Here is a 282,918-nt window from a genome sequence, read left to right on the forward strand (position 1 = left end):
AGCAGCCGTTCTCGCTCACACCTATGAGTCAGTCACTGAAGACGCAAAACCCTCCCGAGTCACCAGGACCATTTAAGGAAGGGAGTCAGAGCAAATACTGCTTGAATTTTCACGCGGAGGAAAATCAACGGGCTAGGCAGCGGCATGAGGATTATTTCCAGCAAATCAATCGCTTCCCCATCTACCTGCCTGCTAGTGCTCGTGTATGCTTTGGAGGCACAAGCCTCTGGGTGTTTGCAGGTAGCGGTCTTGCATCCCCCCCTTGCCTTGGGAGTCCTTTCAAGTTGTTTTCTGCCTGGGGGACAAAGAACAGAGCAGAGAGCGGCTCTGGGGCTGGATGTCTGCAGGTGCTACCATGGGTTAAGACTCAGGCTGAGGCTCTTACGTCAACAAGGACTCTCCACGTCTAACGGAGCCCCATCAGCTCAGCCATGCGGAAACTCGCTGTACGTCTGACGACTGCTCCTCGATAGACCAGCTTCGACATTAAGACCATCTATAATTTGGACTTTCCGGCTGGAACCACCCACACTTGCCTGCTGACTGCATCACTCCAGGACCCAAGAACAAGAAATGGAGCAAAACCAATGTCCATCTGCCCTCTGCCCCTCCAGGAACACAACTGTTCAGACCAATGCAACTTTTGAAGTCCTGGGTGACACCAGTAACCTATTGGTCACCTCCATCCTGAGCTGCATCCTGGCTGTGATGTGTCTGGTGGGCATCGTCGGCAACATCTACACGCTGGTGGTCACAAACCTTTCCCTGAAGTTCACAGGCTCGATGTACATTTACATTGTTAACCTGGCCCTGGCGGATCTCCTCTACCTGTCTACCATCCCCTTTGTGGTCTGCACCTATTTCGTGAAGGACTGGTACTTTGGAGATATTGGATGCAGGGTCCTCTTCAGCCTGGATCTCCTCACTATGCATGCCAGCATCTTCATCCTCACCATCATGAGCACCGAGAGGTACCTCGCAGTAGTCAAGCCCTTAGATACCATCAGAAGGTCCAGTGTCTATCGGAGACCGATCACCTGCCTGGTATGGCTGGTGTCTTTCCTCCTTTCTCTTCCAACCATGATCCTCATAGACCTCAGGACTAGCAAACAGAATGGGGTGACCAAGCGCATCTGTCACCCCACGTGGCAGATGGAGGCCTACAAGGTGTACCTCACCGTCCTGTTTAACACCTGCATCCTGGCTCCAGGCCTCATCATCTGCTACTTATATGTCAAGCTGGCCAGGACTTACTGGAAGTCTCAGACAGTGGTTTTCACCTTCAAGGAGATGAATAGATGCCCCAAGCAGAAAGTTCTGTACCTGATCTTCAGCATCGTTCTCACCTATTGGGCTTGCTTCATACCCTTCTGGCTCTGGCAGCTGCTCAGCATCTATTACTACCAGCTGGCGGCCCTCCCCAGCAATACCGTGGTCTACATCAATTTTGGCGTGACTTGCCTGGCTTACAGCAACAGCTGCATTAACCCTTTCCTGTACACGTTGCTCTCCAAGAACTACAAAGAGTATTTACGGAGACGCCAGACAGATGGCAGCCACCTGTCCCGGTGGAAGTCCAAGAGAAGTTCCTCCTGGCGGTCTGTGTCCTCAGGAAGCCATGCCTATACTGAGGCCATAGCAGTCGCTCAGATCAAAGGGGTCCCCAGTGAGGATGCTTGCTCCTTGTGAGAGGTGAGTAGATGTGAACTGTGGGGAGGGGGGAGCTCCTTTCCGTTGCAATGGCAAAGTTTTCGTGTCTTCTCTTACCACCAGTGGTACCTGCACAAGGGCAGGCATCTGCCCAGATATTAGCTTAGATCCATCACCCCATGACCACTTTATCCCCTTCTAGTGGCCCCTCAACACAGGGGATAAGGACCTGCTACTGCTGCTAGCCAACCAAGTCACTGCTTGGTAACACGATAGAAGAAGCCCGTGTTTTGGAGCAGCAGCAGACCCCGAGCTGTATTCACACTGCCTGCCGTGGTGCTGGTAAAGTCATTACACATGTAGGAGACTGTGCCAGTAATACCTCTGGCTTCTTCCAGGTCTAAGCTGAGCATCCTTTTTTCTGAGCTAGTGCATCTAGGGAATGGGAAGGAAGGACACAGCAGAAGGATGGTGCCTTGGTGTTCTGGCGACGGGGGCCAGCGGCCAGCTTCGAGGATCACTTAATACTTAGCAACTGCTGTTCCTCCACATTAAGAAGAGAGAGTACATTTAAAGTAATCGAATTGAAAATGCAGATGCCGCTTTTTTCCTCCTAGAGTGAGTTAATTCCATTCATGGTTTCTAAGCAATTTACATGTCAATCAAACACCCATCTGCTGAACATCTGAGTGTGCTTAGAGCATACACAGTGCTAGTACATGAAAACAGGGGTGAAAAGAAAGACTAAAATGATAGCTCCCAGCATAGAGGGGTAGACTCCTTGACCATGAGGGGAGCTGGTTTATCAGCTTCTCTTTATACCAACCCGAAATCGTTGTTCAAGTCCAGACTTCTTCTGCAAAGGGCTCTGAGGGTCTAGTGCAAGTTACTGAGGATTTTTGGGGGTTTGCTTTTTGAGGTGCATTAAGAAAATAATTTGCATGTAAAACTGGGGCTCTGGACTGAGCTGGACCAGCTTTCACATCATTTTGGATGAGCAGTTTTGATCTCAATCAGCCCGCAGCTGTGTGCTGATTTATAAAACTGTGACCGCTCCAAATTAGACACAGGCTGTGGAAGTCCAAACCCTGCATGCCAAGGGTGGAGTAAACCCTACTGTGTTACAGGGCTCTGAAAAACCAGACAGGCTGCAACTCAAAGGCCTTGTCCACATTGCCACCATTGCAACGGTCACAGCAAGCTGCAGTGTAGACAGGCTGCCAGATTTTACATGTCGCGCTGATTCAGCCTGCTCACAGCAAGTCTCAGTGGCAGTGGCTAAAATGGCCGGAGAGGCTTGGAGGCTGTCTGCACCAGCGCTCTCACAGCTGGCTGGCGGTAGCAATGGTGGGAAGTCTGGGAGAAATGCACCTAATGCACACAAGGCACCTCTGTAAGCAGAGACCCTGGGTTCCCAAGGCAGAGGGGGTGCTAGGAGGACTGGTTAACGACTGCAGCTTTAACATGAATGCTACAGCTTCATTAAGGGATGTATTTGGTAGCCGTGCTGGTCTGAGACAAAAAGAAATGTAAAACTTTAAAACTCTTGGTTCAGAGATTATACCTTTCATTAGATCAACTAAGAAACTGCAAAAAGATATATTTTTTTGTGATATCTTAGTTTGTCTGATAAAAGGTACCATCTCTGAACCAGGAGACCCAGAGTTTTGCACAGGATCATTAATGATTTCAAAGGGAACGCTCATGCCAGCTCCTCTTTCAGCTAACACCAGTAGGTGCTGGTGCAAAAGGTGGGCTAATCAATGCGCGTCGTGGCTAATTAGCTCGGTCCTGGCATTATGCAGGCATGGCTGCACTCCCTCTGGTCCGTTCATGGCACTGCAGGTGTGGCTGCGTGCACTGCTGCAGTTAGCTCACGGTCAAGACAGGGCCTATTTATGTCAAGGCACATGTCCCCTGCCCGCCAAGGAAGGCTGGAGGCAAGCCTCTCCGGAGCAGTGCCCGCATGGAGGTTGCTGCTGCCTTAGCAGCCCTCCTGGTCCCAAACCACACACTCTCACGCAGCACCGAGCTTGCATCCCACCCCAGGCCTGCGCAGCACAGCTTGGCAGGGCAGCTGCTGGGCCTTGTGTAATGTAATGCAGGGTGGCCTCTGCCTGGCTCAGCCCATCCTCGCGCCGTCTTTTGGTCTTTCCGAAGACTAATGAGCCACAGCAGAGAAAAAAGCTTCAGTGTCTGCTGAGACTGCTCTGAGCAAGCCACATCTGCATGGATGGGCTGCACAGTGCTGGCTGACATGCTGTCCCCCTCACCACCAGATATACTTCTTACTCACACCCCACAAAACATCGACTCCCCTCCCCTCCCAAGCACAGTTGCCTCCAGCCCCCTGCCACAGCAGGCATCCGTCCCCCCACACACCCTTGCCATTCACTACTTCACACCTACCCACAGGTCCCAGGAGCACCCCCAGTCACCACCTCAGACCCTCACACCCAACTGCCAGGCACAACACCCGAAACACCGACAACACCCCTGAACGCAAGAGCAGGGGAGACAAGGGCCAATGCCCTGCCCCTGCCACGATAGGGAAGTCACTGCTGCTTAACACTTGATCTTCTCCCGCATCTTTTGCTTGCCCCTGCCTACGGCCACCTCCACCTCCATGCTGCTCCCTGAGCTTCCCAACCACGACTCCCGAAGAAAATCAGGTAGGAACTGAACAGCTGCTTTCCCCAAGCTCCTCTCTGTCCCCTCAGCAGCCAGACCAAGGTTTTCATGCTGTCCCCTCTTTTCTCCCCAGCATCCAGGGGAAGATCTCCCTACATCTTCTCTTCTGCCAGAAGATCCCAGTGACAGGACCCTCCCACAGGAGACAGAGGCCGAGAAGGATGATGGTAAAACTGCATCCAATCCCCTCCCTTTGCCCCCCTGCCCATGCAGGGCTCTCCCCTCTGCTGGCTTGGACCCAGCGGGGACAATCCCTGCAGCACCACAGGCAGGAGGCCCTGAACGGCTCCTGTCCAGCCAGGCGGCCTGGCTGCTTCTGTCCCCACCAGCCTGCTCCATGGGGACTGCTCCGAAAGGCAATGAGTGCAGTTAGCACTGAGCTACCCCGCCGCTGACCCCACGGAGAGACATCCGCAAGGGAAAGCTGGGTGGATCACAGTGCATCTGGAGCTGGACCCAAGAAGCAACCAAGCATTTGGAGAGAGGGTCTTGCAAAGCCCTGCCCCCGGGACTGACAGCAGTGTGCCCAGCTGGTTGCAACTATGGCGATGGGGGATGCGTGTGGGTCTCACACTGCTGCAGTCATGGGGCTTCATCTCCCGCACGTCTGAAGGGGCAAAGTGTACTCAGGCCGTTAGAAAAGATCTGCTTGTGCACACCCAGGACTGACACAGGGCCTGCTCCAGACCCCAGGGAGGACATGACCAGGCCCCTCTGACACCGGCTGGAGCTGAACTCCTCTACCCTCTCACCTGCCCTAGCAGAGGCTCCCTTTTCCCCCTCTCCCACCCCAACTCTGCAGGCCACTGCCCCGTCACACAGCCTGTGGAGAGGACACCCGAGACCATTGCTTGCACCCCCCTCCGCACTGCCCCAGGAGCGGTGCTGCAATGAATGAGTTCAGAGGCAGAAGCAGTGAAACTAAAATAAAACAGAGTCCCACCATGTATCCCTTGGAGTTTCTTCTGGCAGCAGGGGAAAGGATGGGGCAAATATCTATGGGTTTGCTTGGCAGTCCCAGCTCCCCCCCACCAGCATGCTGGGGGAAGCTGCCCCTCCAAATCCAGATGCGTGCCCACCACCCTCTCCCTCCTTCCCACGGAGGCTGGTCCATCTCGGCAGCCCCAGTTGTTGGGCTACAGACCACCAATGCTATGGGGTGGGATGGGGAACTTGTTACCCCCTTGAGTTCACTCCATATGCAAAGCACAGCAGGGCCCAGTCCTTCAGTCTTCACTCAGGCAAAGCTGCCATCGCAGTCGCTTGTCACCTCACAGGTTCCTGCCCCCGTTGTACCCACAGGAACTAGAGGGCAGTCACTGCCGCCAGGGATGTAGGGGATCACAGACCTGCATCGGCTGTGGGCAGGGAGCTGCTGGGATGTTTTGGGGGGCATGCATCAGGGTGGTGGGGGTGATACACAGACATGGAGGCTTTTGCTAATACAGCCCAGGAGGAAGGGGTCTTACAAGAGGGGCTGGTAGAAGTCACTAGTCTGCAGCATGCCCACACTCCCCCTGGCAGAGCCAAAGGGATGGTTTGGCCTTGAAGACCACTTGCTCTCAGGTGAGGACCACATTAGCAGAGTCTTGCAACTATCCAGCTTGCCCTTGCCCGCAGGAAAAGCATGCACCTTGTGGGCTATCTGTCCGCCTTGCTTGCTCACACCAAATCAATCCAGATACATTTCTCACTTGCTGCGTATGGTACTCTGTCCCTGGAAGTCCCGAACCAGACGCCAGCCTCATGCTGAGCCCCTGGTGCATGCCTGTCCCCGAGACCAGTAGGCAGGCCATTTCTTTACAGTAGGCTGGGCTCAGACTGGGGCCCAACACTGCAGCTGGCAATGGAGCAGAAGCCCAGCCCTCTGGCTCACTGCTCCACTGTCACCCACAAACCATATCTAGCAGCTTTGGTGGTTAATGTATGTGTTGGGGTGGGGTGGGCACAGCCTAAGGCTCCTGAAAAGCACCTGCACCTGGCGTCCATTGAGCCCTGCTCATCAGCACATCTCAAAGCCCTTTAAAAAGCAGGGCACTGCCATTATCTCTGCTTTACACAAGGGGAAACTGAGGCACAGGGTCGTGAAGTAACTCACTCAAAATTGCCCAGCAGATGGGACAGAGCCCAGGCATCCTGCAGTCCAGCCCACTGCCCGAGGCACAAGACCCATCTCCCTAAACAGCACATGCACACGGTCCCCTTCCTCTACCTCGATGGACACTTCACCTAATGCAGTGCAATCGCTGTGCTGTGCTGTCAATTCTCTGCATTTCAAGAACAACTGGTTTGCTTCTGTACCCACCAGCCTCTTTGGCAAAGGGATTCTGGGGAAAGTATGCATCTGCGTGCACGTGCATGAGACAGGAAAGTGTGCGTGTGCATGCGAGTGGGAGAGCAAATTAATAGATTCTCGCCTCTCTGGGAACAGCACCCTGGGTACATGCGGGTTTCACTCTGGGAGGGCGGGGGGGCGATAGGGTGTCACGAGGTTACAAGACTGGCCTCACTTCAGTGACAACAAATACTGCTTCTGTAACAGCACTGCCAAGAGCGGGTCTAAGGAGGTGCACTTCCCTTGGGCCCAGGTGGGGAAGCTGCACCACAAAAGAATACCCGGCTGTTGGGTGTTCTCCTTTTATATACCCAAGGAGATATAGAACGAGCTTTTCCTCCTTTAAACGCAGAAGCACAGGCATCCAGAGGAGTGGTGCTAGTCCCAAAGCGGCCAGTTCACTCAAGCTGGGCACCAAGCAGCCCCCAGCCCCAGCAGCTGCTGAGCACAAGCCGGGGGGAGCTCGCACGCTCACCACGCGTGGGCTCCTCAGAGGTCTTTGTGGCACACGTACTCTGCTCTCCTCTGCTGCCAGGCAGCAGGTGGTGATTCATGCTCTGTCGCTTCCTGGGATCCTGGAGCCCAGCTGGAGCCTTCCACCATCAGATATTAGTCACTGGATCTCGGCTCTGCGCCTAGTTGGGCTGAGCCTGCTCCTTATTAAAACCTTGCCCCTGCTGCCCTGACGTGGAGAACGGCAAGCAGCAAGACAACAGTATAGGGAGGAGGAGGAGGAGGACACAGACACTAGTTAGGTGGTAAGCTGAGTCTGGGCTGGCGGACTACTGCCATACAAGTGACCAGAAATCAATGACTAGCTCCCTCCTTGGGTTTTGCTTGGGTTTGCTTCTAATAAGCTTCTTCCACCCAAAGCTCCTAAAGCACTTTACAGGCAGTGGGGCCCACGGGCTGGGAGATATGATGAAGGAGATGTAACCACTCTCCTGCCCTCACCCTGATAGCAATGAAGGATCAATTGTTGTTTTATAGAGGAGAAAACAGATGCACAAAATGCACTGCATCCAAATGAGCATGGTCATGCAGTATGTAGTGCTGCAGACCGGTCTGCTGAGCCACACACCATGTATTCAGGTGCTTCCCATGCTGTTACTTTGCTGTGCAGGGGCAGGGGTTTTAATCCTGGGAAATCCTGGGGTCAAAAATATCCATGCAGAAAAAAACTGGAGCGGCGCATGTGGAGGCAGCATGTGCCGCCCAAAACGAGCGTGGCTGGCTGGAGCCATGTTCCGGCCCCCAGCTGCAGGAGCAACACGGCAGCAGCTTTCCGGGACTCAGGTAAGGCTGCTGGAGCCAGCAGAATTGCTGGCCCCAGAGTCCCCTACCCCACCCAGGGTCCTGCTATGCACCAGAAGGCACATGCACGGGTGCTTCCCATGGACTAGCAGTGGCACAAGGCTAGGTGTCCTCAGGGAACTGAACTTTCATGCTCATCTAGGACGCAGCCATGAAAGCTAGGTAGGGAGCATTCATCAGAGCAGGGATGAGATCCCAGCCCTCATTACTCCCAGACACGGCATTTAGCTACAAGACTACCCTCCTCCCTTTATTAGCTGTACATGCGGTGCACCCTGACCAGGAGGCAGCACACCTATTTAATTAAAGTGCTTGGTTGTGAGGTATTTGGCTTCTATACTTAGGAACCTCTCACAACCTGCTTCATTAGCAGAATTTCATGGTCTGTGCTATGGAGTATCCATCCCAATTTCATATCACCCGTAGCTTCATTAACACACAGTTTATTTATTCCCTCTTTGGGAACAGTCACGAAGATGTAAAGCCGGAACAAAACTTGCCGGAGTTTCCGCAAGGCTAGCCAGCTGCCTAGTCCAAGCCACTGCCTGCAGCAGCTCCCCCTTTCCTTCCACTGGGTTCAGAGGCAATACAAATAGGTTTCTTATCCAAGGCCAATCTAAATGGATGGATTGGATTTTAAAGGTAAGATTCTGTGAGACCATATCTAAGATCTCAGTCTGCAGCTGGCCATGTTCCCGTCAGCCATTCACTCTGTAATCCTTCCAAACAAAGGACGCAATCAGGTTTCTCGGGCTGGATTTACCCTCTGACCTGCCTGGGTGCTGACCTTTGCTCAGGCACCTTGCTAACTTTTGCTTCTCTTCACATATACTTAGAAAATGAGTTTGGATGAGCCGTTCTCTCTCAGATTAGCAAAAGCTCATGATGCTGTCCCTGCTCACCTGCTGCTGGGCTGCATTGTGCTGGGCATCATGGAGGAAACCTTTTCCTGTGAGGCAAATATGTGGCCAGCAATGCTCCCAACATGCACATTTGGTGCTTAGTGGAGCTCCCGTCACCAGCACAAACAAAATGACCCAGTCACACCCACTTGCACGATGACTACAAGTGTTGGAGCTCAAAACGCTTTACCTTACTCAGCTGCGTTATGATGCAGACAAAGCCAATGCCGCACCAATGTTCAGAAAGAGCAGCTGTTTGGGAAGCTGATGGTATGCGATGTGACACTTCTAGAGACCTTCACCAGTGATTCATAGGCTAATTCCGACCACCACGTCAACGCAGGCATCTTTACCCCTGCCAGGTTGGCACAGAAGACAGCACTGCATCTCCTGGTAGTGGCCAGCCCCAGCAGGAATAAGATTCTGCCACTTACCAGAGATGTAGTCCCAGAAGGGGCTAGTGCACCAGGGAGAGCGAGAGGAGAACCTATGTAGAACAGATAACGGGGTTATTTCGTTAGCAACAGGGGTGGAGGCCCACATTTTACTGCATGGCAGATCCCACATTCACCAGCCATCAAGGTGGCAAGTTGCCAGGAGTCGGTGACAAGTGCCAAGAGACACAACAGGTTAGGACCTATTGTCCAAGGACTCCACTACCCAGGGTGGGCAATAAAGTTACACGCACAAACCCCTCACCTGCAGAAGGCAGGATTTCCTGGGGAGCGGAAGCAGTTGAGGTCTCTGCAGCAATTTGTGCTTGTGCCTAAGCTTCCATCTTCTGCCTTTTTTGCATCTCTGCCCATCACAAAGCTACCGAACCAGCAATAACTACGCGACATGAAGCAATTCAGGTCAGGAGTCGGGATCACTCAGGCTGGCAAGAAGAAACGGCATCACCATGGAGACTGCCTCTTGCCCGTCACTTCCTGAACTCACAGGGCAGCAAGCTAGCAACCCCCTGCCCCTACCTCTGACTAGTGTTCGCTGACACACAAAGATGCCCAGGCAAGAGAGAGGGACTCAAGGGGAGAGAACATCATCGCAGCAGTGACACTCGCTTTTTCATGGCAACTTGTTCCGTCCACTCCAGGAAAGAGGAGAGCAAATGGCTGAGGCGTTTTCCCCAGGATCATGGACCTGGTAACAAAGTAAAATCAAAGCTTCTCGGAGGGTGGGATGTTTTCCTGGGAGGGGATCTTGGCAAGGAGAAGGAAAGGAAAGTTTAGGTGTCAGAGGAGCTCCCTGAATGACTTTGAAGGTCACTGCTTGTACTGAAGAGACTCGGAGACGCCCAGCTCTGTTTCACCTGCTTCTCGCCATCCTCTCTAGTTTTTGATGCTGTCAGTCCCCGTGATACACAAAAGGCCTTTGGACACAGCCTTTGGGATGCAGGATTGACGAATGCAACAATTGTCTGCTGTAGCACAACGGTTCTGATGTCTCCTCCAATAATGCCTAACTAGCGACTGGGATAGGCCCTATATAGACCCCGACTTTCCTCAAAACAGTGCTCAGGCCCTGATGGGCTTTTGGCTGCAGTTTATGACAAGACAACAGATACTTCCAAACGCACAAAGAAAACATAAGGCAGCCATAAGATCACTCCGTAAGCTTCAGAGGCAGGATCACAGCGCACTGGCTGCCAAACCGTTGACCCTTTTTTTTTTAAAGCCATATGCTGCTTTTGGCAGGGGACAAAGAAAAACAGGGGCCAAAAAACGTCACAAGTTGGGTGCTGAGGTTCTGGAACAGGGTCCCCAGGCGAGGTAGGTGGTACAGTCACCCACCCTGGCGATCTTCAGAAAGCATTTGACACCCACCTTGCTGGGATCATCTGACCCCAGAACGTCTTTCCTGCCTAAGTGCAGGGGGGCTGGATGCAAAAGTCTTGTAAGGTCCCTTCCAGCCCCTAACATCCTAGTCTATGAGTCGATAAGGCAAGCCTGCCCAAGCAGAATACAGTCTGTGACCAACACTGCAATGCTGCACATGGAATAATATCTGCTGTGCTTGGACTACCAGTTCGAGCTGAGGCCTTGTCTCAGCAGGTAGATCTGCAAAAGGTAAGCATTTAGGGCTAGGAGGCAGAGAAGGGTGGAGGGAAACTGAACAACTCCTGCCTCTCTCCCAGCAGTCTGAAACATCTAGTGGTCTGGCTGTGGTACCCAGGGAGGGCACTGTAAACTGCAGCCGTAGGCCCACCGGGGTAGGAGCATTGTTTTGGGGAAGCCTTTGGGGAAGTCGGGGCTCTATACAGGGTCTATCTCCAGTCTCTGGTTAGAGGAGAAACATCAGAACCTACTGGATGCTTGAACCTGCAAGTATGTTAAGGGGAAACAGGAAAACTCTGCTGAAGTGTTTGGTCAGCAACGAGACGTCTCTGGGTAACAGTGACCCAGCGTGTTCAACATTAAAGGACCCTTCTTCGTAGAGCTGCGCAGGAGGCAGCTGGGGTCCCAAACCACCTGGAAGTGGCCGGGGGAATGTGCATCCGTGGTTCTGAAGAGGAGCCATGATTAGCACCGCCTTGGCCCCGGCCACTGCCAGGACTCTGCTTTGCAGATGCAGCCAGTTACCTTCATTTCACTGGTGGAAAAACCAAGGCAAACAGTAGTTAAGTAACTTGCCCAAGGCCATAAACGATGGTGGCAGCAGAACCAACCTGCCTCGATCGCTGGCTCCTGCTCAAAGCACCAACTGCAAGGGCACTGCTGGTAGATGGAGCAAACTGCACATGCTGGGAAACCCCCGTAGGGCTCTCTGCTTACCTTTGCGATTTCCAGCATCGTTTCTCTTGTGGATTCTCGCACTGTTACTTCCTTCTTTCTCTGCTGCAGACTCAGAAGATAAGATAGCTCTGCTTCTAGAACATCCCCAGTACAGACACTGCCTGCTCTAGCCAGGAGCAGACTCCATGGGCCAGTCCTGGACACGCTAGCCACAGACACGAGAAGCCCGGCTGTGTCTCCATCTCAAAAGCCACTGTAGGCACATATGTGCAGTCTCTCCCCTGGGTTCTGTAGCCCTTTCCCATTCTCCCCTGTGCCTTCTCATCCTTCGCTGCCATCTCCTCCAGGCTCTGAACCTCCCCTTTCCACTCCACCACCTTCCCCTTTATCATTCTTAAGGCTCATTTTACCATTGATTCCCCACCCCTCACCATTTCCTCCTCGCACTTCTCTATTATCACCACCCCCGGCTTCTCCTCTTCTCCCACCTCTTCTGATGAGCTTTCTAGAACAGACCTGCTTGGGCTGAAGCACACACCTTGCAACCAGTGAAAAAAAAAGCTGAAGGCATTGGTCATGCAAATTCTAAGCATGAAAAGAACCCTCTCTATTAATAATCACATGCAACAATTAGAGAGAACATTCTCCTGACATTGGTTATTTCCTGAACTTATCTTTGTGTCATGGCTAATTAAGCAATAAATTAGTCATTAGAAGGAGACTGTCCCATTGGGGGCAGCAGGCTGATGTTGCAGCTTGCAGAGTGCACTGAATCCTGGGCAACTCTTCAGAGGGGATGGGGGCAAAGAAGGGAAGATAAAAAATATAGATGGTTACAGGAGTAATCTAAACAGTTGGGACTAACACAAGCAGACTAGAATCACCTGGAGTGACAGTTAGACCCAGCAGTTTCTGTAGTTGTTGTGTTCTCTGCACGACTTGGAGAGGAGTTTGCACTCTGAGTCAAAGTGGGAAACTACAGAACTTGGGAGCTCAGGTCTTGCAACACTGCAAAACCTGGCCCGCTAGTGGCTCAGATCAGCCACTAGCAGACCAGGGTAGTGGCACCAGCTTTGCTGTAGGTATCAGCTCTGAACATCACCACAGAGCTGATCGCAGTGCTGAAAGCACCAAATTAGAGGCTGGGATACTTGAAAAAGTTAAGCTGGGTTGGTTGTGTGCACCATTTTCTCCCCCAACTCACTGAGTTCCAGAGTGCGCTTCACATGGAGCCTCTGCTCTCAGCTGCCTCACCCACCTCTTCTAAAGCAGAACTATGCAGGCTATGCTGTGCATCATTGGAAGTAACCTTTTTTAAACCTGTTGGACCACTCCTACTTGTAGAAGGCCAGTTGTCTGCAATCCTTGCTCCAAAAATGTCCAGGCAAGTGCTGGCCTGATGATCCATCTAGAAAAGAATTGTTAGCCCATGAAAGCCTAGAAAGACCAAATGCCTCCACCAGCAGCTGAAGTTAACCCTTCCTTTACTAGATATACCCTCACTGCCACCTCAAAGCTATAGATAGCAGGAAACACCCCCTCAAAACATGGGCTAAAAAATCACCAGGATCTCAACACCCCATGTCCCCATATTGAATGCAAACTGCTGATTTAACACCTGAGACCATGCAACAGGACTGCTCTGGGACACATGAATCCTCCTACTCCACCAGCTGCATATGCCAGCAGCTGCTCTGCTGGAAGAAGGGAGTTTCACAGCTGGGGTCGTTAAGGGGGCAGCAGCAAACATTTAAATTTTAGGATTCTCTGATGCAGAACCTGGTTCTGAACTTTTCTTTTCAGTCCAGTGTGTTTGCAGCCAGCACTCTGTGATCATCACCAGAGCTAAAAACATGGAGGTACTTTCACTAAAGGCTGATCCAATACACAGGAATCTGTTCCCACCAGATGTGCTGAAAGGAGCCATAGACTGGACAATTTAACCCAAACAGTTTGTTCCCTATGGACCAGACCTAAGAGATGGCAAATTACTGAAGCCAAGTGAACTATCCCTCTAGTTTCTTTTACCAGAACCTTTATGTTTTTTCTACTGTCTCTTCACAAAGTTCATGTAGTACGGTAGTCCAATTACCTCAGTTGCTTCACAGCTCAGTTGCTGAAGACAGCTGCTTATACTTAGAATAAAAAGATAATTCTTTTACAGTGTATGGATTTGCATGTTGAGAGAACTCCAAGGAAACTATTAAATATTTTGCAAAGTATTCTGAAAGGCAACATGGGCCACAAAAAATGTTTGATTGGGCATTGAAGAGCCGATTGAATTTGCTGCCCCAAACTATTGGTGAAGGGGTTAAATCTTCACCACCTGATTGAAAAAGTATCATCACTTGAACTAAGGCCACAATCATTACAAACTGATTCACTTGATTTACACCATGAAATTGACTCATCAACAGGGAGAAAGCCAGATAAAGGATCCCTGTTTTATAATACGACACAAATGAAAGTCAAACCTATTTTTAGGTCTTGATAGGAAAGATTATACAACCGGATCGCCTCTCTTTCAAGTCCCCCACTCCCACCTTTAACCTAGCAACATAGCCAGCCTTATGGCCCAGCCGTAAGCTCCCTCACAGCCAGAAGTAACATATTAATAATCAGTAAATAGAGGAAATCATGTATTAGTTAGCATCCCTGTTGCCATTCATGCGGAATATCTGGTTTCCCTGAGAAGGGAGATTTTGCAGGAAAAAAACCGCACAAAAAAAAGACAGGTTAGGACACAGATGAGGGTTTGTAAGTATCCAGCCAAACCATTCAAGGTAAAGAGATAATGAAACAAAGATGCAATCTGAGGAAAGGGGGCTTCATCTGAAACTCCTGTGTTCCCAGTGAAGCCAAATGTAGCCCTGGCCTACACAGATTTACCACGATTATCCTCACTGCTGGTCTTGCAGCGCTCAGAACAAGGCAGAGATTCTGCATGAAGGTATTTGCATGTCATCACTGACGCTTTATCTATCTTAGGAAGAACACCCTAGAGACTGCCTGCATCTAGACCATGTTCGAGTCTGCTTTCCCTGTATGCAGCCATGCTAGCACCAGATGCAGCGGGATCACAATCTATTTTGTTACTTTCCCTACTGCTCTTTTTCCATTCCCCTTCAAAGGGGAATGATCTCCAGCAGCTCCCATTACTGTCATCATGAGCTTATCCAGTAGACTTACAGCTTCCACATATGGCCACTGGGACAGACAAAATGGTAGATACCGACTGTTTAAAGTTGTGAGTTTATTGCATATGTAACAAAAATGAACATGACCTCCTGGGTCCAGCCTACTATACAATCACTGTTTATTCCAGCTGGTTCCATAACCACATTAAATAGAACTAGTATTTCTTTAAATACTTTGATTTAGACATAAAATGAGACATTAGTGTACAACTTTCACAAAATAAATCTGCAATAAAAACAGTGGGAAGAATAACAAGGATAGCAGCAATACTTAAACAAGACATTACAAAATAATAAATTAAAAAATACATTATAAAGTGGTTGAGGAACAAAAATTAACAAATTAAAAAACAGATTCAAACTGTGTTTCTGGGAGCTTGCTGTGCTATTCAGCACTGAACCTGGGCACTGGCTACAGAGGGCAAGGTGGCTGGGTCTAATAATATGAAATCTCGGGGGTTTCTTCACCACCTGGACTTGAACAAAGTACGTACTGCTGGGAAAACAGATTTCACCACTGGAAGCAACAAACAGCCTTTTTCAAACATGGCTCCATTAAACATAATGCCCAAGTAAACTCCAACATTCATACAACAGTCTCTCATTTCTTCCTGATTTAAAACACAAGCAGAGTGGTGGTTTCCTACGCATCCCTGAGTGAATAGTATAGGCTGATGAGAAGTAATCAGGGCAAGTATTGAAGAGCTGTACCACTGGACTAGTTTCTAGGTTTGCTTTTAGAACAGGTATGAGAGAGACAGAGAATGTAGATGTTGCACCTTTCAGTGCCTATAGGGCTGCTCCATACGTATTCCTGCACTAGGCAGGGTGTGTGACAGGGAAACGTCAACCAGACTTTTCCACCTTATTCTTTGGGCATTTTGAAAACCAACCAACCAACCAACCAACCAGCTCAAACCCTGACAGTTCTCAGAGGGTACGTGCCATCTTGTTCACACTGTCAGATACCCCGGGAAAGCACGTGCTTTAAGTTTCTGGGTGTCAGAGGTCATAGGAGCAGCCTGAAAAAAAACCCTTGATGCATTAATGACAAAACAGCTTAAAAACTCCTGCTTGCTTTTCACAATTCCTTACCCACATAACTGCATGTGGCACTGCCAGCCTTAAGCAGAACAACATGACATTTTCAACCCCTATTTACCTCCCTGGTTTATTCTGTCCGTCTAGCCAGCTTTAAGCCCTGCTTCACATATTCATGTAACAGAATGAGACAAAAAGTTACCTTCTTTATCATTAGTTAAGAGGCACAAAATTGCAAAAGACAGCACAACAGGAGTGCTGGTGAAATAGTTTTAAAAAAAGGTGTATCATTAAAGCAATTTACAGGTCAGTCCCCTCCTCTCATCACTGCCAGCACATTAGAGGTTCCTTTACGAGGCTTTGAAATGAAACAAAAACACAAAAGGACCGTTAAAACCATAATCCTCATGCAGTCTTATTTTGTACAGCCAAGAAAATACTGACCTAGCAGAGAGACACGTGGACTATCACCTGTCAACTTTCTTGTTGACCTAGCCACTTGACCTAGAGTTCTCCGAGAGCCCTCATCTTCACCTTGTTTGCTTTTGCAAAGCCAGCTGTGTGCTATGTGGAGCAAATGCCATTTCTTTTCCACGCCCTTCTGTGAAAAATCCACAACACGAGAGACTGCATGGAATAGTTTTGGGCAACAACCCGTCTTGATTTTTCTACTTGCCTACGGTTTCTTGCACAAACAAATGCGCTGAAAGAGTTAAAAACACCCTGTGGATGCTGATTTTACAGACATTTGGAAAAAAGGCAGGGCAAGTGGAAACCTGTAACCCAATACAAACTGCACAGGTGTTTAAGGCAAACAGTTGCATTTCCCTTTCCCACTACTACAACCATGTCATGCAATTCCTTTCCCAGCCCCTGCTAATCCAGACGGAAAAAAAAAAATGGTCCCCAAGTGTCACTAGGTTCCCAAAGCCCTACAAAACACCTGTCTGAATGCCTTCCTCACTCAATCCTGTCATATCAGCTGTTCTACCCAAACTGTGCAAATCTCAAAAAATGGTACAAATTCCTACTTCAGATGCAACCGTCACACTCCCAACACCAAATTACAAGAATTATGGTCAATGGGAAATAAAACACAAAGTGGGGAAAGGCTCCAGGACTTTGACAAGTATCTAACTTTTTGTCCTATCACAGTTTAAAGCTATTATCAAATTCAATTAAAAAAAAGTTAAAATAGAAGGTATTCCAGTAGACATTTTCTAAGAACCATCTCTGACCCACAGCTGAATTTCAATGCACTATTCCATAAACATTACATCTGTTAAATGTTTCAGTAATGAATCTCTTTAAAAACAGGCTTGCCAAAGAAAGAAAGTCCTATACAAGTAAGCCTGTTTCACTTAAGTTTAGACATGTTTGATGGCTAACTGGGTCTTCCTGAAATCATGTTATTTTGTTAAAATACTGCCTCATCTTGGTGTGCAAACTGGAAAAAGTTAGTGATTCAGCTCCTTGATTTGCTTTTGTTTCCCTTAATGCTGGGAAATCATTTCAAGAAATGTGTTAGAGTGCTAACCTTTAGCATTAGCTTCAGATAGCTGAAAAAATAGCCATACACAGCTTTTCAGAGAAATTTTCATTTCTATAGAACTAAAGCCATAAATCCTTCAAATAGCTTTACACTGACTTGACTCGCTATATAGTTTTCTTTTTACCTCTACTTTCAAAAATACTCCTCAAGGCCAATGACTTAAGAATGGAACTTTGTTCCAGTAGCTTCATTGTTAGCAATTTCCTTGTCTCTAATAAACTGAGTCACACCATGTGTCATAAAACAGTGGCACAGAAATCGCAGCTTTTTGATTGAACTGAATTGACAATTTTATCTGTTGCTGCCTGCTTAACCAGGCTTCTCTGCCAGGTACTTAAAACCGGACAAGCAATGTAAAATAAAGCTGCAGAAGAAAACTTGTTTCCATGTGCAAAACAATTAAAGTTCAACCAGGACACCTGAAGAGACAGGATATGATACCACTGACGTTGTCCTGGATTCCTTCATTTTTCTTGAGGTGAGCCATTGCTTTCACTGAGAGCTTCCTGCTAAGGCAGAACTTTAATTACTTTGCCTTTCAGTTAAATGTTTATGTGGAGATTTTTCTGCTAGAAAGTTACTTTTTGACCAGGTGTGTAAGATGCGCAGTTCTGAATTCCAGTGCCAGTCAGATATTCTACAGCTGCTGGATTTTACAAGGGGCTCAAGTTTGCTTTACAGACAAAACACAGCCAGGTGCACCTACCAGTTGCAAGTCCTCAGCAAACCAAACTTAGATACTGAGCTATTGTTTGATACTCCTATAAAAAGACCACAGGTCACTGACCCTATCACAATATGTGTTACAAGTCTAGCAGAATATCCTGTGTAACCACAACCAAACAATGTATTTGGCTGCATTTCATTTTATGGGGATGGAAGAACAGGGAAGGGATTATTGTAACAAAAAGGGAAAAGTATGGTTGAGAACCACCAACAAAAGCCCCCCCACCCCCAACAACCAACAAAAGAGAGGAACAACCCCATCTTTAAGTTGCCTAGTGTTCCAATGCTTCAGACAGCTTAGCAGGAAGTTCACAGCAAGCTTCTTCTAGCTTTTGATTTGGTGGTCCTTGAGCTAGCATCTGTTTCCTTTGGTTGCTTCTTCACTCCACAGCAAACCCACATGTCTCTTCCACAGCTGTCAACAGCTTTTCGTAAAGCTTCTCATATGACTCATAAGGCGGAATGTCGATTCGGTTAAAACTGCAAAGGGCAGAAATAACAGTGTTCATATATTCCTGTGCACGATCCAAAACTTTTTGCTTTCAAAAACCTAGATTACCCACAAAGATCTGATCTACAAAGCAGCCTCATGAGAGTATTTGCCATTAAGCTGTCAAATTGATCAAGATAAGGGATAATGTTGCCTCTTTTCCTAAAGTCAATGAACCTGCACTTGAGCTCTGAAAGGGCTTGGAGGGGAGCATTCAGTCAGGACTTGGGCTCTGATTTCACTAGTCAATATGGTCACTTGGTAACTGGTCCCTTAAAAATACCTATCGCCTCTTTCTGTTTTTGAAACGAAGAAAAAGTAGTATCTGCAGGCAAGATGCTTGGCAGGTTTAGCTTCAAAATCTAATGGAGTAAAGTTAAAAGGTTTCAACAGAAATACAAACATTCCCAATTCAGTATTTGAAACAGAAGGCTTTCACAACTTGATGCAGATCCCAACCTACAGTGTGTTCAGTTGTTACATGCAGTTGTTTCTTCACCTATTAATGTACAATTAGGGAAGGAGCTCCTGAAGCTGGTTTCCCATACCAGTAACATGTGTTCCAGGGTGCAAAGACTCCACTGGAGTATAGTTTCATAGTTTCACGCAATGCATCCACAGGCTGGAACACAGGATCACACGCAACTTGGTCTCAAGCATGAGGCTCATGTTGGGAGCAATTAGGTGATTAATTTATTATGGGAGTTCAGAAGGAAAAGGATATTTTTCTGTTCTAGGTTCTGAAAGCTTCACTAGTTAGGCAACCAAGTAAAATGTTTTCCTGATGCGACAGTGAGCCAGTCTCTACAAAAACTAATCCCAGATTCTCTTGAAACTCGAGGCTGTAAATGCACAGTATTAACAATAGCCTTTTTCTAAGTTTCTATGTAAATAGATTCATACTGCTGCATCCAGAAACACAGAATTACTGAATAATGTCATAGACATTAGGGCTGGAAGGACCTCGGAAGATCGAGCCCAGCCCCCTGCCCCAGCGGCAGGAAGTCAACAGGGATCATAGGATCCCAGAAAGATAAACATTCAGATGTCTTTTGAAGGCGTTCAGAGTAGGTGCTTGAATCACCTCCGGCAGCAATCTATTCCAAACCTTGGGGGCTCGGACAGTAAAGAAGTTCTTCCTTATGTCCAGTCTGAAATGGTCGTGGAGGAGTTTGTGGCCGTTCGACCTTGTCATCCCTTGGGGCACTCTGGTAAACAGACGGTCCCCCAGATCCTGGTAAGCGCCCTTGATAAACTTATAGGTGGCCACCAGATCACCCCCGATCTTCAAAGAAAATTACTTAAAGGAAGGTGCATCATTTTATCTGCGAGCACTTTTCACTGGACAAATGGAGACAAAGAGGAAGATTTTAAACCCACACAAGGAGAGAACAGGTTCTGCCAAGTAGAATATCTTCATCTTACCAAGTATGGGCTTTTGGGAGGTTGTCTGTATTTGCATCTATCAAATGGATGGTAAACAACCTTGGTCCTGCAGCGCCTGTAGAACCTTACAGACAGACATTCTAGTTAATGCACTTCAGCAACAGAGCATTAATACATAATGCATTTCCTATTTACAAATACAAAGGAATAAAAATCACAATTCCCATTGCAAGCAGAAAGGTAGTAGAGGATCACTGCACAAATTACTTTCTACAGCATTACTCCAGGGATCTGGCAGAAGAATGTGAGGTGGTTAAAAACAAAAGACGCCACCCAACACAGCTCCCAGAGAACAGCCAAAGTTTTATTTAACTAATTTTCTACATTCTCAAAAATAGCAACGTGCCAGGGCTAGAAGAAATGCACTTGTGGGATGAAGCTGTACATTCGGAGCGTGACGATTCATTTGTTTTCAGCTAGCATGCACTTATTACAGCTTTATTCATACGGCACTTAGAGCCCTGCAATTTTGTTATCGCAAAGAGGCAATTTTTGGAAACACATTCAAAGTCTAATAGTTTTGCTACAAACTCATTAAGGGCATAAACTGTTCTTAAACAAAGATGTTAAGTAGTTCAGCTGCTCCTGTAGTGATGCTATCAACTGTATGTGCTTTCTAGGACCCAATCAGACATTTTATGTACTTAAAACAGTATTAAAATACACAATGATTTTGGTTCACCAACATATGTGGCTGCCTTCTTGGGAGACCAGTGCATTCAAGTCAAACTGCTACTTGATGGAAGGAATACAAATTTACCAACTCATCACTTTAGGGATAACTGCCAAAATGCTCATTACTACTACAGGTATGGACCAATCTGAGAATTTCAAGAACAGGGATGAAGTTATTAAATTCTAGCACCATGTGTAGTGACACTCTTGTGTACTGGCTTTAGTACAACATGTACTGCCTTCTTTCAATGCACATTAACTCAGCCCCCACATCAGTCACCTTGTAAAGCCTTGAAACCTTGAAGCGGGACACGTGTGGACCCAGTCACAAACTGCAACAGCCTCGCCCTTCTTTCCTCATCAAACGTTTCCACTGCTTGCCAGAACCACTTTACGATATTGCTATCTGCCATGCAGTGCTTCAGCCGTGTATTTGACTTCCAGTCATTTAGGTCTATTTTATCCAAGCCACCTATTATTAGCTGTTAAATAATTAAAAACACTTTCAACAGGTGATGAAATGACAGCTCAATTAACAGTCCCCATCACCCAAGCCACTTTCCAAATTGGGATATACTCTACAAATGATTTAGCCCACAATGAGTCGCACCCTTCTCTGGCATGTGGTACTTTGGAATGATGCAAAATAATTCAGGACAGGAAGGGAATAATAGTATCTCCAACTGAAACTGCAAGTGGAATTAGGTTGGATTTGGATAAGAAACCAGAGCCAGCTGGTTATTGTATGTAACATCTGAAAAGGACCATGCGTTCTTCCACCAGATCAGTGACAGAGACTTAGAAAAAGAATAGCACCTATTGAATAACATGCATCACTGCACACAATGCCCAAGTTTTCTTTGAAGGACTCCCATCCCTGTACTGTCTACAACCTGGCCCTGCTTATTCTGCATGATCTTACCAGATCCCTGCCCTGCATGCTACAGCAAACAGCCATTCAATTCCATAATAATTTATCTAATAAAAATGTAAAGTTCTTTGCATTTGGCATCAACTGTGCAGAGCCTATATCAAACTTTTAGAGTCTCTTTTTGACATAGAAGTGGTCAAATTTCTCAGAACTCTTTCCCAAGTGAATATCAGTTGCAGAGGACTGAGAAGAGGAAGGTACTATAGACCAAATCAGCTGGAGTGACAAATATGCTCAGTTATTTTTTAATCCAAGGAGGCATTTGCTTAAAACGAATAACATACTATACTTCCCCCCCCCCCCCCAAAAAAATCAAAGGCTAAAATCCAGAGCACATTTTGTCAATTATTTTGTTTTAATGGCTCTCTTATGCTACAGCTTTTGGACCACTTTCCTTCCCATACAGACCCATGAACATTATTCTGGCAACTACAATCAGTGTCAAAACAGAAAATATTTAAGACTATTGAGCAGACTGAAAAAAAAGTGAGCACCATGTGATTAGTTAACAGACCACAAGTTGCTAGCAAGTACTTCCAGGCCCACCCATGGTCCATAAGCTACTAGTTGAGAATATATATTTTATTTCTAAGAGAGCAACTCAAGTACACTAAAACCCAGCAAATACTAGGTTGGTATTACAAAGATCACTAAATGTTACAGTTCAGGTTTAATCAAAGACAAGTAAATGTCTCACTCTACAACTCGCACTTAAAATTTTCTATTTTCATTTCCATAAATGACACTACCTGAAACGAGTTACACAATTGCTGTTCTGAGAGCGCTACAAAGCTAACCATTGGCACTGGTTGTCCCAGTCTGCAATACTTTGCATTTCCACTCAGACTGGTCCTGTCCCCTTTTGGTCCTTGGTTAGGAAACATTCACTGCTGCTGTCTTGTTTTAGACAGTCCCCTCCATAATGCTATTGTACAACACATTACAGAAAAGATTTTTAGTGCAAACAGGGAACTGATTAAAAATGACAGTTTCTGGCATCTCATTCATCAGAATAGAAGACAAAACAATTTTTACATTAATATTCGCTTTACAGGTCATTCTGATGAAAAAACGAAGTTATCATGAACTAATATAACAGGTACCTCAAGTTCCTTCTGGTCAAAAGGCTTTAGAAGATGTTGAGGAATAAGTTCATTAAAGCCCTTCTGGAGAGCCAGGAACTGTGCCTCAATTCCTCTCATAAATCGCCAGTTTACGTACAACCTGGTAAAAGCCCAAAACAGGTGGTAAGAAGTATAGTGGATGTAACACTCAGCAAAACTGAGAAATCAGCAGAACTCAATAATTTTAGCACAGTGTCAAGGAACTAATGTGGTTTCAAATGGTACATTTCAGTCCATTTTTTGTAATAGTTCCATTTCAACACAAAACAGGCAGTAAGCCTTTTCCAAGGTGCGCTTTATTTTTGCAGCATTCAGTTAAATTACATTAGCATGCCAAGAAGGTGTATAAAAGATGACTACATTGTACACAATTAGAGGAGAGAAGTCAGCCCAACTAGTTATTGTGGATCAGCCATGGTAGGTCATTGCATTTTTTTGTAGCATTACACCTCCAGTTAAAATGATTTGTATTCCTAGGCTGAAAAAAAAGTAGTGAACTGATGTTTTAAATGCCTCAAAAAGGCATTTTTCTACCTAGCAAACAGCTTCTTCCTATCTATCTGTCTCTCCTCCTCCAATGCCCAACTTTCTGGAAAAACATCTAATTTATAAAGACGTGAGAAAACGATGACTTTCCATTACCCCTTTACATTTTCTTGCTAATGCTAGCAAAGAAACCTAATCCCGAGACGCTTTTGATAACATTTTCAGTTGATCTATTTCCAGCAACAGGACAGAAGGCAATGCCAGCACCAATGAGTTAATACATATAATATACAACTAAGGGAGAAATATGAACCTGCTTCATAAACCTGAGATAGATGGGATCTCAAACTTTCTCTGGACATTTTTCTAAGAGATGGGGTCTAGTTACATCAAGTTATGGGGCGCTGCATAGGAGGCACTGGATGAAATCCCACAGACTGCATTAAGGGATGGGTTGGGCAAGAGGATGGGTTCTCAATGCAAAGGTCATAACCATTCTCCTCTTCCCACAATGCTAGATGGAGGGTGGGGAGCCTGCAGAAGTTTTAAAAATACTTGATCAGATTGATCTCCGAGCCATAAAAATCCACAGGTCTATGTACCTAAACCATCTGCCAACAAAAATGCCCAAAGTCAAAAGATCAAGATCAACTGATCCTTCAGATTTAGGGCCCTTTTCATGGCTGAGAACTACATGAAGAATTCTTATATTCTCCAAATCTCTCATCACATTTGGAGAAGCAGTTTGCCTTGTGATACCTGACATATTCCTTCTTGTTCTCTTCTGTAACTGGGATATTTCTGCCATTTGGTTTGAGCTCATGTTGTAGAATACGCCCAAAAGCATTATGCTCTACACAGAAAGTATGGTCCAGCACTGGGGTGATGTCATTCTCTCTGTCAATGAAAAGGCACAGAATAAAAAGATTTGGATAGAAAGTATTTGCTGGTGCACACCAATCCCACTTACTAACTCAGCAATCAAAGGAAGTTACTTACTATGCATTAAATGTAATAGTTGTCCAACTGTGGCTTTAACAAATGTTAAATGTAACATTTGCAAAATTATAAATAGCTTAATGGGTTTTCAGAAGCCCAACATAACACACTACCTTTCCTTTTCACTATGACCGTGGCACCTACTGCTAGTAAGGAGACAATTTTCTTACCTAAATTTAGTACTGTGCTAATAAAAATGCTTTTCCTTATGACCAAGAAAACTCTGAAAGAATTCCAAATATATCTGACTAGACCCAAGAATATCTAAATGTTTGTCAAACACAGAGGGCCCAATTCTGCTCTAAGCTGCATACATACAAACCTAGATTAAATTCCTTTCAAGTTACAAGAGAACTAAATTAGCATGAGGTCAGAATTTGGCCTCCAGCATGCATTAGTTAACAAACAAGAACATGCTTCCTCACAGCTCATCCCTCACAGCTGCATACAGATGCTGGATTTGGTTATCAATAATTTGCAAAGTAAAGAATGAACCTTCCTCAGTGTCAAGTTATGACTCACTGGAGGATCTCCCAAGAAGAGTTGAGCCGGGAGGAAAAGCTTTTATAAAAACAAGTACATTCAGTTCTCAGATACAAAACCAGCAGGATGGTAAATCAGTTTATATGGTTCTCTCCTTCCCCAGAATCTGCTTTCCATGCAGGATCTCTTTTAGTAGAATATTCTACTATCACCAAGGAGGTCTGATTCCAAGTCTTCTCCAATTTAGGCTACAAATAAATAGTACTTACAAAATCCAAACTAAACTCTTATGTAGTTCTGGGTCAACAGATTCTAGATCAGACAGCTGAATGGGTTTCCCTAGCAGCTGTTTGTAGAAGGGAACTGTGAAACCCCCATTGATGTAGTGTCCATGGAACACAGCCAAACCCATTATCCGACCAACAAAATGGAAATAAGACAAATGATCCTGCAGGGGAAAAAGAAAGAATCATTCAGTGGAAAAGCAGCCCAGTGCTGACACCTCGTGGCTACATTTATGCCATTAGTAATACCTTAACAACCAACTTTCTGGGCACCAAGGGTCACCATTTCCCCTGCTAAAATGTCAGAGCCATTTAACAACTGGATGTTGCAGATGATACCCAATGCATTAACTAAATCAACTTCTGGCTAGGTTTCCCATATTCTGTCTCAAAGGGCTGAAATCCAAAAGGGAGAGGAACCCAAATAAATGCAAGCAAAGGGAAGTTTCAAAGACATCAAATGTTTGTCAAGCTTGTATTTGTTTAGTCAATTAGACATTATCACTAATTTCTTCTAAAGAAAATTAGCCAAGGGCTTATTTAATCTAGTTTCTACCCATCCATATGCCTTTCAGGCTGAGGGGTTTGCCTTGGTTTTCAAGAAGTAGAATGATTCTGCTTTTCAGCCTGTTGCCAAAGTTCTCCCAGTACATCCTCCTCTCAACGAGCAGCTATGAGAACAGGTCAACAGCAAGATCTTAGTCAATGAATTAACTGCAGCCAGGGAAATTATGCTGCACTGGTATAAAACCCTAGCTATACTGAGTGGTGGTAGGAGAAGAGGGGGGAGGTCCACAGTAATGCACCAATGGCTAGAAATCAGTGTAGACAACGACTTGCCTGCAGCCAAGAGGGTGGGGTTCACAGTATCACTATTCACTGATTGGACTTTATTCAGGAAGTGATACTACTTTAATATCTCCCCAAACTCTCATTGGTCAAGATTATCTTCATTCACTCATAAGGTATCAGAATTGGGTATGTAGTACCAAAAATTCTCACCAAACATCACATTAAAGTTTCAATACAGCTAGAAAGAAAATTCAATTTCCCTGGGTTTCACTGGCTCCATATAAACATCCTAATCTTCAATCTAAAACTCATTATCTACCATATTTAGCCAAATCCAAGACAATTTTGAATTTAAGACCACCTTGGAATAATTAGATTCTATAAATGGAAGGAAAAAAAAGGATGAATGTGTTATAATTTTCCATGTATAAATTCTAATTTTTGGAGGGCCATTTTGAATTTATGTCTCCCCCACTGCGGCAGCAGAGCAAGCAGAAGTAAAGGGGCAAGCAGTGGGGGGGGCAGGTGGTAGGGGAGATGGTATGGGGAGTCAAGCAGCCTGACCCCCCACCTTGATTGTCTCTCTACACCTTGCCCCCCTGTGATGTGTCCCTCCACTCTCCCTCCCCTGCTGCCTGTGTACCCCAGACCCTACATTCCCTGGCACCTCCCTGTGCCTCCCCTTCCCTCTTATCCTTTGGCTCCGATTCCAGACCAGCCCACTGCACAGAGCACATGGTCACTCTGGTGCTCACCCAGCCATGCAGCAGAGGTTGCAGTGGCAGCAACTTTTGCCCCAAAGGTCTTGGGGGAGAAGAGAGGCAGTGGCTGCATCTCAGTTTGACCCCAAGACCAGGTCAGGGCCAGAGTCAAGAACCACAGCAGCTGCCTGTCCCCAGCTTGTACCCAAATCCAAGATCAGGGCCTTTCTGCCCCACAAGGTCAAAACCCAGGGGGGGAGTCCCCATCTTTAATTCAAGTAAATATGGTCTTATCCCAATTTGGTGTATTTTTGTTTACTCTCTTCTGCTAAGTCAGACAAATTCACAGAAGCAGTGGTTTAAGCTCCTATTCTAGCATGCTGTTTCCCCAGTGCTAATACTTACAGGATTGATAGAAGAGTCTGCGTTGATTTGCAGCATGTAAATATTGTCTGTAGAGTATTGGAAGAGTCCATAATAGGGGTTCAGCATTTCATGGCACAGTAAATACAACCATTCTCTGTCAAACAAAGCAGCGCTTCAGAACAGCACAGGTTTCACTATCAATACATTTGATACAAAATCTATCAAATTCTAAACCACTTCATTTTAAATATTGGATAAAATGCCTAGTAATCTGTACGCCTCACTGGGAGTGGGGCAGGGAGAGGAAACAAAGTTCACTTCAAAGCCTGAAAAAGTGTCCGTCTCATTTCCAGGCAGACTATTACTCTGGAAGCATCATCCAGGAATTGGCATCAGTGAGAGAGACTAATAAGGAACTGGAGTAATATAATTATGACTCATGCTTTTCACCCGTTTCCTAAATAATGGAACTGAGTGCGATCAAGAAAGAGCAAGCTTGCCCAATGTACATTCTTCAGCTGTTTTAATCATTGTAGAGAGAGGCAGTGAAGGGAGAAAGCTGGGCTACACTTACACCTCTGAGAACAAGCAAAGAGTTAAGATACGCACTATCCCTAGCAAATCTACTAATGAGCCTGAAGGCATTTTAGGAGGAGGAAGAGAAGTGTGTGGGGAAAGGCAAGACAAGGTTTCTGGACTTCCTTTGTTTGTCCAGTGATGAATTACTCACATAAGGCTGTTTTCTCCCTTCTGTCTGATGCACCTTGTGGTTCTAGGGAAAAAATCCAACTCTAGATGTGTATGATTTGTGCCCTTGGGCCCCCTACTGTGACAGAGGCTGAGCATACCAGAAACAAAGTCATCATTGGTTTTGGACCTGTTTTCAGATTTTCAATTCTTTTTATCTGGCTAGTGGAAGTAGATGATATCAAGGGACTGTGCCTGCAGTGACTGAAAGTCTTGCCAGAACTGCTGATGCATCAGTCACACAGGGCAATTCTCGTGCTTGGGCCTCTTAGAGTCCAAAAGTACCAGGAAAAAGATACGGAAGCACTACGTACTGAGGGCACCAAAGAGCTGGTGCCAAAGGAAAGGCTGTCAGTGAATCCAGTTGGTTACTGCAGGCACTGTTTTCACTGCTGAAGCTGAGGGACTCAGCTAGAGGAACTCATCTGAAATCAGTAACTGTTCTAGTGCTCTAGAGACAAGAGAAAGGTGGACCCAGTCTGCCCTTTACTTTTTTGGTTAGAGGAAGGAAGATGGCATCTAGGGCATAGTAGGGGACCCACTGGACACCACTAGCAAAGAGAACATCCATCTTGCATATGCAAGGTGCATGTGCATGTGCATACACACCGAGAGCAGGACCCTTATGGACAAACAAAGGAGTTCAGATTTGGAAATAATTAGGAGTCAGATGACAACAAAATTTTAATCTGAAGTATTCAAAAGGTGCAGCCAGAAGCCAACAGTCAACTAAGATGCAGATTGGCCATTAATCAGCAAAGAAAGACTGCCCAAAGGCAAAGCTAAAAGAAAAATCATAAAGAGGAAGGTAAACTTAAGCAGACAGAAGACACATCAAAGTATTATTATGGGAGAGGGAACAGGGAAAGGTAAAAGGAGCTGCTAGTAATTCCAGCAGCAAATCAGAAAACAGATTCTTTTCTTTATTTATTACAATCAGCTATGGGCCACTAGCCCCCCTAAAGACAATTTCACAATTAAAACATCCCATATGAGGACTGACCTTGCCACTCCTCCATAGTCCAATCCCTCCTCGCCTCGAAATTTCACCATGAGCCTCTTTTTTAAGTCTTTTGGCCTCATCTTCATTATCTGACGATACGACTCCTATATATAAATGTACAGAGTTAAAAGACAGGTCTTTCCTCTTCATATTTAGAAACCCACCACAAAATATACTGTTACTTGAAACAAGATAAACCATAGCGCAATCAAGTCATATCTTTCACAGTCAACGTGTATTCCAATTATGTTCCCATTAGTGTTAAACAGAAGGAAATATACACCTGTTTTAATTCTGAATCAATCTGGATTTGTTTTTTTGACATACAACCGTTGTTAATGTAATCCACGCGAGACTCCCTTAAAGCTACTCTTTACACGGCTGAAATGTGCAAGTCATAAAATGTCAAAGTGACAGAGATGGCCTGGAATTACAATTAAGGAATATGCCCACGAGAAAAACCATTTTGTCATTGATGTGAGTTTGGATGGATGATATCTAAAATTAGAGCAGCCGAGAACTTTCAATGATGAACTTTGCTGTAAAGTATACAGGTTCCACTGAAGCAAACCAGGCTACACAAAAAAGTAAGAGCGCTAACAGACTTCCTCTTACATTGTATGTACTAAACATATTTCCATAACACCATCGCCTAATAGTCAACATCTGAACCTGAGCTGCTGACATTCTCTTCACCTGAAAAGCCTGTTGTACAAGAGCTTCCACCTCCTTCAGTCAGTGCGTCTGAGGGCAGGAAAAAATGAACGCCATACACTGTGAAATGACACTCTCTCTCTCTCTCTCCACATCTGCATATCATAATGCACAAAGCTACATACCTCAAAGATTTCTTCCCTGGACACTTCAATGCGGCAGTGACCAGCTTGGGGTTGCTGAAGAGAGAGTTCATGTCTAAGGACTTTTAGCTTCTGTACCAAGTCCCTTTCGTATCTTTGTACAGGTAACTCCTCACCATCTTCTAATGACCCCTCATTTGGGACAGGCAAAGGCTGCTGGCTGGGCTCTTTCAGTTGGCATTGATGGCTTTGAATGAAACAAAAAAAAATACTTATGTTTATACCCATAAGAATAAGACACGTGCTACGCAACGGTGATGGAAGAACTAGTCAGGCCCACTTTCCATTGACACTTAACACAAGTGAAATATGAATTAATTAAAGAATACACTATAAACCCCATTACCATTAATTGGCAGCTATAAGGAATTAAAGGGTGTGCACATATGCAAATGGAGATCAGCAGTATTTCCCAATTCATTCTTTTGTCGCAGTGATATGCAGCAAAAAGATTCTGAAAGGCATGTCACCTGGGTAATATTGAGTGCTGACTGGGCAGTGATGAAATATTTTTTACCATTTTTCCAAGACTGAGAGCTTGTGAAGGGTTATGACATTCCATTAGAGAGCCAATTACATAGAGAGCTTTATGAACCTGACAGTCTAACAATACCTTCTAATGCAGTTGTAAGTTCAATAAAACAGACACTTGCCCCAAATAGTTACTGCATTAAATGTATGGATTATGAAGAAAAAAAGTAAATGATTCTTAAGGTATTTCATAAGTCTAACATTAAGAGGTTAATTTTCTATCATGCAAGGTTCTTACTTCATGATGTGATGTAATCTTGGGTCTGTGAACTGTGTGGTTCTGTTGTTATGATCTACAAAATATATTCTTCCAGACACTGTACTTCTAACTTCCCAGCCTGGTGGCAGAGGTCCTAGTTCGTCACAATTGACACTATTAAGGTCCCTAAAGAGGAAAAGAAAAAAAATGTTAGAGCATCTTAGTAGCATAAATTGAAACATGTTACTCCAAAGGGAAGAAAACGCTGAATGAATATGGTGCTAAGGTAGACAAGGCAACAGCACCAAGTTAGGCAGGTGACCGTGATGGACACAAGCGTCTTTTATTAACCCAGGTGAAAATAGTTTTATTTATTTGTGATACAAAGAACCTAATTATTCAAATAGAGATTCATGTGAAACATAAATCATAAACACTTCTGAGTTATAGCAGAAAGCAAATTAGACATTAGTCATCATACTGTATTGTATACTAATGGAAAGGTCAATGTAGTTCTGGGCTACATAGATGAAAGCACATCACAGGGCAGTGAAAGCACATCATAGGGCATGTCCAGATCAAAGTGTTGGGTTCGGAAAAGCTTCAGAGCCGCTAGGAGATCTAGCCATATGGTATAATGGGGAATCAATGAAATATCTATAACTTTGTTGTTTTTTGTCTCACTTCAATGAAACTTGCAGGGGTGGCAGCCTCTGCTGAGAGCATAAAACCTGCCAAATTTTAAGACGATTGGTGAAGGGGTTGGAGGAAACTACACCCCAAATTCTTGAAAGCAAAAAACTCACATCATTTGTATGTGTTACACCACCCAGGGGTGAAAACTGCAGGGGTGGTGGCCCCTGTGGAGGTCCCAAACCTGCCAAGTTTCAAGAAGGTAAGAGCAGGGGTTTGGGGGGAACTGCACCTCAAGCTGTGGACAAGCAGAACTCATGACACAGGTGACACTGTGTGTGTTAAGGCGCAGCAAGATGAAAGCTGCAGGGATGGTGGCCCCTGCTGTGGCCACAATGCCTGCCAGTTGTCGAGGAGATCGGTGCAAGGGATTGTGGGGCCCTGCACCTCCAGCTGCTGACAGGCAAAACTTGGGACATGGGTGCTTGTGCAACTGACTGTGTCTGTCTTAGGGCAGTTGATTGTCTGTATTATTTTCTCTCCTTAGTCTGTGGTTTTGTAGGTGTTAACCCTTGCTAATTAATGTTGTTATGAGTTAATTAGCAACGTGACATGAGTTTTGCTTTCAAGAATTTGGGGTACAGTTCCCCCCAAATCCCTGCACCAATCTTCTTGAAACTTGGCAGGTTTCATGCTCTCAGCAGAGGCTACCACCCCTGCAAGTTTCATCCAAATCAGACAAAAACAACAAAGTTATAGACATTTCATTGATTCCCCATTATACCCTATGGCTGGATCTCTGAGGCAGCGCTGAAGCCTCGGTGCCACTTCGACCGGATCGAAGCGGGAACCCGGTCCAGAGCTCTGGATCAGATCGCTGGCATCCAAAGCGGCTGGATCAAATAGCTGCCTACTTGCACAGGCCTAATCCTAATTACAACTGCATGCAGATCTGAACACCTCATTACCGCAAAGACTGACAAACTGGATGGAGCTCAGACAACAGCAACATTAGTGGATAAGATCTAAGGAAAAAAAATCCCTGACAACTAAATCTGGATGGCTTTGCTATGCAATTCAAAAGAGGCTCAGTTAAAAGAGAGTTTTTGAAAGATGTAAATACTGTTCAGAAAAGAATTAGGATGCCCCAAGGAAGATATAAAAAGATGTAAAGCGAGGACATTAAAAAAAAAGAAAAAAAGAAAATGGTTACAATGAATCAGAAAAATCTCTCACAATGAGATCTATTAGACTATGCAACAGCACTCCCAGACCAGATAGCACATGCCACTGGACTGTAAAAACTGTCCCAAAATAGTAAGGAGATGACAGAACCCATGATCACTTCCTGTTCCTGTGATTCTTTGGAGCAACAAGGCTTTAAAGCAGAAGAGTAAATTCCATGCATATGGCCACTATTTAGGAAGAAAGGGAGTTTTTCATGGAGATGGCTCCCAATATCAAACAACTCAAGAAAATTCCCTTAAGCACTAATAAGGGCTACATCCAAAAAGAACAGCAGCATTCAGAATAAATTAGTCTCTCTCAAATAAGGAACCTCAGAACCCAGCCTTTCAAAAAAGCAAGAGGTGGCTTGTCCAGCCAGTGGCTTTTCAAAACTGACAGTAAAAAAAAAAAAAAAAAGTGCAGAAACTGATCTCTTGCCTCTATAATTAGCAAGTTTCTCATTCTAATTACTGAATTGCTAATTTTGGTTCAAGTAGAGAGATATTACTGACAACTTTGCCCTTTACACTCTAGAGAATCTTAAAATGCAATTCTTTAAAACAGCTTTTGAAGATGGTCTCACTTGCTTTCAGGTTATACTTCAATTCTCTTGACAGGATGTATTTTCACCTCTAGAATCTAAAATGCAGGAGACACTGACAGCATAGGTACAGGAAGATATTAACAGCAAAAAGCCTCCTGTTTTGGCAAGGTGAACTCAGAGGCGAAAGGTGCATGCCTTACCAGAGGCTCAGGATTCTACCTTACAGATTCTAAGTAGGAACTTTCCTAAATCTGGCAATCTTATTGTGAGTGGATGGGTCAGTGGATGAGACTGACATTATGAAAGCTGGCTTCGATTTGTTGTGCACCTGAGTGTACTTTAAGTGATTTAACTACATCCAATATTTAGTGCTCATTTCTGCTAAAAGCCACAAACAAGCTTCTGCTCTATGGGGTCTTTTGTCAGAATAGGTATGTAAAGAAAGCCATGTCAAATAAAAATAAGGCAGTGTCATCAGTGCCTTGTAAGACACAGTCTTGTCTACTTGAACTGCTCACTTGGGTGCCTTGGGTCACCTATCAAGTCGTTATTAACACTGCCTGAATAGCATGTAAAAATTAGCTTTCATAGTTTTACTTTCCAGTCTTTAATCTGTAGGATGTCCAAAAAAACCAGCATGGATAAGGAAGCTAGCCAGTGATAGATGTCTTGTTACAAAAAATTGGATTTTCATAGATTTATTCTCCTAATAGACTTTGCACCAAGTTAATCATGGAGATGATTCATATTTTCTCAGCTACAAAGTGTTGGTCTGAAATGAAAAGACTTTTAAATAGTTTTTAAAAGTAATTTTTCAAACCCCCAGAGTTTACAATTGACAAAACATTTCTGCTTCAGCTGCATAAAAGCGAGCAATATTATGACTGAAGACATCAACCAACCGTTCAGAATTTAGGAACTACCAGCAGCTGAAAGAGAGCAGTCTAGCCTCTCTCCACTGGGAGTCCAAGTCATTTTCAGGCTTGGAAAAATTTTAGGTTAGATGCAAAACAAAGCAATTTGCACCTTTATCCAAAAGCCAAAAGTAACATCAATATTTTATCAAGTGTGTCTTTAGTGGGAACTCACCACGGGTTACACATCATCTCTTTTTATACGATTTGGAAGTGACATGTAGTTAATTTTTAATTTATAAGCAAGCAAGTGTCCTGAAGTACTTGGGCAAAAGACAGTATAGAAACCCAAGGCAATTTTTGTTCTGTTAACCTCCTCCTCATATTCGAGTCATGACACTTCAGCAGACTACCCTAAAGAGAAAACAAAAAAAGTGACTGTGGTAACCATGAATGCATACCTTGGTATCCTGGGGTCATGCCATGTGCTAACTCCAGTCTGCGTGTGCAAAAAATAAACTTGTCCCTGTACCGTTGTCCTTTGTTCTATATAAAAGAGAGGAAAATATTAAAATATTCTTTAATTATTCTATATTTGGAATTATTAAAAACATGTAAACAGTTTCTTAAAGCTACATGCATATGCTTTGACAAAAGATTGAGATGGTGCTAGATGAGACTAACTGAGCCATCAAGGCTGCTACGTTTTTGATTACCTTTATCCAATAACTTTTTTATGATCTCAAATGCTGTTTTGATCAATTATCTTAACAGAATGTTTCATTAGCTGTTTAACACCTGAATTTAATTCTCTCTTAATTTGAGAGTACCTGGTTTCAAACTTTAACTTGTCTTCTACTATTTTTTTTTAGCCTGGATCATTTATTCACTCTAAGATCTATACCCTCATTCTCCTAGGTAAGACTCTTCATCTCACCCTCTAAATTTTGTTTTTTGGGCTTTTTTATTATCTTAATTTTCTATTGTTTTTTTCCTGAACTATGGGGCTCAAACCCACACATAATGTGCCCATAGGAAAATAAAAATGACACTACTACTTTGAGTGTTAAGTGCATACTTCCTAGCAACACTTCCAAGGTTAGCCCTGGCTTTTCTGCAACAGCATCACACCACAAGCTCATGCTTAGTTTATGATCAGACCCTGTGCAAGTTTGGAGTGGCGGATTTCTATGTAGCCAGTCTTTAGCTTATTATTTAGTCAACCTCTATATAAACTATAGTTTATGCTGCTTATTTTACCTCCTTAGAGCAAGAAAGGAATTACATGCACGCAGGTATTGCACATATTAAGAGATGCAGATTGTATTTTATATCAAGTAAGAAAATGTATACATAAAGTCCTCTTATAGACTTGGCCAGATATAATGATTCTGGAAAACTCTTACCATAGCCTTCAGGTAGGTCAGGTGACTGATGACCGTGTGGTCTATTCTGAGGTGTTTGGACAGGACCTCTGATTTCAGGATTTCGAAGTCGTTGTGCCTGCAGCCTCTGATCCTGACTGGGGGATTCCATGAACCGACAATTCCCGCCACCAGCCGCACCAGTAGTATCTGTGTATGGTGCTGGTTCCTCCATAAAACAGCTCAGTGGCCTTCCAGGTCCAGAATCTTCATAAACTGTTCTGAAAGCAGAGACATGAATCAAGTTAACACCACAGTAGGTTAAAATACCTACTTTTATTCCTCTCCATGATTTGACTGAGCTGAATAGCAGCTTCTACATTCCATACTATGCCCCACATCGCTCTAGAGCCAATATCAAATCTTCAGAAGACTGATCATCACATCTCAGTAAGACTGACCAATGAAGGACGCATGATAGGGCTCTTTCATGAAATTCATCTACAACAGCATCCTAACACTTCCATTTTTATAATAAACCATTTTTTCTTAAAGAACTGGCTTGGTCAAGTTACTATTTATAGAATTCCTACTTTATTTTATTTGCATTAACTTTTCCACGTAAGAAAGAACAAAGACACTTTATTTAATATCTTAGTTTTGCTTTCTAAGAATCACCAGAAGATGCAATACTTACCCTTCATTTTCCAGCAGCCCTCGGCAATCTACAACAGAACCTCCTGTGCCTATCCTGTCTCGTGTTTGTAAACTGACTGAAACAGAAAACCAGAATTAACATTAAGACTTCTATACCATAATAATTAATATTTATGATGTTACAGAACCACTACAGGCGACCTCTGGCACTCCAGGGTCTATCATTTAGTAATTGCTTCTATAAGCATCATTCAACATTCCTATATATATTTTTTTTTTTTATAAGGAGGCTGTAACCAAATATGTCAGAGCTCCAAAAGTTGGACCAAGTCTTCTCCATCAATAATCTTGCCTAATATTTCTTTGTTATATAAATATAGGCATTTTTTTAATTCATGTGAGCAAAGCTTTATATCCCAAGAGTACCAAGTTCAGGATGAAACAGTTATTTACCACTAGATGTCACTATAATGAATAGTATTACCAGTTTTGCCAGCCATGCATTTTCAAGAGTTGGCAAAAGAAATAATGTGCTGTCCAAAATGTATTTTTGTATTTCAAAGTCATCTTTTATAGTCAATAATAGCATCATGTTCCTTCTACATATTACCTTGGCTATAAATGTAGAATAGATTTTCTCTGGAGAAAATTCACCTTAAGTAGCTATATTCAAACCACTGCCAAAATCTTCTGTTCATATTACTCCTATAAATTATCATCTTTACAATCACCAATTGGAAGAATACAATCTACACTGATCACGATGAAGTGATTTTCATATAAACTAATTTAGTCTGCATTCAACTATAGTTAACAGGACATCTCAGGATTGTTAGCACCAGAAATGCACAAAACAGTACAGAAACTGTATACGACTCTAGGACAATGGCTCTCAACTTTTTAGGCACCCCTGGACAGACTGGAGGCATCCCTTAGAAAATGCCAGTTCTTAATTTCCACTTCTTTTTTTTGACTGCAGAAAAACAACAGAGCAGTTTTTCTGCTGCAAAGCACTCAGAAAGATCACAACTATGGGTTTCATTTTCAAATGTCTGGGTTTACCTTGTGAATCACACTTGAAAACCTTACAGTGCTGAGATCCTTGAAAGGATTTCAAGGCATCTCAGGGTGGTATACACCCTACCTTATAAAAGAATCAGTGCTCAAAAAAAATAGCTGTGAAAGATACCTGTAGGAAGGTTTTTCATTTTTTTTATTTCTAATATAGCACCTGTCTATATTATTTTCATCCAAGTAGACGGAAATTTAAACATAAAATATTCTTACCCACTATTTGGCCTCGTACTGCATCGGTATCTGTGGGATTTAGTTTGCATAGATCCAAACGCTGGTCTGCAAATAAAAAAATCAGTAGAAAAACTCAACCCAAGAAAATATTGAACTGAAGATGATAAAACTTCCTACTCACTGCTCAAATGTGCATCACAATGGAGTCTTGCAAATTATCTTTTTGAAAGTACACTAGATTGGGAACTATTCTTACATCCAGTATCTTTTAGTCGGCTGATGGCGTTGGAGAGGAGTCGGACACACCCCAGGAAGCCAGCTCCCTGTTTCTTGTGGATTTTCTTGTGGTTCCATACGCTGATAGTTATGGAATCCGTTTTCCCAACATATCTAGAGGAACACATATTAAGGGAATTCAAAACTGGATTCTTCATCACTCCACAAACATTATACTTTCCTCTATTCGGGAAGACTTCTACTGTCCTTTTTTTTGGGGGGGGGGGGGGGAGGGGTTATTTTGGTCATACTACATTGTAAATAGGTAAACATTTATTATTTGACAGCATTATTAGTAAGTTTGCATGCTGCCATTTTAACATGCCGGTAAACTGATGATGCCCCAATTCTTGTGAATTGCAGATTACCTCATTAAAAGCTATGCAGCATATGAGCTCACTAATGTAAAAACATTTTTCTTAAACTCAGGCTTTTATTATTTTGAAGAAAATAATGCAACAAGGCGAATGCTTATGAATAGCATCACTGCAGAGACTTAACTAGATTTAATATGCTGCGTCTCCAATATGAAAACATGCTTTAAAGTCAAGCACTTAAGTAGTAAAATGTCCATAAAGAAAAAACTTCAGATTTGTTTTAACTGCAAGCGATTACAACAAAGTTAAACTTAACAAGCATGAGATGGAAGGAAGGTGGCTTGATTTTAAATGCATTTGATTTTCTGGTTGGACACCTAGAACATTTATGCAGAACAAATAACTCACAGATCGTAATGCTGGTTCCATTTGGGGTCCAACGTATTCTTCACAGTGTCAGTTGAATGGCACTGGCCTGACCCATCTACTACTATTTTTGCAAATGGGTCAGGAAGTCCTGCAGAGGGGGAAAAAAAGATACAACAGGATCAAATGCCTTGAAGAGATAGAAGAGAAAAAGAAAACCTGTTTCATCTATTGACCGAGCCAAGATGATACATGTGCATTACAAGGGTGTAAGAAGTTTCAGTTTTAAAGTGATCGACTTTTTAGTTATCTTACAGAAGGCTAATAATGTGGTCATCTCAAATTTGGCTGTTACACCCCTTTTTTGTGTAGATTTCCATTTCTTCCCAACCCTGCCAAGAGTTTTTAACATTCTTGCAAGAAAAATTTCCAATTTGCTACCCTCAATTTCTTTTAATAGCTTCAGTACAGACAATGAGTTCCTAATCAGATGTTTGGTTTCTCTTGTGATGAGAATTTACTCATGCTTCTAATCTATGGAGAATGACGGACTCATTTAAGATACAAATGTCACCTATTAAATTAACCATAGTCCAGTTAAATACATGGGTTTACACTGTAACTATACATTGCTAATCCACTACTGGGGCATGACATTTAGGCTCCAGCACTGGTCTGGTAATTTATAACCTTGACATGCTTTACGAAGAGTTCTTACACCACCTCTGAAAAATATTATTGTTCTTTTGTAAAAGGAACATAGTATGTCACAGTAGTGCCAGTCAGAACCAGGACTCGGGAATTCGTGTCCCCCGCCACTCCTGTGGCTAGGCTGCCTGTCTGTAAGAGTAACAGGAACCTAAGTATTAACGCAATGTTACTGGCAACCCTGAAAATAATCCCTAAACCTACCACAGTAAAAAATGACATGCACAGCAGGCAAGACAATGATTTACTGTTTAAAAGACAAGGGTGAGAACAGCAGCATAAATTTATAGGGTTAGAAGTGACTTACTGAAGAAATCTTTCTTTGCAAGGTTCTTGGCACATAATACTGCAAAACAAGAACACAGGGTTATGACCTCTGAAAGCCTTGGTTTAAAATAACTTCAATAAACACAGCGATTATGGACCTCACATTAGAGCCTGGTCTCCATTTTACATTAAAAACGAACAAGTTAAATATGAGCACCGCCGTCTTCCTGCCCCCAGTGGTTTTGAGACTAGTATCACTTCTGGGTACATTTACAGAGAGGCAAAACCCCTGTTGCCTTGACCCTCCTAACTCCACACAAACCAAAAAACCCCCAAAAAACGTAGACTGGCATGCATTACTGGCATTCTGTTAATAAGACCCCAAGCCCAACTTGCGGTAAGCGCCTTTCTAAGTATGGCAGCTTTAGCAAACTTCCCAAGGCAGAAAGTTCTTTCAGTATGTGATCTGAAAAGGGCTCGCTTCTCTTACTCAAAATCAACACAGGGACGTAGATCAGCATCCTTTATTCAAGTCGTTGTTACTATACTAGGATTTTTTTTTAAACCTTTGGATGTGGCCTCCTACCGATCCCAATTTACTCCACTGCAATCTGCTGGCAAATTCAGTTTCTTGCACGCAAAGATATTCTGACATTTCACAAAACGAGATGAAAGGGAGGAGGAAGTGCACATCGCAAGAGCCCTACAGCAGTTTTCAAATACAAAATTCTTTTTGCCCTAGATATGCCAAAGTGCTATGCAAAAGAAGACTGACAAAAGGCAGCAAAAGTTCTCCATCGCTGTCTTGAAGGGCCACGATCAGACAGGATTTCTGTCTTCCCAAATCTATAGGAAAGGAGACTACCTCAAAACGAGGTCAAGTGGAAAGGCTAGGTCTAATTATCTCCGTTTCTGAAAGGCTACCTTCTATAACAGACTCCAATCCTTATTATGCTATTAAAGTAAGATCTTTCCAACATCTGGCTTCAGTTCCAAAAAGTTATCCAACATTTTTTAAACTCTTGTAACAGGAGTTAAGTCTAATATTAATCTTACTATCTTAAAGTTAGGTATTACACCTTGGCTCACAGAAGACAACTAGAAAACAGTGTTTAATTTATGTAACACTACTTGTTGAAAATGTTCCCTTTCTGCCTAGATGACACTTCATCAAGATGCTCATGTAATTTTTAAGCTCTCTTTTTTCTTTTTTTTCTTTTTTTTAAAATCAACAATCCCTCTCATCCCTAGCTCATCTTGAGGCTAAGAGGTTCCTCTTGCACCCCGAATCGTCACTGGAAGCGTCACTTTTCCCAGTCTAATCTCAGAGAAGAAGTGGCAGGAAAAGCATCTCACCAAGTCTGTGTTTGTATAGTCCTTTTGTTTCTTAGAGGCTCTGCTACCTGCTTCTCCCTCGACTGGGGTGGAAGAGAAAAAGGCTACCAAAGAACCACTATGAGCAAAACCAGCACTGCACCAGCTCATAATGATGTGGGAACCAAGTGAAGCAGTCCAAACTAATTTGCCATTCAACCTGAATAAGCAGCAAAAATAAAAATCGGTTTTAAATCCTTTGCTTAGCAACAATTAAAGAAATAGCCATTTAAATAGTTTTTTTATTGGTCTTTTTTTTTTTTTTTTTGAATTGCCAGACTGCCTGATCACAGAATCCTTCATTCATAAACCTTATTTCTGCTTTGGAAAAAAACGGAGAAAAAACATAAGAGAATAAATATATGGGGGGAGGGGAGGAGAGTACCAGTGGGCTGAGGGGTGGTGAAGCAGACTCGTAAGTGTCACACTAGCTGAAATGTCTATTTTAAGAAGTCCCCTTAAATAATGGAGTTTTTCAGCCTCTTACCACGTTTCCCAACTAGAATTTTTGAAAGCAGAAATAGGGGGAAATTTCCAAAACAAGGCAGAGCCCTACACATAAATCTCACTGTTAAAGTGAATTAATGCTAACCCCAATTTTGGAGTGTTTTCTTGTAGCTACCTATTGGTAACAGCTTTTGAATGAGAGTTACTGCAAGCTCTTTAGCTATTAAAGAATTAGATTCAAATTATTTTTACCGGTTTTGGGTCTGCTGTAGTTGCCGACTGCTGCCAATTTTAGTTGCAAACTGTGAAACCCTCAATTTTAGGTTAAAAACTATTATTTCTTTCTAGTAGCATAAAAATGCTGTCACATAACAAATAGCCAAGAAGGCTTTACAGAGCAATCTCAGCAGCCGGCCTGCCAAAGCTGTGTCTTTGGCTCCATTCCATTATTTGCACACTAAACTCACTGAAGCAAAAATACTTTCAGCTGCCCTGTCAATGGGTTTACTTTAAAAAAACAAAGACATACACACAGAAAGTGCTCTTTAGATTTATAAATGCACGTAAACAGATACATGACAAAAGGTGCTCCGGGAGCACTGTGGTAGGAACTGGTCCTGGTGATACCTGCCAGACTTTCATAAAGTGCACTAACACCCATGAAGCTTTACTGGCAACTGGCACTACTCTGCTCCAGGGTTATTTTTGTGGGTTGCAACATTATAATGAGGTTTACTGCTTGTGGTGTGGAAAAAAAAAAATCACTGCATTGGCTGCAAAAATGCAGGGGGGTGGGGGTTAAGCATGCCATACTGGCTGCTTGCCTGCTGCCTTTCAGATTCTGGTTCAGTTGCATACAATGGGGCAGATCCTAATGCACCTATTAGGGAACTAGACGGACGTAGGCATCTACGTGTGATCCTGTTGCAACCTGTTGGAGTCTCTGAAAACCCATTAGTGCATCTATTTTTGTAACATGCTGTCATCTAAGCCTTAAAGCTAAGTCATAAAAAAGCAGTGAAGAGTAGGAAGATCCACCCACCTTTTGTATTAACAGGTTTTCAGGGACTAGAGCAAAATAGAATAAGATCACATTTCCATGCCTAATAGGTGGAGTAGGATCTGGTCCAATATTCTTTACTTTCTGTTCAGCCGTTGTGTCATCTTGAGGAGCACTTTTATATGCATGCCACAAAAGCCTTTATATTTAGAGGGTAATATTTATTAATGGTTTGGGGATCATTAGAGATTAAATGCTGTGTAAGTACTTGCCATTCGTTACCAGGGGTGACATCAAAGGCCAGCTGCATAAAGCATGACTGCAGAAGCATATCTGCTAGGAAGGAAGGAAGGTTTGTCTTTTTCCTCAATGTCAATGCTCACTTTAGAGACATCTTCAGTGTAGAAGTAACTTGAGTTCCTACACCCAACGTGGTCCTCTTGAATTAGCTACACTCAAGAGAGAGTGCCCACAATGCAAAATAATACGAGCAGCTGCATCTTTGGTGCTGGTGTGTGGCACTAAAACTTGGATCATCTTGCAGGATTCACAGGCACTGTCATAAGCTGAGTCACTACGATTTCTTCCCCTACTGAACTTGCGTCTCTGACACAAAAGAATTATGGGAAGGCACTGGAGGACCTGCAACTAGCTTCGGCACTAGCCTGCATCCATGCCAGAGGAATCATGTTTGCATTTTAGCCACCCCCTCCTCCTCGTCTCAGGCCAGCCAACTCAAGTTAACAGCACAACTGCAAGTCAAAGCAAGGCTTTGGGTGTGTGGACAGGGCTTGAACTGGGAGCATCCAAGTTAGTGTTCAGGTAATGTCTGCAGAGAAAAAGCAAGCCTTCTGAGAATGCTTCTTTCCTCTCAAGTATTATAAGATACTAGCAGAGCTGTACTGGTCACCTCTGTTCTTCCCCTGGCCATAGCAGGTTGTCACAAATGTATTTTTGACAGCATTCCAGCAGACGCTCAGCTCCATACTATGCTTAATCAGCCATCAGTCCAAACTGCCAGGCCGGAGGACCGAGAAACAAACGTTTTCAGGTGAACTTCTCTCTCTCACATTAGCACTTCAGTTGGCCATTTCTATTAAAAGCATCGACATTTTTAGTGATGTTGCTGTTTGGGTTCTTGTTTGTACAAACTAGTGAAAAAGCTTCTTTAGGAAATGGGAGAAGCTGACATGGGAAACAGAAAACCCTACCAAACAAATGATGCATCATAATTAATGCCACATGTCAGTCAAGGGCAAAAGGCTGCAAACTAGCCGAGATACTATTTCTGTATTTTGAAGACTTCACATCTGCTCTAACGTTTCCAGAGGGCATATAGTATGCAACTCCCAAACACAGTGAATATGCCTACATGAGATGCTTTACAGTGCAGTAGAGACGATTACTGAGCAGTAAGCATCCACGTCTACACATGCAGATGCTTACTGCACAGTAACTGGCTTTAATCGCAAGGAAATTTGCTACCTGCAAATGCAAGTAGCAAATTTACTCGAGATTAGTAATTGTGCAATAGTGCATGTGTATGTTAGAAATGGAGTATTGTTAGAAATGCACAGCTTGCATCTTGCACCTGATAAGAAAGAAACACTGCCAAGGACTTTTTTCCTTGCCCAGCCTCGCCACAGCTTTTCTTATACTAAATCGCAGACTCTCCCCCAGCTTCTCCCTAGCCTCTCTCATACAGATTACAGAAGCTGGAATTCAACTGACTGTGTCCTTGAAAGGGGGGGGGTGTTGAACTCTTGGTGACCTATAGTAGTCTCTGAGCATGCTTAATTAGCTGATGCATATTTACCTCTCCGCCCTGCATACTTAAGTAGTTAATTATAATATACATGCGATGTATGTAGTGATGTAACCACATGTATGCTTGTATGAAACGGAAGTGAGCTGTAAGAGTTCCTGTTTCTGCACACGTGCCCAGGAGGAAAAAGATAAATACAGCCTGCAAAATTCCTTGGTGGGTTCAGAGTAATCTGAGTTTTTGACTCTGCTCTGACCCTATTTGCAAATACACCTTTTGTGCCATCTAATGAGTGTGTGTCTGTGATTTTGGTGGCCTCCAGAGAAACGAACCGCTTTAAGCATCATGTAGACACCTGAGCATGAGCAAACTTGCTCCCAATCAGCAGGAGATTACTCCCTGTCCCCAGGAGCTGCCTGGGGACAAGGAGAACCAGGGCAGGGACAGTGTCCCCATGCCCCAGCAGTAGGGAGCTCCCAGCCCCTGCTCATGACTGCAGAATGGAAGTGGGAACTGTCCCAGCCAGAGGCAGATCCTGGCCCTGTGCCCCATGCAGGTGATTGAGGCATAGAACTTGGAAAAAGCTGCAGAGATGGGGCAAGTCCCAGCTGCCTGCCCTGATCCTCCCGTGAAGAAGCTAGCAGTGAGCCCCTGGCTGGGTAGGGGCTCCCACCTAGTCAGGGAATCACCGTTAGTTGTCCCACCGGCGGATCAGGGCAGGGGGCTGGGACTTGCCCCTCCCCTGCAGCTCTTTCCAAATCCCCTGTCCCTGATCAGGGAGCCAGGGCCAGGAGCTTCCTGCTGGTGGGGCAAGGAGACATTGTCCCCACCTGGGCTCCTGTGGCAGAGCCCGCCCTGACAGCAGCCAGCCCCCTGACAGGAGACAGCGCTCTCCTGGCTCCATGCTCTCTGCCCACCTCGGGGCTGGCACCCAGGGGGAAACCTAGACCTCCCCCAGCTGGTGCAGGGCTAGGAGCAGCAGATCTTCTCCTGCATCCCTGCACATGTAGATGCTTACCTGGGGTGGGTTTACTCTACAATAATTTAGTAAGCCACCCCCTTCCTGCCCCACCTCTGAAGCAAATGCACATGTAGATATGCCCAGTGGTAACTTAAAAAGGATCTTTGTTGCTACCACTATAAAAAGAACAGAATACTATTCTATAGCCATAGTTATTTATGCATTTGATTTAAGAGTCATTTCTCAAATTGAATGGTTTTCTACTGTTTATATTTATTCTTAAAACTGCCTTTTTTTTTTTCCCCAGGCAGCAATATATTCCATTATTCAAAGCTCAAACACAGGAGGAAAAAAACCCAAAAACCTGAATGACGTTTGAGGGCTGCAAAGCAAGCCAAAGTGATTTGAGTGTTAAAAAAAAAAAAAAAAATTAGAGACAGAAACCACACACCACATGCTGCATTAATACTGTGATCCAAGATTAAAGACCTTAGCTGAATCTGTTAATTGAAATCACTTCTCATCCAAATGGCTCACTGTAGTTTGTGTGGAAAATATTCTGAATATCACCAGCAACCCTCCCTAAACTGCCTTTGAGAGAACAGGTCTGCTTGCTGTTTCTATGTACATATCCTTAAAATGAGACTTCACTGCAGATAAATGTCTCTGTTTTCATTTCCACCACTAGGCAACACTTGAAGGTTTTAAGTGTTTTCTCTTAGGTTAGCAATCATTTATATTTGATATGGTTTTGAAGGAGAAAGCAGCAGTTTAACAAAAAAGGAAGACTGCTAAAGGTACCAAGTGTGTAAAGATACAGAGACTTTAAAGCTAACCACTAAAACATACTATTTTATTAAAGTTAAATCACCTACAAACACTAGTGCACCCACCCGGTCTATTCTATTCGCCTCTTGTTTTCTCCGTGTTCATTTTTCGCTTTTTGACTTAAATTTTGCAAAGGTACTCCTAAAAAAAAGGGGGGGGGGAGGCCAAGGCCTCCTGTATACTTCAGGCTTTGAAAGGTGTCTGAAGGTTTAATGTATTTAACTTTTCAGTAATCAAATCTGGATCTCTCTGGTACCTAATGCTGAGAGAGGAGAAGCTTAAATTGAAGTCTTATACAGTACAGAGTCCATGCAACCTGTAATTAGAACATTTTGCAGACATAAGACAGCTCACTTTTATTAATGATCAGCAATGTCAAGTTTGCAATCTGACAAGCAAGCAAGCAAGCGATTCAATGAAAACACAGATCAGATTCTAACATATTTAACGCATTCTACAAACTCAAGCTAGCATGCTTAAGACCTGAGAATCTTTCATTCTGCCCCTACAAAGATTTCTCTCAATTAACAAAGAGAAAGGGTTGCTAGACTTATATTTCCCCAAGTCTCTATGCAGCCCTTTTATGTAGAATAAAGTAAAACCACTTTTCTAGGCGCATTCTTTCATGGACTGCAACACGCTTTATATACATAGTTATAAATATTTGGTATCTTTGAAGCGATCTGCAAAAAGCCATGCACTGAGAAAAAGCCATTTCATTAATCCAGAGCTAGTGATTAACATGACAAGAAAACATCTAGTTAGCAAAGGATAAAAAAAAAAATAATACAAATCAGCTCTACATATGAACATAAGTATGACAGTTCTCACAATCTGGACTCACTGTGGGCCTCTTCAGCAGAGCGCAAGGGCCCAGCACGATGCAGGATAAAACAGATCTATGCAGGAGAAGCAAATTCAATTGGGCCTGTATATGTGCCTGTGGGAAGGTACCTAACTGGGTGGATATGAAACTAGGGGACTTGTATGAGTTATGGAACTGGTTAAAGGGATTTGGGGGGAGGAGAAAGAAGATTGGTAACTGAATTCAGTTAATACTGACATTTTGAAATATATGTAAATTTAATTTGCCAGATGCGGAAAAGCATGGAAATAGAGAACAAAAGCTGGTCAAGATGGGGAGAGGCACATCGTATTTTCACATACCTTTCTTCGTCCCTCTCTGTCATTACTTATCCATAATTAGTGCTGGTCCCAAACACTACTTCCTAGTTTAAATATTTCCTTAAATGCCCCTAAAATCCTAGGGTCCTTATATTTATGATCCACTGGTGCCTCCCAATACAGCAAAACCATACTTACCCATACTCCTCTCCTGCACATTTGTGCCAAAAACCTTCCTACTCCCCCCCACATAAATCTCCTCTTCTGGAATGAGCCAGGAAACCCAAAAAGCTAGAAATATCTGGTTAGTGCAGCCATCCCCACCCCAAAAACTCAGTCTTTGAAAGTGGGGCAGTCTCTGCAGGTTATTTGCTAGTCCTAAACATGTGACCCCTAGCTATATTCAAGACCTACTTACCAGCTGCACCTCTTATCTGAATCTCCCCCATTTTTACCAGACACTCCTCAGCCCTACAAAAGGAAGGCAACTTAGACTGTAGACCAGCGGTTCCCAACTTTGAGGTTGCAACCCCCACAATAGGGGTCGCAACAATAAAAAAAAAAAGTGGGGTTGCAAACACACTTGACTTATAAGTTAAAAAAAAAAAAAAAAAAAAAAAAGCAGGAAAGGGCAGGTTCCCCTTGCAGCTGGCACAGTTCCAGCCTGCAAGGGGCTGCAGGGAATGGGAGGAGGGCCATCAGGCAGAAGGTGCCACATGCATGTGTGCATGCACACATGTGGCAGCCAAGCAGTATGGAAAGCAGCTCCCTCAAGGTAGGTCTATGGGGGGCAGATTAAGGCCCCCATGATGAGAGGGAGAGGAAGGGGGCAGGCCTGGGACTGGAAACACTGCCCAGCTGGGCCAGTGCATGGGGCCCAGGGCTGGAACAGCAATGCAGGCCCCACCTGGGGGAGCAGGATGGAGCCTTGGGTGGCTCATCCAGGGGGGTTGGCTCCCTACCACCAGGCACGCTCCTGGCATGTCATACGCCCCCCAGATTTATGCATGGGGTGGAGAAGGATGCATGCTGCCTGCTGTGGGCTTGGAACTCCCCACCCTTTTGACCTCCCCTAGGGTCACGCTGGGTCTGTCCACAGCCCAGCAGGCGAGACCCAGCGAGGGAGAGCAGAGCATGGTGGGAGCCGCACACTGGCCACACCACCATAGTTAGGCACCCCGTACCCACCTGGTGCAACTCTGCACTGCTGTCTCTGCTGCTGCTGGGTGGGCAGGGCGTGCTTCGCCATGGCAGCACGGCTGGCATGGGGGTCCAAGCAGCAACACCAAGCCTTCCTGCCCCACTCTGCCCTCCCATGCCACGTCCCACCCACTGGGCCCCAGAGGGTAGGGTAGCAGGGTGGGGAGCCCTCAGCCCAGAGCAGGCAGCCTGCATCCTCTCCCCCGCCAAGGGCTCCATTCTGGCCGTGCTGTCTACCAGGGAGAGGGGATGTTTATCCTACCTGCATCATTTTGGGATCACAAAACAGTTTCCAATACTTTAATGGGGTTATGCTGAGGAAAAGGCTGGGAAGCACTGCTTTAAATGGCCATTTTCAAAAAGGGATATGCATCATTCCCATTTTAAGCTCAATAAGAGAGCTGAGAACAGAACTCACATCTCCCAACTACCAGGTTAGTATTATATTGACAAGACAGTGCTACCTTGACACTTGAATGAAACACAGGCACAGACCTTCACTGGGAAGAAAGTAAAAGCCTCAGGCTTTTCAGATCTAGTGCATAATGTCAGAACTACAACCCCAAGAAAATAAATCAAACTCTCTTTCCTCTTTCTAATAAACATTGCCATCAAATTTGATCAAGTAAATCTTCTATGAAATGCCCACAAATAGACTGCCATCTACTTAGGAGTACATTATGCTCTCATCTTCAGCTACAGTCTATCACATACTGGACACAACGCGGAGATACCCATTATTATTCTCGTTGCAGTGCAAACTTTCCAAACAAAAAACTTTCAACTTGAAATTTAAACGTCAGGAACTATAATTGTGTAATTCCATCGCAGCTTTTATATGTGAAGCATCTGAGATTTGTCTGTGCTGTTCATTTTATGCATGTAGACTCAACACACCCAAGTTATAGCTGCTGTAGTAACCATAATTCTCGACTTGAGCACTCCTGGTTTAAGAAATATTTAAGAAATAAAAGTCTCATCTCCTAGCTCACGGACCAGATCCAGTCCACGGAGCAATGTCATTTGGCCGGCAAGGCTCACCATGCTTCTGAAAATGTGGTGATAGGGGAACAGTGACAGCTAACTGCTGTTTCCTTGCTGTCATGTTTCTAGACCCAGAGAGAGTCCTGCCAGTTGGACTGCATGACCCTGTGTGCTAGATTGAGCATGTGGAGCCAATCAGGGTGGCACAAGACCAAGTGGGGCCAAGCAATCCTGGCATGCAGAGGCAACACAGGGCCTGATCCTAGCACACAGACCAGTGCCACAAAAAACTCATCTGACCTGTGGAGTTAAAACATTGAGCAGCACGTTCTTCGACTTTGTTATTTTTTTTAAAAAAGGAAAAAGAAAATAAGCAATTCTATATGAATGTTTTACACCTATATAGGATCACACATTGAAATAAGCACCGATGCTCAGAGTTCACTGCCCTAAGTTAAAAAATGTGCTGCAAAGTCCTATGCAGCAGTTCATATTCTTCAAATTGCATTAAAATTTTCAAGGAATCAATCCCTACTGAAGTTTGAAAAATCAAGCTGTTAGTTACCCGAGCACTTACAAAGCATCTGGAAAAAAATTCTTAAAGCATGAGAAACATGTTTCTCCACCCACATGCACTCATAACTCAGATTCCAAACTAAATTTTACCAAACTTGCCAAAACATATTCTGCACTTTTAACGCTTGCTGCTTACAAGAGAACTATTTTTTCCAGTGATGTACAAATGTCAGTACATGACAGACACTTGATCAAAAGTTATGTGTTTGGCCTAAAGTCATAGAGGGCAAATCTAGGGCAAAGCTGGGAATTAAACTCTCATCTCCCCCTCTAGCCATTAGTCCACTCTCCTTGCCTTTCCATAAAATAAGTACTTTTTTGAACACTGTAAGCATTCTAAGCCATAGTATGAGCAATGTGCGTATAGTTTTCTGCAGTGCACTAGACGAGTGGCAAGTAGTTAATGCAGCTGAAAACCTGGAATCTGAATTTAAGTATTCATTCTAACCAGGAAAGATGAAAAAAAGTTATAAAGATTAACCTTAAAGACAAGTTTAATCTACAGCTGAAATCAAGCCTTTGAGATAACATTGACAGTGCCACACTCATTGGGTAGGGAAGTACAAACAAAGTAAAATGCAGAGTGCAAAGTCCACATACCAGATTGTGCCAACCTAAATACCAGGAGGGCAGATTTTTGCAAGTAGCAGCGACCATTTAAAGTCCCAATTCAGGTAACTAAATTTTTTCTTAAAATAAAATGAGCCGTTTTAAAATACATCATTTTAGTTCTTCTTCTTCTACCGTCTGTTCTATATTCCTTTATCCAAAGCAAAAAAGATCAACAGCATTGAAGTACATTTATGTGTTTTCGTAACCAGTTCATGAGGCTCAAAAGATAAGGGTGAAGTAATGCCCACAAAGCAGCTTTTTTTCCCCCCCTTCCCAAAGCATATCCTTGTATCAAACAAGCTTGACAATCTTTACAAATAAAAGTACACATCTATATATTCTGAGGTTCAATTTTGTGGGGGGGTTTTTTAATCAGAAAAATCAGAGCTCTCCCTGCCCCCTTTGCTCATCAGGACATGGGTCCAACTGCAGTTGTCCCCCATGGCCCCTTCTGCTGCTTTATGGTGCTGTGCAGCCCTGACATGCTGGTGCCCCTCACTCCACAGCCACAGCTCCCCCAGCCTTGCTGGTGTCCCGCACTGGGATCCCAGTGGCCAGGTGGCAGCAGCAAATCTCACTGCCCCACTCTGCCCTCCCACAATGGGTTGCGGAAGCAGCTTGGTGCTAGTCTGCAGCTCCATGCCCCACTGCGGGTACACAAACCTGGGGAGCACATGCCCCCCCCCCATACCCTGCCAACACTTCACCTATGGCACCCAACCCCTCCTCAGGAGGGCACGTAGCAGCACGGAGCCAGCCATCCCCTCCAGACAAGCCACCCAAGGCTTCATTCTGCTCCCTGGCTGCACATTCCCATCCCATCCCTGGGCCCTGTGCACTGCCTGGCTAGGCAGTACCCCCAGTACCAGCTGCCAACCCTGCCCAACTCCTTCCTTCACTATGGGAGCTTGGCACGAGCTGCCACTTCCTCAATCTGCCTGTCCTCCTGTACCACTTGTGCTCCCCACCCCTCTGCCCCACAGACTTACCTGCAAGCAGCTGGAGAGCCATTCTCCACCGTACTCCCTGGGGCTGTATTGCTGGCTACATGCACACGTGCGTGTGTGTACACACATGCACGTGAAGTCCCCTGCCTCTCACTGGCTTCCTCCTGCTGGTCCCAGTCCCAAGCAGCACCTTGCAAGGGGAAATCCACGGTTTCCCACATTTGTCTCCTTTAAAGGAGAAAATCTGTGTTTTTCTGCAGCAAATGGAAAACCTGGCTCCCTGTTCATTGTCAAGTATTGTCTCCAGCCCCATTTAGACGCTTTGTTAGGCTCTAAAGAATTCATTTACAAAATGAACGGTTTACAAAAAAAGGGGAATTTTTTTTCAGGTTCATAGGGTTCATATGTTTTGGAACAGAAAACATCTAAAATATAACAAGGCAACACCATGGTAGTAGACTACTGCCAAATGGTAAACGGCTCTAAAACCTTTTACCAAGTCATGGGCTGGGCTCTGGTTTTAATCCAACAATCCTTTTCCATTCCTGTATTTTGTTCCTTACGTTGTGTCCCACTCTGTCTCCCTATGTCCATCCTGCACCTTGGACTGACTTAAGTAACTCAACAAAGCCTGTTTCGGCAAGCCAAATTTTTGCCTCTCGATCTCCCACAACGAAATACATTTCTCACACCAGCTTATATATCATTGGGTCCTGGCAGTTTCTCACTCCCACTGTATGCCTTTATCCTATATTCTCCATCCAAAGGACAAGCATTTTTTCCCCAGTTCAAATCCTGAAATTTCCGTGTGAAGTAGTGTTTTGTGACTGTGCCAAGCACTGGTTGGGATTTACAGTCCCTCATGTAGAGTGTATGAATCTTCAGAAACTGCCTTCAATGCAAAACGCTACTTAATTTACTTGGGGAAAACCATGCCAAGAGATACAAGGACAGAATTCTGATGAACGGTATGTGGTAAAAACAAATCATGTGAAATTAAATTTCAAAACACAGACAATAAGACGGTAAAACAAAAAATCTGGATATTTGTTCTAATAAGCTACAAGAAAAAGAATTAAAATGAAAATAAGTCTACTGGTAATTTTATGGACAGTGGGATTTTTTTTATGACAGATCAACGTCTGGTTTTCATCAAACGTTCAACAGGTTGCAACAGCTTAAAAACAAGATCAATGTTATTTAAAAAATGAATGGAGTTATGTGTAAGCTGTAAACTATGTAGCCTACTAATTCATCCCATAAGAACTCAGATGTATTATTAATATGCAGGACTTTAGTTAAACAACTTATATGGAACACTATCTTAAGTGGAAGATACAGACCTTACTTTAGCCAAAGCTTGGCACTTAGCTGGCGCTGGAATCGGAAGCCACCAGAAAGGGAAAAAGAGCTTTAAGAACAACATTAGATAGGAGGAAATGAAGAGTAAATTTAATCCCGCTTAAATACATAATTATAAAGAAACCTTAAAACTGAAATGTAATCTTGAAAGAAACATTGGCCGAGCAACAAAATAAGACTTTACAGGATACCCCACGCACATGCTCCTGTACAGCTCAGTGATGGAACTGGAACTAACCACTTCCTATACACTGGATCACAAGGAACGGTTTCAACCCTAAATTAACCTCCGATACCAAAAGTTCAACTTCTTAGCAAAGTCATACTGTGCTCCCTCATATGAATACTTGTTCCAAAAGACTTAGCCAAATTCTTGCAGTACAAACACGTTAAGAATCATTCAAAACACCACTAGCTGGAAATACCTGTCAGAAATAAAGAGAGTACTGAAACAGAAACAAGTTGTTTTTATTCATCGCCCACATTTGACCATGTGAAAATTATGAGTGAAGTTTTGACATATGGTATCACACATCATTCCCTCTGGGCTTCTCCAACTGTTACTGAACCTAATTTAGCCATTTACGGCCAAACACGTGGTGGACACAGTCAAACCACATTCACATTCAACACCAGTTACAGGAACTATGATCTCCTCTAGAGTCACACTGCCAGCAAGACTAGAAGTCAACTAACTTTAAGAGTTAACCAACTCCCACCAATTCAATCCACTGTATCTGGAAAAAAACATTTCTAAAGCTATTAATATTAAGGTACTTATTGATCTGTTTTTGTTTCCATTAAATCTTCTTTAAATCTACCTTACTTCAATCAGATAGGGCAAGACAGACAATAACTCGATCAGATCCCAGAAGAATATAAAGAGGCTCATGGAAATCTGAAGATCAAGACCAGTGTTTTCAAACGTAAGTCCGTATGTTGCACCTAAACATAAATTTGAGGAACCTAGAGCACACATTTAATTTTAAGAAAGGCATTCAAGATCCGGAACTCCCACGTATTTCAAACAGAAACCATGAGCAAAAAAAGAAAAAAGAAGAAAAAAGGATTCAAAATCAAACCAAGTATTTATTTAAATATGGACGAAGGTGTTTGAATTCAGAAACAAGTTTGAAAGTTTTGACATAAAGCGAGCATCCTATGTTGGCAAAGGACTAGCAAGGTGTCCAAATTTTATTAGGAATTCAAATAAGCATTAGGGTACCAGCCTGGATTTTAAATACGGCATGTCTATTCCCGATTAGAACATTACTCTCAAATTTTGGAAAGCACTATGATAAATTTCACAATAAATTTTCTACGTGTTCATGCTGTTATTAAATCTTCACAGTCTATGTATTCCAATATATTTATTACATAGTTTTTTAAAATGATTTTTCTTATTCGCATTTGGACATTTTAAGCGTACCCCAAAGTCTCCAGTGAAGCTGTCTTGTGTGGAGCTAAAGTGTATAGAAAGTATCACACAAATAATTGTCTATACAAATTTAAAATAAGATGTCACATTTATCTTCCATTTCTTGATCCTTTTCCAGCATCTATTGAACCCTACAAAAAAAAAAATATCACTGCTTTCTATTAAAGGGAAAGCTGCTGATCTGTTGATGAAATGCCCCTAGTAAGGAATGGAATTTAACATCAAAGCTTGTATGTCTGGTAAGCAACCAAAGGTTTTGTGGTTTAGGAGTAAGCAATCTTCTCTGAATTTTGTAAGAACAAGGCAGCAGTGTGCACATAGATCTGTGCTTTCTTCTTGCTAGACAAAAAGATTCTTATACACAGCCATATAAGGAAGTTGTGCACATACACTCTCCAGTTTGTCTAATCATATATTAGTCATCCAAGTGGTAAATCCCTAAAAGCACTGGCTTGGGGCATATAAATGCTTGATGAACCAAGTTACATCAATGCTTGTGTGGTTTCCAAACAGTAAGTGAGATGCATTTCCTGGTGTGGAAGGAACACGTGACTATTCCCATGCCTGAGGAAATGTGGGTCAATAAGCATGCATCCTACAGCTGAATCTACAGACTCAAGAGAGACTAGCAACAGTGCGATTCAGGAACACTAGCCTGTCTACAGAAGCACACGGTACATATATTAATGAAGTTCCCACTGCTCTGCTCCAGCCCTGCTGTCTTAGCACTAATGCACAGCTAGTACACATCTATAATAGATACTCAAGGAATTCAGAATATGGATCAGAAAACACTTTACATTCAGTTGAGCTAAACAGTATCTAGGAAATACAAATTATTTAGAAGACTGATGGGCTCATCACGAAGATAAAGACCCACCGATGAACAACCTGCAAAGCATACGCTCTCACCTGTTCAACCATAACAGCTCAGATGGAAGAGGCATTTGCTTTTACAACTCAGGAAGGGCAGTTTGTTAGTCTGCTGCTGTGCGCGGAGGAGGCAGCCTGAGAAATTTTAAGCAATTGGGGCCAGTATGTAATGCTGAACAACCAATTGCCTAGGCGAGAAAACCTCAATAGAGTGGGGCTAATCTGCAACTGCAAACACCATTTAAGTGACCTCTTCCTCCAAGTGTGATTTTTCAAATTGCACTGAAAGGCTTGGCAGGCTCGTATCAAATCAACATCATCTTTCACCGACATGCACAAAACTAGCATCTTTAAACATATTTTTTTTAAACAAAAAACCCCAACAAACTAGTTCTTGAGCAAACTATTAAGCATATAGAAAGAAAAGACAGCTGAATAGCACTAAACAAAACTTCATGAAAAGAAGCCTTTTCTTCAGAATAAAGCTGTATCAGCCTATGTGCTTCTCTCTTGTTCTTCTAATTATATAGGACAGCATCTATTTAAACAGCCAAGTTAATGACTTCAAATTTAATCAATAGTCCCTGTTTATACAGACTAGCAATGGGGACAACCATCAGGGCTGAACAACGAACACAAACAATGTGGATACAGCAAAATCTGCCACTGGAGGTACAACAGTGATAAGAGCATTGTTCAGATTAAGAAATGACTATTCCAAACATTTCCAGTTACAAGAATCTCTGTTCATCGCCTCCATTTTGGAATATTTATCCAGATTGCCCTTTGTGTATGAAAACTGCAGTACTAACATGAGGGGTGCTCTGATAGAGACTTCTTGGCCCAATCCTGATTTTTACCAAGCCATATCAGCTGATAGTGATCTAATAGCCAATACGCAGCCCCACAGCGTGCAGAGTGGCAAAAAAAAAAAAAAAGCCAACTGCCCACTGGCAATTTTCCTTATATTGGTGCCGATCTGATATGGGACCAATGTATTGTGCACCTCTAACTAAGGTAGACTTATGTCCCTGAAATGCAAGAAACGTGTCATTGTTCTGCTAATAATCAAGTAAGTTTAACCAACTCCAGCATAACTAACAGTGGGGGAACAGAGAAAGATTCGAACCCTGGTTTTGTATCACCTAGCTACACTGATTATATCAAGTCAATTTTTAGCTTTCAACAGGAGCCACGATATCACCCTAGCATGAGCGCAACACTAAGCCTTTGGACCAGAAGCAGTAGGCTGTGCTTATCTTTGTTGAGCCAACTGTGAAAGACCATTTAAAGGCTACAAGACTGTATTCTGTAATAGATTCTGGAAAGACCAGAATCCTCTTAGAAGCAGAACGGGAATGATAAAATAATAAGTGTCATTGCCTAGACTTCCAGTCAAAACATTCTAGAAACTTTTTTTAAAGTATGGACTGACATAAAAAAGAACAAAAAAAAAAAAAAAAAGTGTTGCTCAGTATTAAAACATTCAATCATACATCGGTGTACACAAGGCTTTCTAGCTAAGCTTTGCAATGTTATAAGATAAGTGCTTACCCTGCAAAGTTAGTTTGTTACCTGGCATTTCCATATGTATAATTATTTTTAAAATTCAACTTCCTTGGTACAACAGTCCATTGAGACCATGCTGTGAATTTCCAAGATATCATTTTCTAGCCTACTTCAAACAAATCTATAAATACAGAGAATAAGAACCTGAGAAGACAAAACACTGTTTCACTGGAATACTTTGACTGAGATCTTAAAGGCATAAAATTGAAAAAAGTCAGTTATGGGTTTTATAGCAACAATAACCGTCATAAATAAATTGCTCTCATATATAAAGCCAGCATCCTGCACATCAATAAATTATAATCCCAGTAGTACTTTGAAAATCTCAGATGGAAGGTGTTAAATAAATGCAATACAACTCAAATGAAAAGATCACATTTCATGCCATTCCACACAAACAATGGATTTGCATCCAAGAAGATGGAATTTTTTTTTTTTTAAAACACCAGCAACTTAATAGTGATTTTCCTGTTCTCTTCCATGGGAAATGAACAAAGGGAGAAAACCTTAAAATTAATATTTTTAGAAGTCCATTCAGAATTCCTGCTCAGCCAAAGCCCAAGTATTTTTTAAATGATGGACAGAATAAGAATGTTACATTTCACATGGACAGTTTAAAAAGTTAATATTCTAAGCAAGATTAAATTTAGTATGAGAGAAGTGCCTGCTAGGATAAATTTGATCGTATTCTTCTAATCAGATATATTATTTGCCTCCATATACTCCATTATAAAGGCGACAGAGCTATCTTCCTGAACACTCCAAATTAAATAAAACCAGATAACAAAAAACATTACTAAATTGTTTATGCTACATCCCCAGAGATAACTAGTGCTTCTCAGACAGCTACAATGAAGACTATAAAAGCTCTAGGAAAGATGTAATTTCTCATGTACATTCTCTGGGCTGAGAATATATTTTTATAACAGACTTATTATGCTTTTTCCTATAATTTTAAAGATTACACAAGAAGAATTGTTTAAATTGTCTTTTTCAATAAAGTCAAAGATATTAAACATTACCCTATAATTTCAGTTCAAGTCATTATTAAGGTTGTGAACAGCATAATAATTTTTGGTAAGCAGGAATGCAACAGTTGGGGGGGGGGGAAGGAATATTAATGGGAAGCTAATAACCATGTTACAGCAGCTAAACAACAGCTTAACCAATAAGCACCCCTACTGAGAAGCACTGCCTGATGGGAGACACAGTTTGGAGGCCATTCTTTTCTGCAGACAGAGATTTTGGTGTGAACTTAGTTTCCCAATGCCCATGCGTTCCCGAAGGCCAAGTGGTAAGGTGCATTTTAACAGTCGGTTTCTTACAACTCACCGTTTCTGGAGGGGCTGGGGTGGTACAGGCACACCGTGCAGTTGGCAGCCCAGAGTCACAAGCATACAGAAGTGCTGAAGGCACGGCATGGCAGATTCTAACAGATCTGTGAACTCTACTACACACCTTGTCACAAGGACATGAAAAGGGAACAGTTTCCATAACCAGTGACAAAACTGTACCCTTAGTCATAACGCTCATACCTCAAGAGTCTGATTCCTAACCCAAACATCTAAAACAAAGGAAATGCCTAGTTACAACACGCATAGCCAAAGGCTGGAGACATCCAAATCAGGCAAAATTATGAACACAATGGTCATAAACATGAAACTGCCATAACCAACTGTCACAGACTAAGTCTAAAGCACTGTTTCACTTCCTACAATGAAGGGATATGTCCAAGGTAATGTCATTTTTAAAAACAGACAAATTGTTCATTATTATTTTAGAACGGTGGGAGCTTGACTCTGTTGAGCAGGATGGCCCCATATAAGGACACTATACGCATGTAAAGATCTTTAGGAGTCAGGAGAAAGATATATGAACTAAATGATATTGTATATACTGAACCAACACACACAGGAGCATTTAAAAGTTCACATCAAATGACAGAGGAAGTAAAAAGTTCTCTCCAGGAATCGATGAATTTTATTTAAAAAAACAAAAACAAACCAACAAATAACAACCCCTCCCCTCCCCCCCAAAAAACCCATGAAGCTTCAATTTCTTATGGTAATACTCTCTTCCAAAGTCTGCTGACCCACAACTCTGGTACATCTGTTTTACTGGTGTTTTAGGGAACTAATGAAAGCCCATGAAACAGTCAAGTATCTTCTCCTGGTTGTCTGGCATAGCAGAGAATTTCCCAATAAACCATCTGCTGATTCTCTGCCTTCTATAGCTAGACTCCATTCTCAAAATGGTCAAGCCTGAGACCAGGATTGGGACCTCTTGTAATGGTAGAAATGGAAGAAGTGTCCAACAAGTACCAGAGCATCTGGAAACACGAAAGTTTTACTTGACAACTAGCAGCCACCTGCTGACTGACATAACTGACATTTCCGTGTTTTTTCTGTACCAATGCAGCTAACAAATTGGACATTTTGTTTTTACTTGGGATTCAGATGATCACCTTAAAGTCCATTTCTCCAAAGCCTTCTGCACATTTTTTATCATGAATTCCACAAATGAAAATTCCAACCACATTTACATCATCATCTGTCCTTCCTGAATTAATACACGAGTCCTTCATTTAGCCTTCCAACAGAAGTCTGAAACCTTTTCAGTACAAAATACTTGCACACATAACAACTTGAAAAAGCGATTAAAAAAAAAAAAAAAGTACCACTGTCTCCATTATTTGGTTTCATTTCCTTCCTTTTCCTTCATTTCCAATCAACTGGGAATAGTTTTCAAATCTGCACTATTTGAGTTGAAAAGAGAGCACGCAGACTTGATAAGCATTCTGCACAGGAAATGCCTCGGATAGCAGACTACTTAGAACACTTTTTCCCCCAAGCAAGGTTTTTCAAATTCAGTTTGACCGGCAATTTTACAGTTTTTAATTTCTCCTGAAGTTTATCAAAATGTTATTGGCAGACAAGTAAAAACAGAATGAAAATCATTCCAGGTGACTGCAAAACCACCCAAGCCCAAAACCTAGTTAGCTACAGGAAAATAACACTTGCCCTGTCACCACTGATGGATCCTTGTAACTGAAGAAAAGTCCTCTAAAAAAAATGAGGGCATTAATTTCCAAGCTAAAGAAAAAAAAAAAAAAAAAAGATTGGCTTTGCCAGTGTTTACATAACCAAATATTATTACCAGCAGGTGGTGGTAGCAGACAGATTAAAACTCTAATTATTACCCCAACACAATCTGTAAAATTTGCATACTTGTGTCAAATGAATCGCAGCCAACTGATTCTTGCACCTGAACAGGAATAAAGCACACACCAAAATAACACTTATTACATAAAAATAGCTACTAGTATTTAATGCCACATTCCAGTTGCAATACAATTGTGTAGTTAAGAAATGAAAAATGTATGCTTCTCAATATATCATGACATTGCTCTTATAACCATAGATTTCTAGTTACAATTAAGTGTACCATTTTCTACCTGGTACATACAAGCAGAAATTAATCTTGGTATTAAAATGACAGTGTTTATTTTTTGACTGGTGCTTTTAAGTATGTAGGTTTAATAGTACATCAATAAAAGGCCTCTTCCGGGCTTTTAATTTTTGAGTTTAAGACACAACACTTGGCCACATAACATACAAATGATGCAAGTTCACACATGACTTGAATAAAGTGCTTGAACATAACGCTATACTTTTGTTGTTGGAAAACAGCATTGTCCACCAGACAGGAAAAGGACTGGAGTCAAAATGCCTGGGGTCTAGTCCCAGCTTTGTCAATGATTAGCTGCAGCCTTCAGTTAAGCTTTTAATTATTTCACCTGTCTACCATGGTGCCTATCTGTCAATTTGTGAAGACAATTCTTTTGTAAAACTTTTCCAGATATAAAAGACAGGTATTATAGCTGCTTGGCAGTAGAATGTATGAAGGGCAGGTTAGCACCCCAGTAACACATCACATTCAAAACTGCTTTGTAGGGTTAAAAAACAAAACAAAACAAAACGCCCCCAAAACCCCAAACCAACTCTCTTAAAATGTAGATCAGAATTTTCTAAAAATCAAGCTGACATATGTTACAGTTTTTGCACCAATCCCATTTCCTCTTTCTGTGAGGTCAAGTTTGAGGAACTGCACAACACATAAACAGACTGCTTGAAAATTAGTGGTTTGAGACTCGAGACTTTCAGGAACAACCACCTTGGACCACTAGTTAGACACTTAGTTACTCGCTTGCAGTCACCCAAAGAGAACCTCTTGGTTTGCTGCCATCAATGGTGAAGCAATCACCACCTAAACAACTCAACAAGATTCACCAAATCTTTCCCTACGAAACTGATATCACAGCAGCAGCCTGTGTTCACAACCCCTATTCAGATCTTAAAGGTTGCCATGATTTTCTGTTACCCTTCAAACACATGTTAACAATCAGGTTTCTATTATTGGTGACTTTCATACATACTTGAATCGCTTGCAAAAGAATCAGTTCTGCATTTTTAGTTCAACTGTCTGAATTCATGTTTCTGAACATTTCTAAAACTTTCTAAATAAGACGCATTTAAGAAGCCCTTTAAATGTAATCACTGAAGAAAAAATACACACAAGAAACACAAAGTTTTGAAAGTATATACGTTGCCACTTGAGCATCAGGAACATACGCAGCTTAATCAAGAACAGCCAGCTATAACTTTATCAGGTGGTTCCATATGATAATCTCTGAACTCAGAAGCGTGCGTGCAGTTTCAACATAGTCTTTTTTGATCATTATCAAGCATAAATTACACAGCTCAATTAAGTATCCTTGAGCTTTGCCATTATACATACAGAACTGCTGTTAATTTAAGGTAATATAGCACAACTCGTATACTTATTTGGCTCTCCCATGTATTTAAAAGACTTCTCAACCTTTGCACTTTCAGTAGAACACATGGATACACGGTTCACAAGATGGTGTCTATTTAAGAAGCTTTTTAGTAATGTTTCCTCTGATCAATACTATTATGTTCATTGTTAACTCATTTTTACGGAATTTTGAGCTGCACAGAACTCAGACCACATTCAGAAAGAGGGCAAAACACATCAAACCAAGCAGTTATCTTAAGTACAGAGTGAACCAAAAACCAAGCATCTAAAATAGATTTTCATATTTTTTATACAGATCTTAAAGACTAGTACAGTATAGATATTTTAATATACTATACACTCTGGAAATCCAGTAGTTCGCTGTTCAAAGAATGAGAGGTGAGATGTTATTAGGCTGATTTTGCCACTTAATAAAAAAGAAGAGAGATGGAGAGAGACGTACGGTTTTAGACAATGACACAGGTCTTCAGAACGGTCCTGCACTTTCTTTTACACTTTTGATGTAATAATTAGTTTAAGTAGATGTAAAAGATTAAATACAAAGATACTTAAAGCTTAAACAGCATTCTATTCTTTCTACCTCTCTCTTCTCAAAAATACAATTAGCCCCACTTTATTGAAATACACTAAATGACAAAATTTGCATAAAAGATTAATGACTAAAAAAATTACATCCCATCTCCCTTTTTTTTTTTTTTTTTTTAAACCTCCTATTGTTACCAGTAAAAGCTAAAATAATTGCAGAGGAAAATCTGAGAACATAATTTATTGCTTTTCTATATACTTTATTTTCTCCTGTATAATTTCTCTCCCCTTACTGTGCAAAAGACCCGCTCAAGGAAGAAAGAAAGAAAAAAATCTAAACATTTGGTAAACTTGACCACGTTCACAAACACTTGCAAGAAAACTCGGGAACAACACGTAAGCTGAAATAATTTTTAAACTGATCGCATTTCAAATTGACAGTGTTCCTTTAAACACGCTTTTTAAAGCGTACTCTAATTGGGAATTAGAAGCGAAATTATAAAATAGAAAGTTACACTAAGCATCTGGTTACAAGAAATTGGGAAGAACTATGCAATCATAACAAGATTCAGTCTCATGAGCTTAAAACATCTGAATTGCTTCATCATGCAACAGCCAGCATAAGAAGGTTTGTGCTCACTGATACATGATGCTACAGGCATTCCTTGGCCAATTAGAATTCCTTTCAGCTGCAATGGAGGTGAACACAGCTGGAACTGGAGTTGTGCACATCCCTACATACTCATCCATTGTGCACTATTTTCACATCATTCTGAAACAATAACGCGCAGTAAAAGGATGGACAAGCCTTCAATTTTAATACTCGGATTTTGTTAAATTGCATCAGTATGTACAACAGTTTCAATATCTTTAAAATAAAGAGGGTTTTTTATTGTTGTTTTTTTTTAATCTTGCCCTGCCAGATCTATCCATCTACACTTTGAATTGGGTAGCCTTAGGGATTTTTGTCTGCTCTGCTTAGTGTCCTTGACAACAAGCCAGTCTGAATTTTGGCCTTTAACTAGACCAAAAAAGAAAAAGAAAAAGAAAAAAACCCTCACTACTGCAGCCCTTTGACGAGATTTTTTTTAAATCTTTTTTTAGGAAAATACAAGCCTATGCTGTCATTCAAGCTGATTTACCATCCAACTTGCACTCCACCAAATATTCCCAGTATATTTGTCTCCTCATAAAAAATAAGGTAATTCAAATGCACATGTGCGCACACAGCATGGGGGGACTCAGGCAAAGCATTGCCTTTTAAAATCTTTGCATGGAAATTATGGGGATGACTGAGACTTCCTATTAAGAAAATACTAAATTACTATTGCAATTCACTTTCAACCCAGCTGGCACAAAACTGAAGTTTATGAAGGAAGCTGTCTAATTGGGGTACTGAAGACTTTCTCTGAGCAAAAGGAAAAGGAAAAACTGGGTTTACATTTTGGTTTCTTCTCCCACTAACTCCAATACATGCAGAGGCTTCTTCTACACAGCAACTGGTAAAGATCCTACACAGGTGAGATTCCATCTGCACCAGACGAGGGGAAATGCTAATACTAACTGACCGACTCCATCTTTAACTCCTCTAAGTAGGCTTATATAACATGGCAATAAAAATGCCAGCGGTCACTCAACAGTAACACTTCCCATCATCACTAGCAATGAAGGAAGCACATTAATGCCAGAGGGACTATGGAAGATTATTAAAATCTCAATGCAGACCTGCCTGCAACAGGAAACAAAGGCAGTTTGCAGAGCCTGTCAGCAAGGGGTACCTCTGGACCTTTGTTCTAAAACATCCAATTGCTGCCATAGACTGCGAAACATTGTAATAGCAGTAGACTGTCCCAAAATGGGAAGCTGAAATGCTGCTATAAAGTTTTTGGCTCCCAGTGAATCAAAATTGTGCATGGCTGAAGTACTAGTATAGACAAATGTTGCTGTTAGCATTTTAACATTTGGTCCATCGACAAAAGTGTTGTAACCATTCTCAGCATTGGTTCCAGAAAACCCATTGCGAAAACCTGTATTCAGTGAGGGTTTGATTTACAGTGCTGACTAAGCTAGAGACATGAATACTTCCTACTTCATATCTTTATCTTCCTTGTTTTTGTATCTAAAGATGAACCAAAATGACGTGGAAGTGTTTAAGCTCAAACACAACAACACAAGTGTAACCCCATCCTTCCTTAACATCTTCCCTCCTATCTGTCGTGCCCAGTTACTGTGGCCAAACTAGCAAAGTGCTGTGCTTAAGTTTAAGCCCAGAAGTAATCAATGGAACACGACTAAAGTCAAGCAGATGCTTACAGTGATCTGCTGGACCAAGGACCAAATCTGCTCTAAAAATCGTATCATAATGCTCTTTATGGCAGCATCACATCTCTCTGTGATATTTAGAGCACAACTTCAGTTTGCTATAAAATGTAATTAATGATACTGCCTAATTTGTGCTAAAAACTATTTTATTTCATATCCAGCAGCTGCTGTAATCAACAGAAGAAGTCCTTTTTTAAATACATAGGGGGCAAAAAGAAGGTTCCGGGTAATGTGGGGCCCCTGCAGGACACGCTAGAAAATTTGGTTGTCACACCAGAGGACAAAGCTAACATATTTAATGATTTCTTTGCCTTCGTTTTCCTGAGCAGGGACCGGAACAGCCACCCTCCCTCTGGGCCCCCCTTAGATCCCAGGAGAGGTGCACCTAGGCCAAGGGTTAGTGAGGATCTAGTCAGGGAACTTCTGAAGGGACTGAACGTATTCAGATCAGCTGGTCTGGACAATCTCCACCCCCAAGTGCTGAGGGAACTAGCAGAGGTCATGGCGGGACCCCTGGCTCCGCTTTACAAGCACTCGTGGTGCTCGGGTGTGGTGCCAGAGGACTGGAAGAGAGCCAACGTGGTTCCCATCTTCAAAAAGGGGAAGGAGGAGGACCCGGGAAACTATAGGCCAGTTAGTCTTACCTTGATCCTGGGCAAGCTTTTTGAAAAAATTATTCTGGCGCATAACCACAAGGGGCCAGCAGGGGGGGATTATGCTGAGGGGCAACCAACATGGGTTCATTAGCAGCAGGTCCTGTCAGACCAACCTGGTGGCCTTCTACAACCAGATCACCAAATCCTTAGACACAGGGGTAGCAGTGGACATAGTCTTCCTGGACTTTCGGAAGGCCTTTGACACCGTCTCTCACACTGTTCTCATTAAGAAACTGGGGGACTGTGGTGTCGACACCCACACAGTCAGATGTGTCGCCAACTGGCTGGAGGGCCGCACCCAGAGAGTGGTGGTGGACAGGTCATTTTCGACCTGGAGGGATGTGGGCAGTGGGGTCCCCCCCCAGGGTTCAGTCCTCGGGCCTGCACTGTTCAACATCTTCATCAGTGACTTGGACGAGGGGGTAAAAAGCACCTTGTTCAAATTTGCTGATGACACTAAGATGTGGGGGGATGTGGGCAAGCTAGAAGGGAGGAATAGGCTGCAATTGGACCTAGACAGGTTATGGGGTGGGCGGATGAGAATAGGATGGGATTCAACACTGACAAGTGCAAGGTTGCTGCACCTGGGAAGGAACAACTGGCACCATACCTACAGGCTGGGGAACTCCCTTCTCATCAGTGCAGAGGCAGAAAAGGATCTTGGAGTCATCATTGACTCCAAGATGAACATGGGCCGGCAGTGTGGGGATGCAGTCAGGAAGTCCAACCACACCTTGTCATGCATCCACAGATGCATCTCGAGCAGGTCCAGGGAGGTGATCCTCCCCCTCTATGCGGCACTGGTCAGGCCGCAGCTGGAGTACTGCATCCAGTTCTGGGCGCCGCACTTCAAGAGGGATGTCGACAGCATGGAGAGGGTCCAGAGGAGGCCACTCGCATGATCAGGGGGCAGCAGGGCAGACCCTATGAGGAGAGGCTACGGGACCTGAACCTGTTCAGCCTCCACAAGAGAAGGCTGAGGGGGATCTAGTGGCCTGTTACAAACTAGTCAGGGGGGACCAGCAGGCACTGGGGAAGTCCCTGTTCCCCCGAGCACTGCCAGGAGTGACCAGGAATAACGGTCACAAGCTGGCAGAGGGTAGATTTAGGCTAGCTATCAGGAGGCGCTACTTCACAGTCAGGGCGGCTAAGATCTGGAACCAACTTCCAAGAGAAGTGGTGCTGGCTCCTACCCTGGGGGTCTTTACGAGGAGGTGAGATGTATACCTTGTTGGGGTTGTCTGACTCCAGTACTCTTTCCTGCCATGGCAGGGGGTCGGACTTCATGATCTACTCAGGTCCCTTCCAACCCTAGAAACTATGAAACAGGTGAGTCCCTTAGTACAGATAAAAGCATAGCATAAAACTGTGCCCTCTGTAAACTAGGATGCTGGGAATGTTGCTAAAGAGGATTTTCAGGAATAGTTTAAACTTCCCAGCACAGACAGGAAGTAAGTTGTTAAAAAGTTTTAGAAACATGCAAACAAAAGATGAAAGAATGTTTAAAGGAATGGGTGAGAAAAGAGGAGTTCTTACTACGGTGGATTATAAAAGAAAGAAAAAGCAGTAATCTTTAAATAACTGCAAACCAGTTTCCCAAATTACACTTTTGACATGAAAAAGTTCATTTGAAGAAAAGAAAGTTTTGAGTTCAGAATAAAGTGGTCATTGTTTCTACTTCCCCTGCCTGAGGGGGATGTTGAAGCAAACTTTTTTTTTTTGTAGATTTAATTTACTTCCACCAGGACCATGGTTTTGGCAGAGTCTTGACTTGCAGGGAAAAGAAAAAGGCTTGTTACCCACAGCCTGCCTAAAGGAAAAGGCTGCTCTCTGGATCCCTACTCTGGCAGCTCAGTAAACGTGCCAGCTGGCCTACTGCAAAGGCTGTGCTCTGGACTTCTTCCCACTGAACACAATGAAAAATATAGAAGGGGACTTCTCCCATTTATATTCCCTGCAACCCTATCTCTCTACTATTAGAGTGTCTGACCAACATGGATAAGTTTATCTCACAAGACCCTTGTAAAATAGGTCAATAGTATTAGCTCCACTATCCAGATGAGGAACAGAGGCAGAGAAATTAAAGGGCATGCTCAAGAGCATGCAGGAACTCTACGGCAATGCCAAGAACTGAACCCAGGCCGAGTATGAGGCAGAGTCAATGCCCCAACCACAAGCTCCCATTTCCCAAAAGAGGATATGAGGTAGAAAAAAAATCGTGACTAGGGAAGTGAGTATTATCAAAGTTCAACAAAACCCTACGCTGCTATACAAAATTTGGAGTGACTCAACTGCTGTTTGCTCACTCCTACCACTGCATGAAACCAAATCATCTCCCTGGCCAGATGATAACCAGAGTGGGCTGATTAATCAGCCATTTCAATCTCTGCCACTAGATTATAGCATGAGTACCAAAACAATGGGGCATGGCGGCAAAATGATTAAGACGCTCCCTCCCCTATGGCTCTTTAGAGACACAAGTTTGAGCCCCACTCTGGATTCAACCTGAAGGCCCCCCTAGTCAATCCAGCTGTAAACAGGTAACTGTGCTGGGTAGTTCAAGTCATTGTAGGAGGTGGCCTGCCTTATCCACATTAGGCTAATGGACTGCTAGATTCAGGGAGACCTTTGACTTTTGACCACAATAACAATATTTTTCTACAATCACTGCACTTACAATTTATATTAAAAAAAAAAAAAAAGTGAAAACTTGAAAGCAACTGAAAATATATGGCGTTCAGTACTTCTCATCCAGTAACATTAGCAAGACCCCATATTGATATTCAATGTTTCTGAAAATGGGACAAAAACCATCTGGGTCACCAATCAGTGTTGCTATTGACCAGCCAGTTAACTTTCCTGCACTGATCAATACTACATTACTCACAAAACCAAAGCATGACATTCTAATAATTTCTGACAAATGCTTTTCAAATCTGCTTTTTTTTTTAAACCAATTTTAAGTGAAACATATTTTACTTGACATATAATGCAATTTCATTTTTAGCTTAAGTCAATTTTTTCTTCGAATGCGTACGAACTGGACTGTTACTTATTACCATTCTTTTCTCCTCCCCGCTTTCTCTGCCAACTGCCATCACCAGCTTTCTGTAAAATTAGTCCTATAACCTAGGCATTGTCTTTGATTCCTTTTATCTAATAAGTCTAGGTTTCCTCCAAATCTGAAGGCTTGTTCCTCCAGAATGTTTCTAAATCTAATCTTTTCCTTGTGTCAAGATAGCAAGGATTCCTATCTATGCTCCCAATGTCTTGTACAGACTGAGAAGGTATAGACAACTAAAACTACACTGTTCTGATCTCTCCTGCTACCCTCATATCAATAAAAAAAAAAATTACAGGCTTAATTCTCAAGGCCCTTTAATTCTATGGCTCTTAATTTCTTTGAGTTTTAGTATTGTCCTAACTCCCTTTCTTTGGCCAATTAAAGTGGCCTTAACTACCAACTTGCCCATTCTTCCCACAAAGCTCTTTGTGTTTTCTTCCATGGTAGCTCTCATATATAAAGCCCTTTTCTCTGAACTGACCCATAAGATTGTTACTCTGTTTTTCAATTGCCTTCTCAACTCCTGTTACTGCTAAGCTGGGCATCAGTTAGAAAAAAGCAATAGCAATTTCATTATAAAACATAGAAAATAGTAAAGCTATACACGTGAAAAATATGCATCACCTTCCTCTTCCCTACCCTTCATTATCTATCTTATCATCCCAGTCTCTACCACAAATCATGTGCAAACCGTCTTTATTTGCTACTGTCTGGCACTGTGAAATCCCAGGTTTCATTGGGGCCTCCAAGTGCTTGTGAAATTTGAACAAAATGTTATACTGTGTTGGAATCCGCCACTCTGACAGACCTCCTCCATGTGACACTAGGCAACAGCAGTGGTGTCAAGGGTAGAATCCCATCAGTTAGACTGGACACTATTCGCACATATATGAGGGTTTTCTGGTCTTTCAAATGCAACCAACCCTCTGTTGACCCCAAGACATTGTGAACAGACAGCCTGCAAACACAAACTGACAAACCCTGTTGGGAACTTTTCTAATTTAAAAAAAAAAATGTTTCACCATTGCAAAATTGCTCCAAGCAGTGAAAGACAACAGGGCTCATAACAATTTTGCATTCTTTATCTACATTAGCATTTTCACGACGGTTATTATGAGAAGCAATGACAATGGCAGCCTTATTTGCACAGGGCTCGGGGGGAAAGTTGGCATACGATGGGAGATGAGAGCATCTAAGAAGCGAGTACGAGGTGAGATCATTTTATTCTGCTGACTGGTTCTTATTTGTTGCTGCTAAGGTTTTTTGCTTTAAAATGGACTTGAGATTTACTATTCTTTTTTTTTTTTTTTATTATAGTTAGGTGTCATGGTAGGGTCCAAAATCTTCTATCCAAACAATAGCAGTGTTCTTAATCGTTGTCACAGCAGCTAGAATTTAGGACAGGATAAGATAAATAACTCCCCCCCAAATCTATTAATGCAAATATTTTTAGAAAATGACAAAGCAAAGTTCACTTCCTTAAACACCAAAAGAGTACACCAATGTTCACATTTCATTTATGGAGTGGCCCTTGGAGGCAGCTTCAATCTTAGTGGTATTTACACCACAGTGTTCAGTAATGAAAAACAGAGTTTGTTTAAAAACGTAGGAAAACAAACTGCAAATTCAGTCATAGGAAATGTGATGTAAGTGGTCAATCGTAACAAAAGATGGCCTGTGTTTACTATAATTCAGCTCAAATCTCTCAAAACCAAAACAGAATTTAACAACAAAAGGCATATTAGCTCCAGTTATTTGAAGCAGATCAGCCAACAACCAAATTTCCAAGGAAGTCGGAAGTGAAACGTTTGCTAATGTTTCTGCTCCCTCAAAGCGATTCTTTTGTAGACAAAATACTGCACATGTTGACTCACCAACTAGAGAGTTCTGTAATAAAAGCAAAGATGTGGCTGACCAGGTTGGATATTTTCTCAATGTATTTTTGCAGTAGCAGGCTTTAAACAGGACACAGAAGTTATCCTAGCCCTTACATCCATAGGCTCTCTACAAAATGATTTTCACCATGAAAATAAGTTCATGCTGACAAGAAGCAAAAATGATGAGACAAGTCATCTGATGCAGTATGCACCGAAATGTAAAAACAAGTAACTTCTGGTCACATTTATTGTCACTGTTGTGTAATGCACCCAGAGTCCTCCTCCGAACACACCAATCCCTTGGCTCCTTCTCCATCAGTAAAAAATTAATCAAACAAAAAAAAAATCTCTGTATCAGAGACATGTATGTGAGGGAACCTATACAGACAACAGTATCAAAATATTATTCACTTATTTTTAAGAGAGAGTGATGAGCAAGATTTTTTTTTTCATTTCGGTTGCTGGCAAACAAGACATCCACGTTGCCGCAACTCCCCAGGTCTATCGTCTAAACTAGCCGCAGTTTCATAGACATTAGACGTTAGGGCTGGGAGGGACCTCGGACAATCGAGTACAGCCCCAGTTGAGAACTGCGACAGCGAAGACGTCCAGCAATCGACACGCGTTCACTTCGCGAGGGAGGAAATTAGTAACCCGTCTCCACAAAATACTTTTTAAAAAAAGAAATCCATTTGTTAGTTCTCCAGGGCAAGTAAGGCATGTGCCGAGACCAACCAAACCCAGGGGAAGAAATGAAGGGCTTTGCACAAAGGTGCGTGCGATTGTGGCATTCCCACCACCAACTCGCTACTAAAACTGCCACCTTCCCGTGACACTTTTACACGCCCAACAGAGAAGCACAGATACGGCAGCCCCCGGGCAGGGCGATGCTCCAGGAGGCACCTGTTGCCTTGCCAAGCCGGGAGCGCGCAGCCTCGCCCCCGGGGGATCGCTACCCTCGTGTGGAGGAGCCGGGGCCACGGTCCGCCTCGCCCCTCAGCCACGGACCCTCGCGGGTCTCGCCGGCGTGGGCAGGGAAAGCAAAGAACGTGAACCTCCCCCGGACACTGCCCCCTGAGGAAGTTCACTCCAGAGCAGGGCTCCCCTCAGGAGCCGCCCGCGGGGAGGTTGCGGCCTGTGGCGATGCAGCCGGGCAGACCCCCCCAGGCCCGGCCTGCTCAAGAGGGGGGAAAATAACGGGCAGTGCCGCTGCCACTACCTGTCAGCCGGATCTTGATGCTGGAGCCGCTCCGCCGCGTCCCCGGGGTCGACATCGCAGCCCCGCGGCCGCCGCCCCCATCCGGGCCCAGCCCCGCCGCCGCTCGACGCCGGCCCGGCCCGGCCCAGGACAGCGCGCTCGCCCCGCCCCCAGGCCGCACACGTCATGACGCCGGCGCGCCGCCATGTTGGTGGGGTCCGCGCGCGGGGGGGGGCGGGGCCACACCCTAGGGGCGGGGCCGACAGCAGAAGGCGCCGGAGGGAAACCAGCTGCGCCCCTGAAAAAAGCGCTTGGCTCCCACGCGCGGTGTCCCAGCCTGCAGGAGCCTCCGGCCGCCAAATGTCGTCTGCCCACCCTCCAGGGCTGGCCTGGAGGCTGCAGGAATTAGATGCAATCCCCAGGAGACAAATGATAGGGCGTGCATGAAAATGCATACCTGTAGTTGAATCCAATGTACGCAGCGGTCCAGGTTTTAAAACGCGACCGTCGTATGCATGCGCCTTCCCCATGTACAGTCTATACTGGCAGTCCCTGGCCTAGCACTAGGTTTCTGAAAACCATGTCTTCTTGTAAGTCCAAACCTCGCAACTCAGAACTGATTTTCTCATAAGAAACAATGTTATAAATGGAGGGTTGGTTCCTGAACCAAGGCCTGATACCCTATTTCCACCAAAAATACCCCAGCACTTTGTATGCAATCAATTACAGACAAGTAATACAGCTGCATTAATGTAATTCTATTGTAAATTGGAATCATGTCGATTTGGAAAGGCTTCTTTGAGGTGAGTCAGACTTTTTGAAGGGCTCTTGGCTGGAGTCTTCTCAGGAGTCCTGACTGCAGGTTTTTCTGGACTCTCAGCTGTTCTTTTAAAGAAACCATCCAAGGAAGTTTGGACAGGTGTTCTCCAGGGAGAATGGGCAATGCAGCAAACTTGTTTGCTGGCGTGGCGTCACATCACATCACATCACATCAGATCAAGTGTTGTAAAGTCGAAACTGAGGTCAGAAAGTTGAAACAGGGTCTCAATTTACAATGTTTCGCACTTATAACGCTTATAAGTTGAGGACTGCCTGTATATTAAGTTGAATCTGAGGTATGCAGCCGTCCAGTAGATTTTAAAATTTGATAGTCATGTGCATTCGCCTTCGGGATGTGCGCTGCCATCCATAATTATGATAGGCAAGCAGGTAGGCACATTTGTGTTGCGTATCACAGGTGTGCTGGCATTCCAGAAACCTCCCAGAATAGATTCAAACAGATTCAGCAAATCTACTCTCGCGTTATTCCCAGACCATCTGGGCTACGTCACTCCCCACACTACCTGTTATGCTTAGATACTGGGGCTGGATGTGCAGCTCAGTGCCTTGCCTCCCTAATGAATCTCTGCAGGCCATCAGCCTTGTTAGGGTCCAGGGCTTCCCAATACCAGACCCCATATAAGTGGCAGATCCAATATCATCACCCTTTGCTGAGGAAGATGGACAGGGCCTTTCCAAAGAGCCCTGCATCCTACCTCAGGCTCCCACCCACGTAATTACAGTATAGTCAGCAGAATATAACTGATAGTTCACCCCCCAAGGAGGTGGGCAAGGTTTCTTGAGTAGATATGATATCTTTTATTAGACCAACTGAGTACTCAGTTGTAATATCTTCTATTAGACATTCTAATAAAAGATTTCACGTTACTCAAAAAACCTTGCCTACCTCCTGAGGGGGGAATTATTACTTATACAATTTACACACATCTACTCAAAAAAACCCTTGCCTGGCTATGTCCTTAGACCAACATGGCTACAACCAAAAACCCCACCCAAGAAGTGGCTTTAGTCTCATCCTAACTCCACACCATCACTTGATTCGATGTTAGACTCACTGGGCCAGGCTCATTTTCAAACTCCCAGTCGCACGGAGACTGGAACGCCTGGCTATTTAGGTACATACTGTGAGCAGATGAGGGGCTAGATAAGAGCAGCTCAGCCCTACAGACCTTGTAAATACTATTAAATCGCAAATGGTAGCATTGCAAATGTTAGCATTTCTTTTCTGCAGGCAAAGAGATGACCTAGTTCCCCAACCTGGCTGATTTATTGAACTGGAAGCAGGGCAACGTGCACTTGGGTTGCGCTTTGCTCCCAACTCTATTTAAGCTGAGATCATCATCTGCACTTGGTAGATGGAAGAGGCGTGGCTCACCCCTCATGTAGGTTAAGACCACATGCTAAGCTCCTTCTTTTTTGGAGCAAAGAGTAATCAAGGCAAGCAGAAATGCACATGAAGGTGCCCGAGCTACAGGGACAGCCAAGTGGCCGGATGCAATTGTTTAAAGTTTTCCCTTGTAAATAAATTCAGACTGGATTTCAAAGTAGCCACTCTTGCACTGGAAAGAGATTCTATAGATTTTAAACCACCAATTTTATTGAACTTTGCTTATTCTTTCATACGTGGTATGAAATGTCACTATCTAGCCCTTCAATCTACAGCTGATAACCCTATGTGTAGTGCTTTCCATGGTTTGGATAAGTATTTGTTAAATTAGATTCATACCTCAACTGGGGACCACGCAGCCTGACATTTTCACTCCAAGGGTTCTATCACTTCAAGCATATTCAGGAATGAGAAACAAGGCAAGGATATTTATGACTAACCCCAAACCCTTGCTGCTTGATTTCCAGAACATATGTTATACTGATCTCCAATGCCTTGTCTCCCAGTAGCAGATTTTCCTCACTGCTTATTTTCATCCGTGATTGTCATTTGGAGGTACAATAGCTGTAGATGTTACAGTCTGTTTGCTGAGCCATTTCCATGAATCTCTCTCTATATCTAGGGTGTCATTGAGGCAGAAGAGGGAGGAAAATACACTGCAATTTCCAGGGAGACTACTGGCTGCAGTGAAAGGAAGACTCCAGGAATTTATAGTCAGCTTGGACTGTACAGTTAAATAGCAGGTTCAGGTGCAATAGGCGAAGTAAAGCACACTGCTTGGCTTTTATTCATTCAAATCCTTCCTTTTAAAATTTATCTTTCAGACTTTCTAGCATTGCTGTGGTTTCTTGTTTCATTGATTGTGTATATCTGATAAAGCAATGCATGAAGTCTGGATCTTCTCTCTAATGCTTCAAGCATCAGAACTCCACTCTAGGGCTTACTTTATATTAAACATTTTTCAGAGGATAAATCACATTTGCACAAAGCCAAAAGCCAGCGAGGCAAGCAAATTACAATAAAAGGGTGTAGTTCAGGTGGCAGAGTAATTCATTTGGGATTGGAAAGGAATAGTTGGAGGAGAGGTCCCCTTACCCACTGAATTGTCATTTATAGCAAGGGAAGATAACTCTGAATGGGTACATCACTGCACCTGCCTGCACTGGCAAGTTACAGGCAGAAGCCTTCTGGTGATCATTCACTCACTCCTGTCATTTGAAAGGGTTGAAGCAAATGAATACGTACTTAAATCTAGCCCATTTAGGGAAGAGCACATGAATTTCCTCCTTCAACTGAGCTCGACTTGGTGCAGCTGGACTTTAACTGGCTGTAGTAAAGGTGGAAATACCTACCTACAACATGACTGTATGCAGAGATGGATGAATAAGAGGGCAGTGCCAGATGCCTGTAGACATAGCAGGCTATCTAGTCTTGGGAGACACTGGGCAGCCATCCATGGAATAGGCCATCTGAATGGGGCAGCATTTGGTGTATGGCCAACCACATTCCTTGCTAAACTGAAGTCCAGTGGTGGAAGCCTGGGTTACCTTGTACACCTTAAGTCTCCAGTGATAGAAGTGCTAACCCAGACCAGTTCCAGGCTGTCTAGAATTGCTGCCACTGCCAGAGCCATTCTACATAGCGGCAGGAGCACCAGACAGACAATCTGTGCTAACACTTCTGCTGCTGCCAGACCACCGGTGGGAGATTATAGAACAGCACAGCCCCACCGAGCGCTTTGCAGTAACCTAATCTCAAGGCAGAATTGCACTGCAATCTGCTCCTTACCTCCATATCCATTTACACCAGGGAGAGGCATCTCCCTTGGATCCTTTTTACCTGGTGAAATACAATATTTCCAGATGCAACAGCCACCTTGTCAGCAGTGTTATACCACAAGGAGCACACAACTGAGCTGAGCTGAGCCGAGCCTTTTTCTATGAACCTAGTAGCAGAAACAAGATTTTAAAAAAGTATAATAATTGCTTTAAGATGACCTCTTCAGGCATCCCTTTATCACACAAATTTAATGGATTTGCTATGGGGTTTTGGCAATAAAATAAAACAAATAAAATCTAGGACCATTTACCATGTCCCAGCTCCAACATTTTAATATTCAACAGGGTAGAATGATCCTCAGATATGACGCACATGATTAAACAAAAAACTGTATGCCTCTCACCAGACCAGACAGCATGTGCATGCCAAGTCTCTGGCCTATTAACTCGTCTGCTAGAGCAAGGTAAATAATGAGGGAAAATACTAGCATCATTTTCCAGGCTAAATTAGGTCTGTAACCCAGGCTATAGTACATGAATTTAAAAAAAAAAAAAAAAAGAGACTCTTCCTCTCCCCCAAAGGAACCCTGAATGGGGTACAAAGTCTTAAATTACAGTAGATTTTAGGAAGGGCTGAGAAGCAATTGGAGAGCTGCATCACACCAAGGGTCCCCTCCCCACCCTCAAACATAGCCACTTTGCACCCTCTCAGTCTCACCGTCAAAGCCACTAGGTAGCAAGCACATTTTCCACTGCAATTAGAAGATCAGGCTGCTATCTAATCCTTACTTGGTGCTTCAGTTATGACTATACCTCCTTGCCCCTCAAAGCCCCTGCAGCTAGCAGGCAAGCCAGCCTGTACTCTGTTGAAACATTCAGCTGTTAAACAGAAGGCTGCAAAACCAAAGTTTTTCCCCCCCTCATATCCCATTACAGATAATATAGTCTTCTGACCAGATTTAGTCAGGCATGCAAGATGCATCTTGTGGTCAACATTGCATGTTTAGACCCACCTCAAGTAAGTTACAAGGCTCATCTGCTGCCACTGCATCCCACTTCTGCTAAAAGAAGTTTCTGCTTTTAAGAATTTAAACTTGCAACATCCATGCCAGTGTCAGCTGAATTAGGGGGATGGAAGCTTGCAATGCACATAGGATTTGGGCCACAACCTCCCACACAGAAGTGGCAGCATGGCCTCAGTGATGGAGCAGTCCTCTCTGCAGCAAAAGTGATTACAAACCCTGTGCAGTAGGGCTGAAGCATCCCCATATTAAATATAGCTTAAAGCAGGGGTGGGCAAGATGTGGCCCACCAGGCCCCTAAAAATAAATATCTATCTGCCCCTGGCATGTGGTCCTTGATGGCTTGCCAAAAACTCAGTAAGCAGCCCTCTGCCCAAAATAATTGCCCACCCCTGGCCTAAAGCAATGGGAGCCAGTCTTTTTCGGAGGTATACCACAAATTACATCTGCACCCTCTATGAATAAAACTCCAATCCTTTATCCTGCCTGATTGGTTTGGCTTTCTGCTCCCTGTCCTGCACTCCTGCTGCTCCATTTTCTGCTCCCTGCCTTACCTGTTGCTGTGCTGCCACACAGGCTGCCCGTGTCATTTGTGGCATGTATAGTGCAGGTTGGCCACATCTGGCCTAAACCAACTGAAAACGATTCAAACTTCAGCAACAACCCCTTGCTTACTAAACCAGACTACATCCTATCTCCTTACGACCCAGGCAAGGTAGCTTCGTTCTGAGGGAAAGAGAGGGCACAGCAATAGTGGGAAACACACACACACACACTTTGCCAAAAGGGTGTCTTTTCTATGGGAGGGTTTTCAAGCAAAAGCACAGGGAGGGGAGCTGGGCTGCAGTTTACCTTGAAGCAATCCAAACGGCTACTTGTTTAACTGAGATTGAACTGCAGCAGAGCCATTAGCAGCCCAACCATTAGTTTCCTAATCAGTCAAAGGATCATTTTCCTCCTTTATATTCACCTTCCATGACCCATTCTGAAATCAGATTCCCTCAGACCTCCAGGCCCTTGCATGAGCAGCCTTAACTGCACCTGCTTGTGCAACCTCACCAGCAGTAAGAGGGGCCGAGCTGTACAGCCAGCTCGGAAGCAGAGGCAGTCTCCAAAACAGGAATCCTCTTGGGACTCACAGGGACGGACCAAACCTCTAAGTGGCTAATTGCCAAGTGTTGTAATGTCCACAGTCTTTCACCAGCTACTGCCACTGCTTAGGTTAATTCCATTAGAGAGCTTATAATTACCCTGTTATTAATAACATGTGCCACTTTGAACAACACTAGCTCTGTCAACACACTTTGGCATAGACTTGGACTGCAATTACCTCCATCTCACCCCAAGGATCATGGAGCAACTGTTCCCAGTCTAAAGGTATAGAGGTTTTAAGAAAAAAAGAGAGAAAGAAAGAGATCTATATCTCTTTATTTTTTTTGAATTTTTGAATGCCACTCCAATCCTTTATCCTGCCTCATCTGTTTGGCTTTCTGCTCTCTATATCTATATAATCGTCCCTAAGTATTGTTAGGGGAAAAATAAATTCTTTCATGCAGCAGCTCCTCAAAAGAAGCAGTTTGTCCTCATTGTAGCAGACACTTTCCCAGTGCACACAAGGACCCAGATCATCTGTAGAGAGATACCCATGAGATGCAGACAGGTGATCAGCTATTGAGAAACTAGTTCTCTGAAGTGCTGGAGTCTCCCCTGCAACTGCTAAAGAGAAGGAAGTGTTCCCTCTTCTGATGGACTGAGCATTTTACCAACAGTAGGCAGACTGAGACAAAGCTCTTCAGTGCTTTCAGATACTTCCAGGGTTATCATCTGGGAGCTTTATAAAAAGTGACCAGATAAGGAGCTGGAATTAAACCAGTTCCTTATGCTCAAAGCCTTCTAAGCTAAGCTTCTAACCTAGCTCACAATGCAGAGGAGTTTATCTGCAAGACAGATCATACAAGTCTTCTAGCTATGTCCTTTACCTCAAAATGCATGGTCTGGTCTCATGTCTCGTTACCAAAAAAAAAAACAACAAAAAAAACCCGACAAACCCTGCATAAATCATCACTGCACAAGTTGGGAACGAAGCTTTGGAAGCTAGTAGTACAAATCCAGAAAGTGAGATTTATTGCTATGTTTCAGAAATACAAAAAGACCCTCCTCACCTTTACCCTTAGAGAGCAGGTAGTAGAATGCACCTTCCCCTCCCCCCCATTTCAGTGCTCCGTTCTCAGAAGTCGTATAAGTCTTGCTTCTCCGCTGAGAAGTTGAACGTCTGCCTGTCTTGGTCAGCTTCTGGCTGAAAGCCTGGATTTTCCTAGGGAGAGATGGATACTCCTCACCTGAGCTTGCATGGCAAGGTTAGCCATTCACAACAATGGTCAAGAGCCAAATCCGTCTCTCCCTTCTCCTGAACTCTATTACCCTCCCAATTCTAGGTAATGACAGTCAGTCAGTGGGGATGCATGCATAAGTGAGCTGTTTGTTGTAGCAGGGAAAAACCTAAGTCAACTGTGTTGCGAGACTTGGGGAAGAGCACCTGAATTGGTCAGCAAGCCAACTACCTCTGCAGAGCAACTCTGTTGTTCCATGCCTATCTCATCGATCAGGTTGGGACACCAGAAGCAAGAGCTTATCTGGCTGACTTTGCTGGAAGTCAAGTTAAAGATTTACTCAAGTACTGGAGTTCCCAGTGTCTTGGGTCACTAGCTAAAGCTACCTGTAACCTGAGCGAGCCCCAGCAGGAACTGAAGATTGATCAGTGGTGCAGTTCTTACATTCTCCTTAAAGCCTGGCCAAACAGGCTCTATACCAGAAACACTATGCAAAGAGCCACATATGGCAACTCTTCCCCCCATCTGGCCATCAAGTGATAAAACAGACAAAAAACAATCCACATACCTCACCAGCGAAGTATCTCTCTATGAGACCCAAAGCAGCTCGATAGACCATGTTATTGTCATGGGTTTGTAGTGCCTCTATTTTCTCTAAACCACCAAGCTCTTCCACAAGGACACAGAGCTTTTCCGTCTCTCCCAGCTTCTCTGCTGCCTGTGAACAAAGGAACAAGGAGATTAGCAATGAATACATTATTACATTCCCTTCTCTACTTAAGCTATATAAATCACTCCAATTTCTAGCAGAACATCTTGTCCTAGAGCTATCTGGCATGCAGGATAATGGAGAGTCCAAGGTATGTTTACCATCCAGAGCAGCCTAGTATATACACTGAAGCTAGCTTGAGTGCTGGTAGGTAGCTGTGGCTGCAAAGGACTGCAAGACCTGCCAGAGAAGCTAGGTCAATACTTGGGTAATCCATAATACTCAATGTCAACTGTGACTAGCTAATAGTGCTACCCAAGCTGGCATGGATATGCCCAAGTTCCAGAGCCAGTGCAGTGTAAACAAAAGTCTGCATCCAGATACTCCGCTTGACCAATGAGCCATTTAATTGCTCTCAATGCCACAACAGGGCATCCAAGCTCAATTACTTATTAATCATTAAGCCACACTAAGGTACTTGGCTCAGAAGGGACAATGACAAATGTAACAGCTGGTCTCATCTCTGTGTTTTTTGGGGAAAAGCATTAGTTTGTGTTGTGTAAACATGCCAGGCAGGTAACACCAGCAAGTTACTCCCCATTTCCAAAGGTGGGATAATATTGACACACAACCAGATGCAACTCCACATTAACTTGCTCTTGATGGAACAAGATTGGCAATGCAAGCCTTTCAAGGCAGTGGTTCGCAGCCTTTCCAGACTCAAGACGCCTCTTGGCAAGTGCCAGCTCTTAGTTGTCACTGTTTTCTTGATTACAGAAAAAAGTAGATGTAGCAGTTCTTCTGTTGCAGGGAACTCAATCTTTGGGATTATCTTGTGAATGTTTGCACACCTGACAGCACAAACATAGTGTGGCACCCTTCAAAGCAGCCCAGGTGCCATGGCATCCTGGTTGAGAATCACAGCTTTAAACAGATGGCAGCCAAGTGAAGGCAGTGCTAGGTTTATCAAACTTTGCACTGTTGTTCTAAAGACCTGATATTTCACTATCATGGAGGATCAGACTGGTGTTCTCATGTTACCTCCGACACCTACATCCCATTCCTAGAGCAGAACCAATAGGCTGAGTGTGGCATGACAAGTTCGGGAAGTCCCTTAGAAAAAGGGCACAGTTTACTGGCGAGGGAGAGAGTGAAGAGCTTACCAGGAAAAGGTTTGATATTGTATCAAGGATGACCAAGATGGTTTTGCCATCTCTGGCAGAAAGCAGATTGAGCAGAGGTTTGAGAGCCCCAGACTGGACAAGTTCCACCACTTGCTGCACGGTGCCTCCCGTTGTGAAGTTGGCCACTGCCCACACAGCCTCTTTCTGAGCTTTGAATTCCCCCTGCAAAATAGGCACAGATGGAGCTTCCACATTAAATACTTTTATTAAACTGAATCTCTCCTACGGGTTTTCATGTTTTTCCTTGACACCAGAACAAAGGCTGCACACTTCCTGAAATAAGCCAAATATTGGATATAGGCTTTGAAGGAGAGAATGCTGCATTGAGCTGCTTCACAACGGGCATGCAAGAAGGCTGCATCAACACCCTCTGCAACTCCATGGCATTTGAATAAGTCAGTACACCTCAGGTGTATGAGAAGCCTTCTGGACTAGGCAGAACAGTCCATGCATCTCAACACAGGAGCTCTCCATGACCAGAAAGTAGTTACTCCACACAGCTCTCACAGTAATGGAAACCCCACCTTGGCCTCCAAGACTGTCCTCTCACCTTATCCAGCAGCTCCACCAGAGGAGGTAGCAGACCACAAGTAATAAGCTGCTGGATCTGCCGGCAAGGTCCTGCTGCAATGTTACTGAGTGCCCATGCTGCCTCCTTCTGTATAGTTGGCTTGGAGTGTCGCAGGAGTTGTGGCAGAATGGCCAAGACGCCTGCATCAATGGCCGACTGAGTCTGCTCATCAGTCCCTGTGACTACATTCCCAATAACACGTAGCGAAGGAGTCTAGAAAGGGAAGATACTAGTTAGTCAAGGCAACTCCTGCTTCCCCAAGTGACTTCTGCCAAGAGGTGAGCTAGTCCTAGAGTTCCCTCATTCAACAATTCTCTCCTTTACTGACAGGCCAACAGAACACTCCAGTCAGCGACTGGTCTCTTACTACGGTTGAACTATGGCTGCAAATTCACATATTCTTATGACAGTGCGCTGCACGATGCTTAGAGTTGGCTCATTACATGGCAGTCAGTGCCGATAAGCAAAAATAAGGGAACGATTTAAGAAGCAAAGCTACATCCAGACTTACTCCTGTTATGGTCAACAGAAAGGAGGTAGGTATACCGCTTCTTGATACATTTCAGTTCTGGCTCTAGAAGGGAGCGCTCTTGCAGTTAAAGGTTTCCCTTGGTCACAGAAGGCTGTTCTCATCAGAGCCAAGCACATGAAGAACAAACACCACCTTTCCACAGGCATGCTCTTAACCTACCAAAACCATCAGCTCTGGATTGGCCGTGAGTTGCACAAGTCTTGGAAGACTCCCAGTGTCCACCACTATCTGGATGCGATCATTGGATCCATCAGTCAGGTAGGACATTGCCCAGCACGTGTCAGAGAGAATGTCCTTGTCTTCATGCTGCAAAAGGCAGACGAGCACTGGCAGGATCTGCTTCACTGCCTCCAGAGGAGGGTACGGGTTCTTGTTCCTGCAGAGGTTCGACAGTGTCCATGTGATATTCCGTAGGAACCCGATCTGAAACAAAAGAAAGCGGTCATGTAACATTGCAAACCTACGTTCTCCAAGTCAGTCAGCAGGCAGTCCAGATCCTGCACGATCTCCCTTCTATGACTCCTTCCCAAAAATGAATAAGCTATTGAGTGCTGGCTTAAGAGCCTCATTACTCCTCCATCCCTGCTCATACTGGTATCTGGCTTCTGGTTCTGTTTGGTACAGAACCAAGATAAGCGCAAGAGGTTTTAGACCAGTGTTGCTATTTGTCTCATCTCTTCTTTAAGAAATACTTTCAGTCAAAATGTTGATCCTTTTGAATAAGGACATGGGGTACAGAAAGGAGAATCCAGAGGTGTAGTACTGGACAGTTACCATTAACTGGCATAGAATTCCCCATCTGGATATGGGGATCTGTGGCTTTTGCTCCTCTTGGAGGAAAGAAGAATTGGTAGTAAGAGTAGCCATTAGATTACAAGGCAAAGAGATCCTTTTCTCTAAGCCTCTTGTCCCCAGTTCTGGTTTAATCACAGCCTGGCCTACCTTACACAAATGGGTTAAGGTTTGGCTTTGTTACAAGAAATGACTAATCCCAGGTCAGCCATTATTTCATGCGAGTTACAGCTACCAGTTCAAGGAATTAGTAGAACATTTACTGGAGTAGCAGGCGACACCAGAGCCAGCAGTGGGGGAATCACATTGCACTTGATAAGGGAGTCTCTGTACAGGGGACCATCACCTGTGGAAAAGATCAGAATAGTTTGAAGCATGAGAGAATAAATATCTGATGTGGGCTGTATCGCTACCTACAGTGTAAGCCAACAATAGATAATGAAGTGCTTATTTGGTACAATAACTAGAGCCATAATTATTCATTCTCAAGTGGGGGGGGGAAAACAATTGAGCAGCTTTTTTCAGATCAAGACTCAGCTGAAGTATAAGAAAAGGGAGATCCCCTCCCCCCGACACACACACACCCTGCCTCATCAGAAGTGAGGGTGATAAAGGGGCAAACAAAAATAGTACCAGTTTAAAGCTAAACGAGTTATCCTGCTTTCATGATCTAACAACCCTCAGAGACCTTAGGTTGTGCTACAGTACCAGTATGCTAGAGGGTTTTGGTATAAGCATGACTAGTTTGAGGAAATAACTAAATTAGCTGTTTACAGTCTTAAAAACAAACAAACAAACAAACAAAAAAACCCAGCAGTATCCAACTCCCTGGCACTAACTCAGCAATAGCTGTGCCTACTATTTACATGCTAAGTTTCAGAGGCCTAGGGAGGGAATTATTGCATAGGTTACCATCATGGAAGCGTGAGGGTGTCTTACCTGCTATATTGCCCAGTGCCCACACAGACTGTTCACTGATATGCATGTGTGGAGAGGACAGGAGGTCTATGAAAGCTGGGACAGCCCCCGCCTCCACAACGGCTCTAGTCTGGTCAGATGTCCCCGAAGCAATATTAGTCAGCGCCCACGCCGCTTCAAACTGCAAGGTAATGTTGTCGTTACGGCTCAAGAACTCTACCAGTCTGGGGATAATCCCAGCTTCTATGATCTGATTGAGAGGTGGGTTCCTGTGTCTGGACAGCATTCGTCTGTGGGATGAACAGGGTACATTGCATGAGAGGTCTTTCCCTTCCATTCATCCATGTACTGCAGACCCACCACCCCACAATTTAGATTCAGACAGCAAGATCGACTGGAGCGATTTACCTTGACAAGTAGGCAAGCTATGAAGCAGAGCAAAGTTCAGCACCTGGGTTGGGCCAGGCCTCCAGCTATTGCAAGGAATAAGCAAGCCTAGCAGAGGCCATGCTATGCCTATGGCTCTGTGCAGTGGGTCAATATGCTCTCAGTCATGAGTAGCAGTAGTATTTCCCCTTCCTGTCAAGGCTGGAATTTGTGTGGGCCCACGCAGGAGCATCATCATATCACTGACTAGCATTGGAGTTAGCTCAGGGTTTGGGCTCTGTAGCCTTTGAACCCTAGCCCCAGTCCCCTCCCCTACTTTCAGGTATTTAGTAGTCTTTCCCTTTTCCCTCCCCCCACAGCCCCTTTAGTTTGTGAGCATCTCAAAATGGGGGTGTACATTCTCGAAGGGCCATCAGCACCAATTCATACATGGGGAACAGGGAATGGCCAAGTCACTTCCCCAAGGTCATACAGAAGTCTGTGGTGGTATAGACTGGAGGTATGTACTTGGGTCTCTAGTCCTAGACCAAGGGCAGGCAATTATTTTGGGCAGAGGGCCACTTACTGAGTTTCGGCAAGCCATTGAGGGCTGCATGATAGGCACCCAGGGACAGATAAATATTAATTTTCTAAATTTTTTTTAGGGGAGCTGCAACCCAGATAGAATGGCCTGGCAGGCCGCATCTGGCCCCCCGGGCCACATTTTGCCCACCCCTGACCTAGACTAAACTCAAGCCACCAGAGTATCCTTCTGGTCTAGTCATCCCTTGTCAAGTTATCTAGGGAAAGACATTTGAACAGGAATCCATCCTTGGCAGAAGTTACCAGGGACATAAGGGGCATTATACGGTATTTCCATGCCAGAAAGGTTCTGTTTCTATACCTGGCTGCCTGAGTAGCCTTCAGCTGAATCTCCAGACTCTTTGCATTTACACCTTCAATTATTTCCTCCAAAGAAAGCTGAGCACTCTGCACAGAGAAACACAGTTTGGAATCAAATGATGAGCCCACATCTCTCATTAATCTTTGTCAGCATTCAGATTTAGATCAAGTCACAACTTCACATCTAAGCAGCTCATAAGCTTCAGAAGAATCTGCAAAAGTCAAAGCCCCCTTGGCTTCAGGCTAGTTCCCTGCCTGAAGCCACGGGGGGAATCCCACTGCCTTGGAACTATCAGCCCAAGTTAAGAGGCTTGGGCTGATAGTTACATTCTTGCTGGTTCACAATCAGCTGCATTTTAGGCAGTCCCAACAGGAAGGCTAGTCCTCTTGGACAGTTTGTCAGCCCTTGCTTACTTCAGCTAGTCTTCCCAGGGCAAGGTCTCCAGTGCAACTTGGGTCAGACCATTAAGTCTGCAAATGCTGAGTTTCATAGCCAGGCCAGTCTAAACAGTCACTTAGGCTAGGATTTGAGTAGATCAGACCATACAGTGGGCACTACAGACCGACTAGCAACTACGCAAGTTCTGGTTATTGAAGCAACCAATTAAAACTGCTTTTGGAGAACAGTCCCGTTTACTTACTGCATCCTTCTTCTCCTGCTCTGGAGAGAGCCTCTCTTCCAAAGTGATAGTAATGTTTCGCCTTTTTAAGATCTGTTCATCTTTCTTGGCCTTTCGAAGTTCAACATTCACTTCCACCCTTTGCCGCCTCATAGCCTAGGAGAGAAGCGAGTCATATTGTAAGTATCAGAGGACATTGTCTAGGAATTATGCAAGAGGCAAGGATTGTTTTGGGTGCTATTTTCTATCCCAGCTCTGCGGTTTGTCCAACGCAGCCAGACAAGCTTTCAAATGCCACACATAGCAACTTGAAGAAGAATGTCTTGCTTTTGAAAACTTGCTTAACTATCCCAGCTATGCAGCTGGTCCAGTAAAAGGTATTACCTAAAGAAATCCTTGCCTATCTCCTATTAAAAGCCTTTTTGTACATGCAAGCATTAGGACTGAATTTCAAAGCATAGCCCGTGTTGCTTTTCTTAGGCAGTTTGAATTTCAGCCTAAGTTTAGACTCTTTGGCTGCATCCAGACAACCTGCATCCAGCACTGCAGATCTTCAGGCATTCCCTGTGCTGCTACCTTACAGCATGAGGAAGGAGGCAGGGGGTGTTGACCCCAGGAGATCCAGAGCCAAAAAAAATCCACACGGAAAGAAGTGGGGTGGCACACGTGGCAACAGCACATGCCACCCAGAACTGGAGCCCAGCCTGCCAGAGCCATGCTCTGGCTGCTGGCCAAGCTTCCAGCTGCAGAAGTGCCATGGCTCCAACTCCCCAAGGCCCCCCAAGTAAGGCTGCTGGGACCAGCAATTGTGCTGGCCCCAGCCTCCCCTACCCCACCCAGGGTAACCCACCACAAACTAGAGGGCACATAGCATAGCATGGGCACTCCCCAGGGTCAAGACCTCGTGCCACTGCTTCTTGTCCCTGGGGAAAAGAAACATCCGTGTTTGTGTGGACGCAGCCTTCACATTCTGCTGGAAGCAGCTCTGTAGCTGCTCTGGTGGTCATTAATCATTGCTCCTTGATCACATTCCAGGCAGAGGTAGTGATCATTCATCCCCCGATACAACTCTTTGTTTTGGGGGCAGCAGAAGCAGAGGACAAACTGACCTCATCTCTTGGTTGGATGTATCCCAAGCAAGACGTTTTATTTCTAATTGGTTTGTTGCTCCACAAATTCATGCCTAGAGACTTTAGACTTCCTATCCAGCACACGTAAAAAACAAAGACTACCTCCTACAAGTTCATAGACCCAGTTTTCACTAGCAGGGAGAGGGCTAGTCTGTCTCCTGGGGATTATAGCTACAGCCTGTTCCGTCTTTTTCCAAGCGCAGTGCAGTTTCTTTCCCCTGGCAGATCATGCATGATTAAGTTTTGAACAACATGCCTTGAGGAGGCGCAAAAGCAGCCTTTCCAGACCAAGCAGTAAAAACCTCAGTGAAGAGATGTTTTGCCATCACCTCTGACTACAGATCTGAGGCCAGCCTTCCCCCCATACTTACAGCTGCATCTTTGCCCTTGTTTTTGAACTTTTTCATCCGCTCATCTTGCTCATTCATACTGGGCATCTTCACAGATGTTTGTGGACAAGAGAGCGAGTTCAACGCTTCACCTGCTGTGAGGATCCAAGACAACAGGTTTAGTTTGAATGACTAGCGCTCCATTTTGCAATGACTGGATAAACAAGCTATATTTGCCTTGATTTACAGGCAGAGGCTACACCTGCCACAGGCACCGGCAGAGAAAGTAAATCTTGTGTCCTTCTAGCTACAAGTGCCGCTTCAAGTCTTATTCCGAGCCCATTTCACACTAGTTCAGCCATGTTTTAAACCCTGGACTGATCTGGCTACAGGTGGCCAAGGCCAGTTACTGCTGCCTACCCACAGGGGCTTGCTAGTTACCAGCTCTGGGGCACTTCATCGCTACCCAGGCAGGCACAATGCACTCGCACCAGGTTACGGTGACAAACACAACCACAGCAGGTCGAGAGGCCACGAGACCAGCACCAGAGCACCGCAGCTGTGGCCAATCCCACACCCTCCCGCCTGGTTTCACACAGCCAAGAGGGCAGCCGGCACACAGGACGGAGGGAACTCTGCCCCGAGCTGCCCCCGCCTGCAAACACAGCAGCTGCACCCCCAGCGAGGGGCCAGCTCAGCGTGACCCTGTGAACCATCTCAGTGCAGAACCAGCTTCCTAGCGAGGGCTGCCCACCGCCCCTTGCCCTCGCCCGGCAGAACAGGCAGGCCACCCGCGCCCACGCGGGGCCAGAGGCAGGCCTCCCACGGAGCCGGGGGAAATGACGTACCCAGCCAGCCCCGGCCCGGCCAGGCGGCGCCCCGGGGGAGGCGCTTTCATGGCCCGCGGGGCTACACCTGTCCGCCCTGCTCCGCCCGGATTGGCTCTTCCCCGAGGCGGCCCCGCCCCCTCCAGTGCTGGCTGTTCTTTTGCCATGGCAACGCGCGGATGCACCTCGCGCCGATCCGTACCGGCCTGAGGCAGCAGCGCGGGCCTCTGCCCCGCTCGCCCCCTTTCAGCAGCCAGGGCCCCGGTTGAGACTCACAGCTCTAAAGGCCTACGTGATGGTCTCACCCCAGCGCAGGGTAGGAGCCAGGGTGAATGCCCCTAGCACCGCCAGCCCTGCCCATGCTAGGCCGAGCGTGCTACAGAGACGTTTCGAGGAGACTGAAATGTCCCCGCTTGCAGCGGGATTGGTTACCACGCTGCTGCAGTCAGTTCCTGGGACTGGAGCCTCCTGAAGGCATCCTTAAAAAAAAAAAAACAACAACCCTGAAACAAACAGCTCCTAATTGCCCATTTTGATGGGCTCCATAAAACTTGCTTTGTGCTCTCTCTGTTTGCTCTGCAGAGGCAGTAAACAAAGCAAAGCCTATTCCCGCAGCTGTGCAGAGGTGACAGCCATCAACCATGCAGGTGGCGGTTACAGGGGGAAATATTCACATTAATTTCAGCTGAATGAGGAAAAGCATGGGGGAGGGGGAGGCATGGGGCTGGCTAAATGGGGATGCAATGCAGCTGAGAGTTAAAAATATTTAATTAAAATGCCACATTTCAATTACCTGACATCTTTGTCGGGGAGGGAGAAAGGATGTTCAGGCAGTCAGGCAGGGTGTCGGGCTGGCTTGTGGGGGACGACGGCTCTAGTTTTGGAAGGGAGGTGACAACAGTGAGGAAGGGTGTGTGAATTAGCATTTCAGAGCTGGTCCCTAGGGTTTGAAGGGTTATAAATGGGAGCAGATTTGACCCTGGATGCCTAGCTAATTACCCTAAATGAGTAAAGCTATGGAAATGACAGGCAAGATCCGCGTGCCCATGTAGGAAATACTCCAACCACCTGAAACCACAGGTCCAAATCCCCAGCATGTTCATTTCAGCCACCCCTTCGTGTGACCAAATATACTGGCAGCAGAATATTCGGGGGGGCTCTTGCAGATTAAAGCTCTTCGTGGACATTAAAGCACCCATACATAACACCTTTCCGGACATCAGTGCTGGTAAGATGTATGTGTTATTCCCTCTGTTCTTCGGCCTAGCCTACCGAGCAGAACCAAACCTCAGTTGTTTTTTAATCTGATTCACTTAAACTAGCGCAAGCGTTCACAAGCGGCTTGTTTCTCCTTAGCTTCAGTTGATTCCCAACTGTTTTAAGCACAACCACAATAAGTCCGGTTGAAACTGGAATAAAAAGGGCCACAAAACTTTCCACAATAATGGACTCAACTGGAAGTGACACCTTAAAATAAATGGGTGCAGTGTCTCATGGCGGGCAGCAAGCCCTGGCAGGTCACAGAGGTGAGTGCTGAGCAATTGTTCCTTTACCCTGAGTCTTCTCTTCGCTCAAGGTGCCTCAGGATATGAGTCTGTGAAGAGCCTGTGAGGAAATGTATTGTTATGCTGCTGTATGGCTCTTCTTCTCTGGGCCTTTTCCTTTTCCTGTCCACCTGCCAGGCACAATCAGACCCATCCTGTTTAGCGCTCTGTCCTTGCCAGCACAAAGAGAGCGAGAGAGAGCTCAAACAAGCAAGCAAAATGTATTAACAACCCCCCCTTCCCTGAGCTTTTCTTAAATCACTGATGGCATCAATGCCAGCTCTGTTGACTGCTAAGGCTACAGGCAGGAACAAAAAGAGCAGTGTTAATCTCCGCCTGGGTTGAGAACGTGGGGAAGATCAATATTTGCCAAGTGGGAAAGGACCAGATCAGTTAAGAAAAATGTTGTTTTTTTTGTGCTTAATAAGAGGGTATCACAACTAATGGAGAGTACAGGAGATAAAGCTGTAAATCTACATGACAGCGTCCCCTTAGCTCAGTCATGTGTGCTCATGCCGAAAGCCCACAGTTTGACAGGTATGGAAAAGTGATAGCATTAGCTCGCTGCCAGAGATCTTTATCCCAAGCAGGTAGATCTGATCAAATGGAAGAAAAAATACAGAGAGAATTGTTCATTTTCTATATCTTGGAGGAAGTAGAGCAATTGTACGGCAGGCTATTCTTCTTTTTCCAGCCAGCTTTTTTTAGGCGTTCACACACCGCTGCAGAGGACTGGTTCACTGATGACCGACTACAGATTTTAAAACATCAGTTTTAAACCTCAAGATAAAAGTCCTGTTCTTGCTCCTCCATCTTTTCATGTCTCTTTAATAGGCCTCCTCGGGTTGTTGCATGCCGTGAAGGATCCTGATAGTGAAAGGCATCAACACGTAGGATCCCAGCAGTGGGGCTGCATAATGCCAGACAGGCAAGCATAGCCCTGGCTCCATCATTTGAAATTCTGCAGTAGCTATTCAGTGATGTTTCTGCAAAATGAAACCTCACCTGATTAGGAGAGGGATGAGGCAAAGGAATTTGGTGTCAGAAAATGTGTGATTTTACTGCAGATTCTAAATTGGTCCATCAGCTTAACATCAGCAGCTGCATTATTCTTATTAATTCCAGTGGTTGCCCCTAGATGCCCTAATCAAGACAGCGCCAGCCCCACTGGGACGCGTGGTGCCCTTGCACTTGGTAAGAGACTTAAGAAGTCCCCAGAATTTGGCCAGTGGCCCGTGCATGTGGGGAAAAGTGTTCAAATCTTGATTAAAATGGGCGACTGCAGAGGAAGTCATTGAGTGCAATGGTTTCCCTTGGTACAGATGACACAGCCAGGGAACCAAGCCAAGCGAGATGCCAGCAACCTGTGTCATGAAGCTTTAGCGCTTTGCTGGTGGGACAGCTGCAGCTGCATTTCATGCCGGATCTTCTGGACCGAAAGGGAAAAGACACCCCTGAACCTGCCACCCTCCTACCTGCACATCATCCTCATGACAACAGTGTGACTCTGAGCCCGCGTTAGGGCAGCAGGATCAGGTCTGCAAACTGGCTGTCAGAGGTGTTTGTGGTTTAAATGGATCTTTATCAGAGGAAAAAAAAATCCCTTCCAGGTAAGCAGTGCTAGCTTGGTTGTTCCTACTGTTTTCTGTTCAGCTGGGGCACCATACCAATTATGGCCTGTTTTCTCCCAGCCATCAGATTCATTCAAATCTTCCTGTGATTCCTGGAGGACCTTAGGCAAGATGAAGGCTGCATTGTCCTAGACATTGTGCCAACACAAACCCCATTCCTTACAACCTGCTTAAGCGTGATGCTGAGACAGGAGGAGAAAGGAAACCCTTTTAACCTGATTTTATTAGTAGGGCAGAGAGTTTGGGAGACTTCCATGAGGGTACGCAGGGAGCCCAGCCCTGAAGCCAGATTCCCCGAGCTCCAGTCCAGTGCCTTAATATGAGACCTTCTTTTCCCTCTAGTTGAGGTCTCTTAAAAGAGCAAGTCAGGGCTCATGCTTGGGGTGTGCCTGCTATGAGGAAACAAAGCCAATGCCGGCATTATGTTAATCTTATCATCTTTATGGTTAGGCACTTACGTCTCCTCAGATGATTAGAGCAATAAATGTCCCAAGCTAAAAGCCCTGGCTAGAAAGGCAAGGAGCAGATGAAATACAAGCTGGATCCCAACTCTGGCATCTGACTGGTTAGGTTAGTTTCAGCGATACGGATTACTAATATCTGTCCGTGAACAATCACTATTGTTTGGTGTGATATCATTTTTGTGCCCCACCCCGGCAACTCCAAGCTCAAGCTTGCTCAGGACTCTCAATACAGTTGATAATATATAATAAGGCCTAACACTTAATGGGAGGATACATGGATACGAGACTCTGTTCCATTGTATGTGTTTTTTCAAGGCAAGAGGCCAAAGGCTAAGTATCTATCTGTTTCTTTCCTGCCAAGAATGGGATTATTCATTCTGAAATGCAGAATTCAGAGGGTTGCATGGACACGACACAAAAGGATCTATATTTACTGGTAAGGAGGGATGGCAGAGCTGTGAATTTCCCTGCAAGACAAGGGAATAGCTGTGCTGGCAAACGGACAGACCGCTCCGATTGGATCCAGAGGTCTAAAGCAATTTTGGAAGCTCATGGCTTTAAAGTGGATAAAACTGTTAAGTATAACACCAACTGATTATCTCATCAGAGGCACAGGCCAAAGTCAATGGGAGCTCCAGGCATGCATCTGACAGGCTAATTGAGCCCCAGAAATTCTAACAACAGCTCGGCTTGACTGGGAGTTGCGGGAGTATTTCAGCACTTGCCAAACGCAGCTGTTAAAGTCCATTAGCCAGATAGTATAAGTGTGCGTCTTAGAAAACCAGTGTAGTCCTGGGGGGCTTGTAATTCCACACCAAGGCAAACATTAGGGAACTAATTTTAACTTGAAAGCAGCATTCTCTCTGCCAGCTAGGAGAGGGGATTAGGGTAAAAAGGTTTTTTTTTAATTATTATTTAAAAATAACATCAGACTTAAACACAGCGATTGATTAATGAAATTACCCTCTCTCTGCTACAGGACACAGATTAACCAAACTGCTGAAACTGTAATCACAAGAGTTCAGAAAATCTTATAAATAAGTTTTCTACAGGCAGAAAATAAGCTAATGTGGGCGCGCACTGCTTGGCTGTAGTTCAGTCTCTGGGTCTCTTCTGGACTGTGAATGTTTGGATGTGCAGAAACACGCAGTCATGGAATAAGGTAACAAGGATCCTCACCTTTTGGGACTGTAAGCCAGACTGACTACTTTTAAAAAATTACAGAAATTGTGCACACACAAAACCTGCCTTTTGGAACATTATCAAATCCAGGGGAACGAGTTACCTGTTAAAATCGTGGGAAACACTGTCGATCAGATGGGGAAGAACAAAGCCAGGTAGCTATTAGAAAATATCCCAAATCATTGTTTTCAGACTTGTTGAACTAACAAGTCCCTCCAGATGCCACAGGGAATCAATGTGCAATTTAATTAGGTGCACATGAATTCCCAGTCCCTTTCTGCTTCCTAAGTGCTGACAGCATTGTGTTTGAAGCTTGGCAGGAAGAATCCTCATCCCTGGAGTAGGAAGTTGCAGACAGAAGTCTTGCACGAGGCTTTAACTTGGGTCAGGACAGCAGGATCAGCCCTGAAGGAGATGGTCCAGCCATAACTACCTTCTGGTTAAGTGAACCTGTTGCATTCATTTGCCAGTGGCTTTCTGCAACAGAAGATGTGGGTAATGAGTGACCAGCAAAGACTGAACTCTATGCTAATACCCTGTGCAACCTGATTTTTGTAAAGCTGCTTAGAATGGAAGTCAGTGAAGTACTCAGATCTTCTACTGGGAGCTCTGTGACAGGGGGAGTGAGTATATGCAGCATGAAACACTGTAGGGTCCTGATACTGATAAGGGCTTTTGAATGCTTCTGGAAAATACATATTAAATAGCAATCAGAAGGATTTTCACAGGTGCCTGGAAGTCAGTGGGAGTTGGGTACGAAACGTCAATTAGGCATCCCTCAAAATCATGGTTCAGGAAAGCAAGCTAGCAGAGATGGATGCCAAGAGCTCTCTTCTGTTTGAAGTCCACATTTAGAAAGTGCTACTGCTGGGACAGACTTTTCAATAAGGCAAAAGGAGAGAACTGAATGTGCATCTTCTACCCATTCCTAGCACTTACTGGCTAAAGAGATCTTTGTGCTAGGCACAAGAACAGTGCTGATCTTTGTTGCAGCATTTCATTTCTCATAACCATAGACTTTGTAATTAGCTTGCAGAGCCCACCTGTAATTACATTCCCTGTGATGCATCATTCTGTCCTGCCCTGCTCACATGTCCCTTTGGGTTTGGGCAGGATCTTGAATGCATGTCAAACCGATCCTCTTTGGAGGAATGAATTGAATACTTTCTCTTTGCACCAGCACAGCCCTTGGGCACCACCACCTTGCTGCTCATGGGAAGAGCATGTCAGTAGAGCTGAACCAGGACCAGAGGCTGCTTTCCCTCCCTCACTCTACTGCACCAGCAGGACACATCCTGAGGCTGAGACCTAAACCCACCTGAGCAATGGCTGAAGGCAGAGTTAAGGGGAACCCCAGGGTTTTACCCCATCCCCTAACCACAAACCCCCTTCTTTGACCTTCTGTTTTTCTTCCTGATTGCTACTGGAAGGGCTGGACAAAGCATGGTAGTAGCAAACTAAAGGAAAACAGCCCGGACATGAGGAACTTCAGTGGCCACTGATACAATTAGGGTTGGAGCCCTGTTGGGGCCAACTGGGACTGGTTGGTCGGTCTACTTCAGGCATAGATTTGGGCCAGTTGTGTGATGTGTCTGCTTTTTGGATCTGTTTATGATCCTTGGCGAGGGGCAACTTGGAGTGTGTTCGTGGCTATGGGGTCTTGGGTTACCTACTGATGGGTCCATATAGAAACTGGCCATCTCTGACTGCTCTCACTGCTCTCTGTGGAAGTCCACAGAGGTCTGTGCAGTGGATCTGAAGGGTCTGGCCCAGCTGACAACCACATGAAGGGCAATGGGACTCCACGTGTTCGGGATTTTTGTTTAAAACGTAAATTTTTGGATGTCATTTCCTGTGTTACAGGAAGATCACGATGGCCAAGTCAGGCACTCGTGTTAGGTAACACTAGCACGGAGGCTGCCTGAGTGTGAGTTGGGTTGCAGTGCTTAATTGCATAATTAATCATGGACTGTGCTTTCTGCGGGGACTGACTCCTTCACTGCACTCATCAGGGGGTTTGGAAGTGCTCAGCATCTCACAAGATCAGACCCTAGGTGCCTGGTGCAGAGATCTTTGTCCTTGTTTGGTGAGAGTCTGGGCCATGTGCCTTCCTTCCCCAGCTACTGCCTCTGCCATTCTCCTGGGAGTACAATGATCTTTCTCAGCCGGGCACCAGACGACAGCTGAGAATGAGGCTAATGCATTTAGCAAAAGGATCAGCCTTATTTTTTTGATTTGTAATGACTAATGAATGCAAAACCATCCTAGAGTCTCTGGGGCCAGCTCTTAATATAACTGCAGGGCTTCCCTTTCCAGATGCCTCCACTGCGCTCTCTGGAAAGGACTCACCACAGATCAGTTTGCTGCCAGTTGACAGCAGCTCTGCAAATGTAGCAGGCAACATCTGTAGGGGCGTTCCCCTTCCTCCAGGGCTTGTCAGAACAAGCTGGCTTGAACAGCAGAGCCCTGCACCGGGAAGGCTGGGATGAGATCAAGTGACCAAAAAGTCCTCATAGCCCATGCTGACTTGCTGCTATCCTGCTTTGTGTTTTGATATACAAGCTTTTCTCTTGCTCAGTCCTGCAAGAAGAGGGACCTTTGACTTTCCCTTTATGGACTTGTACTCAGTGTACTTATGTGCCCTCCATCCCAATACTATCTGAGTCCTTCCCAGTCTGGAATGTGTTTTTTCTACAGTGCGCTGGCAAGGGAAGGCAGGGCTGGCAGTGCACATGGGGAAGCCTGTGAAAGACAGGGGATGTGAGCCCTAGTTTCCCATGCCCATGGCTCTTGCTCTAAAAGGAAAATTGCTCTTTTTATCATCTGATTGGTGTCAGCGGCTTCCCAACCACATCCTCCAATGTTATTTGTGCAGGAGGGTACTAGTAGTTAGCCTGGTTAGAGCTAGCCAGGGCAGGCCACACGTTCCCTCTGCACTCTAGAAAGCAGTGTTAAAAATAATTGTGTGGATAATATAATCAGTAATGACAAGCGAGTTGGCAGGAGTCAGTCCAGTAATGCGGGACTCATAATAAAGGGGTGTATACTGTACAATGTAATGAATGAGTCACTTTCTATGAGCACCATTGCCCTCCAGTGGGTAGAATCTGAACTACTCAACTCTGTTTCATAAGCCCTATACTGTTAAGGAGTGGGCATTCCCCTTTAGCTAGGGTGACCATACGTCTTGATTTGGCTGGGACAGTCCTGGATTCTGTAGGCCTATCCCAGCCAGTTGGTCAAAAGTCCCAGGCTGGAGTCTGGCAGTCCAGTGCAGCAGGCAGGTAGTCACCCTATCTAAGATACCATATCCAAGGTTCCTACATTCCTTGCTCCCACTCAGTTTTCATCATCATCATCTAGGTTCACAGTGTGTGTCAGTTCAGGCACAGAACATGGCAGGCTACAGCTGACCAGGCCAGGCCTGCTTGTTCATAGAGAGAGAACTTTTTGGAGATTCCTCCTTGGAGAAACTTTTGAAATGTGTGGTTGCTTTGTCCCGTTCGCATCAATCTTAGGGCTTTTGTCATTGACTTTAAAGTCACCCCATGAACAGCCAAAATGATTGTTGTAGTTGTTACTGGACCCCAGGCAGGTTTCTGCAGTCATTGCAGAATCAAAAACTGCCCCCCGCCCACCAACTCTGTCATCTTACCAAGGGGAAAGGTCTGTCTCTGGCTGGATTAGGTGGATGCTTGAACCTCTTAGTCATTTCTCTCCATTCTCATCCAGTGCTGGAGTTGCTGACTTTCTAGAGGAAGCAAAGTAATAATGGCTGTAGGAAGATGTGATAATATCTTTCCCACTTCTACTTTAGTCTCTACCACCCACCCAAGGGATGCAGTACAACCTGGTGTATTTAATCAGTTAGGGGTAGGCAACCCCTGGCACAGGTGCCAGAGTATGGTACTTGAAGGCATTTTACTTGGCATACACACCTCTGGGTGGGTGGCAGGGAAGGGGCCGGGGCTACAGGCCCTTGTGGCTCCTCCGTCATCCACCCCAGCACACCAACATCTTACAAGCTGAAGTTCTGGGTGTTTTCAGCACTCTGCCCAAAAATGTTGCTGACCCCTGAAAATGTGCTGGTTCAAAGTATTATCCAAAAACTGCCTACAGCTGGGATACTTCTGAAGCATAGCCCTGGCAATAGTGCCCAGAACACTCTTCACATCTTCCCCAGCTCAAACAGTGAAAATGTAAAGACATGGGGGTGTGAAGTAGGCATCACTGCCTTTGAGCCTGGCCCTGACCATATTTAACAATCTACTTCCTGTCCTTGCAGTGGCAGGACACTGCCAGTCACCTTATCCCTTGTGGATAGTCAAAGGGTGGCTTTGATGTTTCAGGTATTGTGCCTAGTAGTTATGTGTGAAGGTTGTTCCCAGAGCTTTGAGTAGGTTAGACCAGCACCTGTCTAGGATGGTTTAGATAGGGATGATCCTGCCTTGAGCAGAGGGTTGGACTAGACTGAGGTCCCTTCCAACCTTACTTGCCTATGATTTTACAATCCTCAACTCCCTCATCTTCCACAAGAGCCAAGTGCAGTTAGCAGAGCCCATATTAAAGAAAGTAAAAAAAAAAAAACCCAAGTCTGTTATGATTTTCAAACACTGGTTCATTCATTGAAATCATTCCTCGTGTACCTAATGAATAAGACTCTCTCCCTCTAGTTTATTCACAGGCAGTTTATCACACCCGCTCAGTTTTCAAAATTCAGGCCAGGATGGCTAGTTTTGATTGGACATGTACCCTCCTGTGATTTGCTTATGTTCACTGATTGAATGAACATCATTACAGAATTAGGTTTCTAGGGGGAACAGTCATTACATGGTCAAAATCTGCTTTCCATAAGATCCGTCACATTTGCCTCCAATGTGTTTTTTCTGCAAACACTCTTGCTGGCAAACTCCCTCACTCACATATTCACTGTCAGCAAGCACAGCCCTCCCGCACAGCTCCCCGTGGCTGGAGGAGATGATGGGGCTCTCTTCACTCTTTCCCCAGTCCCACAGTCCCCAGATGCTCCTGCTGAAATAAAGAGCAACGTAACGCTTAAAGCTGACATCTAAATGGCCAAGCAGAAGGCAGGGTAGATTTGTACCTTCTAGATGAACTCAATCAGAGCTATATAGCACGAGATGTTGTGATCGTCAGGGGCTGTGATAATCATCCTTAGGTTTCTCAGTCAATACATTGCTGGGATACGAATGGGGACACTTCACATCTCCCAAAGCAGAAGGGTCAGATTCAATGCTGGCATGAGCGGTTATACCTCTGTGTTGTATCTACCTGCCTGCAGACTTGACTCTGGCAGGCAGCCCCCATGGAGAAGGCTTTTCATCACACCCGGTTTGGGCTAGATACTCTTCTGAAGAGGAAGCTTCCTTCTGTCAAAACTGATTGGACCACTAGAGAAACATAGCTGGTGCCCCTGCACCCGTTCAGCCAGACTCCTGCCTTGTCCTGATGAGCTACCTTCACTAATGAAACCCTTGTCTGCCACCTGGCATGAAGGACCTGGCTGTAAGTCATGGCTTAGGCAGGAAAATGTCATTAGGCAGCTGTTCTATTTCGGCCTCAGGCCCCTGGGCGCAAGCAGTTGAGTTTGTTAGATGCCCTATAAGGAGAAGAAAGGGAAGGAGAATTCCCCAAGAAACAGGACATAAACTGATCGCCCCTGAGGGACGCGAGCTTTGGCCAATTGAGTTTCAACGCTGAGGCCAGCTGAGCTTGTGGATCTTAAATGGGCTGGCTTCTTTTTAAAAATAGTGTTGGCTCAGGCCAAAAAGATGGCTATAAAAGAAGCTGGCCAGCCTCTTGTAAACACACGGCGTCTTTCAGCATTGTCTCTGGCAAGTACTTGCTGTGTGTGGCTCTTGGGTGGGAGCGTGGCGGGAAGCTCTGCAGGAATTCATATACCTGTGTTGGGCAGGGATTGGAAACAGAGGCAGGAAGGGGCAGTGTGATAGCTGGTTGTATGAAGAAGGAGCTATGTGTGTATCCTAACCAGTACGGATTCGCTTGCATCTGAAGTTGGGCAGCCTTGAATTCACCAAGAGTTTTAAAGTGGTGCGATACTTTGAGAACCGAACCTAACTTCCTGGAGTTCAGGGAAGGATGATGTAGAGAGAGAAAGAGAGCAAGAGCAATGAACCTGCTTGACATTGCAGTTGTTTTTAAATAATGAGTTTAACACAAAGCAGGAAGTACCCTGTGTTGCTCAGACCAGGGTAAGGTATGGCAGGGCTTTGGGGCTGCCTGGCCATGTGCTCATCGGGTGACTTTTTTTGCAAGACATTTTGTACATTGGTTTGCAAAAGACATGCTCCTAGGTCCCTATAAGAGACGTGGTTGGTGGCTGCAGGGGAGCTGAGCAGCCGTAGCTCCCGCTGGCTATGGAAAGAAAGGCACATGGTGAGAAAAATCAGATGGTCAGGTGCCTCTTGCTGGACTCTGTAAAATGGAGGCATCCCAAATGGATGGGCGCTTTTGAAGGTTTTCCATGCCCCAGTTTCCCCATCAGTAAAAGGCCCCACAAAGGGGCAGTGAGGCTTAATGAGTTAAAGGTTTGTAAAGGGCCGGGAGATGCTCAGGGCAGCAGCTGTGTGTGAAGGAAGTGGAAACTACCATACTTGTATTTATACATGCATTTCCCAGGGGGAGGGGGAGTGTAACATAGCTAATAATACACCAATCTGCTTTAGAGGAGGAGGATCCTATTCTGTTTCCCTTGCCCCCATTCAGTGTTGACTGAGCCCCAGGTGGGTAAATGAGATTGCTGGGGGAGGGGAAGGGAATTGCTCCACGTGAGTAAGGGAGAGCAAAATCTTGTCCTAAAGAAGCCCTGTAAATCTGAGTCCAACAGCAGTAGCCAGGGCTGCAGATTCAGCTACTGGGCATGAAAGGGAAAATGTCCCTTGACCCTACTCCCGGTAACCTCTCAGACTCCTGTATCTTGGATGGGCTACGTGGGAATTTGAAGAGCAAAACTTCTTCCTCCAGAGTCCCTGGGGAAATTTGCCCTGTCCATCGCTTACTGCAGTCACTGGAGTTATACCATGACTTCATTTGGCTCCATTATAGCCTTTGGGGGTTGAAGGCTCTGCTCCACCATCTCTGGCCCATATGGTTTTTTTTAGACCATCAAGCTCTTGAGAAGATGGTGGAGAAATGGAGCTCCCCGGTGGGACCAAGAGCAGGATCGCTCTGCAGCCCAATGCCGGGCTATTCTGAGAGGCTGCAACCCAAGCGGTGTCTGCAGCAACTGGCAAACAGTCACCAGCCTGTCCCCACGGGACCTTCCCCGTCAGTCAAGCCTGACTCTAACCACACAGCTCATGCTACTGAGATGAATACTGGAGCCGAATGCTGATTGGGGCTGCCGGCAATGAGGCTGAGGAAATGGAAAGCAGAATAGAGGCACAAAAGAGAAATATGATTGTAGGCTAGGTAGGCAGCATGGGTAACAACAGCAGGGCCATGTACCTACCCATGCCCCTGGCGGGCTGGTACTTGGATTGCTAGCACACCCAAGGGCCCCTGCTGCCACATCTTTGCTGATATTGTCACCAGGGCTAATTAAACTAAAGCTAGTTCTTGTTTGTCTACACATACTCCAAGCGCACCTTCCTTTTGCTGTGTAGATGCAGCTTCAGTCTTTCCTGATAAGAGGGTTCATGTTTGGCTTGCATCTGCAGGAGATCTGGCAAGGAGAGCACAGGCGAGGATTTGTGCCACCTGCCTTACTCTGGCCACAGGAGTAAGTGAGGCATTTGGGGGTGATAGTCACTGATGACAGAAGCCCAGAGCCGCACAGAGTCTCTGAGATGTTCAGCACATTGGAGACACCCTCACCTCCTCCTGTCCCGCAAGTTGTCCTCATATAGCCCTAGTAGGATTCACTCAGAGATATCGGTGCCCAACATGGCAAAGGATAGGGCTTCAGGATTTCTCTTTGTGTTTCTTACTGTATTTTGGGCTCTTCCCCCCTTCCTTTTCTCAGCTTTGAGGGAAGCACTGGTCCCCATCTCTTTGTCCTTCCAGCTTCACCTGCTGCCTGCCCTAAAGCAAAGATGCCTGGTGCGTATAAAGGAGAGTGTGGGGACGATGTGGACCCCATGCCATTCCTGGCTCCTCCTGATAAAGAGAAGATCGAGGCCATGAACAAGCCCTATGACATCAAGAAGTCATGCTGGGTGAAGGATGAAAAGGAGGGTTTTATCGCCGGTGAGATCCAGTCGGATGCGGGTGACCAAGTCACCGTGAAGACTGTGGCCAACCAGGTAAGTCTGGTGTGATGAGCTGGACAAGGGGGTGACAGCAACTCCTGCCCTGCTACTGCTGTGAATTTTGCAGGTGCTTTTCCAGGGTAAGCCTCTTGATTTCAGGGAGCCATTTCTTACTCATTTAGGTTAGGTTAAGATTGACATTAGTAGAAGTCAGTCATATCCTTCTGGACGGGAGGGAGAGGGACTGACAATTTAGTGCCTAAAAAGACTAGTCATGAAGCCAGTTGGGATACAAGAAGAGACACACTTGCTGGTGAAGTTTGTAGGATTGGGCTCTTCATTGGCAGAGCAGTTGGTGACCCCTGGACTGCCCAGAGGTGAATACGGCTGCTCCCACGCAACCCCTGAAAGCCACAGTGAGTGCACAGCTAGGTTTCTGTTCCTCCATGGGAAGGAAACATGGTCACCCTCAAAGTTTACTTCATAGATTAGGATGTTTCTGTGCTGGAGCTGGCAACTCAGGAGGCTGAAGCCCGCTATCCCTGGGGGACCCAGGTTCAGAAAACAGCAGTTCAAGCTTCCTCCTTATAGCTGTACCTGATCTGGATGAAGAACCAGTAGGGATAAAGCACAGTCCAGTGGCATTGGCCATTTCATGTCTGGAGTCCCTCTAAGATGGCTAATAAGGCAGTGTTGGCAGGGCAGAAAGGGACTGAGATGTGGATACACGTCCCTTGGGACATTAGAGTTTTCTCACATGGGCCAACAAACCCCCTTCAGAGGGTAACATCTTTGGTGGCTTCTGAAAGGTTAGATTCAATCCATTGACCTAGCAGAGAAAGGTTCTTGGTACCATTCCCTAGTTGCATGAGCATCAGTCCTCTCACTCTGAAGGACACAGTCGGTATCTCCGATGGAAGGTGTGTAGATACCAGCCGCACTGACGCGGTGTTCCTCTCGCCCCACAGACCCTCACTTTGAAGAAGGATAATGTCCAGCAGATGAACCCACCCAAGTTCTACCAGATCAGTGACATGGCTAACATGACCTTCTTGAATGAGGCCAGCGTCTTGGACAACCTGCGTCAGCGTTATGTCCACATGAGGATCTATGTGAGTGGAATGGCCAGAGGTGACAGCTGTGCGGTGTGCAGTGATTACAGAAACAGTCTAGTGCAGAGAGCCAGACTGAAAGCTTAAAATGAGGGTGGTGCAAATCTGGTGCAACTTTAGCCTTCCAGCATTCAGCCCCTTCTCTCTGGCTGCTTGTCTCTCATCTGGTTAAAGCAAATAGCTAAGTGTCAGGATGCCTGGGTTGTCATCCCGACCCTGTGTCTCAAGCCATTCACCTCACTCTGCCTGTTTCCCACCTGGAAAATAGAGAAAATGACCTATCGGCATTTTTAGTATGAATTGCAGCACCTCGCACACTGTCTGTGACCAAGGCTTGTAGGTGCTACAGTAACAGCCACAATTATTATTCTTATTATTCTTATTATACCTTTCACTCAAATTCTCAAAAAGCATTTTTAGTATGAATTGTAGCACCTCGCACACTGTCTGTGACAAAGGCTTGTAGGTGCTACAGTAACAACCACAATTATTATTCTTATTATTCTTATTATACCTTTCACTCAAGTTCTCAAAAAGCTTTACAACCACAACAATAACGATGATAATGATGATGATAACAATGATGCTTGTACAGCTCAAGGGCATTTTGAGATCCTGGAGGGAAAGCTGCTATCTGGATGTATTATATTATTGGGCTTTTGAGAAAACTGGAGTGTCACCAGAGACAGCTCAGTAACAAGCTCCGTGTTTCCAACTGTCCCAATGATGATGCCTCTTTGCAAAACATGACCTGAATGTTCTTTGAAGAAACATGGTGAAAATCATCTTACCTAAATAATAACAGGGCCCCAAGCAACAATGTTTGCAAGTGGGTGGGAAGGGAACCTGGCTGCTTTTCCTTGCTGTGGAGAAGGAGTTTGTTGGCCAATGGCAGTCAGGCCCCCAGTAAAGATTTCTGCTTCTGAGCACAAAGCCATGGTCCTTTCTATGTTGTCCCTGCCACGTGCAGAATGGTTTATTTACTCTCTCTCCCTCCAGACCTACTCCGGTTTGTTCTGTGTGACTATCAACCCCTACAAGTGGCTGCCCATCTATGGAGCCCGGGTTGCCCAGATGTACAAGGGCAGGAAGCGTACAGAGATGCCTCCTCACCTGTTCTCCATCTCTGACAATGCCTACCACGACATGCTCATGGGTGAGTGCTAAGGATAAGCTGACTCCTCTGCTTCTATCTTCACTACCCGGTGTTTGCTTTTGTTCACGCTGACATCAGCAAAGTGACCCTTGACTTACTAGAAGCCAAATATAGCCCCCTGGACAATGCCTTCTTCCCATTGCTGCAGCCACCTCCACTTTGCAGAGTGACTCCTCTCCTGATACTAGTCAAACCTTCTCATTCTCACCTTCCTGGCTCTGCACAGCTCACGCTCCTGCTCATGTCTGCATTTGTCCTTCCTCTCAAGCTGTCCTCGCTTCACGCGACCTGTTGTCCCGCATAATGCTGTCCTGTCTGTGCTTGGAATGATGATGATGATCGCCCTCTTTCGGCTCACAGGACTCCCCGTGTAAAACTCACCCTGCTTGTGCAGCCTTTCCTCTGCTGACCTAACCATAGCCTGGGCAATACCCATTGTCCCTCAGGGCCCTTTATCATCGCTCTTCCTAACTGTATCCACCCTGAGAGATCTTCCTGAGTGTGAGGTTCTAAGCCTTGAAGAGGGAAGCATTGAAAGATGCTGCCAAGTTGGGGTTCCCTGGCATGGGAGAGACCAACCAGATCCCCACTGGCACTGATCCCGGGGGACTGGACCTCCATGGAGCCCTCTGGAGAGCTTTCCGCAGGGCTGATAGGAAAACAAAAGAGAGAGTGTCCTGCAGATGCTCCCCTCCTCCCTGCCAAGACTCATGGTCATAGGCTTCCCTCTGTGGTTGGAGAAGGAAGAGACCATGGTGTGGGGGAGGTAGAAAGGAGCTGTCCCCAAGTCCAGATCATGTTCAAACTGCACAGGATTTCCTTTGCTCCTATGGGAATCTGAAAACCTTTATTAACACCCACTTTGTCCTGTTTGTTGCTTCTCCACAGACCGTGAGAACCAGTCTATGCTGATTACGTGAGTATTTCTTTGGGGTGTTGTTCATTCATCCCTTTGTCCCCACTGAGCAGGAGAGAAGGCAATGGAGGAAGCAGGCAGTGAGCAGAGGGCAGAATGAGGGGGGATGTCGTCTGATGCCAGTCAGGTTGGCCCAGTCCTGTTCCCTTCTTTTCATCTGCTCCCTTCTCATGCACAGATCTGGGAGCTCCTAGGTACAATTCAGCAAGCATCAATTTTGCATGAGTGTAAGGCAGAGCAGAACCAGTTCACATAAATTTTGCAGGTAGCTGTCCCCAGAGGGTTTTACCCACAGCCACTACCTTCAGTTTCTTCCTGCTAACGTTGGAGAAAGTAAGATCTCAGCTCCTGCCTGAGAACAAGTGCAGCTCTCCTGATGCGTGCAAACCATTGCTTGCTTTTGATCATCTATTTTTTTCCCCCCAGCACCTAACGGTTTTCCTTGTTTGTTTCACTTAGTGGAGAATCCGGTGCCGGCAAGACTGAGAACACGAAAAAGGTCATTCAGTACTTTGCCAACATCGGCAGCACTGGCAAACAGGCTGCCGATGGGAAGGTAAGGCTCCCTGACAGCAAGCAACAGCACAGGCATCCTGCTGCAGCTACCCCTCCGCCATCCTGAGTTGAGCAGCTCGCGGGAAGAGCGTGGCTGTCACGAGTAATGTGTTCAGTGCTCTGATGATTTTGATCTCCTGCTTCTCCTTGTACAGGGGTCCCTGGAAGATCAAATCATCCAGGCTAATCCTGTTCTGGAGGCCTTTGGAAATGCCAAAACTACCAGGAACAACAATTCCTCGCGTTTCGTAAGTGCTGGACTCTGCTGCCTTCAGTTCTGTTTCGATGGCAATTCCATTATGAATTATAAGTGCTTGCAAAGGGGAAAAAAATCCCTCTAGGAATAATAATGATGTATACAGCACACTGCATTTTCAGACAGTAGTGTGTGTTCACTACTATTCTACATCCAGCTATATGGCTTCCAGCTTCCTGAAGGAAGCATGTAAATAGGATGTAAATCTCAGAAACATTTGCATCCAGATTAAAAAAACACCAGACTAACGACCTCTAGCACTTATGTAGTGTCTTTAAAATACTTTGTTAATACTACCAAATGAACCCATAGTTTGACCCATGGGAAAGGAAATTATCATGAAGGCCTTGTACCTATAAGAAAATTTATGTACACAATGATTCAGGAAAGCAGGAAGCCTGTACTCACATCCCCCAGAAATCACTGTCTGAAATACGTGTGAAATACTTTCATGAATGAGGGCCCCAGAGAGTTGTCCAGTGTCAAAGCAGGTGCGTGAAAGAGGTCCCAGGAGAGATGGGGAAAATGTTCCAAACAAAACTTTGGATAAGTGAAAAATGCAAATCCAGTTACACCAAATCTTGCAAATACTGGCAGACTTTGCTGATTGGATTAAAAAAATTAGAACCCTTCTAAACATTCAATTTGGGTATTTTCCAAATAAAATGCTCTGACTTTTCGCAGTGAAACGACATTTGCTTTCAACATTGGTAATAAAACCAAAACTTGTCAAAACAAAATGTGAACAACCCAACATGCGTTTTTTTAACTTTTATTCTTTTAATGTCACCAAAACCCCCTGAAATGTTTTATTTTCATGCTGAATTGCCATCAGCTTTCAAATTTTTTTCAGTGGCTCATAAACTAAAAGATAGGGGGTCGTTCATGGCTTTTCCTAACTCCCACTCCTTTGGCCTGTGCCATATTCACCGTTATCTAATATTGTAAGAACAGGAAGATTTCTTTAAGTGCTGCTAAAATGTTCAAGAACAACAGGCTTTTTTTTTATAGATTTGATCTTTGAAAAGATTAAATTTCCTCTCACTGACGTGCAAACTTGCCCCCGAAGGCACAGCTTTCTGTCCCCTGTGAATACTCTGACTCTCTCAGTTATTTGCTGTTTTCCTACAAATACTGCAATCTTGGTGAACTGACTCATCTTTCATTTTCTTATCTAGGGCAAGTTTATCCGAATCCACTTTGGTACCACAGGCAAACTGGCTGGGGCTGACATTGAGAGCTGTAAGTAGCCACATTATTCTTTTCATTTAGTTCAGTTTGGGTCTGTCCAAAGCCCATTGGAGTGAATGGAAAAATTCCTACTGACAGCAGACATTTCTTAGATTTCATAGACATAAGGGCTGGAAGGGACCTCGGGAGATCATCGAGTCCAGCCCCCTGCTATATTGTCTATACCTATATTATATTGGGCATACTCGGATCTCAGTCACAGATGTGCAAATATGGAGTTAACACTTGATTTTGATGGATTTGTCCTGATGAAGATAAAACCACAATCTGGTCCTATGTTTCTGCTAAAAGACATCCATTCTAGGTGGCGATGACTTTATTTACTGGTTCTGGAAATGCCCACAGGGCACTAGCCACTGTACAGACACATCAAAGGCATGGTCCCAGCCCTAAACATCTTTATGTTTTGGACATGGTCCCACATCTTCCTCCAGCCATGCTGCTGTAATACAATGGCATCTTTGTAGCATAGTTAGGATCCTAAAAATAACTTTGTAGGGAAAGTGCATTGTTCTAGGTTTGCACCTGTGCATTTAAAACTAATTTGAGAATCATGGATCCTAGCTCTCATAATCCGGAGACCCCAGCATGTTTCCTGCCAAGAGACTTTCACAGGAGAAAAGCAGGAGAGAAAGGAAACATACGGGCTGCTGATGTGTAGCAAGGGATTCCCAGTTGCCTGCTATTTTCAATTGATCCATGTTCTGCTGCATTCACCTGTGTGGTTGCTGAGGGCCTCAGAGGAAAGAGCTGCAGCTTCCTTGACTGTTGAGCAGTGCAAAGTGCTCCTTCCTCCAACCCCTGCTCTGCAAACGGGTCCATTTCCTGCCGTTGCTTCACTCACACACTGCAGCCTCCCTAGGTCTGACCAAGGGATCAGGGATTAGACTTCATGTCAGTGGGAAACAGCACCATCGGGCCAGTAGACTAGGACCTTTGGGTGTGGGAAATTTTTGTGGCTCTTCTGTGGAAGGAAGAGCAGCTCATGGAGAAGACTAATAGGTTAACCTTAGAGGCAATATACTGATATGTCATAACATGTCTAGAAATCCTGCAGGACTATGGAGCGGTTCTCCATCTGGAGTTTCGGAGATCTCTCTGGAAATCAGAACTCTCCCTGGACCTGCCACTGACTTATAACCTGGGATAGGTGCCTGCGTTCCTGGCCTCCATTTCACCCCTTTGCAGAATGACGATAAAACCTTGTCCCAGCCAGAACCCTGTGATGCTTCTAAAGTGCATTGAGAGCCTCAGCCAAAGGGCTGAGTATAGAAGTGCAAAGTATCAGGATTATTCCTACACTAAGTGATGGGTGTCAAGCAAGGAAAGACTTTGCTTCCAGAGGGTATCTACTATTAATGAAATCCTGGCTTCACTGTGATCAACAACAAAACTTCCATTGACATAAATGGAGCCAAGACAACACTCCTTTCACCTACAGCTTCAGCACTAACCTGGGCCTGGATTTACCCTCTTTATTTCAGATCTCCTAGAGAAGTCCCGTGTCATTTCCCAGCAGGCAGCTGAGAGGGGCTATCATATCTTCTATCAGATCCTCTCCAAAAAGAAGCCTGAACTTATTGGTATGGCTTTTTCTGATTGTATCTACTGCTCTTCATTCAGGCTCCCCTGATATATCCTTTGTTTCCAGAACAAGGGATGTGTTCACCAGAGCCTTGCTAATCAGTGAGCAGGCTATCTCAGAGGGAGATCTCTTAATGAAGACACTAAAGAGAGGGAGGAGGGACTTGTCAGGGAGCTCTGCTCAGCCAGGCCCCCCAGGTCGTGCTTCCCATCCTTTAACCCCCACTGCTTTCTGGTCTAAGGTGCACTGATGGGTCTTGGTTGCTTTGGGCAGGTTTAGTGCTAAAGTAAGGTTTACCACCTTCAGCCTGAAAGGAGCAACTGCTGGAACACATAGATGGCTTACTTCTTCAGACAGGAATGTCTGAGGTTTTCAGCGCTCCCATTTATTTGAATGGGTGCCTGAAAATCTCATTCCTAAAGGGATCTATGTACAACCATTGGCGCAGCACAGGTACTATTAGGTAACTGTGTTGATGGCAAGGTCATGGTATGTAATCTGTTCCTTACTTGCCTCTCTCCACAGAAATGTTGCTTCTGGTGCCTGATCCTAACCATTACCACTGGATTTGTCAGGGAGTGACCACTGTAGACAACATGGATGATGGGGAGGAGCTGATTTGCACAGATGTAAGTCCTCTGAAGAAATATAAATGATGGCAAGCACATGGTGAGACACGGTGCTATCATGGCTCTCTCTAGAAATAAGGTGCAGCTATGTTGTGCATCAAGGATTAACACCACTTGCATGGGCGACGTTGGGACCCTGGGCTCCAGAGGAAAACTGAGTGGATTTAAATTAAACGTCTAAGATGTTCAGACCCCTGAAGGGGATCTTGTTGCTAATAGGAGCTTCCAGCAATTTTAAATGAGGGGGAGAGAGGAGGGTGGCGAGAGGGGTTGAAAATCTCAGCCAGGCTGTCACATTTAAGTCAGGGTGTGATGTTGTTCAGATGACTTCTGCCATGGAGCTGATCTCAGTAGGCTGTGAAATCACGTTAGCTGTTCAGAGTAAGAAGCAGCTTCAGTCCTGCTGCTTATGTTGTAGATTTAAAGAGTCCTTCCTGTGGGTCTTTTCCCCCTTTGCCAGGTGGCCTTTGATGTTCTGGGCTTCAGTTCAGAAGAGAAGCATGGTATCTACAAGCTGACTGGAGGCATCATGCACTTTGGCAACATGAAGTTCAAACAGAAGCCAAGAGAGGAGCAGGCAGAGGTAGACAGCACCGAGGGTAGGTTGTGGTCTCTGTGTTCGATCAAAGACAACAGCCAACAGAATAGTGATTCTGAATTTTCAGCCCGTTCAGTGAAATCAGAGACAAGCTGCTGAGGCCAGAGCTCATTTCCAGAGGGCAAAAATTCACTTTAAGTGGCAGGCTGCAGCTGCACATTCAAAGGGAGCAGATGTGCAGTCAAGAATCAGAACTGGTGTGCACAGGGGGGGCATCAGGTTGCCAGCTAAACACTTCTTGTAGTCACGGCCCAGCATGGCATAATGCCTCCTGGAGCTCACAGGCATGCAGAGGCAGAGAAGCCACTGGAGGCCACCTCTACTGGCTGTGTGCTATGTTCTCCGCTCCAACAGGGCTGGCCACTCTGCTGACCCATACTTACCTGGCAAGGGAAATGCCATGTATCTGGGTTCAAGAAAGCTGTTTTCCTTAAGCATTCCTGGGGATAACTGTTCTTCTGTCCTGATTTAGTACCCACCAAGGTGTTGGGACTTAAAGCTCACCTTATGGACATGGGAGGCTCCTGCCTAGCTTGTTCCTGCGGCTGTGTGGCTGAGGGAGACGAAACTTGGGGACATCCGAACCCCAAGCCTCCGGGCTTGGGTCTGCATGTAGGATGCTGGCCAAAAGACTTTGGAAATATCTGAAACCCCTGGTGGGGGTGGAGGATGTTTGCCAGTTGTAGGGCCACTGATGGTTCTGGACTGACTCATGGATTTGGGCTTGATTTGGCTGATTTGGCTTGGTACATGAAAAATATCTTTAAAAAATTGTGGGGAGACACCTCTTGTGAGTTAAGATCAAGTGTAGGGTGTACCTGAAGTCCTGGACTTAAGAGTCTGGGATGAAGGATGCTTGCCTGGAATATCTGGAGGCATCCAAACCCCAAGATCTCTGGGCTTGGGCCTTCATGTAGGATGCCTGCCAATGGATTTGGGAGTATCTGAAGTCCCAGGGTGATAGGTCTGGGACAGAGGATGCTCACCAGTTGTAGCACCGTATGCGGTGTCTAGAATGATTGAGTTCTGCCTGCTCAATTGATATGTTTTTTGGAACGACTGAATTCTGCTCAATTGATATGATTTGGAACTGATTTAACTAATTAGACATGGAACACTAAATATATTATTAAAAAAAAATAGTGGGGAGACAGAAGTGTTGCCCTGCCCTCCCAGAGCCATTCTGGAGTGCCACGGTCACCACAAGGTTGCAGGGAAGAAGGGCTTGTGTTTCTCAGAGAGCTGCAACCTTTTTCTTGTACATGCTGAAATACGTGAATAGGCAAACTAAAGATGTTCCACCGCCCGTCAGTTAACAAGGTCCTTTACTCTTTCACAGTGGCCGACAAAGTTGCTCACCTCATGGGCCTCAACTCTGGGGAGCTCCAGAAGGGCATCACCAGGCCCCGGGTGAAAGTGGGCAATGAGTTTGTGCAAAAAGGCCAGAACTTGGAACAATGTCAGAACTCCGTTGGTGCCCTGGGCAAAGCTGTCTACGACAAGATGTTCAAGTGGATGGTGGTCCGGATCAACAAGACCTTAGACACCAAGATGCAGAGACAGTTCTTCATTGGAGTGCTGGACATTGCTGGCTTTGAGATCTTTGAGGTACACCAAGCAAAGTAACCTCTTTCTGCAATGGGACCCTGTCGCTTAGTGAAAAAATGTTTCCTTATTAGCCTTCCCTCCTTTAAAATGTTAGCCTTGGTATTGGTGAATGCAGTAGCATATACCGCTACTGCCCAACAGGATCCGGCACTCAGTTAGGAGCATCGAACAGAGAGTTCTCCTGGAAAATAATGAGCGCAGAGCATAGAGCTCATAATGAAGGAGTAAGAGACCACGTTGGGTTTTACTGTGGCCTGAACCCAGGGCTCTGCACTGGGAAAAGGAAAGCACATATTTTGCAGGCACCTGTTAGATCACCTGCTTCCTCTGGGGCCCTTCCCCCACACTGTGAGTTGAGGGAAATGGCAATGGAGAATGAGGTATTCGGAGAAGACCAGACACAATGAAAACAACACCGGCATGTTCACCTATGGCCAAATTCCTATCTCACTCCTCAGAGGGCATCTGGCATAACCACTGGCTTCAGCAGAGTTACTCTGGGGTGGCGATGGTCTAAATGAAATAGGAACTTGACCCTTAACATTAATGAAGTGTTGCTGTCTGGCAGACATGTGGTATGGGTAGGGTCTGGGGACACACGTCAGGGGCTCACGGACATACACATTGCTCAGCACTTTACTGTTCCCCTCTTCTCTGCAGTTCAACAGCTTTGAGCAGCTGTGCATCAACTTCACCAACGAGAAGTTGCAGCAGTTCTTCAACCACCACATGTTTGTGCTGGAGCAGGAGGAGTACAAGAGGGAGGGGATTGAATGGCAGTTCATTGACTTTGGCCTGGATCTGCAGGCTTGCATTGAGCTCCTGGAAAAGGTAACCTTCCCAGCTGTCCTGATAAACTGGGATGTGAAGAGCATGATTTCTCCATGCCTGATTGCACAGAACGACATAATTAGAGATTAACTTAGTGGCTGGTGGCAAATGCAGCAAGGTGACATCCTTGCAAGGGGTGAAGACACCCCTCTGTGAAGTCCCAGCCCCAGCTGCCTACTGAGAAGGCAGTGATGTACTTTTCTGATCCTTTTCTCCCTGGTGATCCTTTTCCCCCACCACAGCCCATGGGCATCTTCTCCATCCTGGAAGAGCAGTGTGTGTTCCCGAAGGCCACAGATGCGACTTTCAAGGCTGCCCTCTATGACAACCACCTGGGCAAGTCACCCAACTTCCTCAAGCCCAAGGGAGGCAAGGGCAAGGGAGCTGAAGCCCACTTTGAGCTGGTGCACTATGCTGGCACAGTAAGTGCAGAATACTGTGATTTTTATTGTCATCATGTCCATCCAGATCTGGGTCCTCACAAAGACTCAGACCTGCTCTCACTGAGGGCAACAAAAAAACCCTCATAGGCTTTGGTGGGAACAGAGTTAAATCATGCCCAAAGCACATTAAACTTTATACATGACAGCACATTGCACTGCATGGATTAAACTCCTTGTTGAAGTAAATCTGAGGAGCTCTGGTGACTTCAGTTGAGTCATACCAAATCACCCAAGTAGGAAGTTTGGGTCCCCCAATGAAACGCCCTCTGGACTAGAGGACTTCATGAGGTCCCTTCCAGTCCTACTTTCCTATGATCCTCTCCTCCTCTCAAAACTCATCTCAAGTTGCCTTTACTGGAACAACAAATGAGATAAATTAAAAGCATCAGTTGGGCAACTGGGCGATCAATGATTTAAGTCAGGCACTTTAATGGGTTATGAGTAGCAAGCCTGTCACTTCAACACATACGGGTTGACACTGACTAAAAATTAAATCCCTACAAAATCATTTTGCAAGAATCCCCCTGGGGCCAAGACTTTGTTTTTTGGGGACATAGAGTCTCAGAAGTCGGTTACAAGGAAGGCCCTTTGGCCAGCGGGTTAAATTAATGGTTGGGTTGGTTTCTCAAATGCTGCTGGCATTCTGGTGTTCCCCGTGGCTTATCTAGCCTTTCTTGGGGCACGTAACATGAACATTGTAGCTTCACTGCTGTGTTTTCAAGCAGCCGTGCTAATGCTTAGCAGCAGGAATGGTATTTATGCATATTACAAAACTCTGCCAGGTCCCCACACACTTGACTGAGTGGATGTACTGACAAAACACCATCAAAGCATGAATCACAGGGGCCTATGCTCTAGTCTTATTTCTACTGAGCAGCTTTTTCCATCCTCTGATAGCAAGCAGGCTGTCTAAGGCAAGAGTGCCTTCCCATGCCCAGATCCACACGACTCCAGTGAGTTAATGCCAACCCGGTATCAGCATTTATTTTTTATGCTTCCTCTTCTTGCAGTAGATTTCTTCCCCCTTACTGAGAGGTCAGTGACCAACGGAGAAGCTTCTCCTCACGAATACACAATGGGAGAGAATCTGGAGTGTTCCCTTTGTTCTCCTCTCTTCAGGTCGGGTACAATATTACTGGGTGGCTGGAGAAAAACAAGGACCCTCTGAATGAAACAGTGGTGGGCTTGTTCCAGAAATCATCCATGCCACTGCTCTGTGTTCTCTTTAAAGAGGAGGAGGCAGCAGCAGGTACGTAAGCATGACCCAGTCCAAGCATTGCTATGAGACTGCAAACAAATGCGGTCAGTGGAAATGGAGGTCACCCCACACCTCATTTGTGTCCCTGTAACATTTTCTATGGGAAGCAAATAGATGTGCACACTGCACCCAAGGAAAATTAGTGGCATGACAAAAGGTAATAATAGACTGCTGCTTTATTGAGGTGGACATCCCTTAGCTCCATGGTGGGAGAGTATGAGTGGTCTGAGCTGCTCGCATTCCCCAGCCACCCTGGGCAGGTGCTCTCATGGTGTAAGGGCCCTTCAAGCCTTGGCCCACTTTCCCTGCTTACAGAGGGGAACCTGGGGAAGCTTGGGGTGCCTCCATACGCCCCACTTTACCCATGCAGCCAGACCTGCTCCCCACGATCGCAGAGAACGGGTCTGGCTGAGTGGGGAGATCACATCACCCCTTGTCCCACACCAGCAAGAGTGGGACAAGGGGGAACATGTATTTCACCCAATGGGATCTGCCCATTTAGCAACATGAGTGTTTTTCCCACAAGTGTGGACAAGATTAGGCCTGAGGATACTCAGGTAACAGACTGTGCCTGCCTCTGCAATTCATCCATGCAGAAAAATGATCCAGCTCTGTCCTTGAAAATCACACCCCTCTAGCACTACCAGAGGCAGCCGGAGTGCCCTCATGTGGAGTGCACTCAAGACTTTCTAGACTGTTGCTGCTGGAGCACGATTGCCTTTGAGAGAAGCATGGGTGCAGCACAGGGCTAATGGTACACCACAGTCCCCTCCGGTGAGAAGTGGCCTTCTGTTGACCAGACAAATGTCAAGTTTCTATCAACCAGAAAAAACTTGCTGCCTAGAAGGGCCGTCATCAGCCCAGCCTAGAGCACTGCCATTAAACAAGTGAACAGGAAAGAGCTTTATAGAAAGGTTTTTAAGATCCTCAGTTATCAACAGACTGGGCTATGTTATCCCCTGGGTTACAGGTGTACGCCTCTGTCGAATGACAGAGCAGTGCACCAATGGGATGGAGCAGAGAATTTGGCCCAATTTGCATTTGTAATGACAACCCGTTGGAACAGACTTGATTAATCAAATCTGGTGGGGTGTGGTAATTACCGCACTCCAGCAGACTCCAGCGGCATGTGTATTAGCATCCCTGCACTGAAGAACAGAGGCAGAGGGAGCTCTAACTAAAGCTCATTGAACAAGCTTTTGTTAAAGCACCCCTGCCACCATTTTTCAGTGTAGGGATGCTGATACATGAGACACTCTCATTGCTGCTCAAATTAAAGTGCTCCTCCCTCCCCTGCTGGAGCACATGCGAAAACACCCTTAGTTTACTCCTTTGTTTCTTTTCCAAGGGTTAACTTCAGTCTGGAACACAGGGCTCCCTTACGGGTGTAAATAAGTGAGAACAGCCCAAACCAGAGCAGAGTGTGGGCTCGGTCAGCACTTGTTCCTTATTCAAAGATTGTTTTATGCAGGGAGAACCATGCTGCTAGCTAACAGCCCCTAATGAGCTGTATCTGTTTTAAATGCCACAGTCTATAATTTCCATATCCTACACGTGTGATGCATGTTAATCTTGTCTTTAGGTGCTAGTACCAAGAAGCAGAAAAGAGGATCTTCTTTCATGACTGTCTCCAACTTCTACAGGGTAAGTAGTCATTCTCTCTTCACCCCTTGCCTATCCCCCTGGGCTGTTACAGCCCCCTTTACTGTAGTAGTCAAGCACCTCCCAGCCTTTTGAATGTGCTTTTCCCCACAGCCCCTGTGAGCTAGGGCAGTGTTAGCATCCCATTTTCCCAGATAGGGAACAGAGACATCGAAAGACTAAGGTCAGAGCTGTGCTGCTTTCCTGATGAACCCTGCTGCCAAAAACCAGCCTTGCTTGCTTAGTCTATCTACATGCATGTGTTTTGGCAGTGAAGACAGGTTCAATGGTATCTGAGCACATGCCCCATCTGCGTGCATGCCCAGTGCCGTTCGCATGCTCTCGATCTCAGTCACACAGGAGGCCTGTAGCAGAATAGGGAACTGAACACTGGTCTGATCAACATTGCCTACCATTTCTACAGCACTGACACCATCCTGCCTGCTTCTCCATAAGGCTGATGCAGTACGCTCATTTTACCTAGGTCCCCTGCTACTGCTAGACATGGAGCAAACACCTCTACACCTCTCGGCATAGTTTTGGCTTGAAGATCATTAGTGAGATAGGGAAGATTATAAGGGAAAAAAAGAAACCTTTGGGTATGCCTGGGGGTTCGCAAACTGGAATCCAGCTGACAAAGTTTGGGTCAAGTGAGCTCTAGGCCTGATTCAGATGATCTTCATTTGCTTTTATTATGCATCATGCTGCTGTTTCCTCCACTCTTGATTGCTAGCAGCCTCTGACGCCCATTAGAGTTGGATCAGGTTGCTATGCACTGCCTTTCCTGTTCATACTTTTTTAATCAACGTAACATGCTAGATAAATGTGTTGATTCCACCCCTAGTAGCAGATCGGGGCCTCCTCCTATGACCAGTTCATGAAGTTATTCTTTTGGATACAGAGATATGAGTCCAGGCTCTTCATGGTTTGTTGTTTGTACTGAGGTGATGCCTGAAGGGATGGCTGTGAACAAGGGAATAAGGAGCAGTCACAGAACACCAGCTGTCTTGAATGATCTCAGCTACCTTTAAAGGGGAAAATCTAGGGTTCAGACCCCCAAGGGGTCATTCCACTTCCAAGCCTGCCATGCTCTTCATTTGGCTGTGAAGCATCACAACTGGCATTCACATTGTATGGCAGCTGTTGAGGAGTGTTCAATTCACTGGAGACAAGGTGATATGTCTTCAGCTTTTCTTACTCATTGCACATTTCCTCTGGCTTCAGGAGCAGCTGACCAAGCTGATGACCACTTTGCACAGCACAGCCCCCCATTTTGTACGCTGCATTGTTCCCAACGAGTTCAAGCAATCCGGTAAGTGTCTACAGCATCTCTGAACTACATGAAGGCAAAGCAAGGCAGTGCCTTCAGGACTAGCTTTGGCTGACTGAGCAGCACATCTCTACCCAGTAATGAAAGAACAGGGGTCACCACTTCACAGAATATCTCTACGTCCCTTCAAGGTAAAGTAGCATCAGACGAGATACCAAGAGACAGATCTATAGGCAGGATGGCTAATGAGCCCTGCTTACCTTTGTAGAAATCCGGTGAACAGGGAAATACAAGGCCCTGGAGCATACAAATTGGTGTCATTAACAGTGAGACTGCATTCTCTCTGACTTACGACTTCATTGCAGGATTAACTATGAAAAAGAAGCCTCCTGTTTCCACACATGTCTTTTTCATGTAGTAAACTGGCAAGGAATGGAATAGAAACCACTAAACAGCAAAAGGACTTTTGTTAATGCCTGGTTAGCCACAATATATTGTTTTACCGCCTTGATGACTACTGAGAATACAGTTGTGTTGATGAAGGCACTAGGCACTTCACCTCCTGGACTTTCCAGGTGCCACTGGACTCTCAGCAGCACAATAACTACCCAGGGATGAGCATGATAGAGCAGGTCCCGGGCCCCGGCGAGGGGTGGGTGTTGAACACTTCAGGTTGCATTGTACCCTGCAGTAAAATGCAAGGCACCCTGGTTACAGTCCCATCTCCTCCACTTTCGTTCTCCCCAGTCTGTTTCCAGAATGAGAGACCTCTGTGTCATTAACCTGCCCTGTCCCCCTTCTCTGTGTAACTGCTGGCAAACTTCAGGAAAAGCTCCAATTCTTGTGCTCCTTTCTAGCTTGGTTAGGTGAAACACTGACTCTGTTCTGTGTGCTTCCTTTTAGGGGTGGTCGATGCTCACTTGATATTGCATCAGCTGGCCTGCAATGGAGTACTGGAAGGCATCCGTATTTGCAGGAAGGGCTTTCCTAACAGGCTGCAGTACCCTGAATTCAAACAGAGGTGAACATTATTTTTTTGTCCATGCATCCTTTATCCTTTCAGGGGACAGCCCCACATGATAGCCTGTCTGATGAATTTTCTCCTTGGGAGATGAGGAAATAGAGGAGCTGAGCTCCATTTGCTAATAATCCTCTTTGAACCAACCCTAAGAAAGAGGAGGCCTAGAGATGGCTGCCAAGTTCCTCCTAGTCTGCAATCCAGCATTATGTCTTTTGGCAACCTGTGTTGGAAGAGACTGACTGGAGTAGATGCCAACCCTTGCCTAGCTCTTCTATACTGTCCCCCACCATAAGTCTTACAACATGATGCATGTCTTTCTCATTTTATAGATACCAGGTCCTGAACCCCAATGTGATCCCTCAAGGATTTGTGGACAATAAAAAAGCATCAGAACTGCTGCTTGGCTCTACTGGCCTGGGAGACGATGAATACAAAATTGGGCACACCAAGGTACTTTTTATTCCTACTAACTTCAGCTAAACCAGTCTAAGACTAAGACTCAATTTAAGTGTGTTGGCATGGGAAACTGTACTGATTTAAGATGATTTAAAAATGAGCTGCTTTGCGTATATGATAAGGACATAGAGTTGAGATTTCTACAGTAACCTTAACTCTGCACCTTCAGGCAGAGATTGTCCTCAATTAATTACACAAACGTGCAACTTTAGACAATGTCCTATAATGAAATAATGCAATGCAGAATAATACAAAGCATGCTTTTAGGCCCGGGCTAAAGTTTACGCACTTGTTACTCACTCGTAAATTGAGGAAAAAAACCCACTGACTGAGAACTTTTCCTGATTGAAGACTAAGTTAAAAGATTTTGGCTTTTGAATTTCTAATCTTATTAGAGCATGACAACAGTTTGCATTTCTGCCTATGTGTCATAATGGGAGAGGCTATAGTAATGGACATGCAAAGGGGGAAGTTCTGCTGTCCTAAATTTGGTAACACTCAAACACTTTCCACATCTCCTTTAACCTTCAATTCCAAAATACCTGATGGCCTTTCAATTAATTACATCTTGCTCCATCTTCATTTTACAACTAAGCAAGCCTAGCTAGAAAGAGGGTAAGTGACTTGGCTAAAGTACAAAAAAAAGTCAGTGCTAGAAACAGAAATGGATCCCTGTACTACCTGTTTATAAAATTCCTAACTTTCATATGCTATCCACAGACAGAGACAAAAGGAAAAGGAAATATCACTGAGCAAGCCTTGATAATTGGAAATGTCTATCATAGACAGGAGTGCAACAGTTCACTGTCCATCCTAGTTCTGGGGTCAGGCTGGCATGCCAAGTTCCCATAGTCTTTTCTTGCTCTCCAAGGTGTTCTTCCGAGCCGGAGTGCTGGCCAAGCTGGAAGACATGCGAGATGACCGTCTAGCAAAGATTATGACCATGCTACAGTCCCGTGGTCGTGGCTACCTGATGAGGATTGAGTACAAAAAGATGCTGGAGAGAAGGTATCCCTTTCAACTATCAGAACTCGACCATGTATCTTAGGGGGCTTTAGAAATTATGATGCATACCAGTTGCTGTTAGGTATTGTGCAATGATACCCGGACTTCAGTCTCTTCATTTTGATACACAGCCAGAGTTACAGGGCAGCCTACGAGACATCTCCCTGGGGACCAGGATGCTAACACATCCTTGCTTTCAGGCCTCATGCAGTGGAGCCCTGCTACAGCAACAAAGCCACAAGAGCTCCACTGCCTCCTTTACATCCATGCCACAGGGGGTAATAGTTGGGAGTAGACCTACATAGTAATGAACCTACGAGCCCTCTGTTGAGATCCTACTGTAACCCGTGATGCAGTGAGCCTCTTGACATACAACCCCATGATACACAGTGTGGAGTTTTAGTATTTTTCTCCTAACCTGTGCAACAAAACTGTGGGGTTTCTGCTGCTTCCAGGGACCCCTGTGGCTGCAAGATGAAGGAGCAGGGGAAGAGAAGCAAGAACATCAGATTATTTTCTTGCACTCTATACATTTCCTCCAGCATGTTAAAATATGATTCCTTACTTCAATAGCAGCATTCTTTCTATGCCAATACAATCCTGTCACTCTTTCATAAGAACATAAGCGGTGCCATACTGGGTCAGAACAATGGTTGATCTAGCTCAGGATCCTGTCTCCAACGGTAGCAGAAGTGGATGCTACAGAGGGACAGCATTGAACCAGATATCTCTAGAGTGATCTCTCCTCTATTTAGTACCGTCCCTGGCATCCAATATTATAGGTTTAGGGATGCCAGAGGAAACCTCTCCAACCTTTCTGTTTAATAGCCTTTAATAAATCATTCATTAATTTTTCCAGTCTCAGAATACTGCCACTAACCTTGTTTGCATCTGGAAGAATAGCGCTTTAGCCATTCCTACTCCTCTCAGGTAATGCTGCATGCAGGCTCCAGCATCCAGGTAGGGTTACACCCCATTGATAGAGCAATGCCTACCCTAACAGTATACCTGATGCAAGAACGCACATGCTATGGTACACAGACACTGCACTGTGCGCCTCTTCAAATAGTCCCTGGTTTAGGAAACAATAGTATGAATGGAAAACCACTTGGCAAAGTGGAGAAACATGAACTCAGTATTTAAGAGTGAACTCAGAAGCTGTCAAATGGGATATGGCTTGTGGATTGATGGCCTTACTATATCTTCATATAACCAAGAATCTGACAGCTGTTCGTATGTCACCCCGCATATTCTGCTTCATTGCAGGCTGGGCCTGATGGTCGTTCAGAGGAACGTCCGCAAGTTCCTGCAGCTACGCTACTGGGGCTGGTGGAAATTATACAACAAGGTGAGAGAAAAACCCCTAGAACCAAACCACCACCCAGTACTCAGAGTCAGTGGGATGAACAGAGGCAGCTGCAGGCACTGAGAATGGGTGGGGATGCTGGGTTTTGAAGATAAGAGGTAAAATAAAAGAACAGTCTTGTTCATTTACTCAGCACTGGGTAAATATGCTCTCAGTGCCAGCTACTTTCTTGTTAATAATTAAATAGGGCAAGGAGCATGAATGATTTCTTCCACATCGATGCCTGAGGAGGACACTTTGTAATCTTAGTCTGAGCCTGCTGTTTCCAGGATATAGGAATGTGAACGTTTAGGAGGTTCAGACCTTGGATCTCTCCCCTTGAGCAGGGTGACGGGGTGCTGAACACAGATCGTTACATTCAAAATTCTGGGAGAAATCTTTTCGGCCCATTTCTTTGCTGCCTTGGCAAGACAGATCCTAAATAAGACAGGTAAATGGAGTCTTTCTGAGCCTCTTCCACCTGCGGTGGGTTAGTTGGACTTCACTTAGTCCTGTGATGGAAAATGAAGACAGCATCTGTGCCCTCAAAGGGACCACAGTATTATGTGAAGTATGGTGTGCCTGCTTTGTCTGTGCCATGCCACAAAATGGGTGTAATGTAGCTGCCTTTGTGCCAGTAAAGGACTCCGAAGCAGAGGGGAGACAGGCACATCCCAAGGACTTCCCCAAGGTGCCTGGCTTGCATCCATTTTAGGATGTAGCATATGCTGAGTTCAGCCCACTGAGGAGCAAAGAGCCTTCAAAGGACATTGAGTCAGACACTGACCTCAGCTACAGCAGTACACATCCATAGTACCTCTATTGCAGTCAGTGGAGTTCCTTTGAATTTATGCCATTGTAAATACTCTCAAAATTGGCACATTGTCCTGATGTCTGTGCTGGGACTCTGCCTTACTATTGTTTGTAGTGACAGCCCTTCCTAAAAGTCACATCACTCACACTACTGATGCAGTAGTCTGCACCAAAGCAGGCATTTCAGAAACCTCCTGGCCCATTTCCATGGGTTGAAATACTTGAATGAAGCATAACATTTGAATGACACTTGGCAGCATGCAGGAGAAGTAACTGAAAAGGAGATCTGTTTGTGAATCTCGCTGCTTGAATTCCTTCCTTCTAGGTGAAGCCTCTGCTGAATGTGGCCCGACAGGAGGAGGAGATGAAGATGAAGGAAGAAGAGCTGAGAAGTGCCATGTCCAAGACTCAGGAGCTCGTTGATCGTGTCAAGGAACTGGAGGAGAAGACTGCCACCCTCAGCCAAGAGAAGAATGACCTCACCATCCAGCTGCAGGCCGTGAGTTATCCAACCAAGGGTAGCTGCAGACTATGTCTTCCCCTCGTGTTTGCAAAAGGGCTTCAGCTTGAGCTTTTCTAGTGACTACAAAGGGCTTGTCTTAAGACTCTGGGATGAGTCAAGAACAGTGGGAGACAGCATGTGACAACCCCAGAGAACCACTATATACCTCAGAGGAACCCATGTATCCAAAACAGCAGGAGGAAGGTTGCCTAGTTTCATAGTTTCTAAGGTTTGAAAGGACCTGAACAGATCATCAAGTCCAACCCCCTGCCTTGGGCAGGAATGAGTGCTGGGATCATAATACCCTAGCCAGATATCTATCCAACCTCCTCTTGAAGACCCCCAAGATAGTGGAGAGCACCACCTCCTTTGGGACCTCATTCCAAAGCCTTGCAGCCCTAACCGTAAAGTAATGCCTCCTGATATCAAGCCTGAACCTGCTCTTTGGGTGAATCCAATATCTTTTATTAGAGCAACTTAAGCAGTTGGAACAAAAAAATAAATAGCAAGGTTTTGGGTTTAAAAACCCTCATCAGGCTGAGGAAGTCTCTGCAGTAGGTGTGTGGCCAGTAGACACAATCCTAAGCATGCCATAGGTATGCCTCTATTCCCAGGTGCAAATCATATATTCTTTTAATGAAATCCTGCCTCAAATTGGCAGGGATTACAGCTCTGTTACCTTCATGCCGGATTACATCTTGGGTATAGCTCATCCCTAACCTACCAGTAAGGAATGATTTCCAGGGGCACCTGCTCCTAGCAATCTGGCCACCCCTGGAGTACAATTCATGTCACAGTCTCTAGCTATTCATCCAATTCTGTGCTCCCCCAGAGACTCCCTTTGGAGATGCAGGCACACATACTGCAGTGCACTGACAGATTCAATCTAGTGTTTCACAAAGCCACATGTGATGTACTCTGGAAGGCTGGGCCTGCTCAGAGTATCTGCTACAGCAAAGGACTCCTGACATCCCTTCCTACCCTGCCCACTGATCCTCATTGTGGCCTTAGGCAAAAATTACTGAGGGCAAGATTTTCAAAAGTAGCTTTGCATTTGAGAGGTGCCTGACTGGTCATCACTGATGTCTAAAGATGCTGAGCGAGCAGAGCTAACATCAGCAAGCCTTCAGTGGTGGGAGAACAGTCAGGAGCTCCAGCAAACAGCCCCGGTATCTCTTACAATTTAACCTCTGCAGACACGAGAGACCTCTAACAAGACAAATGCTGCAATTCCATCTCTCCACTAGGAACAAGAGAACTTGATAGATGCTGAGGAGCGTGTGACCCAGCTCATGAAAACTAAGATGGACATGGAGAGCCAGATCTCAGATATGAGAGAGCGCCTGGAGGAAGAGGAGAGTGCAGCCAGCAGCCTGGGTGCCAACAAGCGCAAACTAGAGGCTGAGCTCAATGATCTGAAGCGTGACCTGGAGGGACTGGAAACCACCTTGGCTAAGACTGAGAAAGAGAAGCAGGTATAAAGCATCATCTGTATCTGAAGTTCTCACTTCCTCATGTTAAAAACTAGGGGAAAGAAACCACCCAGAAATTTTTTTGTTGTGTAAGTGCCTATTGATAGGTTAGCGCCAAAGCTCTCAGCTAATCCCTGTCTGATGTTTTTTCTTGAATATCCTCCAAACACCCATCATTCCTTGTCATGGAAACGGATGGATCTGAAGCTGTACCCCACTCCTTACTTGAAGGAATAATTTCTCTGTAACTTGCAGGAATCCATCCAGAGCAATGGTTTTCAACCTGTGGTCTGCAGACCCCTGTGGGTCTGCAGGCTGTACTTAAGGGGTCCATGAAAAATGACTATGATCAATCAAAAGTATGTGAATACACACACTTACAATTCAAAGGGGTCCACATCTCCATTTGAAATTTTTTAGGGGTCTACAAATGAAAAAAAAAAAAAAAAAGTTGAAAACCACCAATCTAGAGATTTTCAGGTCTGCTCCATGTTCTATATTTATTGCTTACTGCAGAATTCTTGTGGCTTGGCTTATAGAATATGCCTCAATACGTTTCCTGTAGCTTCCTTCTCCTTCTGCTTCCCCTAAAACATTTCTTATTTGGAATATGCAGAGAAGTTTAAAATCTAGAGAACAAGAGTTGTGTCAGCAAATAGTTGTAGCTTCCTCCTGTTTGATGTCTAGAATGGGGGAGAAATGATTAACAGGGGTCCAGATTCTGGCTTTCCCTGAGTTAAAGAACTGCAGGTGAGTCGTGGCACTTCTCCTTGATGCTGCTTGAGGCTTACTTGGCTGGTTTTGACCTGTGCTGTATTAACTTCCCTGTCTCCAGGCGCTGGACCACAGAGTGCGAACTCTGAGTTCAGATCTCGCTGTCCGGGATGACACGATTGCTAAACTTCAGAAGGAAAAGAGGGCTTTGGAGGAACTTCACCAGGTAAAATATCTGCTGCATTGTGTTTGTTTTACTCCAAGCTCATCATGCAGTTTACACCCTGGTAAAAAGTAGAAATGATGTTCTTTCACCAGGAGATGATAATCACAGCACAAATGGGATGGGATCCTAGGTCTCAACTCTTCTGAGACTTTCTGTTTCCCTAGGAGTTACTCATTGCAGAACAGTAAAATCCTGCCAGTTCGCATCAGTGGCTGAGAAATCTAATGCAAATTGCTAAATTTTGTGTGAATGACTGCAAAGTGCATCTTGTGCTATTTGGGGGTGCCCATTGCTAGGGCCTTTGGGCAAGCAAAATGTTTTCCTTATGTCCGAGACAGCTGCCAGTGTCCGTGCTTAGCAAATATTAAGTTGTAATAATTACACAAAATATTAGCAATAGCACTGAACTGGCAAATGTTCTGAAGTATAATTACTAGAAGTGCTGAAGTCCTAGCAATGAAAACCCCATTACACTCCTCACTTGCTATGTGAAGAGTGCCATGTTTTCTATACAAGTGATGGTGTATGGATTGGTCAAGAAAAACATGAACTGAGTTTTTCAAACTCAAAAAAATGAGTTCTTCGGTAATAGCAAATAGTGCCATTAGAACAAATTCTGCAGATCATATTGAAGACTTATCCAAGTCTGTGGATGTTTTGCCCAAATAGGCCCTGAGCAAGAAGGGCTGCAGGATTTTGCTTATGATTATTAATATCTATTAAATTTAATTTAAAAAACCTAGGAAATTCCATGAATCACTTACAAACCTTTTAACCCAATGAGCCCTCACTGAGAGTTGGTGTAGAGACCATGCTTTTCTTGGCTGCTACTTTTCCATACACTGCTGGCCACTGATGACATTCTCCTCTTTGTCTGTCTTCCTAGAAAACTCTGGATGACTTGCAAGCTGAGGAGGACAAGGTGAATCATCTGACCAAAACCAACAGCAAACTTACCACTCAGATCCATGAGGTGAGGAATGCTTGATACGGGACTTTCACTACTACAACATTTTATCTAACAACATGCGCGGGTTTGGTTACAACACACTGAACACTGCTGGTAAACCTCCATTGGACTTGTCTCTACCGAGCCAGTTTGTCAAAACAATTTTTGACCTTGATTCCACTCATCTTTTTTTTTTTTCCTGTTCAGGTGGAGGACAACTGGGAGCAGGAGAAGAAGATCCGTGGGGAGGTGGAGAAGGCCCGTCGAAAGGCAGAGGGTGACCTCAAAGTGACCATTGAGAACCTCAATGAGATGGAGCGAGCCAAACTGGATTTGGAGGAAGTCATTAAGAAGTAAGTGTCAATTGAACCAGAATCTCATTGACTGCGAGGATACAATGGAGTTCAAACTGTGCAGCACCAGAGATCTGATGGTCTTAAATGCATCCAAAAAACCTGCTTCATTAAAAAATGACTGGTAAAGTTTGCATTTATAACATGGTATCTTCCATTATTAACCTAATGCCAAGCAGAAATGTTATACAAGGGTTAGATTAGGGGACTAAGCATCATTTTACCAGCTGATGAAATCAGTATAATCATCATGACGTTGTGAAGTTTAAATGATTCTTATTTCTATAAGACTTTTGTGATCCTTGAACAAAACACATTACAGAAATGCTAAGTAGCATTGATAAACAGCTCGTTGTTATAGTGTTGCCACTGACTACCCCAGTGATGGGTCTGCCAGCATTTCTTTGACATACCTCCACTTAAAAATTAACTTAAGGGTACAAATTAACAGCTATGTATTATCCAAACCACTAATTTTGTTCATTAAATGGCTAAATAACTAAGTAAATGAATACAGCTGCTAATAAGTAGGTGCAAGCCTTAAAATGCTCATCTTTGCACAATGATCAGCAGGAAGTATAAGGCTGCCTCAGTGCAAGTATGAGTGAAGGCTATGTGTGGACACAAGTACAAATAGGGTTAGTCCTCCAAACTATGTAAAGCTTCAAGCCCTTCTTGGCACATTCTGCTTTCACTTTTAGGAGTGAATTGCAAAAAGGGGCCAGAAATAGGTGTGACTGAGTAAAAACAGGCTTAGGTACCAATGCGTATTACGCTAATGAGGCTGTTAGTTATGCATTGCCTTCTTAACCCTCCTTTCTGCTACCAGACAAGGCAGAAGGAAGGATTCCTTAAAAACCTCTTTTGCATTTAAATACTGGGTTGTAAAATCCTTGTAAAAAGTCCCAACTACCCCGGGATGTTCCTCCTGCCAAGATGAAATCCCTGAAAGTCTCTTGGGACTCTTCTTGCAGGAGAGACATGGAAATCAATTCCGTCAACTCAAAGATGGAGGATGAACAATCCCTGAATTCCACGCTGCAGAGGAAACTGAAAGAGCACCAGGTACAGAGCACTTGGATTATGTTCACCCTAACATCCTCTTTTTGTACCCTATTTCTTGTGCCAGGGTTATAGAAATTACCAAATTTGTATAACAAGTTAATCCACGCTCCTCAAAAGGAGGTGGATCAGCCTACGGAGATCCTCGTCATTTATCAGAGACAAAGGACATTCACTGAAAAACTGCTCAAAATGAAACCAGTCATGCCAAACATTTGTGACTCTGGGATTAGATTTTCTATATAGCACTACCGGACTGTGAATCTGGAGTAACTCTGCGTAGGTCAATATAGTCACGCCAGCATTCTGGGTAGGGTGGGATCTATTCCCCATTTCCCCAGGAATGAGTACAAATGTCAGCTGCTTTTTCTTGTCATGATTTATAAGACAAAATCCTTGGAAAATATGCTTTCATGGAAAACAGCAATTCCGTGCTTTTTGATCTATCTGCTCAAAACAGAGACAGGGCCCTATGATTGCTTAAGCCCTCATATATATATGTCATGCAACTGTGAAGTGGCCTCTTCCTTCCCAGGTCAATACATCATTCTATAGAGCTCAGCTCCGATACGTTGCCTTCCTTTTAGGGAGATTTTTTTCCCCTTAACTGCTCTGAGTGAAAATCTAGGCTGTGGAATCACTTGCCCTGTAATCACAATAAATCGATGGGTTTATCCCCACCTTCGGTCTTCGGTTCCCACTCCTTTTCCCAGACCTCACTTCCTGCTGTGCTTGTATAACTGCAGTTTCTGCTTTAACTTAAAATTCATCACAGATGTCCTGTCACATTTGTACAGCAAGAAGGAAGCTGATCAACTGCAGGCACTTTCTGCTCTGCTGGTATCTAGCCAGCGAGTATGGCTGTCTGCGAGTTGAAAATCAAAACTAGGCCAGGGACTCCTGCACAGCACTGACTCCTCTCACTAAGAGCGGAGATGTGGCCCAGCAAGAAATGCTTGGTCCACAGGAACAAAAGAAAGCACTTGGCGTAAGACCCCCACCACCCAAGGCGGCCTTGTGGTGCCGTTTGGAAGAGAAACGGTTTTTATTTTCATCCAAAATAATCCCGTTTCTGGTGTTTCATCAAAAAGGCAGTATTTTCCATAAGAAAGCCAGCCCCATTTTTCTACCAACCAGCCTTTGAGGCTGCAAGGCATCTCCTGTGTGGGGGAGATGGTAACCCACCATCTCCCCCACACAGGAACCAGATGAATATATGTGTCTTTGTCTACAGAAGAGAAGACCGAGGGGGCATTTAATAGCTGCCTTTAACTCCCTGAAGGGGGATTCGAAAGAGGCTAGAGCTGGACTGAGCTCAGTGGGGCAGATAACAGAACAAGGAGCAATGGGCTCAAGTTGCAGCAAGGGAAATGTAGACTGGACTTTAGGAAAAAGTTTCTTGCTAGGAGGGTGGTGAAGCACAGGAACAGGTTACCCAGAGAGATGGTAGCATCTCCATCCTTGGAGGTTTTTAAGGCCTGGCTGGATGAAGTTATGGCTGGGATGATTTAGTTGGGGCTGGCCCTGCTTTGAGCAGGGGGTTGGACTAGATGTGACCTCCTCTGGTCCCTTCCAACCCCAATTTTCTATGATTCTGTGATCTTGCCAAGGATCAAATACCTATACGTGGCATGATATAAGATGTAAAGCTAATCAATAAGAAAGTCCCGGTGACAATGATGTTCATTACTTGAAAGACCTATTCTGGATCTTTTTTTGGTTTATTTAGGGCCAAATTCAGCAGCCTAGGAAATCCGGTCAGAGAAGTGGATAGGTTGGAGGCGTTCTGAGTACAGAGTGAAGAAGTTAGAACTTGCATACGTACTTACATAGTTTCCTTGTGATTGCCACAGTCGTTCATACTCAGATATAAATGCTGTGCCATTTGTTTTGCTTCTACTATAATTTGACGTGGCAATGTGTGTCCTACAGGCCCGTATTGAAGAGCTGGAGGAAGAGCTGGAAGCTGAGCGTGCCTTGAGAGCTAAGGTAAAATTATCCTTCCAAAGGGAGAAAAACTCAGCAAACTGAAAACACCACAGACTGTAAATTACTTATAAAAGGCTTGGTAAGGTAATAAAATAAATAAACCTTCCCCATAAATGACTGAAATTAGCAATGCCATAAAGAGCTATCTTGAATTAGCAATTTCTGTCCAGTCACCAGTAGCCTATGGCATGCAGATCCATCACTCCAAATGCCATAAGCCAGTCCTCTGATTAGAAGTCTGGAGAAAAGCTAGTACATGAAGAGGACTTGCAGTAAAGTACCCTCCCATTGCTGGCAGGGGCCTTGTGGGTCAGGGGAGGGGCAATTTGGGGGAACTTGGCAGAACTGGTTATTTTCTGTCCTGCGTGTCAGCCCTGAAGCTATCCCTCTGTCTCTTTGCACAGACATAACTATGTATGCCTCATATGTAATAAATCTCACACAAATTGTATGGGAGTGATTGAGAAATATATGATCAGCCTTGGTAATGATGGATAATTCATGCTCAGAAAGACCGTATAACTACAGAATACCTGAAATGCTTCCTGTGACTAATATGCATTGGTAGCATCAGTAATACCAGACATTTCCAGCTTTGATTCTCTTTGCCAATGCTAGCTAATTAATTCCCAACCATGCAATGAGATAGGTGAGTATTATTAGCACAATTATACAGATGGTGAGACTGAAGTCCACCACTTATGCCTTCTGCCTCCTTGGCTAGGTCCATCTGGCCAAGGAGGCAGAAGGATTTAATGGTGAAGCTGGGATGAGAGCTCAGACATACTTGGTTCCCCATCTGTGCCTCATTCATGATGGCTGATTCCAAAATGACCACAAAGCCACAGGAAGTGACCAGCAACTGGCTTGTAGACTACCCAAACCTTTCCCTCCTTTCCAATGAATGGTTGGATAATAAGTGTAAGCAGATGGCCATGAGATATTCTGAGGGTTGACAAGTGGTGTGTTAGTCCAAAAAGCCTGGGAACCACTGTACTAGGAGAAATTCACTGACAAATAAGGAACAAGTGAGAACGTCACTCCCACCTTCTCCCTAGGTGGAGAAACAGCGCAGTGATCTCTCCCGTGACCTCGAGGATCTCTCTGATCGACTGGAAGAGGCTGGAGGTGCCACTACATCCCAGGTTAGTCCTTTGGCAAGAAGTGCATCTGACCCCTTCATTCCCTTTTCTCAAAGAAAGTAAAATAGTAACGGACTGGGAATCTCCCCAGGAGGATACTCTGCAGAATCAGCCCTGAACTAGTAAGCAGCCAGATTTCTATACCCTCTTCCATTCCCAACTGCCTCCCAGCCCCACTCCAAAACACCACCTACTTCCAGAAGAAGTGCCAGAGACTCCATGTTTCAATAAGCCATAAACTTCACTCTTGCTATTGATATTAGATGAAAGACAGCCCAATACTGCAGTGATGGGTAGCAATATAACACCCTAAACTTGGTAGGTGAAAGATTTTCTGATGGAGCTGGTTCACCAGCCCATAGAAGAAGCCTGAGCACATTTCCTATGGGGTCCAGAATGAAAAATATATGGCCTGAAGGCCAGAGAATGTTTCTATTAGAGCTTCAAGTGATCAGCATGCAGGTGGTCAGCTCAGTCCTGAGGGGGCAATCACAGATTAATTAATGCAGCTGCCCTAGGGAAGGATGCTACCCAATAGCATGAGGCAACTGAAGCAAAAATGAAAGGCATCCAACGCCCTGTCAAAGAAAGCAGCTCCCTTGAGATATGTGCTGAGAATCTGGGCCTCCCCTGCTCCCAGCTGATGGTTCGCACACTTTCTGTTCTCAGATTGAACTGAACCGCAAGCGGGAAGCTGAGCTGCTGAAGCTGCGGCGGGAGCTGGAGGAGGCAGCCCTGCAGAGTGAAGCGACTGCCTCCACGCTGCGGAAGAAGCACTCCGATGCCATGACCGAGATGGGGGAGCACATAGAGAACCTCCAGAGGGTGAAGGCCAAGCTGGAGAAAGACAAGCAGGTCATGAAGGCTGAGATCGATGATCTCAGTGCCAGCATGGAGTCTCTCCAGAAATCCAAGGTAAGTTGTGAACAGTGGGTTGCTCCGAAATGTGGTGGGGCTGCATGTGTGTAAGTGCGGACAGAGCTTGACCCACTGCGCTTTGACTTAACATGAGACAAAACAATCGTTTAGGGCCTGACTCCATGAAGATCTTCAGATTGCACTTTTTGGACTGCTTGCATTGTCCACATAAGCCATTTCATTATAACTGTGCATAAACTGGATGTGCAAGTAGAGCAGGAGTTGGTGCCCTGAGTCTTATTCTGCTTGACTGACCTCACTGTTGGCTTTCAGCTGAATTCTGAGGCCCATGTCCGCAAACTGGAAGACAACTTGGCTGAGGCCAATGCCCGGCTGTCAGAGATAGAGAAGAACCAGGCTGAAATTAATGCCATCAGGACCAGGCTCCAAGGTGAACCCCGTTCTCTGCCTTGACATTTCGGTACCACCCTCTGCCCCTCCTCATTCTTCAGTCTTTTCTGTAGCTTTGCTGGCCCCTCTGCCAAGCCTTTTTCACTTTCTCTCTCTTTTGGTTCATCTGGACTGAGTTACTTCATCTCATGCTCGGTCTTTGCACTTGATTCTGCAGCTGAAAACAGCGAGCTGAGCCGGGAGCATGAGGAAGCTCAGAGTAGGCTTACCCAGCTTGTCCGCATGAAGACTTCCCTCACTTCTCAAGTGGAGGACTTCAAGAGGCAAATCGATGAAGAGTCCAAGGTATGAATGACAGTCGGGCAGAGTGCCATGGAGGGGGTTACAGGCACCTGTGTGCACTGCTCCCTTCAAATAAAGACTCTTGGATTGTGTTGATGACTCGGCTCACAATGGTCCACAGTGGGGTACTAAAAGCCAAGTATCACTAACACTTTTTAACCACAGATCTCATTGCTCAGAACCATTAGTCTCTGCTCCAGCTCATGTGAATGAGAAGAAAATAAAGTCTCCTGATTTCCAGGCTGATGCCTCGTCCCCTGGACCATGCTACTATTGACTTAAAATGAACTACAGTTGGAACAAGCTGGGGCAAAACTTTATCTGTATATCAAGTATATTTATGGCTATGTCTGCTAACCTGGAGACACTCTCCATGTTTCTCAGGCTGGCTTAGTTTACCCAGTGGATCATTCCACCATGAATTGATCCTAAGTCATGGCAGGGAGTTGTCTCCCATCTTAAAGTGAGATAGAATGGGCTTTCCTGATCACTCAAATGAAGCATCAGTCTGATGGGAAGACTGATAATGATGGAAAGCCAAATTCATGTCCTTAATGGCAGGAGTGCAATTCAGTTGTTGCAATTGCGTCTTTGTAGCGAGAGCAGAAACTGACTCTATGACCAGAAACATATTTTGGTTGTGGCTGTAAGTGCTTCTAGTTGCCTCAGAATTAAGTCAAAAAGACAAATAAATAGTGATGCTTTTGGTATCTCTAGTCTCGTAGTACTGCTGTTGTCAGCCTGGCCAACACCAAGCATGACCTCGACCTGCTGAAAGAGCAGATGGAGGAAGAGCAAGAGAGTAAATCTGAGTTGCAGCGCCTGGTCTCCAAGCTCAATACTGAAGTCACAACGTGGAGGACAAAATATGAGACCGATGCCATTCAAAGAACAGAAGAGCTAGAAGAAACCAAGTGAGCTTTTAACTTTTGTGGAGCTACAGAGGGGAACTACTGTCAGAAGTAGCCAATGTCATTATTTAGTTTGGCAGCTGAAAGAGTCAGAGCTTATGTCTGTGAGCTCTTGGAGCTTAACTTGAAAAGATAGAGAAAGTGAGAGCGTTCTGGCCCGGAGGAGGAAAGATGGAATGATGTCCGCAATAAATATGCAAGGAAGAGTGGGAACTAAAACACCTGGTCTCAAACAGAGCTGACCCATTCATGGTAGAGACAGATTAGAAAACCCCTCACACACTGAAAAACACCCTGTAGCTCCTGCAGTCCTGTTGAAGTCAATGACATTACTTGTGGAGTACTGAGCTACCAAACTACAGAACAGTGGTCGGCATGTGGCCTTTAGGGATTGATAGAAGGGATATTATCAGAGCTGGAAAGGTTAGAAACCTGAGCCATCATTGGCGGTGAGCCCTCCAGAAAGATGTACTAAGGATTCTTCCCCCCTCCCAGTGGTGGCACGGGTTAGAGATCTTGGAGGTGTCACTCTGGGCTATATTTCCTGACTCAGATCTGATAGCTCTGTTTCATTTTAGATGGTATAGGCCAGGTATGGAGGGATAGACTGGAGAGCAGGGAGGGCAGGGATCAGTTTCTCCTTGCTGTGCTCCTACCCGTTACATCCCGGAGTATAAGGCCAAGATTGCTCTTGTGCCAATGGACCAGCCAAGGGTAGAGGGCTGAGCTGGGACACCCACCTCCCACATCGGCCAGCCTCTGGCACCTGTCAAAGGATGTTGTGGTCCCCTCTCCAGCTTCTCCAGTGGCTGACTTCATTCTGAGTCAGAAGGAACGCCTCTGGCGAGTCTTACCACGAAGGTGTCTTTCTGCCGCAGTGCAGGCTGAAACAGCCCTATTACTGTAACTTCACTGAGCTGCCTGTATTCGTGTAATTGCTTGCAAAGTCGGTTGGCCTCTGCAGTAAAATTTGATGGGTTGAAACGAATGCTGCCCAACCACTGAGAAGCCATGTGGCTAACTGAAGGTCACAGAAAACTAAACGGTGGTCAAAGCCCTGGCAAGAGAGGATAGTAAAGTTTTCAGTCAATTTTCTTTGGGTCTGTTGACCTTGATGGTATTCCTCTGAATGTGCATGAGGAGGCAACAGCAGGGGAATCCTCCTTCTCTTTTCTGTTTAGTTCATGCTTTAAAATATTCCTGCTTTTCCACTCTCAGGAGAAAGCTGGCTGCGAGACTCCAGGAGGCTGAGGAGACAGCTGAAGCTGCTCAGGCACGAGTCGCCAGCATGGAGAAAGCCAAGCAGAGGCTTCAGATAGAAGTGGAAGACCTCACTCTAGACCTGGAGAAGGTAAGGGATGCCATGATTCAAGCACAAGATCCTGTCTAATCAATATACCCCAGGAAGTTGTAGGTCCTGATTCAAAGCCCTCCATTGGCTTCAGTGAGCTTTAGATCAGGCCTGATCCACATTATTTTTAAGGTCTCAATAGCACACCCCAATGCCAGTAACAGCAAGGAATTAGATTTATCCCATCATGTATATATGTATGCAGAAAATGGTGGCAGAAATCCCACAAGGACATGCAGTGTGTGCCCCTTAGTTAGAAGAATCATCCAGCTTCTGGTAGCAGCAAAATCAAGAGTGCATATGGAGAGCCAGCTATTCTGTGTTGCAATATAAGGTGATCCTCTCTTCTGCAAAGCTATGTCTACAATGACATTTTATGTCCCATTTTCCACTTTTGCACTACCACTGTTCACAGCAGTGGTAGGAATGCTATTATAGACTACCCACTGGTATCTGAACCACCATACCATTTTACCTTTTTTTTTACCGTATCTAGAAAACATGATAATGAAAAACAGCAATTAGTGGTGCCACTGCTTTGCTACACTAGTATCTCCTTAATTGCTACCAGCAGCAGGGGTGTGTCAATGATAGTGCAGTCACAGGAAACTGGAATAAAAATGCTAGTTAAACCAGCCTAAGGGTAGTTCTAAAGCCCGCTGAAGTTAATGGGTGTCTTTCTGAGGCTAGAGAACATGCCCTGAGGGCTGACAACTGTACCACACTGTATTTGTGTCCAGCGAGGGTTTGTTTCAGCACCATTCTCCTTAATGCCACTATTGTTTTCTGAATTGGTTCCTGTACTGTGTTTATTAACATGGTACGTGAGCTTGGATAAGGATTGTAAAAGACTGAGAAATATTTATGGGCAAAGTTGTGAAGCTCCAAGAAAGAAAAATACACCTTTATCCATTTTCCTTTATGACAACACAGTTTAACCCCATCTAAAACAGTTTTAGATACTGTCTTGTTTGCAATTAGACTCAGAGTAATTCTGAAAGAGCCACGGGATGCAGCAAGGAAGGGAATGACAAACAGCATATCCAGGCAAGAAATATCTGGAGTGGCAAATGCTGGTTTCACAACCACCCTGGAAGCACAGAAGCAAAGGAGACTTTCACACCAAAGGGAATTCAGTGATCTTGTTAATCCCTAATGGCAAGGAGAGAAAGCCTAGTAAAAACTGTAATTATCCATTCAGAGTGACCAAGGGGAACTCTGCCAGTCTGTAGAGCTGCTGCCAGTTTTGCCATGGCTGGCTGGCAGGATATGTAAAGAAATGATGCGGAAAGCAAAACTTGTGTACAGTGGGCACTTGGCTTTCTCTCTTCAGGCCAATGCTGCTTGTGCTGCCCTGGACAAGAAGCAGAGGGCTTTTGATAAGATGCTGGCAGAGTGGCAGCAGAAATGCGAGGAGCTGCAAGTGGAGGTCGATAATTCCCAGAAGGAGTGCCGCATCTACATGACAGAAAACTTCAAGCTCAAGACAGCCTACGAGGAGGCCCTAGAGCACCTGGAGTCTGTTAAGAAAGAGAACAAGACTCTGCAGGGTAAGTACCGGTTCAGTGTGAAAAACTGCCATGAATCCCCAATAGCCTCTGGATTTCTACAGGATCATGTTTTCCAGCTTGTCCTCAATTTTCCCCTTTTCAGCAGTGCTTTCACATATTTTTGATGCCTAGTAACAAGCATAGTCCAGATTCTGCTCATGGGGACAACTTGACCAATCCTGTCTACACACATAAGCACACACGCAAGCACACTGCACAAAACCAAAGCACATTGAGAATGCAACTGAAGTGTGTTGCTTCGAGGGGAACCACTCCAGAGGATACCTGGGGGGGCTCTGTAGGCTTTACTGATAATGCAGATTGAAGAGCACATCAAACCGCACAGATTGGAGAGCACATTGTTTTTGTAGCCTCAGGATCAAAGGTAGAGGCAGTAACTCCTGCGCATCCATGCGGGGCTTATCTCTAAGGCCACAGAAGATGAGGGAAGCTGGACTAATGGTTAAAGCACTGAACTAGGATATGTGAAACTTGGATTTTGTTCCCAGCTCTGGCCTTGATCTCTCTCTGTAACCCTGAGCTGGTCACTTAACCTGGTTGCAGTGCTAGAATTAGCCCCTCATGCCAAATCTCCATTTCCCTTCCTCAGAGGAGATTAAAGATCTGATTGACCAGCTGGGCGAGGGAGGGAAAAGCGTGCATGAGCTGCAGAAGATAAAGAAGAAGCTGGAGATTGAGAAGGATGAACTGCAGGTGGCGCTCGAAGAAGCAGAGTCTTCCCTGGAGGTAACAATTGTATAGTTGTGACAGCTGCCTGTCGAGGCCTGGGGTGCAACCAGCACATCTGCTGGCCTTTTTCCAGGGAATGACTCACTTATATTTTACCTCTTAAGAGCCATTCTTTCATACCTCTTGTATGTCTGCTGACAGGTTGAAGAGAGCAAACTGGTCCGCATTCAGCTTGAACTGGCGCAGGTGAAGGCTGATATCGACAGAAGGATCCATGAGAAGGAAGAAGAATTTGAAGCTACACGGTATGAAACTGTTGACGTGCTCACCCATACCTACTTGGGGCCTTTGGACATAATATGCAGTGTCGTGGTGGAAGGGGAACGAATAGTCTTGCATACAAGTCTGTGAATGCTCAGCTGATCTGTTGGATGAGATCTGACTTAGCTGATGTATTACTAGATTATCTTCTGTAAAGATTTCAAGGTGATTTCAAGAGCCCCTGGGTCAAATTAAATTCTTGGCTCTACCTTCGGAGGGTAACAAAAGTGCCCCAGATGTTGTGCTTTGTAAACACAATCTCTGGCTGATAATATATTTCCCGCTTACCATAACAGCGGAGTTGTCCATCCAGAGTTAAGCTACTCTAACAATTAGGTGGTTCCAGGATGAAACCTAATAAAAGGACAGATTATTCCACAGTTACCTATCCTATGGTTTTTGCATCTTTCTCTGAAACAGCTAGCCAGTGGTCACTGTTGGAGACTGTTTAAACTTCCTGTATGTTGATCTGCAGTGCTTAAGTGGCAAAGCGGAAAGGCTTCGGTCCAATTCAAGCTTATACTTATTAGCTTAATGGACTCTAATGGAGGCCTTTGAGAACAGTGTGGAGAAAAGATCTAGGAGCCCAATTTTTAACAGTTCCCTGAATGTTCCCTCTTTACTATTTTGGGACTAATTGCTTGACATTATCCACCTACTGCCAAAGGCTGGATCCAACTCAGCGTACCAGAACGTGGCGACTTATGCTTCATTGGTCTCTGCAGGAAAAACCACCAGCGTGCAATTGAGTCCCTACAGGCAAGTCTGGAAACAGAAGCTAAGGGGCGTGCTGAAGCTCTCCGGCTCAAGAAGAAGATGGAGACAGATCTGAACGAAATGGAAATCCAGCTGGATCACGCCAACAGGAACAACAGTGAGCTTGTCAAGACCCTGAAAAAACTGCAGCAGCAGACCAAGGTAAATTGGAGAGGTGGATGCAGAACCCTGCAGGGAAAGCTATTTCCAACTCCATCTGGTGACCTATGCATCTAAGAAAGGGATGATGCAAGGAGACAGTGTCAGGTCAAATTTGCCTTTAAATTTAGGTTTTGTTATCAAAGGGCCTGATTTAAAACAACACCCTACAATGAAAACATTTTTTAACAGACCTTCCCCTGCAGTGCATTCAGCCCAAACAGTGCAGCGTGTGAGACCCTGGAAGTGAAACAGCCTGGGAAGTGACTGAAAAGTGAAACTTGCCATCTATTTTCATTGTCCAAGTATAGGGAATTGCAAAGAACACAAAGGACATGTGAAGGGCAGAAAAGAAATAAATCTTTTACATTTATTTCCATTTTCTTAAATTTTCTGTTTTAAATGCCAAAATCTCAACTTGTGCAAAATTGGGGTAATTGGAGCTGAGAATGTGACTCTCCAAGGTATCTGGGTAACACAGAGAAGGGTTTTTTTATATGTATTTGCAGGCCAAATTGTTGTTGATGGATTGATACTGTTGACATCAGTAACTCCACTGAAGTCAGTGGATATGTGCTGCTCTAAAGCAACCACAAGTGAGATGAACATCAGGCACATTGATTTTGAATCCCTTTCTTTAAAAGAAAGCAGAGCTGCCTAACAAGCCCTGCAGCGCCTCAAGGCTTCTTCTGAGCTCTTGTTATTCACACTGCTCCTTCTTTTGCCTGCAGGATCTTCAGATTCAAATGGATGAGGATGCCCGCCAGCATGAGGAGCTCCGTGAACAGTACAACCTCCAGGAGCGCCGCCTCAGCCTGCTACAGACAGAGCTGGAAGAAGTGCGGTCTGGCCTGGAGGGCAGTGAGCGCTCTCGCAAGCTCCTGGAGCAGGAGCTGGTTGAGATCACGGAGAGGCACAATGAACTCAGTGTGCAGGTAAAAGCAAAAGCCCACCTGTTTGCACAGGCCCCCATTCAGGCGGGTCTGCTTCTGATGCTAATGTATCCAAAGAAAGGCTGGGATTGAGAAAAAGTTACTAGGCAGTAAAAGAATATTCTGACATTGGGAATAAAAATCTGGCAATCTGCCAGCAGTCATCTGCAAAGATGGCAGGACTTGGCCCGTAAAGGATAAATAGACATTAGGATTCATGGGAAAAGGCCTATCAAATTTAGGAGGGACTCAGTTATGCAGGTTTCAAATTAAGGGAGGAATTTTGTAAAGCAATTAGTATTGGCCCAGCTCTGGTCCCACCAAGACACCATGATAACATGTCTGTCACCTTAAGCACGAGCACAGCGAGGACTATTCTGGGCACTTCTGAAGATCCCACCCTAACAATTACAGAGTGAAGAGCTGGTTCCATTCAATTCAATGGCTGATTTGTTGCCGCTTCCATGTTGCCACATTTCATTCACAGACTTTAATAGAGGGTGAGAGCCATGTGAGCAGAAGTGGGATCCTCCTATAGAATCTAATGGGAAATGATATCCCTGTTGTAACATTTGTGGACTGGCTTAAAAATTCTATAGATGGTTTATCATTCTTCATTATACATGATAGGCCTTTTCCATAAAAGTCGGACTTAAGGATTCCCAAAGAGGGAGAAGGTATAAAATATAAATGGCTAGAAAGGATGGCTAACAAGAAGAGAAGTTTATCTGTATTGAGATATAATGGGACATTGTTCATCCAAATTGAGTTATAATGCTATTTTTATTCAGTTAATAAAAATACAGCTCACACACTTGTAACTGAGTGATGATGAAAGACTAAATTTCTGGCAGCTAAGCTGCTGTTTCCATGCTACATTTTCTTTTCTTGGTTGCTTATCCTATCAAACCAATACCACGCAAAACATGTATCGCCCTGTGCGGCACATTGACACATAAACCTGACACTGATGTGTGAATGAAGAACCTGCAAATCTATACAACGTGTTTCTTTTTACAGGGATATTTTTAACTGTAGAGATCTTAGTATTTGGGCTGTTTATTAAAAAAACCCCAAAACATGATATTACTTATTCCTAAAGTAAATGATAGCAGACAGTAAAAATTAAATCACCTGAAGAGATTCACATATCCCATGAAGCCCAAATAACTATATGCTAGAACAGGGGTGGGCAAAATGCAGCCTGAGGGTGGGATGTGGCCCAGCAGACCATTCTATCTAGCCTGCAGGGCCCCTAAAAAATTTAGAAAATTAATATTTATCTGCCCCTGACTGCCTATCATGCGGCCCTCGATGGCTTGCCAAAACTCAGTAAGCAGCCTTCCGCCCAAAATAATTGCTCACCCCTGTGCTAGAAGCTCTCTTGGGCAGGGGCTATGTCTTTTGTATATCTGTAGACAGCCAGAACTTTGGCCATTGGATTCTACTGCAATCTAGTTTTGAAATAATAATACACACTCATCTACGCACACAAATTCAATGAAGCTGAACCACAACTAAAGACACTAGTAGACAAAAGCATTCTGATATACAAATAACTAAGCCTGGAAGGCCAGCTACGTACTTGGGGTAAGGTCAGTGACATTAAACCCTGGATAAAGCACACTCCCTTTAACAACATATAACTGCCTTATAGAAAAGAAAGCAAATTCTCTTTGCAAATCAAAGTGCAAAACATCTGCTTCAAGGCCAAGTACAAGGGCTCCAAGGAGAGGAGCTGGGGTTTGCTGGGTTCCTGAGTCTTTTCTTCCCTTTCCAGAACCAAAGCCTGTTGGTGATAAAGCGCAAACTGGAGTCTGACCTTCTACGCATCACAAATGAACATGAGGAGATCATCAGCGAGTACCGGGCAGCGGACGAGAGAGCAAAGAAGGCCATGGCTGATGTAAGTTCCATCCCTGTCCTTAATGACGAAACAGGGAAGCCAACAGGATCTATATCACATTCTCGCATCCACTGCTTAATTCTGCAGTTCGTCGTCAGAAACTGCAGCGCTTCCATAGCGTTTTGCACCCCTCCAAAGCAGCGTGCATGTCACCTCATTTGTGCATCAATACAGCCAAGTTAATTTGAGTTGGGAAATAAAACTGAGGGAATGCAGTCTTAACAGAGAGATCTTCAACACAACTGATTGCACCTAATGAATACTTCCATTTCCCCTTCATTGTACCCTTCTTTCCTTCCCCTTCCTCCCCAAGTCACGACATGTTTGGCTTATCACTAGTGGCAGCATGTACAACTGAAATGCTGAATCCTGAAGCCCACTTCATAATATCTATCATGCTTCTGAGGAAATACAGGGCCCACTTCCCTCTACCCAGTTAACCCCCTTCATAATCAGCAAGGAGGACAGAAGAGTGTTGAGCAGGCAACTAGCACATCAATAGTCGGAGATTTAATGCACAGCATTTCTGCCTGAAGAGGTTAAACTTTGTCTCCCTTGTGCCTTCAGTTACTGCTTATTCTTACAATATCTTCATCTGAAATCTATGGTATGTTCGGATTTACCTTCTCTCCGGGGTGGATAGATGGCATAAAATTTGGAATGTCTCTAGGCAAAAGGAGTGTCACTGAAGCCAGAAATGATTGACTTAATCACAGACTGGGGAAACACCTTACACTCTTATAGTACTATCAGCTAGCACAAAAACACCTGCCTTGAGGTCTGATCCCAAGCCCAGAAAGTAACCAGATTATTTCCATTCCATGTCTTTGGATCAGGCCTTTAGAAAGCCAACCTGTGCTACAAAGAACAGACATACAGAATCTGTACTTTTTATCATATGCCCGCATGTAGACATCAGGGCTCCATATCTTAACTTCCAGGGCTTAGTATGAATAGTCTGTGCTGACAGCCAATTTCTTACTGTCCTCTTAGGCTTCCCGTATGGCAGAAGAGCTGCGTCAGGAGCAGGATCACAGCATGCACCTGGAAAAGATCAAAAAGAACTATGAAATCACAATAAAAGACCTGCAAGTCAAGATGGAAGAGGCTGAGCAGTTGGCCCTGAAAGGAGGAAAACGAACTATCATGAAACTTGAGACACGGGTAAGAAAAAAATGTACAAGTCCACTGAAATAAAGTTCTTCCAGCACAGCTGTCTAACCCTTTCCCCTGACCTTAGCATCAGTGTTCAAGAGAAATAGCTGAAAAGGAGAGGAGTGTTGTCCTTAAAGGTTCCCTGTATCCCTGATACAGCAACATGAATTAGAGATAGAAACAGCTATTCTGGACATCATATTCCTTTGAATACAAGATGCCACCAAATTGTCTGACTCTCATTTTAAGGAAAAAAAATAAAACATCAAATGAAGACACATCTACGGTGCAGATAAGAGCTAAGGGGGAGATAACAGCTTTTGACTTTCTTTTTTACTCAAATTAAGACACAGGACAGCTTAGAAGAAACATTTTGCTTTAAAAAGCACATCATATTAAAGGAATATGGTAGATAGGATCCATAGTAGTGTTAAAGAAGTTCAGCTCTGCCTCATTGTGTCAAATGCAGTGTCTGGCTGGATAATAATTACCCCTGGGCATGACAGTAAGACACAGCACAATTAACCCTCCTTTGATTGTCTCCCATTGATGGACAATCGACAAGCCCCTACTGGCCCCAGTGATAGTCTTATTCTTTTCTTTCATTTTCCTCATACCTATTGCAATTGAAGCATAAGGTATGAGGATCTCCTGTTCCTGGGTCAGACTTTGCCTGTGATCATAAGATCTCTAGAGCCACCATTCTACAGCCCATCAAGACTCATTTGTTCTCCTGGATTTCCTCCTCCTTTACAGATTAAGGAACTGGAAACAGAGCTAGACTCTGAGCAGAAGCGCCACGTGGAGACGGTGAAAATTCTGCGCAAAAATGAACGCCGTCTGAAGGAGCTGGTCTTCCAAACAGATGAGGACCACAAAACCAACCAGCGCATGCAGGAGCTGGTGGAGAAGCTGCAGAACAAACTGAAGACGTACAAGAGGCAAATCGATGAGGCTGTACGTACCCTGGACTTTAACTCTCCGTGGTCTCAGACACGCAATACTATGCAATGCATGCAAGTGGAATGCCATATATTTATAATAGACAGTGCCTCAAATATATATTCAGTCACAAGCTGTGGCATCTCTAGTCACACAGCTTTAATAAGCTCCTGTTTCTGTTGATAATACAGGCGCCAATGAACCAAGAGCTATAAAACTGCCCTGCAGATAGGTGTTGCCCTTTGCAAAAACTCAGATCATTGCATGTTGTCCCCTCAGCTCTGCCCTCAGAAATAACCTCCAACATATGTGTGTGTAAAAGATATTATAGGTCCAGCATTTTACTGTGCTCTTCCTCTGGCTGCCTATATTGAAGGAATATAGTTAGATTCGAGCTGTGCTAGCATTATCCAACGCAAAGAGTTGTTGTCAAGTCAAATGTTCTCATGTGCCCAGGAGGAGCAGGCTAACCAGAGCCTGGCCAAGTACAGAAAGACCGTGCACGAGCTGGACGATGCAGAAGAAAGGGCTGGGATGGCCGAGACTGCTCTAAATAAACTGCGCACAAGGCACCGCGTCTCCGCCACCAAGGGGTTCACGTCCGTGGAGATCATCCAGGTGTCGAAGCCTTCCAAATCGGCTTCCGAGGAATAGACCTCTCTCCTCCGACCCTGCAGCAGGTAGGACTGAATATCTGCTTGCCTCAAGTTTATGATTTCATAAAGAAGAGATCGCAAGAGATTAGGAAAACACAGGTGGAGTTGCTAACACTAAATGACTTGGTGAATTGTCTGAGAGTGGTGACTGAGTCATTGCACATGGCCCTTCTTGTGTGGGAGGAGCTGTGCTGAAATGGTATCATCAGCATGGGGAGATATTCACATTGGGTACAAGGGGAAATAATGATCAGAATGGCCTGCTTTATTCTTGCTAGAGGAAGCCTGCTTAAGGGCTAAATCCTTCCTTCCAGACAGTAACCTAGCACACCAGGGTCCTTACTAAGGAAAGGCCCAGTCAGAGGCACTCTAGTTTGGCTTGATGGAACAGCCACACCACATGCAGCCCTATGCATATCACTAAGATATGAGGACAGAGAAAGCAGGAATCCAAAGCTAAACAGAAAAAATGTCCTATTGCCTTTCTCCCATGCAGCCAACTAGGAACTGAAGGAGCTGCAGATGTTACCTTAATCCAAGAGCCCTGGAATGGGCCCTTCATTGCTCTGTAACCTAGAATAAATGGTGTTTCTCTCCCCTTCACATCCGTCACATACAGCCTTGTAGAAAATCATAGTAGTGACACATAAATCAAGATTTGGTCCCATTAAGGGAAGCCATTGGCTCAATTAGAGCTTTGTTACCTGCTGAAGGGCACTGACATGGCCATTGTAGCATTCTTTCTTCTTTCTCCTCTTTAAAAGGAACCTTTTAATAGTAAAGCATCGGCTACTACAATCTAACTCCAGTCTCTTTCCAGGGTGTCACACACCTTCCTAACAGCTGCCCATTGCAAGACTGCTATTATAGTGATGAAAACAGCAGGCTAGAGCTAACAAGGAGAAGCCCACGTGGGAAGAGACAGACAGAGGGATGGAAACAAGGAATGTATGCAGCTCTGTGGGGGAGAGACCTATCTCTGCATCACCCCGTGAGAGCTTGAGGCTGCGACTTCCCCTGCGTGTCCTGCACCGTGAAATCATATAGGCATGTTTGCTGTCAGTGGAAAGGGGTCTGTTGTAACACAGACTTTGCATTTTCATGTCAAGGACGGAAGGTGTAAAGTGTCTGTGTGACCTGGGCTGTCTCTTGTAAATAATTCTTCACACTAATAGTCTTAATGCATAGTCTTAATAAAGCTTCCTGGATGAAAGAGAAACTCAGAAAAGCTGCTGGATTTATTTATTTTTTGCTTGTAGAATGAGAACAGAGGGCTTCGGATGGTTATAAGGCAGTGAGACCTGTGCGGGGTGGGAGCAGTAGGAGTCTAGAGGCTGTGGGGATGGTTACCGGGGGGGGGAGCATCCCTCATTCTTTCCAACAGCTCCCCTCCCTATCTCTTGCCAGGTGAGAGCAGACAGACAGGGAAGGCAGAGCAACCACCCAGCTAAGCAAGCTCACAGCATCCCCAGTGGCTGGGAGAAATACATATAGCTATTAGCTATGCACACAACCTTGCCAAGTTCAGGAAGAAGCAAGGCTTTAGTGCTGAATATCTGACACTTCATACCCAGTGGATCATGCCTTAAATCTGCTCCCAAAGATGTTCACTGAAGGCTTGGCTCAGTGAAGGGGTTGAGAATCCCAGCTCCCATTGCCATTGCTCTTACACACAGCAACAGACCCCTGGCATTGTGCTCTGAACTGCACCGGGGGCTAGGGCAAAGAAAGTGCACACCTGAAGACAGCACTTTCTTAAAGTTCTGAGCAAGCTGAAAAGCATTTGGATTATGTGCCCTTGTCTTCTACTGTAAGCTATGACCCCTTCACATATACTGCACAAAAATAGAAATTAGAATAAGGCACAGCAGCTGTTAGACAGGCCCCAGCAATAGCTTGCTACAGAACTACAGGAGCAGAAGAGTGGCTTAAATTGACAGTTATTAGTTAAGAAATGCAAACATGGCAACTTTTTAACAATCGGGGTGACTATTTGAGACAAATAAGGATGCTCTTGATCACTGAGACAGCTGCAATATTGATTCTGAAATGGATTTCAATAAATTATTATAATCCACCTGGCTCCTTCTAGGGAAGTCATCAGCAGACGTATCTTGGAAACATCTAAATGCTGCAGTATTCTCATTTTTTTTTACAGAATGTCCAATGTTGTGATTCTTTCACTGTCCCTAAAGTGATAAAACACCAGCAGGCAGGTATTTTCATCCACAAATATCTATCCGTGTGTATAATTATCATTTACGAATCCAAACATGTTTTGTACTTACAGTTACAAACCTGCATGTGCTTGCACGTAATCTGCAGTTGCCTGCATTTAAAAAAAGACCCACCTGGTTTTCTCAATACCTTCAAGTAAGACTTCCTCTGCACTCACATTTTTTTCTGAAATCTCAGTGTTGCCCTAGCATTACTGAAATTCCAGCAGTGTTAGCACAATTATACTAAAAAATGCCAGTGACAAGTCAGGACTAACATCTAATCCAACCCAGCAAATCTGGACATGTTAAAATGGTAAGAATGCTGCCATCCTGCCTGGACTAGGATTTCCATTTTGCACTAGTGACATATTTGAAGCAGCAGTCGATTTTCAGCAAATCTTCATTGTAGGCAAAGCCTTTATCTATTGAGCATTTAAAACTCTGAGCTCCCACAGAGTTTCTGGTTTGGCTGCTTTCACCCTCGCCTGCCAGTGAAAATCATTTTGTAAACCTAAAACTGTATTTAAATGCAATTTCGTCCCTATTATGTAATGTGATGTGACCTAGTTACATATCTTTAATCTGCACAACTAAAATGGTTGTATAATCAGACCAGTAACAACAGCAGCAATTGCACATCTCAAAGAGTGGCTCTTAATTTTCTGCGCAGTCAGCTCAGCCCTTTTTGTATGGTTGAGTTACTGGACTTTACCTGTGATGGTGTTTATCAATGAAACAGTATCAAAAAGTGCTTCACGTTTTGAAAATGACAACCCCTTAATTCATGGATTTTCAAATGAAAAGAGGCAGCTTCACCCACAAAGAACTGGAAAAGAAATCCAGGGGTCACAACCCCCTTCCCTTCCTTTTGGCATAGGTAAGGGGAAAAGGGTCCTGAAAGACTGAGTTTTGTTAGAATCATAGAACCACAGAAAATTCAGGTTGGAAGGGACTTCAAAAGGTCATATCTAGTCCAACCCCCTGCTCAAAGCAGAACCAGCCCCAACTACATCATCCCAGCCAAAGCTTTGTCTACCCAGGTCTTAAAGACCTCCAAGGATGGAGATTCGAGCACCTCCCTGGGGAGCCTGTTCCAGTGTTTTACTACCCTCCTGGTGAGAAAGTTTTTTTAAAATCTAACCTAAATTTCCCTTGCTGCAACTTGAGCCCATCGCTCCTTGCCCTGTCATCTGCCACCACCGAGAACAGTCCAGCTCCATCCTCTTTGGAAACACGCTGCACATAGCTGAAGACTTCTATCAAATCCCTCCTCGGTTTTTCCTTCTCCAGATTAAATAAGCCCAGGTCTCCCAGCCTCTCCTCATAAGTCATGTGCCCCAGCCCCAAACCATTTTTGTTGGCTTCCACTGGATTTCTCTCCCATGTGTCCACATCCTCTCTGTAGTGGGGGCCTCAAAATTGGACACAAGATTCCAGATGTGGCCTCGCTAGTGCTGAATGGTGGGGGGTGGGGGGAGTAATCACTTCCCTTGCTCTGCTGGCAATGCTTCTACTAATGCAGCTGTGTATACCAGTAGCCTTCTTGGCAACAAGGGCACACTGCTGGCTCATATTCAACTTATTGTCCACTGTCACCCCCAGGTCCTTTTCCAGAGCTGCTGCTTAGCCAGTGGGTCCCCAGCCTGTACCAGTGCCTGGGAGTGTGCCACCCGAAGTGCAGGGCTAACAGGGTCACAGCAGCGAGGCTGAAGTAGATTCTTGCTCCCGAAGTTTAACTTTGTAGACAAGCTTTGTAAAAGGGACCAGGAATAAGGGACCGACTTCAGTTCAGAGAAAAGCCCGAGCGCCACTGAAGGTACCAGGCGTGTCTCAGGGCGCAGCCTGTGTGCTTGGCAGCGAGGGCTGCATCCTGGAAGGCCCCCGTGGAGCTCCTCCTGGACAAACCCTGGCAGCCCCTGGGCCACGCTGCATTGCCAGGGCTGTGCAGGTCAATGACAGATGCATTGACTGGGAATGACGGAGGAGCCCACCTCCACCCAGGGCTCGCACCCTGCTCCTCCTCAGCCCCAGCTGCACCCCAGCCCCAAACACCCCGGCATTGACTCGCAATGAAGCGGCAATGCACTACCAACCCCAACCCGCATCACTGCGCAGGCTCCACGCTCGCCTCCAAGCTGCCCGCACTGCGCATGCTCCTACTGCTCCCTCAGCCCCACACCGCTCGCCTTTCCCCCTGGAGACTGCGGAAAGCGGCTCGTCTTCCGTGCGCATGCGCACTGGCACGGCGGAGAAGGGGCGACTCCCGCCAGCTCCAAGCCCTCCCCCACACGGCCTTGCCTCCCGCGCGCAGGCGCACTGCGCCCAGGGGCTCCTGGCCGCCGCGCAGGCGCAGTGGCAGTTTCCTGGATCCCTTGTCAGTGCCGGGCCCCGCCGGCCGCTCCCTCTTCGGCCTCGCGTGGACTGACCAGAGTCCGCGGGCCGCCCTCCCCTCCCCTCTCCCTCACCAGGTAAGCGCGCCCGCCCCCCTCAAGACCGTGAGTCCTCTGAGGGGCCTCGCGCCTCTCCCCCAACCCCCGCTGGGGTGCGGGAGGGGGAGGGGCAGGGGGTGCAGCCCCTTCCAGGGTGCGTGGGGGTGCGGGAGGGGGAGAGACAGGGCGTGCAGCCCCTCCCTCCCGCGTGGGGGTGTGGGAGGGGGTGCAGCCCCACCCCCTTCCAGCCCAAGGGGTTTAGGAGTGGGACTGGGGTGGCCCCAAGTTGCCTTTGGGGAGTGGTGTTCTGAGGAGCAGGGGGCAGATGGTTCAAACGAGACAGGTGGGTGTAGGGAACGGAGGGTGTGTCTTTGTCCCCATGTGGAACGGCGCTGGAAATCAGCGCGGCGGGAGCAAGCATCCAGGCCCCCACCCCGGGGAGGGCGCAACAGGCGCGGTGATGAGTCTCTGGCTTTCTTGCCATTGTCACATGGGCCTGGAGGGCCGCAACACTGCTGGGCAGAGCGCCTCGAGTGCCCAGGGAGCGGGGACATCCTGTTTTTGGGAAACAGCTGGCAAGGGCTCGGCAGCACTTCATGAGTTGCAGCCCACATGAAGTCCAAGAGCTGGGAACCAAAGGTCGTGACACGGTGGACGGCGCGTGTTGAGTGCCGAGTTTTGGAAAATAGCTTTTTCTGGAAATAGCTGCCCACTCTGGGTGAGGATATGAGAGCGCTTCGTGCATCGCGTCGTGCCTGGTCTTGGTCCGCGTGCACAAGAGCTCTGGACGTTGAGGGTTGTGACAGTGCTGGATAGCGTGGGTTGAGTATCTAGGGGACAGCAGGGTCCCGGAAAAGAGCTCACCTGGCGTGACAGCCCCGAATTAGTCGCAGGCTTTGTTTTAGTCCATGTGCATGTAAACCCAGGAAACTAAGCGTTCACACTGCTGGATGGAGCATGTTGAGTGCTGAGGGACCAGCAGCATCCTAGTAGAAAATAGCTCTTTGGGAAATAGCTGGTGAGGGCATGACAGCGCTTAATGAGTCGCAGCCTTGACTTAAGTCCACCACCGTGTGAATGCGGGAAATCAAGGGTTGTGGCTCTGCGGGATAGAGCACATGGAGTGTCTAGGGAACGGCAGTATCCTAGAAAATAGCTTTTTTTGGCAGAGCGTCGTCTGACACGGATGTTATCGTGGATGGAGAATTTTGCTGCATGTCAGTAATGCTGAGGAGTTGTGAGATCAGCTGGTATGAATGAGAGTGCTGCCCTGGAAACAGCTGCGTGGTGCTTAGGGCTGAGTATAGCCCCAAAATTGCATGAAGACTTCTCAGGGGGGTGGTAAAAAAAAAAAAAATCGAGTTGGGAAAAGGAGATTGCAGTTACCAAATGAGAACAGGGTGTGGAGGTATTCAATATTTTTCTTTTTCTTTTTCTTTTTTTTCTTTTTTTTTTTTTGAGAATTATTTTGTAGTGTTTTGATGGCCCTCCCAAACACTACTGTCACTTGATACAAGTGAAGACAGCTGAACGTTATTAGCTCATCAGGAGGATTTATTCCCTGGAGGGACACTGTCAGTTGGAAAGAGTGGATCAAAACTCTTCCACCTTTGGGGAACAAGAGAATATGTTAGGTTAGTGCTGAATATGGGAGATCTGTTTAAGGTGAACAACAGTTGTCATGAACTTTTTTCATAAGCTTCAGGACCAAACACAAGGATCATGAGTAAAATGTGTAAAGTTGATGTTATGAAGACAGGAGTGTCTCTCCAACATATGAGGCCTGTGTATTACGAAAGTATCGGATTATGGTAGGAACAGTGATTTGAAATATAAAAAATAACTATTTTTCTATATATTTGGCAATATTATATTTTGGGAAAAGAAAAAAGGGCTGAGCAATCCTTGCTGGTGGAACAGCTCTTCCACTTTTTCTGTATATGGAAACATAGTGCTACTGGCCAGCGCTATTACAAGAACCTGAAAAAAAGTGATTTGCCAACACATTTTGCTTAGATTAACAAGTGGAATCTCAAGTCATGGTTGCCCAAGGTCAGAGGTGATTCAAATTCTTGCTAATGAGTGTAAAGACATAACACCACTAATTATTTTGGTAGGACTGGATAAACCTCTTTAATAACAGTTTAGATTCATATACTAGATTACAAATAGTAAAAGAACATGTTAGGAAGATCATGGGGCAGTTAAATTACAAGCTGGCCTTTTATTTATATGAAGCTTTTAGCAATTTGTTTTCCCTCAGAATGCCCTTTTAAGAAGTAAATTTACCTGATGCTTCCCTAAGTGCAAGGTAATGTAGCACTTAAGTATTAGGCAAAACATCTGTTTTCAAAATATTTGCATTGTTGTAACGCTCTCTGACTACTCCTCAAGGCTGTAGTACCTTTGGTACACTTGTTAAACTGTTAGTGTAAGTTTAATTTCTAAACTCAGTAAGAAGTTACTCATCTTTCAGTCACTCCCAAGTTTCTATTGGGTTGCCATTCATTTCCTGTTTGCTTCTGAATTCCTACCTTGCCCTACAGTCTCCACCCTCTGCTAACATGGCCATACTTGGGTATGTTGCCATTTCAGACTCTAATGGATGTGGGAGTCTTGCAATGACATCACTAGGATTTTTCTTTTTAGATGCATTTTGGGCAGGGGTGGGGGGTTGAACTGAGCTATTAGCCAAAGAGCAATTGCTATGAAATGTAGTAGGAATATGTAAACAATGGAGGGAACTGGCAAATCCAGTCATAGGCACTTGGGTGTACATATTTTGTTTATTACAGGTGACTTAAATTGCTGTGATGTTATCTGCCACCCTTTTTGGTTGTTTTTATTGTATGCTTTTGACAGCTGTGCCTGTGGAATATATTAACCCTGAAAATGCTTTCTTTATGATTACCAGCACACTTTTCAGTTGCATTTGTTCAGTGGATCCGTTCTGACACAGTCATAAATAAGGAAAAAAAATAAGATTTGAACTTTGCATTTAGTGTAATATTTACATAGTAGAAAATGTCACTATAGTGTCCAGTTTTCTTGGGGGAAAAACTTCTGTGATCTAAGCATTTCCAGTTATTTCATTGTTAATTAAAAGTAACTTCTTAGTGTACATGTGTATAGTTTTATTGTATAATGTGTCAAAATAATGTAGTTACATTTCAGTGAAATGTATAATTTTCATATTAATATATAGATGCACATACAAGTCAGGAAATTAAAAGAAACTGAATCTTTCATCTATATGCTTTCATTAAGTAGGATATCAGAGCAGAGTACCAGGATCTCTCTTTAACTAGATAATCGTTTTCTAAAATTGTTCTAGTTTCATCATAAAATTATTTGGGTTTATTTAGACCAGTGGTTTTCAAATTTTTTAGATTCGGTGCACCCCTCAATAGATTTGAGACACCCCTTGGAAAATGCCAGCTCTTAGTTTTTCCTCTTTTTTGACTACAGAAAAATCATATAGCAATTCTTCTGTTGCAAATAACTTGGACCACAACAAGTCAGAACGTTTTTGGCACTGTGGATTCCTGCTTGAAAACACTGGGTTTATATTATGAATCATGTTTGCACACCTGCGAGCACTGAGATGGCGTGGCATGCCTTGGAACCCTTGACAGGATCTCTGAGCACCCCTGGGTGCTGTCACACCCTGGTTGAGAATCACTGATTTAGACATTTCAAAACTCTGAGATGGCTTGGCCTGTCTTTCTTTTACCTGCCAAGATATGTGAAGAAGCAGTAGTTATTTTCAGTTCTTAGAGGGTGCTCACTATCTTTTATTTTAAGCACAGGAAAACAAAATTAGTTTGCATACCAAAGTAAATAGGTTCTTTACATATACTGAGATAACAAAGGCAGCTCTCTGTTAAGAATCTATACTCCTACTCCACTAGTAGTCATCTTGCACAAACAAACTACAGTAGTGGATGGAAGGGAAGAACTTTGGCAAGTGTTTACAAAATATGGCTTGGCATAAATATGTCATTTAAAATGTTATTTTTTCACTCTTACATCTTTCAGCCTTTTCACTTTTAAAACATCAGGATATCCATTATTCAGAATGTCCCTACATCAATTTTTACTAGAACCAATAACCTGCCACGCCTGGAACCGAGATCGTACTCGTAAGTACCTTATTTTTATTTTTGTCCTTTTATAGTTACTTTGTACGTGATGCAAAACAGTATATTTATAGAAATTTGACCCAGAACTTTGAAAAAGAAAAAATAATCCAGTAGAACATGGCATCAGTTATGAAACAGTATTAGATGCATGTTGTTACTCCTGACTGCTCCTTCCAAAACTACAAGGTGTGCTATGATCTTTTAAGTCCTTTACTAGATCTTTGTCATATGGGAGATTAGTCTTGCAAATCATTAGCACAGGTGTTGAAGAGCAAAATCATAAGAATTAGGGTAACATCAGCTGCCCTGCAGCTTTAGTTGCAGTGTGACCTTCCCCTTACACTCCCTTTTCCCCTGCCCTAGATCTAGCTCTTAATACCGTAATTCTCTCCATTCTTATTTAGATTATAACCTTCAGTATTTTAATGTTTCTTTTGGACTATTCAGTAGTCAGTCACCTCACAGATCTAAAATTATTTAGAGCTTCACCAAATAGAAGATTCCCTGAAATGCATTCTGAACTCTGGAAGAAAGTTTCTTTAGTCAGAATTCTATATTCACGTGATTTAATCGCCCAGCCAAATTGCCTGGTCTTTTATGTAACATTTTGAAACCAAGAAATGCAAACTTTTGAATGGAACTTCTTTGCAAATAAATAATTTGGGATAAAAATGACCTTGCTTACTTCTTGATTATCCCCCTGGTAGAGATTGCCATTAGTCCAAATAACCATGAAGTTCACATCTATAAGAAGAGTGGAAATCAGTGGGTGAAGGCTCAAGAGCTGAAGGAACACAATGGACACATTACAGGTATGATGAGCCACGTAATACAGTTATAGAAGTGATTGATTTTGTTCTTAAGGTTCTTAGAAACTGTATTTTGTAAGGTAAAATGTGAAAGGAAGATAACAGAAAATAACTCTGCAAGATCCTTTATATTCTGTTGAAAGGTAGCTCTTATTGCTACAGTTAGTCCTTGATGTTTGCTGCAGAATGGAAATTCCACTGCAAATTGGTTGAATTTTATGAAAGAATCTTTTTCATTATAACAATACAGTATTCTTTTTAATACTGAATTGAGCGGTATGCTGTTCTTGTATTTAATTTGTATTGCCCCAGACTTCTGTACTGGTAGTGCCATTCTGTATTGCAGAAGTAGGTAGCGAGGAAAGCGGGAGGTGGTGAGGTTAGCCAAATGTCTCACGACTTGGGATAAAATTTCCCCTGCTTTTTCTGTGTTTATTACAGAAATCAATATTGTGTAATACTGTTGTTAACTTTAGAGTATTAGGTCCTGTGCTTTTTTAAATGGAAAATTAACATACATCTTAACATGGGCTATTTTGCTATTTTAACATTTAAAAAATTGTTTTTAAAATTAAGCTAGGGAAGCTTTGGACAATAAGCTTTCTAAAAATAAGAGTTCTAAAAATATTAGGCCTCAGATTCTGCCATGTTTTTTCTCTTGAGTGGTTTTTTTTTTTTTTTTGTTTTGTTTTTTTTGGTACCTTCCATTCTCTTTTACCTAATGGCATGCTCAAGGAATAATCTTTCAGTACTGAAATAAAGTTGTTAAGGAAAGTCTAAATATAACTTTGTGACAGGAGGCTAAGGATTGCGCATACTGTCTTAAAAAAAAAGATGCTAAAGGAAAGAGAGGAAATAACACTGCTAGGAATCTTCCCAATTGAAAACATCCATCATTTCATAGGAAGACAGAAAAGGTTGGTTAAGAGGTTTATAGCCTGTATTTGCTCTTTTGCATTAATATTGACTTTTTCCCCTATGCCACAATTTAAATAGGCATGAAGGAGACATAAGTATTATATTATTACATAAGGACTGCTAATTCTTTGTAAAAGCCAGCACTGCCTAACTTTTAGGCCCTGAATGCATGGTTTGGCAGCAGCAAGTAGACAAGTATGCTGAAACTTTGAGAAAAGATTAAATTTACTGATTCTTTAGCTGTTGAAATAATGGGCCTCTTACTGAAATCAGTTGATATTCAGAATGGAGATAGTGTGGATAGTATGTCATAGAGCAACGATTCTCAGCTGTGGTGCTCTGGCCCACTGGGATGCTTTGAGATCTTTTTCAAGGGTGCTGTAAGGTGCCACACAGTGTTAGGTGTGCAAGCATGATTTCTAATTAAACCGTGAGATTTCAAATAGGAATCCATAGTAGCAAAAACATTCTTCCCTTTTGTGGTCTTTCTGAGTTATTTGCAACAGAAGACCAGCTCTATTATTTGTAGTCAAAAACTGAGTGAAAGCTAAGAGCTGGCACTTTCTGAGGGGTGCCTTGAGTCTAAAAAAAGGTTGAAAACCACTGTCAGAATCTGTTATGCGCACCACCTGCTGATCAGCTTTCAAAGCTTTTTCCTTATCAGACAACTTACATTCCAAAAAATCTGTTGATTTAAGGGGGATATAAATATGGAAGTCAGGAGCTGCATCATTTTAAAAATGATGGCTAAAGAATGAATGATCCAAGAAACCTTAAGATAATGCCTTGATGGCTGTCTTCATGGCAAAGGCAATAGATGTGGTTTCCATTCTGGGTTGTATCATAGTGAACAAGGGTTCTATGGGAACTGAAAGAAGGCATTAATATAAGGTCTGTGTTGCAGGTATTGACTGGGCGCCCAAGAGCGATCGCATTGTAACTTGCGGTGCAGACCGTAATGCCTATGTCTGGAGTCAAAAAGATGGTGTGTGGAAGCCAACCCTGGTGATTCTGAGAATTAATCGTGCGGCCACCTTTGTGAAGTGGTCTCCTCTGGAGAATAAATTTGCTGTAGGAAGTGGAGCTCGTCTTATATCAGTGTGCTACTTTGAATCTGAGAATGACTGGTGAGCAGACGAGACACATTTTCCATTAACACGTGAGGCATTACATTGACCTGTTTCTTTATTCCTTGCTGTATCCAAAAATACGCAGACTAGTTGACCACAGGCTTACTTTTAATTGCAGGGTTTTTTTACTTACATTTTCTCAAAATGTTCAGTGCTGTAAAGAGTATGTATTTCCACATCATGTTGTTTTACTTAGGCAACCTCCGTGAATAGCAGTACAACTAATTTCTTGGTTAGTGCCCTGAAAAATGTGTTCTTCATAGTATTGTGTACCCTCTGCCTAGAGCCCTCAATGTCTTTACTAGCAGTGTCCACTAGAGGCCACGGTGTTATACTGTCTTCTTGAGATCGTTGAAAGAACAGCAACCACAGCTACTATTCAGCTTGAGTAGTATTTTAGTGACAGTGATTTTTACTACTTTACTGTTTTACTTCAGCTTTTCTGTGCCAGATAGCAAACACTTCATAATAAAAGTTAACTTCATTTAGAAGAGCTGATTTTGGAATTCAGTCTTGTGGGTTGGGGAGTTGATCCCTGTGCTTTCTCAAGTTCTTTGTGCGGGAAAGCAATCTCCTTGCATGATGGACGTGATGTCTTTATCATCAAAAAGAAAGTTATAGTCCATTGTAGTGCACAGGCTGCAGATCCTTCAAGAAATGGAAAGAGAAGGACTAGGAAATCAAGGCTGAAGCTTTTTTCTGACATAGAAAGCTGTGAACACAAAGTTGAATTGACAAGCGCCTCACAGACATTAAACTCTGGCATTTTCTCTTTTGTCAAGAACACAAAACCCATTTACTGATTGTCATTTAAGATCTAAACAGACACTAAAATTCTCTCCTTGTGAGAGTGCACACCAGAATAATTAGACCTGTGTCAGAAAGACTTATTTGTCACCTTTTTTTAAAGATTTGGATTGCTAGCTAACAAGTGGTTCTGGAAAAGTACAATACCTTGAAGGGGACAATCAGATTTTATAGTGAAGTTTCCAGGAGAGGTTACATAAGAGTCTTATGTTTTTCGGTCAGCTGTTTGCAAAATTTCCTTACGGGTCTGGAATGCAGCTAGCACAAGTGTATGTTCATTGGCCACAGGGATTGCCAAATGAGACTTTCCTATCAGCATCTTGTCTCCCCAAAGAAGTGCAGGCAGCTTTTTAGGACTTGCCTTTTGGTGGTAAAGACATGCTCAGGGAAACAGCAGATGAGACTCTGTACTTTTGGGAAAAACAGTAGAACCAGGCTAAGATCCTTGAGTCTCAGGAATGAAGACTCACAAATCACAGCTTTTTCGCAGTCATTTGCTCGTTCTTCATACATCTATTATTAGAGGTCTTCTGAGCAATTTCAGAAGAGAAAAAAACTACTTCATATTTGACTGTCATGTGTCAAGCCAGATAGGCTCAGAAACATCAAATTCAGTGCGACAACTAAGCATACAAGACCAGTATTTAGATTTATGGCCATTTCTTCCCCACCCATCCATTTTCTGCCTCTCCCTCTACTTCCCCAGGATAGGCTGGAATTACAACAGAGTAATGGGTCTTGCTAGTCAGTCAGAGGACTATGCCATCCAATCACAGATTCATATTTCTTATCATGCCACGTCCTGGCTCTCCGAAAAGGTACAGAGAAGGGCAACAAGGATGATTTGTGGAATGGAGGGGCTTCCATATGAGGAGAAACGAAAGAGGCTAAGTCTATTCAGTTTAAAAAAGAGGTGCTTGGGGGGGCATGATAGGGTTTACAATATACTGTATTGTGAAGAGAAATTAAATAGGGATTGATTTATTCTCATAAGATGAGAAGTAGGGGTCACAAAATGAAACTAGTAGGTAGTAAGTTTAAAATTAACAAAGGAAAGTTATTTTTCACACACCATGCAATTAGAGTGTGGAACTCATTGCCACCAGATGTTGTGAAAGCTGACAGTTTAGCCAGATTCAAAAAGGGATTGGAAAAATTGTTGGAGGAAAGGTGCATCGGTAGCTATTGAGCATGGGAGATAGGTTTATAGCCTCTGATTCAGAACTTCCTAGACTTTAAATGCTGGCGGCTGCAAGTGAGAGAGGAGCGGTAGAAAAAGCCCTGGTCACACCCTGTTCCCTCTCGCTTTCAACATCCACTTTCTGACACTGTGTGACAGGAGACTGGACAAGGTGGACTTTTGGTATGACCCAAGGAAATAGCAGTTATGTTTTTATAAATGTAGCTTTTAATTGTTTTGTAGTTTATAACATTATGAGTAACTTCTATCCAGTATGAATTTGTACAGCTTTCATAATAATCGAGGATCCGAGTTTTCCGTTTGCAATGGAAAAACACAGCAGAACCCATTTTTCTCATTTTAAGAAAAACAACCTGGATTTTTTTCTTTTAAAAGAGAAACATGTGGGAAACGGTGGGTTTCCCCTTGCAGGCTGGCAGACTTCTAGCTTGCAAGGGGCTGGAGGGAATGGGAGGAGGACGATCCAGGCAGGGGTACCAAGTGCATGTGCACACGTTCACATCCACATGGCCACCAGGCAGCCTGGAGAGCAGCTCCCGCAGGTGAGTCTGGTGGTGGCAGGGGGTGGGGGCTAGGGGCAATTGAGGCCCCATAGTGATGGAGTTGGGCGGGTCTGGGGCTGCTTCCCAGCCCAGGCAGTGTGTGGGGCCTGGGCCTGGAATGCGCGGACACAGGGCTTTGGTGGGGAGCGGGACAGAGCTACAGGCAGCTTGTCTGGGGGGCCAAGGGCTGGTTCTCTGCCCCTGTGCGTACTCATGGGAAGCATGTCCCTCCCAGATTTGTGCATGGAGCAAGGGTGGAGGTGTGCTGGCAGCTGTGGGCTCAGGGCTGCCCACCCTACTGCCCTTCCCTTGGGGTCTCCACAACCCAGCGGGCAGGACCCGGCACAGCAGGACAGAGCGGGGTGGGGAAGCTTGGTGCCCCATGAGCCTTGTGCCATCCTGGCGAGGTGCCCCCTGCTTGCCTGGCAGCAGTCGGAGTGGCAGCACAGAGTTGTGCCTCCCACTGCTCCCAGGCGGGCCAGGGGTGCCTCACCATGATGGTGCGCAGCTCTCAGTGGCTGCAGCAAGCTTCCCTGCCCAGCTCCACTGTGCCCGGCCGTTCTGGGTCTCGCCTGCTGGCCTGGTGGGAGGGTGGCAGGGCAGGGAGCTCAAGCTGTCCCCCCTCCCCCCAGATGGGCTCCGTTCTAGCTGTGGGAGAGGGGGATCCAGGCTCCACGCTCCACTTCGCCACCGCAGCAGCCTCTGCCACTTCCCACAGGCAGCAGCTGGGGCTCAGGCACTGCTGGGGGGCGCGGGGAGCTCCAGACCCGGGTCCCTGGCCCTGTAGCTCTGGCAGCTGGAGACACTCCAGCAGCGGTGGGGGTTGGGGGGCAACGGCTTGGACAGGACACTGGCATATCAGGGCTGCTCAGCACCACAAAGCAGAGGGCGGGGGATGACACAGCTGCAGCTGTGGCCGCGTCCTGGCAAGCGAAGGGGGCAGAGTAAGCTATGATTTTCCATGATAAAAACCCAAAATCAAACACCGAAATGTATAGGTATTTAGAATTTATTTTATGAGAGCGATGGAGGCGCTGGTAGGCTTCCAAATTTCTTTAAAATTGTAAATATGTCAATAAAATATTGTGTTCAGCTGATACCTAAATATATAGTGGCAATTCATTTTAATCATGGAAAAACACAGATTTGGGGGTCTTAGGGTTTTTATCAGAGAATCTGAGTTTTTAAATAGAGTAAACCAGAATCCCTGTAACAATTATGGAATAAAAAGATCAAAAAAATTAGTAACCAATAGAAAATGCTTCAAAATTCTCTGCAGAAAGGGTGTACTCGTAACGTCTTAAAAAAGAAAGTAATAGCTGCTGATCTTATGATTCAGCAGCGAGTTCCTGTTCTTGGGGGTCTTCCGAATGGGGAAGCTACTACATTAAAGTCAAGTTAGTGAGACCACAGCTGGAGGAGTTACCATTGCAGTTTATTAACGCGTTCAAAAAAAACTGGTTTCAAAGGCAGATCTGCCTCAGTACAGAAGTCTGTTCATGATTTTTTGGGTGTAGTAATTGATGCCTGACTATACTACAGGTTCATGAACTGGGTTTGTGGAATCTAATCTGTAATGCTTTTTTGAAATGATTTTGTAACATTTCAAGCTGAATAGAAAAAGGTGAAAGGAAGGAGCAAAATGTCAGTTCTGTTACAAGGCTGGTGTATTTCCAGTCACGTGCCAGGGAGATTTGATATGTAGGAGTTCTGCTGCCTGCTGTTCTAGTCTTTGGTTACACGTATGTTTTTCTACAGGAATGTTTTGTTTCTTTTTATGTAGGTGGGTGAGCAAACATATTAAAAAGCCTATTCGCTCCACTGTACTTAGCCTGGACTGGCACCCCAATAACGTCTTGCTAGCTGCTGGATCCTGTGACTTCAAATGCAGGTGAGAGTCAGTAAAATATTTTGAAAGAGGTTTTGTGTTAGTGGTTCAGATCATTGAGCAATAAGACTGTATTAATCCTGTGTACACCACCCAAATAGAAAACAGGCCTATCACATACTAAACTACAAATAGTTTTGAAAAACTGAAGAATCTTTGCCCCTACACCTGAGCTTTGGCTGTTTAATGTTTATCTCTGCGAGTCAGTGTTACTCTCGTAGAGTAGCGCTTTTATTTACAAGTTCTGCTTCCATACTTTATATTCGGCTCCATGCTGCTCTCAGTGTGAAATCAGACTGATAGGCACCATCTGTCTAAAATAGTTTAACAGTGGCCAGAGATCTTGGTGTAGAAGAACTGCAAACTTGTGCCTAGACTGTCCCAAGCCTGTCAGTGCAAATGAATCTCTGCATGTAGTACCTGTTAAAATCAATGTGAATCGGTGTTGGGGGAATGCCCTGTGGAATCAGGGACTACAGAGGTAACTGCGTGGTGACAATATGTTGTTCATGTTTTACGTAATCTGTACCTGGTTAAAAAAAAAAAAAGTGTGGGGGGGAGTTATTTATCCTAAAGTAAGTATTAAAGCTTAGAAATAGGATATGTATTCAAAATGTCTCCAAAGACAAAAATGCTAGGGCCAAATGTTATATACATATATTTTCATACAAAATTAAATGCAACAATCACTTGATTTTTCGATGTTGCCTGTCACTTTTCATGTGAGTTCCTGTTTGTTGGATAAAGTCAAGCTTGTTTAAATTGTCCCCTGCATTTTTATTGGCTGTGGTACATATCAACATTACATTTCTGAACCCACCCTCTTCTCTAAACAGTCTTCCTTTGCTTTCCAGAAACAGATGCATTTCAGGTGCAAATCTGCTTTCATGTGTATTTGTAACAGGGTGGGTTTGATTGAAATCAAATTGGTTTAAATCATGATTTAAATCACTGGTCAGGAAGCCTTTACTTAATCACTGTTTTCTGCAAAAAGTGCATTCTTGTTGTTTGATATCCTTTATTTGTATAACTTCTTGAAACTTTGTACTTTTAGAGAAAGGTAAGGGCTTGGCTGTGTGCACACAAACTTGCGAAGAGACAATAGGGCTGATGGATGGGTAAACATATCTGTTATCTCTCATCTCCATATACTGCTGCTAACAAGGATGTTATCTCTGGAGACAACAAATTCTCCCTGTGCCTGAAGAAGGGCGTTTGTGCCTGAAAGCTTGCAAAGATCAATTTTTCCAGCTATTCAGTTGGTCTAATAAAAGATATCACATCTGCCCAAAGAACCTTGTCTGTCTGTGATCTCTGGAGAGAGAAATCCACAGTCTAAGAACGCAAACTAAGCACCACAGAGATGCTTAATGGGATCTTCTAGAGTGAGCACTGAGTCCCATTGGGTTGAGTGTTTTTCTTTAATCTTTACTAATCTATAGAGGAACCACCTGGAACCCCATAAGATTGGGCCCCTAATGTAGTCTGTGGCCTGCTGTGACCTATTTGTAAACTTCTAAAAAGGTTACGTGAATATATTGTTTCAAATTATGTAATTAGAAGGTATAATTCATATTCCATGATAATATCTTTGAGCTTTAATACATCTTAAATTAAAACTCGATATAAGTTTATTTTTAAAAGCATCTTAAGAAAAAATAGGATTAAATAAAAAAAAAATCTGATTTAAATAAAGAATCCATTTTTAAAATTGTTTTTAAAAATTGTTGATTTTTATCCACCCTTGTTTGTAAAGCATATTAGGACCTTGTAGAATGAAGGCTGAAATCAATTGCTTTGATATTGCCAGTTATGGTAGGCTTAACTTTTTTTGTCTTGATACTTTGGGTACTTTTCCCAATGCTGCTTGTATTTCAAAAGATACTCTGCATACCCTCTGACTGCCCCCAAGAAGTTGGAATCGAACACCTTTTATAATACCTTGTTCAGCATAATTAGGCCTCCCTAAAGAATGCCAAGAAGTGATGTGGAAGTACCGTAGATTGCAGCATCTTTCAAGGATTTCCCTAGAACAGAATAATGTTTCTAAACACTTTCACCTTATACTTTTTCTGCTGGACACTGCCCTGCATTTTATTCCTTTGGAAATGGTCTAGCCTGGCATGGGATCGTTCTGTCTTCATTTTTAAAAGTTTACGTTATGTGATGGACCCTATAACACCAGCAGCATCTGATCAGAGTGGAAGAAATTTCAGTGTAGGTGCATCAAAGGAAAGAAATGTAAATATATATTTGCATTTCCAAAACTCTTTGTTGTATTGCCTAGAGCAGTAATTCTCAACCAGGGTGCCCTGTGATCCCCTCAAGGCTGATGCAGGGTGCCACTCAAAGTCAGCAGTGTTAGGGTTACAAACATGATTTCTAAAAGAAATCCATAGTTGTGGTCTTTCTGCATTCTTTGCAATGCTCAAACTACTCTGTTATTTTTCTTGTAATCAAAAAAGAGGTAAAACTAAATCGGGATTTTTTAAGGGGTGCTTTGAGTCTATCCAGATGTGACTTGAGCCTAAAAAGGTTGAGCCATTGGCCTAAAAGTATTTTTTTCCTTCACTGAACAGGGAATAAACATCTTTTGAATTCTGGTTCCAGGTGAATAGTTAGTTATATGCCAGGAGTAATAAAAGCATCTGGGCTTGCAGCACATGTCTGCACAGATAAGTGGTTCTGAAGGAAGTTATTAAGTGGATCAGCCAAGCTCAGCACTAGCTAGTCGTATACATCAGATCAAGTAAGCAGGAGACATTTTGGGGGGGAAGGTGAAAGGAACTGTAGGTTGATTGGTATTTAGTAACATTTAAGATGGCTGTCTTTGCTGAGCCATATGGTCTCTCTTCTCTCTTTCTCTTACTAAAAAAAAAAAAAAAAAAAAAAGAGAGAGAAGGAGTATAGCTAACAACTCAAAGAAGTGTGTGTCGTGTTGTAGCTGGAACAGTGTTGCTGTGGAAATAAAGGTCGTATTCTGGCACTCTTTTGAATATAGAGACCTTCAAGCTGAGATTGGTTTAGGGAGAAACCTTGATAAATGAAAGGATTTTTTTTAACCACTAGTCACTTTCCAGTTCTCATTAGCAGGGACCAATTTATTCTTCCCTCGTATCAAAGACTGCTGCTTTTAATATATGATGCCCTATTTCCATACATTAACTGAGCCCTCCTCCTGAATTCTTGTAAATGACTCTTATGTACAGGCCTTATAGCTAACTCCATTTTAAACTGACAGGGCTGATTTAACCCATGCTTAGAGTTCGTATCTGTTAACTCGGAACTCTCGGAGAACGTTATTGCAATGAAAACCTTTTATTCCTCTTCTAAATTAATCAGATTTATTCAGTTATTTGAAAAGCGTGTGTCATTAATGCAGAGTGTATAAAGCAAAATGTTATTGTAACCTCATTTTTTAAAATTCCTCTTCATTTCTAACCATGACCACAAGCCTTTGACCACTATTTCTCTTAATCTCAATGTTTCACTGTGGGTATAATGATGAGGTTCAAGTAGAACGGTCTAACTGGTTTGCTTTTCCGGGTCAGTGGATTAGCTACTGTTGTAATCCTGTGTTTGTGATGTCATAATAACTTCCATGGAAACAGCCAAGAACACCATATTGTGCCATTCCTGAGTCATGTAAAAGGAATTTGATTATAGGAGGAGAGTTTCTATTTTAAATGTATCTTGATAAATAAGTGGTGGGAAAAGAAGTTAAAAACGCTAACAGTTTAGGTTTTGATGCATTCTGGGTGTATCTATATGAGACGCTACTGTGCAGTAGCATTGGTGGGTGCTAACCATGATGTGATGCTACTGCGCAGTAGTAATGAGCTCCTACGCGGCAGCGTCTGAAAAAAAGCAAACGTGCAGGGATGCTATTCCGCAGTAACACTAGTTACTGTGCAGTCATTTAGTACTTGCTTATGCAAATAATAAATGACTGCAAAGTTTGCTGCCTATGTAGGGTGCAGCCTCTTTCATTCATCCCAAAGGCTACCACCCAATAATAGTCTGCTGCCAAAAGAAACTGTGAACTATGACCTCTTAGCACAATATAATGAGCGTGGGTCCTAGTGACTCTAACATGAGATTTTTACACAGTTGAAGTGTGTTTCTTTCTTCCCGTTATCACTTTGGTGTCTCTTATTTGCAGAGTGTTTTCTGCTTACATTAAGGAAGTGGATGAAAAGCCAGCCAGCACACCATGGGGCTCCAAGATGCCCTTCGGTCAGCTAATGTCAGAGTTTGGTGGTGCTGGAAGTGGTGGATGGGTGCACAGTGTCAGCTTTTCTGCCAGTGGTAACCGCCTTGCCTGGGTCAGCCATGATAGTACTGTGTCAGTTGCTGATGCATCGAAAAACATGATGTAAGTGTTCTTTTTGATCTTTGTTTTTAACCATCTGATGTGAGGGTAGTGCAAACAACCAGTTGCAACACAGGCAGTGAAGCTGTCATTTCCGGGATTGTTATATCCAGGTCTGGAAGACTTTTTAGTGTCTAAAACTGTCGCTGGTGCCTATTCAGGATGGCTCTTAAAAATTAAAGAAAAGCCATCATTCCTCTTACTGCCTCCGCTGCCCCCCCTTTTTTTCTCTCATTTGGGGAGTTCCTACAGCAGTGCAGTTTTTTGCTTTTGAATCTCATGCTGGTGAGAAACTGTGTTCCTTTGTGGAATGGCTGTAGGAGATTTGAGAGCCTTCCTAATTCTTTACACAACCACTCCTTGTTTGATGGTAGTAACAGGAGCTTTGGGAATAAGCTGTTTGTTCCACAAAATCTCCATTTCATACCTGTCTTCTTAACACTTTATTTATTAACAAGGCTTATTACATCCTCCAACCTGATAGGAAAAAAATACATATTTTACTGCCTTTTCTGTATTTGTATAATCTAAGAACAGTTTTACAGCTCCGCTCCCTTCCCTTCAGAATGGAGAGAGGAATTCTTTCTTTTCTGGGGTTTGGTGAACAGAGAGATCTAGAAGATAATCCAGGCACAGCTGTGTTTAAATCTGATATGGTGATGAACGCAGTATAAATAGAAAGATCATTAAATAATACTGGTGATCTAGGACATCAAAAATATGGCCTGTTAGTTCATTTTCTTTGAGTTTGTTGTAAATGTGAAAGATGAAGTCCTTTTATGTTGTCAAAAATGCCCAGCTATTCCCTTTTGAAAGGGAAACTACCAGGTACCTTAACCACTGTTTTATTTCTTGTTGACGTCATAGAAATATGACTACTTGTCTTCCCAGTTTGGGCCTTTTCTGTTTAGGAAAATATCATCATTGCTGGAAGTTAATGTTTAACTTACTGTCTCTGCTTGTACACAGAAAGCTATATAATGTCAACTCGCAGCCTGGAAAACTTTTTCTAGTTAATACTGGCTCCTGCTATTGGCTACATAGCAACACAGTATAAAATACTGTGGGATTTTTATAGACATTGACTACTGTGTTTTTGTATTCTCTTCATTAATTTCCTTGGGCCATGACATTGGCTTAACACAGCAATAGATTGTATAGGACACTTCCACTAGGCTAAAGCTACTTGTAGGTAAACCACAACCTGCTTGTGTCACTTTAATGCATCATCTTATAGTAAGTGGGTTTATACTGACTTCTGTCCTAGTAGTCATGTCTGAGAATGGGCCCTTTTGTATCCTTTGAAATGAAAGAGGAGTTTCCATGAAGCCTGCCTTTAACAATGTTCTTATGTTTTAGGGTTTCACAGCTGAAAACAGAGTTCCTCCCACTCCTGAGCCTATCATTTGTCTCTGAGAACAGCGTGGTGGCAGCTGTAAGTGTGTCTCTTGTTTTCTCATTGTAAAATGTGGTAGTGCTTTAGCAAGAGGGTAATGCACACATTATGGAGTGAGTCAATAATGACAAGCTCTTCAGAAGCATCTCAGCATTAACTGCTTTGCAGCAATGAGGTCTAGAAAGTAAGGACTCTGCTTCTAATTAGCTAGAAGTGTATTTTTCCTTGATATGTTTTAATGATGTCTTTTTGCAGGGTCATGATTGCTGCCCCATGCTCTTTAACTGTGATGAACGTGGTTCCCTGACCTTCATTTCCAAACTAGACATTCCAAAACAGAGCATCCAGCGCAATATTTCTGCTATGGAACGTTTCCGAAACATGGACAAGAGAGCCACTACAGAGGATCGCAACACTACTTTGGAGACGCTGCACCAAAACAGCATTACGTGAGTGCCTGGGCATCCAGAACACTTGGTTTGCAGAACATATGAGACTTTCTAATGGTCTTGAATTTGTGATACCAGATCAGATAAATGTCCCAGGCCTTATCTTATGCTGACAGTTGCCTATTCTTGGTACTTTGCAGGAAAGTAAAATGTCTTATTGTACCAGGCTAATTCTGTGGCTCTTTGCACATGTGGTGACTGTTGGGAAGCATCTTTTCAGACATCTTGGGCAAGCATCACATATTATGAATGAAGAGATATAATTGCTCCAGTTTTTTCCATAATTTGATGAAAGTAAATGGTTAACATTTGTACACATTATTTCCATTTACTCAAATGTCATGACTGTCACAATTCAGACCTGTAGTATATGATTTATATGTTGAATCAAGGACATTTACTTAGAGCCACCAAACCCAGAAAGAAAAATTACCTAACAAATCATCTATTGTCTCATTTAAAAACTTATTTCAATGTTTATGATTCTTCAAACAAGTGAATAAAGTTAATCATATGCGATGCTCCTGTTGGTGCCTGAAGTTGTGCACAAAAGGCACTCATTTCTAATGCAAAGTTTGCTTAAATTATACATGCTTTATAATAACACTGGCTGCGTTTCCACATCTCTCAAGTGCTACCTCCTATCCTCCTGCCTTGGCAGAACTGCTTAGCTGTTCTCGCTTCTTGAAGACACGAGGCAGGGAACTGTCTTTCAAGTTCAGGTTCCAAAATAAAGCTGACAAAAGGGTTCCAGGAAGACTCTGCGGTATCCTTTTCATGTGGTGCTTTGCCTGCTTTTCTTTTCCAAGGAGTCTGTCAAAATCTGGCAGAAGGCATATGTGAAACTCATGTCGCTCTTCTTTGGGGAGAACAAGGATAGAACATTTCTCAAAGCCGTACATATCCAGTGTTCTGAAGCGCATTTAATGTTGCCTGCTACTTTCTGGCTCTCTGGTTTTCAGGGCTGTCTCACAGCTGTCGCTTCTTTGTTTTTCAGCCAAGTGTCTATTTATGAGGTAGACAAACGTGATTGTCGCAAGTTCTGCACCACTGGCATTGATGGAGCAATGACCATCTGGGACTTCAAGGTAGAGTTTTATTACCTTGTGCGAGCTGGATGCAGTGTTAGTCACTTTGTTTTTCTCTGGGCATTGCCTGTAATTATTAGCATTGTGTTAGCATTGGGGACTCTAGACTCTGGCTCCTTAGGACCGTTTAGAAACTTCTTAGGGAAGATAAATCCCAAAATCAACAAACGCAGAAGTATTTTGCTAAGCAGATGGTGCTAATCCAGACTAACTTTCTCCTGGGACCTCTCATATCCCTAAAGAATCCTGCTAATTCTCTTCTCTTTCCAATCCCCATATTTCTTCAGATTTTAGCTGCAAGTCTGGTGGCTAAGGAGAACAGAATAATTGTTGGAGCAAGAAGTCCACTGTGCCCTTCTTTTTTTTTCTCCTTCCCTTGGCACTGTGCTTAATGTCTTTGCAGCACCCAGAGTCTGTAGAGATTTTTTTCTTTGAAAAGAATGAGTGGCAAGAAAGCACCAGTGGGGGAGAAGGGATACAGGAAACTTAAGGTGGAAAAGCCTGAACGACTTTAAATATTTCAAGTTTCTAGGCTAATTTTTACTTGTTTTAAAACAACAATGGCTTCTTCATGGAAAATAGAGGTTCTGATTACATTGATAGCACAAGATCTCACAGATTGCTGCCTGCCCTTCCCACAGCAGGTAGTCCTACTTATTAGAAATATAGCTGGAACATACTAGGATTAGGGCTCCATCAATTTTATGGAACTTCTTTCCCTAAAAAACCTTCTACACGTGCCCTCTTCTCTGCCAGAGGCATTTCCGTCAGGCCAAATGCCCTCCTGGTTTCCTGTTCTACTGCTGATAGGCCGGCAGATGTCACTCTCGGCCTACTCGCCCTCTAGTTGAGGGCTAAACACACAATTTTTGCAAAGGAGCTGTCGGTTGCTTTTCTGCTGGAGGCGGAGGCCCTGGACCAGGGTTGGGGCTGAGTGAGGGAATTCTATTTTGGGGAATTGAGATTAGATTTAATCTTTCTAAAAAGTGCTTTAATCCATTTTCTGGGAAAAATTGGATGGCTTACGTAGCTGGGAGCTCAGAATAGATGATCAAACTGATCCCTTCTGGCCTTAGGATATGACTTTAGGAACCAGAATCTCCTGTTTTTCTTTGTCTTGTTCCATCATTTATTTAGGCCCTCAAGCAAAAATATATTTAACACAGGATGCTGATTAACATTTCCTCTCTCCCAAGACCTTAGAGTCCTCTATCCAAGGTCTACGAATCATGTAAAGACGAATCTCCGTTATCTAGCATGACAAACTGCTTGACAGAATGCAGCTCCAGCATCTGCAAAGACCTGACAAGGGATAAGGAAGGTGGATCATTTGGAAGCCCTGAGAAAATATGGCTTGGCAGATTTCCTTTGAAATATAAATTTGGTGACGTGTTGGTTTCAAAATCAGCTGTGATTGTCTTTTTTTTTTTTTTTGGTTGTTTCATTCCATACTTTACCAAAGCTGCTCCTTAAGTAGTTTATTGCAGGAAGTTATGAATCACTAACTTAAAAGGGGAATTTTATGTAAATTGTCTGCTAGAAATTAAAAAGAAAATACAGAATGTGTCTGTAGTTTGATTCCTCATTAATGATCACCGAAACAGGGCTGAGTGCATGGTGGAGGGGAAGAAACATTGAAGGGTTCTTCTCTCTCAGCTGTTGGAGTTCCCCCTTTTCAGTTAAAGGCTTTTTGCAAGTTTCTTGGTAAGAATGAATCTAACCAGACTTCTTTCCAAAGGAAAATCCTGCTTGTGGAAAGTTGTAATTTTAGACGATGAAGACTTTGTTTCACTGGTTATTTCCAGACTGGGTGGTCCTGTCTGCCTTGGCACTTAACAAAGAGTAATTGTAGCAAATTTAAACCAAAAATCCTTTCATTATCAGCTTAGGCAGGATTTAGTTCTCTGAAGGTAAATTAAATGACCAGGATTATCTGTAATTGCTTTCTAGGACTGTGCAGGATAGCTTCTCAGATATTGTTGTAGACACTGAGTGCAGATATGCAAGCATGTGTGCGTGCATGCACGCACACAGAGAGCTAGAGAGAAAGTTCAACCTTTTATAATCACCATGGAAATGTAGCTTGTTAAACAGTATAGACGTGGTGCCAGCTTCTTCCTCATACAACTAAAGTTATCTTGGACTGGCTATATTTGTAGTTCCAAGGCCTGATTAGCTATGAGATTTAGTTGTGCATAACTTTTACTGTGCCCACAGTTGGTTTAAAATACTGTAGATTTCATAGACATTAGGGCTGGAAGGGATCTTGAAGATCATCAAGTCGAGCCCCCTGCCCAAGGGGCAGGAAGTCAGCTATGGTCAGTGGATCCCAGCAATAAGTATCCAAATGCTTCTTGAATGAGTCCAGAGTAGTTGCCTGCACCACTTCTGGAGGGAGACTATTCCAAGCCTTGCTGTGAGGCTGGCGGTGCTGCTAGGGGGATTATCTTGCTCTGAGCAATTTGAATTACCTCTCATGGTTTGGGAGTTTTCCTTTTTCAGCATAAAAGATGACGAAGTGTAAAAAAACAAAAACAAAAAAAACCCAACAACATCAAAAAAAGACTGACTAAATTTACCACTTCCTCTGAAACAATCCGTGGCTTGATACGCTGCTCATTTCTTGCCTTTAAATGGCTGGAAAGGTAGAGTGAAGGAGTCCCCACAAGGCCTGGGGCCTCAGCATACTTGCTAGGGAGCTACATCTGACTCAAAGACGGACCATTTGTGGTAAGGTCTCTGACAATTACAAAAATGCCATTTCTCTGGACTCTTCTTTATCATTCCTGTTTCCCTTACCAAACCTGTTGCTCATTTTGCAATTTTTACCCCCTCTCAAAAACATAATATCATGGGTTGGTGTGAGCTTGTTCAGCACCTTCTCCAAGTCCAGCAATTTTGCAAAGTGTGATAACCAATTTAATCGTTAGTTCACTGCACTTTCTTAGCGGGTGTCATCTGAGACTGCGCTTTAAATAGTGGTGAAATAAACTTGTGATGTGACTGTTGTATAGACATTATCCTAGAAATCCTATCATGGAAATTACCTCGAAAGATCAGAGTCCAACCTCCCTGCTCTGGGCCCCCTGTTGTAGATGGGGAAATTGAGGTACAGATCTTTCAGAATTTTTGACCAACAGCGATCCATGGACCACAGGTTGAAAACCACTGCCAAGTATTAATTGTTGCAAGCACTGCCAGAGGGAGGATGAACACACTGAAATGTTGGCACTGATGTCCTGTCAGTGTCCTGACTGCATCCTACGGGTCTTTCAGAGAAGAATTCAGGTCTCTGCTTGCTAAAAGCCTTTCACAAGATGCTGTTGGGTGGAGGCCATAAAAGAAGTTGGGGGGTAGGGGCGTCATCAAAGGTAAAGCACTTCCATGAAAAGAAATTGATTTTGAAAGAATTCACTCCAACAATTCAATGGTCCATTTCAGACATGAAAAATGTCACGGTGGAATGTCCCAGGAGTCTGTATGGCGGTTGTTTAAGAGATTTCATCATCTTGAAAACAGGGTGAACAGTGAGAAAAGCTGGATATTAAATTATTTGGCAGGTTCCTCAAGGCAAGAGAAAACAACCGCTGTAGGAAGCTAATCCAGCTGGCTACACTGGGCATCACAATCACAGACCAAATGAGCTGCGGCCAAATACACTGAGTGAAATACGTTGAACCAGCACTATCTATTGCTGCAGGCCAGGCTAACGGAAACCATTCAAAGACCATAAAAGTGGAACTCTGCTAAGATATGTAGGGGTAGCTGAAAGCAACCAAATGTTTATGTGAGGAATGGGATAGAAAAGAGCAAACCTTGCAATAATACATACTGCTGGATGCTGGTCACCCTGGGTCACATTTTCAAAAGTGTTCTGGTGATTTCGAAGCTTAAGTGTCTGCGGAGCAAAATGGGATTTAATTTCCCAAGCCCATTGGATGCTGCTGGAAATGTTATCCCTCTTTTCCTAAAAGCTGTAGCAGACACCAGGGTTCAGAAATAGGTGGCACAGATGAAAGGGTGTGAAGAGACTCTCTGAAGGCAGAGTGGAAAGCTAGAAAGCAGTGCTTCTGTTGAACAAGCTCCACTTATAAAGGAACAAGCAATCTTAACAGCTTATTGTCCTACACCCCACTTTGGCTGTAAGACTATACTGCTGCAGCGGGTTTATTGTCAGCTGGTTGTGTGTGCATCCTGCTCGGTTGTCTGCGCTTCTTCCTGAGCTGGAACTGGATCCACAAGGAGCATAAACAGACACAGAGAAATTGCAGCATTTCAAGCTGTTACTTGGCGAATACCTTCCTGAAATGGAAATAGAAAGCCGGGCCAGTTGGCTGTGGAACGTCAGGTGAGTAGAGTGATGTGTGTGACCTGCCTTGAGCCCCTTTCACTTGGATCTCCGTGAGATTCCTTGCAGTAGGGATTAACGCAGCCACGCAGAATGTCATTTCAAATCCAATTTGCTTTCCACTATACAAGAAGTCTGTTATACGGTTGGGCTAAATATCAGAAGCAGACAGCCTTCATCTTGCTTCCTGCAAGAGTCCCGAGCTGTTAAAACAGGCAGCCTGATCTTGACTTCATGCTCCTAATTTGCTCAAGCTTGCCCCATGTCCTGTGATGCTTCCTTCAGTAAATCAATCTTCTCTTGCTTGCGTTATGCACGGGCATGAGTATCAGGCAGGCTATGGTCAGGCCTGAAACAAAACGGCTGAGCCACTTTCAACAAGTGGCTCTTTTCCCTGCACGTGTAACCCATTTGTTGCAACTATAATGGGAAGTGCTTTGGCTTCGTTATGATTTTGCTTGTAGCAACTCTGTGAAAGAGCTCTTGGTCTCTGAAGGAGCTGTAGTGTTGGCTGGGCCTTGTGCATTCAGCTGATCAAATTACAGGGCTTTGAACTACAGCATGCTGAAAACGGAGGATGGAGCCAAGCGGGTATGACAACTTAAAATTGAGCCCATGATTTTAGATTCTGATCACTTTCATTGGGCTTTTGCTTTCTGAGTGGGCTTCCAGCTTACGTGGATCTTCTTTTCCTGTCCTCATCCTCCACAGGCTTCTGTCCATCACCCTCTCTCCTGAAACTTTTCATATATTGCTTTCTCCTGGCCTGAACTTTTTCCTGCCTGCTCTTCAGGCATCCTGGCTACATGCCCAAACATCTCATTATGTTGGGCCTGGGCCTGGGCAGTCTGTTCTGTTTTCTTACCTAAAACAAAGAGGTCTTGGGCCTCCTAAGCACAACTACAGTAGAAGCAAGAGTAAAGGTATCTCAAGGTGCAATCAGATGATGGATGTCATAGTTCAGGCGTGGTCATCTGTTTGGGGCTGAACAGGCTGCAGGGCTCTGAGCCTTCCTCTGAGCATTGTATTAAGCTCTGGAGAAGTCCCCATCAAAGTTTAGGCAGCTAGAGCCAGCAAACTGGCCCTGCCTGATTGTAACCACTGCTAGGCATGTGAAGAGGGAAGGAATCGAGGTGGTGGTGAGGAAAGCCGATGCCTTGCTGCCTCTGGAAGCAAACAGCACGCTGTACATGTGATGCATGCTTGTAGCTTGCCTTGTATAATTGAGGTGCGAGCCCTACTATGGGAACAGCATTCATGCCCCATTTTACTGGGGTTAGGCTGGGCTGAGGGAACGGAGCCAGAGCAGCTAAGTAGTCTGGCCAAGATGCATGCAGTGGGTCAATGGCAGAGCTGGGACTACACCCCAGGAGCCCTGGCACCAATCCCTTCTGCTAGCAACCCCCACTTACTCTCCTGCAAGGTAGACAGTGTCACGGTACCCTGGAGAAACGCCAGGTTGTTCCAGGAGCTGTGCATGTGTGGCAGTGACTGTTTTCTGTCCTTGTGAGTTGCAAAAGAGCTGAAGAAGCATACCAGGAACCCAGTCATGATCAGAAGCAATGAGGAAGTGCAATAGCAGATAGGGAACTGTACAGGGTGATATTCTTAGCTCTGCTACTTTGAGAGAGGGGTTCCTTGCTGCAGAAATGAAGCTGACCTGTCATTTGTTCTCAGCCATGACTGTGCAGCACTGAAACATGCTGAAATGTTGTTACACGCAGACGGGTGTTCTTAAACACAGGCATATAGGGGAAAGCCTCCTGTCTGGTGCTGGAATAAACCTGCTCTCTTTCTCAGGTCCCCCGTGACCAGTGATTAGCTGCACTATTCCTGTGGCCCAAGATGCTCTGGTTGCAAGGAAAGGGAGTCAGCTTACGGATAGCCATGTTCAGGATGGGGCTCTCCAGACAACAGCTTGGAGCAGCACAGCTGAGGAACAGCATCTTCTAGCTACCAGCAGGACAGCGTGAGGTTTGAGGGCATGAAACAGGTGAACTACAGCTCTTGGTCTTGAAGTATCTGTTGGCCTGGGTGGTCGTGCATTACAAACCAAATCAGGTGGTGAGGAGTGGGGCAGCTGCCAGCATGTCTAGGAAGGTTTTGCATTCTCCCAGCCCATGTAGCCAGCTCAGTTATGTGCATCTGAAACAGGGAGGCTTGCTGCCAGGCTAGTCTTGGAGCTATCCTCCTGTCATGGGGGCTGCAGAGGTGGTGTCCCCACAGCTTAGGCTGCTGCAGTGCTCCATGCCTCCTGCAGGCACTGTGCTATTGGGTTCAGCTGGGAATCTGCTGGAGGGGGCAGAGATGAATGAAATGGGGAAGCAGTCAGGACACTCTGGTAAGGACTTCCATACCATCATTTCAGCATGTTCATCCCCTCTCTGGCAGTGCCCATGGCAATTAATGCTTGGCAGTGGTTTTCAGCCTGTGATCCATGGACCCTTGGGGTCTGCAGGCTATGTCAAAGGGATCCATTAAAGATGACTGATCAATCAAAAGTATGTAAATACCTACACTTACAATTCAAAGGGGTCTGCACATCCATTTGAAATTTTTTAGGGTTCTGCAAATGAAAAAAGGTTGAAAACCAACCAGTGCTATACAGCATTACACAGACTGGCTGTGGACACTTTGGTGGTGACTGCTTTGGGAATACATGCTGTAGGAGTGAGCAGAAAATCCTGTCAGTGTGTTATTTTGTGCCTTTGACCATACTCTGATGGCTTTTCACTTGCTAGACAATTTAAGAAGGAAGGAAGAGATGATTTAAGGAGAAAGGGAGGTGGGGTCAGAGGAACCCCCTCCTGTATTATGGTGAAAGCTGTTTTAAATCTATTATATGCTAATGAAAGGGGGCTTGCAAGGAACTGTAGGCCTCCACCATCCTTAAAAGAGCAGACTGCCCAAGTATACTGCTCTTTCAGCTGGTTGGCTTCAAATGCGCAAATTGAGAGCATCCCTTTAAAGAGTTAGAGCCAACGTCCGCTAATCTTGCTCCAGATGTGGAACACAACTGCAAGCTGTTTCCTCCAGAGACCTGAGTTCGGGATTCCAGGGTTCCTGGGCTGGCACTGACGGGGGCCGGAGCATGGGAGGAAGCTGTTTCCTATGCTGCTTTTACTCCTTGCAGTGACTGTTGCAGAGGGGCATAGAGCTCTGGTCAGGGCAAGTGGCTGCTGGAGGTGGTTGGGTGGGGGTGTGTGCATGACTTTTAATGACTTTGCATGCCAATTATATCCTTAAAGCAGCAGGGGAGGAGGTCGGGGTTGCTTTCGTCCTGTGGCTACTTCAAAGCATCAGCAGAGACCACAAGATGCTTCTTGAGAATTGTTCCTCCACAACTTCCCCTTCACCCCCCTGCCACCAGCCTGGGGCTGCTCCAGAGCAGGCCAACCCTGTGCTGTCCCTACATGCTGGCTCTTCTGGTGTCCCAAGAACTGGAGAGGTCATGGCTGCTGGATGCCGAGGTGGGAGAGCCCTCACGGCTACCTTAAGCAGTGCTGGGGCAGGACTGGACCGAAAAAGCTGAGGAACATAAGCCACTTGTCCTGTGTCCCTGGCTCAGGCCCCAGGCTGAAGGATAATTCCTCCATGACTCTAGACCTTACATAATGTAGCTGTGTTTTACCAGTGTCCCAGCTCCCCTTCCAGGCTGGGAGAGCACCAGGAGGGTGATGCCCCTGTGGAGTAAGGAGAAGTCTGATTTTGATCTTGCTTGCACCAGTCTTACACCAGCATAATACCCCTGACCTCACTGGAGCTGCTTTTGCCGGTGAGGGGGGAGTCAGGCCGCACTCTGATGGGGCTTTTAACCCATGTCCCCAGGCAAAGCTGGGAACCCAGGAGTTCTGGATGCTCATGTCCACTTACCTCCCCCTTCCTCCCTGCCAGCTCATGAGCACTATGCAGAGGGCTTTCAAGTCACACCAGTGTAGCAAGACCAGGCTGGGCACCAGGATAAAGAGGTTTTGTTCAGTAGGCGAAAGAAAAAAAAGTGACATGCTTACTAAACGAGAGGAGCTGGGGTCTGATCCAGCCTGCATGGATATGGGTGGCCTCACCTGCGAGTGGTCCTGCTCCTTGAGGCACACAACCCCAGGATGCTGGGGCCTGAGCATGTCCACGACTCAGCTGCGAGCCCGTCTCTTCTGCACTGGGTACTGTCAAACTGCAGAGAGAAGAGGACAAATCCTTTCTTTGTCATCCATCTTTCTCTGCCCCAGCCCTTCGGTCTTCCAGTCTCTGTCTGAATCCAGGTCCCTCCGATCCAGCAGGTTTTGGCCAGATGTGGACCCTGAGTTACAGGGGCATCTCCCAAGCTGTAGTGAGGAAAGCCTTGCCTTTCCCAGGCTCCGGTGTTTCCATGTGTTGGCCGCCAAGCCTCTCAAACAGGCCTGGAAAGCAGGGCCAGGGCTCGTGCACACAGACCAAGCCTTTCAGAGGCGGTTGCTGCTGCTGGAGGCAGCCTGCGCTGCTCGCTGCAGTTCCCCAACGCCCACGCAAGGAAGTGGTTAGACTTCTCAGAGAGGAAAAGGGAAGTGGGACGACTTCAGACAGCAAGCTCAACTTCTGCCTTTCATTCGGGGCTGGCTCAGCTGCCGTTCGTGTCGACTGCCCAGAGTCCGCGAACCAGCTGGCCCCTGGAGACGGGACCCCTTCCCCCCGCCTTCCTCCTCTCCCTGTGAAGGTGAGTTGTCAGGGTTTGATTTTTTTTGTTTTCTTTTCTTTTCCAAGGGAGTAGGAAGCCAGTGCCCCTAGCAGAGCTGCTGGCAGCACATTCGACCCCTGGGGTGGTGCCCCCAGAAGAACAAAATCTTTGTTCCGTGTATTTGCTTAATACAGCAGCAGCGCTGGGCTGGGAACAAACTTCCTGCCTGATATTGGCTTGTCCCCTTTTGCTTTGCAGCCATCGCTCCTCAGAGCTGATTTTCCCCCTGCACCTCCCCAGTTCTCCCAGGCTGTGTTAGTTTTGTTAGTTTTTCCTGAAAGCTCAGCTCAAGCGGCGTTTGGCATGACACATCCCTTCTCCTGGCTTCCACTCCTGCTCGCGCTCCCAGGTTTTTATCTGGGGCCCCCTCCCTGCACCCGCAGCCTGCTCACTGCTGGGGGCTGGCATCACGTCAAACTCGCAGAGTTACTTCTGCTTTAGGCCCTGCTGTAGATGAGAGGAGAACCGGAGCCCCTGACTGCCTTTTTTCTTCCCCTCTTTGGCTTTCCCTTTTGATCCCGGCACTGCCTTTTGATGCAGTTCAGGATGCAGGACAGTCTGTGCCCCCAGGCTCGGGGTGCTCCGGCTTTGTCCAAAAGGACCGGACCGATTCCTCTTTGGATGCTACGCGTGTTAGGGGGTCACAAGCCATCTGGGATGCAGGTGCAGGGTATGAGCTCCGACCTGTATGCTCCCTTAGCAGCTGACGCAGGTGGGCTGGTGGGCAACATGCTGATCTGCTGGGCGCTGAGCTTTGTGAGTCTGGGTTTGCTGCTGAGCACAAGCACAGCAGGATTTGCTTTGGGAAGTACAAGCCATCAGCAGGGCAGAAAGCTCTTCTTCGTGGCAGGTTTCCTCAGGATGAACCTTGCTGGAGCAGGCAGCCCCAGAGCCGGGAGCCCAGGGAGGGGGGATGACTTTGGTCAGGCATTGGGGTAAGGAAGAGGAAGCTTGAGACTCCTGAGCCATTTTCACCCAACCAAGTGTCTTCCCCTGCCCCCCGCCCTGGCTCCTCACCCTGCTGATGTGTTATGGGGGCACTTAAGTCATGGGCACCTTCTTGCTAAGGGACTAAGTGAACTCTAATCCTAAGGAAACATGATTGTCTCCAGTCTCCCCTGTCACATAAGTCCAGGTCCTTAATGGGAGTTTGGACCCGAGTCCCTTTTCGGGATGTGGGCCTTGAAGTTTTCTATGTATTCCCCCCACCTCAGAAAAGGACTGATCACCTCCCTAGATGATCCCTGGGGTATAATATCTTTATGGCAGTGTCCAGGCCAGACGTGCTATGAACGTAGGAGAGCGCTAAGGGGAGCAGGTCTGCCTTCTCCGGCCCAGGCAGCAGGAGTCAAGTAGAGACCTGCAGTGCGGTGTCCCAACCCTGGACTGGGATGGATTTGAGGTCTGATTTTCAGCCTTGGGTTTTTTGTCCCACGACTGAAGCAGTCTGTCAGAGCTGGCAGCCTTACCCCCTGCAGGGGAGCAAAGGCCTTTAGGTACTTAAACTGGCAAGGGCAGTTGCTGTTAAAGGGCAGTGTTGATAAGGACTGGAGAGATTGTGGCTTCTATCTACTCTGACACAGCCTCCATCCATCCCCCTGTTATAGCTGCCCACAGGTGAATGAGCTATGGAGTTGGGGGTAGGACAGACCTCGCTGCTCAGCACGGGGGCAGGGAAGGTAAAATAGTATCTGACACTCCTCCGTGCTGATCACGACTTCCTGCAGAGCCAGGGCACCTGCTCCAGGGGAGGTGGCAGTGCAGAGGTGCGGATCCAGCACTTGCACTATGACGGACTCCAGCCCCGCACCCAGCAATCGCACAGGAGGCTCCTTCCATTGAGCAACTTCCTCAGCCTAGATCAGGAGTCGCCAGGCGCTCAGCTCCAGCCAGTCCTATTCTCTCTCCCAGGATGATTTTTAATCAGTGAAGGCCTCAAGCCTGACCAGAAAAGGAGTCCCAGAGGAAGATATCTGAGTCATATCAGCTCTGGAGATTCCACTCTTTGGCATTCCCCAGCATGCAAAGGTTGTAAACTTCCATGGTTTTCTCCTGGAGAGAGGCAGGATCTGCTGGTTCGAGGGCTGTAATGAAGCAGCTTCAGCACCAGCTAGTTCAATAGTAGTTCAGAAGTAAAGGTGCCCACCCACAGGGAAATCGTTGCATAGGGCCATTATTTTCTGCTGCTTTATTGCATGCCGAGGTGGCTGGAAAGCGCAGTTTTTGTTATATGGTTCCTACTTCTTCCTCATGTTACATATAGCCTGAGATCTTGTGTGCTCAGTGGAGGATGGGGAGAGCCAGGGGGGCTGTCAAATGCACTGCCAATGCAAGGGAAACATAAATGAAGGCAGGATGAGATTATTTAATTTATGTAAACCCTGTTGCAGCTTATTAACAGCAACTTAATAGTTGCTCTCTAACAACAGCTGGAATGAAGCGTGTGGGGGCACATGCGCTCTCGCACTCTCCCTCAAACTCTTCAGTGCCCAGCCCTTCAATTCATGGCTCAAATGCAAATGGTCCAGTAAGTTCTTTCACAAACAGTGGAAGAAAACACTTGGTATTTCCAGGCTAAAAATAATAAAACAACCTCCTCCCCATGCTGATGGGTTTTTTTTAAACTTCTCAGATCATCTTGAAGCATCAAAAAGAAAGGAGGCGGCAAAAATCTCCCCTTTTTCTCCCTTTGCAACTCACTTAAAAATAATTGAAATAGTGGCTCTAAATGCTTTCTCCTCCTCTGCCCTTCTCTCTGGAGCAGTATGTGCGGGTTAGTTGTATGTGAGCTTTGTCCTCCCAGCAGACTCCTCTTTGCAGCCAATTCTATGCAGATGCGCCTCCCTATGCCCCCTCTGGGCTGCTCCCTGAGCATCTCACAGCTGCAAACACATGTTTTGTGGTGCTTGCAGCATGCCGTGGTAGTGACCACTGTACAGGCTGATCCAGGGTTTTGATGGTGGCTGCAGTGGTAGAGAAACTCACTCGATACCCTCAGATACCATCACCGGCCTTAAAAATAATAACAAAAAAGGATGACGTTTGTATAACTAAGAATAGTGTCTGTACCAACCAGCTAATATAAATCACAAGGGCTGTTAACCTGCATGCTTTAGGGCGTAAGTTGATGAGCAGCTGAGGTCAGGATGGCGTTTTCCCTTGGAGGGATGGTACTGCACTATTAAGTTTCTAATGGGGATTTATACCTGTGTGTGAATCATCCAGTGTTAAGTGTAGATTGAGGCAGGGGACAGGATTAGCCGGATCAGTGGTCTGCTCAGCTATAGGAACTGCCTTGTTCTCCACAGTCTCAAAGTCATATCAGCTCTGCAGCAATCAGGCTCTTGGAGCTTGGGCCCTGGACATGGCACCCACTTAAGAAATGGGTAGGCTGTACGTGATGTTGTGTGGACATACACTTTGCTAGGATTCAAACAACTAGACAGTGGTTTTGGCAACATCCTACTCATGAGGCTGTCTTTCTTCTGCTCTTCACAGGCCTGTGAGCCTGAAATCTGTTATTAGAGCCTCTTTTTTTTTTTTTCTTCCCTCCTCAGCATTCAGAGCTGCCAAAAAGTGGGCAAGGTCGTTGCCTCCAAAACCAACAAAGAACAAACTCTGCACTTAATATCCTGCCCGCCACACCCAGGGGTGGCTCAAGAGGCCCTGTAAGCACCATCCAAAAGTTATGCACCTTTTAGATTCAAACTGCCTCCAAGGGTAGCCCAGGCCAGCACATGAAACCATCCTGCTTCCTTCCCCCTTTTGGCCAAAGCACCACTGAAGACGATAGCCTGAGTTAACAAAAGAGTGTCTGTAATAATCAGCCTGTCCCTCCTGGCCCCTGTTTTCCGAGTGCTGCAAGCTGCATTGCCACAGTGCTTTCATGATGACTTCTGCACAGTGGCAAAAGCCAATAGTGAGCTAAGCGGGTGGAAGTTATTAGTCATGAGCTGCATGGGGTTTGAATGTACCGCCGGGCTCTGCATAGAAAAGCAGCTTGCTTTCTAAGTGGAGGTGGGGAGAAGAAAACATTTCAACCACAAGAGCTGGAGGTTTCTCAATAGGAGGAAGGGACGGGTAGAAGAACCGAACTGAAGCAAGTCAACAGGCCAACAAGCTGCACGCTGTTCAAATGTGTCGGCAGGATGCTTTCTGGAGGAAGAGGGTGGTGACTTCTCGTTTCTCTTGGCCACACCTTCACACTGGCCAGGTTCTCTGAAAGGAAGAGCAATGACGGCAAGTGTTTCTGGTATGTGATGAGATGACTTGCTGAGACAAGCTTGGTTGAATGTTTTCCCCTAGAGAGCTTTGATCAGTAATTCTCAACCAGGGTGCTTGGAGATCCTTTTAAGGGTGCCATGGGGTGTCGTTCTGATATTAGCACTCTTAGGTGCGCATGATTCTCAAAATAAAAAGAGATTTCAAATAGGTATCAATGGTGTTAAAGCCGTTCTGACCTGTCGTGGTCTTTCAGAGCTCTTTGCAACTGGGGAATTGCTTCCCTGTTCTTTTGTAGCCAAAACTCAAGTGACAGCTAAAAGCTGCCATTTTCCAAGAGGCGCTTAACTCTAATGAGCAGGGATCCTGGTTTTCTCCGATTTAAAAAAAATCTCCAGTTTTCAGTTTATAAAAAACCCAACCCCAAATCTACATTTTTCCATGATATTAAAATGAAACGCCACTAGTGTGTGTGTGTGTGTGTGTGTGTGTGTGTGTGTGTAGTGGTGTTTCATTTTAATAATGGAAAAATGTAGATTTGGGGACACCTTGCAGGTGTCCTTTTAAAGTGAGAATTGGGAATTATTTTTAAATCGGCGGAAACCAGGATCCCTGCTAATGAGGAATGCCTTGAGTCTAAAATAGTTGAGAACCACTGGGTTAGGTCTTGGTTGATGTTTTGAAGCAGGCGTCTCAAAGCGCAGGCAGACACCTCCTAACCACCCCTTAACGGCAGCCTCTGCTTTGTTTAGGGTGCTCAGAGAAACCTCAGGACTTGGGGTTGTTACCGTTACTTTATAGTGGAAGTCAGCTTCATTAAACCCGATTGACTAATGGAGAAGTGAAGTAACATGCCCCAGATCAAGCAGGCCTGTGGCCGATCCAGGAACAAAACAGAGTCGCATTCTGATTCACATCCCTCTGATGTCTAAGTCGGCCATAAAATAGGTATCCTACCAGGCAGCCCCGGCTGGTATATCTTGCTGTGCTAGTCTGTGGAGGTGCTGTGTGTGTGCTTTGGCGTGGTGCGTACTGTGGCCCCAGTGAAGGGTGCTAGGGGGATATTAAGGTTGATTCTGGAAGGTGATTGGTGGCATGGGCACCGGTAATGGGATAGACAGCACTCGGTCTCCTGGGTGCCCATATGAATCTGCTGTGGCTCGTAGTGGCAGACCAGTGTTGCCAGCCATGAAGTGAGTAGGTGCCTCGCCATCCTAATGACATCCAGATGGCACAAGCTGTTCCCAATGCACTCCAAGCTGCCCCCTCCCCAGGGCGGCCGCTGTTCCTTTGATCTCGCTCTTGTTCAGCTGCAGCAGCAGCATCTCAAGAATGTGAAGCATGAGAAGGAGCTGGCCTGAGCTCCCCAGGGAAGGCGCAGACACCGCAGGGTTGGGCGGGCTCGGGGCAGCCAGCTGTTCTGTTCTCCAGGGGAGAGGCAGAGCAGGGCAGGAGGTCTGCGGTGAGTACTGAATGCACCGCCAAGCCCAGTCAGCACCTGGATGGGTTCATCTCATGATGAGGCAAGTCATGAGCCTCAGTCCCAGTCCATGAGAGGCCCAGGCCTGCTGCCAGTACAGGATGTTTATGCACATCAGGAGAACCATTTCAAGCTTGCCCCCCCACCAGCGTGACGCAGATGTTCCCAGGAACCAAGACTAGCAGCTGGTAGCTATAAGATGAGACCATTAGTTGGGACACGCTCTGACTTCTGGAGGAGTTCTCTTCCCGTGGGCCCTTCTCGCTTCCCTGCTGTTTTGCTTCCAGACACCCAAAACCCAGAAGTCCTCCCTAACCTGGTCTCATTCCTTCTACTTCATCTCCTGCCACTTGCTGCTGGTTGTCATCCTCTTCAAGGCCAGGCCTGGCTTGAGGGGGCAGTGCCTGCAATGCCAAGAGCAGCTGGAAAACCCAGAAGCAATAATAATAAAGTTGATCTTTGTGGGCAGCCCAATGCACTCATAAAAACAGAACGGAGCTCACAAGTGACTTCTTGCTCAGCCTGCTCGAGTCCACTCCCACACCCTTCCTATAGAGCCTGAACACACGTCCTTGTGGACTGGGGCTCTTCTCCTCCAGAGCAGAACTGATGCCAGAAGGTTAATAAGTGATTAGAAAGTCCCTTAATGGTTGGAGCCAGCTTCCTTTTTGTGAGGGTTATCAGGGCCCTGTTGCTTCCTTGAAATGCTCTGAGTGGGGCAGGTTGGTGCCAAAGGGCCATTCTAGGGGGATTTGCAAAGGCAACTGAGAGAAATGATTTTTTCCTTTAGGGAAGAAACCGAGCCTGGCCGGTCACCTCGCTGCCATGTGTCTACCCCACATGCCTCAGGCGGCTCCTAGCCATCTGCCCTCCTGCTAGCAAAGGTTGCTGTAATGGTGCTTGGAGATTCCCCTCTCCTCCCCTCATCCCAGCCAAAAGCATGTGGGGAGTCCTTGAATGGACTGTATGAGCATTATGTGCTGGTGCTGCCTCCTACGAGTGTCAGGTGTCATGGGCCCTGTTTTGGGCCCCCCCGCAATACAGAAAGGACGTAGACGATGTGACGGGCTGGCTGGCAGTGACTTAGCCCAGGGGTTTTGAAGGGGCAAAAGGTGATTGAAGGACTTGGGATTCCCTTTCCTCACCAATCAGCCCCAGAGACTTGAGGTCTGTCACTTTAAGAGCAGGGAGGTTGCTTGAGAAGCAGTCTGCAGGTGTGGCAGAGGCTGATTAGTAAAGCTCCTGATGGGCAAGGGCTGGGCTGGAGGCATGCAAGCCCCAGGCCTGAGCTGGGGGGAGCAGGGGGGAAGCGAGTGCTGAGCTCCGGGCAACAGGTCTGCAGCAGGGCTCCTGCCTTGATATCTGAGCTGGGGGTAAACTCTGGAGAGTTGGAGGAGAGGGTCTAGGGGCAGAGTGTGGGGCCAGAAGGCCCAGAAATTGTGGGGCCAAAAAGGCCTGAGCCCAGAGGGAGGGCAGTGGGTCGTCCCTCAATAGCCCAAGAGGGGCAATTTTGAACAGGGCCTGGGAACCTGAAGGTCTCACTGGCCCAGGCATGGGGCCAGGTCCCATAGAGGGGCTGAAGGCCAAGAGCAGGGCTGCAGCTGGAGACTGGTGGGGCCGGAGAAGCTTAGAGCATGTGGCCTAAGAGCAGGGCCAGGGCCTAGAGAGGGCTCAAAGTCTGAGGGACACAGCCGGGGAACAAGGGGGCCAAGGAGCCCATTGTCCAGGAGGGGTGAGGACTGGGGCTGGGAGCCCACGGCCCAGGAAGGGTTTGACAACATCAGTGAGTAACAGCACCTGTGAGGCATGGGATGTGGTATAGGGGTGGATGGAGTCATGCAGTTAGCCTTTAAGGCAAGATCAGCTTTGGGAAGCCCTGGGGCAGCTGCCTGTTTTCTAGAACTAAACAGCAACAAGGTATGGCAGACCAGGGAGGGGAGTTTGCCTGAGAGGCAACAAGGCTGAGGGTTAAGAGGATACTCCAGGGGCAGAACAGCCATCCATGGAGAGGCACTTTAGTAAGGCTTTTGATACGGTCTCCCACACCATTCTTGCAAGCAAGCTAAGGAAGTATGGGTTTGATGAATAGACTGTAAGATGGATAGAAAACTGACTGGATTGTTGGGCTCAGTGAATAGTGATCAATGGCTTGATGTCATGTTGGCAGCTGGTATTATGTGGAGTGGCCCAGGGTTTGGTCCTGGGGCTGGTTTTGTTCAGTATTTTCATTAACAGTCTGGAAGATGGCATAGAGTGCACCCTCAGCAAATTTGTGGATGACACCAAGCTGGGGGAGTAGTAGCTGTGCTGGAGGGTAGGGCTAGGACTCAGAGAAACCTCAACAAATTAGAGGACTGGGCCAAAAGAAATCTCATGAGGTTGAACAAGGACAAGTGCAAAGTCCTACACTTAGGACAGAACAATCCCATGCACTGGTGTAGGCTGGGGCTGACTGGCTGGGCGGCAGCTCTGCAGAAAAGGACCTGGGGGTGACCGTGGACAATAAGCTGGATATGAGCCAACAATGTGCCCTTGTTGCTGAGACGGCTTAACAGCATCCTGGGCTGCGTTGGTAGTAGGAGCATTGCCAGCAGGACGAGGGAGGTGATTCTTCTCCTCTGTTCTGCACTAGTGAGGCCACAGCTGGAGCCCTGTGTTCAGTTTTGGGCCCCCCACTGCAGAAGGGATGTGGACAAATTGGAAAGAGTCCATCAGAGGGCAACAAAAATGGTTCAGTGGCTGGGGGACATGACTTATGAGGAAAGGCTGAGGGAGCTGGGCTTATTTAGTCTGGAGAAGAGAAGACTGAGGGGGGATTTAATTACCTGAAGTGGGGTTTGAAAGAAGGTGGAGCTGGATTGTTCTCACTGAACAAGAAGCAGTGGTCTCAAGTTGCAGCCAGGGAGGTTTAGATTGGATATTAGGAAAAACTTTCTCACTAGGGAGGATGTTGATGCACCGGAAGGCGTTACTTGGAGATGCGGTGAAATCTCCGTCCTTGGAGGCGTTTAAGACCTGACTCAACAAAGCCCTGGCTGGGATTATCTAGTTGGGACTGATCCTGCTTTGAGCTGGGAGTTGGACTAGATGTGACCTCCTGAGGTCCCTTCCACCCCTCATTTTCTATGATGTCTATGATTTTTATGGTGTGGGTAGGCATGCTGACTGGAGAGGGAGAGGGGGGTGCATGGGACGTGCTGGGGTCTCACCGTTGAGGTTAGCGAGGGATGTCTGGTGGGGCGTTATTCTAGCTCCAAGCCACCATGTCTCTATGACCAAACGCTACGCAGGGCAGGACTACTTGGCTCTGCTTGAGTGCTGTTTAATATCAGAGCAGCAAGGGGTAGTGCTGGTCCCGGGCTCGCTGGCTGGGGAGAACAGGGAGGGGGCTCCAGCTGGGCAGTGTGGGGAGGGCTACAGCTCAGAGCTGAGGGGCATCGCAGCGCCCGGGGCGGAGGTGGAGGCAGCGGGGACAGCACTGAACCCGTCCGTGCTGAGCTGTGCTCTCTCTCTTGCCTTCCAGCTGCAGAGCCATGGCTTACCACAGCTTCCTGCTTGAGCCCATCAGCTGCCATGCTTGGAACAAAGACAGGACCCGTAAGTCTGCCCATCCCCTGCCCTCCATCCCCCTGGGGGCTGCTGGAGCGGAGAGAGCAGCATGGGCAGTGGTCTGAGCATTAAGTGTCCGTCTGTCCCAGTGTGTGTAGGGGTTGTGAGGTGCCCTCCCCCTGCCTTGTTCCCCTCTACTACCTGATTTTCCTCTCTGTCCTGCTAGATAGGTTTATCTCAGACGCTCCTCTCCTGCAGTCTTCCCGTGGGGCAGCTCCATGCTGGCTAACTCCTGGTGCTTCTCCTGAAGGGGAACCCCTGAATCGCTGCCGATCTCACCCTAAATCTGGGCATGCAACGCAAGCTCCCTGCCCATGGCTGCAGCACCTCAATGTTGGGGTCAAGGGCTCTTAGAGAGGAGAAGCTCCCGTTTCTGGACCCCCACACTGTCTGGGGATCAGGATCCTGGGGTTTACTCTGCTTCCGTCTCCAAATGGGGCCAGACAGACGATGAAGCCCTTGGGGGATACATCTGGGGAGTGGGTCCAGAAGGCTCCCACTACCCTTTCTCTCCCAGCTGGGAGGCCTAGGGTGGAGGAAGCCCAGCAGCCTGGATAGAGAGGAGCCCCAGGGCCCGGGAGGCCCAGCCTGGGTGGCAGTCAGCTCTGGCGCCTTGCCCGGTGCTGTGTGGCTGGCGGGATCACAGGGAACAGCACGTCTCTGTTCAGAGCCCCGGCGTAAAGCAGAGCTCCCGTGCAGTGATTCATTGGGAGCGGCGCTTCCTCCTCTCCGGCTGAGCCGATGCCCAGGGCCGGGGCAGAGGATATGAGAAGGCTGCAGCGAGCAGGGAGCAGCTCCCGGAACAAAAAGGGCATTCTCTGCCAGGAGGGAGGGAGCCAGTGACGGGCAGGCTTGGCTGGGGCTGTCCGGGAGCACCCTTGGGTTGGGGGGGCAGTGTTTTTCAGGGGAATCCCGCAGGGAGCATCCCAGCTGACAGCTCATGCTCTGGCTAGGCAGTGCCTGCCTGCCCTGAGCAACATGCTGCACAGCCAGTCCCTCCCCCAGCTGAAAATCAGGGCGGGGGGCAGCACGTGGAGGGGTGGGGGGCACCAAGGGAGGGCTGGGGGGCATGGAGAGTGGGTGCGGGGCCTGGAGGATCCTCTCCCAGTGCGGCTCAGCTGGGATCTTTCCCACTCGGCTGCCTGCTCCCTGCTCGCTGCCACCTGGCACTTCCCTTTGTGCGGTGGGTCCCCACAGCCACGAGGAGCCCAAGCACCCTGCTTGAATCGAGGCCCCCTCGTCCCGATAAACTTGGCTGCCCTGTGCGGAGGTCCTGTGGGCAAGATTTATCCCACAGTGCCTGCACATGCACGTGCACGTGCACACGCACACCCCCCCTTCTCACTCTCTCTTACACACACACTCTGGGGCACACGCACCTGCTCTCACACATGCTGTCATGCACACACATCCATATGCACTCACTCTCGCACACACTTTTTCTGTCTCACACACACACATACACACTTTCTCCTCTGTCACACACACTCTGACACACGCACGCACATGCTCTCACACACTCATGTATACACACACACACATGCACTTGCATGCTTTCACGCAGTCTTATTCTCTCTTGCTTACACACACTCCGAGACAGTCACACATGCTCATACACACACATGCACACACACGTATGCACTCACACGCACGCTGGCTCACACATTCTCACATGCTCTCAGACGCGCACTTTTACACTCCCACTCTCTCAGACACATTGGCACGCCCACACATTCAGGCATGTGCTCTCTCACACACACACACACACACACACACACACACACACACACACTCACACTGCCGTCAGTCCCATCCTCCAGCATCTGCCCAGCAAACAAGCACGACTGCGCCTCTCCCTAACAGGAGACTCCGCAGCAACTCGCTGTGTGCAGCGGCGCTGGGGTCAGGACTCAAAGCACAGGCAGGGCTGGAGCTGGCACCAGCGCTGTGAGGCTGGGCAAGAGGAGTGGCTGGTGTTGTCCAAAAGTGGCTGCTCTGGTCGCATGGCTGCGCCAACTGCTCGGGGTCTCAGCACTGGCAGTGGGCTGCAGGGTGCCACAGGCTAGTACACGAGCAGGGCTAAGGCTCTGCCTTCCTGAGCTTCAACACCCTGAAGCTTAGAGTGGCCTCTCCCGCCATGACCCCAGCCTGGCTAACATCAAGGGGCCGTTCCTGGCCATCTCAAGGCCCTGTGCTCTCAGCTAGCCCTCTCCCCTCTCCTCTCCTCCCTGGTGCCCTGCCTGCTAACGCTGCTGCTCCCCACAGAGATCGCCCTCTGCCCTAACAACCATGAGGTCCACATCTACAAGAAGGACGGACCCAAGTGGACTAAGGTCCATGAGCTGAAGGAGCACAATGGGCAGGTGACAGGTGAGCCCCGGGCCAGAGGTGCCTCCTCCTTGGAATCAGCCAGCAACCAGCTACACTGGACTGAGCCCTCTCCTGGGCCTGGAGCGGGGTGGGGGCAGCCCCTTCTCAGAGGGAGACTGTGGGGCAGGGGGCATTAACTAGTGGTTACTGATGAAATTCCCCCTGAGTTCCCAAAACTCAGGTCTTTTTCACCCTCCCTGGGCTGAACTGCTGTTATGCTGCTGTCAGGTGGTTCCTTTTAGCCCTCTAACCCCCAGAGGTGGCTGCATTTCAGTGGTGGGCACAGGGTTTCCTGTACAGACTGGATGCAAAGCAGCAAGACAGGCACGGAGGGAGTATGAGCTGGGCCAGGGGGCAGAGCAGATCCCAGGGCATCCCTGGGTATAAATGGAGAGGGGTTTAGGGAGGAAGGGGTGTTCCTACCAAGAGGTTTGGCCTCAAGTGGTCATTCAAGCCTGACAGGTGTTGGGGGGGCAGTCTAATGGGGGCCTATCATGGCCTCAGAGAGGGATGTGTGGTGCGGCAGTCGCTGTCCCCAGTGGGAACAGCATCCAGCCCCCTCTGTGACTCGAAGGGGGCAAAATAGGCCTGACCCTGGAGTGTGACTCCCTCCCTACACCCCAGAGGCTCTAGCGGGAGCCGGGTCACTCCAGGAGGTTTGGGCTTTATGGCAGAGCGTAACCCCAGGTCCGGTGTGGACCAAACTTCTGGATGGAGGCTGAGGGAGGCTTTGAAAGGGGGCAGGAGGGGTGGGGATGCTCCCTGCTAGCCATGGTGGGAGAAGTAGCTGGTCAGATGGGTCCTGGTGCCTAACCAACCTGAGACAACACTTCTCCCTATGAGCAGGGGGTGCAGAGGGGGCTGAGGGGGGTAGATTCAGAGCTGCCAAGCCTGGGAGGTGCCCTTTACACAGGTGGGGCTTCCCACTCACTTCACATGGGAATTTCAGGCATCGACTGGGCCCCCGAGAGCAATCGGCTGGTGACGTGCGGGACAGACCGCAACGCCTACGTATGGACCCTGAAGGGCAACATGTGGAAGCCCACCCTGGTCATCCTGCGCATTAACCGCGCTGCCCGCTGCGTCAAGTGGTCCCCCAAGGAGAACAAGTTTGCCGTGGGCAGCGGATCTCGCCTCATCTCCATCTGCTACTTCGAGCAGGAGAACGACTGGTGAGTCCCGACTGCTCCCCACTCACCTCAGCCTGGCCCCAGGGGTCTGGCTGGGAGCAGGTGGGGCTGGAAGCGGGGGCCACTCGGCCTGTCTCTGAGTGTTGCTGGCTTGTCCTCTCCCAGGTGGGTCTGCAAGCACATCAAGAAGTCCATTCGCTCCACCGTGCTCAGCCTGGATTGGCACCCCAACAACGTGCTGCTGGCTGCTGGCTCCTGCGACTTCAAGTGCAGGTAACTGAGAGCCCCTGAGCCACAGCAGTGAGCAGGGGTGGGTTTGAGACAGGCCTCACGAGGACTGGAGGGGCTGCTGAGCTGTTGCTGTGCCTGCTTGGAGTCCGTCTTCCCCTCTGTACATGGCGAGTTGTGCGCTGCAGGCTTGGTTTTAGCCCAGCTGGGTACTGGGGCTTCACACACCTGCTTCCCTCCACCGTCACCCAGTTTTTCCGTGAGAAATGTCATGTAAAACTCATTTCACTGTCTTGAAATGGGCTCCCAGCTTGGAGCACCACAGCCTGCAGGGGAGAGACATCCCTCGGTTCCTGGTGGACCAGGTCTCTTCTGGGCAAGCAGCTCAGCCTTCTGTGTGAGAACAATGTGTGAGCAGCCCCAGGCACAATGTAATCATGTGCTGAGCTCAGCTGAGAAGCTGGGGGCTGCGGCATGGGCAAGGGGCCGCTCTACAGCTCTCTCGGAGCCAGCTTTGGTCCCCTGGCAGGAAGCACCAGTGTTGTGTTCCTTCCTGGGCTGGAGCCCAGCCCACTGGCCTGGTCACCACCAGAAAGGAGAGAGCCATGTCCGGGGGGGGAAGGACATGGCTCCTTTGCCCATGAGATGCAACACTTCTCTGGGTGTCCCAGGCACAGACCTCACAGGGCATCACCACTCCCAGAAGCAGTCAAGAAGAGGAGCCCCCGTCTCCTGGCCTGTCCTGCAGTGCCCAGCCCGTGGCACCTGCTCCCAGTCCTCATGGTTCACCTTCCACACCCACCCTCTGCTTTCCCTGCAGGATTTTCTCAGCCTACATCAAGGAGGTGGAGGAGCGGCCAGCCCCCACTCCCTGGGGCTCCAAGATGCCCTTCGGGGAGCTGATGTTTGAGTCGAGCAACAGCTGTGGCTGGGTCCACAGCATCTGCTTCTCTGCCAGCGGCAACCGTGTGGCCTGGGTCAGCCATGACAGCACCCTCTGCCTGGCAGATGCCAACAAGAAAATGGCGTAAGTGGGAACCCCAGAGGGCGGACATCATGGTCCTCTCCTGGGTGCTCAGCAGGGGCTGGGGTTGTTCCCCTGCTTCAAGTGCTGTGCGGGGGATGTTGAAGGTGGTAGGAGCATTTTGCTGCTGATATATGGTGGGGGCACATAGTCCCCTGCCTAGCAGCAGCCAGGTTGCCAGCAGGAATCTCTGTTCTCAGGCCTGGGAGCACCCTTGGCTGCATGGGCTGGGTGTGAGGGCTTGGTCAAGGGGCCTTGGCTACACTGGCAGTAGCTGGGTTGGGAGCTGCAGCTGCAGGGAGGTGTGTAGGGGCGTCACCAAGCTGCAGCTAAGCACCTTGTTTGGCCACATGCACAAGTTGAGCCACAGTGGGTTTGGGAGCAAGCAGCCTGGGAAGGAGCTTGGAGACCCCAGTGGTGACTGAGCTCCTGAGGTTACTTTGCCTGGCACTGGGAGTGCAAGGTGGCTCCGAGAGCCTGGCAGCACTAGCCGAGAGCCCAGGGCAGCTGGCAACTTCCCCCTGGGTGAGGACAGCCTGGAACCTGAGCAAGTCGTGTTGCACTAAGTTGGGGCCTGAAAGGCAGGAGACCCCTCTGTGTCACAACCAGGGCGGAGGTGGCTGGCTTAAGGCACCACAGTGACTCATCCTGCCGTGGTGCTGTGGGACACGATAGGGAAGCAGCACAGGCCCTGCTGGCAGAGCCTGGCCAGCTTGCGAATGGGGGCATGAGGGGACTGCCCAGGGCACTGGCTGGGCTGTGCTGATGTCTCTCACCTCCTCCCCCCATAGCGTGGCCGCCCTGTACACGGAGATGCTGCCTCTCCTGGCCGTCACCTTCATCACCGAGAACAGCCTGGTGGCTGCGGTAAGTGCAGGGCTGGGGCTGGGCCACCATGTGTCTGCCCTCACACCCGGTGGCTGCGACTGGAGCTTGGTGCTGTGTCCCCCCAGGGCCATGACTGCTACCCCATTCTCTACACCTATGATGAGGGCCAGGGAGCGCTGAACTTTGGCGGGAAGCTGGACGTTCCCAAGCAGAGCTCCCAGCGTGGCCTGAGCGCCCGTGAGCGCTTCCAGAACCTGGACAAGAAAGCCAGCTCAGATACCAACAACGTGACCCTGGAGACGCTGCACAAAAACAGCATCAGGTTCGTGTCGGCTGAAGGGCGCTGGTTGACCCAGGTGGCTGGGGAGCCCCGAGCTGTGTCCAAACCAGCCCCAGCTGTGGACTCTGTCTTGCCATCAAGGATGGTCCAAAGAACCACCCCTGGGGCTGCTCCTGGCCAACACAGGCCCTGCAGGGGGTGGAAGGGGCAGCAGAGAGCAGCTGGGGCTCCCTGCCTGGTCATCTGCTAGGACAAGTGAGGTCTTGTTTGCTTGATGGGCAATTGTCTTGTCTGGCCTCCACTGCTGAAGGCAGCACACTGGGGTTCGTAGGTCCCCTGCAGCCCTCAGCTTCACTGCTGTGGGGTCTGGCTCACACAGGCTGTGAAAGACCCCCACGGTATAACTAGCCCAGCACCATCCCTACTTAGAAAGGGCCTGTCCTGTTGCAAGCCCCCTCTTGCTGGCCTCAGGCTGACTCCAATGCTTCCTTGGCCTTTCTAGCCAGATCTCCGTGCTTGCTGGCGGCAAAGCCAAGTGCTCCCAGTTCTGCACCACGGGAATGGACGGTGGGATGGGCCTCTGGGATCTCAAGGTAAGCCGGCACTGAGGTGCAGAGGAGAAGCCGTGGCAGGCTTGGGCGTGGGAGGAAGGTTGAGGGTGCGGGGCTCCTCCTGAAACCAGGTTGAGAAGACCAGGCGCTGCCCTCCATCCCAGCAGTGCCTCGCTTTTGCTGGGGCCACATGGCTTTACACAGCAGAGAAAGAGAAGAGTCCAGCTCAGCCTCCCTTCTCCACTGCTGGCGTGAGCAGGGGCACTTTGCCTGGACATGGACAAGGAGCCTCTGCTGGCCTCCCTTTGGAAGCCCTGCTTTAAGGCTACAGGATCATCCTTGACTGAACCATCCCAGCCACATCTGGCTCCCACAACAGCTAGTCACACGAGAAGACACAATTAAGAGTCACTGTCTAATAGACATTGCCACCCCCTGCTCTGGACAGGGGGGTCATGAGTCAGCACCACCTCGCACAGGTTCTCAGCCCACCAACCCCTTCCCATCCCACAGCAAAGAGTGACACTTGGGAAAGGGGCACTTCATCCCCCATCTGGGATGCAACTGGTGCAACCCCACCTCGTCCCCCATTCTGTCTGGTCCCTGTGTCCGAGGTGGGGTGACACGGTCTCTGTCGGGTGACATACAGGTCATTAGGCCTCGAAAGCTCCCCCTTCATCTAAGGTACATCTGGTTGCAGAAGCTAAGGGAAGGGGGAAGTCTCTTGGCTGGGATTAAGACAATTTAGGACAGGGCCATAGGTTGGAGGGTGATGGGATGCTGCAGAGAGTGAGTGCCCCCTGCTGGCTCTCAGAGGTAGGAGTAGCAGAGGGCTCAAACCTAAGCCACTGGGAGCCCCATGCAGCCCGGCCCGGCTCGCCACCTGGTTGCCACAGCCTCTGGTAGTGCCCACGTCACCATAACACACAGGTGCTCATCTGCATGGCACCTGTCCCTGCCTGCACAGGATTAACCAGCCACTAAGCACCTTTGTGCTGTTAGGGATGTGCCCCTGCTAAGGGGCTGGCCTGCTTGAATGCAGCGGGATCACTGGACAGTAACAGAGGCCAACAAGCATTAAAGACCTGGAGGGGGTGAGCTGGAGGAACAAGGCAGGTGCTAATGGCCTGTGGGTGGCCTGGCTCTCTGCCTCTCGCTGAGAAAGGATTTCACTAGCTGTCACCTCCCCCTCCCTTTGCAGAGTCTGGAATCTGCTCTGAAGGATCTCAAGATCAAGTGACGGAGCCACTGGGAAAGGCTTCTCCGGCGCTGCCCATCCCGCTCAGCTATGCCACCCCCACCCGCTTCCTTTGCAGACAACCACCACGCGTTCCCCGGGTGGCAACGCAGGCCCTGGCACTCCCCACATGCTCGGGAGCACAGAGGAAATACCAGGGTTTTTACCCCAATTTTTATAAAAAGCCTATGCTGGTCATACATCGCTTAAAGAACCAATAGAGTGGATTCCCCACTGAACCCCAGTGGCTTTGTCTTTTCATTCATGGGCATAATCCCAGACCAAGGGCTGCACTCAAGGAGCACAGTAGGGTTGCAAAGCCTGGTGCATCCTTACTGTGGCCTCCCTGGATCTATGCGTTGGGAGGCAGGGGGATGAGGCAGGGCTGTGCGGTGCAAGTCATTGCTGGCTGCAGATTTCTTGCTTCTTTTGCTGCAGACTGGAGGGTGTGTGGGGTGAGGGGTGAGTGAAGCAGGGAGCATTGTCTGGGGGAAGGCAGTTGGAGGTCCTAGAGAACTATACTCGACCCTTGCCTCAGCCACTGAGGTCCTACGTGATGCTGGTCAAGTGACAGACATGAATCCACCCATTGCCGGTCACTTCCCCGTATGCCTTATTGCTATCCTGCAACCACTCCCGGCTCCACACACTGCTGCTTCTGGCTAGGATGTGTTATGGCCAAGCCAGAGGTAAGTATCAAATGTACATGTTGCACAGACCCAGAGACTCCCCATCCTTGAGCGCTGCACACAGAAGACCAGGACCGAGTGCTTACGATAATTTAAATTTTAATCAGCCAAATATACAAGTTTCTTTTCAATTTAGCGAGCTTCGGGGTGGGGAGGGGGTTACCTGGGCATCAGAGTCAATGAAAGTTCTTTTTTAAACAAAGGAGGATGTGATTAAAAGCTGCTGACACTATCCCTAGTCAGAGGAGGGGGGAAAAACCAAAAAAAACCCCCAAAACCAAACAGAAAACCAAAACCAGAGGGAGAGGGGGGGCTGGGGAGGGAAGAAGGGATGGAGATGGGGATGAAGAGATCTCCAGAAGGATCAGCCATGGAGTCAGCTCCCAGACTAGTCTTGCAACTTTCTGCAGCTCAATTTCATGGGCCCTTTGCAGAAACGGATCTTGGAGATGCAGGCTTGGCCCTGGGGCTCTCCTCAGCCCCCTGCTCCCATGGTCTAGTCCTAGTAGTCTAATGTCAGAAGCGTTCCCCCTCCCCTGGCACCCCCTGCCCTGCCCCCACCCATGCTCCAAATCCTAAAAACATTCAGGTTTCCAAACGGTTACACAGAGAATTGCTGTTCAGCGCGGTTCTGCCCCCAAGGTAGCAGCTGCCCCCCTAGCCCCAAATGGAATTCTGTGCCAAGATGAAGACAAACACATCATCAGTGTCTCTTGGAGGTGAAAGTGACTTCGATGCCGCAGTACACCCTACGTGGCATCTATGGTAGGCGACACGACAGAGTCTCTAGCAGGCACCAGGCACAGTTCCCTGGCATTTCCTCTTTTAGCGTGGCCTGGGCTTACTTGTTCAGGGATAGTGACTGCATTCTTTTGCCTGCTGTGGTTGCTTCATCTTTTGCTAGAGAGGGAAAGAAAGGAAGAGATGTGTTAAGGCTTCCAGCTGCATATGGGGAACCAGAGCTGGCCTGACCAGCCCAGAAAAGAAAGCCCATTTAGTCACTCCTCCTCTACGGTGCACTCAGTGCTCGGCCTCTCTGCTGTGGCTGCCCACGCAGTTACTCCAGGTGGAGATGTTTGGTGCAACTTGGACAAGGGATAGGATCCCAGTCTCGTGACAACTTTGGCTTGCTAGATACTGAGGCTGAATTTAGAGCCAGTCCCTGCCCTGGAGATGCATAAGTCTGCAGCCCGTTAGTAATTCCTGCAGCCACTTGGTCCCCAACGCACAATCCTGATGCACCATGTACATGGACCCTCCAGAGCAGTGGTTCTCAACCTTTTTGTACCAGGACCTATTTGTAAACACTGATGTTCAGTCCTGACTTGGTAAATAGTTTAAGCAGAAAACCACCCCCTGGCCCTGCTGGTGCCCCTTACTCCTAACCCACTGGCCCTGACACCCGTGTGTGGCAGAAAGGGTTGTAGGGCATGCGGGGGCATGTGCCCTCCCCCCCCCCCACCCACACATTCGTGCATCCACAGCAGGCACAGGGCCTGCAGCCTGGCTAGTCCAGCATGGGCAGGAGCTGCTTCTGCAGCCCACTGTGTGGGACCCAGTGCAGGAGGGCTGAGTGGGGCAGTGAGACTCATTACTGCCACCCCTATGCCAGCCATGCGAGGAGTAACAGATGTGGGAGGCGGGTGCTGTGCTGCCCTCACTTCCTCCCGCCGACAGCCACTTGTGTGCCAAGCTACAGCTCTACCCTGCTGCCACTGCTGCTGCCACTCTTCTTAGGTTGCCTGCACTGCCTGCCACCCCACCTCTCCTCCAGGGCAGAACATGGCCTGAGGGAAGCAGCGGCCAGGCCATGGTGGCATGGTATAGGCACAACCTGGCATGTGAGCAGCTGGTGACATGAGATGAGGGTAGCACAACCCCCTCTCCCCATCCATTACTCCTCATACTGCTGCCGGTGTGGCTGGCATAGAGGTGGCAGCGGTGGCGGCAGCAAGGTGGGCGCATAAATCTGAGGGGACATGTGCCCCACATGCCCCCCTGACACAGTCTGTGCACCCGCTCCGCCCCATAAAACTTACTTGCAGGGAGTTGCTCTCCATGCTGTCTGGCTGCCACGTGCATGTGTTCACATGCACATGCATATAGCACCCCCTGCCTGATCACCCTCCTCCTGCTCCTCGAGCCCCAAGCAGCCCCTTCCAGACTGGAACTCTGCCAGGCTACAAGGGGAAACCCACGGTTTCCCATTTTTCCCCTCCCTTAAAGGAGAATCCACTTTTAAATTTTGTTGATCCATTTTTCACGTTTGTTCATGACCCTTTCATATATTTTTGTGACCCACTTTTGGGTCATGACCCATGGGGTGGTGAACCGCTGCTCTACAGGACTTGTGCAATGGGTGTGAAAACCCCAGGGGGGAGGGAAGAACTGCCTTTGTATGGCAGGCTGAAAATGCTGCAGATATGCAAGGCAACATCTTTTTAAGTTTGCCTGCTGCCTGCCTAACTAAGCCAGCACTTTATAAAGCAGCAATTGCAGCTTGTGGCGGGGGCAAAGGGAAATGCAGCCGAGTCCAGGGTTGGATGGAAGAGCTGTCTGATGGCCCACAGGAACACCACGTGTTTAGGGCAGAGACAGAACACTGGGTCAGCCCAGCTGGAGGTAAAGTTCACAGCTCAGGGAGGATATTCAGCTGCAGGGAGGTGGATACTGGGAGGCACTGTACTATTCACCTTTTCTTTCTTCCTCTTTCTTTCTGGCAGCTTCTTCCCTCTGCTTCCGGATGATGGCTAGTCGTGCGAGATCTGCCTTCGCCTGCTCTGTTTTGCCAGCTAGATGCATCTTCATGTATCTTTCTTTTGCCTTTTGCTTCTCTATCTCTTCCCTGTTGGAGTGAAAGATGGTGATCATCCTGGTTTCCATGTAAACATATGGGCAAGGTTAGAGATTGGGGTGAAGGTTGGAGTGGGAACCAGGACAAGGCGTGATCTGCAGCAGCAGCCTCTGGCACTGGATCCCAGACACCAGCTCTGATCTTGGAGCACAAGATCTCTGTTGCTGTTCACTGTATGAACAGGCTGACAGATTGAGGAGGATGGAGATAAAAAGAATATTTAAATCCATTCCCAGGCAGCCGCAGGGCCTGTGGGAAACTGCACCAAATGCAATCTCCATCTTGGAAAACTATGTGATATACTGGTTGCTTAAGTGAGAGAAGCTCATTTTACACACAGGCTTCTCCCCATCCAACTGCTTCCCAGCAGCCCCAGGACAGGGATCATGTCTATTTCCATTTGGCAAAATGGGAACACTAGCATACAAGGATGGAGTGATTTAGCCCAAGATCACAGAACAGCTGCCTCAGATCTGAATGCAGCACCTCCTTGTCAGTTTACTCTTACCTCCAAGCTTCACCTCACCGCCCACCTTAAGGAGTCTCTACCAAATCGCAGACTCAGCCTGCTCATTCAAAAGACAGGCACTAGTTACATGGCAATAGAGTAGAGAGGGAGAAAATCTGCACTGACACCAGGAATCTAGAAAACACCTCCTAGCAATTCTAAGGCTCCTGATGCACCAAGACCTAACGGATAGCTCCCAGGCTTGCTGGTTTCACACTTAATGCACAGAGATCAGTAGTGTCCATTACTGGCCTTCTAGAAGCCTGATGCCAAAGTACAGAATGGCCCCAGAGGGATCAGACTGCTGTCTCAACCCATTTCACCAAGCTGCAGGGCTATACTTTTGCAGCTGCTGCCTGGGTAAGGAGATCTCATCTTAGCTAAATGGTCTACCCAGCAAAATCTCCATTCAAAGTATGCCCTGATCTTCACACCCACGGAGCCTTTTCCAGGGCACAACTCTGCTGAGATGCCAGTTTCACCGCAGAAGTCTGTTTATTGGTGACAGAACACGCTACTACTGTGGGGGGTTTGGGGGCAAACCCCACGCACCCTGGGCAGGTGGCAAGAGGAGGGCTCTTACCGCTCTCGCCGTGACAGTTCCTTGGGGCCATCCAGATCCAATTGAGTCACTTTTTTGGTTGTCTGCAGAACGCGGTTGGGATTTTCTATGTCTATTAAGCCTTCCACTCCTTTGCGCTTTTGCTAGGGTTCACAAACATGATAAAAAGGTCAGCAACAAGACCAGGAGATTCAAGGCCTAATGACCTGTATGTTGCCCAAAAAAGACAGTGTCACTCCACCTCAGACACAGGTACCAGAAAGAATCAGTTCCCAGGTTACAAACCTCCCTCCCAATTGCATCTTACTTTATGGCACATCTTTAGCCCTGCCACAAACCACAGCCATTATCACTGTTCTTTCCACTTCAGTATACTGCAAGTAACAAAATTACCAGTGGGATGAAGATTAACTGTGAGGACAGTACATGCCAAGCTTAGCTTTTAAGGATAACATACTCCTTTAAGCCTGGCATCTGAAGCCAGCAAAGGAGTGAGGAAAAATTAATGCAGGCTCTAGGAGGTTTGTTCCACTCTGAGAATTTGGACTGTTCAGCTATGCTAAATGCATGGGAAGCTGTGGTACCTGATAGTCCTCGTCATCTTCTTCACTTTCATCTGAATCTAAGGATTTCTTCTCCTTTCGGGGTTCCCCAGTGGCCCCTTCACCCCCCTCTTCTTGCTCCTCCTCTTCCTACAAAATTACAGCAGATGAAGGAAAAAGGTAAGTTGGTGCAATGGCAGAATTCAGCAACGACTCTTGAAAGAAAGCAAACACAGTGAGAACACTAAGAGGGCACCTGGGGGAAGAAAACGGCAGATTTAGTAGCCTGCCCCTTTAATTAGCCTAGTTTTGTACTACACCCATGACCAAGATGCATCGTGCTCTCCATGGCCACTGGAAGAAGGATGAGAAAAAAAAAATCGTGTTTCTCTGTAACAAAGGAGATGTAGGGAGAACATTAGGAAAGATGATCTAGGGGCTCAGGTGGAGAAATGCTGGAAAAAGCCACCTGGGACTGTCACAGAATTAACCCCCATGGAGAGTTTTGAAGAGCAAATTGGACAGACATCTCTTGGGCATGGTCCTAATTGAGCACGGGCAGGGAAGAGATGAGATGCTCCCGAGGCCCTTCCAGGCCTACGTTTCCATGATTCTATGCTATGACTAACAGAAAGCCCTCTAAGCTGCTTTTGCTCCTGAGCTGCAACATAAAAAAAATCCATGCGCTGTGAGGCCCACAGCTTCTCCTGCTAAGCACATGATTATGGAGAACACTTACTCGAGCCTTTTGTTTCTCTGCCTGAAGCTGAGCATCAATCTCCTCGGGGCTGGTGTACTGCCTGGCACGGCCTTTGTGGCCTCCTTTTCTACCTGTGCAAAGAAATTAGGTCAGGAGTTGATTTAGTGCAAAGCTTCCACACACTCTGATCTCCCCTGGCCATCATCTCATGGCTCTGGCCATGCAAAGTAGCAGCCAAGACAGCTCTTCTTCCAGAACAATGAAACACACCAGACAGATCCAATTCACCAATCTAGATGAGCAGCTTTGTGCCCCTTAAAGAACTGTAATGAACCATGAAATCGTTCAGAGGAAAGCCAGCCAGACAACTCAGCTGCTAACAACCCCCTTTCCAGAGGGGGGACATCTTTAAAGTTCCACATTTAAGTCCAAGGACCCAGAAAAGCTTTGATCGAGTCCAGCTTTCCCTGCCTTGCAGTCAGCCAGCTATCAGGGCAGTTATCACTGCCCCCGCCCTTGGCTGCTATAAACGGATGCCTGCCTCGGCCACCTTGTTTATCAGATGAAAATGCTGCTTCCAAGGGCTCAGGCAGCTCATCATGATGCTCTCCTTCCCCAGGCATTGAAACCCACGCATGTTGCCTCTATGATTCACTTCCTGGGCTGGCAACCAATCAGAAATCCCACAGCTGCTCTTTGCTGTCCCTACCCAGTAGGAAGCCATGGCTGCTGTAGAATACAGAGTGAGGGCACCTGCGACAGAGGTTTTTCTATACACTCCATTCCCCAGGCCCTACATGGCTGCAAGTGAGGACTAAGACTAAAGTGAACCAGCTGGAGAAGAGCTGCTGGAATCAGACCCTCCTCTGTGCACAGCTGCCAGATCAGGATCCCCCCCTCGCCCCACAACCTGCAAGAAGCAATGAAGGCAGCTTCTCAGACTGATCCCCTGTCCCCGAGATCAGGTGCTTCAAATCTCAGGCGATCAGCATGAGGTTACTGAAGCTATTAGCATTGCCTGAGAAGCACAGCCCCTGCCAGCTTGGGTAGGACATCACAGGGCAGCCTGAGACGGAAACTTTTGTTGGCAGTGAGAAGTCAGTCTCCGGCCTTTCTCCTGCAAACAGAGTGTGCACAGCATAACCCAGTCACCAGAAGCCTTGTCACCTGTCCTGCTAACCCCGCCAGCCTCTGGAGAGCTGCTGGAAGGAGCAGTGGGATGCCTCCACCCCTGGATCCCTCCCTCTTCACCTCTGCGGTTCAGGAGGAAGGGGGCCTACTACAGAGGGTGGCTCTGTACGGGGAGAGGGACCACAGCAGGATTCACTCCTTCCTCAGGCCCTGCTGAGGTGTGGGGGAAGGTTGCACCCCCGCTATCCTCAGGGGACGCATTAGCACTCGACGTAGCCCATTCTTGCTGAACAACAAGGATGGAACAATCCACCCCTACACAACGCCGCATTTGGCTCCACACAGGCCAAAAAGCCTGTTTGGGGCTGAGTGTGGTTGAGCAGCTGACTTAGACTGGGAAAGAAGTCTGTCCCAACCAGCCTGGGTGGGCTGGGACAGTGGCTTCCAGGTAAGGGGTCTGAATAAGCCCCAGGCACCTGCAAAGGCATCTCTTCTTCTTAACCAGGTCCCTTTTCTCACCCTGTTTGGCCAGGGAGAGTGCCCTGCATAGACGGCACCAAGGCAGACTGCTGAGGGCCAGAGCTAGAACAGCAGGCAGCTTGAAAGTATGCCCAGCTGTTCTCGGGGACCAAATTGTGCCCTCCTTCACAGGACTCTGGGGAGGCTCATGGAAAGCACGGCCATGTGTTTCCTTCGGGAGAGCTGCTTTCTCTACAGCAACGTTATCAAAAGGCCTCACTCCCCCAAGGAGCCAGCGTTGGCCACTGGCACCGCACTCCAACACTGAGGTCCAACTCTCGGTGCTCACTCTGCTCTCACCTAGTTTCTGTTGTCCCTGACTCAAGATGCTGTGGTTAAAGGAGGATATAATACCCCTTTTCTTCTCAAAGCTTACAACGGCTGCCAGGGCAGAGATGCCGTTCAAAACTGGGTACCACTAATTTTCTTGCTCTGGTACAATGATACAAATTATAAGGGAACTATTAAGATCCCATATTTGATACTTTATGCTACATGGTCTGAAATACTGATCTGCTACAATATTACCACGATACAAGCTATTTTCCTGTCTAGTAGACCATTTCATAAATTGTTTTTCTACCTCAAAGGCCAGCTTACAACATCCAGCTTAAAGCAGCTTTCAAAAATAAAACCAGTGGTCAAATCTTTTGATCTTGACTTCAAGTGTTGTTAAATTAAAGTCCCACAGATATAAAGAGCACAACTCATGAGAATTGAGCTTTCCCTGATCTATATTCAAGCCTGCTTTGGAGAATGGACAAATGTTTTACAACCTAAATGACTTGTGCTGCCATCTCATCAACTGGAACGAGATGCGGCTGTCCCAAGAATTACGCAGTGGGTGGCTTTTTCATCAGAAGCATGTCAGGGAGCTCTTTGCTCAAGGCTTCACTACACAACAGCAGGGATCCTGGTTTCCTCCGATTTCAAAAAAACCCCCAATTTTCATTTAAAAAAAAAAAGTAACCCCAAATCCACATTTTTCTGTGATTTAAATGAAACACTACCAATACACAGATATACATACAGTGGTATTTCATTTTAATCGGGGAAAATGTGGATTCGGGGTAACTTTTTTTTTTTTTTTTAACTGAAAACTGGGGGGAGGGTTTAAACCAGAGAAAACCAGGATCCCTGCACATCAGACAGCCCAAGTCCTCTTCCTAACTCTGCCACTGACCTGTTGTATCGTGTTGGGCAAGTTTACACAATATTAAGCAGTGAGGAGAAAGTCAACAGGGATTTATTATTTACTCTCTCTCGATACAAGAACTCAGGGTCACAAAATGAAATGAGTAGGTCATAAGTTTAAAACTGACCAAAAAAAAGAAAGATCTTTTTTTCACCCAGCAAATTGCTAACAGGTGGAAGTTGTTGCCACCAGAGGTGGTGGAAGCTGACAGCTCAGCCAGAGTCAAAAAGTGACTGGACCCATTCTTGAAGTAAAGCTGCACCAGGAGCTATTGAGGATAGGAGTGATGGGCACGGCTTTTGAATAAGAACATCCTAGATCTTCAGTGCTGGAGGCTGCATGCAGGAGAGGAGCAGGGGGAAAACCCTGGTCACACCCAGCTCACTGGCCCTTTCAACATCCGCCCTTAGCCTGTGCGACAGGCCTTTTTGCAATGCCGTGGGGAAAAACATGGGCCAAGGCCCACACGAAAACACGACAAGTTCCCCTTTATCAGGAAGTTCACTAAAGACAGAGCAGCTAAATACAAGGACAAATAAAAAGAACTGGGGAAGGGAGTGTGGGTCACAGATCAACAGTGAGGGATCTGGAAGGCGACACCAGGCAGAGCACCCCGGCCAGCGTGCAACACAGGAGACCAGGTAAAACAGGCCCACCGTCTGACCAAGGCAAAGGCAGCGCTGGCGGGCTACAATGCTCTCAGCTACTTCACCTCTGCCTCAGTTCCCCCCTTGTCTGACAGGGACACAACTCTTCTCCTTCGCAAAGCGCTCCGAAGCCACAGGCCCAGGACAAGCAGGGATTTTAGTGCAATCTGGGAGAGTCCACCCGAACCCAATGTTATGATGTGGAAATCCAACAGCCCTGGGGAGAGGGGCAGCTTCCAACCACGGGGCAGGCGAGACCCAGCAGCGCTGCCCGTGCCACCCGGCTGCACGCGTGATGGACACAGGCAGGTTTGTTCCCACTTAGCAGCTGGGGCGCAGCAAGGAGCCCCCTGGGTGGGTGGGAAACCACTGGGGCTCTCTAGTAGGGTGGGTCCCCCCTTCCCCACCCCCATGCAGACCACTGGGAGGGCATGGAGGGGAGAGACCCCTGGAGGGAGGGGGGCAGGGCAGCACCTTGGAGACCAATGGGATCAGCAGGGCGGGACTCAGGCCTGGAGACCCCACCCCCCATTACAACCCCCAAATGGCACCTAGGGGCTGCACCCAGGACCCTGCCCCCCCTCCCATCATGCCCCAGGGTGCTGCCTGCCCCCCCTCCCATCATGCTTTGGGGCACCTCCCCTTACACACAGCCCATCCCCCCCTCCCATCATACCCTGGGGTGCTCCCCCCATACACAGCCTGCCTCCCCTCCCATCATGCTCTGGCGTGCTCCCCCCCATACACAGCCTGCCTCCCCTCCCATCATGCTCTGGGGCACCTCCCCATTCAGCCTGTCCATCTCTCATCATGCCCTGGGGCGCCCCCCCACAGCCTGCACCCCAATCTCCCATCATGCCCCGCGCCCCCCCGCACCTGCCCCCCCACTCCCATCATGCCCTGGGGTGCCCCCCCGCACGCGACTGCCCCCCTCCCATCATGCCGCGGACACCCCCACCCGCCGCCTCCCCCAGCCGCACCTCCTTTAGGCATTGCGACGGTGATGGCGGCTCCAGCGGCAGCTGCAGCGAGAGCCCCCAAAACCTCGACCCGGAAGCGGAAGCCGCCCAACCCTGGGCTGCAGCGCGCGGCGCGGGCCCTAGCCAGGCCCCTCAGGGCAGGGCTGTCCGCGGTGATGCCTGACCATTAGGTGCCGCCGGCCCGGGCCCCTCACCACAGCGCTAGTGGGGAAGCCTCTGTCCACCCGACCTCAAGCTGCGACCCCGCGCGGAGGGTCCGAGGAGTTTTGTCCCAGGCGTTGCAGCCACCACCCAAGGGGAGGCAGAGGCTGCCCCACAATAGCCCTGAGTCGTTAAAGCGACTGCGCAGAGGAAGGACCCCGGCCAGTGACGTCATAGCAACGCCGCCGAGCTGAGAAGGCGGAAGTGCCGCCGCCGCCGCCGGACCGGTGAGTGGGGCCTTGGCCGCGGCGGGAGCGCGGGTCCCCGCCCTGCAGGAGAGTCCTTAGATATAAGCGGTCACGTCATGAGTGCTTGAATGGGGCCGAGCCTGTCTTCCCTGTGTTAAACATGCCTGAAGAAGCAGCAATACTCTTATTGTTTGGGATTGGCCAAACGTGGGGTTTTGGTGGGGTTTGAGGGGAGAAAAACAAGCAAACGAGGTCGTTTTAGTGCGGTTATCGAACAGGGAAACCAGCATCTGACACAGCCGCGCTCCGTTCTCGATCCTGACGCTTGCGAGGCCGGCATTGGCTTTCCTATGTGTTTCATAATTGCTGTTTTACGTCTGACCCATCAGCATGTAGGGAAGCCTAATGGATCTGGGAATACCTAGCCCTGCAGAAGGGCAAGGACTTAAGAGCATTTGAAATGAACTCCCCGAAAAAGCAGGGGTTTGTGAATGAATGGAGAGCAGGGGTTTATGTTTCTGTGAATACGCGTCCCTGCGGCACTTGCAAAAAGTAGCTTGAGGATCAGGTTGTCGCCTCACTTCTTTGATCCTTAATTTCCACAGTTTCCAAATGGAAAAGTTATTTTTTCTGCTAAAGTGGGGGACTGAGGAGGACAGAAAAAACCGTAGACAGAAAGCTCCTATGACTTCCTTTTACCTAGGGTGACTGTAGGTCCCAGGTCGGCTGGGACAGTCCCAGGTTTTGTAGGCTGTCTCGGCACAACAGCCATTGGAGAAAATTCAAGCAAAAGTCCCAGATCAGTGGGAGCTGTGAGGCTGTGGCTCTGTGTTTGTGTGTGCGTGCGGTGCTGTCCCCCAGGGCCCTGCTCCTGGGAGCTGCAGGGGTGCGAGCAGGCAGGGCTGGAGCAGCTGTTGGGACACGGGGGAGTGTGGTGGTGCCTTTGCTGCTGGAGCCAGGGTGCCAGTGGGAATGGGAGCCCTGCATGAGCTTTGGCTCCTCCACACTGACCACATCCTGGCTGTGCATATGCACCCCTGGGTTGGGCTGGGCCAGCCGCATTGCAGCCCCTGTGCAGAGAGGCCAGCCACACCCTGCCCTAACCAGGGTGGTAGGCACATGACCAGGATGTGGCTACAGGTACTGTGATGGGGCTGCAGCTGCAAGTCAGCCAGAGCTCACATAGTATCTATCCCCAGCTCGGCTGGCATCACAGTCCCAGTGCGAGAGGCACTGCACTCCCCCCAGCACATCCCAGGCCCAAGCCATAGCTCTGTTGACAGGCACCATGCTGCCAACACCTGCACCAGTCCTGTACACTGCTACACCCTGACCCAGCACACACAGTGTGTGTGTGGACAATCCCCACCCCCCTGATTTTCTTAAAATACTTATGGTCTCCCTTTTACCAACATGGTGTCATGATATTAAGGTATCTGTAAATCTGAGCCCAAAAATCTACATTTGCCCAATTGCTTTCCAGAGCTTGCAAAGCAAGAAGATGCCTAAAGTAAAGAGAAGCAGGAAGCCTCCTCCAGACGGCTGGGAACTGATTGAGCCAACACTGGATGAGCTGGATCAAAAGATGAGAGAAGGTAAGCAACAAAGGTGTACTTCACTCAAGACCTGAGACTGCTGCAGGGCAGGGTGGAAGTACACTGTCATAGCTCTACAGGGAGCAGCTGGGATAGCAAAGCCTTGCACGGTTTGGTTCTAGTCTGCTACCACTCTTGTTCTTCTGGAGACTTAAGATGTTTCTTCATACCTGCCTTGTCCATGATGCCCGTTACCTTCTGATCTTGTATCAGTTCAACAGCTCTCATGTGTACCCCCCTCTGCAGTGAATCCTGTTTTTCTCCACAAACCTTAAACTGCAGATTTTTCTCAGAGCACTGGCTCTTTATGGATACATAAGGGTACACTGACTCGTAGGCTAAAAGATGCAAGTGAACCGAGATCCAATTTCTGTGTCCTTTCGTTCTCAGCGGAGACGGAGCCTCATGAAGGAAAGAGGAAGGTGGAATCCCTGTGGCCTATCTTCAGAATTCACCATCAGAAAACACGATATATCTTTGATCTTTTCTATAAGAGGAAAGCTATTAGCAGAGGTAAGCAGCCAAATTACTTGCTCTTGCAGTGAGATCACAGTCTTAATGTGTGGTGCTTGAGTAACTAGTCAATGGATGGAAATCTGAAAGTTACAGTTAGGAAAAGATTAAATTGCATTAAAAAAAATCAGCATGTGTTTACTAGGTGTGTGCAAAGCGGGCAGTACTCTATTCTGATTTGGCCTGGTTCAGGGCAGTGATTTCATTCGCTGATTTGGATCAGTGTCCCGATTCAATCTAGCTGAATCTGAAAATTCAGTTCCAATTTGGAGAATCATTGGTTCGGCCACAGACGCAGCGGGGTGGATGGAGTGTCCCATGGGAGTGCGGGGGGGTCCCCCACACGCTCAGCAGCAGACCCCAAAGAACTTCTGGTTCACTTCTGGGTCCGCCACTGAGCACGTGGGGGGCCCCTCACCCACACACATGCACACTCCCGTGGGATGCTTCATCCATCCATCCATCCTACCATCTCAGCGTTCACAAGCTGTGCCTGGTACCTCGAGGTTCATAGAAAAAACATATAAAGCTGTGTCTATGGCTGAATTGTCAAATCTCTCTGACTCTGTTGGGAGAGATTAATAGGTCTCCTGAGTAGATTCAGCTGCTGAATTGAGCCGAATCTCCTCAGAATAGAATCAGTGACTGAAGCTTTGCACAATCCTAGTATTTACCTCTGCTTAGTTTCAGTTGTTAGCAAATGAAGCCAGTAAGAACAAGATACAGAGTAGAGATTAATGCTTTCAAATAAGCGAGGACAGATAAAAGTAGTCTGGTGCTTACCTACTACATCTTGTTTGCAGAGCTGTATGAGTACTGCATCAGAGAAGGATATGCTGACAAAAACCTGATTGCAAAGTGGAAGAAGCAGGGCTATGAGAACCTCTGCTGCCTGCGTTGCATTCAGACCCGGGATACCAACTTTGGAACGAACTGCATCTGCAGGGTCCCAAAAAGCAAGCTGGAAGTGGTAAGAAAAGATTGGCTCTGCTGCTGATCCCAGGTAACAGAGTCTTACTGTGCTTTTTGGCCAAACAGTGGTAATAATGTAAGAATAGAACAGATCTCCTGGGTCCAGTCTAGGCTTCTGCCATGAGTGACTGGTGCCTTCTGAAGCTGGGGCACCCGCAGAAGCAGAAGCCACTGCTGGCAGCGGCCCTGTCGGGTGGGCACCAACAGCATTGGGGGAGGGGCACATGCACCTTCTACTAGTTGTCTATGGCTCCTGCTGTTGTGTGACTCAGATTCTGCAAAGTGCCTGCAAAGTTCAAGTGCCCATAGGCCATTGCTTATAGCACTATAGGCTTCTGTGACCCTTCTTGATAACTTTAGGCATTCTTGTTCAGAAATTATCATCAAAGGCAACCGAAAAGTATACCTAATAAAATCTCACGTTATTCAAAAGGAGTTTTTCTCCAACTTGAGCATCTGGCTTCCTGGACCAGGTATTTTTCTCTCTTCAAGAAGATCTGCTCACTGTGTAAGGTGGTGATTAGGATGTTTGTTTTTTGTTTTATAGGGGAGAATCATAGAGTGCACCCACTGTGGATGCAGAGGTTGCTCTGGGTGAGAAGTCTTTAAATACTGGACACTGCTTTTAAGTATTGATTCTACAGCTTGGACTGTTGCAGCTAAATTTGTCTTCTGTAAGCCCTACAGCGAGTGGACCTTTCCAGATAGCATTTGGAACAGCAATGCATTCACCTGGATCTGTAAACTCAGCAGTGAGCTGTCTTTTGATTAGTTGTGTGTAACCATGTGATTTTTAAAATAAAGTAAGAACTGTGTACAACTCTGTCAGTCTTCAAAGGACTGATTTATCTACACACATCCCTTCCCCAGGAAATGGAATGGCTCTTAACCGAGCTATCCTGGAAGCAGCCCAAATACCCGAGAATTAGGCCATCCTAAACAACTGACAACTTGAGATTCTTGACTTTACTGTTCTTGTCTAACTTACTATTTTGCTTTTCTGTGAAGCAGCAGACAGCTTCTTGTGTAAGAACAGCCATTGACTGGGTCATACCAAAGCTTTACCTTGCCCAGTCTCTTATGTCACATAGTAGCAGAGAAGGGATGCTGAAAGGGAGAGTGACCAGGGTTTCTTCTTTGTTCCTCTCACTTGCAGCCTCCAGTTATTAAGCTCCAGGAAATTCTGATTCACGGGCTGTGCCCTTAACTCCCATGCTCAGTAACTATTAAGACACAGTCCTTTTTTGACTCCGGTTCAGCTGTCAGCTTCCACAATTTGTGGCAACAAGTTCCCCACTTCAGTTACCTGCTTTGTGCAAGAGTCTACATGCTGTTTTGCATAAGTAGTGCCCAGCAGGGTAAAAACAGGTGAAACACAGTAGAATCCCATGCAGTGACCTACCTCTGCAGTTCATTTGCCAAGATGTTTAGTAATTGAAGCTACCTCCTTTCAGAAGCTTGACACTTAAGGAAGTTTTACCAGGAAGACAGCTATACAATATTAGGCAGTGTCTTCAACTCGTTCCCTCAAAATAAGGTATTTTATTAAGCAGTCAAAATACACACACATAACACTTCCTGGGTTCTCAACATCTTTAGCAGGCTGCATTGTACTTCAGAACAGCCTTCAAGTAGCTCCAGTATCTGAAGTGGTATTTTCCACATATGGAATCTGACTAACTTGCTCCCTCCTGCTACTGATTTGGCTTGTCCTGGGTCTGCACATCCTCTGTGCTGACTTTGTCTGAGGAAGGTTTAGCTGTTCTGTATTTTGCCCATGGGTGTGGAGTCTCCTCTGCTGTCATTACTTTAAGCCACCAGGTATAGTAGCCACGGAAACCATCAATCTTATCCAGATAGTTGTTCTTTGACTTGTACTGCAAATAAAAACACAAGGGGACAAATTAGAGTTGCTGTAGCCTGCTTTGATTTTACATGCTGGGAAAAGAAAGACTGCTACATAGACAGGCCAATATACCAAGAAGTAGCCAATCTAGTTTAATGCATCTTTGAAATGACCATTACAAGGGAGATTTAGAGCCTAGTAGCAAGCACTTAAATGCAGCCTCCTGCTATGTACTATATGTGTACAATACGTTCCCCACCAAAGCAGCATCTAGTCTCACCAGTACCCCTCCACATGATAATACCTGTTTTTTAGCCTTGATCTTGAATGCCCGTGTTACCTACCCTGTCAAATGAAGGTGGGTACTGAGCTGCAAACTCCAGCTGTTTTATGATAACGTCATTGGGAGACGCCTGGTTCCTTCTCATGTCTTGCAGGATCTGTTTAAGGTAAGTGTAGTTCAACTGCTTCACAGCCACATTGATGAGGGTACTATAGATGTTGGCGTTGGGAGTTATCCTAGACCTCTGAAAAAACACACCAACATTAAGTGTTTGAACGTGTCCACTGATCTCCTTGGGACACCCTGCATGAGCAACGCAATAACCTGCAGAGGTGGATCTTAGGCTGCTGTTATAGTGTGACCTCAGCGATGGCCAGGAGTAAGAGAGTTGAAGTGTAATTGGTCTCACCCTGCTCCTCCCTGTAAACATACAAATAAGAGGTGTTTCCTTATGGATCCCAGACCTGCTGGGGACAAGAGGAAGGGTCCACTGCACAATAAACGCAACTGCCTTTCCTGTAGTCTTTGTGCTTACTCCAACAATCAGATTCTCTTTCCCACTCCCCCCTGCACTAGTCTAGGAGTATGGTGCCACAAGAGATCTAAACTCCTTTGGTCAGTTATTTGAGCCCAAAGTAGACACTGGTATAGAAGACAACAGGATCACTGACTGAAGGAACTCTGAAGGTGACTCCCATCTCAGGAGAGTAACATTTCCTGAGCTCTGGCTGTCACTAAACTTCCTGGAGCTCATAGATAGATTTTACCTTCATATCGGAGAGTAACTGCAGTCCATCTTTCTCCTTCCAGCAGGCAATTGCCAAGTTACAAAAAGTATGTAGATTGGGTGATAGTCCCCTCTTCACTAGAACTGACAGCAGACCCTGCAACAGAAATCCAGACATTCCAGAGTGGAGGGTTGGTCTCACCTAAGATTAAAAAGCAGCAAACACTTATATGCAGATTAAGTCTCAGTACAGTCATTTAGGGGCTCTTACCTTTGCACCTTCTAGGTCTCCCAATTTACTTTTCTTTCTCAGTAAAGTATTAAAGAAAGTCAGATCTACTGGCACTTTATATTCATCCAGGACTGTCAGCAAAGAAGATTCTGACTGGCTCAGAGGTTCCACAAGCTCAGCCAACAGTGTAAAAGTTCTAATATCAGGTGCCACATTGTCCTCTTTCATTTTATTCAAGAACCCTTCCATGTTTCCCATCAAAGCCAATCTGTCGAAAGGCGTAGCTACTGCCCCTAAAGAAACCACATTCTTAGAGATTTTTGAGTCCAATAAGTTGGGTGGGCTGTAAGGCAGTTCCAAATCGTGACCACGGTTTGCTGAAGGTTGGTCTGAAACAGTTTGATTCCTGTCAAAGACCACCAAGTCCCCAGCTATGCTATGTTCTACTCTCTCATTGTTTGCAGCAGCCTGTACAGTTCCCATCCTGGCCTGATTCTTGCCCACAACTCTGTCTTCCTGGCTGACTGACTGTTCCTCAGGCTGTCTGGAATTTCCCCAAAACAGTTGTTTTTCCATGGTTTCCACATCCAGCTGTGCAGCAGTTTCACTGGCTGCTTTCTTCTTTTTCTGACCCAACGTGAGCTTTGAGAGAGATGAGTTCTCCTCTGTGGGTCTCAGCAACAGATGAGAGGCCAGGGCCAGATCACCTATTGCACAATCCCGTGCAGCACGGAGCATTAGGTTGTAGATGGAACTATTAGCCTTTATGCCCAGCTGTCTCATTTGTTGCCAAACCTGTTTTGACAAAAAAGGAGAGAGAGAAAGAAGCTTAAATATGAGGTACATGAAACACCCACAGTATTTAGCTAGCGCGATGTTTCTAGTTAGAAGTAATTGGCCATATTTATCTACTGTAATGGACTCAACATACCCAAGATACCCAGCTGCACAACAGGAATGAAGACTCACCACAAGCAGCTCAGACCACTTCTAAACACTAAGCACTCACCCAGACCATCAGCACAATCCTACAGGAAACAATGCTGTGTGGAAAAATACCTGCAAAGCATATCGGAAGCCGTTCTCTTTGTCCTTTATGCAGCCCATAAGAAGGAAGCTGAAAGTCTCTGCAGTGATAACGTGACCTTTATCCACAATTTCCTAGAGGAGAAAGAGAAAGTGGGTTAGTTACCAGGGCAGCCTGCTTGCAGCTAACTCTTATACTGAAAGTGTTCTCCATCAGGCTGGGCAATGGAATCATTGCCTGAAGAATTACCTGCAGCAAACATGAAAGGCTGGAGGAGTTCAAGTACTGAAGCAAAATAATGGCTGCAGAAAGACAGCTGACAGCTACTCCAGTAGCATATTCTCTGTGAGGGAACTACTGAGGACAGTACAAGGAATTCTTTGTATGGGGGTAGAGTGGGTAGAAAAGGAGCAAAACAACAGCTATATATAAATACACTGTTTGTAAAGGGGACCCCCCCCCATACCCTTGAGTGTTACATAACTTTCAGCACTACCACAGTTGTAGCAATAACTACTCAAGGGAAGAGTTTCAAACTGGTCTCTAAAGTTTAGGCTTATCAGGTCCTGTTAAATCAAATATTTAGTTACCCAGTTTCATTACACAAAACCCTGGATGCAAACACAAGAAACCTGGAATTTAAAGCTACCTCCTCAGTTTAAAAACAATGTAACACGGCAGTATTACAACCAGGCTGCAAAGCAAGCTTTGAATGGAGGAGGAGGGCTGTGTCACACCACAACCTGCTATTTACCTTGAGTACAGTGAAGCATAACCTGAGATCTGAGCAGATGGCACAAGCTTTCAGCAGCGAGTGGTAGGTTATCAGATTCATCTCCAGATTTTTCCTCTTTAGTTCTTCCCATAGCTTGAGGGCACTCTGCAGGCCCGAATCTTTCCAGGGTGATTCAGCACAGGCATTGAACAGGGCTGTATACGTGGGACCCGTAGGGACTAAACCCCGCTTCTTCATCTACCTCAGAGAAAAAGTGAAAGAAAGGATATTTCTTATTGCTTAACATTGACAAATTGGCTCCTTGGAAAAGCTGTTAAATTATATAGGCCCTACAGAATGATGTTGCAGCAAATACTTGAGTTCTATACTGATATGCCTCCACGAACAGTTAAAGCACCATTTGAAGGGCTTTTGTGAGTCATCTTTTCTAAAATAAGCTTTTGTTTTGGGACTGAACACAGAGAGTCATACTTTATAATATTTACATCATTGTAAAGCTGGAATGCCTTCTTCACATAGCCGACCCTGCCACAGCCCCCGATCAGAACAGTGTAGTTCATCTCCTCAGGCCGCAAGCGCTCCTCTTTCAGCATCTGTACCTCAAACAGCTGTAGGGCCTCAGCCAGCTACAGAGGAAGAGACAAAAAAGGCAGGTGGTAATGAAAGCCATTATTTAACATTCAGTGAAACAGGCATACATGCACATATGGAATATGGAGGGGGACTATTTGGTTTTTGCATCAGGATGCTCCCTCCTTCTCCATTAATTTCTTATTGAGTTAAAGGAATCAAATCCCTTCGGCTCAGAGGGGCCAGAGAGATCCAAAGTCCTCCCCTTCCTTTCTCAGGGACTTTGCTGAACTCCAGGCTTATGCCAACTTGAAGAGGAATAAGGAAGTGACTGCTCTTGCCACACACCACAATGACTTCCATCGGGACAGTAACAAAAGACTGTGACAGGCTTGTTCTTCAGACCTTTGCCAATGGCTTAAGGCAAATACTATGAAAACATCACATTTCCTGCGACTTCCAGGAGCGTCTGAGCCTATGACAGGATACCAGTAATCCCCATTCAGCCTTGGCATCACGCCGAACATTCAGCACTGATGTTACATCCTTGTCAGCCACAATGAATGGCTTGACAATCATTTAATAATGCTTACTGTGAGGCCAACAGCATCCTCTGCTACCAGCATAGATGCGTGGCAGCAGCCTGGCTCCCTTGACGTCTGAGACTGGAGTAGCAATCAACTGTCTTTCTGCAGCCATCCCTCTGCTTCAGTACTTGAATCTCTCCAGTCTTTCATGTTGGCTGCAAGTAATTCTCCAGGAAATTATTCCATTGCCCAGCCCCTTGGACAGCACTTTCAACACAGCAATTTGCTGCCAACAGGCTATTATAGCAACTACCCAACTTTCTCTATGCACTGTTTGCTTGAGGAGAAGGCGGCCATGTTGTTACTGCACAGACCTTCAGCTTCCTTCTCAAGGACAAAGACAGCAGCTTCCAATGTGCCTTACAGGTCTTTTTCCACACTGCATTGTTTCCTGTAGGACTGTGCCGATGGTCTGAGTGGGTGCTCCGTGTTTACAAGTGGTCTGAGCTGCTCGGGGTGCGTTTTCATTCCTGTTGTGCAGCTTGGCATCTTGGAGGGCACATCAAGCCCATTACAGTAGATAAATACAGCTAATCCCCGCTTAACATCGTTGTTATGTTCTTGAAAAATGCAACTTTAAGCAAAACGACGTTAAGCGAATCCAATTACGTCACAGTAGTTACCTATTAGCAGGCAGCAGCCAAACAACATTATAACTGAACATTGCGTGACTTTAAACAAGTACGTTCTCGAGTAGATCAGCAACATAATAACGAAACAATATTAACTGAGGCAACGTTAAGTGACGAGTACCTGTACAGCCCATTACTTCCGACTAGAAGCATCCCACTAGCAAAATGCTGTGAGTATTTCACACCCTTCATTTTTTAAGCTACCTTCTCTATTTTATATATGTTTTTCAAAGCAAGTTTGGCAACAAAAGGCTCAGCTGAGCATAGAGGCCGACAGTCACGATGACAAGCTGCTGCGCGGGGCTGCGCAACACGGGATCTCAGAGCTGTGGAGGAGCCTGTGGCTCTCAGCACTTGCATCAGGCACAGCCGCAGGCTGTCGACAAGCGCTGGTGACAACGATTCATTGATTGTAAAGGCTGGAAGATCATCGGGTGCAGCCCACTGCACCAGGCAGGAAAGGTAACTGGTGACCCCAGCTAGGTGACTATCCAGTCTCCTCTTCCAGGGTAGGCGATTGCACCACCTCCGGAGGAAGCTTATTCCAGTCTGGACACCCTAGCAATGAAGACTTTTTTCTAATGTTGAGCCAGGTGTTTGTGGCCATTACTCCCGGTTTTCTCCTCGGGTGCCCTGGTGCACGGTTGCTCATCAAGCCCTTCACATCCTCCCCTAGAGTAGCGGTATGCTGCTACCAGGTCCCTTCTCAGCCTTCTTTTCCTCCAGCTGGAGAGTCCCAGGTCCCTCGGCCTTTCCTCACATGGCTGGGTGTGCAAGTCTCTGATCATCCGGGCGACTCTTCTTTGGACTCTCTCAAGCGTGTCCCTGTCCTTGTGAAAGCGCAATGCCCAGAATGGGACCCAGCCCTCCAGCAGCCATCTCCCCCATGCAGAGCAGAGCACGACCCCACACTTCCTTCTGGAGGCGACAGGCCAGTGTCGCAGCAGAGGGACCTCCCTCCACGGAAAACGAGGGGAGGAAGGCGGGGGTCCAACCCACTGCTCCAAGCAGGACCGCCCCCGAGCTCCATCATCTCAGCGGACGCTTTGTCCTTCCCCTCCCCCCGACCCCCCGGCACACGGACCTGGCCCTGGCGGAGCAGCGCTTGGCACCGCAGGAAGTACCAGCGCGGCGTATTGTGAGGGCCGCGCCAGCGCCTCTGTTTGGGCTCCTCCACGTCCTCCGCCTCGTCTCGCAGCATCGGCCGCGCCTTGCGGTAGAAGAAGCGGGACGAGAAGCGGCTGGACAGCGCCCCGAAGTCTTCTTCCGCCTCCCCGCCGCCCTCCGCCGCTGCCTCCCCGGCCCCGCCCGGCCGCAGCGCGCTCAGGGCCCGCGGCAGCGCGGAGGCGCCGCTGAGCAGGGGCCGGAGCAGCCGCAGGTGCGACTGCAACCGCAGCGCCATGTTGGCTCCCAGCATGCTCCGCGCGGCGCAGGGCAGGGGGCGGGGCCTCCGCAGCTCGCTCGCCATTGGCGCAGGTGGCGCGGCGCGCGGCATGCCGGGAGGCCCCGCGGCGGGGCAGGGGGCAGGGGTCAGAGGGCAGAGGGCGTGCTCCCGGCATCCCGCGGGCGGGCGGGCGGTTGGCGGCGGCGTGTCTCTCCACCGCCAGGATGCAGGAGCTTATCGCCAGCGTGGACCACATCAAGTTCGACCTGGAGATGGCGGTGGAGCAGCAGCTGGGCGCGCAGCCCCTGCCCTTCCCCGGCATGGACAGTGCGTGGGGGAGAGGGGGGTGGTACGTCACCAGTGGGGCGGGGCGAGGGGAGGCCCCGCCCTCCAGCTATGGGGCACCTTCCCCCTCGTGCAGGGTGTGGAGGCGTCGCCTGCCCACGAGGCCGGAGGGCATCTCCGCTAGTTCCCCCCCTCCGTGGCCCGGCCTCTCTGCTTGGGTCCGAGCAGCCGCTGTGTTTGGGGTTGGGAAGGAATTTCCTTCCCCCCGGCCCCCACCCGTCACATTAGCGCAGACTTGGGGGTGGGGTGGGGCTTGCTTTCCTCCGTAGCGGAGCATTTCTCGTGCCCGCGTTGGCAGCAGTTCGTAGCAGCAGGATGTCCGGCAGGTCTGCTGGATCGTGCGGGGTGCTTGACGATCGTGCCTCAGGTTGGCCTAGTTGAGCAGGGGACCTCCAGCCTGAGGGACCTTGGGGCTGCGCAGAGGCGCCGCCAAGGAGCAGCCCCTCTGCCTCCCGGCATCCCCCTGCATGCCTGAGGGGCTGGGGCCGGGGCCAGCCCCCTCCAGCCTGACTTCTCTCTGATCCTGTGCTCTACGGGCTGTGGTGTTGTGCGGGTTGGAGATTTGTCGAGCTCGAGGAAACCGATCAGAAGAATGTAATAATCTATGTCAGCGGTTCCCAAAATGTGACGCGTTGCGCATCACCAATTTAAAATGATACAGCCTGAAGTACCACCAGCAAATATTTTTCTCATATGAAGTGGCTATAATAAATCTGTTAATATGTACCACTGACAGGTTGTCTGTGTACCACTGGTGGTACCTGTATCACAGATTGGGAACCGCTGGTTTATCTGAATATGTTACAAAGATGGCAGGATGCCTCAGTGCAGCTTGCCCAGCTGCTAAGAGACATTGGGCTGCAGCCATACAAAGACAAAAAGAGTGAGATGACCTCAGGGTCATCGTACAAGCATGTGAACTGGAGGAGCTGGTGCGGGCACAGAATCAAACCAGGAGGAGGCACCGGTGCTCAAAGCAACAAAAGAAGTTCAGTGGCCCTTATACAGACATTGCAGTGCTGCAGCTTGCCCCCTGGTTTCACCTGCTGTTACACGTGTTACAATAGATTAAAGATATATATATGGAGAGAGAGAGCCTGAGCTTTCACAAACCCAGGCGTATTTAGGGATCAGCTTGGACTTGGCTTTCCCTTGAGAGGTGTACTGATGCATCGGTCTGACATCAGATCCGCACCAGTATAAAGAAAATTGACTGTATCAGGAATCGGCTTTTTTCTGCCTGATGCGCTGCCCAGCTGCGGCAAGGTGGGCGCAGGATGGAGCCGCGGCTCGTCCTAGAGTGGGAGGGCTCACCCCCTGGGAGGGCATGTACCCGCTGTATCTGTGCGGGGTGGGCTGCTGCTGTGGGCTGGAGCCGGGGCGGTGCTGAGCTCTTCCTGGTGGGGGTTGGGCCATGCTGCTGGTGGTGGCACTGGCAGGTGTGTTTGTGGGGGGCTACGGTGAATTTTGGGGTGGCTGCAGCCCCTTTGTAGCCTCCCTCCCAGTGCCGCCACCACCTGCCCTGAGCGTTGCCTGGCCCAGGCATGGCTTCAAGGGGAGACTGGGCCAACATGCCCCATTCTGTGTAATGTGTTTACGCTGGAGTGTTTGAGCCTTTGCCTGGCTTGTGCTTGAAGGCAGTGTTTAACTCATTATTGCTGGATACACAAAGCTAGGAACACAACTGGGTATGACATTAAAGGATGGGGAGTCAGCTTGATTACCTTGCAGGGGTGTTATGAGGCTTAGTTCAGTGTGCACATCCCTGCTTGAGAAGGACTGACACGGGTGGAGGGGGTGTTATGAGACTTGCCTCTAGAAGTCATAGCTGTCCCCAGCACCGTCAGACTTCTAAAGGTGTATTGACATATGGTTTGTTAAGCGAGGGTTCAAATACTTGGGAAGACCCGTCTTAACCATCAGGATACCATGGTTCTGGATGCTGTAGAAACACAGAATAAAAATAGGTTTTCTGCTTTTTTTTTGAGAGCCAACCCATCTCCATGGGGAAGGGAGTGGCTGGAAAGTTTGACAAACTTTCATTGTGTGTTTGTTTTTTCCCTCCACAGAATCCGGGGCTGCCGTCTGTGAATTTTTTTTAAAAGCTGCCTGCGGAAAAGGCAAGTAACATTCCCAGTCTAGCTCTGTTCTGACTCAAAGGTGCCTGCTAGCTGAGAACTCCAGTGCCTAAATCATACTAAAGAGGTTAGGGCAGGGATGGTCAAAATGCGGCCTGAGGGCTGGATGCGGCCCGCCAGGCCATTCTGTGTGGCCCTCGATGGCTTGCTGAAACTCAGTAAGCGGCCCTCTGCCCAAAATAATTGCCCGCTCCTGGGTTAGGGAATGGAGCATGGGGAGGGGGCAACTTGTATCTCTGAGGGTAACAGTTGGATTCTATAATGTGGCTGGTGAATGAACTGACTGAACTGATTACACATGAAACATTTGGCTGGTTTGGACTATATTAGGAACTGTGCTACCAAGCAAAGGATCTGGGGCTTGGGCTCCTCGGATACGGGAGAATTTTCACGTCCAGGGCTTTTGGTTTATTATCTTTCATCTGCACTTCAGTGGTAAATTAATATAAAAATATAAAGTCTTCTGCGTCTCCAAGATGAAAGCAAAGGATTGTTGCTGCCTTGTTCATGTGTACAACGTGCCCGGCATGAAAAAACTGTTTTTTTTTTCTATTTGTCCCCACCTGCAGGAGGCATGTGCCCCTTCCGACACATCAGCGGGGAAAAGACAGTCGTTTGCAAACACTGGCTGCGAGGGCTGTGCAAAAAGGGAGACCAGTGCGAGTTCCTGCATGAATATGACATGACCAAGATGCCGGAGTGTTATTTTTACTCCAAATTCGGTAGGGGGTATTGTCGCTTCTGGTTGACTTTCCAGAATGAGATGGGGAACCTGGGAGGTCAGAGGGAACATGTATGCATTTGTGTCACGTCTGTCTTATGAACAGATTAGTTCTGTGTCTGCTGCTGGTATTAAATTGTAATTTAAATTACAGTTAACCTGCTCTTCAATTATAATTTACCAGATCTGTTCAGTCCCTTGCAGTATTTTAGTTACTTATCTCTTCGTCCATTTTAACACTTTTCTTTCAGAGCGTGTTCAGTCTTGGAGTTTTGAATGCTTTGTTCCATGACTTCCATGGATTTTGGACACAAGCTGACTTTTGATCCGAGTTGAGTGGGGATCAATTTCTGAATTAATTTTTGGTGAGGTGATGAGTAGCAGAGGGATAGTCGTACAGAAATGTAGATGCACCTGCTTTCTCACTTAGTATCTAGATAAACTTAAATTGACATATTGAAGCATCTTGCTGTAAGAAACATAAGTGTTCCAGAGGTGTCCTTGGATCAGATGTTATTGTGTAATTTGTTTCTCCATTCTTTGGCTTTTCTTTGTACTTTATTATTAAATGCATATCTAAGTGAACTGCCTGGTAGGGTGTTACAAATCCTAGGTGAATATTTATTTGTCAAGGTGAAAATTCAGACCAATTCTGGATTAGATAACCTACGTAGTTTCGGGAGGGCGTTCTTCCTCACATCTGTTCCACTTCCTAAGGAGCGTATCTTGCTTTGCTACAGGGGAATGCAGTAACAAGGAATGTCCTTTCTTGCATATTGACCCAGAGTCTAAAATCAAAGACTGTCCTTGGTATGACAGAGGCTTCTGCAAACATGGTATGTATAGGGCACACTTGCTGCATGGGTGGCTTTCAGAGTTGCGGGAAGACTCTTGATATACTGTTTTGCCCTTGCATGAGCCACTACCTATAATCCCTCCTATTGACAGGGTTGAGTTGTCTGTATATGAAATATTATCTCTTAAGGTTTATATTGCAGGTCCCCTCTGCAGACATCGACACACTCGACGGGTCATTTGTGTGAATTACCTGGTGGGATTCTGTCCAGAGGGTCCCACTTGCAAATTCATGCAGTGAGTATATTCCAGACTTTGTTCTGTCATCTTAAATTTCTTTTTGATCAGCTGCATAGTAGATTTGTCTGATCTACAGTTGTGTTCATTAGCATGACGATGAAGTAACTGCATATTGGCTGAGGTACTGTCACACTAGAGTTTGCTTCTTAGAAAGGCAGTTGGCTTGGAGTCAGAATGACTGAAGAGAGTTTGGCAAATCATATTGATGTTCCTTGTGGAGGTATAAAAAAACCCATCAGTGTGTCGGGGTATTTTATACAAGCATTTTAATGGTAATAGCTGATCTAGTCTTTGGCTCTAGGCACATTGTTTCTTTTTTAATGACTGTTGCTGAAAATTTTTATTTAATAGTATTTTCTTAATCTTTGGGAATGAGAGCAAGTTCATTCAGTTAAAGCTGGTATGGACTTTGATTCATCTTTCCTCAATGTCAGATTAAGGGAATTGTAGTTATGTGGATATTTACTAAGGTTCCATGAATATTTCTCCCAGAGTGCTTCTCTGCTGCACATTTTATGGACTGCTGTCATGTCAGTTTAAAGCTCACCTGAATGTAAGGCGGCAGATTGTCTCTGTCCACAAATAGACCACCTAAATCAGTGGTTTTCAACCTGTGGTCCGCGGACTCCTGGTGGTCCACAGACTCTGTCTAAGGGATCCGCAAAAGATTGACTATGATCAATCAAAAGTATGTGAATACCCACACTTATAATTCAGAGGGGTCCGCACCTCCATTTCTAATTTCCAATGGGTCTGCACCTGCATTCAACATTTTTTAGGGGTCCAAAAATGAAAAAAGTTGAAAACCACTGACCTAAATAACTACTGACCTAAACACGCTACTTCTAGAGTTGCCCCTGGAGTGCTTGGTTCAGGTAGTGCTGCACTGGTGAGAAATACCAGTCTTGGATTCCAGTCTCACGTCTCTGTTTGTATTTTTCTCTCTGTGTACGAATAAACCAGCCCTCGATTTGAACTGCCTATGGGAACAACAGAACAACCGCCACTGCCCCAGCCAACGCAAACACAGCAAAAGGTACAGCTTTCCCCACTTCCCCTGCCTACAGACACCCCACTCTCCACGCAGCCTGATGTAATAGTTTTCAAAGAAGGATGCATGGTTTACCCGTCAAAACAGAAATGGGACATCAGGACTTCTTGGATCTCATTGTGCAGCCTAATGCAAACACCTGTAAAAGGGGAAAAGTCCATTCTTCTTTTACTTGGCCCAGCAGATTGCTGCCACCTTCGTTCTGGAGTTGTTTTCTCCTTCTCCCTGCTTCTCTGAGCATGAGTCCTAAGGTCACTTGTGTTGCAATGTGAGGTGCAAGTCACGTAACACAACCTTTTATACACTATAGCATCTCATATGTTGGAGGGGTTTTTATGTTCTAAACAATCTATCAGGTTGATTAAAAAAAAAAAATTTGACTCCTGTCACAGAGTTAACAATGCTTGTTTTTGGCAGTTGAGCCCAACTCTGCAGCTGTTTTTGGAGGAAAGCTTGGCTGTTAGATCAGGCCTCATGTAGGCTAGTATTCCTGCACTTTCATCTCCAGTTTTCAGCTGGCAGATAACCATCGAAATCCACTTCTAGGAAAATTTATTATTCAATCTGTGGGGTGTTCTTTTCCCTCCCAGCAAAATAACAATCCGCCATTACAAAGGTCATCATCCTTGATCCAGTTAACGAGTCAGAACTCTTCTCCCAACCAGCAGAGGACCCCACAAGTCATCGGAGTCATGCAGTCTCAAAACAACAATGCGGGGAACAGAGGTCCCCGGCCGCTGGAGCAGGTCACCTGTTACAAGGTAATTTGCAAGCTGGGTTTGAGTTTGAAAAGTGTAAAGTGTCATTCGCTTCAACTAAATTGTGCATCTTTCATGCTGCTAGTCACGAATCCCATCACTCTAACTTGGAGCAGATCACAGTAAAGGCACACAGTTGAGGTGTTGGAACAGCAGAACCTCCTAAGAAGCTTTGACCTGGTAAAGGAATGTATTGAATATATGTGCTGCAGTGCCTGCAGCTGAGTTGAAGGATGTTGGTAAGAAATTTGGAGCCTCTGGATTACCAGGTTACTAGCCCATGAATGAGCTGTGATCAGCTGGTAGTGCACCAATGGGCTTTGTCCACCTGGTAATTACAGAAGAGACTACCACAGCAGCAGATAGACGTGCATGGTTAGTTTCAAGAGCAAACAAAGGAGTCCAGATGCCCTCCTTTGAATAATATTGCCCTGCTGCTATGTGACAGAGCCTCACAATGGATGGAAACTGAATATACACAGTGCTATTGCAGAAAGAGTAAAGATTCTTCTGTCATAGCACACCTCCTTCCTGCCAAGCTGCATGGCAAGATACACACACAGATGCACTGCCCAGCCCAGACTTATAGTTCCTAGCAAGGCAGCTTCCCAGTGAAATCAAATCCTCTTGTCTTGATTCACATGTACATCCCAACATGGAGACATGTTTTGGTCCTTGTCATAACATTTGGTTGAGCAGTAAGCAGCTGGGGCAGTATCATTTGTGAGACAGGACACATTGCTCTACATTGAATACTGTCTGGTATGAATGACAGAGTTTCAAAATAAAACTGTGGCCTATTAAGTTTCTGAGCAGTTACTTAAAAGCTGCCTACAGAATATAAGCTTTTCCCTTTTTTCCCCCCTCCAGTGTGGTGAAAAAGGACATTACGCCAACAGATGCACCAAAGGACATCTAGCCTTTCTCAGTGGACAGTGACAGTCTAAAGGAGAGTGCAAGGGGACTCTTTATACTGAGGAAAGGTTTCTGCCTTGCACTATACCTTGAACTATTGATTGGTTTGTTTTGTTTTTTTAACACCATTGTTGAAAGACCTAGTCAGAGGCTGGCTGCCGATAAGCAACTTTTGTATTTGCCCACAATTTTTTTATGTTTTAACCTTTTTTTTTAAATAGATTTCGGTCTCCACCCACTTTCATGGAGCCTGGTAAGATCATATCTAATGACAAATAGATATGCAAACCTGAGCAACGCAGCATTCGGCACAATGCACATCTTGCTCCAGTGTTTCTCTCTCCAATATTTTCCTGCTGGTATTACCCTCTGGGAAGCTTCCAGCCTTTCAGTGATTCTGGTTCAAGGAGGAAGACTGAATGGAAGAACTAGCACGTGAATCTCCTTCACCTTTTGGAGAGGAAAATTGTGACCTGCAGGTCTTCAAAGGCAACTTGTGTTTCTATGTCCAGTCTGAGATGATCAGTGAGTTTTAACCATGTCCTGTTAGCTCACTTAATATGTCATGTGTTAAGTGCCATGATGTAATGTATTTGCCCACCTTGCATTAGATTTGTGCACCCCTGCCAGCAGTGGTTCCCCTTCACATCATTGCAGGATGAGAGGTTGGTCCTTATATGTGAAAACTGTGAGGTAAATGAATTGACACCTCTAAAATCACACAAGCTTTGGTTGCTAAAAAATCAGTCTGTGCTCACCACTTTCAGCCAACTGGGGTCCAAGGTCAAAGCAGAAGTAGCTTTAATGATATAATGGTGTTCAGATAGCCAGCAATTGAAGGTAGCTGGTTTTTTTGCACTGTAACTTGGCCTCCCCACACTTAGCAGTCATGTTGCACGAAGTATCTTCCCAAGTGATTAAAACACGAACTGGAGCAATATTTTCTTGTAGGATGTTGCTTTTAAATTTGGGTGCAAGTGCAAGAGCATCTTTGTAGAACATATTCCTGCCAGCAGAAATCTGTTGATTTTGTGAGAGAATTTTTAAAGGGTCAACAACAAAATGTGAATTAAAAATAATGCATCTAGAATGTGAGCCTTATCAATTCTCAAACTTCTGTCATTTGCCTAGTTGCCTTTATGCATTCTTCTTTGTTTTAATTGAAATGTACTCAAAGTTGGCTGTGAAACTCAAGTGTGTCATGTTTCAGAAACAGGGTAACATGTGCCTATAGATGACCATGACAGGAGCTCTGTATTCGTTTAAATGACTGCACAGGACTTTTTATGGAGCCAATTAAAAAAAAACTTTTTAAAATATGTCCATTCATTTTATAAAGAAAGAGAACTGTAGTTAATGGAGCCCCCTCCTTTTTGTATACAGAGGGATATTCACATTGACACACCATGATTGAAACTACAAGCAGACCACTGAAGGTCAGTGGCATTCTTCATGACATGGATATCAAGACAGCTGTCTGCTGAAGTCTGAACAGCTGAATTTACTGGTGTGTTCAATACATGGCTGCTACATATAACTAACTGCAGCTGTATTTGGATGGATGGGGCTAGAGAACCTTGTTCTTGCATTTGGTTAGTATGTGTATGTAACATTATTCTAAGCCAGCAAATGTAGCTTTCCACAGCTTCTGAACAGCACCTGTATGTCCTCATCAGGGCCCCATCTTAAGAGTTCTTAGTAGAACCCAATTTACAACTATGCCATTATCTGTTCCCTTAAACAAGGCTTGGTTTTCCTTGCAGTGCCTAGATTGTCTTCATAAACCAGGTACAGATTGAGGCAGCCTGAATCTTGACAAGTCTGAAGCAGACTACAGGATTTGTCTTCTCTCCCCCTCCCCCAAGTAAGTGCATGCATAGTTGTAACATAGGCATAAATCATTTCAGTTTCATGGTTGGTCGGGTCGGAAGGGACCTGAGCAGATCATCAAGTCCGACCCCCTGACATGGGCAGGAAAGAATACTGGGGTCAAATGACCCCGGCTAGGTGATTATTTAGCCTCCTTTTGAAGTCCCCCAGGGTAGGAACAACCACCACTTCCCTTGAAAGTTGGTTCCAGATCCTAGCCACCCTGACTGAAGTAGTGCTTCCTGATGTCTAGCTTGAACCTACTCTCAACTTGTGGCTGTTATTCCTAGTTGCTCCTGGTAGTGCTCAGGGGAACATGGACTCTCTCATTCCCTGCTGGTCCCCCCCCCAGTAAGTTTATAGATGGCCACCAGATCTGCTGGAGCAGCAGTACTCCAGCTGGGAGATGTGTTCACCCTTTGGCTCTCCAGCTGCAACTGCCAGGCTTTGCTTTCAGGGCCTGTCTTATACCCTAATTGCCTAGCTCTACACAAATCAGGCAGTCTCCTGGGTACCATGTGAGACTCCTGATTGGGTCTGGTCCAACCTGCAGGCTGATCTGCAGCCTGCTCAAGCCCTTAAAGTGGTAGGCACCAAAGATGCCCTGACACACAGGCTCTTTTCCCTTCAAGCTATGGAGCTAATTTCTGTCATGAACCTTGACACCCTGGTGAAGACTATGATGCCACTTGTTACCATCACTTGCCAAGGCTGTGCATATATCCTAGGTATGCTTTATGACCACCCTTCCTGTGTTCCTTATCAGCATATTTTGCATTAGAACAGCAAGGAAGTTTTGGAGGAGAACCTCGTTTCTTCTCTCCCCTCCATATGTTTATTTCACCCATCTTCAAATTAATGTCACATCCACTTTCAATCATTTGCTTTTCTTTCTTGTTAAAGAAAAAGGAGTTTCATAATGGAGGGCGGGGATGTACATTTGTCCTTAAGGAGTAGTGACACAAGCAACATACGTCTGCAGACCAGCCCAATCACTGATCTTACATCTTGAACTGTTTTAAACTAAAGGAGGACCAACTTGGTCCTCTAAACAGGGAAACTGCTTTGGTTTGGAGTTTAAGAGACTGATATTAACATCTTCAAGCAGAACTGTCACTTCACTCACACTCTGAAAATCAGACTAGCAATATCTGTACCAATATCTGTTCTGGTTAACTTGCAGTAGAGGGATTATTAAAGCAGAGAGAGCCTCAGAACTCATCCAGTTAAAATGAAGGTTAATCTTATCTGAGCTTGGCTTGTGAGAGTACATGGTTGAAGACTGTTAAATGGCAATGAGAAGAGGTTATAAAGGTTTTTCCTACATGGTGAAGGGGGAAAAGTCTCTTAGAGAGTGTTTTTAACACCAGAACCTACAATTTATGCAATATTAAGAAAAGTCTGTTACATTAAAACTTAAATATATCCACTTTTTTTATTGGTCATAGTCTGCCTGGCATTATAACAATGCAGAATTCGGTGCAAACAGCATAAATGCCTTCGTTCAGAAAGTTGTTCTAGTAGCCGAGTCAAAGTCCAGGACTGCAACCAGGCTTTCTTCAGTAGGCTTGTGTTTCAGTGATACTTTCTCCAACGGTCATGCTCTACATCAAAGTAAAAGGAGTAACAGAATCAGTCAGTAGTTATGTTTGAAGGACCCCCTTTGAAGTCAAGAATTTTATGCAGTGCAGAGTCTCCTTAGATGTAAGAGGCAGCCAGATAAGCTTTGTTCTCACTATCAAAAAGACAGCAATAACCTGAGCAGTTCACATGCTTCATTTATCTTTGTAACTTCCTTGCCAGGTACTCTAGTATTATGCCCATTTTCCATGGAAGTTAATGGATTTAGGTCCATGTCACAAAATAGCAGAAGGTGCGCACTGTTAAAAATCTCCAAGCCTCATTTCTCAGTCCCACGAACTCCCATTATATGTGTGGCATCACCCCGGATTCATAAATTAGACCATTAATTACACTATTACTGAAGAGACAGTAGGGTTGGTTTGTTTGTTTTTTCACTCCAAGCAGCACCCGAACAGTTGTGCTCAATGATACAGAATCAGCTTGTACTCACTCAGGTGGTCGTAGTTTGCCATGTAGCTCATGAGAACGTAGCCAGCAAGCACCATGGTAAAACCAGCCAAGCCCCCCTTCTTCACATTGATGTACTTATTACAGAAGCTGTCATAACCTAAACAGACAAGAATTATTTCCTTGGCAGCCAGGGACTGGCACGGTCACGTGCAGCAACTTCCTGTGCCACCACCAGACTCAGAGAAGAGCCGCAAGAAAAACGCAAGGCCCAGACAAACTTTTTCCTGAATGAAAGACAACTATTAGGAGGCAACCCAAGCTCCAAAAATCAGCATCCATCTTAAACACACGTGGGGTATGGAGCCAGGGGACGACTTGGGATCTGCCTGCCAGTCGGGTGGATCCGGCACTTCCCTCCAACACCGGCGTTTTGGACTCCCCAACCGCTGGCGGGCACCGGGGGGAGGCGCGACAGGGGGCACATGCAGTAATTTTAGGGCACCCAAAGTCTTATATGTCTTAAGACAAGGGGAGGTCAAGCATTTAGAAACGGCTTCATCCCTGCCAAAAAAACCCGTTACTAAATTTTACGCTCACCTCTCTGCACGGCCCCTATCACCCCGCTCAGGCTGTAGTCCCGCGCCGCCACCCAGGCCGGCACCTGCCCCAGCTTCACGTCCAGCAGCCGCGTGTTCTTCAGGGGAACTACGACAGACGAGGGGGGTCACCAGCTGCCCAGGAGAGGAGGGCCGCCCGCTCACCTCCCAGGCTTGCCACACTCACCCGGCTTGTCCGCCATCTTGCCGCTGCCAGAGGTGCCCCGCGCGCGAGGGCTGACGGGAGAAAGTTCCCTCCACCCGGAAACGCGTGGGCGGGGCAATCTGCGGCACAGACGAGGCGGAGCCCCATCCTCAAGGGCTTTACCCCTCTGGTGCTCATACGTTATCAATTGGCGCGGCGGCGCGGAGAGATGACGTCTGGCGGTGTCGTCTGATTGGCTGCGCTGATGGGCCGTCGCCTTCCCCTCGCCCCCTCGTCCTTCACAAGTGGTCTCCAGGGCTTCGGACGGGTTGCAAATGGAGGGGAGGAGTGAGGCCCCTCCAGGGCTTTGGGTCATCAAATTGAGGGGAAGAGAGAGGTCCCTCCCTTTGCACCTTCTTGTCACCATACCACAAGTGTGGGCCTGTCGTCATCCCTTAGTGTGTTTGCACGTCACAATGTGTTTGCATGTCAATCTCTTCCCGCCTTCTCACAGAGCAGGCGACGTGAGGAGATGCTGCCAGCTACTACAGAAGAGGACAAGGGGGGGAGGATAGCTTCATGGGCAAAGCTGCGCGAGGAGGATCTGCACCTCGCGATGATGAGCGCCCCTCGTCGCTTCCATAAATATCTCCCCACACGCCGCCACCTTGATGGGGTGGAGAGGATTTGTGCGAACCAATGGCCCTACAAACAACATTTGGTAGGATTTCACACCCTCCCGGATCGGCTTGGTGTCTGCCAGAATTGGACTATCGGATGCTGTGAACAGGTTGAACGGGATGATTCATGATGTGACATTGGGGGGGTGGGGAATTTGGAAGAGCTTCAGTCAAAGTTGGCCACCGTAACCACTGGGAGTCTTGTACTCCCAGTAAGGGCACCCATGACGGTCAAGTCAAAGGTGAGGTGTCGGATGAAAATAAGTCCAACCCAACCCAACACGGAGACCTCAGTGGTGGGGCAGATGGATGCAGAAGGCATACTTCACGGCTGTGCCGGTGGATGGGGCTGCAGTGGAAGAGGAACCCCAGTTGTCTTGGACGTCCTTGCCACCAGACACAGGTTTCTCCTCTGCCAAGATCCATGTGGTGATTGATGCGCAATGGCCTCCTTACATAAAAAACCCCCCATGTGCAGGCTTCCCCCACTGGTCCAGCACTTGCTATGAGAATCGGTACCAATACCCATAACTTCTGCAAAATCCTGCAGCAGTGGAGGAGTGGCAGCATAATTTCATAGTTTGTAGGGTCGGAAGGGACCTGAGCAGATCATTGAGTCTGACCCCCTGCCACGGCAGGAAAGAGTTGAGGGGTCAAATGACCCCTCAAGGTGATTGTCAAGCCTCCTCTTAAAGACTGCCAGGGTAGGAGCCAGCACTACTCTTGGAAGTTGGTTCCAGATCCTAGCCGCCCTGACTGTGAAGTAGCACCTCCTGATATCCAGCCTGTATCTACTCTCTGCCAGCTTGTGACCATGATTCCTGGTCATTCCTGGTAGTGCTCGGGGGACCAGGGACTCCCCCAGTGCTTGCTGGTCCCCTCTGACTAGTTTGTAACAGGCCATTAGATCCCCCCTCAGCCTTCTCTTGTGGAGGCCGAACAGGTTCAGGTCCCGTCACCTCTCCTTGTAGGGCCTGCCCTGTTGCCCCCCCGATCATGCGAGTGGCCTCCTCTGGACCCTCTCCATGCTGTCCACATCCCTCCTGAAGTGCGGCACCCAGAACTGGATGCAGTACTCCAGCTGCGGCCTGACCAGTGCCGCATAGAGGGGGAGGATCACCTCCCTGGACCTGCTCGAGATGCATCTGTGGATGCATGACAAGGTGCAGTTGGCCTTCCTGACTGCATCCCCACGCTGCCGGCCCATGTTCACCTTGGCATCAATGATGACTCCAAGATCCTTTTCTGCCTCTGTACTGACGAGAAGGGAGTTCCCCAGCCTCTGGGAATGGTGCTGGTTCTTCCTCCCCAGGTGCAGCACCTTGCACTTGTCAGTGTTGGGACAGACAAAGTGATTGCCAGGAGTCCCTAGTCATGGATCTGTATGCCGGCTGGTGGTGGTCGTGCTATGATCACTTCACCCTTGGTATGGGACAGGAGGGGATTCAGCAGCTGCGATTGTGACTGAGCAGTCCTTTTTAGGATCCCCTCTGCTCACCCTGCATGAGGAGGGGACTAGAAAACGTGCTCCAAACACAGACTGTCCCACTTTACCTTACCCCATTGGATAGCCGCCCCCAGGAGGATCACTCAGTTTGTGGTTGAAACACAAATATGTTCTTTTCATCTTGGAAAGTACAAATCTATTAGTCAGGTATCCAGGTTGTAGCCATATTGGTCTAAAGGAAAAAGCAGTCAGGACTCATAGTAGTCAATATGCAGATTTTTTTTGTGCAAAAATCTTGTTGGTCTAATAAAAGATATCATCTCTACTACAAGTCCTGACTGCTTCAAACCATATTAGACTATCTGGACAATGACAGACCTGAATGTAAATTCTGTCACAGCAGCCAGATTTGTTTCATGTTTTTAAATGAGCTTTGCCTGCTGTGCATCTGTGAATGGGGCAGCAAAGATGCCACAGTTTGCAGAACAAAAGGATTCTGAGAAACCAGCTAAGATCAAGTGAAGGATGGTTTCAAAAAGCAGAAAACCCCAGCAGGTGTCAGTCTTGTTTAGGGGAACCACTTCTGCTGGAAACGAGCATTAGAATAACCTGACCTCTAGAGGCTTTAAAAAGGCAGACATCAGGTCTGTAATACATATATATTAGGGTTTGTTGTTCATTGTACTAAACGTGCAAGGCAAAATGATATGGCAGTAAACAGAGGCTGTTGATGCCTCTGAAGTGCCAGGAGAGGCTCAAGATTTGTTAGACATTAATCTCCATTCCTGTAGAGGACTATTACACCAGATCAGGGATAATGAAGACTAAATTAAGAACAGTGAAGGAGGCCCACAGGGCTCATACATAAATACTGCATCATAGATCTCTGTAATCTCTAATTTCTTAGATCATATAGCCTGTCTCCTCACTCCATCCTCAGCACGATTCTTACATTATAATCTCCAGTGCTTTGTATTATTTATCATTAAATGATTTGAGAAAAAGGGTCTTCTATCATTTACTCTCAGGAATACTCTTCTGCAGACTAATACATCTTGTTCTCAGGGCATTCTAGATGATTAGTTTATATTTTACTTAAATCAGTTTCTAAACATAGAAGAATACTTCCTCCCTTATGTAAAAAGAAGGAATAGATTAATGCCAGTTATTTCTCTGTCTTTTTAGTTATTAGTAGGAGCTGGTATTAGGAAAATGTAGTGTGCCCAGTCATTTGAAGAAATTATTCCTACCTGATCTTTTGTTAAATGAGTTTAAAAACCCTTTATTAAATTAGGCTTTATTTTATTATTGTGTTTACCGGTAATTTTTCTTATTGCAAAAGTGTCCCCTGATGAACTGGTATATGGCCTTTTCCTTGTATTACTATAATATGGCTCTGTACTGCTTCTCTTACTCATGTAAATCTTCTTGTTGTCTTAAATTGGACTACTTATGTGAGTAAGGATAATTTGCATAAGAAATAATTGCAAAAAGTAATTGAGGCCCTAATCTCAATTAATCCCCCTTTCAGTGTGAAAAAGTGCATAGCACTGTTCAGAGCAGATAACGTGGGGCTTGTGGAAGTTAAAGAATTGGTAGGCATGAAATGGAAAACCGTTTTTATGCCTCCAGTCAGGCCCATTTAAACTGCAGTAGTTTTAACCTTGACCTGAGCTATCCATCCTCTTGTAGGGTAAGAGAGAGGATAGATTTTTGTCTTAATAGCATTTCAATCCTACGCAAAACTAGTAGTTAACTGATGTGAATCTGTGTTGTGGTTCTGTGCTACAAAATGTTACCCTATTTGACCCAAGTGGTGAGTCAAAATTTAGGGTCCTGTAGGTTATTCTTTTCAAGTGGAGACCTTGGTGATTGAGGTGGACATATATGATGCAGTTGTTTATTTAACAGAAGATACAAAGCCTTGCTTTTTTGAACAAAGAACTCAAACAACCAGAGACTGTTTCCTTGAACACAGCCCATAGCCTCTTTCAGCCAGCACCCCAAAACCAAAACGTCCTTCTCTATGCTTATCCTAGAGCTTCAGGCCAGTGTTTTTGTGGCCTATGCTGAAGCTGCCCCTCTATCTTTCAGCATGCTGCCCCTTTTTCTCCTGTACTTTCACACACACCTTGTCCTAAACATCACCCAGCCAAAGTCCTCCGTGCCAGGAGCATTTAAATTCATGAGCAGCTTTGATTTGCCTCTGGACAATCTGGAAGCATGTGCTTAGCTGCCTCCTCCAGCTGTCTTACAGCAGTTAAACCTACCAGCTTCAATAAGGTTCCACACAAACTAAAACAATAAAAACCTACTGAAGTGCTACCCTGAGGCTTTCCTTCATTTCTCTGAGGCCCTCTAGGAAATATGAAGCTATTTTACTAGTAAAATGCATAGAGAAAATAGTAGTTGTCAGTATTCACATTTCCAAAGTATTTTGCAAATACTATACATCTTTCCTTTTTTTTTTCTGCAGCATGCTTGGAGCGCAATATTATAATGTGCTTTACGCGGAAGGTTAGCCTTGGGCTGAAGAGAAAAGAAAAGTTTTGTAGACAGAGAGAGGAGGACTGAGAGGCTGATCCTGCATCCGCTGAAATTCTGCACCCAGGGACAAAGCACCCACTGATCCAAATGATGCAGAAACATCATGAGTGGGTAGATATTATACTGAACCCCACAAATCCCTTCCTGCCTCTTTTCACTCTCACTGAACCCAAATGTTTTACTATCCCTCTTACACTGAAGCAGAAAGGAATGGACCAGGGTTTAAAATATATCTGAAAGCTGAGAAGTAGAAGGGCACCTTGAGGCTCCAGATCACCTGAGCTAATTTCTTGTTTTCAGACTGCATAAACAGTCTGGTAGCGGAGAAGCGGGGGAATGCTCTGCCTTTGATCTGCAAGCTTCCCAGATGACAACTCCCTTGGTGTTATCTTCCATCCTGGTTCTGAGAAGACAAGCTCGGTTCTCTGGTACTGCTGAAGGGTGTGTAAACTGCAGCACAGATTCCAGTCTGATTCAGCAAAATAGTATGATCCTCAGGACAGGAGTCACACAGGTCCTGAGCAGGCCTGGAGGGATTGTCAGGAGTTGAATCTGGAGTCTTCTCTATGGTCAGACTTCTTCAGGACAATAGGCCTGCAGCTATAATGGTGAATTCTCACTGCTTTGAAAAAAATTGAGGGAATGTTCTACCAGTAAAAGTTCAGAGAATTAAGCTATAAGTGTAGATAGATTGGACTGCACCCCCCTCTGTTCTTATATAGCTGTTTTCATCAGTCATTCTCAAAGCACTTTTCAAAGGAGGACACTATCATTCATTAATTGTTCAGCACTTGCATATTTCTTTATTCCTTCAAAGCACCTCAAACATTCAACCACCCTAATTTTACCCAGGAAAAAGAGTGTAAATTAATGCTATGACCCTCATTTTAGAGGTGGGGAAACCAAAGCACTGATATTTAAGGTTTCTGGGTGGATTCCTGTCTGTGCTTCGGGACCTGTTCCCTTGGCCTCTGTCTGGCTCTGGTTTCTGTGGGACATGCCCCATTGTCTCAGCTTTGTTAACTGCAGTTTGTCTGACACCCATGCATGGGGGAGCCATTTCATGTTCCTAGTGCAGCTTTATTAAAACATAATAAAATAAATTATGCTAAGTAAAACACTCACAAAAGTGAAGCAGACATTATCAGGTAAAATTGCTGGCACAGCAGGGGTTTCCACTCTGGTATAGCTTTGACCACAGCCACTTCAGCTGCAAATTGTGTTCTCCCCCTCATTAAAATTAAAACGGAGAGTGTTAAAACCCTATTTTTTCAGGCCAAGAAGTAAACAGAGACACAGCCATTGGGGAAGAACTGGTGACTGCCTGAATAAAAGAGAGCTTCCCACCATGAGACTTGTACTGCTGGGCCTCACAGGGGGTGGGAAAGGTCTGGAGAAGAAACCAGAGTCCCACTGTTTGGTGCCATCTCTGAACCAGTTGACATTTTTTCCAAACTTGAAATGGTTCTTGCTCCTTTCTTCTCCTCCCTCCCCCTCTTTGTCTTGTTAATACTTAGCACTTACATAGTGTTATATAGGCATTACCTAATTGACCCTCACAGCTAAGATCACCTAATTTATAGATGCACAAATTCAGACAAAGGCGTCATGAGATGTGCCCAAGACAGAAGTGGAGGCAGTATCAGGGCTGAGCAGAACCCAGATGTTCCTGGTTTTAATGCTCAGATAGTTAGATCATGTCTCTCCCTTTCTATGGACAATGCTGTATACACACATTTTTCTTTATCACAGGATTGATGGATGCTTTTGTTCATTTGATGGGTAGAGTTGTGTAGACTTCTAACAGGCTCCATTCCTACTCCTCTCCCCTCTCTTTCCTCTGTGTGTGTTTGGCACAGCATATCTATACACATAATTTTTTGCATGCATGGACCTTTTCCTTCATCTCAGTCTTCCACCTAGCAGGCAGGGATACTTTTCACCCCAGAGCCTGACGAAGGGACTTTGATCCCGAAAGCTTCCAGAAAAGGACAATTTTCTTGCCTTTTTCCAGTTGGTCTAATAAAAGGTATCATTTTGGAACCAAGAGTTCTAGTTTTTTGTATGTCTTTTTGTCTCAGGCCAACATGGCTACCAAGTACACCCCTGAAACATGGAAGATGCCGAATTTTAGCTGATTTAGGATTTTAAACTTCTCTGCAGAACAACAAGGAAGCTTTTTTACTTCCCTGCCTGCCATCTGACACCTCCAGAGAAGGAATTCTACCTGAACAACACATCAAAGAACTACTCAACACAGCTCACAAAGACACTCTCATGGACCCAGAGGGACAGACTTCCATCTTCAGCTCCCTCTGTGCAAAAATGAAGTTTATTTCCTACCTATGAGGACTTTTTACCATCTTGTACCATCTACACTTTTCCCAGAGCCTGATGAAGGGACTTTGATCCTGAAAGCTTGCAGAAAAGGACAATTTTCTTGTCATTTTCCAGTTGGTATAATAAAAGGTATAATTTTGGAACCAAAAGTTCTAGTTTTTTGTATGATATTTAGTCTCTACATTTTTACAAGTGGGGGAGGATTTCAGATATATGACTGAACTGTCACTCAGGTTCCTCACATGGGCTCTCTTCCTTCCTTTTTTACTTCACAAAGTGAGGCTGTTTGGAAATGTGAGAGACCGGGAGTTGGGGGCAGGAACAGCAACATTTCAGATTGACCTTTAGGGAGTACTGGCAACTCAGTAGGTGGCACTCTTGTCTCTGAGACAGCTATGGGGACAGGGGCTGCTCGGCTGTTGGAGGTGATGTCCTTCCAAATGAGACGTAGCTGCCTGCGGTTATTAAAAATTTACTTTATGCACAAGTTGGGGTTAACCTGTGATGAAATGGCCTGTGCTGTCAACACCAAATTGTAGCAGTTTATCGATCACCCTGATGCTTTCATTTGAGGAGTATGTTTCTCAGCCCGTGTCTTAGCGTTGTTACATGCTGCTGAAACATGGCTCAGTTCTACCCCGGTAGTCGCTGCATTTCAATAACGGATTAATTGAACTGTCTGTTTTCCTTATCTCCGTGAGAGAGGAGTTGTAAGGTTTTAATTATTTACAACTGGCAGAGTCAGATTCTTGGGAGGTAAGTTTTAGAGGAGTGTGAAGCATCGTATGGTAATGTTGTGCAGCAAAGCATCTGCATAATCAAACCAATCTGCCAAGGATCTGCACTTTCTTTTCTCCTTTTGCCTTTCCCTAGCTCCTTCCATCTGAGAGCCACAAAATATTTGGCCAACAGTAATGAATTAAGGTAGGTAGGAGACATATGAGCACTCCTTATATGATATATATCACTTTATCCACTGCTACAATCAACAGTGGTTTGACAGCTTGGGGTAGTGCTACTTTGCAATATGGACAGCAAGGATGTATGTACTGCACTTGGAAGTGTATGTGCATGTCTTCCCTAGCTTTAGTTCACGTAGCTGGGGCATACTCAGGCCTCAGAATGGGCTATACAAAACCCCTTGGGACCATTGGTGTGGGTAGTACCTCAAGTCCCTGCTTCCCCAGCTTCTCTGCTATGGGTACTTAAGCTAGCTGGATCAGAGCTAAGTCACCTAAGTCCTGTGTTGCAGGCAACTTCCCCACAGGTGCAGAGAAAGAGACATAGATGATCGTAAGTGCAATGAGCATCTATGTAACTAGATTGCAATTGCTGATGTTGGCACTGGATCAGGACACAGAGACTAACTTACAATGCTAATCAAAAATGCCTTGGGCTCTTCCATGCTGGATCATTGGTTTGCCACTGACTAGAGGGATGTTCCCAGTTGCTTAATTGCTTGGGCTGCTCATTGGACAAGGAAGAAGTTATTTGTAGGCCTCCCACCCAAGCAGCAACACAGTCCAGTCCTGCTTCGCTCTGGAGGTCTGCAGAGAATCCTGGCAGATCACACAGCCGCAGGCAGGGTGTTGTGTGTGGTGCCGACAAGTGCCACACCATAGAGAACACAGCAGCAGCCACAGCCATCTGCAGTTTGCAGTCACCAGGGTTTCCTTAGAACTTCTGCCATTGCAAGACTCTTGTATTCTGGGGTGTCTGTCTCTTCTCTCTCACTCAAAGAGTCACTTTGTCAACTGGGGTTTTCCCCAGGGTGAAAAAGAAGAGGAAAATACATAGATGCTGACTGTATGGGTTGAGGAGGCCTGAGGATGAGTTGTTGAGACACAGAAGGGGCAAAAAGGGAAAGGCTGAGGCATGTTAGAAGGAGACCAGGCAGGTTGTCGTCTTGGACATTTGCACATCTCTAGGCAGTAAATCAGGCTGTTTGCTGAAGCCTTGTGGGTAACATTTGTGCATTATAATGTTTACATGACATCTCAAAACACTGAGCAAAGCTGGAAGCTAGGTTTTAGTTTCACTGCTTGGCACTGAGATGTGGAACCTGAACCCAAAGTAGAAAGAGGGCTGAGCTTCCCAAGCTGGGGTTAGCCATGAGACACTACAGTGCTGTGCATGGCAAAGGCAAGAAAGATGCAATTATGCAGGATTGCGGTATGACTGCCCTGACTTTGTTATCTGCTGGTCTCGTTCAGCTTTGCTTTAAGGGCTGTGCTGAAAAATGCCTCCAGGTACCACACTGGGTCTTGGTACACCTGAGAACCAAATGAGGCTGTGTGATCCACAAGAGTTTACAGGACAGCTGGCAACCAAGAAGTGCCTGTGTTTCCTGCCCGTGAACATATCTCATTACAGCCTTCTGAATACACAGCATTTTCTCAGAAACCAGCCTGAGGGACAATTATACATTAATAGCTGCTCCTTTCAGAAGCAGCCAGCCCCGCTCCTGAGAAACAGCTATTTTCAGGCAGCCCTGTTCCTGAGGAGATGCTATTTTTAGTGAGGTCTATTTCTGAGAAAGAAGCCATTTCTTTATCCCGAAACCATGGCCCAGACCCACTAGCTGTGGCTGACTTTCTTTCTGCAATAAATGTTTTCTCTCTACATCTCTGTCGCCTGGAGAAAGTGGTTCTTCAGCCGCTGCGCAAAGCAGCACTCTGAGTGAGACCTAATTATGCAGAGAAGTGGTGGGAGGTGGATCCGGGCGCATGTACCACAGATTCCATTAATGTTCAGAGGGCAATGTAACAGTTCCCTCCTGGAAGAGAGAGGCCTAATTTGGAAGTCCTTCTTGATCTCCATTTACAACATACCAAGTGTAACGAATAACCCTGCACTTCGGGTTTCTCTGAGTCAATATACTGCTGTAGTAAAACCATGCTGCACCTGGGGAAGACATCAATGCTCTGCTCTGGGTAAGTTATCTGAGGCAGCAGGCATCCCATTTTCACAGTCATTAACCTGTTGCACATGCACATGTAGCAGAGGTTCAAACTGGGAATCTGCAACGCTTCAGTGAAAGAGCCTCCATCAGTGCATTGCAGTAGACCTGCTACTGCTCCTCATTGAGTTAATGGGAACTGTGAGGCATTGCCTTGAGCTACCAGCCTATAATATAATTTTGTATGATAGATGAGCTCATATTATTATACCAGTCAGGCTTCTTATTTGCAGAGCTAGCTCAAAAGCTGGTGGCCTTACATGAGAGCAAAGCAAGAGTGGAGCTGTGCTAAACTTCAGACCTGGTGCTACTCTGGTCTTACAGAATCAGAAGAAATCAGGGCTAGACGGGACCTCATCTGGTCCAGCCCCTGCTCAAGGCAATCTCAGCTGGAAGCAGCTCTTCTTGTATTTACTGCCTGCAGCAGCTATGTGGCTGAAAGCAGCATCAGGGGAAGATGAGATGCTGGAGCCATACTGTGCATGGGTTTGTGGCCATTGATCAGTATTTCCATGCTCAGGAGCTTGGCCTGTGAGCGGTCTTCCCCTATCTGCATGATGTATTCTAACAGCCCCCATCCCTCGCCCCGAGTGCCTAACCGTGCCCAGATACCCTGGCGGGTGGCTGCTCAGTACTCAGTCCTGTTCATCACCATTCTGACCAGGCTTCTGGTCCTGCAAGCTTCAGGTCTCACTCCTGCATCATCTCTGCTTCCAAGAGTTTCTCCATGTTTCATTCCTCCTGTGCCTTCCATACCTCCCAGATTGCAGCCCATACTAGAAGAAAAGATTCTTAAAGAGATCTTTCCAGAGCCACCCATCCTAGCCTTTAAACAAGCACTGACCCTCACCAACCTCATCACCAGAAGCAAACTTCCCATGGCCCAAAGCACACCAAATGGGTCCAGACCATGCTGGGACAGGAAATGTAAAACCTGGCAACACATCGCTACCACCCCCACAATAACTAAACCCTACAGAACAGCTATCGCCGTTCCTGGGTTTTCCATCTGCACCTCCAGAAATGTAACATATCTCAGCCAGTGCATGGAACACCCTGATGGAAACTACATAGGAGAAAAGAAACAATTGCGTACCAGAATGAACGCACACTGAAAATCTATCAAAGACCAGAATACCCAGCTACCTGTGGGTGCACATTTCTCACAAGACAACCACTGTCTCCCCAGTCTCTCAGTCCTGATCCTCAAAGGGAATTTACAAAACACCTTTCAAAGATGAGCCCATGAACTTCACTTCATAAATCCACTGGATACAAAAAACCATGGACTAAATATAGACATTGGATTTATGGCACATTATAACCTGCCTGCTATCCAATAACCCCAGGTAACCTCCACATTTTACCGGCTACGTTTTATCACTGGTCAACATTCCTCTCCATTGTGTCTTCCCCGCCTCCCCCACTTACCTGTCTCGCACCCATTAACTCCCATCCCCTCTGATCTTCCCTGCCACACATGTGCATTTTCACCGATCTGCATTTAGCATATTGGCTTTAGCATCTATTCCACCCAAGAGAGCACATAAACATCAGCAGACTCTCCCTATGCCTGAAGAAGGGTGTTTGTGCCCGAAAGCTTGTAAAGAATATTTTTTCCAATTATTGAGTCGGTCTAATAAAAGATATCACATTTGCCCAAAGAACCTTGTCTGCCTTCCATACCTCCCTGACTTCTGAACCTCTCTGGTGTTTCCAAGAAGCACTTTTGCTGTCTGCAGCAGTGTCCAGGTTCTCTGGCTCCCAGGCAGGATGGCTGACGCTTCAAATCTTGAAGCAGAGAACTACTTTAAGAGAGGTAAAGAGGAAACATTTCTTGAAGAATGAAAGAAAAAGTCCATTACGTCTTTTTAAATAGCTGTAGAGAATGGATCCCCATCCTCCCAAATTATTTCTGCACTACTGGGTCACATCAGCATTGTTGACAAGTTGTTTGTGGGTTTCGGTGTCCAGACATGGCAGACAAAAATGCATCATGACAGCAGTTGATGACTTCTGGCCAGTTCTTTTCTTTTCATCTGTTTTCTTTATAAATAAGCTTTTAAAACGTTTCCCAGTTTTAGTGGACAAGTGGAAAGCTATCTGGTGGCACCACGTTAGTGAGAGAAGTGATTTGAAGGGTGTGTTTTGTCAGTGTGGACCACATGTTCTTCCCTACACCACAACCCATGGAGGACATAAACATTGTGATCCCTGAATGTCCCTCCCCGACAGCTTCCATGGTGGGGGGCTAGCAAGGACAGAACAGATGTCTGGTGTTTTTGAACACTGATGAGCGCTGCCCACTCCAGGGGTATAACTTGCATGCAATGTTCCAGCTTTGTTTTTACATGAGTTTTCTTGATTTATAAACCATGAATCTTGTGCTGATGCAGATCATAACAATGTACCTTCAAGCTCAGGTAACAGCTCCTGGGAGCTCTTCAGACCATGGAGTTGTAATTAGAATGGCTTCAGCAACATGGCCAGACTGTTAGTGCTTGGCTTGAACTTCTTCAACATTTCCTTCCTGCTTTGTCACCATCCTGGGATGTATGCAGCAGGAGGGGGGTGAGAGGGAAAGGGACACTAACTGCTGTGTGAGCTCCTTCCATGGCTTCTGCTCTAAACTGGAACTACTCATGCTCAGAGCAAGCCCAAACCCTCCCCAATGTCATACTTGTGGCCACCTCCCTGAAATCACAGAGTCATAGGAAATGAGGGTTGGAAGGGAGCTCAGGAGGTCACATCTAGCCCAACCCCCTGCTCAAAGCAGGACCAGCCCCAACTAGATCATCTCAGCCAAGCCTTTGTCTACCTCGGTCTTAAAAACCTCCAAGGAAATCCCTTCCACTGTATCCCCAAATGTCTCTTAAAGCAACAATAAAGATGTGCAGCACCTGGGCTCTGGTTCCACCTCTGAGGTGGCATCAGGAGTTTGCCATCAAGCAAGTCCCTGGAGACATTACTTGGGACATCTGCAGGATCTCCCTGTTTGATCAGCCGGCTGCTCTGGCTTGCCTTGGATGGAAGCATCATAATGGCGATCCCATATTGGGGTCCTGCTGCAACAGCCTCTTCTCCCTCTTCACGGTAAAGTAGGTCCCAGGGAGAAGAATGGCGTGGTATTTGGAGCACTGACAACGATCCCCCCTGTGAGCTCTGCACAGCAGGAACATGTAGCTAGGGCATGGCCAGACCTCTGCTTTGCATCCATTGCCTTTGGGTATCACTGCTCAGAGGGCCTGATAGGCTCCAGCCCTGCAGTCAGGTGTGGGGAATGCATTTTGATAGTGAATATTCTAGCCACTGTGGCCAGAAGCTGTACTCCCTGCAGGCATTAACCAGGACCCGCATATGCTGCTCTGGTGTCTGGGACTCACCCTTGGCTTGGTGCAGTGAGAGTCAGCTGGCAGTCAGGAGCTGGTAAGGGCCCAACTGGTCTCTTGGAGTAGTCTGTAAAGAAAATGAGGGCTTCAGTGCTGAACTGCGAGCTATCTGGCTTGCAGAGAATAGAAGGAGATGTGCAGAAGAGTCCAGAACAGGGAACTGTGGGCATGCCAGTGGAGGACTGCCTGTAGTGGAGCTCTGCAACTCAGGAGACACACCATGATGATGGTGTTGGCTCAGGTGGTGCCACTGTACCTGGAAAGGGAGATCCCCTTCCCAGGCCTGAATGACTTGGTGTAGTTGAGGGTGGAGACCTGTCCATTGCACTGTGGACAGGCCCCTATGAGAGTCTACTATAGCCTCCCAATGGGAGGATCTTGGCTCCACAATAGATGGCAAGGGGGGATTGCTGTCAGGGTTTCCTTCTAGCTCGCTCCTACAGCCTTTTGGCTAGGGGCAAGCGAGAGTAGGGGGTACCTGAACCCCAAGGCCTTTGGGCTTGGGCTTGCACATAGGATGCCTCCCATGGATTTAGGAGTTTTGAAAGCCCTGGAGTGAAGAATCTGGGAGGGAAGATATTTGCCTCTGGTAGCGTCACACAGACTTGAACGACTGAGCTCCACTCGGCTGATAGAACCTGGGACTGATTTGGCCGATTTGGCCAAAGACACAAAATTAAAAAAAAAAAAAAGAGCTCTGCTGTAACCTCACTGCAGAATGGCCACATAAAGAGGCAAAGTAGTGGCTAAGGGAGGCACATAGCCTGAACTCAGGCAGGGCTTATGCTCCTGGGTTGCTGCAGGAGATGAGTGTAAGGATTTTTGGCACGGATGGCTGGGAGGTACAAGCATTAACACTTGCCCGAACGTATGGCCTATTATCCACGTAGACATACTGTTGGTTTATGAGGCAGATGCCAATAATCCTGGGATCTCAACTAGTGAGTTTGAATTCCTTGACTTCTTCCCGGTGCTGTAGCTTTGAGCATTGGCAAGTCTCGGATAGCCTGTCTCCTGCCGGAGAATATAACTGGAAGGGAGCAGAACTCTTCCTAAGTAGGGACCAGAACAGCCACCTCCCTGCTGCCCCTGCCCCCCCGGGCCCTGGGGGAGGCACACCCAGGCCAAGGGTTAGCGAGGATTTAGTTAGGGAGCTTCTGGAGGGTCTGGACGTATTCAAGTCAGCCGGCCCGGATGATCTCCACCCTAGAGTTCTAAAGGAATTGGCCGAGGTCATTGCAAGTCCCCTGGCATGACTTTATGAGCACTCATGGTGCTCTGGTGAGGTACCGGAGGACTGGAAGAGGGCCAACGTGGTCCCCATCTTCAAAAAAGGCAGGAAGGAGGACCCGGGAAACTATAGGCTGGTTAGTCTTACCTCGATCCTAGGCAAGCTGTTCGAGAAAATTATGTTGGCACACATCCAGGAGGGGCCAGCAGGAGACCGCATGCTTAGGGGCAACAAATACAGGTTTATCAGTGGCAGGTCCTGTCAGACCAACCTGGTGGCCTTCTACGATCAGATCACCAGATCATTAGATGCAGGGGTAGCAGTGGACATCGTCTTCCCGGACTTCCGGAAGGCTTTTGACACTGTCTCTCACCCCGTTCTCATTAAGAAACTGGGGGCTGTGGTGTCGACACCCACACAGTCAAGTGGGTCGCCAACTGGCTGGAGGGCCGCACCCAGAGGGTGGTAGTGGATGGGTCCTTCTCAACCTGGAAGGACGTGGGCAGTGGGGTCCCCCAGGGCTCGGTCCTCGGGCCCGCACTGTTCAACATCTTCATCAGTGATTTGGACGAGGGGGTAAAAAGCACCTGTTCAAATTTGCTGATGACACTAAGATGTGGGGGGACATGGGCACACTAGAAGGAAGCAACAGGCTACAATCAGACCTAGACAGGTTACAAGGGTGGGCGGATGAGAATAGGATGGGTTTCAACACAGACAAGTGCAAGGTGATGCACCTCGGGAGGAACAACTGGCACCATACCTACAGGTTGGAGAACTCCCCTCTTGTCAGCACGGAGGTGGAAAAGGATCTTGGAGCCATCATTGACTCCAAGATGAACATGGGCCGGCCACGTGGGGACGCGGTCAGGAAGGCCAACCGCACCTTGTCATGCATCCACAGATGCATCTCGAGCAGGTCCAGGGAGGTGATCCTCCCCCTCTATGCGGCACTGGTCAGGCCGCAGCTGGAGTACTGCGTCCAGTTCTGGGCGCCGCACTTCAGGAGGGATGTGGCCAGCATGGAGAGGGTCCAGAGGAGGCCACTCGCATGATCGGGGGCAGCAGGGCAGGCCCTGCGAGGAGAGGCTACGGGACCTGAACCTGTTCGGCCTCCACAAGAGAAGGCTGAGGGGGGATCTAGTGGCCTGTTACAAACTAGTCGGGGGGACCAGCAGGCACTGGGGAAGTCCCTGTTCCCCCGAGCACCGGCAGGAGTGACCAGGAATAACGGTCACAAGCTGGTGGAGGGTAGGTTTAGGTTAGACATCAGGAGGCGTGACTTCACGGTCCGGGCGGCTAGGATCTGGAACCAACTTCCAAGAGAAGTGGTGCTGACCCCTACCCTGGGGGTGTTTAAGAGGAGGTTGGATGAACACCTTGCTGGGGTCGTTTGACCCCAGTAATCTTTCCTGCCATGGCAGGGGGTCGGACTAGATGATCTGCTCAGGTCCCTTCCGACCCTAGAAACTATGAAACTATGAGCATATGCATATGACACTCACCTCTTCTGGAGAGCAACAGAACTGCTGGTGTGAGTAAGCTAGTGGCATTTGTCTTATAAATAGCCTCATCCAGGCCAGAATTTCAGGCTCCACCAGTCCTGAGTTCAAAGCCTGCATATTCTTTGAATGCAGCATTTTTCATTAGGCCCATAAAGTTCAACCCCAAACCAAGCCAGATGGTGGTTTTCCAAAGTACAGTCTCTTTCCAGGATTTGACTAGGGTTTCACAGGGATTTAGATGCCATCACACAGCGAGACAGGAGGTCGGTCATGTTTGCTGTACAGTCACAGTTGGCATTTCATTTGCTCTGGGCTAGCTACCATCCCAGTACTGACAGTACAGTGCTAATATTGGCAGCAGGAAATGGATCATTTCTGCCAGAACTGTGTCTGTTGCTTTTAGCGGGATGCTTCTGACCTTAATAGTGCTGTAACAAAATATATCTATACATCTTCATTCCTCTGGAAAATTGCTCAGTGGCCTTCCACACAACAAGAGCCCTTGAGAGGGCTGCCTCTTTGGCCTCAATGAAATGTGAAGAAGCAGCTTTGACTGTGGGGAGCATCTCATCCCCACTGCTTGCCACGGGCTCTGCTGAGACATCTGAGCTCCTGGGTCTCTCAGCATCACAGGGGTTTCTGTAATGGAGCAAATCCTGAGCTTGTCCCATAAGGGGAAGAGGTTTCCCTAAATCTCATGAATGATACATAAAGGGAAGCCCCTTTGGAAGTGCAACATTTCCCTGAATACATTGAGATTTCTACCAGAAAGCCTAGTTAAACAGGGTCTAGGAAGAAAAAGGGCTTATAACGTCCTGGACCACGCCAGCCGGGTCACTGTGATGTGACAAAAAGAGCCTGCCGCAGCCACTCTGCCAGAGGACAATGGGACCAGGAGGCTGGAGTGCTTTGTAAGGGGAGGTGGTAGCCAGGAAGAAAAATAGATAAAAAGGAGGAGAAAGGCCAGGAAATGTCATGGAGCTAGTGAGATGTGAATGCCGGCATCAGGGCATTTAAATGTCAGGAGGAAAGGAAATCGGCAAGCTGAGGTGGGATGGATTTTAATTAAAGCATTAGAGCTGAAGGGGAAATGAAACCCACTTGCCAAGTAAGCTCCAAAGCCTTTCTGTGCGAAGGACTTGACTTCTGTTTGCTTTCCGATGCCTGTGTTATGAGAGAGGGAAGGCAGTGGGGTGCGAGGCTGACATGTTGAGAAACGCCACCTTTGGGAACATCAGCATGCAGATACACACGTGAGCAGCTGTGTGACACCCGCACCCACCCTGGGTGTGCACAGCAGGAGCTCCTAAAAGCCAGGCCCAGATGCTGGCAGAAGGCGGTTAATAAACTCCCCTGCCTGCTACAGCAAAGGCCTTATCCCCCATTTCCTCGCAGCGCATTTATATCGTGTGTCACTTTTCTTAGAGGCATGAGTACTCTGTGCAAGCACCTCCCAGCTCTGTTACGCACAGGGGTTGCTTGCACAATTGCCTGCATCTGTGCGAGCAGAGAGTCTCCCCCATTATAAAAATACATTTGAAATCAATTTAGGAGGCATTCCTGATGAACGTGCTGCGAGGGACCCTGGTAGCTATGCTACACTCATTCAGGCACTGGTCTGATCTTTGGTGCATATCACAAGTTGCTCTGAGTTGCCGGGGCTCCATGGGACAGTTTCAGCAGCTGGGTAATCTGCTGGGCATAAGGGAGCCCTGGCCATGCCCCTTCTTTTCCCAGTCAGACCGTCCACATCATGGGCAAAGGGGAGTTCAGTGCAGAAGCCGCTCTCCAGCTCTCTATCACCAGAAGAGTCTCCCGCTCAAGAAGGGCTCAATGAAAGGCAAACTAGATATTATTAGTACATAGCTGATGAGAGCGCCATATTATAGGAGACACCCCTGGTCAAGGAGAGCTGACAGTGATGAAGGCACAGTGTTGAGGTGACGTGAACAAGGACCGAGGGCTCTGCGTAACCCATATCCTTAAGGGCATGTCAAAGGTGTGACTACACTACCGGGTGTGTGACTGTCAATTAGCAAGGGAAGGGTGCCCACTGCAAGGCAGCTGTGCCAACTCAGGCTCTGACCACCCAGGGTCCTGGGTGAAGTCAATTGGTCAGCCCTCACTAAGGTCACCCCTGCTACAGGTACACTGCAACAAATACCCACGCTGGCTGCCTTAATGCTAGCTCAGGCATGTCGTTATGAGCTGCAGTCCTGCTCCTGGATTGTTTTGTAGGCATTTTGCACAAGCCGAAACTCCCATGCAGGGACTGTGACCACTTTTCTACTGCTTCACTGCTAAGAGCTGGCTCGCAGATGGGTCTGTTTACATTCACGGCCACACCACAATGTCACCCTTCTCTTGGTCTGCCAGCCTAGCAGAAGGACCCAGTCGACTGATACAGCATGAGCACGATTAAAAAATAGAAAGGGAAATGGTCTTCAGACTTGTGTTCCCCCTGCAGTTATTCCTAGAGCTTCACTTGTGATCACCTAGAGACATCGCATCGCCCACTCTTGCTCAGTACAACAGAGGAACGTGCTGCAGGGTATGCTGCAAACACGGATCTGTGCTGCCCCATTACACACCACCCTGCTGCATCCATACAGAAGTGCTGCCATCAGATCATTTCAAATGATCAGAGTAGCAAAAAAAAAAAAAAGAATCCTAAAGCCCCAGATACCGAATTAATAAGAATAAAAGCATGTAGGTGAGAATTAAGAAGGCATTAACATGCTGATGGCATCTGCTGACTGAATTAAACTACAAAAATGAGTTCAGCTGAAGCTCAGGATCAGGACAAATAGTTCTCAGATGGAAATTACAGTTATTTTTCAAATCATGCACAAAAGAATACATTTTTAGGACATTTGTGCTTGCAAAGTTTTTTCTCCATGTGGAGATCTGAGGCTCGGCTCAAGAGGCTGTGCAGTGAGCTGATCTATACACAAGTGGGTCCTGTCTCTACCATCAAGACCAAGCTGGCTTGGGTTTGGGGAGGGGTGCAGCTTGAGCTATAACTCAGTTTCCCAGCAAGTCTGATTAACATAGAAGGACAGTTCTGCTGTCACTTTTGAAAGCCATTTCATTCATAGTTATGGCATAACCTAGTATGGACCCAGAGGGAGACCAAGGGAACAGCTTTAAGAAATGAAGGAGGCCCAGATTTGCAAAGAAGGTGGATGCATGATTATGTGGGTAATTATGCACATCACTGACACATGCAGATACAGTGATTGCTAATAGGGAGCACAAATACCAGGCAGCTGAGCATGTAATTGCCTGAGCTGTAGGCACACAGGTTGGGTGTGAAACGGCTTACCGCTGGGGATGCCCCATTGGGCACCATAACAATAGGGCCTTTGTCTCGCAGCACAGGTCTGACCTCAGAAGCAGGGTGCAGAGATAGCTGGTGTGAGCGCAGATCAGAATGGATCTTCATCAGACACTAATTAATTTGTTCTGCTCGTTGATGAGCTGTAAAATACCCTCCTTTCCTAGACTTCTGTCCTGCTTTTATCCTGCATTTTCTCCTGAAGCAGTAAAAGGAGAAGGTGCTGCTAATGACCCCTGTCCCCCCCGCCCCCCCAGTTGTGATAAAAGCCATCAGGGTTACTAGGGACTTTGCTCTTTTTCTGTCAGGAGCACAAAGGTTGTGAGGACTTGGAGAGATTGCCCAAACAAGAACAGCTTTTCCCACAGTTTGGAGAATCTAGGGCCCCCTAGAAAAACAATTTGCTCCCATTAGGGGGTTGCAGTGAAGACCTTTTGTAGACGAGGCTCAAATGTGGGGTCAGACTGTTTGCACCTATCGATGCTGTACATACAGCACTTGACCCTAGATCATGACAACACCTTGCCTGGGATAGGGAGGTCCATGTCACTCCCAGCTCAGCCGATGCAAATCTGACACGTCTTCTCTAATGCGGAAAGCAAGAGCTTTTCTTGCCCTGTTCTCATCACAGAACCTCCTTTCTCCATCCAGAGTCAGTCAAGGCGATGTTCTGAGCTATCAGTGCCATCATCAAGCAGATCTGGGTGGAAAGGGAAGCCTTGTTGCACATCCAATAGCCCAACCCAAGGGCAAAAGCAAAGCTTCCTGCATCTCTCGTTGAATTCGGATCATAAAATTCTGCCGAGGGATATCTACGGATGTCTGAATCTTTACTGAGAAGGCCCCTCTGAAGGCCTTTCAGCATTCAAAGGGATAAATTTGTTCTCCCTTTTGCTGGCTCACAAGTCCATTGAAATCTAGAAAATTTCTGTTCCCGTATTACACTTCTCTAACAGCAGTCGCACTTGTCGCGTCCTCTCAGATGTCTCCTATGCTTCCCAATGCTTTGATTTCCTGCAACATGTACAATGAGTTCTCCTCCACATACATACAAAACGTATGTGACAAAAGCCAGGCGTAACTTTCTTTTCTCTCTGCCCCTGTCTGTACTGCAAGCCTGCTGAGACCTGGCTGCTGCACTGGCTGGGGAGGGGAAGTGAGGACAAGGACCTGGAAGTGCGGGAGATGAGACTGCAGCTTGCTGGCCGAGCACAGTAGGATTGACAGGAGAAGCCTGAGGATGGGAACTGGTACTGGTTAACTGAGTAGACTGGAAGTACAATGACGAGATAAGCATGGGGCAGGGTTACTACCTGATGATCAGGCGACTTTAATTCAGCCATTACCTAGCTACATTTGATCTGAGGCTTCAAGAGGCCAAGAAGCAATACTGCAGAGTGCCTGACTTGGCACCCCGATATCATGTTGTGAGTGTGTTCCAGCTCTGCCACTTCATCCACCAGAGGAAGAAGGCAGCCACCTCCAAGGCAGAGCTTCACAGCAGCACCACCCTGTAAATACCTTCTCCATCTGAAACTGCGAGAGGAAACCTCAGTCGGTGGACCACGCTCATTTTCTGTGCTGGAACTAGGCCAGAACAGGGGGCTCACACAATTACGGCAAATGCAATAGGATCTTGAATGACCGCAGCCCGTCAGGACTTTACTCAGTATTGTACCAATGCCCCGACACAATAACAACGAAAAATAAAACCGAGGAAAAAGAATTGCACCTGTTGCATCATCAGTGCCACTTCCTGCGCCCCTTCCCCGAATCTCCTGCGGGCGTCTCCCGTCTGCACACAACTCTAGACCTACCTGGCTCACACGATGCATGTCTGCCTTCCAGCCCATGACGGCATTACTCGGGTAGTTACGCCTGGCTTTTGTCACATACGTTTGGATGTATCAAATCATATCATCAGGGCCATGTCCAAACCAGAGCCAAGGAGGGACTCTGTGAGCTTATCACAGCTAAAACAAACAGGGATTATAACCGTTTTGAGATGGTTTAGGCTGTTTTCCAAAGGACACAGGCAATAAAATGAACATGGTGTGGATAGACCGCTCGTACATCTCTGCTGGGAAGAGCGGAAGAACTTGCAGGCTCATAATTTTGGATGGGAACTGCGGTCCGTCTGCGTTTCTGTTTTGATTTCAGACTGCATAACGCACCCTTGGAGACCGGTGCACAGATGGAAGGAGGCTTTGTGTGGGCCCAAAATTAATAAAGAGAAAGCTAAGAAGTGAGTTGGCAAATGAAGAACCTTATGAAGAGGCCAGATATGTGTGCTAATAAAAGTGCCCAATTCCCAGTTTCTCAACCACACCACTGAAGTACACACCCTCCTGGCAGGAGAGAGGATGGGAGGACATACTTTTGGTTACACTTGCTGGCCGGCTGGCTACGCTGCTAGTTAGGGAGCCGGACTGAACGTCGTGGTGTCAGGAATAAAGAGGGGAACTGAAGTGACCGTGACTCGGCAGTGGCGTCCGCTGGGACTTTTTATGTTATGACTAAATTCCCACTTCCAGTCAGGCATCAGCCAGTGTCGTTTTTGGTCTGCAAGTCAGGAGGTTATCTTATCCCAGCTGTTAGAGAGAAGTTGAGGCTTGTGAAATGGCTTTCCAAACTGGAAAGCAGTGGAGAAAGAAATTCAGAGATCTGAGACCTTATAATCTTGTCTCTAACACATTTAAAGCCTGGTTTTCATAAGTGGTATCTACAATTGCATGCCAGCATCAGAAATGTGAATTTGCATCCTCCAACCATCCACCTTGCCGGAGCTGATCTGAGCCAGTGGGTACATACGGACACACGGTCCCTGATGCTGTGGGCTTCTGAATATGGGCAAATTCATACTGAGCCCATGGTAAGACAGTCCCCTTCTGAAGCGTGAGCCCCTGTGAGATGCTGGGGAAAGAACATGGCCCATGGAGCCTCACTCTGAAGCTGCCTTTCCAGGGAGATGGCTCGAGCTTTCCCCTGCTGTGTTATGTGAAGCACGTTGCGGTGCATCACATCCGCTGTTACTTTCTGTGGGTCTGCTCAGGTCTGTGCAATAGGGTTTCAAGGAGGCAGCAGTGAAGCCTCCTTGAAGGTGAATACAGACAACACTGCCTGGAAAGCTGGGACTAAGGGGCCGAAGAGAGGGGAGCAGCATGCAAATTATGTATCCATTTGTGCAAATTAAACCCCCCCCAACCTTTTCTGGATTTGAGTTGGCTTCCACATTCAGTTGCAGCCCTTTATATCTATTGCATGGAGACAACAGCTGCTGTTACGCGTCCAGAGGATGCCTCTCACCGTGGCACCCTGGACCACATTGCAATACACAGCAATTTCCATCACACACTTGCGTACCTCAGGAAATAAGCACGTGCTACCATTAACCAACTCCAGCATTGATTGAGTTGCTAGGGGGAGTAAATCTGAGAATGAGAAGACTCTGCACAGGCATCGCCTTGCTGTACCCCTAAATTCCTAGACTCATAGAAAATGAGGGCTGGAAGGGACCTCAGGAGGTCATTTAATCCAACCCCCTGCTCAAAGCAGGACCAGCCCTAACTAGATCATTCCAGCCAGGGCTTTGTCGAACCGGGTGTTAAAAACCTCCAAGGATGGAGATTTCACCACCTCTCTGGGTAACCTGCTCCGGTGCTTTACTACCCCCCTCACGAGAAAGTTTTTCCTAATATCCAGCCTAAAGCTCCTTTGCTGCAACTTGAGACCGTTACTCCTTCTTCTATCAATTCAGTCCCCTTACAAGACACGAGGTTTTTGGCTCATGGCAGCTGCCACGTGATATATCCAAGAATTAGGCTAGAAATAGAAGAGGTAGAGGAGAGCTGTGCGACTCGTTACCCCTGTGAGGTGAGGGTGGCAGGGGACAGGCCTGATGTTCAGTCTCATGCTCAAGCACCCCTATATCTGCCTCCCTCCTTGAAAATCATGATCTACATCAGGGATTATTATTATTAGAGTGGGTCAGATTATTCATTCTTGATGTTCAGTGTGGATTTGGCCCTATCCTTTGTTTAGGAATAGTTAAAATCATAACAGGAAAGACAAGCTGGCAGGGCCCGTAGAAGGTCATCTAGTTCAGCCCCCTGCTCGAGGCAGGATCATCCTCATCCCAGACTAGTGCTCTTGAAAACTCCCGAGAATCGAGATTCTACAACCTTTCTCGGTAGCTTGTTCCAAAGCTTGACCACCCTCATAGTGAGAAAGTTTTTCCTCATTTCCAATCTCGGTTTCCTCTGCTGTGATGCCATCCTGAATTTGTAGACATATTCACCAGTGTTTCAATGAACAGTCACTCCACTGTTCTCCGAACTGTTCTCTTTGCTTGCCATTGTGGGGCAAGTCATTGGTCATCGCCGTCACACGGTGTTGTTTTTGCTGCTTAATTGGATGAATGAAACCTTTTCAAACAAAGAAGTAACCAGCATCAACCGGCTTTTAATGCCCTTTCAGCTCAGAGATAAAGAATCATTCCCAGTAAAACACATTAGACTTTTGGCCCTTGTATTTCCATGAATCCTCAGATGCCATCTAAATGTGTTTGAATGAAGATGATGATGATGTGTTGTCTCAGTCGAGGACCAGGACTCAGCGGTATTAGGCGTTGTGTAAAAATGGAACAAATAAATGGTTCCCACCCCAAAGAGCTTATAAATTAAGTAAATTTGAGCTCAGGGTTAGCAATGAGAAGAACACAGTGTTCTCATTTATTTTGCCTGATTCACTCAGCTCTCAAGCAGGCATAAGGAGAAAACAGAAAGGGACTGCCTGCAAAAGAGATCACTCTGCTCACATTAAATATTTGGGGTGATATCAGGACGGTGGGGAAGACACATTTCTGCCTACACTGTAGTCAGGGTGTGTAGTGTTGGAGACTGTGAGACCCTCTTGTCTACATGGGAACAGCTAGAGTTCCTCTGAATAGACCGTAGTAAGTTTGTGTGACAACCAGGGTGGTCTTGGGCTTAAACCAGCTGCAGATTCAACCTCCTGATCCCAAGCTCTTTGCAGTGCTTGCTTTCTCTCTTTCCTGCTTTGGTTTCTCAGCCTCACGTTTCAGGGATGCCCAGAAAAGGCTGTTCCTTTCCCATCAGGCTGCATCTCTGCAGAGCAAGTCTGAAGCCCTCATCCATGCAAGGCTTGTTTGACCTCCTCTCACACCGCCAGATGTTTCACTGGAGAGCTACACTTGGGAAAGCCCTGGGCTGCACTTGGCGGCCAGTGAACGCTGGCTTGGTCAAGCCATTATAAACCGAGACAGTGCAAGAAAAACAGAACCTAGTCTAAGAGGAGTTGGCCGAAGGCAAAGCTGAATCCAAGCATTTGCACAGGGAAACACACCTGCTCTCAAGGGGTTTGGTCTTCAGCGATCGCCTTAGGTCCCATCGCCACGCTGAGCTGAGTTGCCTGTATTTGGTATTCCCCGCTCCACTTGTATAGTAGATTATGCTAAACTCAATGCAGTATCCTCTTTCTAAGTCTCTCTTACTGCATTGTAACCTACTGAGCTCCCCAGTTGCAATCCAATATAACCAGGTGGGAGGAAAAGGGCAACCCATGGTGGAGGTGCATGATGGGGCTGGTAGACAGAGATATCTGAAATACTGGCACACCGTGCAGCCTAATGGCTGCCAGCAAGGCTCACTTGGAGTGGGCATTCATAGCCAGTGAAGGACTATTTTGGGAATTCACTGTGGACCTCTGTATGTTGCAGGACTTTTCTTCTCAAGCGTGGAGTTTGTTCTGCAGGGCTTCAGTCTACTTTGACAACATCTCTCTGCCCCCCTCATTCCTCCCTTAGCTTCCTCATGCGGGGTCAAATTCTGCCCCAACTTACAAGTGGTACAAACCTTTTGTAAGCCACTGAGAGGAGTTGTGTAAGACAGGAGCCGGGACAGGATTTGACTTGAAACCTGGCCATGTGGATGCAAAGTGAGCGGGTCCCAAAGACAATGCAGAGCTGATTAATGCTCTTGTGATGGCAGGTGTCACCCATCAGCACTGCTATGTATAGTCCTGCAAGTTCACGTGCTCATTTTGCAAGCGAATGCTCATCCTTGGAAAGACGCCATCCCTTGTTGTCAATTTAATTAAGCGCAGGGGGGCATGGGGGAGAGGCAGGAGTGTGCTCTGCTGTGGCCTCAGACGGAAGCCAGTTCCTGAGGCTCAGCGGGTCTGGGCGCTGAGCTGGGATCTCAAGAAGAAGGGTTTCCCTACGTGCTATTTAACCACTGCTGTTCCAGGACTCACATTCAGGTGTAAGAAAACACACTCATCCTCCATGCCAGGGCTGTCCAGCTACTGGGCCCTCATGCCACAAACTCTCCAGTGCCACCCACCCATAGGGGCAGCTCCTCCCCATGCCATGCACACAGCCCCCCCCCCCCCTTCTATCCAGGTCTGCCATGCAAGCAGTCCCCACTTTGCCACCATACATGGGCTTCTTCTTTTGCCATGTGCTCAGTGTGGGTATCCTGGTGTCCCTGCCCCACATGCAGCATGGGCTGCCCTGCCCCCAGGAACAAGGTCAGGAAGTGGAAGCTGTAGGAAGTAGGGGGAGCCCGGAAACCTGCAGGCCGCGTGTTGACCCTTCATGGGCGACCTGTTGGGCAGCCCGGCTCCACACTGTTCATTTGATTTCTCCTCCACTTGGAGTTGTTGGTCATGTGCTGCCACACAGGAGAGGGACAACACCGTGCTGACATGATTATTAGAGCCCAGAGAGAAGGGTCCCACCCACCGAATGCCCAGCATCATGTCCTTCAGCAATCGGGTTTCCCCATCCAAATCCCAGCTTTTTATTTTAGGAAATCTGCCTGCCCGTTGTCCACGGCTGTGTGACTAGATCCTGTAGCCGGAGTCGCGGCTGGCATCACTTCAGTGTTGTTAAGCCAGTTAAGACTCTGGCCCTGGAAACCCTGCTGCAGTTCTGATGTGGGCTAAGCAAATCTAATCCTCTCATTATGCCAGTCTCATCACTTCGGTAGCGGAGCACCAGCTTTTTGTGTCATCTCAGTTATGCACGAGGAGGAACCGCCGGGCAGTCCGCGGGTCCTACGCTGCTCAAGGTCTTCTGCTGTATCCCTCACTCTGGTTTCCAAGCACCTTTTGGAGGAGCAGTAAAGGGGAGTCACCTCAATGTAAAGACATGAATATTCAAGCCGGGAGCTAGCTTTGGCCCCAAGCCCACCACTTTACCTCCCCGGCTTTTTCTCTGTTTCTTATCCCAAGCAGACAGTTTCTCACTGGATGGTCTCCTTCCAGAATGAGGCCTCCTTCTCTGGTCCTGTCTCTTCAGCCGCTGAGCCCTGCACGGTGGCATCATTCAGCAACCTGGGCAAGAGGAGCAGACTGATTCAGAAGGAGGAAGGGATCTGATCACACTGTGTTCTGCCTTGCACACTCACAGTGACATTTCAATCTCTTTTAAACATCCGCTCCCTCATTCCTGCCTCCTAATATTCCCCAACGGCCCTGGAGAGAGCTATTTTAATCCTTCATCATTCATCATGGGGTCCCTTCCTGTTCCCTTTCCATCTGCTCCGGCATGTACATACGCGTGTCGATCCACTGAGAAATCCCCTGCGGTAGCCATCGTTGGAAAGGTCACCCCAGGATAGTCACAAACAGCAGGTGTGAAACGAATGCTGGCGCAATTCCAGGCATGTGGCAGGAAGGAAAAGCCTGGACAATAGGGAGGAATGGGACTGTGTTTCCAGCTGAAGGCTCATGGCCTGATCCAGGACTGCAGGGTGATGGGATGGGGCCCATCATGAAAATGTGAACCTGCTAGGCTGTTGCTAGGCCTTTCCTCCCCCAGCCCAGTTGTTTCCAGCTTGCTTGAAGCCATTTAGAAGCCCTGCACCTACAAGTCACTATGTACTAATCCCTCCCAGGCAATCAGATGAGGTAGATGTCATCCCATGCCGTCGACATGGGTCCTATTGCTTTCCCCGATGAACAGCAAGGTGGATTTTCCATGACAAAATGAACTTCAGGATCCTAAAACATTTGGAATGAGCTTCTACTCTAATATGTACAGCTCAGACACTGCTGTGATTAGAGAGCTAGCTGGACAAACAGACTTCCTTGCACCCCTATTCACAGCAGTGTTGTGTAAGAAAAGAACGGGAGTTCATTTAATGTTACAGTGTAAATCACTTCATAGGAACAGTGTGAGTAGCATTAGGTACCCGGAGGATGCTTTCATGCCAGTGTTTTGCTTTAGTGGATATAAATATTGCACTCTGAAACCAGTAGAGAAGGGCAGCGACAGAAGTGTCATGCTATCAGCGAATATGGAGGGTAGCACTAGCACAAAATGCATGGTCTGTGCCCCAAGGTACTTCCAAATAGGAAGGCAATCCAATGCAGACATCTGATCGGCTGGGTGACTAAAAGGGGTTTCTGTCTTAGAGTGAAACTGGCTAGGAAAGCTTCTCATCTCATGAGGAATTCAATTTTTTTCCTGTTCTAAATTAAGCCCAAATCCACAACATCTCCATGAACACATAAACGTGAAATAAAAAAGGTTTCAGATTGTGTTCATTTCAAAATGTTCTTTTTGCGATATTGAAATGATTTGTTCTGATTATTATGTTTTGAGCAAAAAGTAATTTTGAACTGACAACTTGAACTTCTTCAGCATTTTTTAAAATTGGTCCAAACTAGTATTTCCCTCAAATATTTTCAGTTTTCAGTATCATTGGCATTTTCCAATAATAACAATAAAAAAGAATAGGGTTCAAACATTCCTAACCAGCCCTGTTTGACAACATGGAGGGGGGACTTTATTTTTTAATTTGTGGATGCCATCATTTTTTTCCCATCAGTTGATTCCTAGACACACACAAAAAAATGGTGTTCAGAAGCTGTGTGTGTAGCCTTCTGTACAGAAGGTATGAGTGTTTTGGGTGTAGGAGAAAACACTGAAAATGGTGTGGATACACAAATGAAAAGGAGTGAGGCAAAGATATGGGCAGAGCAAAGGGGATGGGTGGAAAAGAGATTGTACCTGCACGCGCGCACACACACATATACACCTATATATGTGTTCATATATATATATATATATATATATATACACACACACACACATATGTGTATCTATGTGCATGTAAGTGTAAGTGAGTGTGTGTATATGTGTGCAGGGGTCAATTTATGTACAATCTCTAAGGTGGGGCTAAGAAGCATGGCCTCTGGGGGTGTTGTCAACAGTGGAGGACAAGAAAAGAAGAGAAAGGAGCTGGTAGGAGCTCAGCTTGAACCCAGGTGAGCTGAGATGTTGAGTTTTGATATTCAGTGGGTGTGTCTACACGTGCGCATTTACTGCACCATAACCAAAATTACTGCACAGTATGGGCACGCATCTACATATGCACGCCCATACTGCACAGTAAATATATTGATTTATGCTGACTTGAGCATAAATTTGATACCTGCATTGTGCAGATATCAAATTAACGCCTGATTAGTTAATGCACAGTAATGCACATGTAGATGCCTTACTGCAGAGTAACACTGTGTGTGTGGACTGACCTGGAACTAACTTTAATCCCAGGTCAGTCCACACACAGCATTAGTGCACTTTAACGCCTGCAGGTGTAGACTCTGGCCTATTCCTGCTTACTGCACAATAAGTTACTTCGCAGTAAATTTAAGCCGGTGTAAATGCACGTGTAGACACGCCCTGTCAGTACAGCATCTGGTCATATCTGGGAAAAGGATCTTTCCAGCACAGGTTCCTTCTACTAGAGGTCAAGCAATAAAATTAGGCATGCCCTAACCAAGTAAGAGGGGAACCTAAGGCTTCCTGAAGCTCTGACCTGTGCATCAAGGAGCAAAGCCATCTTTTAATCCCTCTGTATCTGCTGCTGGTTTATGTCTCTTGCCATCTGGGGGGATCAGCTGCTCGTTCAAGTCGGAAGAGACACTCAGAGGCTCTTGGTGGAGAGCTGGCAAGCGTACAGCAGCATCTTGGAGGCCTCTGCCTGTTGGGGCCAGAATTCCTACCCCTGGTAGGAGCTTCATCTGCCCCGCTGGGGTGCGCTTCAGGCAAGTGCTGGGTCCTCACCAAGTCCATTCTAACAGGGCTTTGTTTTCACATTGCTAAGCAGAAGGGGTGGAAGAAACTCTATCTGTGAGGCTGACCTTCTCTAGTTTATCAGCAAGAGCCAATCAGAGCAGTGGGGTGGACTGAAACACTCTCATTTGATTGGCTGAATACAGCACTCTGATGTTTGTGTCCTGGGGAACTTCACACTTGAGGTCTCTAAATATTCTCGTGTGGGTTCCTTGGAAGAAGACCTGGTGTCAAGAGAAAGGGGTGCCAGGGTTAATAACCATCATAGGTCGAACACCTCCCCGCCCCCGGTCCTCACTCAAATCAAACTCTGAAACAAGAAACTCAAGATCTGGACCCTAATCAAGCCTCTTGTCACTTATCGCATGAACGCTCATGTCAACAGCAGGATTTAATGAAAGCTTTTACATCCCTTGCCGAGCCAAATGCGTTCATTTGACTTTCAACGCAGGAAAGGGCCAGTGCGCTCCAAGTGTCTTCTTCCAAAGGAAGTTTCTCCCTCACCTGCCTGGAATCACAAACATGAATCATTCACTTGGAACAGGCAGCCACATTTTATTGCAGTGTCAGTCAGAGATGTTGATAGATCTTTCTTTGTCTCAGAAATGCTCTTCTTTGCCTCTGGAATGGTGTGAGCTGATGCTTTTAAAATGCTGCAGATGCCACGGTTTTTTTCCACATCCCCTTCCATCATTTGGATGTTAACAATACAGCCCCACTGTTATCATTAATGTTACAATGGACCTTCGAACGAGGGAGCTGGCCATATTGGGAGATGCACGGCTGGATGTCCTGGAAGGATATAGAGGGGATCTCATGGCTCCCACATGTGCTGCCGTGCATAAAGGACTGCTGGACTCGGCATTCACTTTGATACCGCATTATAGTCCTGACGCACAGGGATGCTGTCAGAATGATGTTCAGAAAGGTCATGATCTCTGTGTCTTGTCTTCTGCCCTGTAATAAGGGAGGCCATAATAATATTTTGCACTGTTAGAGATAAAAGGGGCCTATAAGCCAGGGGTGGGCAAAATGCGGCCCGGGGGGCCGGATGCAGCCTGCCAGGCCATTCTATCCAGCCTGCGGGGCTCCTAAATTTTAGAAAATTAATATTTATCTGCCCCTGGCTGCCTGTCATGTGGCCCTTAATGGCTTGCCAAAACTCAGTAAGCGGCCCTCTGTCAAGAATAATTGCCCGCCCTTGCTCTAAGCACTAGTTTATTGAACAACGCTTGTCTGTGAAACAGGCAGCTCCTATCCTGAAGGGATGGTTGAGATACAAGAGAGGTGAAGCGACTTGCCTGATCTTAGATACGGAGCCAGTAGCAGAGACTAGACTCAGGAGTTCTGCTCCCTCCATCCCTCTGTCTAATCACTAAGGCCAAAAAAAAGAAACAAAAAAAAAAAGTTTAAAATTAGATTTCTTAATATATAACCTGATTTTCCAAAGTGCTGAGCCCTCATTATTTCCCACCAAAGGCGTTGCATAAATAAGATGCTAATAGGGCAAATGTGCAGCTAGCCTCAAGCGTCTCTTAGATGCACATCTCTGCGCTTCCACTGGGGCTCGTTACTGCCTTGAGATAGCCCACATGGCACTCCTCCAACCACCTGGCTTTGTTCACCTATCACATGCAAACCCAGAGGTGAGGACTTAAAGCATTTGGCTGAACTCAAAGTGCTATTTTTGCAAAGGGAGGAGGCAGCAGTGGTGGAGTTATTTTTCTCCTTTTCATGAGCAATGTTACTTTCTCCCCTGACTTGCTGTTGTTAACGGAGGTGTGAAGGCTCACTGGAAAATGACCATCAAGCTCCAAAGATGTCCAAATATTATGTCTAGATTGTTTTACTGGAATTTTTCTCATGTCAAAATCTGTCATAAGAATGCATGTGCACTTGGCCGTAACTGGCTCTTAACAGACTATGGGAGAAGACTAGAGAGATGCCTGCTTGCTTTAGGAAAATTTCTACAGGCAATGGATCATTTCTATGCTACTAAGAGGCTATTTTCTTATCCTCAGTGCTATCTGATATAATTCCCATTTCTTCAGGACACTTCATTTCCTTATCATAGTCTGGTCTCAACTCCATTACAGGCAGAGAGCAAAGAACCCAAGAGGGACCGGGGCTGGATTTTGTGGGGAAAAGCTCATAAAACATCAGTTAGGTTTAGGTTTGGACATTTTATGCCCATTTTCCGAATGCTCCTGGGGTGGGGGCAAAGAGTGGTTAGTGCCTAAAGAGCAACACAGCTCTGAACTTTAGCTCAGAATGACAGCACCCCTTTCAATAAGGTCCCATGCATCCCCCTGAGACTTTGTCAAATCGGCACTCTAGGAAGAGAGTATATGAACATAAGAAGTGCCGTGCTGGGTCGGACCAATGGTCCATCTAGCCGAGCGTGCAGCTTCCAACAGAGGGAGAGCATTGAATCAGATATCCCCTATTTGGTACCCTCCCTGGCATTAATGGTAATAGGTTTAGAGATGCCACAGGAAACATCTCCAATTATTCTGTTCAATAGCCATTAGTAGATCTATCATCCATAAATTCATCCGGTCCCTTTTTGAACCTGGCTCTGCTATCTGCCTCCACCTCCTCCTGTGGCAATGCCAAGGGCCAAGCTGCAATGATTTGGGTTTCTGCCAGACAAAACTAGACCTCCAAATCCCCACAGAGCTCAGGCTGCAGTTCCATTTTATCCAAAACGCAAGTGGTCAAAGAGATTTGGCTGATAGGTCCCAAACTCAGCTCCTCCTAAAACAGTAGGAGAAACAGATGGACAATCAAATACATTACAGTGACTCATATTCCAGGCCCCAAAGCTCACTTCTTTAGAGATTAATAATCAGGGAAAGGAAAGGCCCTTTTTGGCTTTCAAGTGAGTCTTGTGATCTGCTTGAGATATGAGCAATAGCGATGAGTTTGACTCGAGTCGAACATCAGAGCCAGGGTTCAGGAGTAGCTGGATGAAGTTCCACGGCCTGTGTTATGCAGGCTGTCAGAATAGATAGATGAGCTAATAGCCCCTTCTGGCCTCAAAATGTTTGAATCCATGATAGATCGTTATTTGCTGTACTTGTGTGGAACCTCACCGAGCGCCTGGTATGCTTTAGCTGGAGCTATTTATACCCTGTGACTGTATTAAAGCTTCATATCTTGACTGCTGCCTTCTCTGAAAAGTGAGTCAATTGGAAATCAAACAGGTATTGCAGAACTATGTCAGATTATTAAACCCTGAGCATAGCCATGTATCATCCAGCCCAATTCATTTCTCTCTCCACTGAAGGCTGCCAGGAGCATGGGAGCCATCACCCACTAGATTTTCCACTGGGGTGTCTCATCCTGGAAGATACTCATCTGCCCATCTATGGTATCTCCAGAGCAGCAATCAGTCCAGCATGTGGCCATCCATCTCCCCCTAACACTCTGCCAGGGTGGATGGGACATCCCCTTGGCCAATTCTTCTCTAGCTGCTTTTCAGTTGTTGATTCCAGGAGCAAAAATCACCTGGGGCTGGGATGTGGCTTGAATATATGGCCTTGGAATAGCCTTTTAAAAATAGAAATAGGCAATGTGAACTAAGAATCCCAGCTCTATGCTGGCCTTGTCCCACAAAGGATCAGAGTCCAAATTCACACCATCTTCCTGGGGTTTTCCATTATTCCTATTTTAAGAATAAATGTAAATATTTGCTTGAGCTTCTTTCTAGCCTGCCTGCTTCTAAGAGCTTTTCCTACAAGAAAAGCACAGGCCATTCCCTCCCCACTGCCAATGCTTCTGGCTCCAAGGCACAATTTTGGCCTTTATGTATTCATGGAGTGCAGCTAGTGGGACCCACCTGGTTCAGCTACCTGGCTGAGTCAGCAGAAATGCCTCTCTCTCTGTGCAGGGGTCCTTGCGTCGGACTTCAGGGGGAGTTAACAGGACAGCTCTGCTTCCTTGTGCTGCTCTAGACCCCAGTGCCCTGCTGCAGAGAGGGAAGCGGGTTTAGTCCCCCTGCTTCTTACCCTGGCCTTTATAGTACATCAGAGGGATGAGGGGAGAGCGATTTTCCAACTTCTGAAACCCTCCCAACCTCCTGAGCCCACACACTCTTCTCCCTGGCATGCTCCTGGAGGGAGGAGGTGAAGCTCCGAAAAGGATTTAATTGCTGGTGTTTATGCCGGTGATGATGGCAATGAATTTGTCTTGCAGGGGAGGCTTGCCACAGGTACGCGGGCTCCGCATTGTTCAGTGCTCTGAAGGATTGAATGTAGGCAGCTCCATGTCATTTATAACAATAGATTAACATGAAGATCAGTAATGTTCGGTGACTCACAGTCACACACATTCGAGACCCACCAATCGCTGTGACCTGCTGCCACGTTTGAGCGGATCCGAAGGGATACCGAGAGGCTCTTTCTGGAGGCAGCGGAAGAGGTCATGCTGATGGGCCCTGCGCTCGCGGGATTCGCTCCCTCTGCAGAGCTTCAGGACTTTCACCAGGGTTAAGCAAGCCCCACTGTCCTACCTGGCAGATGAATATTCATAGTCAGGCTCTGTATCCACTGTCCAGTGGTGCCGCTGGGTGAGGACACTGTCACACCCCTTTGAGCAGGTCTGGTCTTCTCCTCCAGAGAGGGCAACAGTGATGGGCGCGCTGGTGCTCAAAGGAGCACTGCCCGCACCCACCATAGCTGGAAGGGGAGAACTGAGCCCAGAGCTGGCCTGGCTGTGTCACCTGCTGTTTCATGGCAAAGCATATTGCAGTGGGAGGCAGCTCTCACTTACAGCCTCAGGTCAGATGGGGCTGTCAGTCAAGTGTTAATTGTTCCTGTTCCTATTACTGATTTCTGTAACTTCTATCACCATGGCAGCTAAGCGCTGTGAACAGAGAGACTCAGCCTTAAAAAAGGAGAGCTTTCGTTGCAATGAGCCAGGGGCCTGCCACCCAAGGTCATTGCAGGCCTGGGGGTCCTTGGATCACCTCCTAATTGGCTCTGATACTGTGCTCTGTCACTTGTTTAGGCCTGGCCTCTGGTGACCTCATTTAATGGAGACAAATTTCATCCACCGGGTGTGCATGGTCAAGGCAGGACATCCCCTTCCTCTTGCATGCGTGCCCACGGGTTATAAGAAAGACTGAGGGTCTTCTCTTCCAGGCTGATGGCCCTGGGACTTTTGTCATGTGGATCGCATCCTGAAAAAGTTCCTTCTCATCCCCTTGCCCTGACTGGATCATCCGCTGTGTTATAATCTTCAGTGATGGCTACAAGCTGGAGAAATCTTGACAATGTTTGATGCTTCCAGGCTGATTAAATTTTAAACTTCTCCTCTCTCTCTCTGCTTATAGTGCAGGCTTTGTCTTCATGCTTTCTTCCTTTGTGTCAGGTCCAGAGAAGCATTCTCCGGGTGAAATGCCAGTCAGCTAGCACAAGGAGTTGGCCTGGGTGTCGGGTGGACAGGCACCAGTTAAGAACACGCAGGGCTTTGGGGCTGTTAGGCCAGCAGCCATTCTTATTAGCATCTCCTTCCCTCCACGTGCTCAATGTCCGACGATTTTGGAGTCGGCAGGATAGCAAAGCTGTGGCCATTTGGAGAATGCAGCCTCACAGTACCTTCGCACCCCTTCATAAATACCACTGTTGGTCTGTTCACTGACACTTGATTTTGGTGGGGCTTGTGACCCGACCGGTCCCAAGCCTGGCTGAGCATTTCCACTGAGAAAGGTTTAATTGAGAAAAGCTTCATGCTGGTTCCAACTCAGGCGAAGCCAATTTATTTCCCCATATACCTCCATTAGCAACATGCGCTTAATATTGTCTGAGGAGGAAGGATTCTCTTATGGTCGAGATACAAATTTTGGACTCAAGACACCAGTGTCCCATACGTGGATTTCCCATGAGGCCGCAGCAAATCACTTATTCCACCCAGCACCTTAGTTCCTCATCTGTAAGGGATGCTAAATGCTAACCTTTCCTGACCTTACTGGGCTGCAAAAAAGAGAAGACTCAGAGAGTGATTTGTATTATCCTAGCAGGCTTAATCACATGCCATTACCCCATTGTGTCAGGTGCTGTACACATACAGAAGAAAAAGATGGATTTTCTCTCTCTCTGACCGTCACTGCTGAGTGGAGCGCAGCAAATTGAAGCTGGCAGGCCGACATCACTGTGCTACATCAGCAACAATGTCCCTTTGAGTTGCACACTGGGGAAGATCCATTCGCCTCTCCCCAGCCCTACAGGGACTGAATCCTGAGCGGTACTGGCCACTTCCACGTCCCACTTGGAGGGAACGAGAGTTGTAGAGCTGGGAGCCCATGTAGCTCGAGCTGATTTCCTCCGTATGTGGATGCAGGTGAGCATGGCCAAGCCTTTCCTTGACTACCTGCCTTCCTCTCCTCCCCGTCAATCAAACATTTCCCCATAGAGTAGAGCGCTGATGCCCCCATCAGTGACGTCTCTCCTAATCCTCTTGCGGCGGCAGGTTGCTAATCAAACCCTCTTGCTCGCCACTTCAGCATCGCTCTGGGAAGCCGGCGATTCTCAGTTCTCCCCCTACACACACCTTCCATTGTCTTCCCGACTGACAGCTCAGATGTGGAGCATCGATAAAATCCAGCTGACGCTGTCAGGCCCTGCCACAAATGCACCTCTGGGAAAAAGGCGACTGGCTCTGACTCATCCTAGCCTCCTTTAGATAGAGCTGCGTGGCAGAAATTCTGCCTTCTGGCAGCCTCTGGGCCATAAAAAACACATATTAGGTCTCCTGCAGCTGCCCTCTGTGTCAAGCGTGCTGTGGCTTTGGGCAGGGCTCTCGATATAATAGGCCAAATGTTGTTCCAGCTTCCAAAATAACGGTATCGTGATGGTGTTTAGTTCAGGTGGGTTCACATTCTTGGAAGGGATGCTCAGGAGAGAAAAAGAAGGCGAGGAAGCTCTTTAGATGGTCTCCTCCACTGAGCTATTGGCAAGGATATTTGGGGAAGCAGGACTGCTCCCCACAGCCTTGAGCTCCGTTTGTGGAGTAACTGCACTCCTCTGGGCTCCCAGACTGTCCCCAGGGGCTTTTCTGGGCTGGTTGCACCTCTCTTGCCCCTTATTTTCAGGCCAGTAGGACTCCTCGGGTTTCCAGTTCTCTACCTGTTGCCTTCCCTTCATTCTTTGCACCTACCAAGCCGTTCCAAGCTTGCTTTTCAGACGTGATCCCAATCAGGGCACCTGCAGGGAGGCAGCTCTTCATGACTACATGCCCAGGGGGGCTGAGGCTCCGCTAGAACATCTGCCCCAGCGGTGAAGGTCTCTGGGTGGTATCTCTAAGCTGGTGTCCCACCCCCATCTTCCTGGAGATGCCTCAAAAGTGCCCTGTGTTTCTGTGCTGCAGCATTGCAAGGATGGGACCAGAGGCAGAAGAGTCAGGCTGTAATGTGAACTTCTTCTGCATGACCTTCAGGAGCGAGGCAGAGACGCTAGGTGGGACACTGTGATCTCTGCTGTCTGGGCATTAGCAGAACTTTCCATTGCTTACAGTAGGCATTCAGGGGTCACTTTTGTCTCTCTTGACTTTTCCCCCAACACGACACTGAGTGAGAGGCATTAGGAGTTCCTCACTATAAATAGGAGCTTCCCTGTCACAGCTGGTTAATTCAAACCCAGTTTCAAAAATACAAACAAGATGCCTCTCAGGGTTACTGAGCTGTCGCCTGCAGGGCACGCAGGGAAGTTTACTTTCTCTCTGTCTGGCTTTGTGGTTTTTGGGGACAATGGAGAGTTTTAGGAACATGGACTGACTCTAATGATCTTCCACAGGTTTGGAGGACGAGACGGGTGAGGGGGCTGGCAATGCGCTGCCTGGTGGGAAGTCGGAGAGATGCAGAATAGGGCACAATGCAGTTTGGGATGCCATGGGTACAGTGCCTCTTGGGACATGAATGCCACGTGCCCCCGGAGGCTGGGGGGTGCACCATCAAGCTCAGGGTGCATGTGCACCCACGTGCACCCTTTATGTGTCGCCAATGATGTGGGACATCTGAGAGAAGATAAAGTTAGGTGCCACAGTATGCAGATCATAAAATCATAGAAATGAGGGTGGGAAGAGACCTCAGGAGGTCACATCTAGTCCAACCCCCTGCTCAAAGCAGGGCCAGCTCCACCCACATCATCCCAGCCAAGACTTTGTGTACCCGGGTCTTCAAACCTCCAAGGATGGAGACTCCACCACCTCTCTGGGTAACCTGTTCCAGTTCTTTACAATCCTCCTAGTGAGAAAGTTTTTCCTAATATCCAACCTAAACTTCCCTTGTTGCAACTTGAGACCATTGCTCCTTGTTCTGTTATCTGCCCCCACTGAAAGTGAATCTTACACTTACTGGGTGTGTCTACATGTGCATTAAATTTATTGCGCAGTAACTTACTGAGCAGTAAGTGGGTTTACCCTGGCATCTACACATGCAGGCATTACAACGCAGTAACACTGTGTGTGGAGTGACTTGGGACTAACTTTAGTCCCATGTCAGTCCACACACACACAGTGTTACTGTGCAGTAAAGCATCTACACATGCGTTACTGTGCAATAACTAATTGGGCATAAATTTGATACCTGCATGATGCAGATATCAAATTTACACCCAAGTCAGCCTAAGCCACCATATTTACTGTGCAGTATGGGTGTGTGGATGTAGACCCCACCTGTAATGTGCAGTAATTTTTGATTACTGTGCAGTAAATGTGCATGTGTGGTTGCACCCACTGTCTTTTTAGACTGTGGATGAGGTGGCAGTGTGCCTAAGGCTGCAGGATGAGAGTTTGAGCCTCCCACTTGTGCCAAAACTTCCCCCAGCCAGGCCAGTTGAAATGCACAGAGCATTTTACCAGTGGAACAGCCCAGCCAGAGTCACAGGGGACCCAGGGAGAGTTGCTACTGGCCTATGAGGCTGCAGCATTGCAGTGTTATCCACCTGCCTTTCATGACTCCCAGGGCTGGAAGAGTCAAAGGCAGCTGGATGTGGTGCGACGCATAGAGTCATAGGACAGTAGGGCTGGAAGGGACCTCACAAGGTCATCTACTCCAGCCCCCTGCTCAAGGCAGGTTCATCCCTGGCTAAACTGCCCCCACCAATGTGGTACAGTCATACCACATCCTTAGGTGCCACTGGCTACAGAAACTGGTGAACCTTAACCACCTTAGCCCAATGGGCTGCCAGGATTTGGTGGGGCTTTGACTTTTCAGCAGAAAGCCCTACTTATTGTTACCAGTGTTGCTCAGGGAAACAAGGCTGGAAGGGACCTCAAGGGTCCTCTAGCCCAAGCCTCTGCATGAATTAGTAGGCTGTATTAGTAAGGAGCATTGCCAGCAGATCAAGGAAGGAAGCAGAACTGCTCCCCACAGCCTTGAGCTCCATTTGTAGAGTACCTGCACTCCTCTGGGCTCCCAAACTGCCCCCAGGGGCTTTTCTGGGCTGGTTGCACCTCTCCCGCCCCTTACTTTCAGGCCAATAGGACTCCTCAGGTTTCCAGGTCTCTACCTGTTGCCTTCCCCCTGCTCAGGGAAACAAGGCAGGGAGAGCCTCGCCGCTCTTCCGGAGGTGGCACACACAGGAGGTCTCTAGGACAAGCGCTTGCAAGCCCATAGCGCTGCCTGCTCTGCCAAGACCTTGAAGATCCCTTTGCATGAGCATGAGTGTTTGCTCTTGTGGTACAGAGACCTGTTTTCTCGTCTCCCTGCCCTTTCCCAGAAAGCACCTGCCCTGCAGGAACTGGGAGGGAGCGGGGGGTGGGATTTAGGGACCACCTTGGGCCCCTTTGAGATGAAAGTCTCTCTCTAAATGCAGGGCCTGGCTATTCCCATTCACCCCTCTGCAGGACCAGACTCAGGCCTGCCGCTTCACTGGGGAGCGGCACCGCTGTAAAGCATCAGTCAGGACGCTGGCATTGCAGAGAGGCGCGGGCTCACCCACACACACCACAGCGCACTCCCACCACCACTGACTCAACCAGCCCAGCCTTTCGAATCCTGCACTGGGGCTTACAAAAGGAATCGAGCTTCTCATCCTTTTTTTTGTTTGTTTTTGTTTCCCAGTGATTGGGGGGGAAGCTTTTTTTTCACCCCGAAAAGTTTTCAGCTTGGCAGATGACTCCCTCTCTCTCTCCTCTCAGCAGTGGGAGGCAAGAGGATCATAATGAAAGAGTTGTGTGCCAAAAAACCCAACGCATTATCTTGGAGCTGTCTCTCAGCCTCCAAAATGACACCTGGCGGAGGGGCTACCGGCCCCTTGGGGAGAACCGGAGGCACTGTTTATGTGTTTTCATTAAATGAACCTCTGTTTGCTGCACCAGGTGGTACAAGCAGGCTTAATTTGGGTCTGTCATCATGGAGCAGTGTATTTTATTTCTCTCCTCTAAGAGCCCTGCCTTGACAGGAGGCCCCCCGACAGGAGAGACGCGGTTGACTGTTGTTGCCGCCACCGGTTTCAAGACAGAGGGGTGGAGGCGGCCGACGCTGGTCACCAGCTGTCAGGCCGGAGGAGTCGAGCTCCTCCTGCTCAGAGCAAGGGCCGGTGGAAAGACTTCGGTTCTGCTTCCTGCCCCGGGCCTCCTCGACGGGGATGTTGGTGCAAGTTGGGGTGAGGAAGGGATGCTGCGGCATGTCAGGGCTGGTTGGAGGGGTGGCGCTCAGAGCTGGTGTCACCCGTCCAGCTTCACCCCGGGCTGGTAGCAAAGTAATGACTACGTTCCTCCCAGAACAGGAAGCCTGCGGGATGAGAACTGATCTATCCCAAGAACCGCGTTTTCCTCCAAGGTCAGAAAGACTGAACCGACCCTTTTAGCCCTGGGGACCATGAGAGGCAGGTAGGTAACATGTCAACGCTGAAGCCACTAGCCAGCAACAGTTCTTCCTGTCACTCTGCCTGGGTTGTTCCACTGGTTAAAAACCGGTGCGCATTTTAGGGATGAGAAACGTCCCAGAAAAACAGGCTTTGGGTTTACAATGGACTTGGGACTGCACCAGTCGCTAAGGGGCATGCTAAGCCTCCTTTTCCCTGCTCCCCTCCTTTTGTTCTCACTGAGGGTCTCCCTACGGACCCACACGCTTGCCCCCAGAGAAAAGCTGCGCGGGAGCCTATCGATGGTGACCGGATGAAAGTGCGTGGGGCTGTGATGCGCCTGCAGAAATGCAGACGCTCCCCACCAAGCAAACGAAGCCCTTCTTGGCATCTCCAGGCAATGGCAATGCCAGCGCAGCCCAGAGGAACGTGCCCATTTGGGGAGGGCGAGGAGGAAGGAAGAGTGGCAGGGAGTGAGTTTGGGAGGACTCTCATGCCCAGCTGCAGCCAGGCTTGTTGGAAAGAGAAGAGCGAGACGTACTACCCCGATGCTTCCCTTGCATCTCCCGGGAGCTCTGCATGGCCACTGCCACGCTCTCCTTCGAAGGGAGATGCTGCTAACATAGAAGGAGGAAACCCTGGAACAAAGACCTTGTTCTAGGCAGCCCCACCCTTCCCCAGTACAGGGTCCTGGCCTGGCCTGTGGTACCGGCAGGGCTGAGCGGCTGTTCAGAGCCGCCCGCGGTGTCACAGAAACTCCACATCCCTTGCAGGAGAAGCATATTACTCCCATTTCCACCCAGAGCTTCCTCTTGCTGGTTATCGCAGCTCAGTCTCGTGCTTTCTGGGACCCAGGCCACGGCGTTGGACCCAGGCTCACTGGCCCAGTCTGTCCACGTGCTGTGTGAATTTGGGGAGTCGCGGTGCATAACCCAGGAGCATGAGAACTAGAAAGTCTTCTCATTCCAAGCCAGACAGCGCTTTGCTGCCTGCTCGTCCTTAACTCAAGGCCAAGCCCTGCAAGCACTCGCGGCTTGTCTATTGATGGCCCTCCTTTCCCACCACAGCGAAAGTGCCCATGGCACTCTATCCACCAGGAAGGAGCATGGAAGTGGGAAAGGCCTCTTTGCTCACAGACTTCATTTTTCTCTTTGAAGGAAGCTCACAAGGTACCCAAAAGGTTTTGACTCAACCGATGGTGTCCCCTAGCCGGGTCTTGGTGCTTGATGCTGTGATGTGATTGATCTAGAGGAGGACTAATGAGCTCTGTATGTGTGTGTGTGCGCGCATGCTGCAGGTAGAAGATAGTTAATAAAAAGAAAATTTTCAAAGGGCCTTGGCTCATGGAAAAAAAAGGATGCTCAGAGTCATTGCAGGCAGGAAAAAAAACCTCATTTAGCTATAGTAGCCTGAATATAATATCATTCCTCCTTTTGATCTGAGCAGCGAGTCAAAAATTATGATGTCTCACAGGTTGTCCCAGGAAGGAAGAGAAGCTGGTGGTGGAGTCGGGTGCTCCTGTAATGCAATCTTATTTGCTTACCAAAAACATGCAAAGTCCTGTTTTGCTGAACACAGCAAGGATCAGACCCCAAGAGACAGAGCCTTTCCCTGCACCTTCCAACACCCAGCCCAAAAAAACTCTCTCCTCAGAGCCCCAGGTATCTTTCAAGCACAAAATGGAGCCAAGCGAACACACTGAATTTGGCCAAGCTGCGTTGTGAGTCCAGGTTGGCAGAGGCAGAAGCCCTTGTATGGCTCGCTTGGCTTTCTTCTCCCAGCTTTCTAAGATCTAGGGGGAGAAACTACAAGTTAGGGAGATGTTTCACGATGGGAAAATATGGGCTGAATAACACGGGAGACTTCCTGAGCGTAAGATCATATGGGCAGATCCTCAGCACAATGCCTGAGAAACAAGCCGCGCAGCTCCTAGGAGTGAACCCTTGGTCCCCCGCTGAACAGCATCCCGTGTCATGAGTGCTTGCCGGGTGTCCCTCTTGGCTACGCCCCAACAGCAGAGATGACTAAGAAGGGTCACAGCCACAAACTGACGCCTGCCAGAAGATGGTGGCTGGCTTAGCACTGGAGTAGGTCTGGCAGCGGCACGAAGTCGAGTCACGTGCCCAGAGGCTTTGTTCTGAATCTCAGTCATCTCTGCGTGAATGTGAGATCCAAAGGAAGTTGCTCTTGATGGCCACTGGTGGAGGATCCAGATCTGGCGGAGGATCTGGTCTGAGACCCGGTGTGGCGCGGCTGCAGGAGACACCTTCATGTCAAGGGCGCAGACAGTGGCTGCAGAGGAAAAACTGGCTTGCACTAACTTACTCCCCACCACGAGGATCATGACCCTTGCCCCCCCGTGGGCTTTGGGAATCATTAGATCATTCAGCATCAAAGCACGCTGTGACTCATGGGGTCAGAGAAGTCTATCATTCCCAGACACTTCTTTAATTGACAGGGAGAAAGCAGCAGCAGTTTTCCTCCCTATCCCGATGGGCTCTGCAATTGAATTCACGTGCCCTCGCTCCCCACCCCCCCTCTGCAGAGCTCCCAGCCATCACAGCGGGCATTTCGAAGCCTCCTTTTATTCCCTGCTTGTTAACAGGATCTACAGAAAAACCTCTGGTAACAACCACACTTGGCACGTGGGCACCATGGGCACAGCGTGCTCCAGCCTGAGACACGTGAGCTTAGGGGGCTTGAGAACCGCTGCATCCTCGCGTCCTTCCATTCCCCCCTCCTTCTGCGCGCTCCCTGCTTCCTTGCCCATCGTTCTCGAATCCTGCTGTCCTCGGGCCTGTCTGGAGGGTGGGATGAACTGCAAAGGTGAATCTCTTTGAGACTTTATTTTGTCCTCCAAGTGCCTTCCTCCAGCCTCTTTGCCTCATCAGAACCCCTGCAGTCTCAAGGAAACCCCAGCCTTGATTGCTCTTAATGTTAGGACTGCTACAGCGCCAGGTATCGACATGCGCGCTGTGCTCGAGTCTAAGGCCAAGCTGCCTGCAGGGGGCACTTGCTCAGTGGACCTGGCCTATGGGCTCTGCAAAGATTTCTAATTGGGCCTTGAAAAGAAAATACAATTTGCATGTCAAAGGAGCTGAAAGGACAGAGGGCAGTAGCTCTCCCTGCCCTCCCCCCCTGCTCTTTTCTCTCCCCCTCTCTTCAAGACTTTCCTTGCAGCACTGCTGTGTGGTTAATGAGTTGTTTCTGCATTAAGAGTTGACTCACGATGGGAGAGAGAGCTGGGTTCAGCAAACTGTCGGATCCCAGGGAGCTGCCTTGTTAAACTTCCCCCCTACTGCTGCGTGCGGTGAGCTTCCCACGTAGGCCATGGCTTGGTTCCCATCAGACCAGGCTCCTCCATAGTCACGGAGCTGCCAGGTACCATGCACTGTTTGGAAAGACAAGAAGCACACGGACCAGGGAGCATGTCTGGATGAGCGCTCATCAGCGGCTGGGCTGGGGGCGCCGTCTGTGCGTGCAGAATTACCCGCATTGTGGGCTCTCTCTGACAATCTCCATCCACTGCTTCCATTAAGCCCCCACAGTCCCTGCCAGCTGCTGCTGGTGATGATGTAGTGGTGGGAAGGAGAGAATTTCCTTTCTACCCAGTGAACTGCTTCTCCTGCACAGAAAAAGCTCCGCAGTTACCCCAGGTGCTGTCGGAGACACGCACGTGCTGAGAGGCAACTGCAGGCAGGTAGGCAGATAGGAGGGACAGAGATGAAAGCAGCTTAACGGGTCGTCCTTGGTCATCTACCTCCTGCGCGGACTCTGAGGGTGGTCCTGCAGACGCCCGTGCACGTACAGGTTCTGTTCTGCGGCTAGTGACACGTGTGTGCGTGCGTGTGCATGTGCGTGTGTCCGTGCCCCTAGAGGTGGCTGTGCACACAGGAGCTATCACTGCTATGAGAAGGAAACCAAAGATGACACCAGCTCCAGCTAAGCATCTCTGCACAGGAATCTGCCAGTCAACAGGAGCAGAAATAACCTGCATAGCCATAGGCAAAGGGCATCTGAATTTCTCTGACAATTAACATTTGCCACCAGCCCTCCCCTCAGCCAGTGGCGCTGACACTTCTTGCTGAGAACCAGGCTGATGCCTACATACAGTCAGGGCCAGGGCAGGTATCCAAGAGCTCCTCTCTCCATCTGGCTGAGCCCATCACCCTGGTACCTGAATGCTATGCCAATGCTTATGCCAATCATACTTATATCTGCACCCTCAATGGCAGTAACTTACTGGTGGCTGGAGATAAGGTGTACTGCAGGGAGGGTTTTCCAGGGATGTGAGAAGAGCCATTTGTCTGCAGCTTGGAGCAATTGGTTCTTCTCCTTTAATTGTGTGTCGGTGAAAGTTGCCGGATCAATGGCTCCAGAAGCTGATTTTGTTAGCCAGGGATCAGGAACAAGTGTCTCTAGCATCGCCCTGCAAATGGACCTCTGCCCTAGGACTACAACGTTATGCGCCCTCTTCGCAGCCCAGCATCTGTGGGTGATACAAAACAAGCTGGACTCAAATAAAAGCTCCCTTTAACGATGATGATGGTGTTTCCTGCCAAGGACTGGGGCTCTGCTGGGCTGGGCACTGCACAGACCAGTAACAAAGCAGCCGGCTCCTGGTTCGGGGCAGCTGGGCGCTTGGGTACAGCAGATCTTGGGTACAGCAAATCTTTGCTGTCGGTGGAGAAGGCTGGCACACAGTTTCTTCATTCAGACGAGATGCAGACGGACGTGCTGGCGCAGCGCCCAGGAAGGGGGACAAGTCCCCTCTGTGTCAGCCCACTGCGGCTCTGAGCCTCTTACATGCCCCAGCTGCGAGGTCTGAGCTCATTCTGTGTTGTCTCATGCTTGAAGCTCTGGCAGCCCCTAGTTTGGTCCCTCATGTGCCAGGCTGTCCCGTCTTGCCTGGCAAGAGGGAGAAGATCCGGGCCCTGAGAAGTGGGGATTTGCTCTTTTGAGTTCCCAGGCAGCTCCTTGACTTCTTGTCAGACCCGGGGGTGGGCTGGTGCCAGGGTCGGGGGTCTGTGTGATGCTAGGCAGCTCCCATGTTCCCTTTCTCAGAGCCATGGGAGAAGTGATCCCTCCCTATAGTTGAGTGAAAGGGGCCTGGTGATATAATGCCTAGCGTTTTGCCTATGACCTCTCTCCGCAGCACTTCATGGAGGTCCGGAGAGGAGCCTGACCTGGAGCCTGCCAGGGTGGGCATCTGAATATTGCACAGATAAGATAACCATTTCTCTGGTCCTGTAGTGAGGGCACTAGTACAGGACTTAAGACGCTGGGACTCAGCTGAACCCTGCCTTAGCCTAAGCTCATCTCTCTAGCCAGGGTTACAGCCGGCAGGTGTCCTGCAGCCGATGCGGTTGAGATCTCCCCCTAAGGCAGAAGCAATGGCTTCCCGAGGAGGGGAAGCGAAGAAGCTAGGCAGAGAGGGCCCTGGCAGGAAGCCGTACGGACACGTATGCTCAGAGGAAAGCTGAGGCCGAGGATTGGGTCGTGTTACTGGCATGCAAGCTAAGTCCCAGGAATGTCATGAGCTTGCGCCGATGTGCTCCGGGGAGGCCGGGGTAGGAATTCTGCCCGGCTGCGCTGTCCTTCTCATATATACTAGGTCAGCTGTTATCATTATCACCACCAGCCCTATCTGACGAAGCAAGCCCTCTGTTTACGAATGCTCATGCTATACGTTTCTGATTTAGTTAGTCTATAAAAGTGCAAACCAACCCTGCCTTCAGCCACGGTTATTTCCATTAACTCCTATCTACTCCAAAGCCTGAGGAGAGATATGCTGGAGCCCTGTGATAAGCCGAGAGATTGTGCAGAGAGAACAAAATGAAACGTGCACCTACACCAGACCCTGGGCGCTGCACGTGCCTGCACGTGGGAAAAGGTCAGATGGGAGCACGGCGCTGGACCTTGCAACCTGCACTCGCCTCTGGGGAGCGCGGCTTCCGGGAGCCCCTCCAGCCTGGGTCGCTTCGAAGCTCTCACCGAGCCGTACCGGAGCTCTTGGTTCCTCACTCATACAAGGTGCCCGGTGACTCGATTTGAATTGCAGGTAATAATGTTACGTCAATCTCTCGGCTCATTAGGGAACCTTCAGATGAAGTCACCACCTTCTCAGAGAGGTAGCATTTTCCGGAGAGGCAGGTTTGACACTGAATCCAGGAGACAGCTGGAGCTGGGATTTTGCATCGGGGAAGGAGGATTCCTAGAACTGAGTCTGGGCAGAGCCCCGCCGCTGCCGGAGCCAGAGCAGCGCGTTCAAATTGAGAGGCAGCAGAGATGCATAGATTCATAGGTGTTGGGGGCTGGTCCAGCCCCCCACTCGAGGCAGGATGCATTGAATGTGATGGGGGGGAGGGACGATGATGGAAGGAAGCATTGACTGTGACATGGGGGGTTGCTAGAAGGTAATAATGTCCCTTTCCTGGTAGCTTGTCTAGAAGGACTGTGTCCTGTAGCCTGGCCCCCTGGAAGAGAGATGTGACAGTCCATCCGGTTGAGCTCCATCTACTACCATGGGCTATTATGACCTGCACATCTGAATGGCAAAGGCTGCCAGCCCTGAGTGGAGATTAGGCTTTAAACATGAGGAGGCTAATTAATGGGGCCAAATCCGGGGGGGAGGGGTGTCAAACATCATTACCAAACCCAGGCCAACATGCCCATCACCCTGCCCCAGCCCTGACCTGTAGAGGCCATCGCTTGGGGTGAGCGAGCAAGTCAGCCTGACAAGGACTTGTCCTCTTCAACGTAACTGCTGACGAGGAGGCCGATGGGGCAACGCTTTTGCCTCTGTCAGGTGCTGGGCTAAGACAACAGGCCGGCCAGCAGCCACTAGCTCCCCCTCCTTCCTCAGCAGCGCCACTCCATCCTTCAGTACCGATGCCAGTCGAGGGGAACGGAGACCGAGCCACGTCCTAAGTGCTGCCTCCGGACCCAGGCACACGTGCCACTGTGCCAGACAACCCCCCCGATTCACCCAGCCTCAGTGTATTGGGCACTGAGAGTTGCCTCCCACCTCTACCAGCCACGGGCGCCCGTGGAGGTCAGAGTGGTATTGGAGCCCCAGAGATCCGTCATGCTTGTCTGGGAAGCCTCTGAAGGAGCCACCAAAGGCTGTGGTTTTGGATGGCTTTTTGCCACCCCGGGGGAACGGCTGAGTGCTGTCCGGGCTGGGGCTGGTCCGCAGCAAGATGCTGCCTTCAAGGTGCCCACGCCGAGTACTTTCAAGGAGAGGAACCAACCCGGCAGGGGGTTGCATGCTGGCTGCTGGGGTTGTCTTGGGTCCGGCCGTGGGTGGAAGCCAGGCTCTGGGGCCCGGGGTCAGGGGCTGCGAGGTAGGTGAAGCTCCCAGGTTCGGCTGCCAGCTTTCACAGCTGCAGCCAGGACTGGTTTAGCTCCTCGCTGGGGCGTAGCCTGGTGAGACCCAAGTGAATTCCAGCTCTTTAGCCCTGGCTTCTCAGGCCGGTCCCCATGCCCTGGAGCTGTGAGGTCCTGAGCAGACTCCTGCCTTTCTCAGCATTGCGCGGAGTTGAGCGGGAGCCAAGACCACCCACCGCGTTCGCCCCTCGCGACCTTCAGCTGGATTCCAGCGCTGCAGGTGAAAGGTCGGTGCTGCATCCCCTTCCTCCTCCCACAAGCTCTTCCAGCTTCCCCCGCCCCTGCGATCCCCGATGTAGGAGCAGCAGGCCATCGGGTGCTTATTCAGCTGCCTTGGAGCTGCAAGGAGTCCGTGTGGGTGGGTGCTGGAGGGCCACTCCGCTGCGGTTACAGCATCTCAGAGAAGGCAGAGCTGGGAGGCAGAGCCCCGAGGTGCGAGGAGGGGGGTTAGCAGGGGGGGCTAGCAGATTAACCCTTCGGTGCTGAGCCTCACCCTGTGCTCCTAAATTTTGTCATGGAAAGGGGCCAGAAAGCCCTCAGAGGCTAGCTCTTTCCAGAACGCAGCTGCTGAAAGACGGGGGGTCTCGGCAAGTTTCTCGGTCACTGCCCTGGAGGCGCACGATTTTCTAAGGCTTTTATATCATCCAGGGACTCCTCTCCCCTTTGAACCCCACTGAAGCCCTGGAGATCCAGGCGCCTCCAGCCTCCCCGCATTTATCCTTAGGGAGAAGAGGAAGGTGGCTGGGGCACCAGGCCAGCAGGGTTTGGAGGAGCCTGGTGTATGAGCGGGTGTTGGAGACGGAGGGACGAGCGTGGACGCATGGCTGGGAGGGTGCGGATGGAAACACTAGGTCAGGGGAGTGAGAGACGAGGGTCTGAGAGCACGGGGCAGCTCAGGACGGTACGAGTGACAGCCGCCCCTGTGTGGGACCGTTGTATGAGGCAGGGCTACAGGGTGGGCTCTGCTTTGGGCCCAGCCAATTCTAGCATGAGAAAGAAAACGCCCTTTCTTTGTCTCTAGTGGTGCGCTGAGAGCCCTTCTGCTCGCCGAGATGGCTGCAGCAAGCTGCACAAGGAGGCTCTTTAGATGCACCCCTCAAAATCATAGAAAATGAGGGTTGACAGGTCACATCTAGCCCAACCCCCTGATCAAAACAGGTCCAGCCCAACTAGATCATCCCAGCCAGGGCTTTGTCTAGCCGGGTCTCCAACACCTCCAAGGATGGAGACAGCACCACCTCTCTGGGTAACCTGTTCCAGTGCTTTACTACCCTCCTCATGAGAAAGTTTTTCCTTATATCCAACCTAAACCTCCCTTGCTGCAACTTGAGACTATTGCTCCTTGAGGTCCCCCTTGCCCCGGGTGTTTCTTCTCACAGCCCAGAGTTGTGAGCTGGCTACCAAAGCCTCAGCTGAAGAAACAGGTCCAAGACAACTTGGAGGGGCCGTAGGAGGGGGAGGCCTTCAGCGGCGGACTGAAAAGAGCCAGCTAAGGAAGAACCAGTCCACATGCAAGCGCTGCAGAGGGAGCCCATGCTTGGCCTTGCAATGACACCTTTGTATGAGTAACCCTCGGTGCCCCCTCTGCAGCAGGAGACATGACCTGATGTGGGCACCACAGCATGAGAGCAACCCAAAGTGTGTGGTTAGCTCCGTCAGCTACAGGCTGAGATGATGGTGCTGGGGGTCAGCAGCATCTTGCCCACCTGTCAAGGTCCACCACGGTCTTCCCTCCAGCAGAACAGGGAGTAATTCTGGACCCAACACCCCCATAATCAGGTGCGGAGCTGGTCTCCTGCACAGTGGCAGAAAGGGCTGCACAGTGCATGTCGCAGTGTGTCTGCCTGCCAAGCTAAGTGGGTGGGATGCAGGTGGTGGGGACATGGAGCCATCACCTTTGTTCCCTCCCTTGATCTCAGACCAGGCAAGGAAAAAATACCCCAAGCAGGCACTGAGTGCACATCTGAAACCAGCCAGGTCCAGGATACACAATAGATACGACCGCGACACAGCACACCAGCCGAATGGGATGGAATGGGAAAGGAGCAGAGCAGGCAGAGAGTAGTGGCACTGATCCTGCAGGGTTTCAGGCCAGGGGCCCTCAGAGATCCTCAGCTGCTTTTGGCATGAAGAGTAACCTGAGTTATGGCTGGGCAGAAGGGAACTGCTCAGGGCTGTGGCCCAGGAGGCGAGCACGAAGCAGCAATGACTTTTCACTTCCACGCACCTTTGCATGTTTGGAGGCCTAGTTACCCCCTTGGCACACGTCTCTCAGAGGATTCCCAGGCAAAGCAGGGGGCCATGCAGACTGAACAAGTGTCAAAGAGATGCCTGCTGTGGAAACGAGAGCCCTCCATGAAGAGAGCACTGTCTGCTTATTTGAATGCCCCTAAAAGGGGAATTTTTCCTCTGCTAGGAGCTACAGAATGGGAGACCCTGGTGCCATCTGCCCATGGGACTGGTGAATCATCCGAGTTTCCAATGAGCCACAGTTGTTTGCTTTGGTAGATCGCCAAGTTAAGTGGCGGGGGGGGGAAGAAAAACCCATGCATCTTTTCCCACACAATGAGAAAAATGCACTTTTTGATGAAGCCTTTCCTGAGGAACCGGGGGAATAAAAATAGAACTTGAAATCTTGGTGTCTTCATGAAAGAGGTCCAGGTACGGGCTGGGGAGGTGGGAAGGAATCCAGGGCCCAGGAGAAGAGACAGAAAGTGGAGGGGCTTGGTTGGGCTGGGGCAACTGGGTCTCTCCATAAGGCTGAGCCTGTACTTGCCTCCCCCTTTTGCTGGTCCCCGACTTGCATCATGCCATATACCTCCACTCAGGGGAGACTGGTTCAGTGTAGGGCTCTCCAGAGACTGGCGGGGGCACACGTACACCCCAGCACCACTGCTGGAGGAAGGGGGAAGGTCTGAGAGACCGTTCCTGTGCGCGCGTATGCGGGCATGCTTGCTGGCACACGTCTAACCTCGGAGACGTCCTGTGCTCTCTGCAGCTCAGGGCAGCTGGCCACTGTACCCACGTGGTACCAAGCCATGCAGCTGTCGCCGCTGGCTCAGCGACTGACGAGCTTGATCTGGAGGGCTGTTCCTGCCCTGCCCACATCAGGCCTGTGCTGATGGGAGCTCCCCTCCCCAGGCAGCGGGTGTTTCTCAGCTGTTGCCAAGCTCGGTTCAGAGCGGGCTTCTCCTCGCAGAAGGGCACCGGGCAGGGGACGTGGTGCTGTGGGAGCTCTTGCCCTGTTTCCCACGTGGCATCAGTGCTTGCGCTGAGTCCAGGGCTGGACTTGCATCTCGGTCTTCAGAGAACGGCTCCCCCGTGGGAAAGCTGCTGACGCCACTAACACAGCGGGAGCAATCTGGAACAGGTTTTGACAAAACAAGAAGTTGGAAATGCCCAGGGTAACGTAGGGCCCACGCTGGGCACTGGGTCAATGAACTGGCATTTGCAGGTGGAGCCTGAGGCTCGAGCACGGGATCCAAGTTGGTGGCTTTCCTGCTGTTTGTGTGTCCTGACCCCCTGGGGATCATGGCACTGATTGCAGCGATGGTTGGTCAGGGCGACCCGGGACTCACTGAGCTGCTGTTGGGAATGAGGTGCACTGGGGCAGGTGGTGGGGCAGGCGCAGGGGAGGAGGGCATCACACCTCTGCGCTGCCTGGTGGCATAACCACACCTGTGCCCTGCACGGATCTCCCCTCTCCCTCTTTCGTTACATCACTGAGATGGTGACCTGCCTCCAAGGCCTTCACTGCGTGTCTCAGCTCTCATTTTGGGATGGGGACGTTGATTGAGGGAAGAAGTTCATTTTACCAGAGGAGCTCAAAGTATTCACCTTCTTCCCAGGAACAAGCTGTTGTCATGAACCGAGATGGCAGAGTCACTCCAGCCCTTCCAGCTCGGAGGAAGTGTTTCCTAATTTTCTTCACTGGGAAACCTGCTACCTGCCCACTAACCCAGGTCCTCGGTTGGTATAAAAGGATGCAGATCCACTGGAAATTCCCAATTTATATACACTTCTTTCCCCATGAGTACATCATCAGCTCATACACACCTGCCACACTCTGGCCACCCCCCTGCTCCCTCCACCATCCATCCCATGTACTCCTAATGCCCCAGCAGCCTGGTAGCAATTGTGGAAACCTGGCTGCTGTTTGCAGCATTACCTTGCATGGAAACAGGGTTTTTCTTTCCTCCTGCAGGACATTTAAAAAATGTTGGACATTTTCAGTTGAAAAGGTCAATGCTTTTCTTTAAAAACCCGAGAACTTTAATTGTTTCAGCTTTCAGGAATGAAATCCCCAAATTTTCATGCAAAACAACAGGGAAAAAAAGGATCATTGAACATGGACCACATTTTTTTCAGGCAATTTTTACTTTTCTAAAGAAACCTGAAAAATTTCAAGGGACGCACATCTTTTCATGCCGTCAAACCCCAATTTTGTGCTGAGAAAGAAAAAAAGATTGAGTGGGAAAGCGTTGTCCAGCCTGGTCAGCGAGTGTGGGCAGAGCCGTGGACTCTTCTCTCTCTGCCTTGGAGAGCCAGGATTTCATGGCTGGAGGTGCGTGGAGGGGTTATCTGGATTCCTCACCAGCCCGTCATTCAGAGCTAGCATTGTCTCTGGGACAATGGGCTCGGCCTGGCCTGTCATTGTCCTTGCCTTTCCCGGTTTATTTTTGTCTGGGGTTGTAGCTGGAGGTGGAGATCAGCTGTCAGTGGGCAACCACGGCCAAGGCCTCTTTGGCACTGGGCTTCCTGCTGCGGGGCACTGAGACCCAAGACAGAATTAGCAACAGGGCAGCCTTGGGCTTGGGCTTGTGCTGCAGGCGGTCACAGGAAACCGGGCTGGACTGAAACGTCATGGCCTTGTCTTTCTTTTGGCAGGCACAGCCCAGGCGACGGGGTGTATCAGGAGCGGCACTCCCCGCTGCTTGCAACCTGGCGCTGCTGGAGGGAACGTGACCTCAGTGCCTCGCCAGTGACCCCAAGGCTCAAGGCCTGGTCCCCGCCTGGGGGACTCACTGGTTCTCTCTGCGTTAGGTTCACTTGCCCCTGGACTGGGGCAGCCCGAGTGCCACCCGCAGCCTTGGTTTTGGTGCAACACCTCAGGCTACTTCTTGCCTGACTTTAGTTTGGAGCTGCATTGTTGGAAGCTGGAGCACTACTGCCAGGCCAGGGGGAGCGTGAAGCTAATCTGAACCCTCCAGGCTCACGAGGACCTGGGGGTGTCATCATTTCTGAAGGAGGACTGCTACCAGGAGCAGGACTTGGTTGCCCCTTCCTTAATAAAGAAGGTGCTTCTTGCAATCGATTCCCCACGAGCCTCTCCAAAATCCTCTCGCTGGCCGTAGGTGCTGTGCTCACATGGTGTACCAGGCCAATGTCCCAGAGGCAGAAAGGGGTAGACGTCGCAACAGCCACCTGCAAGCGGATAGGAAAGCAGACTATGTATCCGGTGGGAAACCTTGATGTTTTGAGCATCCATTTACTTTCCGCGTCAGAATGAAACTGCAACACCAGCGGTTTCATTCCCTCTCCCATAATGGGGCAAAGCTGCTCAGGGGCATCCCCATGTCCCGCCAATGCCCGTGTGTATCATGGTGGTGGAGTCTGCAGAGCTATCCCATTCCCTCCAAACCAGCCTACAGGCCTCCATCAGATTCCCCCAGAGATGGATTTGGCCCCCAGCATGAGAGTTTATCCTAGCCACTGCGTCCCGCTGTCAGCTGGAGCCAATCTGTTCTATCGAAGATTTTTATTTCCCAGCAGGGTCTTCGAGAAAGAGGAGTTCGGAGTTAATAAAAGAGCCGAGAGCTTACAGGAGTGGCAGGTGGCTGACGGGAGAAACCCCAGGAACTGGTGTCTCTGCTGGGGAGGGCAGGAGGAGTCCAGGAGGAGGCAGTTCAGAGGACATGTCTGGGCCATGCTGGCATGTGCAAGGGCTGAAGAAGATCCTGCAGAGATGTCCCAGAGGAGCAAACACTTGGTCAGGTTTTCTGGCGTATGTCAGAGGGAGGAGAAGGGATGCTCCCCACTGCACCAGACGTCCTCTGAACAGGCCCGGTAGCATGTGGGAAGGATGATGCTTGTATTACCAACAGGAAGAGAAAATGTCCCTGCTGCCCCACTGTGCCGGAGGGGTACCAAATTCTTCCACCACTGCGGGGTGGCAGTGCCCTAACCATGCAGCATGGGCCTGAAGGGGCTCCAGCTTCTGTAGACGTCCTGCCTGCTGCTCTGTCCTTGCCCCTTGTGTCTATGGAAATAAGCAGGGCTCCTCCTGACCTCTCCACTCTCCCCCTTCCTTTCTTCCTCCTCCTCCAGCCTGCTGGGAGCAGAGATTAGCCAGATCATAACAGCAAGCTGACCATGCCTCTCCCTCCTGCTTGGGGACTGTAGGGAGACTCCGTAGGGACCAGCTGCGTACGCAGGCTATGCCCATCCATCTGGAACCACGGCCCACAAGCCTGGTCCTCTCTGTGTGTCTGACCAGCTGAGTAAAGACCGTCCTTGTGAGTTAAATGCAACCACGTGCCATCTCTCCTTCCCCACAGAGACCCTGCAGGGTATGTATAGGAAAAGGCCGAATGCAACCCGCTCACCCTCCTTTTTCTCCCAGGGTGTTTATCAGGCTCGTCACGTCACGCTACAGATGACACCAGCAGAATCGACTGCAAAGGCACCAGCGGCTTCAGGCCGGCGTGTGCTCCCCGCAGTCCGGAGCAGCCGGCACGTTCATTCTGCAGCAGAAGCAGAGAGGGCTTGGGAATCAGGCGCTTTTCCCTTGCCCACTAACACGGGCCCTGAGCCTGTCCTCACTGAAATCAATGGCGTTACATCAGGAGAAAATCTCAGAACCACGCTTTCACCTCGTGGCTGGGAATGCAGGAGGCCTTTTCTTTCCCCCTTGGATTTTTAGGTCTAGGGGAGCCTAGGAGAGGTTTTGTGCCTTATCACTGGCTACACACCAATGCTGGCCCTTTGGTTCGGAAAGGCAGTGTTCACCCCTGCAGGGCTCAGCCACCAGGAGAGGCCCTCTTGAGTAGAGATGACCCTGGACCTAACCACAGCCTTCCCCTTTCAGGCCGCTTGCTTTGCAGACCACTCATCATGCCCCTGGGGTCCCATCCTGCATGGGCCCTCTGCGTTTGTTGGGGTTACCCAGGGTGTGAATCTTGGCAGGATATGGTCCGTGAATGTATTAAAGTGGCGCTTATCCAAGGAGCCCAACACCTGCCTCCAGCTGCCTGGCTCCCCGAGGGGCAGCTTGCAGGTCTGTTTGTGCAAAGGGCAAGGGCACAGGGCATGGCAGAGCGCAGCTAGGGGGAAAAGGATGATGCTGAGGAATGGGAGATCAAGAAAACTCCTTCATTTAAACCATAAGCTCCTGGGGGGAGAGGGCCTTTGTTTTGTACTTGTATAGCCCCTAGCACCATGGGCTATGCCTGGGCACACGCAGAAATCACAAGCCACAATCAGGGTAACGCTGTGCCCAGCTTCACTGAGGGATGCAAACGTTGCCAACCTCAGTAGTTTAAAACTCAGGAGTCAGGCTCCCCCGATGAATGTGATCAGTTAAAAAAAAAGAGAAAATTCTGAGCAAATATGATATATTTTAGGGACTTTTGAATGTCCCCTCTGGCTTCTCCACTTTCAGGCCTCATGGGGTCTCCTTGCTAACCTTTCCTTGGCAAACACAAGGGCTAGAAACTCACCTCGTTAATGAGAACTGAGGTTCTTTATGGAAAGAGCCACAGGCCAGATCCTATTCCACCTATTAGGCATGTAAGTGGACTTAGGTGCCTAAGTGTGATTCTGTCCCAGAGTCCCTGAAAAGCTGTTGCTACAAAAGGTGGATGGGTCCTCCTTTTCCTCCTCCGCCTCCTTTGGGACTCAGACAGAAGGGTACAATGGCAGCGGTTACAGAGATAGCTGCACCGGTGGGTTTTCACTGCATTACTGTCCCACAGGAAGTGGAGCAGACCCCCACGGCTCCAGAGACTTAGGTGCAGCTTGGGCAGTCTGCCTCAGGGAAGCTCCCCAGGCGGGTGGGGGGGGACTGGCTGGCCCGAGAGACATTCCCGCGTCTCAGTTTGGTGGTAGGGCTGGGGTCAGGTATCGCTTCTGGCACAGCATTGCTCTCTGTGTCTGGGCCAGACCACACTCCAAGGTGAATTAGGAATCTAAGATGGGCGAATTTAGCCTTCTTATGTAAGCGACACTAGCTTAGAAGTACGTACGTACCCAGGTGTAATTACACCCCGGGCATATCCTCTCTGATGGCTTAAGAGCCTGGGGCGTCTTGGGGGTGTAATGGGCACCCCGACAGGACCAGTGCAGAACTTAACTCGTGTCCCCTGACACCCGTTAGCGGCTTTTCCTGCCATTTTCCTTCCTTGGGCCTCTCAAGGACTGCCTTGAAAAGCTAGCTGCTTCTTCCTTAGAGTCCTCCTTAAAGATGTGCATTTCCCATGATCAAAGGCCAAGAGGGCAAGCCTTGCACGGAGAGGCTGAGGGACTTGGGACCCTTCAGCCTAGAGAAGAGAAGGCTCAGGGGGGACTGGGGGTGGCCTACAAGTACATAAGGGGGTGCATCAGGACCTGGGAGAAAGCTGTTCACCAGGGCTCCCCAAGGGGTAGCAAGCTCTGATGGCCACAGACTCCTGGAAGGCCGATTTAGACTTGGCATAAGGAAAAACTTCTTTACAGTCCGAGTGTCCAGGGTCTGGAACAGACTCCCCGCAGAGGAGGAGCAAGCGCTTACTCTGGACTCATTCAAAAGGAGTCTGGATTTATCAGGCGGGGATCATTTGACCCCAGCAGACTTCCTGCCTATGGCAAGGGGCTGGGCTTGATGATCTCGCGAGGTCCCTTCCAGCCCCTGATGTCTGTGTCATGGGCTCCCAAGGGAGGTGGTGCTCTCCCCTACCTTGGGGGTCTTTAAGAGGAGACTGGACAAGCACCTGGCTGCGGGCCCTCTTTCCTGCCGAGGGCAGGGGGTCGGACCCGATGATCTGCTGAGGTCCTTGTGCAGGGCAGCGACTAGAGAAGGTGCCCAGAGCTGGTGCTCCCGCTGCGCTTCACAGGACTGCTGTGCACTCTGCAGGGCTTCCTCGAGCTCTTCAAACCAGGGTCCTCTCCCCCATGCGGGTCAGCACTGTGTAGGAGCAAATCCTATTAGCAGCAGCAAGGAAGCCTGCTGAGGTCTCTGCTTCGGAAGCAGGGAGACGAGCTCCTCACTGAGGTCAAACCTTCTGGAGAAGCCTTTTGAGAAAGCTGGAGCAGATTGGGATGGGGCTGGGGGTCCTTTGAGGCTTAGAGGAGCATCCATGAGCACCCCCTTTGCTGATATCTTGTTTTTCATGTGCTTTTCTGTATGACAGGATGCTAATGAGGGAGCTGGGGGGCTTCCTAGTCCCTCAGGAGAGAATCTGTCCCAGTGAAGCTGTTCTAGGAGCTCAGGAAACCATCCAGCGTCTTACATATGCTCAAGGGAGCAGCCCGAAGAGCAAAACTCCTGCGAAATGTTGTGGCGTCAGGATGCGGGCCAAAGCACTGAGCGAACTGTAGTTCCCCTGCCTGACTCTTGGCACGAGGGCTTTGTTCAGGGGATGCACGGCAAGGCACGTAGGCAGGGATCATTTGCAGGGTTATGGCTATCGGCTGCTGTCTCCTTGCCACCTTTGGCGGGAGGAGCCGGCCTCCCCTACAAAATGGGAGTCTCGGGGCAGATTTCTTTCAGACAGTGCGCTCCCTTGGGGGGCCCTCCATGGCTCAGCATCAGGAGAGAGAGACACTCTACTGGGAAGCTGGCGTGCCAGCCCTGCTGCTGTCAGTAGGCTAATAATATCTGTGGGAGAAGGTCACCTGGACACGGGCAAGGGCATCTCCAATTACCAGCTGCTGCCTGGGAGTTTGCAGGCATTCAGCCCCTCCGAAGTCATGCGGATTATCTCGGAGGGGAGGTTGTGCTGTGATTCCCTCCCTGTCCATGGGCTTCCTGCGTAGGAGATGTCAGCCTTTGGGGGATCAGTTATCCACAGCGGCTGGAGCACCGCCACGGGCTATGCAATCAGATAAGCCCTCACGCTCTCTCTCCACCCCTTTGCTCCTGCTCTAGCATCCTGTCCCCTGCCCATCCCTGTCTCTGGGGCATTGCCGCATTCCCTTGAATGAAGTTTGGAGGCTCCCCCCGTGTTTTGCCAGAGGCGCATCATTATTTTTGTTCCCAGTTTGCAGATGAGAGGACTGAGGGAATGGGAGGGTGAGGACCATGCCCAGTCAGAGGAGCTGGGAGCCTTCCCTCTTAGTCCCCTGCACCAAGCTCTTTCAGCTGAAAGGTCCTGTTGGCCGGAGCCATCGCAGGAGCCACGGTTTCCTACCGAGACGAGCTCAGGCCAGGCATCCCGCAGGCAGCACGGCATACTGCCCGAGGACCAAGACCATCCTTCCCAATGGAAGTGCTAGTGGACACTGTTAAGACTCTTCCCTCTGGTCTCAGTTGGTTCCTGCTGGTTGCTGGGAGCTCCTTCAGACCTTGCACGTGGAGGACTGTAGCCTCTCGGACCCGTTTGCTTGAGGAAACTACATAGACCAGTCCTGTCTGAAAATCAAGCTGGCCAACGGGGAACAGCTGGGAGGTTTCACTGGGTGAGCAGGCAGGATTTCAGATGCAGCCAGAGGGAGGACACCACATATACCCAGCAGCCTGAGAGACATCCAGCAAGCGAGCACGTGCACTCTCACCTGGACATATCCTGGATGTACCCTGGTCTCATCCGCCAGTTGTACTGGGATATTTTCTACCCCATCACTGCTGCGCCCACCCTGGCATTCTCTACAGTGTCCAGCCCTTCATTGTACTGTCCCCTGACCCCTTTCTCTTAGGAAGTCTCCAGGTCTCCAGGCTTTCCCCGGTTCAGCCAGCCTGGAAAGGGTGTCATCCTATAGCATCAAATGTCCCAGCCGAAGGGTTTCTTCTTGCTGGAAAGCTGCTTAGCAGCTTATGGAAACAATAAAAGTAGCTTTATCATCAGTCCCAAGGCAGATGGTTTGGCTGATTGGTTTGACTCTTAAGCTGGATTTGAGGTCCTGATATTTTGATTTTTAACAATTTTTGGCCGGTCAGATTGTAGCGCCGTAATCCCCAGTTCCTCGTAAATCCAGTTCTCTGGGACTCGGAGTACGATGCTGCTCTAGGTACGGTGCATAGAGACGTGTGTGTCCCCGAGCATGTGGGAGCCCACAGGCAGGGATGCAGGGTCTGCTGTAACAGCCCCTTCTCCGGCATTGCCACCGCTGCCCTGGCCAGCCATGCCTGGCCACAGGCCTCAGCACGACCAGCCTTGCGTTACTTCCCACCTGCCTAGAATTTCCTTCTGGGATTTCAGTGGGATAAAGTCTCCTCTTTCACTGCCTTTCTGCACTTGGTGGGGAGTATTGCTATCAGCCAGGTAGGAAGCGCTCTGGGCTCCCAGGCTGGATTCATGTATCGCCAGCATCAACACAGACACAAGTTATTTCCCTCGTTGTCTTGGAAGGGGCTGGTTTCATCTCTGTCCCAATTGCCAGGAGTCGTGGACTTCCCCCTACCATCTGAGCCATGTTATCAGCTTGAAACGCTCCTACTGTCTCCTGCTAAT

At 47.1% G+C, this 282,918-nt stretch overlaps 11 protein-coding genes across 18 annotated transcripts; 6 read left to right on the forward strand and 5 right to left on the reverse strand.

Annotated features, from left to right (window-relative positions):
* Positions 1 to 573: 573 nt before the first annotated feature.
* On the forward strand, positions 574 to 5,281 carry LOC149855048 (urotensin-2 receptor-like). Its single transcript, XM_090023945.1, has 2 exons — positions 574 to 1,692; positions 4,415 to 5,281. The coding sequence occupies exon 1, from the start codon at positions 574 to 576 to the stop codon at positions 1,687 to 1,689; it is 1,116 nt and encodes a 371-aa protein (XP_089880071.1). The 3' UTR covers positions 1,690 to 1,692; positions 4,415 to 5,281.
* A 9,576-nt stretch (positions 5,282 to 14,857) lies between these two features.
* On the reverse strand, positions 14,858 to 70,406 carry SMURF1 (SMAD specific E3 ubiquitin protein ligase 1). 2 transcript variants are annotated; one of them, XM_090023292.1, is made up of 18 exons: positions 70,276 to 70,406; positions 38,756 to 38,794; positions 37,783 to 37,891; positions 37,038 to 37,171; positions 36,821 to 36,886; positions 35,574 to 35,649; positions 34,919 to 35,157; positions 33,974 to 34,058; positions 30,294 to 30,440; positions 29,507 to 29,711; positions 28,668 to 28,771; positions 26,957 to 27,071; positions 25,044 to 25,222; positions 24,052 to 24,189; positions 22,786 to 22,906; positions 21,032 to 21,233; positions 20,056 to 20,131; positions 14,858 to 18,620 (listed from the first exon to the last, which is right to left on the reverse strand). In XM_090023292.1, exons 1-18 carry the CDS (start codon positions 70,328 to 70,330, stop codon positions 18,521 to 18,523), a joined length of 2,190 nt encoding a protein of 729 aa, XP_089879418.1. In that variant the 5' UTR covers positions 70,331 to 70,406; the 3' UTR covers positions 14,858 to 18,520. The 2 variants fall into 2 exon arrangements, with proteins under 2 accessions (XP_089879418.1, XP_089879417.1); XM_090023291.1 differs by having other exon boundaries at positions 20,056 to 20,140.
* A 7,037-nt stretch (positions 70,407 to 77,443) lies between these two features.
* On the reverse strand, positions 77,444 to 86,590 carry KPNA7 (karyopherin subunit alpha 7). Its single transcript, XM_090023293.1, has 11 exons — positions 86,514 to 86,590; positions 85,708 to 85,820; positions 84,228 to 84,362; positions 83,588 to 83,673; positions 82,339 to 82,607; positions 81,663 to 81,745; positions 80,767 to 81,030; positions 80,055 to 80,288; positions 79,484 to 79,666; positions 78,180 to 78,329; positions 77,444 to 77,595 (listed from the first exon to the last, which is right to left on the reverse strand). Exons 2-11 carry the CDS (start codon positions 85,771 to 85,773, stop codon positions 77,509 to 77,511), a joined length of 1,557 nt encoding a protein of 518 aa, XP_089879419.1. The 5' UTR covers positions 85,774 to 85,820; positions 86,514 to 86,590; the 3' UTR covers positions 77,444 to 77,508.
* Positions 86,591 to 99,388: 12,798 nt separating this feature from the next.
* MYH16 (myosin heavy chain 16) lies at positions 99,389 to 141,850 on the forward strand. The gene is made up of 43 exons (XM_090023406.1): positions 99,389 to 99,598; positions 100,513 to 100,656; positions 101,656 to 101,812; positions 102,701 to 102,728; positions 103,188 to 103,284; positions 103,439 to 103,531; positions 104,718 to 104,781; positions 106,275 to 106,373; positions 106,901 to 107,004; positions 107,465 to 107,603; positions 108,942 to 109,210; positions 109,871 to 110,041; positions 110,284 to 110,463; positions 111,604 to 111,737; positions 113,332 to 113,386; positions 114,608 to 114,695; positions 115,557 to 115,674; positions 116,004 to 116,124; positions 117,002 to 117,138; positions 118,402 to 118,483; positions 119,619 to 119,792; positions 121,043 to 121,270; positions 122,103 to 122,207; positions 123,094 to 123,180; positions 123,364 to 123,509; positions 124,484 to 124,574; positions 126,504 to 126,560; positions 127,619 to 127,705; positions 128,372 to 128,617; positions 128,894 to 129,011; positions 129,189 to 129,316; positions 130,031 to 130,227; positions 131,443 to 131,575; positions 132,909 to 133,125; positions 133,736 to 133,872; positions 134,017 to 134,120; positions 134,862 to 135,054; positions 135,783 to 135,986; positions 137,764 to 137,889; positions 138,883 to 139,053; positions 139,801 to 140,001; positions 140,443 to 140,666; positions 141,463 to 141,850. The coding sequence occupies exons 1-42, from the start codon at positions 99,389 to 99,391 to the stop codon at positions 140,638 to 140,640; spliced, it is 5,838 nt and encodes a 1,945-aa protein (XP_089879532.1). The 3' UTR covers positions 140,641 to 140,666; positions 141,463 to 141,850.
* A 3,324-nt stretch (positions 141,851 to 145,174) lies between these two features.
* On the forward strand, positions 145,175 to 165,594 carry ARPC1A (actin related protein 2/3 complex subunit 1A). 2 transcript variants are annotated; one of them, XM_090023441.1, is made up of 10 exons: positions 145,175 to 145,329; positions 149,329 to 149,432; positions 150,140 to 150,244; positions 152,064 to 152,286; positions 156,623 to 156,730; positions 160,890 to 161,102; positions 162,459 to 162,534; positions 162,751 to 162,944; positions 163,942 to 164,032; positions 165,229 to 165,594. In XM_090023441.1, the coding sequence occupies exons 2-10, from the start codon at positions 149,369 to 149,371 to the stop codon at positions 165,265 to 165,267; spliced, it is 1,113 nt and encodes a 370-aa protein (XP_089879567.1). In that variant the 5' UTR covers positions 145,175 to 145,329; positions 149,329 to 149,368; the 3' UTR covers positions 165,268 to 165,594. The 2 variants fall into 2 exon arrangements, with proteins under 2 accessions (XP_089879567.1, XP_089879568.1); XM_090023442.1 differs by lacking the exon at positions 145,175 to 145,329 and adding an exon at positions 146,903 to 146,924.
* Positions 165,595 to 167,371: 1,777 nt separating this feature from the next.
* ARPC1B (actin related protein 2/3 complex subunit 1B) lies at positions 167,372 to 190,288 on the forward strand. Of its 3 annotated transcripts, XM_090023445.1 has the most exons (11): positions 172,853 to 173,070; positions 177,159 to 177,343; positions 182,316 to 182,389; positions 184,667 to 184,771; positions 185,721 to 185,943; positions 186,067 to 186,174; positions 186,950 to 187,156; positions 187,945 to 188,020; positions 188,107 to 188,303; positions 188,764 to 188,854; positions 190,014 to 190,288. In XM_090023445.1, the coding sequence occupies exons 3-11, from the start codon at positions 182,326 to 182,328 to the stop codon at positions 190,050 to 190,052; spliced, it is 1,110 nt and encodes a 369-aa protein (XP_089879571.1). In that variant the 5' UTR covers positions 172,853 to 173,070; positions 177,159 to 177,343; positions 182,316 to 182,325; the 3' UTR covers positions 190,053 to 190,288. The 3 variants fall into 3 exon arrangements, with proteins under 3 accessions (XP_089879572.1, XP_089879571.1, XP_089879570.1); XM_090023446.1 differs by lacking the exons at positions 172,853 to 173,070; positions 177,159 to 177,343 and adding an exon at positions 167,372 to 170,373; XM_090023444.1 differs by lacking the exon at positions 177,159 to 177,343 and having other exon boundaries at positions 172,856 to 173,070.
* Positions 190,289 to 190,820: 532 nt separating this feature from the next.
* Positions 190,821 to 200,529, reverse strand: PDAP1 (PDGFA associated protein 1). The gene is made up of 6 exons (XM_090023451.1): positions 200,377 to 200,529; positions 195,944 to 196,035; positions 195,247 to 195,354; positions 194,684 to 194,805; positions 193,432 to 193,583; positions 190,821 to 191,638 (listed from the first exon to the last, which is right to left on the reverse strand). The coding sequence occupies exons 1-6, from the start codon at positions 200,387 to 200,389 to the stop codon at positions 191,580 to 191,582; spliced, it is 546 nt and encodes a 181-aa protein (XP_089879577.1). The 5' UTR covers positions 200,390 to 200,529; the 3' UTR covers positions 190,821 to 191,579.
* A 141-nt stretch (positions 200,530 to 200,670) lies between these two features.
* BUD31 (BUD31 spliceosome associated protein) lies at positions 200,671 to 204,668 on the forward strand. Its single transcript, XM_090023453.1, has 5 exons — positions 200,671 to 200,804; positions 202,249 to 202,360; positions 202,751 to 202,873; positions 203,677 to 203,843; positions 204,393 to 204,668. Exons 2-5 carry the CDS (start codon positions 202,267 to 202,269, stop codon positions 204,441 to 204,443), a joined length of 435 nt encoding a protein of 144 aa, XP_089879579.1. The 5' UTR covers positions 200,671 to 200,804; positions 202,249 to 202,266; the 3' UTR covers positions 204,444 to 204,668.
* Positions 204,669 to 205,358: 690 nt separating this feature from the next.
* PTCD1 (pentatricopeptide repeat domain 1) lies at positions 205,359 to 211,900 on the reverse strand. 2 transcript variants are annotated; one of them, XM_090023439.1, is made up of 8 exons: positions 211,570 to 211,900; positions 209,182 to 209,322; positions 208,715 to 208,933; positions 207,993 to 208,094; positions 206,973 to 207,728; positions 206,742 to 206,858; positions 206,036 to 206,218; positions 205,359 to 205,722 (listed from the first exon to the last, which is right to left on the reverse strand). In XM_090023439.1, the coding sequence occupies exons 1-8, from the start codon at positions 211,885 to 211,887 to the stop codon at positions 205,540 to 205,542; spliced, it is 2,019 nt and encodes a 672-aa protein (XP_089879565.1). In that variant the 5' UTR covers positions 211,888 to 211,900; the 3' UTR covers positions 205,359 to 205,539. The 2 variants fall into 2 exon arrangements, with proteins under 2 accessions (XP_089879565.1, XP_089879566.1); XM_090023440.1 differs by lacking the exon at positions 205,359 to 205,722 and having other exon boundaries at positions 206,076 to 206,394.
* Positions 211,901 to 212,023: 123 nt separating this feature from the next.
* Positions 212,024 to 220,209, forward strand: CPSF4 (cleavage and polyadenylation specific factor 4). Of its 3 annotated transcripts, none has more exons than XM_090023447.1 (8): positions 212,024 to 212,196; positions 214,284 to 214,334; positions 214,922 to 215,074; positions 215,814 to 215,909; positions 216,072 to 216,165; positions 217,132 to 217,204; positions 217,810 to 217,980; positions 218,848 to 220,209. In XM_090023447.1, exons 1-8 carry the CDS (start codon positions 212,094 to 212,096, stop codon positions 218,914 to 218,916), a joined length of 810 nt encoding a protein of 269 aa, XP_089879573.1. In that variant the 5' UTR covers positions 212,024 to 212,093; the 3' UTR covers positions 218,917 to 220,209. The 3 variants fall into 3 exon arrangements, with proteins under 3 accessions (XP_089879573.1, XP_089879574.1, XP_089879575.1); XM_090023448.1 differs by having other exon boundaries at positions 217,885 to 217,980; XM_090023449.1 differs by having other exon boundaries at positions 217,888 to 217,980.
* Positions 220,210 to 222,177: 1,968 nt separating this feature from the next.
* On the reverse strand, positions 222,178 to 223,719 carry ATP5MF (ATP synthase membrane subunit f). Its single transcript, XM_090023450.1, has 4 exons — positions 223,579 to 223,719; positions 223,393 to 223,500; positions 222,836 to 222,952; positions 222,178 to 222,365 (listed from the first exon to the last, which is right to left on the reverse strand). Exons 1-4 carry the CDS (start codon positions 223,592 to 223,594, stop codon positions 222,337 to 222,339), a joined length of 270 nt encoding a protein of 89 aa, XP_089879576.1. The 5' UTR covers positions 223,595 to 223,719; the 3' UTR covers positions 222,178 to 222,336.
* Positions 223,720 to 282,918: the final 59,199 nt, after the last annotated feature.

Source organism: Crocodylus siamensis, chromosome 12, assembly GCF_052110815.1.
Source record: "Crocodylus siamensis isolate JL-2025a chromosome 12, ASM5211081v1, whole genome shotgun sequence".
Lineage (NCBI taxonomy): Eukaryota > Metazoa > Chordata > Crocodylia > Crocodylidae > Crocodylus > Crocodylus siamensis.

Bases quoted from the DNA above. Each gene is read 5' to 3' on its own strand.
- LOC149855048 (XM_090023945.1), top strand. From the start codon at position 574: ATGGAGCAAAACCAATGTCCATCTGCCCTCTGCCCCTCCAGGAACACA.
- SMURF1 (XM_090023291.1), bottom strand. From the start codon at position 70,330: ATGTCGACCCCGGGGACGCGGCGGAGCGGCTCCAGCATCAAGATCCGG. The intron at 38,795-70,275 runs GTAGTGGCAGCG...CTTGTTTTGCAG, and splicing joins CATCAAGATCCGGCTGACAG to TATTATGTGCCAAGAACCTT. The intron at 22,907-24,051 runs GTATCACAAGGC...GGCTTTTACCAG, and splicing joins AACAAGAAGGAATATGTCAG to GTTGTACGTAAACTGGCGAT.
- KPNA7 (XM_090023293.1), bottom strand. From the start codon at position 85,773: ATGCCCAGTATGAATGAGCAAGATGAGCGGATGAAAAAGTTCAAAAAC. The intron at 81,746-82,338 runs GTAAGACACCCT...TCTTTTCCACAG, and splicing joins GGCACTGGGCAATATAGCAG to GTGATGGTCCCCTGTACAGA. The intron at 77,596-78,179 runs GTATGTGGATTG...ATCTCTCCCTAG, and splicing joins AGAGATACTTCGCTGGTGAG to GAAAATCCAGGCTTTCAGCC.
- MYH16 (XM_090023406.1), top strand. From the start codon at position 99,389: ATGCCTGGTGCGTATAAAGGAGAGTGTGGGGACGATGTGGACCCCATG. The intron at 107,604-108,941 runs GTAGGTTGTGGT...ACTCTTTCACAG, and splicing joins AGAGGTAGACAGCACCGAGG to TGGCCGACAAAGTTGCTCAC. The intron at 119,793-121,042 runs GTGAGTTATCCA...TCTCTCCACTAG, and splicing joins TCACCATCCAGCTGCAGGCC to GAACAAGAGAACTTGATAGA.
- ARPC1A (XM_090023441.1), top strand. From the start codon at position 149,369: ATGTCCCTACATCAATTTTTACTAGAACCAATAACCTGCCACGCCTGG. The intron at 150,245-152,063 runs GTATGATGAGCC...TCTGTGTTGCAG, and splicing joins ACACAATGGACACATTACAG to GTATTGACTGGGCGCCCAAG. The intron at 162,535-162,750 runs GTAAGTGTGTCT...GTCTTTTTGCAG, and splicing joins AGAACAGCGTGGTGGCAGCT to GGTCATGATTGCTGCCCCAT.
- ARPC1B (XM_090023446.1), top strand. From the start codon at position 182,326: ATGGCTTACCACAGCTTCCTGCTTGAGCCCATCAGCTGCCATGCTTGG. The intron at 185,944-186,066 runs GTGAGTCCCGAC...GTCCTCTCCCAG, and splicing joins TTCGAGCAGGAGAACGACTG to GTGGGTCTGCAAGCACATCA. The intron at 187,157-187,944 runs GTAAGTGGGAAC...CTCCCCCCATAG, and splicing joins GATGCCAACAAGAAAATGGC to CGTGGCCGCCCTGTACACGG.
- PDAP1 (XM_090023451.1), bottom strand. The intron at 195,355-195,943 runs GTAAGTGTTCTC...GTAATTTTGTAG, and splicing joins CAGAGAAACAAAAGGCTCGA to GAAGAGGAGGAGCAAGAAGA. The intron at 191,639-193,431 runs GTGAATAGTACA...TTCCCTCTCTAG, and splicing joins GAAAGAGGAAGAAAGAAAAG to CAAAAGATGAAGCAACCACA.
- BUD31 (XM_090023453.1), top strand. From the start codon at position 202,267: ATGCCTAAAGTAAAGAGAAGCAGGAAGCCTCCTCCAGACGGCTGGGAA. The intron at 202,361-202,750 runs GTAAGCAACAAA...TTTCGTTCTCAG, and splicing joins GGATCAAAAGATGAGAGAAG to CGGAGACGGAGCCTCATGAA. The intron at 203,844-204,392 runs GTAAGAAAAGAT...TTTGTTTTATAG, and splicing joins CAAAAAGCAAGCTGGAAGTG to GGGAGAATCATAGAGTGCAC.
- PTCD1 (XM_090023439.1), bottom strand. From the start codon at position 211,887: ATGGCGCTGCGGTTGCAGTCGCACCTGCGGCTGCTCCGGCCCCTGCTC. The intron at 209,323-211,569 runs GTCCGTGTGCCG...CTTCCTCTGTAG, and splicing joins CGCTGCTCCGCCAGGGCCAG to CTGGCTGAGGCCCTACAGCT. The intron at 205,723-206,035 runs GTAGGTAACACG...TTTTATTTGCAG, and splicing joins ACCCACCTTCATTTGACAGG to TACAAGTCAAAGAACAACTA.
- CPSF4 (XM_090023447.1), top strand. From the start codon at position 212,094: ATGCAGGAGCTTATCGCCAGCGTGGACCACATCAAGTTCGACCTGGAG. The intron at 215,075-215,813 runs GTAGGGGGTATT...GCTTTGCTACAG, and splicing joins TTATTTTTACTCCAAATTCG to GGGAATGCAGTAACAAGGAA. The intron at 216,166-217,131 runs GTGAGTATATTC...CGAATAAACCAG, and splicing joins CCCACTTGCAAATTCATGCA to CCCTCGATTTGAACTGCCTA.
- ATP5MF (XM_090023450.1), bottom strand. The intron at 222,953-223,392 runs GTGAGCGTAAAA...TTGTCTGTTTAG, and splicing joins GATAGGGGCCGTGCAGAGAG to GTTATGACAGCTTCTGTAAT. The intron at 222,366-222,835 runs GTGAGTACAAGC...ACTTTGATGTAG, and splicing joins GGCAAACTACGACCACCTGA to AGCATGACCGTTGGAGAAAG.